General features: G+C 44.6%; 1 long non-coding RNA gene across 1 annotated transcript; it reads right to left on the bottom strand.

Annotated features, from left to right (window-relative positions):
• Positions 1 to 152,703: 152,703 nt before the first annotated feature.
• On the bottom strand, positions 152,704 to 284,862 carry LOC138516995 (uncharacterized). Its single transcript, XR_011282339.1, has 4 exons — positions 284,489 to 284,862; positions 201,379 to 201,534; positions 198,062 to 198,136; positions 152,704 to 153,561 (listed from the first exon to the last, which is right to left on the bottom strand). It is a non-coding gene; the product is annotated as an uncharacterized lncRNA (long non-coding RNA).
• Between the last annotated feature and the right edge of the window lie 3,496 nt (positions 284,863 to 288,358).

Genomic DNA, 288,358 nt, shown 5'->3' with positions numbered 1-288,358 from the left:
CAGATGCATGCGTCTCTGTTGTATTCTCAAAGCTCTCAAATTTGGTGGGCCAACACCTGTTGAGTAAACTGAATATGACAATCTTCTTTACTGACCACAGTGTTCTAAGTGCCACCCCAGGCATGTGTGTCATAAGAGCAATGATCATCATAAATGCAAGGGGAGAAGAGTCAGTGGTTCACAGTATTCCCGTCGACCGGAACATGTTTGTGTATGACATAACAGTGCTTCTCGAGGCAGTGCCCCAAATTGTCAAAGCTTGCTGGCAGGAGCCATCAGACTTCATTTTTCAGCCTGTGGTAACCGTTGAACTGGTTGCTTGAATGATACTGGGCCTCATTATGACCCTGGCGGAAAGGGGTTTGCGGCAGCGTTAGCTGCGCCGACCCCTTTCCGCCAATTACGAGTTCCCTTTCCGCCATGGCGGTTTTTACACCTGCTTTTAGCAGGTGTAAAAAACCATGGCGATAAGGGAACTTGGTGTTAATTACGCCACCGTAATTTACGGTGGCGTAATTAACGCCTTCCCCACTCCCATTATGCCCTATGGGGCAAAAATGGGAATGGGGAAGGGTAAATGGGGATTGGGGATTTACCGCCCCGCCAAGGTCGGAATGGGGCGGTAAATCCCCTTACCGCCATGGCGTAAACGTAGTTTGCGCCATGGCGGTAAAGTCACGGCCCTGGCGGTAACTTACCGCCAGGGTCGTAATGAGGCCCACTGTCCCTAGACTTGCAGGGTCTAGTGGTGTTAGCTAAGACGACTGTGGTAATTGGAACTGATTGGGAAGGATGTGAATGGCACACAGTGTTGTGCATTCCTCTAACAAAGCCTCTTAAGGGAGTGACTGATGCCGACTTGTTTGAAGACAGACCAGATGATGGTGAAAATGTCCTAGCAATTTCTTTTCCCTGTGATATTATGGTGCAATATTAAAAAGTGCAATGCCTTCTGATGACTCTAGTGGGCCCACTTCCCTTGCCTGAGACAGACCTAGAGCAGGTGCCAGAGATGCTCTGGACAATGAATGCCTGCGATGTTGGGCTTTTGTAAGGAGTGACCCCATTTCCAATAACATTGAAGCAAAGTTCCGTGTTGCCCCGTGTAAGGCAGTAATCTTTGTCGAGAGAAGCGGAAGAAGGGATACGAGACACAATTGTGGCCGTACTAACTTTGGGTATAATTGTACCCTCTACTTCCCCATGCAACACATCTATATACCCGATAAAGAAGGCAAAAGGGGGGAGTTGGAGAATGATTCAGGATTTGCACCCTCTTAACGACATTATACAGGCAGAATTTCCAGTGATTCCGAACCCCGTTACAATACTTTTGTAACATCCGCAAAGAGGCGACCCACTTTACTGTGGTAGATCTTAAAAACACCTTCTTTTCTGGCCTCTTGCACTGTGACTCACAAAACATCACCGGGTTTACGCAGAGGGGATGCGCTTCAAACACACTAGACTGTCTCAAGGGTACTGTGAGAGCCCCAGCATTTTCAACTGGCTATTACATGCTGATTTAGGAAATATTCAGGTGCCTAGTGCCGTCATTCAGTATGTTGATGATTTATTAGTGTGCAGTCTCAGCAAGCACCAGTGCAGGCAAGAATCCATTACACTCCTACAACTCTTGGCCCGCAATGGATCCAGAGTTGATAAGGCCAAATTACAGTACTGCCTCCAGAAGTTACTCTACTTGGATCAGTTGATTTGAGTGAACGGCAAAGGAATTATCCCAGATCGCCACACCTCAGAGCGCGCCAAACCACCGCCAAAAACAGTGAAAGAAATGCAAATATTCTTGGTACTTGCGATTATTGCAGGGCATGGATACTTGACTACGTAGCATACACCAGAACCCTGCTGCAGGCCCTCAAAGAAGCACAAAAGGGAGACAACAAAACTGTGTGGACGGAGGACATGCAAACAAATTTCAATGACCTCAAGGAGGTCATATCGACAGCACCAGTGTTAGCAACCCCAGACTACATGCAAGAGTTATATTTATGTTCCCCCTCCAACAGGTAACTGATGACTGCGGTGCTCACCCAAAAAGGGACAATGGACCACAGGTCATTGGCCTATTACAGTGGTATAGTAGATTTTGTGATGCAGTGCCAATTCGCCTGTGAGCAAGCACTCACTGCTACGGCATTTGCTACTGAAAAGAGTTAAACTTTCGTTGTGGGATGCTCCGTAACATTGTACATCGAGCATCCAGTTTTTGTAATTTTAGAACAATCAAAATCTGCATGTGCGATTATTCTATCATGCTCTGACATTCACATTGTGTGATGCAAAATAGTTAACCCGGCTACATTCCTGACAGAAATGTGCTCTGACAAAGATTTGGCAAACCACAACTACATGACTTTTGAGGTAGAGGAAGATTATATTCCAAAAGCACTTGATAGACCGCTTGAGGGGGGAAGTCCTCTTCATTGATGGGTCAGCAACGATTGACCAGGACACAGGCTTGCGGCACACTGGAGCAGCAGTGGTCCGCTTGGTTTTATTTTTTTTAATTTTATTTGTTTATTTCTATGGCGCCAAAGCCTCCAGGCATCAGGACGCGTACACTGAGACACGGAAAACAGAAAAAGATGGGACTTTCAAAACATAAGGGGCAAGGGAACCCATATACTTAAATAGTAGTGTTTTTAGTTTCTTTTTAAAGATCAGAAAGTTCAATTCTAATCTTAGATAGCTTGGCAGCTCATTCCCTTTTTCAGAAGCTTTAACAGCAAAGGAGCATTCCAGTCGTTTGACTCTTTTGCCACATGTGTAACCAATCAGTCCATGGACTTTGGATCTCAGGGATTGGCCTGGTTTGTAAGGAATTATCTGCTCTTTCCGATAGGCTGGGGCTGAGCCATAGAGGCAGTGATGTACAATGGTCATTTTTTTAAATGCAATATGATCTTCAAAGGCTAGCCAGTGGAGAAACGTCCTATCTTCTGAAATATGCTCCCTCCTTGTCTTCTTTTTGATAGTTTTCACAGCATTGTTCTGGATAATTTGGCATTGCTTAATGCAGCTCTTGTTTGCACCGGCTAACAAGGTGTTGCCATAATCCAGCCTCGAGAGAATTGTGGCTCTGGCTATTGTGGCATAGCTTTCTTCACTCAAGACAGGTCTGATCCATTTGAGCAGCCTCTGGTAGTATTGGCTATTTTTTTTTAAATACGCTATGTGGGATTCTGCTCCCAGAGAGGCTTCAAAATAAATACCTAAGGTTTTCACCTTGTCGGATACAGGTATCCAGATGTCTCTGATGGTGAAGGAGGTATAGTTCGGACCGAGTTTAGCCCTACCCTGGCGTGAGCCAAAGATCATAAGCTTGGTGTTGCTTCCGTTTAGGCAGAGGCAGTTATCACTTCATGCAAGCCTCGATGGTATTATAGATGTTCGCAATTCTAAGGTTATCTGTTTCATGGCACCCAGTTAGTTTAATAACTAATTATGTGTTGTCTGCAAAGTTGGTGAAAAACACCTCTAGATTGGTAAGGAGGATGCAGAGACATAAAATATATAGATTGAACAGTAGGGGGAGAAACCCACCCCTGGAGAACACCACATAGGACTGCTTATGGTACTGTCGACTAGTTTCCCTCAATAGATTTTAGAGCTCCTCTCTAAAAGAAACAAGGTCACCCACTCTATAGCGTCCTGTGAACAGTTGCCCGAGTGTTCTAAGCCTCTTGAAGCTTCGGGTGGCCTAACAAATCGAAGGCCATTGATAAGTCCAAAAGTATCAGCAGACCTGTCTTTCCCTTGTCCAAGATGTTAAGCATTTTGGTCTGTAGGTCGAGTAGCGCAGTTTCTGTACTGTGTGCTCCTCTGAAGCCTGATTGTTGTCTGTGGAGAAGATTTGCATCATCCACAAACAGTTGGAGTTGCGTGGTTGCAGCTTTATCTAAGATTTGTAATAGAAAGTTGCAATTTGTGATTGAACGAAGATTGGGAAGGATCATGTTGATCAAGTCCACGTTTTTTAACCAAAGGTGTGACAGTAACCGCTTTAATAGCTGCTGGGATCTTATAGTCTCTAAATGACATATTAACAATTCTAAGAAGAAAGGGTGCAAATATATCTGTATTATCTAGAACTAGGTTCGGGGGCAAGATATTTTCTGGGCATGTAGTAGGCCATATAAATGAAAGTAGCATCTTCATATCTTCAAGGGAGAGTGGTTTAAAGTTGAATGTATTCCTGCTCCTAAGATTGGTGTACGGATTAGACCTGGACGGTGGTGGTTGGGATACTACAGGATAATTACTTATATTTTCTCGAACTTTTTGAATTTTGTTGTGAAATGCTAATTGGACTTTCACGCAGTCTTCCCTTGATGGTTGAAATGGTGGGGATAGTGATGTGGTTTTCTCAATTGATTTCAATATGTGGAAGAGTTTACCTGAGGAGTTGGAGCCTGCAAAAACTTGCTCATTAAAGAAGTTTGTTTTTGCTTTGTCAATGTTTTCCTTGTATTGTTGCTCCAGTTCCCTCCATTTTTCCTTATTAGTTTCTGATGGATCGTTTAACCATTTCCGTTCCATCTTTCTCTTTTCCTTTTTTAGGGTGTTGCTTTCTTCACTAAACCATTTTTAATGGGTAGGGTTTGGTCTAACTTGTTTGAGTTTCAAGGGGGCATGTATATCAATCAATTGTTGAACTTGGTTGTTATAGATTGCAACAATCTCGTCACATGTGTCCATGTCTGAGGTGATGGTCTTGATCTTAGTCATGCATTCATCTAGGATGTAGGGGGTAATCTTTTTAAAGTTTCTACTATGCACTTTTTTTGGTGCATTGTCTGGTCTTCTAACATTGTCTTTAGGTGATAAGGCAAACTCAATTGTATAATTGTCTGACCATATAGAAGGAGTTGTCCTTAGTTTGGTAGCATCTACATTGTGGGAGATTACCCAGTCAAGTTGATTGCCTTTGGCAGTTGTAGGCTTGTTATTGGAGATGGTGAAACCTATAGAATTAAGTTTTTTGTCCAAGGGTATTGCTTTAATGTCTTTAAGGTTACCTTTCCATCTGTTTAGGTCACCCATCAGCAATGTTCCAGTGTTGGGCCCTTTCAAGTTGCTTAGTATTTACACAAAATCATCATCAAATCTGAGGTCAAATATGGTGGTCTGTATATTACGATGATGTTAATACAACTGTTTTTTGTTGGTGTCATTTTAAGATGGATGGTTTCACATCCTTGACAGTGAATTGTTGAGGGGAATACCTGTACATTATTCCGAGCTATAATTGCTACTCCACCCATTCCTGACTCTCTGTTCTTAAGGAAAATACTGTAACCTTGGGGTAACGCCTGTTCAGCAGTGGGGCCTACTGGGTCCTGAAGCCACGTTTCAGTTAGACATAAAATGTCTAGTTCTTCCTGTGTAATGCACCTGTGAATACAAAGGGCATGTTTGTTTAATAATCTAGTGTTTTGCCAACCAATTTTTAGGTCAAAGGGGTTTGCTAGTGTAGATAGGAAGGGTTCCTCTATCTTGGAGTTATTCTGATTTGTATCTGGTTTAGGGCTAACAGGTACCGTTGTTGACGGGAAGGTCTGTGTAGCACATTCATTTCTGTCTCTGAGAGCTATTTGCAACCGTTCTGTAAGTTTGCTTTGAAGCACGGGGGAGGTGAATATCACTGGTTTACTCATAGTGGTCTCATGAATCACAACGGTTTCGGCCATGTCGAGTTCATCTGTCCTGGTGTTTAGACATTGCTGCACTTTGCCGAGGCCGTGTAGCTTCCCTGCTTGTGTCAGCAGTTTAATGCATTTTAAAATACCCCATCACTTACTCGAATTAGCGAAGCGTGGAAGGAAGAGAGTTTCCTGGCCGGGAACGCTGAGGGATGGCGAGGACCGCCACAGACCGACGTTTTGTTAAATGCAATGACGGTGCTGCTGGGAAATGTAGTTTCCCTTTGTCAGTTTACACTAATTCCGATGCGTGCAAGCTTTTCTGAGGAGCTCCGCTTGCCGGCAGAGGAAAACGTGTCTCACCCTTACAGATGGATAGGTGCGTTTTGTCAGGATACTTCCAACAGTTCTTTACAGTTACGGTTGAGATCAATGATCGCTGTATGCTTCCATCACATAATGTATATTCGAAAGAGTATGCCGAAGTTCAAAGATCCCACAACACACACGTGCAAGGTGGAATTTAGCAATCAGTTAATATGAAGACTCAAGGAAGGTTCTTAATTCTCAGTCAATATAACAATGCAGTTTTAGACCATACATATTGGTGAGCAATAAGGTCACATTTCAAGAATCCAATTCAAATATGGCACTATTGCGTGACAACATCCTAACTAGCTGTTCTATCTAGCCTTACTGATCAGAGATAGTAGGGTAGGGTTAAATACAGTGGCTGGCAGGATCGGCACAGACCGACTTATCACAGAAGCGCTGGCGCTGAAGCACCTGACATTTAATTAAATGCGATGACGGTGCTGCTGGGAAATGTAGTTTCCCTTTGTCAGTTTACACTAATTCCGATGCGTGCAAGCTTTTCTGATGAGCTACGCTTGCCGTCGGTTGAAAAAGTGTCTCACCCTTACAGATGGATAGGTACGTTTTGTCAGGATACTTCCAACAGTTCTTTACAGTTATGGTTGAGATCAATGATCGCTGTATGCTTCAGTCACAATATATATATTGCAAGCATATGGTTAATGTGGAACATGGTATACAGTGGTTATACCAAATCTTTTATATAGAATGAACATATATCGAATATTTTATAATGAAACATTTTATAATGAATGCATTTAGTGGTGGGGTAAAGGGTTAATTATTTTCTGGAAACAGTTGGGGTGGGTTTTTAGTGGCGGGAAACAAGGGATCAGGGGGAACCACCCAAAAAAAGTGCATTCTCTATACAAATTTTTGTTATAAAATATTTGATATATGTTCATTCTTTATAAAAGATTTTGGTATAAAGACATGTAACCGGGGTATATGAAACCCTAGTGTAGAAAAGATTATCAATGCATTTTTCAACACAAGCAGCAGAGCTCATAGTGCTTATAGAAGTGCTACAAGCATCCCAAAAGTGCCACATATCGATTTATTCAGACTCAACATATGTCACCACCACAGTGCATGCAGGCATCGCATGATGGAAGAGGAGGGGGTTTTGGAGAGCTGATGGGTCCCCTATCGAACATGCCGCAATATCGGATAAACTCATTCACACACTAACACAACTATCTGTAGTGGCAATCGTAAAATGCACTGCGACACTAAAAATGCATACGAGGTTGCACTCAGTATCGTTTCCGCTGATGCATCAGCAAGAAACAGCTGTATACCTTTAAGTGCCACAGATCTCAGGGTATCCTGTATTGGCACACAACACCAAGCGGTTGCCCACAACGTACATCGCATTACCACAAGAGGAAAAATAACTTTGGATGAAAAGTGGATGCAAACAGTCCAAACTGAACTGTTATGGAGGCAAAAGATATTTGGGAAAGTGGTTATGCCACACCAGTTATTACTGATCACATTCAACCAGTTATATCATCCATCACATGTTTCTAAACAGCACATTGCGGCAGACATGCAGGAGGACTGGTGTGTCCCCAGTTTACAGGAGAACCTAACTAACATGACTATACAATGCACCACATGTCAGAGTTACAATACAGGGCTTACATTGCGAACTATCAGAGGCACCTTGCTCCGCCCTACTGGTCCACTCTGCAAACTGCACATTGATTACGCAGACATGGATGAAATGTGAAATGGATCTCGATATCTTATTGTGATGTTGTGCCCCTTCTCATGATGGGTGGAGGTAGGACCTTGTACACATCCAGATGCCAAATGTGCCACAACATTTTTAGAGTTGGGGGTTTTTCCATGATGGGGGAGTGTGCGATGTATTAAGGTCAGAAAATGGCACACATTTCTTTAACAACCATTTCAAAGAAATCTCAGCATTACTGGGCATAAGGCATCGGATTTGTACCATTTTCCACCCCCAGGCCAACAGAATTGTGGAGAGGATCAACGGCCTCTTGAAAAGCGATATGTCAAAGCTGTGCATCATGTTAAAGTAAAACTGGGTGCACATTTTACCACTTGCATCATTCATTTTGCGTACACAGCCCTGCAAAGACCACCATTTATCGCCCCAGGAAGTGGTCACGTGGCCCCCCCATGCATACAGTGCTCTCCCCTGTTAGACGCATGTCAGACGCTCATAGGGCAGCATCAATATTTGAGAAGGAATTTAGCAGCTATGTGTCCCCCCTAAGGAAGGCATACAATGTATCTCCCAACAGATTGTGCCTCCCCAGACAGAGGAGTCAATCAGCACTGCAACGAACACACCAGCAACATTGTCCCCATTGCAGCTGTCCCCCGGGGACTAGGTATACATAAAAAATGTCATCCGCCGGTGGAACCAGCACAGATATATTGGCCCCTACCAAGTCATTTATGCACTCCCCTTGCAGTTAAAGTGAAGGAGTTAAGATACTGGATGCACCTCTCTGATGTCTGCAAAGCACCCGTGCCCTAGCCTGCTGCAGAAAATTAAATTGCCCCATGCCGACAGCACCTAAAAACAAATCCTCAGATGCAGCCTGTACAACACCTTCAAAAACAATGCAAGTGTGCTGCTATGCATTACATTTGCACAGGGATTGCACTCTTGCCGTTCCACATACTCATCTCCTTCTCTTTCTCCTATTATATTTCTCTCTCTCGCTCGTTCTCTCTCTCTTTCTTTGACTTCCTCTCTCCCTTTCCTTGACTCTCACACTACATCTCTCGATCTTTCTCTTTTCCTCTGTTGTCCTTTCTCTATATCTTAAGACAGCACGTCCTTTTTCAGGTGGTTTTCCAGATGGACCCAACCGGCTCCATGCTTCTGTTTACGTTAAGAAAAGTAATATGTACGATACAATATCCAGGTTTTCCTATTTGTATTAACATGCATTACATTATATTGCTGGGCTGTTTGCTACATTCATGTTTGGTTTAGGTATATATTTAAGTTGTACTTTTATATGAGAAGGGCATATAAAAGAGGGGGGTATAGGTCTACAACCAAATGCTACACTTACTGGGTCTATTCAGGATGTAAATACAAGCAAAGATACAAACTTGCCTGTGTTCCCATTCAATTTCACACACAACACTGTGGCCACAGATCCCCATGTTAATGATCAAATAAGAAGTAACACCACTGATTCCAGTACTGTGTCCAAGAGACCTTCTAATATCACTAGGTCTTTTCAAAATATATAAAACAGTTTTAGCACATAGAAAAAGGCAAATGAACAAATATAAGTATGATAAATACTGCGGCCTTGGTCTAGACACAATAGAAGATGTGCAACATCTGGAATTTTCAAATAGCTGATGCGCAGACTTGAGCTTGGTGGGAAAGAATAGAGTGAAAGGAAATTGTTATGACTTTTCATTGATACCGCATGCGTCGGGAGCACCCAAGGTATTAATATCACAAGAACTACCAATTATATAGGCTCAATGCTTAGTTCATCTGGCACTGTGTAGGCTGAGAGGCACATCCCAGGTGCAAAGCGTGTGATTAGAAACTATGGATCCTGATCAGTTGCAATGCACGCCAAATCCCAAAAGCATCCAGTGTTTTCAGAGATCATACTTCAACTGACAAGGGGTAAAATATGTGGACAGCAGGTGGTAAGAAACATCAATGAGTTGCACAGAAGGAGGTTTGCTGGGATTCGGAGATGAAGTATTGGCTGAAGTGAATAAAGCGTGTGCACAATTCTGGATTGAACATATCGCAAAACTGACGTGGAACGAAGGAACTGGTTTTATAGGGGCCAACATGAGATGCAATAAAATATTGTTCATTCCAGACCTAAAAAAGGCACTGCTGCAGTATTGGACTATTACTGGGTGTGCGGACAGCAGGCCTTCATGCACCTCCCACCATCATGGAGGGGCGACTGCTCACCGGCCATGTTGCATTCCGTAATTCTCATGATCCCCGAAGAACACGTTGCAGTGGCATAAAAATATTTGGCCTGCCCCAACCCCAGCTCCAACCGTACTACAGCCAACATAAATGCTGTTGCAGTCCCCATCTTCTGTGTCGTACCTGAGAAAGAAAAGAACAGCAAATTGCACAGAAAAAGAAGATGGAATAATCTGCACCAAGACTCCTCAGAATTGCTCAAAGAAATACTGAATGAATATAGTCTGTTTAACAAAGAAGATTTTTTTTTCTCATCTTTACTACTGTCTGGGGTGCAAGGCGCCACCAATGCAGAGTGGCTCCAAATCATCAGATGGGAGGTCGTACAGATGGTGAACGACACAGAACAAGACCTCAGTGGAATCAATGTTCAGTTGTGTGCCCTAAGATTGATGATCCTCTAGAACTGATATTTGCTTGACCTGCTCACAGCGATAGGAGGGGGGGGGGGGTTCACTGCAAAATTGGGGATTCCTGCTGCACATGTACGCCTCCAAATGAGAGAATGGCTCTGTGATACAAATAATGGGAGCATTGCACAACCTCGGATCGCACATACAAACTGACGCTGGCATGCAATAAGATAACTGGTTTAGCAGCCTTTATCGCCTGGGCACCTTCCTGGATTGGGGCAATTGTGAAGATGCTAGTGCCCGCCATCTTGTTTGTGTTGGTCACTTTTTGCACCTGCCAATTGGGATTTCGACATTGTGCAAAAGCAGTACCTAGCAGTGCCATGATGATGGTTTCAATTGGGGTATCTAATAAGCCTTGCAGTACAAAAGCTAGTGCTGTCCAAACAGATGACCCAAATAAACCATGCATGGTGGTCATAGAGCAGCGCTAACACACTACAGACACTCTCACTACACCATCACCTGACCCTATACAGAGCATTGGGTTGATATAACAGGAGATGGGCGTTGTATATACATGGCTTGCACCCCTCAGGTGTATACTCAATTTGGCTATAGTTTGAATCACATATGCAGAGCATGGTTTCTGAAAGAGGGATCATCACCTTATTTAGTGGCTGAAAGTTTGGAGGCGAGGGGTGAATAAGGATGGGTTTATGGGGGAGTTTGTTAGTGTAGGAGGGGGGATGTTGGGAAGAAGACATGATCTTTCTGCACCCCCAAGCACTTCAGGATAAGGCAAAGGCTGCCATAGGTACTGTAAAAGACCAGGGGGGTGTCCTTAAAGATTTCTGCATGATTACATTATTGCATGTTTTATAGACACATCACACAATAGCAGCCATCTTAGATATTAGCAGCCATTCTGGGGCATGAAGCTTAAGCGCGACGGTCAGAATCCCAGGCCTAGGCTGCAAACATGGCCAAAGAATAGGTTTTATCCCAGACACTATTGAGAAAGGCCAGAGCTGCACAGATCCATAAACCCTCATTGCCCTAAAATGTTTCCTATGTTCACGTCCTGGGAAGAATGTGCCATACAAGGCCACGGGGGGAGGGCTGAGTGTCTGTGAACAATATGATCCCATGAGAAGAAGGGAACAGACCTCCAACCCCCACCAGTCCCAACTCTAAGTTATAGCACCCAAATGCCCTAGCTTTAGGATCCCTGAATTCCAAGGTGCCAGTCAACCCCAGACCACTGATCATACACCTATTAGACCCCCCCATCGATCAAAAGATTAGAGAGAATCCCCTTCCAGCCTTCACTTCCTGGTCACGTGATTTGTGCTGTGAGGTACAGAAAGGGACGAAATTATAGCCCAGAACAAGGGTGGAAGACCTTGGACAGGTGCCAGCCTGTCTGGGAGCGAGTGAAGTGTGTGAGTTAGTATGACCTCAGCTTTCCCCCTGGGCCTCTGTCTGCTCGTACCAGGTGCACTGATAACTAGATAGAGATGTATTGTTTAGTTTGGAAATAAATTGCCAATTGCACAGCTTGTGACTAATGATGAGTGCAGCATAACCCACGTGGAAGAAAATGGAGGAACGGATGGGGCTGCAACCAATGGACTGGCATCCCTTATGGAGCAGGTGTTCTATGTGTAGGGTCTCTGCAACCAGCCGCGCAGGTTTCTACTGTGTGTAATGATGATGCTGTGTACCTGTATAATGTGCTGCTCCTGCAGATTCTGGCAGAACGGTCCGCGGCAGCAGAGTTCTTTGTTGGCGCTTTTCCCTTTTGTATGAAAATAAACCTTGTTATCCTTGCAAGAGGTGTATTGGGCCTTTTTCCCTAGTTGGTTGTGATTGTTCTGGTGGGAGCGTCTAAGGGGGCTTTCCTGCAGATGAGTGCACTTCGGATGCTGCTGCAGCCCAGGAGACAATGCATATTCATCATACATTTGCACACGGGGACATCGCTGCAGCCAAAACATGTGAAGGTGGTGAATTTCTGGGTGTATGAGTTTTTAACCACTTCTGTTCCCTCAGGAATGAGGGTGAATGAATGTGCTCTGCAGTACTTTTGCCATTTCCCCCCAAATGAATTTGATTGCCCAAGTCCCTATGGATAAGTGTCTTCCAGTGTCAGGTAAATACGCTGCCCTTTGGATTAACATGTGAAAGACATGTAGAGGTAGCAACATGCACTGTGCCAATTAGCATGCACGTCACCAGATTACCCGTGGGGAATATATACTTGATGTTGTGAAAATGTATTTAAAAAAAGCACAGGGAAGAGGATTTTATAGCGCCCTAAGATATTTGGGAAAGTGGTTATGCCACACCAGTTATTACTGATCACATTCAACCAGTTATATCATCCATCACATGTTTCTAAACAGCACATTGCGGCAGACATGCAGGAGGACTGGTGTGTCCCCAGTTTACAGGAGAACCTAACTAACATGACTATACAATGCACCACATGTCAGAGTTACAATACAGGGCTTACATTGCGAACTATCAGAGGCACCTTGCTCCGCCCTACTGGTCCACTCTGCAAACTGCACATTGATTACGCAGACATGGATGAAATGTGAAATGGATCTCGATATCTTATTGTGATGTTGTGCCCCTTCTCATGATGGGTGGAGGTAGGACCTTGTACACATCCAGATGCCAAATGTGCCACAACATTTTTAGAGTTGGGGGGTTTTCCATGATGGGGGAGTGTGCGATGTATTAAGGTCAGAAAATGGCACACATTTCTTTAACAACCATTTCAAAGAAATCTCAGCATTACTGGGCATAAGGCATCGGATTTGTACCATTTTCCACCCCCAGGCCAACAGAATTGTGGAGAGGATCAACGGCCTCTTGAAAAGCGATCTGTCAAAGCTGTGCATCATGTTAAAGTAAAACTGGGTGCACATTTTACCACTTGCATCATTCAGTTTGCGTACACAGCCCTGCAAAGACCACCATTTATCGCCCCAGGAAGTGGTCACTTGGCCCTCCCATGCACACAGTGCTCTCCCCTGTTAGACGCATGTCAGACGCTCATAGGGCAGCATCAATATTTGAGAAGGAATTTAGCAGCTATGTGTCCCCCCTAAGGAAGGCATACAATGTATCTCCCAACAGATTGTGCCTCCCCAGACAGAGGAGTCAATCAGCACTGCAACGAACACACCAGCAACATTGTCCCCATTGCAGCTGTCCCCCGGGGACTAGGTATACATAAAAAATGTCATCCGCCGGTGGAACCAGCACAGATATATTGGCCCCTACCAAGTCATTTATGCACTCCCCTTGCAGTTAAAGTGAAGGAGTTAAGATGAGGGATGCACCTCTCTGATGTCTGCAAAGCACCCGTGCCCTAGCCTGCTGCAGAAAATTAAATTGCCCCATGCCGACAGCACCTAAAAACAAATCCTCAGATGCAGCCTGTATAACACCTTCAAAAACAATACAAGTGCGCTGCTATGCATTACATTTGCACAGGGATTGCACCCTTGCCGTTCCACATACTCATCTCCTTCTCTTTCTCCTATTATATTTCTCTCTCTCGCTCTTTCTCTCTCTCTTTCTTTGACTTCCTCTCACCCTTTCCTTGACTCTCACACTACATCTCTCCCTCTTTCTCTTTTCCTCTGTTGTCCTTTCTCTATATCTTAAGACAGCACATCCTTTTTCAGGTGGTTTTCCAGATGGACCCAACCGGCTCCACTGCTTCTGTTTACGTTAAGAAAAGTAATATGTACGATACAATATCCAGGTTTTCCTATTTGTATTAACACGCATTACATTATATTGCTGGGCTGTTTGCTACATTCATGTTTGGTTTAGGTATATATTTAAGTTGTACTTTTATATGAGAAGGGCATATCAAAGAGGGGGGGTATAGGTCTACAACCAAATGCTACACTTACTGGGTCTATTCAGGATGTAAATACAAGCAAAGATACAAATTGCATGTGTTCCCATTCAATTTCACACACAACACTGTGGCCACAGATCCCCATGTTAATGATCAAATAAGAAGTAACACCACTGATTCCAGTACTGTGTCCAAGAGACCTTCTAATATCACTAGGTCTTTTCAAAATATATAAAACAGTTTTAGCACATAGAAAAAGGCAAATGAATAAATATAAGTATGATAAATACTGCGGCCTTGGTCTAAACACAATAGAAGATGTGCAACATCTGGAATTTTCAAATAGCTGATGCGCAGACTTGAGCTTGGTGGGAAGGAATAGAGTGAAAGGAAATTGTTATGACTTTTCATTGATACCGCATGCGTCGGGAGCACCCAAGGTATTAATATCACAAGAACTACCAATTATATAGGCTCAATGCTTAGTTCATCTGGCACTGTGTAGGCTGAGAGGCACATCCCAGGTGCAAAGCGTGTGATTAGAAACTATGGATCCTGATCAGTTGCAATGCACGCCAAATCCCAAAAGCATCCAGTGTTTTCAGAGATCATACTTCAACTGACAAGGGGTAAAATATGTGGACAGCAGGTGGTAAGAAACATCAATGAGTTGCACAGCAGGAGGTTTGCTGGGATTCGGAGATGAAGTATTGGCTGAAGTGAATAAAGCGTGTGCACAATTCTGGATTGACCATATCGCAAAACTGACGTGGAACGAAGGAACAGTTTTTATAGGGGCCAACATGAGATGCAATAAAATATTGTTCATTCCAGACCTAAAAAAGGCACTGCTACAGTATTGGACTATTACTGGGTGTGCGGACAGCAGGCCTTCATGCACCTCCCACCATCATGGAGGGGCGACTGCTCACCGGCCATGTTGCATTCCGTAATTCTCATGATCCCCGAAGAACACGTTGCAGTGGCATAAAAATATTTGGCCTGCCCCAACCCCAGCTCCAACCGTACTACAGCCAACATAAATGCTGTTGCAGTCCCCATCTTCTGTGTCTTACCTGAGAAAGAAAAGAACAGCAAATTGCACAGAAAAAGAATATGGAATAATCTGCGCCAAGACTCCTCAGAATTGCTCAAAGAAATACTGAATGAATATAGTCTGTTTAACAAAGAAGATTTTTTTTTCTCATCTTTACTACTGCCTGGGGTGCAAGGGGCCACCAATGCAGAGTGGCTCCAAATCATCAGATGGGAGGTCGTACAGATGGTGAACGACACAGAACAAGACCTCAGTGGAATCAATGTTCAGTTGTGTGCCCTAAGATTGATGATCCTCTAGAACTGATATTTGCTTGACCTGCTCACAGTGATAGGAGGGGGGGGGTTTCACTGCAAAATTGGGGATTCCTGCTGCACATGTACGCCTCCAAATGAGAGAATGGCTCTGTGATACAAATAATGGGAGCATTGCACAACCTCGGATCGCACATACAAACTGACGCTGGCATGCAATAAGATAACTGGTTTAGCAGCCTTTATCGCCTGGGCACCTTCCTGGATTGGGGCAATTGTGAAGATGCTAGTGCCCGCCATCTTGTTTGTGTTGGTCACTTTTTGCACCTGCCAATTGGGATTTCGATGTTGTGCAAAAGCAGTATCTAGCAGTGCCATGATGATGGTTTCAATTGGGTTATCTAATAAGCCTTGCAGTACAAAAGCTAGTGCTGTCCAAACAGATGACCCAAATAAACCATGCATGGTGGTCATAGAGCAGCGCTAACACACTACAGACACTCTCACTACACCATCACCTGACCCTATACAGAGCATTGGGTTGGTATAACAGGAGATGGGCGTTGTATATACATGGCTTGCACCCCTCAGGTGTATACCCAATCTACCTATAGTTTGAATCACATATGCAGAGCATGGGTTCTGAAAGAGGGATCATCACCTTATTTAGTGGCTGAAAGGTTGGAGGAGGAACGTTGGCAAGGGGTGAATAAGGATGGGTTTATGGGGGAGTTTGTTAGTGTAGGAGGGGGGATGTTGGGAAGAAGACATGATCTTTCTGCACCCCCAAGCACTTCAGGATAAGGCAAAGGCTGCCATAGGTACTGTAAAAGACCAGGGGGTGTCCTTAAAGATTTCTGCATGATTACATTATTGCATGTTTTATAGACACATCACACAATAGCAGCCATCTTAGATATTAGCAGCCATTCTGGGGCACGAAGCTTAAGCGCGACGGTCAGAATCCCAGGCCTAGGCTGCAAACATGGCCAAAGAATAGGTTTTATCCCAGACACTATTGAGAAAGGCCAGAGCTGCACAGATCCATAAACCCTCATTGCCCTAAAATGTTTCCTATGTTCACGTCCTGGGAAGAATGCGCCATACAAAGCCACGGGGAGAGGGCTGAGTGTCTGTGAACAATATGATCCCATGAGAAGAAGGGAACAGACCTCCAACCCCCACCAGTCCCAACTCTAAGTTATAGCACCCAAATGCCCTAGCTTTAGGATCCCTGAATTCCAAGGTGCGAGTCAACCCCAGACCACTGATCATACACCTATTAGACCCCCCCAATCGATCAAAAGATTAGAGAGAATCCCCTTCCAGCCTTCACTTCTTGGTCACGTGATTTGTGCTGTGAGGTACAGAAAGGGACGAAATTATAGCCCAGAACAAGGGTGGAAGACCTTGGACAGGTGCCAGCCTGTCTGGGAGCGAGTGAAGTGTGTGAGTTAGTATGACCTCAGCTTTCCCCCTGGGCCTCTGTCTGCTTGTACCAGGTGCACTGATAACTAGATAGAGATGTATTGTTTAGTTTGGAAATAAATTGCCAATTGCACAGCTTGTGACTAATGATGAGTGCAGCATAACCCACGTGGAAGAAAATGGAGGAACGGATGGGGCTGCAACCAATGGACTGGCATCCCTTATGGAGCAGGTGTTCTATGTGTAGGGTCTCTGCAACCAGCCGCGCAGGTTTCTACTGTGTGTAATGATGATGCTGTGTACCTGTATAATGTGCTGCTCCTGCAGATTCTGGCAGAACGGTCCGCGGCAGCAGAGTTCTTTGTTGGCGCTTTTCCCTTTTGTATGAAAATAAACCTTGTTATCCTTGCAAGAGGTGTATTGGGCCTTTTTCCCTAGTGGGTTGTGATTGTTCTGGTGGGAGCGTCTAAGGGGGCTTTCCTGCACCAGTCAGATGAGTGCACCTCGGATGCTGCTGCAGCCCAGGAGACAATGCATATTCATCATACATTTGCACACGGGGACATCGCTGCAGCCAAAACATGTGAAGGTGGTGAATTTCTGGGTGTATGAGTTTTTAACCACTTCTGTTCCCTCAGGAATGAGGGTGAATGAATGTGCTCTGCAGTACTTTTGCCATTTCCCCCCAAAAGAATTTGATTGCCCAAGTCCCTATGGATAAGTGTCTTCCAGTGTCAGGTAAATACGCTGCCCTTTGGATTAACATGTGAAAGAAATGTAGAGGTAGCCACATGCACTGTGCCAATTAGCATGCACGTCACCAGATTACCCGTGGGGAATATATACTTGATGTTGTGAAAATGTATTTAAAAAAAGCACAGGGAAGAGGATTTTATAGCGCCCTCGGGTCATGGAAGAGTGGTTGAGTACATCTGAGAAGACAATGGAGCAATGCACACTGTGCCAAGGTGCCGAATGCATTAGAATCAATGTTTAGAGAACATGCCCGTCCGATATTGTGCCAGTAGCCACTTCCGGCCTGACAGCATTGGCCAGTCATTAATCAGAAATAACTGTACAGCAGTCACCACATAGCAGTTATCACTCTACCCATCAGCACTGCTCAGAAGTCACTTTCTGCAGACTATACTGCTCAGCACTCGCCCTCTGCAGCCCGAACTGCTCAGCACCCACTCTCTGCAGCCCAAACTTCTCAGCACCCCAATCCTGCAGCCAGTACTGCTCACCACCCACTCTCTACAGCCATAACTGCTCAGGACATGCTCTCTGCACCCAGAACTGCTCAGCACCCGCCCTCTGCAGCTGGAACTGCTTAGCACCCACCCTCTGCAGCCAGAATTGCTCAGCACCCACCTTCCGCAGCCAGAACTGTCCAGCACCCGCCCTTTGCAGCCAGAACTTCTCAGCACCCGCCCTCTGCAGCCCGAACTGCTCAGCACCCACCCTCTGCAGCCCAAACTGCTCAGCACCCACACCCTGCAGCCAGAACTGCTCAGCACCCACCCTCTACAGCCAGAACTGCTCAGGACATGCTCTCTGCACCCAGAACTGCTCAGCACCCGCCCTCTGCAGCTGGAACTGCTTAGCACCCACCCTCTGCAGCCAGAATTGCTCAGCACCCACCTTCTGCAGCCAGAACTGTCCAGCACCCACCTTTTGCAGCCAGACCTTCTCAGCACCCGCCCTCTGCAGCCCAAACTGCTCAGCACCCACCCTTTGCAGCCCGAACTGCTCAGGACCCACTGTCTGCAGCCAGAACTGCTCAGCACCCGCCCTCTGCAGCCCAAACTGCTCAGCGCCCACCCTCTGCAGCCAGAACTGCTCAGCACCTGCATTCGGCAGCCCGAACTGCTCTGCACCCACCCTCTGCAGACGGAACAGCTCAGCACCCGTTCTCTGTAGCCCGAACTTCTCAGCACCCACCCTCTGCACCCCAAACTGCTCAGCACCCACCCTCTGCAGCCCAAACTGCTCAGCACCCACCCTCTGCAGCCCGAACTGCTCAGCACCCACCCTCTGTAGCCCAAACTGCTCAACACCCACCCTCTGCAGCCCAGAACTGTCCAGCACCCGCCCTTTGCAGCCAGAACCTCTCAGCACCCACCCTCTGCAGCCGAACTGCTCAGCACCCACCCTTTGCAGCCCGAATTGCTCAGGACCCACTGTCTGCAGCCAGAACTGCTCAGCTCCTGCCCTCTGCAGCCCAAACTGCTCAGCGCCCACCCTCTGCAGCCAGAACTGCTCAGCACCTGCATTCGGCAGCCCGAACTGCTCTGCACCCACCCCCTGCAGACGGAACAGCTCAGCACCCGTTCTCTGTAGCCCGAACTTCTCAGCACCCACCCTCTGCACCCCAAACTGCTCAGGGCCCACCCTCTGCAGCAAGAACTGCTCAGCACCCACCCTCTGCAGCCTAAACTGCTCAGCACCCACCCTCTGCAGCCCGAACTGCTCAGCGCCCACCCTCTGTAGCCCAAACTGCTCAGCACCCACACCCTGCAGCCAGAACTGCTCTACACCCGCCCTCTGCAGGCAAGACTGCTCAGCACCCGCCCACTGCAGCCCAAACTGCTCAGCACCCACCCTCTGCAGCCCGAATTGCTCAGCACCCACCCTCTGCAGCCAGAACTGCTCAGCACCCACCCTCTGCAACCAGAACTGCTCAGATCCCACCCTCTGCGGCCTGAACTGCTCAGCACCCACACCCTGCAGCCAGAACGGCTCAGCATCTGCCCTCTGCATCGCAAACTGCTCAGCACCCACCCTCTGCAACCCAAACTGTTCAGCACCCACCCTCTGCAGCCAGAACTGCTCTGCTGCCACCCTGTGCAGCCACTACTGCTCAGCACCTGCCCTCTGCAGCCGGAACTGCTCATCACCCACCCTCTGCAGCCCGAACGGCTAAGCACCCACCCTCTGCAGCCCGAACTGCTCAGCACCCACCCTCGGCAGCCAGAACTGCTCAGCACCCGCCCTCTGCAGCCTATAACTGCTCAGCACCTACCCTCTGCAGACGGAACTGCTGAGCACCCACCCTCTGCAGCCCAAGCTGCTCAGCACCCACCCTCTGCAGCCCAAACTGCTCAGCACCCACCCTCTGCAGCCAGAACTGCTGAGCACCCACCCTCTACAGCCAAGACTGCTCAGAACCCGCCCTCTGCAGCCCAAACTGCTCTGCACCCACCCTCTGCAGCCCAAACTGCTCAACACCCACCCTCTGCAGCCCAGAACTGCTCAACACCCACCCTCTGCAGCCAGAACTGCTCAGCACCCACCCTCTGCAACCAGAACTGCTCAGATCCCGCCCTCTGCAGCCCGAACTGCTCAGCACCCACCCACTGCAGCCAGAACTGCTCAGCACCCACCCTTTGCAGCCCGAACTGCTCAGGCCAACCATCTGCAGCCAGAACTGTTCAGCACCTGCCCTCTGCAGCCCAAACTGCTCAGCGCCCACCCTCTGCAGCCAGAACTGCTCAGCACCTGCATTTCGGCAGCCCGGACTGCTCAGCACCCACCCTCTGCAGACGGAACTGCTCAGCACCCGTTCTCTGTAGCCCGAACTGCTCAACACCCACCCTCTGCACCCCGAACTGCTCAGGGCCCACCCTCTGCAGCAAGAACTGCTCAGCACCCGCCCTCTGTAGCCTGAACTGCTCAGCACCCACCCTCTGCAGCCCAAACTGCTCAGCACCCACCCTCTGCAGCCCAAACTGCTCAGCACCCACCCCCTGCAGCCAGAACTGCTCAGCACCCGCCCTCTGCAGGCAAGACTGCTCAGCACCCGCCCTCTGCAGCCCAAACTGCTCAGCACCCACCCTCTGCAGCCCGAACTGCTCAGCTCCCACCCTCTGCAGCCAGAACTGCTCAGCACCCGCCCTCTGCAGCCAGAACTGCTCAGCACCCACCCTCTGCAACCAGAACTGCTCAGATCCCACCCTCTGCGGCCTGAACTGCTCAACACCCACCCCCTGCAGCCAGAACTGCTCAGCACCCTCCCTCTGCAGCCCGAACTGTTCAGCACCCACCCTCTGCAGCCAGAACTGCTCTGCTGCCACGCTCTGCAGCCAGTACTGCTCAGCACCTGCCCTCTTCAGCCAGAACTGCTGAGCACCCACCCTCTGCAGCCAAGACTACTCAGCACCCGCCCTCTGCAGCCCAAACTGCTCAGCACCCACCCTCTGCAGCCCACACTGCTCAACACCCACCCTCTGCAGCCCAGAACTGCTCAACACCCGCCCTCTGCAGCCAGAACTGCTCAGCACCCACCCTCTGCAGCCAGAACTGCTCAGCAACCACCCTTTGCAACCCGAACTGCTCAGCACCACACTCTCTGCAGCCAGTACTGTTCAGCACCCTCCCTCCACAGCCAGAACTGCTTTGCTGCCACCCTCTGCAGCCAGTACTGCTCAGCGCCTGCCCTGTGCAGCCGGAACTGCTCCGAGCCCACCCTTCCCAGCCAGAACTGTTCAGCACCCACCCTCCCCAGCCAGAACTGCTTGGCTGCCACTCTCCGAAGCCAGTACTGCTCAGCCCCTACTCTCTGCAGCCAGAACTGCTCATCACCCACCCTCTGCAGCAAGAACTGTTCAGCACCCACCCTCCACAGGCAGAGCTGTTCAGCACCCACCCTCTGCAGCCCGAACTGTTCAGCACCCTCCCTCCGCAGCCAGAACTGCTCTGCTGCCACCCTCTGCAGCCAGTACTGCTCAGCACCTGCCCTGTGCAGCCTGAACTGTTCAGAACCCACCCTCTGCAGCCCAAACTGCTCAGCACCCACCCTCTGCAGCCAGTATTCCTCAGCACCCACCCTCCGCAGTCAGAACTGCTGATCACCCACCCTCTGCAGCAAGAACTGTTCAGCACCCACCCTCCACAGGCAGAACTGTTCAGCACCCACCCTCTGCAGCCCGAACTGTTCAGCACCCTCCCTCACAGCCAGAACTGCTCTGTTGCCACCCTCTGCAGCCAGTACTGCTCAGCACCTGCCCTGTGCAGCCAGAACTGCTCAGCGCCCACCCTTCGCAGCCAGAACTGCTCATCACCCGCCCTCTGCAGCCAGAACTGCTCAGCATCCACCCTTTGCAGCCCAAACTGCTTAACACCCACCCTCTGCAGCCCAGAACTGCTCAACACCCACCCTCTGCAGCCAGAACTGCTCAGCACCCACCCTCTGCAACCAGAACTGCTCAGATCCCGCCCTCTGCAGCCCGAACTGCTCAGCACCCACCCCCTGCAGCCAGAACTGCTCAGCACCCACCCTTTGCAGCCCGAACTGCTCAGGACCCACCGTCTGCAGTCAGAACTGTTCAGCACCTGCCCTCTGCAGCCCAAACTGCTCAGCGCCCACCCGCTGCAGCCAGAACTGCTCAGCACCTGCATTTCGGCAGCCCGAACTGCTCAGCACCCATCCTCTGCAGACGGAACTGCTCAGCACCCGTTCTCTGTAGCCCGAACTGCTCAACACCCACCCTTTGCACCCCGAACTGCTCAGGGCCCACCCTCTGCAGCACGAACTGCTCAGCACCCGCCCTCTGTAGCCTGAACTGCTCAGCACCCACCCTCTGCAGCCCGAACTGCTCAGCACCCACCCTCTGCAGCCCAAACTGCTCAGCACCCACCCCCTGCAGCCAGAACTGCTCAGCACCCGCCCTCTGCAGGCAAGACTGCTCAGCACCCGCCCTCTGCAGCCCAAACTGCTCAGCACCCACCCTCTGCAGCCCAAACTGCTCAGCTCCCACCCTCTGCAGCCAGAACTGCTCAGCACCCGCCCTCTGCAGCCAGAACTGCTCAGCACCCACCCTCTGCAACCAGAACTGCTCAGATCCCACCCTCTGTGGGCCTGAACTGCTCAACACCCACCCCCTGCAGCCAGAACTGCTCAGCACCCTCCCTCTGGAGCCCGAACTGTTCAGCACCCACCCTCTGCAGCCAGAACTGCTCTGCTGCCACGCTCTGCAGCCAGTACTGCTCAGCACCTGCCCTCTTCAGCCAGAACTGCTGAGCACCCACCCTCTGCAGCCAAGACTACTCAGCACCCGCCCTCTGCAGCCCAAACTGCTCAGCACCCACCCTCTGCAGCCCAAACTGCTCAACACCCACCCTCTGCAGCCCAGAACTGCTCAACACCCGCCCTCTGCAGCCAGAACTGCTCAGCACCCACCCCCTGCAGCCAGAACTGCTCAGCAACCACCCTTTGCAACCCGAACTGCTCAGCACCTACCCTCTGCAGCCAGAACTGTTCAGCACCCTCCCTCCACAGCCAGAACTGCTTTGCTGCCACCCTCTGCAGCCAGTACTGCTCAGCACCCACTCTCCGCAGCGAGAACTGCTCATCACCCACCCTCTGCAGTAAGAACTGTTCAGCACCCACCCTCCACAGGCAAAGCTGTTCAGCACCCACCCTCTGCAGCCCGAACTGTTCAGCACCCTCACTCCGCAGCCAGAACTGCTCTGCTGCCACCCTCTGCAGCCAGTACTGCTCAGCACCTGCCCTGTGCAGCCTGAACTGTTCAGAACCCACCCTCTGCAGCCCAAAATGCTCAGCACCCACCGTCTGCAGCCAGTACTCCTCAGCACCCACCCTCCACAGGCAGAACTGTTCAGCACCCACCCTCCCCAGCCAGAACTGCTTGGCTGCCACTCTCTGAAGCCAGTACTGCTCAGCACCCACCCTCCGCAGCCAGAACTGTTCATCCCCCACCCTCTGCAGCAAGAACTGTTCAGCACCCACCCTCCACAGGCAGAACTGTTGAGCACCCACCCTCTGCAGCCCAAACTGTTCAGCACCCTCCCTCACAGCCAGAACTGCTCTGCTGCCACCCTCTGCAGCCAGTACTGCTCAGCACCTGCCCTGTGCAGCCGGAACTGCTCAGCGCCCACCCTTCACAGCCAGAACTGCTCATCACCCACTCTCTGCAGCCAGAACTGCTCAGCATCCACCCTTTGCAGCCCAAACTGCTCAACACCCACCCTCTGCAGCCCAGAACTGCTCAACACCCACCCTCTGCAACCAGAACTGCTCAGATCCCGCCCTCTGCAGCCCGAACTGCTCAGCACCCACCCCCTGCAGCCAGAACTGCTCAGCACCCACCCTTTGCAGCCCGAACTGCTCAGGACCCACCGTCTGCAGCCAGAACTGTTCAGCACCTGCCCTCTGCAGCCCAAACTGCTCAGCGCCCACCCTCTGCAGCCAGAACTGCTCAGCACCTGCATTTTGGCACCCTCTGCAGACGGAACTGCTCAGCACCCGTTCTCTGTAGCCCGAACACCCACCCTCTGCAGCCCGAACTGCTCAGCACCCACCCTCTGCAGCCCGAACTGCTCAGCACCCACCCTCTGCAGCCAGTACTCCTCAGCACCCACCCTCCACAGGCAGAACTGTTCAGCACCCACCCTCCCCAGCCAGAACGGCTTGGCTGCCACTCTCTGCAGCCAGTACTGCTCAGCACCCACCCTCCGCAGCCAGAACTGCTCATCACCCACCCTCTGCAGCAAGAACTGTTCAGCACCCACCCTCCACAGGCAGAACTGCTCTGCTTCCACCCTCTGCAGCCAGTACTGCTCAGCACCTGCCCTCTGCTGCCGGAACTGCTCAGCATCCCCTCTGCAGCCTGAATTGTTCAGCACCCACCCTCCGCAGCCAGAACTGCCCAGCACCCACCCCCTGCTGCCAGGACTGCTCAGCACTCGCCCTCTGCAGCCCGAACTGCTCAGCATCCACCCTCTGCAGCCAGGACTGCTCAGCACCCACCCTCTGCAGCCAGTACTCCTCAGCACCCACCCTCCACAGGCAGAACTGTTCAGCACCCACCCTCCGCAGCCAGAACTGCTTGGCTGCCACCCTCTGCAGCCAGAACTGCTCAGCACCCACCCTCTGCAGCCTGAACTGTTCAGCACCCACCCTCTGCAGCCAGAACTGCTCAGCACCCACCCCCTGCTGCCAGAACTGCTCAGCACTCTCCCTCTGCAGCCCGAACTGCTCAGCACCCAACCTCTGCAGCCAGTACTCCTCAGCACCCACCCTCCACAGGCAGAACTGTTCAGCACCCACCCTCCCCAGCCAGAACGGCTTGGCTTCCACTCTCTGCTGCCAGTGCTGCTCAGCACCCACCCTCCGCAGCCAGAACTGCTCATCACCCACCCTCTGCAGCAAGAACTGTTCAGCACCCACCCTCCACAGGCAGAACTGTTCAGCACCCACCCTCGGCAGCCCAAACTGTTCAGCACCCTCCCTCCACAGCCAGAACTGCTCTGCTTCCACCCTCTGCAGCCAGTACTGCTCAGCACCTGCCCTCTGCTGCCGGAACTGCTCAGCACCCACCCTCTGCAGCCAGAACTGCTCAGCACCCATCGCCTTCTGCCAGAACTGCTCAGCACTCGCCCTCTGCAGCCCGAACTGCTCAGCACCCACCCTCTGCAGCCCGGACTGCTCAGCACCCACCCTCTGCAGCCAGTACTCCTCAGCACCCACCCTCCACAGGCAGAACTGTTCAGCATCCACCCTCCGCAGCCAGAACTGCTTGGCTGCCACCCTCTGCAGCCAGAACTGCTCAGCACCCACCCTCTGCAGCCTGAACTGTTCAGCACCCACCCTCTGCAGCCAGAACTGCTCAGCACCCACCCCCTGCTGCCAGAACTGCTCAGCACTCTCCCTCTGCAGCCCGAACTGCTTAGCACCCACCCTCTGCAGCCCGAACTGCTCAGCACCGACCCTCTGCAGCCAGTACTCCTCAGCACCCACCCTCCACCGGCAGAACTGTTCAGCACCCACCCTCCCCAGCCAGAACGGCTTGGCTGCCACTCTCTGCAGCCAGTACTGCTCAGCACCCACCCTCCGCAGCCAGAACCGCTCATCACCCACCCTCTGCAGCAAGAACTGTTCAGCACCCACCCTCGACAGGCAGAACTGTTCAGCACCCACCCTCTGCAGCCCGAACTGTTCAGCACCCTCCCGCCGCAGCCAGAACTGCTCTGCTTCCACCGTCTTTACAGGCTCCTCTATGGTCCAGGTACAAGCTCTCATGGCGTCTGTACAAACATCGACGCACTCCAGGTCACCTGACACGCCTTGTACGTGGAAGACGTACAGCAAGCCACGCCCCTTTTACGACTATAAAACCACCGTCTTCCAAGGGGCTCGTTGCTGCTAATTAGCGTTACCAGCTACACACGGTTTCATCCGTTTCCTCTTCTTGTCTCCCTACACGAATCCTTATCTGGACTCCTGGTTTTGACCTTTTGCCTGAAATTTGGATTGCTTCGTCTCCTCCCTTATTCTTGTTGTGATCGTCTGGTTGTTGGACTCGGAACGCTACTGGATACGGCTCTCTTCTGTGTTTTGCGGTTCTACCCTGGTTGCCGCTCTGCACATCAATTTGCTGTCTACATTCGGATCATCTCAACAACTACTCAACTATACTCGTGTACTCAGGTACATATCTATTGTCTTCCATGGACATTATCTTCTGTTGGATTCTGGGACATTGAGTGACTTTCCTGTGAGATTGCTCTTTAGTGCATATGAGCGCTTTCCTGAACTGCACCAACCCGGCACTAGTGCGTCCCTCGTGCCGTTCGGGGTTACTTACCTATACTAACTTCCCTGTTTGTTATTTTCTCCTGTCGTTGTCTTCAGAATCCTGGACTCCTCTTACTCCATTTATATTTACTCAGGTCAGTTGTTATCAATTCTATAGTTAAAGTGGGAACCGATACTGATTTAGATCAATTCCAATCATTTGTGTTATTCTTTGTAGATTATCCCGGGGAAACGCAACTCCACTCCAATATCCATATAGGTAGTTGTCCAATCATTTCAACTGTTCTAATCATTTGTTTAACATCAACACTGTCTAGTATCTTTGTATTCTTTTGCAGCATTGGTATTGGCGGTGTGTGTTCTCCCCGCTCTTTTACTCAATTGACACCTCTGTCTGTTCTAACTGAAACAGCAGAGAGGTACATTGTGGAAAAGAGCCCCTCTTTGAGGAAGCCTGAGTCTTGTACTCAGGGGAGCTGGGATGGAAGGCTGAATTCAGAATTCTATACTACCAACACCTCCAAGGTCGTGTTCCCCGCATCTTCGGCCTATTCGGAGTGGTGAGTAACAGAATTAGCAGCCGTAAAAATGTCCATAGAGTCCAGTGATGCTTTGAATCAAATCGTGCAAATGGTCACGGATCTACGTACCGACTTGACCAATGCACAAGAAGCACTGCGCCAACGCAGGGACGCCATTCAGTCTTTGGTTACCACACCAGCTTCACAGATGGCTGGTGCCGGAGCTACAGCATCCGGTTCAGGGTTTACACCTCCACAGCAGGAATCAAATCCGATCATGCTTACAACCCAGTTCGCACTAGCTCCTCCTGAACGCTTCCTAGGCGACCCTAAACAATACAGAACCCACATCAATCAATGCAAATTGCATTTTCTGTGTCGCCCCGCCTCATTTCCCACATCTACGACCAAAGCGGCTTTTGTTTTGTCTAATTTGGGAGGCACTGCAGCCACATGGGCTAACCCGTTGTTGGAATCTAATAGTCATGTTCTTTACAATTGTGATGCCCTTCTTGCTATGATGAGTAAAGTATTTGATACACGTTATACTACTCAAGCTACTGATCTGGAACTCTCAAAACATAGACAAGAAAACAATTCTTTATTGGTTTATTTGGCACAATTCAATCAGTTGGCAGTAGAGACTGACTGGCCTGAAGAAAAGAAGACATCTGTCTTCTATCAAGGCCTCTCCACTGTTCCTGTGGTTCCCACGGCATTCAGGGAACTACTAGATTTAATCCTTCAGATTGATGCTCGTAAGTCTGAAAGACGCAGCGAAAAGAAAACAGCATTGTTCAGCTCGGTTGCAACAGAGTCCTCAACAACCTGAACCTATGCAGATTGGGGTGGTTAGGGGACCACTTACCCCTGCTCAACGAGAATATCGTCGATCACACAATCTCTGCATGTATTGTGGGGCCTCTGATCACTTGTTACCTGAGTGTACCAAAAAACCTAAAAGAAAGGCGGGAAACGCCAAATCCCGACAGTAGACAGAGTCCCTATGTTGGGAAACTCACCCTTGGACTCTACAGTACAGAATCTGAGTCATTTAGTTCGCCTACCTATAACATTTTCTTAAGATCATGGTGCTTCATTCCAGACTACAGCTGTGATCGATTCAGGTGCAACAGGTAATTATGTTGATCAATGTTTTGCCACCATGTCAAAAATACCATAAGTTCGCAAGACTATCCCTGAAACAGTGAATGCAGTGGATGGTTCACTTCTTGTCTCAGGAATGGTAACTCACCAAACAGTTCCACTCCATATGAGTACTGACGAAGGCCATACTGAAGACATATCATTTGATATCATTAAAGCACCAGTTTACAAAGTCATTCTGGGCATTACATGGTTGAAACTTCATAATCCTGCCATCGACTGGTCGACAACTCAGATTCAGTTCCCTTCCAATATGTGCAATACTCGATGTACTACATTACTCGGTATTACCCATGATAGTCCAGTCAGGGCGCTAGTTTCACCTACTATGCATATCAGAGCTGTCTCTAAAAACGTATCCTCTGTGATACCATCGCAATATACAGATTATACAGATCTTTTTGACAAAGGGATGGCGGAGACTCTACCCCCACATAGAGCTTATGATTGTCCAATAGACCTAATTCCGGGAGTAAAAATACCATCCGGCAGAGTGTACTCCCTCACCCTCAAAGAAGACGAAGTTCTTAAAGATTACATAGACAAGGCTTTGTCCATGGGATTTATTCGTTCTTCCAAATCACCTATTTCATCACCACTTTTCTTTGTCCCGAAGAAGGAAGGGGATCTACGTCCTTGTATAGATTATCGTGCTTTGAATGCAGCAACCATTAAAAACCAGAATCCTCTTCCCCTGATTTCTGTCCTTCTTGACCAGTTGGGTTCTTCCAAAATATTCACTGAGCTTGATCTTAGAGGAGTTTACAATCTCGTCCGCATGAGAGAGGGGCACTAATGGAAGACCGCATTTAAAACACGTTACGGTCTATTTGAATATCTTGTCATGCCTTTTGGCTTATGTAATGCCCCGGCCACCTTTCAAGCTTTCATGAACGATCTGTTTTACGACATTCTTGATCAATTTGTTGTTGTCTACCTGGATGACATTTAGATTTATTCTCAAAACCAGGAAGACCACGAAAAACACGTCAAGATAGTACTCCAACATCTGAGAGAACATAGATTGTTCGTTGAAGCCGAAAAGTGCATATTTCATGCCTCAGAGGTGGAATTTCTGGGATATGATCTTACTAACAATGGTGTGCGCACGAGTCAATCCAAAATTAGTGCGATCTTGGAATGGCCTGTGCCCAATTCAGTCAAGTCATTACAATCATTCCTGGGATTTGCAAACTTTTATAGAGGCTTCATCAATGGGTTTTCTGAAATATCTGCACCACTTACCTCTCTGACAAGTGTCAAAGTACCATTTGTATGGTCTTCAGAAGCTCAGGGAGCCTTTGATAAATTAATATCAGCCTTCACTTCCGCTCCTGTCCTCAAACATCCTGATCCCGAGCTTCCTTTTTTTGTTGAAGCTGATGCTTCAGGTTATGCCATTGGGGCGGTATTGTCTCAAAACTGTCCGCATTCGGGAGAGATTCATCCTGTTGCCTATTTCTCTCGTAAATTGACAGCTTACGAAAAGAATTATTCCATCACAGAACGCAAACTTTTAGCCATCAGAGACGCATTCTTGGAATGGAGGCATCATCTTTTGGGGGCCAAACACCTTGTAACTGTATACTCTGATCACCGCAGTCTGTTAGCCTTCAAATCTATGAAATGTCTTACGGCTAGACAGGCGCGGTGGCATATATTCTTTTCACAATACCAATTTGTTATTACATACCGTCCTGCTAAAGCTCAAGTTCCGGCTGATACTCTCTCGTGCTTACATGCGGATGGTCAGTCCCAACAGATCAAAGCTCTTCCTCTTCTACCAAACAAGGTTGTTTGTGGTTGTTCGGTTCAGCCCTCTTTGCGTTCAATTATCCTTGATTGGGTATCAAAACATCCAAAAGAGATCATTGACCTCAATCTGGAAATCATTCAGGGTATGCCATTCATTCAAGGGCGCGTCTATATACCATCAGGTCAAGCTAGAGATTTAGCTCTTCAGTGGTCTCACGATTCCTTGATTGCTGCACATCCAGGAAGTCAAAAAACTCTTGAAGCCTTACGGCGTTGGGCCTGGTGGCCTTCTATGGTTCGTGATGTAAAGGACTACATTTTGACTTGTTCCATATGCACTCAGTGTAAAACTGTCAAAACTACCCAAATCCTTCCTCCCTTCCTCCTCACCTTTGCCTTCGTGGGCGTCTTCCTGTAGAGTAGCCCTTCTTCTCCTGCGTGTTTCCTTAGGCTCTTTAGTTTTCTTTTTCTCGTGTAAATAAGGTCGGTCTCCACTGGAAGCCACGCTGTTGGGGAGAGAATCCCCCAGAGAGCGAGGCTCCGCAGGGAGACCGTCCTCCAACAGGGAAAAAAGCCTCCCGGCAAAAACCCTGTGCTGAATTGCTGGATTTCTGGATTGCTGGCTTGCTGGTTTGCGGGATTGCTGGATTGCGGGATTTGGAAGGAGACCTACTTCCCTCTTTGTGTAGTGCCTGGGTTCCGGACGAGAAGCCTCGAGGAATCAGACGCACTCCTTTGCCGACAACGAGGTAGCAGCCGGGGGATATAACCAACGGAGTAGTCAGGCGAGGCAAGAAGGTAAGAAGCGAGGAAGCTGGAGCTGAAGAGGAAGTTCCGATACACGGGGTGTACGGACGAAGGATAGAGGGACAGGAGAAAAACAGGTAAGAACAAGGTAGTAGAAAGTAATGAAGACAGAGCAGCAACCGAAGGGACGGTCGCGGGAGAGAAAGTCAGAAGCAAATAACGCGGAGCGTTAGCTCACAGAATGAAAATACACTAGCGTTGGCAGCACGGAGAAAGAACCGAAGGTGCAACGCGAAGAAACGCCAGCACTGTCTCCAGTATAAGGAGTGGGCGGCCATCTTGAAAAAGCACTAGACCGCGCACTGCGGAACGTTGCAAGAACGTAACGACCCATTCAATGGCGTCTCCATGAATGCCACAATTTCCATTGGGGAAGCATGACAAAAACTTCTAGAGCCAAACCAGTTGGATTGTTACAACCTCTTCCTGTGACGTACAAACCTTGGCAGATGCTGTCTATGGATTTCATTGTGGAACTTCCTGACGTTCAGGGCTATGACACTATTTGGGTAATCGTTGATTACTTCACTAAATATGCCTTGTTCATACCTTGTTCTGGTTTACCTGCAGCTCCTGAATTGGCAAAACTGTTCTTCACGAATGTGTTTCGTTTCTTTGGTTTATCCTTGGTTATTGTTTCCGATCGTGGCACCCAATTTACGTCACGTGGAAGGCTCTTACAGCTTCTTTGGGTATTGAGGACAGGTATTCCTCAGCTTACCATCCTCAAACGGATGGGAAAACTGAGAGAACTAATGCTACCATCGAACAGTATCTCTGCTGTTTATGACTTCAGTACCGACAGCCTTGGTTTACTTCTTTGCCTTATGCAGAATTTGCATATAACAACTCTATGCATACATCAACTGGAGTTTCTCCCTTTTTTGCCCTGTATGGTGGTCATCCTAGGGCACTTCCACTTGATCCGGTATTACCGGCCATTAATCCTGCAGCAAAGGATTGTATCAGAAATATCGATAAGATTCATCGGGATGTACGCTGCCATTTACTCCGAGCTCAAGATCGTGCCAAGAAGTATGCCGATGTGCATCGATCACCTGCTCCAGTCTATCGCAGTGGCATGAAGGTGTGGTTATCATCCCGCAATTTGCGAATTGCAGGTAAATGCTCGCTTCTGCCTAAATTTGTGGGACCCTATGTCATTACTGATGTTATCAATCCTGTGGCAGTTAAGCTTTCTCTGCCGCGATCTTGGTGCATACATCCAGTCTTTCACGTCTCCTTGATCAAGCCTTTCATCCCTGGGACCCGTCTGCCTACTCGTCCTTCGCCGATCTTGGTGGATGGTGAGGAGGAATATGAGGTCTCGCGTATCCTGGACTGCAGGGTGTCTAGGGGTACGTTGTTCTACCTCGTGGATTGGAAGGGGTATGGTCCTGAGGACCGTACTTGGGAGCCACTCTTCAATTTGCATTGTCTGGTTCTTCTGAAGAGCTTCCATTCCGCCAGGGGGTTGCCAGTGTCGTTGGGGGAGGATGCTGTTACACTTCAGACTTCCCCGCCGGCATCCTTGCAGAATACAACTTCTTTACAGGCTCCTCTATGGTCTAGGTACAAGATATCATGGCGTCTGTACAAACGTCGACGCACTCCAGGTCACCTGACACGCCTTGTACGTGGAAGACGTACAGCAAGCCACGCTCCTCTTACGACTATAAAACCACCGTCTTCCAAGGGGCTCGTTGCTGCTAATTAGCGTTACCAGCTACACGCGGTTTCATCCGTTTCCTCTTCGTGTCTCCCTACACAAATCCTTATCTGAACTCCTGGTTTTGACCTTTTGCCTGAAATTTGGATTGCTTCGTCTCCTGCCTTATTCTTGTTGTGATCGTCTGGTTGTTGGACTCGGAACGCTACTGGATACGGCTCTCTTCTGTGTTTTGCGGTTCTTCCCTGGTTGCCGCTCTGCACATCAATTTGCTGTCTACATTCGGATCATCTCAACAACTACTCAACTATACTCGTGTACTCAGGTACATATCTATTGTCTTCCATGGACATTATCTTCTGTTGGATTCTGGGACATTGAGTGACTTTCCTGTGAGATTGCTCTTTAGTGCATATGAACGCTTTCCTGGACTGCACCAACCCGGCACTAGTGCCTCCCTCGGGCCGTTCGGGGTTACATACCTATACTAACTTCCCTGTTTGTTATTTTCTCCTGTCGTTGTCTTCAGAATCCTGGACTCCTCTTACTCCATTTATCTTTACTCAGGTCAGTTGTTATCAATTCTATAGTTAAAGTGGGAACCGATACTGATTTAGATCAATTCCAATCATTTGTGTTATTCTTTGTAGATTATCCCGGGGAAACGCAACTCCACTCCAATATCCATATATGTAGTTGTCCAATCATTTCAACTGTTCTAATTACTTGTTTAACATCAACACTGTCTAATATCTTGGTATTCTTTTGCAGCATTGGTATTGGCGGTGTGTGTTCTCCCCGCACTTTTACTCAATTGACACCTCTGTCTGTTCTAACTGAAACAGCAGAGAGGTACATTGTGGAAAAGAGCCCCTCTTTGAGGAAGCCTGAGTCTTGTACTCAGGGGAGCTGGGATGGAAGGCTGAATTCGGAATTCTATACTACCAACACCTCCAAGGTCGTGTTCTCCGCATCATCGGCCTATTCGGAGTGGTGAGTAACAACTGCTCAGCACCTGCCCTCTGCTGCCGGAACTCCTCAGCACCCACACTCTGCAGCCTGAACTGTTCAGCACCCACCCTCCGCAGCCCGGACTGCTCAGCACCCACCCTCTGCAGCCAGTACTCCTCAGCACCCACCCTCTACAGCCAGAACTGCTTGGCTGCCACCCTCTGCAGCCAGAACTGCTCATCACCCAACCTCTGCAGCAAGAACTGTTCAGCACCCACCCTCCGCAGGCAGAACTGTTCAGCACTCACCCTCTGCAGCCCGAACTGCTCAGCACCCACCCTTTGCAGCCCGAACTGCTCAGCATCCACCCTCTGCAGCCCGAACTGCTCAGCGCCCACCCTCTGCAGCCAGAACTGCTCAGCACCCACCCTCTGCAGCCCGAACTGCTCATCACCCACCCTCTGCAGAAAGAACTGTTCAGCACCCACCCTCCGCAGGCAGAACTGTTCAGCACTCACCCTCTGCAGCCAGAACTGCTCAGCACCCACCCTTTGCAGCCCAAACTGCTCAGCACCCACCCTCTGCAGCCCGAACTGCTCAACACCCACCCTCTGCAGCCCAGAACTGCTCAACACCCACCCTCTGCAGCCAGAACTGCTCAGCACCCACCCTCTGCAACCAGAACTGCTCAGATCCCGCCCTCTGCAGCCCAAACTGCTCAGCACCCACCCCCTGCAGCCAGAACTGCTCAGCACCCACCTTTTGCAGCCCGAACTGCTCAGGACCCACCGTCTGCAGCCAGAACTGCTCAGCACCCACCCTCTGCAGCCCGAACTGCTCAGCACCCGCCCTCTGCAGACGAAGCTTCTCAGCACCACCTTCTGCAGCCTGAACTACTCAGCACCCAACCTCTGCAGCCAGTACTGCTCAGCACCCACCCTCCACAGGCAGAACTGTTCAGCACCCACCTTCCGCAGCCAGAAGTGCTCTGCTGCCACCCTCTGCAGCCAGTAATGCTCAGCACCCACCCTCCGCAGCCAGAACTGCTCATCACCCACCCTCTACAGACTGAACTGTTCAGCACTCACCCTCTGCAGCCCGAACTGCTCAGCACCCACCCTTTGCAGCCCGAACTGCTCAGCATCCACCCTCTGCAGCCCGAACTGCTCAGCACCCACCCTCTGCAGCCAGAACTGCTCAGCACCCACCCTCTGCAGCCCGAACTGCTCATCACCCACCCTCTGCAGCAAGAACTGTTCAGCACCCACCCTCCGCAGGCAGAACTGTTCAGCACTCACCCTCTGCAGCCCGAACTGCTCGGCACCCACCCTTTGCAGCCCAAACTGCTCAGCACCCACCCTCGGCAGCCCAAACTGCTCAACACCCACCCTCTGCAGCCCAGAACTGCTCAACACCCACCCTCTGCAGCCAGAACTGCTCAGCACCCACCCTCTGCAACCAGAACTGCTCAGATCCCGCCCTCTGCAGCCCGAACTGCTCAGCACCCACCCCCTGCAGCCAGAACTGCTCAGCACCCACCCTTTGCAGCCCGAACTGCTCAGGACCCACCGTCTGCAGCCAGAACTGCTCAGCACCCACCCTCTGCAGCCCGAACTGCTCAGCACCCGCCCTCTGCAGACGAAGCTGCTCAGCACCGCCTTCTGCAGCCTGAACTACTCAGCACCCAACCTGTGCAGCCAGTACTGCTCAGCACCCACCCTCCACAGGCAGAACTGTTCAGCACCCACCTTCCGCAGCCAGAAGTGCTCTGCTGCCACCCTCTGCAGCCAGTAATGCTCAGCACCCACCCTCCGCAGCCAGAACTGCTCATCACCCACCCTCTACAGACTGAACTGTTCAGCACCCACCCTCTGCAGGCAGAACTGTTCAGCACCCACCCTCTGCCAATTGTGTGCAGTGGCCAGCCACATCAGAACTACGGTATTGTGTTGTTGACAGTTCCATTATGCAACATGGCAAAGTTTGAGTTTAGAGAGACTGGGCACTCTTAAAGGCGTGTGCTTTGAGAAACACCTCCATCCCCCAGGTGATTCTAGGCCTAAGGGGATCATTCCGAAACATAGTCCCAAGATGAGAGAAGGCCCTGCCTCCGAGTCTGTCTCTCTCATTTCCCCTAGTGATGACTGGGAGAAGCAATGTTCAGACATCACGACAGGTTAGCAAGGGGTATTACATTACCTCATTTACCAAACTGTGGGCAGAGGTTATGTACATCAGCTGCCATTGTGAAGAATTCACCCTACTGACTGCTGCCCAGTACTCACTCTATCTTCCATCATAGGGCTTCACCCCTACCATCTGCCAGCATTATTTAAATCCACCCCATTGCCCAATATGCCATCTGAATTGACGTGCAAGTGTCAGTGAAGTTCAGCGTCCATGCACCATGCCACCTACCCGCATCATTGGCATGGAGGCATCGAGGTCTGCTGCCCTGCTGTACCGGGCACAGATTGTGTATTTCCATCGCCCTTTCCCAACTCAGTGCCAGGGCATCTTAAGCAGTGGAAGTTGTAACTTGGCACTGCTGTGAATTTGCTTTCCACAGTGTGGAGCTGCCATGAGCCCCACTTTGGTCACCGTTCTCTGATTCTGTCTGGTGTGGGCATCATTGGAAAGCGTGGGACACTTGCCTAACTTCTGGAACACTCTATTTTTCTTTCAGTTTCTTAGGTAACTAAAAAGCTGTTTCCTCTCCAACGTGAACCCTGGCTGATATTTCACGCAAATTGTTTTGTATGATATTGTGTGATACTGTGTGATACTGTGTGCTGAGATGTATAAACAAACCACCTCCTACAACACTTGGGGCTTGAGTGTTCAGCCATAGGGGACATAATTTACCAAGGAAGCAACAGCAGTGTGTCTAAACTCTTTAAACCTAGTATCTAGGGCCATGTGCTGGCTAGCCAGTCAGCATTAGTTCAAAGAACCGATTTACTAACCAATTCCCCCATCCTGCTATTCCAATATAACCAACGCCCCTATACACGACTAGGAGCTAGCCGCACCACATATAGACACAACCAGAACTAATCTAATCCTCACACTCAACCAGCTCTGAGACTCTGGCAGTAACCTTAGAGGAACAATACCTTCCTTGAACCCACAGACATTACACACAGGTGTTTTATTGCATTTTGTTGGTATTTCTACCAGTCATCTGTGACTCTGGACCCACTTCTGGATACAACTAAATGGTGTGCAAGTCTACAACCCAACTCCAACCTCATACGACTCACACACCCAACACAAACACCAGCACACATCCAAAGCACTGAGCGAATCGAACCAGCGTCCACACGGAAAACAACGCACACAGACGCCAGTTCCTCCTGGTTCTGAACTATCTGTTGTAATGTGTTTCTTGGGATGTGATGTCACTGACAGTGGAATATGTGAGGTCAGTGTTGAGTGTTGGGTTGGTGTTGTGATCTGAAGTCTGGGGTTCTAAAGACGGCAGTTGGAAGTTGGACGCTGGCTCTATGGGACGTGCCGGTGTTGCTGACTATGGTTTTCCTGACATGTACTAGACACAGAATAAACCTTACAGTAAACTTACCTGCTGGCTCAGGTAGATGACTACTGCCAGAACCACGTTACTTCACTACCCTGCCATCCTACCCTCACCAACACACCCACCCTTTCCTCTTGCAGTGCCACGTGAGCACCTTGAGACAGCCCTCAGGTGGCAGTGGGACGGAAAAAAATCAACAAAACATAACATTTAAGACTTTTTGCGGCTCCCTTCAGGATCTGAGTGAGATACGCCTGTAGTTCTCCGCCCGACGGATTCTGGACACCCAACTTATTCTAAGAACACCAGCTGCACGTTCACACATGTGCAGTCGAAACACAGTTCTACCTACATGGCACTGGGCCTGCGCGAAGATGCAGGACTTTGCCTCCTCACACTTCATGAGATCTATTGCAAACTCTGCATGTTTCAAGCAAGTGCCACGTTTTTCTCAGCGATATGCCATATTCTGTTGATATAAGGTGCGTTCTTTTGAACTCTGAAACAATTCTAAATTCTGCTAGCATATCCCCAGCTGAACCAAGGACGTGGGTGAAGAGAAATATTCCCAAACATGTCATTTTCTCTCGTTCTTCCTTGCAAACCATTTGCTACCAGGCCAAAATGATGATAGAGACCAGCTTGCATTTAGCAACCAGGATAGACAATAGGCCCCTTCCACTTCCTGTTTTTGTCTCATGGCTTCGATAGGAGGGAGACTGACTCCATCCTCCTGAATGAAAGAATCTGGGCGCGCCCTTTGGTCTGCTGCGTGTCCCTCACATGTGTTTGTTTGTTTATTTATTTATTTATGTATTTATTTATTTATTTATTTATTTTGCATTTGTAAGGCGCTTATACATCAAGAAATACAGATACTACATGTATTACAAAAAAAGTGTTACTTAAAGAAAATGTGTTTAACTTTGGGAGGGATGGAGGATGGGGGGTGAAAGAGACTGGCGCCACCAACACGTCTGTCTACTTTTATCTTGTCTCTGCAATCTATGGGGTTATGCAAACTTGTTTTCCACTAAATGTACTTTAGTCAGTGATAAAGTCCCGGAAGGATATCTCAGCGGCAACGTGCTCGCCTTGGCAGCAAGATGACACGAAGCAACACAAGTTCGATCCCGGATCCGCGCTTAGAAACCTCTGGGTATTTAAGCGTGTTATAAATACGCAACTAAGACAAACAACTATGCAACTAAAACTAACAAGCCTCGATGCCTGCGGGCTGTGTGAGTGCTTTAAAAATGCAAATAAAAAATAAAAAAAGTTTGCATATGTGTTTTATTTTCTGAAGAATATACATTGTGTTATGTTGTGTTATGTGAAAAGCAAAAGGGGTGATGGCTGGAAGGTTTGGAATTAATCCTAACCTCTGGAATTGCTCGGGGCAACCCCCCAGACCCTCGTTCTTCACCTGCCAAGCTGGACTGCCACTTTTGGGGTGGGCCCAAGCCTGATTTGCATATGGTGTTTCCCCTTCTGTAATGGCTTGGCAGGTGAAGAACGATGGTCTAGAGGGTTGCCCAGAGCAATGCCAGAGGTTATGATAAATTTTAAACCTTCCAGTCATCGCCTCTTTGCTTTTGCTTTGGCACCCCAGTTGGACGTGTATGCCTAGATGTGGGTCCTGTGCCTGCTGGGCCTAGAGCCCCAAGCTACTCCTCACTGATGAGGCCCAACAAGGCCGAAACATGCTTGGGGATGCTTGTGGTCTCGTGCAGAAGGGATGTGACCTAGCAGTTCGGGATGGACTGCCCCTTCTGGGTTGGGACCAAACGTGATTTGCATATGGTCTTTCCCCTTCTGTAATGTCTTGGCAGGCATAGAACGATGGTCTGGAGGGTTGCCCAGAGCAATACCAGTGGTTAAGATTCATTCTAAACCTTCCAGCAATCGTCTCTTTTTTTTTTGTTAACATTTTTTTTTATTTTGTGTTCTGCTAAAGGTTCTTATACCGTGCACTGTTGCCGCCTGTGTGGTCTCTTGGCGCTCTGGCGGATCTGTATGGCAAGGAGGGTGGCGGGTATACTAGTAGGACTGAGTGGGGAAAAGCGCAAGAGAGCTGTGATGTGCTGTTGGCAGCTTCAGTTCGGAGAAATCGGTCACTTGAGTATAAGTGTGTTGTTTGTTTCACTGTCGTGCAAGCAATACATTTCAAAAATGGCCCACATCGATGCAAGCATTCAAAAACTGCAACCTTTGCAACTTTGCATAGATGGGTTTGCTCACGTAAAATATCAGAGAAATCAGAGAGTTCTAATCAGAGGCATTGGCGGCCAGGTGGGCAACACACCTTCCATTTACTGGACAGAATGCCCACCCCACGGTGGTAGGTGCTGTACTTAACTCCAGCTTGGCGAGGCTTCTGCAGTTTTTGAGGGACTAAACTTGTACCAGTTTCAAAGTCTGGAAAGGCGGCAAAACACTGCTTGATCTTTGGGCTACAGGGTCGTTACTTAAGGGCCGCATTACAAGTTTGTTGGTCCGGAAATAAGGGTGCCAATAGCGACATACTGGTACCCTTTCCAGACTGCCAAACTAAGAGTTTGCGGGTAGGGGCACAAGGCCTGACCTGCCAGGAATTCAGGCCCCTACCGGCAGCGTTTTCACTGAAGAACTGGCACCGTTGCGCTTTATTATAGAACTCCACAGGAATGGGGATTTCCTGTTCCGCCGCTTGCCATAATATCACGGTGGCACCGGGAAGTCAGGCGGTGGAAACAGTGTTACGGGGTTGCCGGTAACCTGCCTCCTACTGGTGGGTTTTACCAGCAACCCCGTAATTAGGGCAGTTTCGCTCCAGCTAAGGGGTCTTTACGGGTTCACCGCACTCATCCGGTGTCCCTTTAAAAGTAGTGTGACCAGCATTCAAGTGACTCATTGGCCCTGTGCTCATGTACCTCCAAATCCAAACTGGCAAATACAGCTCTAGCTATCACCCACACCACAAAGGCGAACCTGGCACCTGAATGCTGCCCATGCAAGACACGAAGCGGCGGGGGCGTCTCCCCTATTCCATCAAAGTTCTGCAATAACCGAACAAGGGAGATTAGAAACTCCACCCAACTGACAAAGTCCCGGCCTATACTGTTCTGCTGGTACCAGGTGACAGGGAGGGGAGGAGTTACCGGGACCATGATACCACTGCCATTGTATTGTGTGAATCCAAAAGAGAAACGAGATCCAGGTGCACACATCTCTATGCAGTAACCGTGGAAACATACCAATGTGCTGTTGCTACACTTCTTTGTAGCGCCAAGATGTCCCTGAGTCTCTTCCCAGGTGCTCTATTGTATGGATAACTTTAACGTGGAGCCCTAAGCAGGTGACAGTGGGGGATTCTGGGTTACTGGTAGATGCACACCCCTTCATTTCCCTCTGTGTGGGCAGGAACATCAGGTTACGAGTGAGATCCTCTTGCCAAGGTTAGGCCATAAGACCCTTGTGTGATTGCCCCCTAGAGCCTCCGATGCATAAAGGGCACAGAACCATGCTCCTGGCAGAGAGTGCCACTTGTAACTGGAGGGAATGTCCTGGCAGTCCAGGAGATGTGCGGCTTTAATAGAAATATCAAATGTACCTAAATCTACACAATGACCATCACTTGTAGAGTCTCTCCAACACGTTCCACTCATTGGGCCTCATTCCGAGATTGGAGGTAGTCATGACGCTATTTGCGCCATGACTGCCTCCAATAACGGTACCGGCACCGGTCTCGTTCAATGGGGATTTACCGGTGTAGTCCGACCTTTACGGGACCGTTACGTCCCCATTGAAAAAACCATTCCCCATTCCCATTTGAGCCCCCATAGGGCTCAATGGGAATGGGGAAGTAGCTAATAACGGTACCGCAATTTGCGGTAACGTTACTGGCTCTGATTTCCCTTAACGGGTCCCGTCCATAACGCCTGGTCAGACCAGGCGTTAAAGGAGGTACTTGCTAAGGGAACTCGTAGTAGGGCAGTAAGGGATTACCAGCACCGGTCTCCTTACCGCCCTACTCGTAATGAGGCCCATTCCTCTGCTTCTGCGCTTGCCTTTAAATGGCAAACTAATGTGGGGCTAGACGTCAAATGCTGGGGCCTCGCTCTCCTCATATCCCTGAAGGAAAGCGGACTCCTGCTTTCCTGGCTTCCTGAGTCACTCACTCATAGGAGATCCTGCTCCGGGCATTTAAACATATACAGGTGCTTCTTTAAACGCACCATAACTTTGCTGGCGAGAGCCATCATATCATAATGCACTGATTATCTGTCGTAAGAGTGACGCAGTTCTCTTCATCCTTCAAAGATGTCTGCGTTGGGTTGAAGAAGCTATGTATAAGATAGCCCTGCCTTTAAGGTAGGAGGTAAAGGCTTGCCTCGGGGTAATTTGCATACCCACAATGCATTACCATGCGTGACTGTGAACTGGAGTTGCAGTGCCAGTGATTGCCGCTGGGTGGCGCTGTGGCATGTGTGATGTGATATATAAGTTTGAGGCACATTCTGTACTTAACTTCCAAAGCTTCTCTGACTTTTGCCTCTCTACTAACTACAAGAGGACACCAGGAGCCAAGAATAATACTTTGCAGAGAGGCCGGCAGCGCGCGTCGGGCTTGGCACGTGGCGGCCTTGCCTAGGGCTTGGCACGTGGCGGCCTTGTCTAATGTGCACTTCCCGAGGCTCTATTAATGTTGAGCCCATCTCATGTCTCTCCAAGAGATGATAGCCATCTCGGGCTGCGTGACCGCGAGACCACCGCGGACTGCTAAGGGGTGGTCGCTCACTGCCAGCACCCTGAGCCTAGCTCACAACCCTTGAGATCTGGAGAGAACGCGTTTCCTCTGAAATAGAAACTATTTTTACAGTTTGAGTGATCTACGAGGCCCCAGGAAAGCGTACCCACCTTTGTGCAAAGTTCTGGTCCAATTTATGCCACTTCTCTAAAGGGCTAGATAGAATCATAAATACCTGTGCTTTCTTCAAGTTTAAACTACCCGGAAGTACATTAGAACTGAAGCCATATACGCTTGGCGGCACGTCTGGCGCAAGATGGAACAAATATAACATTAAATATCGTCACATGACAATGTGCGCATCTCTTCAAACTCAGAATATTTGCTTTCTGTAACGTGGCACGTAGGAAACCGACACCTCAGGTTCCCCTGAAACATTCCTGTTGCTAGTGCTGTCATACTGTGACACATGTATAAGGAGTCCCTCTGCCCCAGGTTACACGAGTGTTTTTGTTTGCTTTTCTGAGCCTATTTTTTGTAAATTCAGGTGGGTTTGTGGGCTTGGCTCTCTGCCATTTTTTTCTTGGTCTCTGTAGAAGATGAGACACACCTGTTCTCTGTCGCGAAGGTCATTTCCACCTTTGCAAATTTAATTAAGTACTTTTATCAGAACAATTGCAATGAAACATCATGTTTGGGTGTTTTATAAAGCGCTGCGAGCATATATCCCAAATGTCTACGTCCTAGCCGAGCTGGAGACTAAACATAATTATTATAGTCCAGGTTGAGTTGTGGGTCCTTCCACAGCGAGCAGTCTCTCCATTGATGCAGTGCAAGATGAGGACACTTCAAAGCTTATAGTTGGTGTTAGGAGACTTCAGCGGTCAATGGGTAGCCAACAATATACATCATTTTGGCAGCCATCTTTCCCTATATCACACCAAGCAAAGTAAGTAGAGGCTTGGACTTAAACCTGCTGCCAACACAGTGCATCTCAAAATCCCCTGCGCTATTACAGCCTACTGCCTATTCGGGCTATGGAGATCACGTAGCAGGTCCTCCTCCGAGGGTTGTCTCTCATTGGAGGGTAGGTGGGAAGGGCAGTTAGGCAAAGGGTTACAATAGTTTCCGTGTAGCCTGGGTACCAATCACCCAAGATGGACGCCGAGTTCTCGGCTTCAAACCTCTGTTCCATTACTCAGGCCTCCTATTTCTATTTGGTGCTGGTAAACTGGGTGACTTGGTGCTTACGTTTATGGGCCTTATTCCTCGGATATGGCGGCATTGAATGCCCAGGTAATAGTACAGGGCGCCTGGCTAGGTCCTGATATGCCCAGGAGGGTGAATGTATATTTAAACAAAGAATCAGGATAGGAGACCCACACTTTTTGAGATTCAGGAAGTATTGATTTAATCTCTGAATCGTGGTAATGACACATACAATATATCACTTATTTGCATAATAACAGATAGACGATAAGTTATACATTTGGTGTGTAGGAGTACCGTTGGGTACCACCCTCAAGAGCGTGGAGGGTGTTAGCCTTTTGGTGGTGCAAAATCTCTTGGATACACAATCAACATGTGTCCACAACACAAGAGTGAATGCAGCCCAGGACCTCATTTGGTCCATGGGTATTGTCATAAAGAAAAACACAAGAGGTGTGTACAAGTAAGTATGAGGTGGAGTTGTGTCATGGATCGACACTGTAGTGTTTCGGCCACGGAGTACGAGGGCTGGACGTAGGTGGCTAGGATGGCCTTCTTCAGGATGGAGGGGAAGGGATGAAACACTGTCCGTATTGGTATCGTGGACCGACAAGCGGTGTGGCTGTAGAAAGCTTCTGAGGGTCTTCAACCATGTGAAAGGTCTGGTGAAGACAGTGGCCCAGTGTCCACTATGGCTAAGGATCTGAATCCAAAATACCAGGTCTGGAACAGTTTCAAAACAAAAGTCGGCTTATATTTACAGCTGGTCTTTTGGGCGACTCTTTCAGCATTTGATTCCGGCATAAATAGTTATAACCAAATGCAGGCTGGGGACAGGAATAGCCCCTTACTTCCACAAATGTGCTATATCTTTGCAGGTCACTGGATTGACGGTAAACCAAGGAGAACCCATCATGAACTAACCGTGACTAATTCAATATCTGTTTCTTGTCTCTCTATGTTTGTTTGTCTCCCCTTTGTTTCTCGTCCCGCCCTTTCCCCAATTTTCAAGTCTACGATTTGCTGTTTATTACATTTCAATTACAATGATGCCAAATGTTCCTTGTAATATTGTATGTTGCAATATATGATTCTGTTTTAATTGCTCTGATGATTTGGCATCCTAATAACTGGGTCTTCTCCTTTTTTCAAAATTATTTTGCATTTTTTCACTTTTTTCATTTTATGTTGTTATCAGTATGACCATACTAGCCCTGATTTGAGAAAGGCCAGCAAGGGCCGAAACACGGGTTATCGTTACAAGGGCAAACTCCAATATTGGATGATTAAGATTGGATGATAATAAAAAACACTTTTTTCAAACTAAAAGAGCGCAATGTCCTGGATCTTTTTTGTATGCTTTTTCATATTTGCATTACAGGTCTGGAACAGGTGTTTCCAGCTGGTGGGAGCGTCAGTTAATGGCGCCTGCAATTGTTGGTGTGCCTGCGCTGGAGCCTCAACGATCCACACAGGTGCATTTGTGGAGTGCTCAGTACCCCCCATAATGTCTCATGCCTTTCCATACACCAAACTCTTCCGAATTATACATTTCAGGGGGATGGCAATAGAAGTGGCCAAGGACAGAACCGATTTAGTGGAGAAAAGAAAATCAGCGCTAAAGAAGCAAAGTTATTATCTTTCGTCTAAAAGTAAGAAGACTTTAGGTAAGCTGTACATCAACTGGAAATGTATTCCACAGTAGACCAGCCTGAAGAGAAAGAGAACTTCCCGTGGCTTGAGAAAGACCAAACCGAGGGATTTCAATAAGCGATGTCTTGGATGATCTTAAATGCTTGTTTGGAATATAAGGTGGAAGTCGAGGTTTGAGGCCATGCAAGGTCATGCTGTAGATGGTCTTGCGTACTATAGTCAATGCCTTCAATTTGGCTCTTGCAATAAATGGCAGGAAATGAAACCTATGTAAGACTCAAGATATACGGTTAATGTGAGGGGTGTTGGTTACAATCCTTGCTGTGGAATTGATAAGCATCTGTAGCTGAATTGACAAATATTTAGGGGTCCCAGGAAATCGAGAATTGCAATAGTCAATTCTAGCATCAATGATGCATGAACAATCATTCCATAATGACCATATGTCAGAAAAGGTTTAATCTGTCGGAGGAGTATCCTGGTTGACCTGTTTATAGACATGGTTTCTTGTCCTCAATATCGTCTCCAAGAGTCTTGTCTTTATCCGGGGATTCAATTTAGATTTCCTGATAGATATAGTTTGTTACAAGCGAGAGTCGCAGTGTGTACGTTGTTATTCAGTGGAAACAAAGGGTGTCCATTTTACCAAGTCATTTCTCCCTCAACCCTGATTCAGTGGTGCCGAAAAAAGAAAAGAAAAATGCTTTGCAGCGCTTACTTGACCTCACCATGGATTCTGAAGACCAATTGTGTGTCATTGGCATACTTTGAAAGGAAACATTGTGATTTAACAAAAGCTCATGAAGCGGTTGCACTGCCTTTGCTTAGACTTATTTGCATTCCGTAATCAGCCAGGCTCTGACCATCACCAGACTCCACACGAGCTGGTGACGGGACACAGAAGGCCCATGCCCATTGCTCATCCCACATGAGCTCACACTGGTGCCGAAAATGCGGCAGCTGAGTTCGGAACGGTGCAGAGGAGCAGGTGGACATGCCATCCCTAGCTCCCGCCACCTCCATCCTTTTGGAACGGCAGGTGAAGAGTCGTATGTGGGACACCAGGTTTCATCCCAAAACTGCATCGACTGTATGAGAGATGATATCGAATGTATCTTTACACTGAGAGGGTGGAAGGAGGTCTGCACGCACCATTGGCCATCAGAGCTATACGTGAAATCTGGTAAAGTTACTCAGATGCACTGAAACGATATGCAATACTCAAAGAATAACGATGGAACTGAAGTAACAAGAGAGGCATATACATGAATATGAATAAATCATATATACAGAGCAGATAAAGTAACCTGCTGACTACTAAGTGTATATACGCAGAAACACAAGGTAGATGAGACATATAGAACTTGCTCCATAGACAGACCAGGGCTGCAGAGTCAGGAGATGCTGACAAAACAGCTTTGCGGGAGGAATCAAGAGGAGTCTATTGGCTTGGGATCAAGGATGCAACTCCAAGGAATAATTGCAAGGCACAAAGGAAGTAAACAGGATAAGCCATGTACGTAAAACATATTTCTCTTAGATTAAGCAAAGAAGAAAACACCCCCATGATCCAAGTATTGGATGATTAAAGATGTGGAAAAACTATGCTGGATTGAGCAAGTCCCAAGAGGCCAAAAAGGATAATGACACCCAGCTCAAGTGAATCAAATAGCAGCAAATAGAAGGACGTGATAGCACATTTGTGGTCTCCTCACGCATGATTCAGAAGTAAAAAACAAGAGCTATTCATTAAGCCCAAACAAAGATAATGGTGTGCCTTCACTCCCTTGAATGTCCCAGAACATAGAACAGGCTTCGAGGTCAACTACAACGGAGAAGCCTTGGCTTGCGGTCGGACCGATGAGAGATGCTGGACTAATTGGGAAAGTGGGGAATAGTCTGACGTTGCTTGCAACACCTGAGTTTCGTTTTGCTTACGTGCTGCTAACGAGCTGAAACTCCAAGGTTGGGAAAGCTTGGCAACCAATCACGGGGTCTATGTAGCAACATACTATACAATGTTGCAAAGACCAACCCGCTGCCATTTTTCCACTATAATCAGTATCATACGTATTTAGAGGTGGTTTGAAGCATGCCAAACAGATAAGCGGCACACAATGACGTTATTAACACTTACACCTACTGTGGGTACATATGTTCTCCTAACTAATCCTTCGCTTCAAAATGTTTTACAGTTTGCCACATAGGATGATTTCGTAGATGATGTATTTTGAGGTGTAAAACCTTTGGATAATCGCATTTGGGTGTGAATGCGTGAACTACGTGGACTAAAGTTTGTTGTTTGCCAGATTGCCCTACTTTATTTGTATGTTGATAATAAAGTAGTACTTTGCCATATTCCTTGAGTCTTTCCGGTTGTTTGGGTCTGAGATCATTATTGGTATTCTTTCTAGCACATGACACGCTTCAAGGTGCTGGATCACATATTCGTATCAGTGAGGAGGGTTCTGGCCTGCTTGACCTTTGCCCAGATATAGCCTCTCAGATTCTCGATTGATTCCACTCTTAGTCAGAAGACCGTGGAGCTTCCTTTGGAGATCGACATGCAAATGCAAACTTGTGAGAAGAATCGGTCGGCAGGTGCCCCTTTGAAGAAATTCCTGTCCAGTCCACGGACTGAAGGCGAACTGGTCGATTGGGGAAGAGTCGATGCCGAGGGACTAGAGCTGAGTCACGGATGTAAGTAGAACATCGAAGGTGGTAAAAATAGGGGGAGGGACTGTATTGTAAATACATGTATAGAATTAGCAGGATTTTTGGGGATTAGAAAGAAGAGAAATAGATACCCCAATTCCTGGTTCAAAGAGGGGCGGAAGGGTATTCATTAACACTCAAAATAGGGGTATTATTTAAGAATTCCTGAGTCAAGGCCTAAAAGAAAAGTGTGTATCAGACTCCAACATGGGGTAAAAAGTGAGATGAGATACATTTACGAAACATAGTAAAAGGAAGGCGTATGGAAAACATTTTAAAGTGCACATGTGTATGGGGTCAATAATATGTCAGTATAAACCTTTTATTGTGTCTAGATTAGGAGATATAAAACGATAGTAAAAAAATTAAGGTGATCATTAGATTTTTAAATCAAGAGATTGACATCAATCAGGAGAGTAAAAATCAAAGGAGAATAAGAAATAAACAAAGAAGAGATTCTTAAGGCATCAATAATAAAAAATGAAAAGGTTAAAATTGATAGAAAGTGTAAATGAAGGAAAAGTAAGAACATCATTGCAAAGATTTTTAAAGTGGTTAAAACATTGTTTTTGGGTAATAAGTGTTGATTGAAGGTGCATTCTCAAATTAATCAGTGTGGTATATATGATCAAATAAATGAAAAAATAAAAGATCTGGTAAGTACTGACAGTCTAGAATGACTTTTTATCATGGGGGACACTCCTCTTTAACACCCATGCAGGACACTGCCAAGATAAGACAGTATCACGCAACGTGGGACAGAGGCACAACTAATAAAACTCTCATGCCGGGGCTTCAGGAGTGTTCCTTGTCAAAAACAGTATTGCGTCACATGACAACATATTTGCATGTTACAGGGGAAGAAGTTGCAGAAAAGATTGGCTGTATTAGAGTTTTGGAAAATGTATCAGAATGAGAAATAAGATCTGCCTGAGAGGGAGTGGCTGCTTAATCAGCATGAGGAGGAGGATATAAGGCCTTCCGCTCCTCTTTTCACTCCTGAAAAAACTCTTCTTTCCCCTTCTGAAAACAAGAGCACAGGTACTGAGAAAGAGGCAAGGAAAGAAATAAAAGAGGGAAGAGAAGAGAAGAGAAGAGAAGAGAAGAGAAGAGAAGAGAAGAGAAGAGAAGAGAAGAGAAGAGAAGAGAAGAGAAGAGAAGAGAAGAGAAGAGAAATCCAGAGATTGCATGTAGGCAGTTTGCAAAAAAGGCAAGAGGAAAATGAGAAAAGAGAGATGAGAAGAAGGGAAGATGAGTTGAACAGAAGCAGGGGACTAAAAGATGATGGGATAGGTTAACTATTTAATGGAAGTACAGTGCTGATTGAAGCACAGGCATGATTTGAGGAAGAGAGAGTGTCACTACAGCCCTGCAGGGAGTGCAAGGGATACCAAGAATACAGGCATGGGCTGACCTGTATGAAGCAGAAAACATAGGGAAGAGGATTGGGGATTTATGGAGGCAAATGAGAGATAAAGATGGAAATAATAACCAAGAAAATGTTGAAGGATCTTTATCGAGGGAAACAAGAGGAAAGTCAGATGATGCATAAAGAGATGAGCATAGAGCACTCTCTTTAAGTAGACTTGCTCTTGATGATGGCGAAATGGATGAAAGTTATACAAGCTGAGGCATAATAATGTTAGACAAAGAAAATGAGAAAGAGTGAAGAGAGGGCATAGGTGATTTCTTGAAAGATTCGGGTGTAGAGAAAGAGGTAAAATGGTCAGACCTAGAGGAACCTAAAGAGAAAACACTAGAACCAACACCATACACTGAGCGACCACAAGCATGGTTGAAAAGTGCAGGGGTTGTATCCCTACCTTATGTAAGCAGATTAAGCTCACTATCAAGACGAAGACAAATGGACGAGACTAGCCACACCTGGAAAACACAAAGTATAGTTGGGTATGATTATGGATCAGGGTTTTCACAATTCCCATTATTAGAGAAGGGGGATGGCGACCACAATATATAATGTGGCCACAAATGGATAAGGATAATTTGAAATGCATATTACCTAGTTTGACTTTAGATGCAGGAAAATTGATTTATGTTTTAGAAAAAAGGACATCAGGAATGACGATAGCTATAGGCGACATAAAAGACCTGCTAGCAGCCATCCTAGTCGAGAGGGCTGATGACATTTGGAAGCGAGCAGGGTATGTGGGTGTGGCTGCACAAAACTTGACACACAATGGAGCGCCATTTAATAACTGCAGAGCATATGTATGGCGAGCGCACAGAGTGCAATATCCAGATACATCAGATATGGGTTTGATCTTGACTAGGAAGATGGGCGGGGATGAAGAGCCTGTTGCCTTTATTCCAGATATTCAAGAGAGATGGCTTCTTGAGACGAGAGAACCGTGGAATAAAACAGTGGCATTGTTTTATGACACTTTATGTCAGGGACTGCCTGAGCCAGTGCAAAGGCAGATGAAGAAACAGGTAGGGATGGAAGCAAAGCCATGGCCAGAAATACAATTGACTATTGTGCACCATTGACAATAGTAACAAGAGAAGAATAAGAAGAAAGCTGAGAATAGAAAGCAGGAGGAAGCAAAGTTAGTTCAGAAAAATTGTAAACACTAGCGATGGAAGGAGCGGTATTGACGAGTAATGAATATGTGGTGACACAATAGATGCAACTAGTGAAGCAAAGTAATGTTGTATACCCCATGGGTCAGAGTGGGTAAAATCTTTGGTCAAGAAGAAGAGGGAATGGACCCAGGGGTGGAGGACGAGGTGGATTTCAGAACCCTCAGGGAGCAGGAGGATTTAATGGTGGACAGCTGCATCAATGCTGGAATTGTGGGAGGATGGGACATATATCCAGAACATGTAGAAGTAGTGGAGGCATGCAGCACAATTGGCATGCTCCAAGCGGTAGGATGGGCTACGTTCCACAATACAATACAGTACCACAGTAGTATTATGCCCAAGATCACAGGCAGAATCAGGCACATTCGCTGCAACCACAGCAAACACAGCAAGCTTCATTACTAATGCAATTGCCAGAGGGGAAACCACACAAAGTGCCCATGCAAACACAACAGCAGATACAGACCCAGCAACCACAGACACAACAGGCCATGGTACCACAGTGGAACATGAATGTAGGAATGAAGCAAAAATATGCACCTAAACTAGGGAGTGTGACCGTGGTAGGAGGAAATCCTTTCAACGGTACAGGGATGAATTCATATCCACAACAGGACAGCCCACAGATAGACCTGATGCGTTCAGTACTATCAGTGACACCAGACCCCAAGTGGAACCAAGGGTCAAGGTAATGATAGGAGGCAAGACATTTTCATTCCTCGTTGACACTGGAGCAACTCATTCCTGCGTCCGTGAGGGAAAATACACAATGTCAGGCAATGCGCAGGGATTTTCTGGGGCGATGAGTTTAGTTGCTTTTAATGATGAATTACCAATCTCTATAGGAGAACACAACATGTTGACGCCATTATTATATCCTCGGCAGGCACCCGTTAACATATTAGGATGTGACTTGATGACAAAACTTAACCTGCCAATATCTCTTACTGACAAAGGAATAGTGTGCTCCATTCCAGAGATACAATGTAGGAATGCACTCTATCTGCAACTCTTTCTGACCCAATACTTCCCCTCTAGACACCTGTGTTCCTCTGACACGAACACCTTGTGTGTGAAGTGGTTTGCTAAACAGAGAGCAGGTGGTCAATTGATCTCTTCAGCAGGCTCCATTCTTTGGAACAGCCCCCCCTCCCTCAAGGTCTTCCTCTTTCCCTCTTCCTTCCCTCCCTCCCTCCCCAGCTAATCACACAGTAACTTGACCGGTGTGCAGGGCCCTTATGCATCCTTGGTGCCCTGACCTCCCACATCTTATCATCCCAGCTGCTAAATATCCACTGCACTTTCCTTGGCTCTCCGTCCACCACGGGAGGTGGCACTTACCCTTTCTCATTGCACTTCACCTGCTTCTATCCATGAGCACAACAGCACCTATCCCATACCCGTCTCCCCTCTGCACTTTCACGTTCTGAACAACCACAAGGCATAATAGGGTTGTCTTCCCCCCCTTTGTCTCTTCTTATTCTGTTGTATTTAATTATTTAGCATTGTTGTAATTACATTGCCTATCATCCCCTGTCCCCTCCCTGTTGGCCTCTGGGCACTCTGAAACAGTATTTGCTTCCTGTATACGCACCTAACAAGAGAACAATAAATGAACAATAATAGAATGACTGCACAACGTATACTGAATTTTATGATGACATTCCCTGTGTTAGGCTAAATGCTCTCGGAGGGGGGACAGTTCTCTTTATTGATGGTTCTTCAAAAATTGACCAAACTACTGGCGAAAGGCATATTGAATCAGCAGTAGTAAAGCTGAACCATGAGGATGTATTTGAAGTAGTCACAAGCGCGAGATTGCTTTTGCATTGCTCAGCACAGGCTGTAGAATTAGTGGTGCTTACCGCTGCACTCCAAAGATATGATGATGAGGAAGTGACGGTGTACTCTGACTCCGCCTATGTGACATCAACTATACACACAGGTTTGTCAAGCTGGTAAAGGAGGGGGCGTCCTCCGCACAGGTGGCACGTCAGTGCACATGCAGCACTATTGGATAATCTATTTGAGGCGTCATGGCTCCTGTTGACTATTGCATTTGTGAAATGCACAGCTTATACTAAAGAATAGATATAATTTTGTGCAGAAATGACGCCGCAGATGAATAAGGCAAAAAGGCAGCATATTTTTCCAAAATGTCTTTGATAATTTTGAACTAAGAAGTGTTAATGACAGGATGATGCATGTTGGTTCAGTTAATTGAAATACAAGGCCGAGCCTCATAGGATGAACAAGATTTATGTAGAAAACGAGAGTGTTCTTAATCCCCTGCTTATGCAATCTGGAGGCAGTATAGCACTGGAAAGCCAGTGACGCCTGTAGCATTATTGGGTAGCGCTGGAGAAGCTTCACAACCATGCACATATGACTCGAGTTTCTTGATGCTACAATTGCAGAAGATTGGTTTTCACCAAATTTGTTAGAACATGAGGCACAGTTTATTGTGAATTGCATCTTGTGCCAGAAATGTACTGCAGGACACACTTTGTGAGCAGTGAAAGTAGCAATTCCTAGACCCAATGGCCCATATCAGCATCTCCATATAGATGATGTGGATATGCTGCAGACATGTAATGGTTATAGGTACATGCTGGTAGTGGAATGCCCCTTTTCTAGATGGATTGAGGCAGGTCCATGTACGCACCCCAATGCCACATGTGCTGCCAAGTTCCTTGTGCGTGAGGTGTTCCCAAGATGGGTGTGTGCAAAGTGCTTCTGTCTGAGAATGGACTGCATTTTGTAGCAAGTAACTATATTATTAGGTATAAAAAACAAGTTCTCTTCTGCCTATCACCCACAGGTGAGTGGAATTAATGAGAGATTAAAAGCACTCCTTAAGGAGAGGATATCAAACATTAAGATAATTTTGAAGAAGCAGTAGTTACATTGCATAGCCCTTGTGCCATATGCGCTGCAAAATCAGCCTGGCTCAGATCACCACCTAACACCTCATGAGTTGGTGACAGGACGCCGAATGAGAAATCTCCTTGCGCCTCCAACTAGGGTAAAAACTGATGCCCACAGTGTAGCCAAGATATTAGGTAATGAGATACATGATTATTTGGCAACCATGACCGCTAGTGTCTCTTTTATTTCTCAACAAATCAAGAACCGGAGGTAGAGGTCAAAGACGTTGAAGAGGAAAGCCAGCCAACTGATCCAGGCAGCCTATTAAGACAAACCAGCCTATATCCAGGGGGCTAGGCTGATGCGAAAATGTGTTTGCACTTGCAATAAAGAATGTTTCGACGGACCTCATGAGGTGGAAGTAGTTACTCCCACAGCTGTTAAGCTACAAGGAAGCTGAGTCTAGATGCATCTGCACAACATCAAGCCATTCAAGAGAGGAACCCCGACCCCTCCAGCATCTACTGACAACGAAGCAAGAGAAGACGTTCTGTGCAAGATCAGCAACCAAGGGCAAAGAAAAAGAGTTTATGGAATAATAAAAACACCCCTGAAATAAAGATCGTCTTTTCTTAAATCTAATAAGGAATTAATGAACTTGCAGATATCCGGGAACTTTTTAGATAGTAACAAGGAACAATATGTTGATGCCGGAAGCCAAAGAACAAGGAATACACTGCGTCTTCTATTCTACCCATCATAATAACATTACACACATTCTTGTATGCTGTTTTCACCTACATACTCCAGATCTGATAAGATGAAATTTGTTGGCAATCCTAAAAACACTCACATTATTTTCAGAATCATTGTGGCAATTATTTTGCAGTTCTTGATATACATTTATGAATTACAGAGGATAATACAAGTTCATATTGAATTAAACACAATGGGAAGGTTCCAAAATATGAGAGACTCACTACCATCGAGAAAGTTGATGAGTATTTCAGGAATGGTCATTGTGATTTCATTTTGTTGTTTTGTTGTTGTATTTTCTTCTTTATTGTTATGGAATGTAGACACATAATGATTAGAAATGCAGACACCGTGGGGGGCAATGAAACATCCTTTATGATCCCTAACACAAACACGAGCAGCATCATCCCTAATTTTACTAAACAAATTGTTTGACTTAAAATAGATGTTGGAGAAGATCATGAAGGCATAAATACATATCCTGATAATTTGGCTCACTTAAAGAGTACCAGCACCTATGGTATCATCACATGAGGAGGTGGGTGAGAGAACATCAGATGAAAGCTGCTAGGTGGGTTCTCTCATCCTCTACGCCATGGAAACAGCCAGAACATTCATTGCAAAAGAGATTTCTGCCCAGGATGTCAAGTGCCTCAGCCATATAGCAGCGGGCACAACCAAAGGACAATTCGAAGGAAAATGGGTAACCCTCCGATGGCGATCAAGGGCAGTATTTCCATATGAAGATACCTATGTGAGAACGCAAAGGATGGAGAAACTGATTGATTGGACAAACAAAAAAATGTATGTATCCATCCCAGATTGGAGAACGAATAAGGTTGTTCAAATGAGGAGGATGGCATGTTCAGACATAGTGGAAAGAAGATCTGGAGTACCAGGATGCTGGGAGAGACCTCAGCTATTGGTGTATGGACGAGTGGCTACCAGCACAGGATGGGAAGAAGGCACATTATCTTGTGCCGCACGCTTATTGAAGAAGGAACCAGTAAGCATAGTGCAAATAGTGAATGAGAGGTGTTTAGAGTCATGGGCCAAGTACTCTAAGCTACTAACATGGGTGGACAATGAAGCAGGACCAGTGTCAATAATACCAATAAGAAATGTGACAACATACTTCAAGAATGAAGGCCTAGTCCTGGAAGGTGAAAATAAAGAATGCCAACACCTGCTCGAAGTGCCCGGAATGAATGGAGAAACTGCTATGCTGATGGATCGATATTGGGCCAGTAGATCCAGGGATTCTATTCGGCTGCCCGAAGATTGGTGAGGAATATGCTCCCTTGTGGTCATACATGTTCGGTCATTAGTGATTACTCAAAGCATTCTCAATATTGTTGAATTTGAAGAGATGGATAAACACCAGGGGAAGAAGAGGTCGCACAACCTCTGCCGGCTGAAGAGGGAGAACTATTTCTCATCAAAGTCAATAGAAGCCTATAATGACATACCAGATGAGCATACATTATTCTACAAGACAGCAGTGATAATGACATCTATATTCATGCCATGGCTCCGGACTGCAGTGAATGCCAAGTGGCTGCATATCACCAGATGGGAGCTGCTGCAAACGATCAATGCAACAATATATTTCCTTCCCTATTGTCATTGTCATGGATTACAGCTTCCGAGTGACGGCTTTTGCAACCGTCAACTCCAATTGTTTATTTCTGGTTGTCTGAGCGTCATAATTCACTGGGATGATTGTGTTGGCCCGCTGTGTCCGTACACTTCTGTCGTCATAAGAAGTAACATTCCATCCTTTTCGCTGGTGTAGATCAGAACGGTTGCACATCAATGTGGGAGGAAAACGACCACTTTGGCAGCACTGCTTACTTTCTGTGTCTGAAAAAACAACGTGGCCTTTCAAATTTTGATTGTCACCCAAAGAGACAACCTTTCCACTTCTATGGAAATGTCAATAGGGCAATCATTTCGCACAGGTCAATGTGAAACCAAAAAACTTTACTAATTACATAGGGCGATGCTTTCGCTCAGTTTATTGTAAAATAAAACGTATGTACTAATTCTTATATGTTTGTGTTTTCTTTACAAATGTACTCTTTGCCTTTTCAATGTAGTATGCTACGTTGCAGGACGTAATGTGTTCTTTTACAGTTGCTACTTCACGACACGTACATCCAGATGGACTAATTTGTTTACGCAGCCAAGGACCCTTATTCAGAAAGGTACTGCGTACCACTTGCATTGGGTGCGGGAGCGTCAGGCCCATCTCATATGCTTTAGTGCCGTCCATCCATTTTCTGTCACCATCAGGCCAATTTCTGTCACGCAGATGCTCTATTGCCAGAAATGTTTGTGAAATAATACATGGTTACACCTTCCAACTACACATATCTTCACACGTTTCGACTTGTTCCACTTACGAAATTATATGTGGAAAGGTGAGTGGTAATGGTGTTGCTGCCAGTATTTCTGACGTCATTATGCTTCACATTACATAGTTTCTTTGGGATTTTATGCTAACTTAAGTACAATACTCCTTTGCGTTTTTTGCACTCCTTTTTATAGAAAAAAAATTACAACATGTACAACACATGTATGTAAAGGTCATTGACACGACCGAAAAGCTTTGTGTTGTGCATGTCTTGTGTTCTCATTTTTAACACGTGTCATCATGTACATAACAGTTCAATGGTACAACTTCCGTCTCTGAGGCGAAGCCTCTATGTATGGTTAATGGCCACAATGTCGGGGATGTGGCTACTGGTCTTTACTGGAAGGGACAAAACATGGCATTCAGGTTGCCATGTCCACCAGACACTGTCTTTGTGCTAAAGATCTTGCTCATAACCACAATTTTGTCAAGGAACACAAATGTGGTGTTCCCATTACGGGCACACCGTTTCATTTTTGCTTTCTGCAGACTGCAATGGAAAGCGAAGAAGGCTTTCTATCCTACACCCGTTTTACCTTTCTATGGTGGACATCTTGAGAAAGGATTTCTCTTCTTCAGCCGGGAACGCCGGAGGCATTCCCGCTGAAGAGAAAAAATCCTCTTTTGTGATACAACGCATTACTGCTGCAAAATCTCCATTGCTAATGGCATACATTCCGCACTCTTTGGAGGGAAACGGGTTTAATGATCAAGATACGTCGGTATGCACTCGTGCTTGCATTGTGTTCAACACTTGCATTGTGGAATTCTGCGCCAGAGAATTTGGGATTACAACTTCCAACCAGGACACACAATGTACTTTCCCACTATCAACCAGTTACACTTGTCATTGTGAAGTGTGTATGATTTTTCGAACACGCCCCCATGCGGTGCGCCAGCATAGGATAATGTACATTTCTTTGGAAGGTCGTTAGTTACTTCAAATATTCCTTTACAGTACTATGCTTATGTGTTACTATTAGAACTCTGATAAGTGCAGTACAACATTTTTTAAAGTACTATTATGATGCATTTACACTATTAAAAACGTATGCCATTCAGTTAAAAAAACTTTGTTACAGGGACATTATGATTACGTTGCCCTCCCAAAAACCTGTAAAATTCACCACAAAAAAAACTTTGTTGAGGGGACGTTATGGTTAAGTTGCTGTACCAAAAACCTGTGCACTTCACTACAAAAAAATGTCCGACCTCCCCTTTATGCTTCACATTAAAAAGAGAGGCAGAATGTGATGTCATCAGTGATGTCATCAATGATATTTGTGATGTCATGTTTGATGTCCTGTGTTTTAGTCTTAGCAATGAACGTAGATGGTGTGGGTTATGGTTGCTAAGCTTAACATTATGGGGGAATGTGCAGTGTTGTTTGTTGTCACTGTGAAGTATACCATCCCTTTAACAAAGATTTTTTTACGGAATGTACATAATTATATATGGCAGGGAACAAAAACAAAGGGGCTAAACATGTAATGCCATCAGTGATGTCATCAGTGACAATTGAGATGACATCTTTCATGTTCTGGGTGTTAGTGTTAGCAGTGCACAGTGGTGTTGGCAAGCAAGGTGGCTCAGTCTGACATAACTGGCGAATTTCATGGGTTGTTAGTTTTTAATGGGAAGCATAAAGGGGAGGGCGAACATTTTTTTGTAGTGAAGTGCACAGATTTTTGGTATGGCAACTTAACCATAACGTCCCACGCACACACGCAAAGAGCAACAATGATAGTCATGTGACCCCTGGAGGCGTCAACTACAATCCCCCTCTTGATGAAGGAGGAGGAGTCAAAAAGAACTCAGCCAGGTCATTTTGATTTCACCCACTGGAACCATTTTAAATAAGTGAAAAAGTCATCACCAGCTGGGCAACATAACTAACCGAGAGATGACACTCTGTCCAGGAGAACAAGGGGTACCTTTGGGTACCCCTGTTTTAGGAGTCGTAAGGAGTATCAAGGAAGAATACCAAAAAACAGAGCCACACTTTACATAAAGCCTGGCTGTGAAAAACAAGCCATAATCCAGAAATGTCAGCACAAGGTGCTATGCTGGTGGCACCAGGGGTCCTCTCTCGCTATCTTTCACCTTTTTAAGTCGTGCTTAAGGTCCATGCCCCATGGGGTGAGCTCACACAAGGCTGTAATCTGTAGAGCAGGGATGGAGAAAGCTCAGCCACCGCCCGGCCGCACTCATACTTGCCTGGCGTAGAACTCCGGAATATGAGGTGCATAAAGGAGGGGACAGGAGGGGTGTCACAGAATACACATACACTATTTTGGCTTTGAAACAAATGTGGCTCCGGGATTGCATTATGTTTGAACTTTTATATTAAGATGTGTAAACAAAACTGCACCTTTTCATTACCTGAATGTATTGTGAATAATTGAAGAACATTGAGAGAACTATCAATGCCCAACGTATACCCTTATCAGCATATGAGGGTCCTGCATCACAAACAAAGTCTCCCTGACCTTGAAACACCGAGGGCTCTGGCCACGTTACCCAGGGAAGGAGGGAAGCCACCTGGAGAATGCTCATTTGCTCTAAGGGAGTCATGTGACCACATGATGCACCTGGGATTTCATTTGAAAGGCTTTTATTTGAGCCAAATCCTGCCATTTAGAAGGGTCCTATTCAACATCCAATGGTCCAGCTTAAAAATAAAGCTCTCCTGTGCCGGCAGCACTAAGGAGTATGCCACCATCTTGTTCGAATGTTGGAAGTCATTTGGACCGTTTGATTGGCTCCTAGAGCGTCATGTGATGACACCATGCGGCAGGACTTTCGCATTACATTCTTTTTTGCCATATCCTGTGGTTCCAGAGGCTCCTGGTCAAGCGTTCAGGGAAGGCTGGAAGCCATCGCGCACATCCGGATTGTCTCCCAGAGGGTCATCTTACATGCTGCCACCTTTGTTCCTGGGTCCCCCCCTGGGCGTCCCGACCAGGGCCAAAAGCAGCAAATGGCAATACCCTGTTTGGGCCTGTTTAGGTGAAAAGGGCCTAGGCCTGAGACCTGCTCACACTAGGCAGGCCTACCATTCTTTAGGAAAACACCCCTTTGCCAGATTCCTGTCTTTGGACATGGGGATCTTTTCACCCAGCGACTCTCCATTCACTGCAGAGCTGTTTTTACCTCATAGAATGAAGGGCTTGCTAACTGCTGCCTCAGCCTGCTATCTTTTGCTCACGTGTAGCCCCATTTTAGCCCAAATCAAAACCATTATCTACTCCTTCCCAGCCAAACGTTCCCCCTTTCCTTGCCGCTCACTCCCTTGCTTTTGGGCATCGCCCTTCCTCAGCTGTCCTCTCTTTCCTAATACTTTAACCTCTTATCAAGTATCTTTATTTCTCTACCTTCTCCCTCATGCTATCTCTTCTCCTTCCTTTCTCGCACAGCCTTTAGCCACAGCTAGGTCCAAGTTCTTCCTTACTGTCCCTCCTTATCTCATTCCTCCCACATTCTCCCTGTATCTAAACTCATCTGTCCAGGCGCTCAACACCTGCTCCTCTCCCCCACCCCGTATGACTCTTTCACTTAGCCTCTGGAATGCACAACCCCTCTGTAACAAGCCTTCCTACATCACTGATGCCTTTGACTCTCATCACCCTCAACTTTTCCTTCTCGCTATCACAGAAACCTGGATCTGCGCTGATGACTGTGCTACAGGGCGTCTCTCCGCACTGACCATGCTATGCTCTGCCACTCTCCATGGCCTGATGGAAAGGTGGTGGAGTGGAGCTCATTATCAATAAGGCTCTCACCACTCCCCCGGTCACCTTTCATGACACTGTGTCCTTCTCTTCCCACCGACACGTCCCACTATTCTGGATCTCTTTCACTAACAAGGCCCTCTCCACTCCTTCTTCCCTGACCCGAATCACTTCCCACCAACATCCCCATTGTCATGCTGATGACTTTAACCACCCCAAGTCCTGACTTCCCCTATTCACTTACAACTCCCTTTGACCATCAATATCCTGCGTGTACATTCACACTTTGCAGCGCCCTGAGGCAAACATGACCTGTGATGCAAACCCACTTCTACCTATTGACACCGTGGTTGGTGGCTCTTCATGCAAACCTGCTACCTTTTTAAGTTCCTTCTTCTAGTCTACAAAGCTATCAATGGTCTTTCTCTCCAGTACCTGTGTGATTGTAGCTCTATTTGTTCATCATCTAATTTCTCCAATCCTTCTCTGCACAACAAACCCACTGTCCCATGTGCCTGTGCCTTCTTGTGCTTCCGCTCTTTCTCCCAACTCGTGCCGCTCCATTGGAACTCACTGCCCATCACAATCAAAGCCACCCGGACTGTGGATCTTTAAAAAGCTTGTATAAACCTTCCCCGACTGGGCAAAGAGGGAGTTTCCCCTTAACTGCTCCCCAATACTCTGTACCTCAGCCCACTGCTTTATTTATTTATTGTGCTATTAGTTTACAATTTAAAAAACACGCAGAGGCGATAATAACAGCTTCATCACTCACCATAAATCGTACGAAATTAATTAATACCAAAAGCTCCTAAAACAACCATTGCATATAACATCGTAACAACAAAAATTTAAATCACTAGCCGTTCCGGGCATAACATACTCTGTTCTTGCATATGAGGCCAATAACGGTCAGTAAATCCTAGTGTCACTTCTGTCCCCTTTCTTAAATATCGGAATTACCACTGATCGCTGCCAGAAAGGGGCGTAGGTCCATGTGACTTATTAATGGTCATTGAAAATACTAAACGTATAGGTATCTGTCTGCTTTTGAATTTGAAAGGCATGTTTGTATCAGATGGAATGAGTGGTATGTGCGCATAAGAACATCATCTAAGTTCCACCAATGCTTCTTTGAAGACACATAAATGTTGTTCCATTGCAGAGTCCCTGTGAAGGCATAAGATTGCGTAGTAGCATAATTACAGCACCTAGTTCAGTTTTAGCTCATGATGAGGCATTTGTCCTTCAGCGTTTCGCTCTTTAGAGACTGAAACTTTGCACCAGTAATTAACTGTTCATGACACTGGAATCTGCCTGCCCTCTGTGAAGATCAGTGGGGGTGGAAAGAAGTTACTTGAAATGATTCTGAATGTTGGCGATAGTGGAAGGTGAAGGTGACCACGTAGAACTGTGCTCATTCTGTTTGTTAAAATGATAGCTGTTGTTGAAGTGGAAGGGCACGCAGTGGTGCACTTTGCCATTTGGACAACAGAGGGCAACCTAACACTGATAAATTGCCTCAGCTGAGTACAGAACCATCCCTAAGCATTATATGTATATATATATATATATATATATATATATATATATATATATATATATATATAATATATATATATTCACTACAAAAAAAAACTTTGTTCCCTCCTTCCCTGGGTAACGTGGCCAGAGCCCTCGGTGTTGCAAGGTCAGGGAGACTTTGTTTGTGATGCAGGACCCTCATATGCTGATAAGGGTATACGTTGTGCATTGATAGTTCTCTCAATGTTCTTCAATTATTCACAATACATTCAGGTAATGAAAAGGTGCAGTTTTGTTTACACATCTTAATATAAAAGTTCAAACATAATGCAATCCCGGAACCACATTTGTTTCAAAGCCAAAATAGTGTATGTGTATTCTGTGACCCCCCTCCTGTCCCCTCCTTTATGCACCTCATATTCTGGAGTTCTACGCCAGGCAAGTATGAGTGCGGCCGGGCGGTGGCTGAGCTTTCTCCATCCCTGCTCTACAGATTACAGCCTTGTGTGAGCTCACCCCATGGGGCATGGACCTTAAGCACGACTTAAAAAGGTGAAAGATAGCGAGAGAGGACCTCTGGTGCCACCAGCATAGCACCTTGTGCTGACATTTTTGGATTATGGCTTGTTTTTCACAGCCAGGCTTGATGTAAAGTGTGGCTCTGTTTTTTGGTATTCTTCCTTGATACTACTTACGACTCCTAAAACAGGGGTACCCAAAGGTACCCCTTGTTCTCCTGGACAGAGTGTCATCTCTCGGTTAGTTATGTTGCCCAGCTGGTGATGACTTTTTCACTTATTTAAAATGGTTCCAGTGGGTGAAATCAAAATGACCTGGCTGAGTTCTTTTTGACTCCTCCTCCTTCATCAAGAGGGGGATTGTAGTTGACGCCTCCAGGGGTCACATGACTATCATTGTTGCTCTTTGCGTGTGTGCGTGGAGGTGGCCATCTTTGGCCACTGGGTGTGTGTCCCAAGACTGGGGGCTGTAGTCAGCCTGTGACAGCTTCTGACTGGGGCATGCAGATGTAGTGTGAGCCAGTGTGGATTAATTCTTTTGGGATGTACGTGATTATATCGAATATGACCATTCTGAAGAAGACAATCTGGCATTCTAAATGTATGTATTCGAAATTAGCACCCCACTACTACATGGACTTTCTAGACGCTGGTCTCCCAACTACTTACCTACCTATTGGTGGCACACTTCGCTGTGCGCCGTCGAGTCCCTGCAGCGCAAGTTTCCTTCGCTTCCGTGGATGGGAACTGGCGCTGCAGGGTCCATTTCTTTTTGTTTTCCTCCAAAACTTTTTTTAGGACACGACAGACACCTATTCCACCCCCAATCCCATTATAGCGAACAAGGGTGCGGGGGACACCGCCGCAACCCCCACTTACCGTGTTTGCTATAATGAAAACCGAATGGTTAAAATGTTAAGTTTTTTTTTTGGTACAGCCAAAATACAATCATTTAATCAATCGGTTTTTTATATATGGTATTTTCGTGTGATACCATTCTTTTGTGTGATAGATCCTTCCAGTATACTTGGAGGGATGGTCTGCCATTGGCTGACCACCCCTCTGTTTGAATTATGTTTGGTGAGTGATTGGGTGCGGTGTCGAATCACTGGACTGGCTCCCGAGGGGGATATAAGCAGACCCTCTTGCCCACTCGCCTTGTCCACCAACGTATCTCCGAACCTGCACTCTGTAAGGTCTGCTTCTTAAGGAAGGACCAAAGCGGTCTACCAGCACTCTTTAACGTCTCTCAGAATCCGATATGCCTGTACAGGGAAGAGCACGGGGAGCCCACAGCAGTGGCGCCTTCTCAGGATCTGGTGGGGACAATAGAATCACAAATCCTGCTTGATGGCCTTGTCTCACTGGAGCTCCTGCTTTTTCATTCATCGGTACACTTAGAAGCGCCTTTCCTCTTCCAGGACCCTGAAGACTCTCCAAGATGAACTAACCTGAGACTCCTCACCACAGGAACCCACTCAAGCACTCTGGTTCTGTCTGCTCCCATCTGGTAAGCTCCAGAATCCCTGCTGTGTCACGTCCTGCAACCCCACCACAGAACTTGACACCACAGTCCCTCTCCCGTGGCTGGTTTCTCTTCAGGGTGCATTCTTCAACTTTTCTTTGATATCCCCAGCATAATTGGTGCCTCGCCAAGCCGACTGCCTCCTGTTTAGACCTCTTTGCGGCTGTCCTAGCTCTGATTTGAATTCTATTAAATAACAATTGCCTTAGGCAAGTACTTGGATATTGTATTTGTTATCAGAGTGTGCCCGGCAACGGGGGGGGGGGGGTAATTACGATGGCAAAATGTTGCATAACCTGAGGAACCTTAATGGAGCTATCACACTCTGTGCGCTGAATGAAATTTGTAGATTGGGGATTGAAAGGAAGAAAGAACTCAAATGGTATATCCAGGATCCACAGGAGGTACCACGCTTAATGCGGCACTGCTAAACCCTAGGACAGCAGTGGCCCCCATGCAACAGAAATAAATGACCTTATTGAAGACCATTAATTGGATAACCTGTTTTTAACAGAACCTTGGGCTGGGGATGCATCACATGCAATGTTGCACAGCATCTTACCTGAGGGACACTCAATCCAACACATTGATCGTATGAGAAAGGAGGAGAATTAGCTGTAATCTATAGACTTCATTTTGAGCCCTTACAATGGGACGAAGCTGCTGAGATTGTGCATTTGATTTCGTCAACTTCACCATACAGCTCTTTAAGAATATGACTTGCCTATATGATATGATATGATAAGATATGATATGATATGATATGATATGATATGATATGATATGATAAGATATGATATGATATGATATGATATGATATGATATGATAAGATATGATATGATATGATATGATATGATATGATATGACATGTTATGCTAGTTTATTTATATAGCACCTATACACAATGTGTTTCACCAGGCCCTGCCAGAATCTTTCTGGAAGGACTGGATCAATATCTGATCAACATAGGAAGCAAATACAAAGACATTCAGTGTGTGGGGGATTTTAATATTTGGCCGGAGTACCAACCAGGGACAGTTACAAAACATCTCCAAGATATCATGAATGTCCACGATCTTTCACCCGTGACAGTCTGAGCCTCCCACAAACGTGGCCATTGGCTAGATTTTTTACTGGTAAGAGGGTAAGGAATCTTGGTGAAGGATAACCTACCAATCTCTTGGGCAGACCACTAACTTAGGCTTTTCTCAGTGAACCTGAATAGGCCCAGGAAAAAGCTATTCCAGGTAAAATGTTTGGCCCCAGCCCATGAGTTGAAAGAACTGGAAGAAATCTCTGGTAACGAGCTGAGAAGAGAATTGGCCTCTATTAAATCAATATCTGGTTGTGATGCCCTCTTTAAACAAGGGGCAGCAGTAATGGATAATACTTACACCTTCCACACCCACTTAAGAGCAAAAGTACCAAAGAAAGTCTCTAAATCTTGGTTTACTACGCACCTATTATCTCTGAAAAAGTCATATAGAGTATTGGAGAGAAGATGGTGTAAATCTAGAACACCGGAAATTGCAGAAAAAGCTAGAGTGGCTTTAACAGAGCTTAATATCGCCATTTCCAGAGCAAGGTCTGACTTTTTAGCTGGGAAGATTGATGCAGCTGCAAACCAGGCATGAGAATTTATTTTGGGTAATTTCACATTTTGTTTATCCAAATAAGGCATTCCTTCGGAAAGAATCATCAGTTGAACGGGCTAATATTTTTAATCATTTTTTTTCTGGGCAAGATTAAGGCAATTCAAGAGAACATCACACTGGAATGGTAAACCGAGGGACGAGACATTTTTAGCTTTCCAGACACAGGAACCATGATGGAGGGAGGAAGTAACTCCAATATCACCCATTCTATTTTAATAAAGTGTTAAAAGAGACTATTGGGACTCTACTAACAATGCTCAAACCGACATATGATACACGTTGTGCCCATCCCGCGTGCGTGTCAAAGAACTTAGCATTACATATAACTCCTTTGATGACTAAGTTTGTAAATGTGTCATTCAGCCAGGGTATGGTTCCTGAGGAAATGAAACTATCTATAATTTCTCCACTACTAAAAAAGACAAATCTGGACTGAGATAATCTTCCGAATTATAGCCCAGTGGCAGGTCTCCCCTGGTATGGAAAAATATTGGAAAATATGGCCACAATGCAGTTCCGAGTACATGTTGAAAGAGAGGGCCTTCTGGATCCACTACAATCATGGGTTCCGTCCAATATTTTGAACCGAAATGGCATTGGTCATGGTCTGGGACGAATGACTATGAGTGGGAGACCAAGGTGAACTGTCCCTACTCGTAATGTTAGACCTCTCTATGGCCTTTGACACAGTGGACCACAATATCCTAATCGAACGACTAAAGACGATAGGGAACGTCTCGGCAAGCACCCTTAAATGGTTTGCCTCTTTTCTATCAGGGTGACAGCAACGAGTGAAGTTGGGGGGCTTACTTTTGGACAGTCTTCCACAATGGTGTGGAGTCCCAGAAGGGTCCTCTCTTTCACTGTTGCTGTTCAGTCTATTTCTACGCCCCATGATGAATATCTTGAGAAAGCCACAAGGTCAACCTTCAGTCGTATGCAGACGACACTCAGGTGTTCCTCAGGCTAGATGACGTAGATGATTCTCTCACACGGCTTAGTAGGTGTTTGTAAGAAGTAGGAGGATGGATGGCCACTAACTGGCTGCAACTCAATCCAAATAAGACAGAAGTGATTCAGTTCGGCCCAAAGCATTTAGTAGGTGAGAACAGAGGCCCCCCACCACCGTCTTTTCTGGGCACAGAATTGAAATATGCATCTAGAGTAAAGAACTTGGGATGCATATGACAAAGTGATTTGGGTTGCGAAGGTCAGGTCACAGCTAAAGTACAACCTTTTGTTTCTTTGGCATCCTCTTCCCTATGTTCCCAAAAATGTGATGCCACTGTGGGAGGAGCCCTAGTAAATTCCAAGCTCGACTCTTGTAATAGCCCACTGACAGGTGCTCCTGCTAAACAAATACACTGATTACAAAAAGCTCAGAATACCGCAGTTAGATTTGTTTTTTGGGTTAAATAATGTACACCAATATCTGCCCATCGGTTCATTCACTGGCGGGCATTAGAGGATCGGATCAAGTTCAAAATCGGAGGCATAATATTTAAATGTTTGAATAATTTAGCGCCTAGGTACATGGCAGACAAATTAAAGTAGTATCAACTGACACTGTCCCTAAGATCAGAGGACAAGTACCTGCTGTCCATCCCCCACCCCCCATGCAATGTGTGTCTAGAGGAGACTGTAGATTTTCAATTTCAGGCCAAAACTGTGGAGTTAAGAAAAATGGATTTGCTGAAGTCATATTGAAAAAAATAGAAAACGTATTTGTTTAAATAAGGTCTAGAATATAGATCAAAGATGAGAGAGTAATTTTGATGACATACAATTTGTGATGGTGTCCATCTCTGTTATACTTCCAACTGTGTCTTGATAGGACTTGGTTGGTCCGATTGCACGATACCAATCAATCAATCAATCGATCAATCGATCAATCAATACATCAAAGGCCAGATACTATGCAACTGCCTGCTGTAGCCGTCTCACCTCTCTTCTCCTGTAGCTCTTAGGCTTGCACCCCAGAATCTCCAAATCAAGAATAATCCTCCTATCAAGGGTCTGCCGATCCCATCCCCACCAGTGGCTGTTACTGGTATCAACGGTGGTCGCTGAACAACCCGAGAGAGGCAACCGTGTACGGAAACTGCCAATCACATGGCGCAGAACAGGGTGCTCTACGTGCCCTGAGGGACCTGTTTGGCATTTTCTTCATTTCTTTCTTCATGTCTGAGCCTTTTCTTCATCTTCACAAACTCCTGAGGGTCTCCCGCCAATCAAATTTCAGACACCACTCCTTGCATGCCCTTTCACACTCAGCTAGCTCTCCCCCACCAAAACCTATTCACAATATTGGTCCTTTTTGGTCTATTGTAAACTTGCCCACATGAACTGAAAAACATTTTACCTGGTACATGATAGGTACCTGTTACTGTTATTTCGATGTCAGGAAAAGGTTTGGACGTAAAATAACTCCTATTTAAAACTGAATACATACTTCCAAATCTGTGACCACATGTTTTAGAAAGTTTTATTTATCAGTTAGTGTGTTGTGTTTCTCTTTGCCTTTTCTCAATATAAAGAGAAAGATTGTATTTGGTATGCAAATATACTGTGGGGAATTTCTATTATTTTCTGTTAAGGATAAGTGTGTACCCTGCCTGTGAACCGCCCCACTCTACATCCTGGGAGTTAGTAGCCCTGGCCTCCGTCATGACTGCCACTTGGGGAGCCTGTTGAGCTTGAGGGAATCACTAGCAGTACCTGAGTCAGGAAGATACCCGAGGACCCCCACAGGAGAATCCCCTTAACTGTTGCTAGCAGACAAAGCAGGGTCCTCCACCAAGAGCTGCCTGCCCTCCCCCCACTGGGGCAAGGAGGGGGGGGGGGGTTGCAAATATCCATAAAGACTCCCTAGATGTATGGAGAGTTGATATCCCCAATATGGACATCTTCCATATCAAAGTCAGGTTAGACTCAGAGAGCACAGTGAATATAGTTCTTGTTTACCGACCACCTACCCCAATGCCCGAGTTTACTAATCAGTTATGTGACTTACTCCTCACGTTCTTAAAATCTAGTTCTAAACCTATACTTCTATGGGTCGTTGACCTCTGGTTGCTAGATGAGAATAATGTACGGGCCAAATCTCTTAATGAAGCTCTTACAGACCTTGGATTCAAGCAATTTGTGCAAAGCCCTACGCATGTGAAGGGGAATACGTTGGATAGATAGCAGGCTACAATGTTACTCTAGCCAACATCTGTCCGTGTCCGTGGTCCAACCATTTCTAACACGATGTAGAAACATCTAAAATATTACATCTGAAACCCTTGATCCTTGGCTCAATTCTTTGCAACAGAATATAAATGACTCCAACTCTCCAGACAAAATTGTCGAGGTATACCAAGATACTTTGCAGAAAGCTGTGAATACATTAGCGTCATGGCGTAATAAAAAAGTCCTCCAAAGAGAGAATAACCAATGGTCTACCACAGACCCGCAAGCCTTAAAAAGCACAAAAAGAAAATACACTCTACAAATGAAATAATCTCTTACAGAGACGGAAAAAGATATGTGTAAAACTGCAGTGAAAAGCTTTAAGTCAGCTGTCGTCACATCAAAAAAACATACTTGGATGCTTGCATATCTAAAGCTCATGCCCAACCTAGGAAACTCTTTAAAGTACTACAGGAACTAGAAAATGCTAAGCACGATAGCAATGAGGTAGTTATTAGAGATACTGACTGGTGCAATCTTATACAGGATGCCATGGGCTCCAAATTAAACGGTATTAAGGATTTGATTGTCTTATCCAAAAAGGACACTACCGTAGAAGATCTTGATAATACGATTACTAGCTGTAGAACTTGGAAACTAGAAGAACAATTCACTTTCAAACCTATAAGTGAATCCGAATTGGCTGTGATCATTGAAAAACTGAAAGGGAATGTCTGTCCGGCCTTGGCCATTAAGGCATGCTCGTCTGCATTGATTCCAATACTTTGTAGATTTGTCAATACTTCTCTTACGGATTGGCTCTGTCCCTAAGAGTATTAAGAACACATGGATCACCCTCTTACTAAAGAAAACATGCTCGTGTCCTCTGGATCCTTTGACTTATCGTTCCATCTCCAACTCCCCTTTTCGCCTCAAGATTTTGGACTGTGTGGCCTACTTGCAAGTACTGAGCCCCCTTTGACACAATAATATCTTGAAAAGATTGCAGTCCGGTTTTCGAGAGGATCACGGGACAGAGACAGCATTGTTGGACCTCGAATCTAGGCTACTTCGACACATGAACCATGGACAAACGGTCATGCTGATGCGTTTGGACCTGTCTGCCGCCTTCGACCTGTTTGACCATGCCTTGCTGGTCACCAGGTTGGTAGAGGTGGCGGGGTTCTCTACATCAGCTATGCAGTGGGTAAAATCCTTTCTAAGCTAATGCCAGTGTAGGGTGAGCAGCATCTTGGCAGATGCTGGACCCATCGAGCTATCACAGGGAGTGCTACAGGGGGCTTACAATCTCCGATTTTTTATAACATCTTCACCGTCCCCTTCCTCAATTTTTGGGAAAACAATAAAATTGAGTTTACTAACTACGCAGATGACACACTATGTGTCATCCCCCGGTCTGGCAAGTTTGCAGAAGATGAAGCCAACATCAACAGAATCTACGGCCTGATACAATACTGGATGTGCAACAATGGCCTCTCACTTAACACCAGCAAAACAGAACTGATGATAGTGGGGACTGAAGCAAAAACCCGTAAGATGGAGCTGGAATATGCTCAGCCTTAGATCGACTGGAGTGTGATTAAAGCTAAAACTAATGTTAAGACTCTTGGGGTCTACTTGGGTCATAACCTGAATATGAAAGTCCAAGTTAGCAGCCTTGTCTCCTCTGCATCATAATATATTAAGCTACTGAGCCATGTGTGCCCAGTTATCTCAAGAGAGAGAGAGAGAGAGAGAGAGAGAGAGAGAGAATTGAGAAATCCTAGCGCGAACACTGATGGAATCAAGAATTGACTACTGTGGTAGACTCTTAATTGGCTTACCAAAAACAGAGATCAATCGATTACAAGTTGTGCAAAATAACGCAGTCAGATTTGCTTTGGACTGCAAGAAGAGGGATCATATCTCTGATGCTAGAAGATACCTACACTGGCTTCCAATTAAAGACAGAATTCTTTTTCATCTCATGGTAATCACTCATAAAGGCCTGAGAAGTGCTGCCCGAGCCTATCTTAAGGAAGAATTGCTTTCTAAGACTAGCATGCACAGTTTGAGATTGAACAACACCACTCAACTGAACAGTCCAGCCTGCATGCTGTCACAGGTTAAGAAAGGAGCCTTTTATGCAGCAGCTCTGGCCGTTTGGAACAAACTTCCTCTGAATATTGGAGAGGAATCATCTATCGTGGTCTTTAGGAAAATACTTAAGCAATTTTTGTTTAGTTAGTTCTGCTGTCTCCTTATGTGCCTTGCGCTATTCAGGGTGGCACATTGTAGGCCTTGTTTGTTCGATCTTCTTTGTGCGTCCTTGGCTCTTTCTCTGTAGGTTTTGTATATGTTTATGTCTTTGTCATACCTGTTCTGTCTACTTAGGCGCCCTTAAGCCTCCGGGTCAGTGGCCGCGCAGTATAAATAAATAAAGTTAAGTAAAGTAACTGGAGCATGGTCCTCAACAGAGCTGCAATCATTCTTCTTGTCAGGAGAGGCTTTAGTCCCCATCAAATCACATGGCCATTTCAACTGTCCTCTACCTGAAGAATGCAGGTGTTGCAGCCATCACAGCTAAGCCCCGTCCGCATACTCCTCAAAAGGGAAGACCATTGTGATGAATTAACTCCCAGGGCACAAGTGCTCCAGGGATGAATACCAGTTTCTAAACTATCAATCAGCCCCACACCTCTGGAACACCAGAAGGGATCCAAATAGATTGGAAACACAAGCAAATCATAAACCTCCTTGTCCAATGTTGGTAACGTGGACGGATGGCAGGCTTATCTCTGCAAGGTCGTGGATCGTTGATTAGTTGCAACATCACGAAAATACAATTATCCAATGATAAAAGTCAAGGATGTATAAAAAATATCTACTTTATTATTATCACAACAGACAGTTCTAGCAACACTACAAAATACAACCCACCCTGTGAAGGAAGGCAGAGGACAGACAGTTTCAAAAAGGAAAGGCAATGCACTCTGGATATTGACAGGAGAGTATTCGGTAAAGTAATTAATCATAATAGTTCAAGGATACATGATTTCAGTACAAAGGGAGCAATGGGTCGTAAAATGTCACTAGGGACCTTTGGGGTAGGACCAGGGGGACAGAACCACAATGTACGTTGTGCTTGTAGACGTTCTTGGTGCTCAATAGGGTCGAGTCGGTTTTAGGGCGCTTTGCAGCTCTGCGACAGAGTTCAAATTGGGAGACAGCTGAAGGTATCAGGTGGCGGCAGTTCGGCGGACGAGGGTGGATGGACGGCTGCAGGCTGGCCTTCACAGCGTTTCAGGTCAGGAATTGTCTCAGTGCTGGTCGGCAGGTCTAAAGCACTGGTCGAGGCGTCTCAGACAGTGTGAGCCACTGCGGCATGACAACGGTCAGGGGTGCAGTCGGTTGCAACTTGAGGGGCTTGACTGCCTCCAAAATATGCTTAAGGCAGATGCTGGTTGATGCTTGTCGATGCACTCCTCCTAGCTTCTTCACTGGGCTTGTGGCATCCTTTAAGGCAGATGGCCCGAGGCTGAGGAGAGTGTTGCAGGCAATGGCATTGTCCTTCTTTCGGTTCAGAGACTCTCTGGCACTTCCCACCTAGGCAGCTTGCTTGCCGAGCTTAGCAGGGCACGCTGTGTGCTGACTGGGTACCGGTTCGGAGCTGCTGGACCGGTCCTCTAGATTCAGTATCTCCCTCTGTTCCCTCAGAGATGTTTAGGGGAGGGAGGGGATCTTGCTTCCCTCTTGGAGATCCTGGCCTTCCTTCCCTGGTGGAAGCTGTAAGGCAGACTCTACCTTCAGCCAGGGTCCAAATCTGTTCTTCTGTCCTGCTTTTGGTGAAGCCCACAGATGATCTGCCCGAAAGAGGGGCTCAACCCTCTTTTAAAGTCAAATGGGCCCCAGTGATTGGTGCAGGCTAAGCCTACCTTAATGAACCAATCCTGGGCCCCCACCAACAATCTCCTGTATGCATGCGATCATAACCAGAGTGCTCTGCAACAGGAAAAGTAACGGAGTGAAAATATGCACTACTAAATCCCACCCATCTCCCTATTTGTTGTGCATCAAAGGGTCTATCTGGTTAATTGGGCTCTCTGTGGTTACTGATTGTAGGCAGGTCTGCCTTGAGGTTTTGGTGAGAACAGACTTTCTGTCTCCAAGTCACATATTCCACCCCTCTGAACGGGGGTTGCCTACTGTGAACTCATGTACCAGATAAGAAACTTCACTGCCCTTGGTACAGAGGTGAGGGAGTTGACTTCCATTTGACACACAGAAAAATCAAAATGGTGTTGGGGTTTCCTGGCCTTTGTTAGCTCTGTAACCAGGCCTCTCGCAGGCCTGCTTCAATTACCTCTCAATGGTGTGCACTGCCACCAACTGAACTGACAATGGGCAGGGCGGATCCATTGAGCCTTTGTTCGTTAATTAGGCTGGTCATGGCCAGAGGAAAGTTTTGCCCTCCTCCTCTTAAAATGCCTTACTGTACTCCTTGCTGTCACATTCCAACTTAATGGGGCGGGGATGGGTTGGCGGCACCGGTGGGCTGTGTCCATCCAAAGTACAAGGTCTATGAGTATGTCATGCAGTGAGCATAGAAAAATGCATGCGGATTAGCTCCACACATTTTCCGACGTTTATCTCTCATCATTCCATTTCTTTAAACAAATATCAACAAAAACCCAGGCGAGAGCACACCCACTGTGCAGATGGTCGAATTCCTCACAGCCATTGTTGCAGCCTCGTAGTAGGTAACGGAATGAACAGATGGTTCCTTTAAAGGAACCCATCACCCTTGCTATCATCCAAAGGGGGGACAGGTTTTCTCTCATCTCCTCTGTGCCACACGGCCAGGGGTACCCCCACTAGTACTCACCATCTCCCCTTCCTTGCTAGGTGAACACTCCTCTGGGGAGGATTTAGTCTTTTTCTCTCTTCCCCTCCCACCACTGCAGAATCAGACATGTGATGTCACTGGGCGGCCACTGGTCCCCTGAACTGTCCAGGAAATGGTGAGCAACTCTGCCAGCTCCAGGCTTTGGAACCAGAGCAGCGGAGTAATGTGGACACCCTGCGTGCCAGCGCACTGGGCTCTCCTCACTTCCCTGGTGGAGTGACTGCATGGGTGAATACATGAAGCAATGGATGAGTAGATGGATGAATGCATGGGTGAATACATGAAGGAATGGATGAGTAGATGGGTCAATGCATGGGTGAATACATGAAGGAATGGATGAGTAGATGGGTCAATGCATGGGTGAATACATGAAGGAATGGATGAGTAGATGGATGAATGCATGGGTGAATACATGAAGCAATGGGTGAGTAGATGGATGAATGCATGGGTGAATACATGAAGGAATGAATGAGATGGATGAATGCATGGGTGAATACATGAAGCAATGGATGAGGAGATGGATGAATGCATGGGTGAATACATGAAGGAATGAATGAGTAGATGGATGAATGCATGGGTGAATACATGAAGGAATGGATGAGTAGATAGGTGAATGCATGGGTGAATACATGAAGGAATCGATTAGTAGATGGATGAATGCGTGGGTGAATACATGAAGGAATGAATGAGATGGATTAATGCATGGGTGAATACATGAAGCAGTGGGTGAGGAGATGGGTGAATGCATGGGTGAATACATGAAGGAATGGATGAGTAGATGGATGAATGCATGGGTGAATGCATGAAGGAATGGATGAGTAGATGGATGAATGCATGGGTGAATGCATGAAGGAATGGATGAGTAGATGGATGAATGCATGCGTGAATGCATGAAGGAATGGATGAGTAGATGGGTGACTGCATGGGTGAATGCATGAAGGAATGCATGAGTAGATGGGTGAATGCATGAAGGAATGGATGAGTAGATGGAGGAATGCATGGGTGAATGCATGAAGGAATGGATGAGTAGATGGATGAATGCATGGGTGAATGCATGAAGCAATGGATGAGTAGATGGATGAATGCATGGGTGAATGCATGAAGGAATGGATGAGTAGATGGATGAATGCATGGGTGAATACATGAAGGAATGGATGAGTAGATGGGTGAATGCATGGGTGAACACATGAAGGAATGGATGAGTAGATGGGTGACTGCATGGGTGAACACATGAAGGAATGGATGAGTAGATGGGTGAATGCATGGGTGAATACATGAAGGAATGGATGAGTAACTGGATGAATGATAAGAGCAGGAATTGCCCCCCAAGACCCAATGTCTGCAGAAGGCGCGAGATTTATTTCATTGTACGTGGTGTGCTACTGTTGGAGCTTGGATCCATTATTAGTGTTGGGTAGAATTAGAATAACTTTGGAATTGGGTCTATTTGTTCCTAGTAGTGATCTCTGATCATCACCTAATAGCCCAGTGGTTTGAGAGATGCGTGGAGCCCCCAACTGTGAGGCCTTCACACTGGACAGAGATGCAGTTCCCACCTTCAGACTGAGCTCGAGTCTAGACTCTGCTTAAAGCCCCAGCATGCAAGGCGGGAGGGCTCCATCCTCAGGCCAACCCCTGCGCCTGATGCGGGTCCCAGGACCGCCCGGGTCTCTTCCTCAGGGAATTAGGGTCAGCATTTGCCGAGGTAAACAGCTTCATCTGCAGCCGCTGTATTGCTGTTTTTATCTGTATCGTTTTTATTTATTTATTCTGCGTTAATAGTTTATGAATAAAACTTTTCAGACATGGAAATTAAAAGCAAAATACAATTCATAACACAATACTTTATTACTGCTTTACTCTGCGCGCCCCACACTTCTCCTCAGTCAGTCTCTGCCAACTCGTGTGTGCTCTACTCTTCCACTCCTCTTCTCCACTCATCCCTTCCCCTCCCATCCCACCTCCCTCCCCTCTCTTCTTCTGCCCTGCACTCTCATGCCATCTTCTCCACTCTCCCTTCCCTCTCTTCTTCTGCCCTGCACCCTCACGCCCCCTCCCTCTTCTCCACTCTTCCATATTCTCCTTTCTGCCCGTGGCTTCTCTCTTGCGCCTCGCTGTCCTTCCCCTCTAGTCGCCCCCAGCACCCTTCTCTGCCGGCACTCCTTTCATCTGTTATACCCTTTCCCCCGATCCCTCTTCTCCCCTGTCCCCATTAATCCGTGTTATTCCCACTGTTCTCCTGCCCTCACAAGCACCCACGCCTCTCTCCCATCCTTTGGCCTATCTCTCTCACTCTCTCTTTTTTCCTCTTCCCCTCTTCTCCTTGTTCCATCTCTCTCTCTTCTGATCCCCCCTTTATCTCCCCATTGCCCCCTACTCTTTTCCCGCCTGCCTACCACTCTATCTCTCTATCTCCATCTCTCTTCCTCCTCCTCTCCTCTCCTGCCCCAGTCATCCCTTCCTGCCCTCCCTGGCACCCCCTTGTACTCTTCCCTCTTGCCCTGCCGTTTAGTTTCTTTTATCCTCGTGTGATACCTTCCCTGGGCTTCTTCGCTGCCTGGCGGTGGTCAGCCTGCCTCGCACCCCCCCCCCCGACCCCACCTCTTGCGCATCGGGCTGCCTTTCATCAAAGCCTCGTTTACGGCGCTGGGGCTTGGCATTTACAGGGAACCTGCAGACAAATAAAGCCGAGGACCGTTGTTATCCCAGAAGGCCCGATGCTGGATGTGTTTACACTGAGCCTCGCCATGAAAGCAGCCACCGGTAATCAGCCCATCGCTTCCCGGCATGCACCGGGCTCCGGGAGATGAGCGCAGCCTGGGTGCCAGGGACTGCTGTCAAGCACACAAACCTTTATTGCTCACAACGTTTAATAAAGTTTTCGAAGGTACGAGTCTCTCTTTGAAGTTGAAATGCCGGGGTGGTCTGTCTGGAGCCGACGTGGCACCTCATCTCTTGCGTTGCTGTTCAAGCGCCTTTGGGGTCGAAAATACCAAACTCAATGGGGTTACCCCATAAAAAATACCACTCACGGCCACACAATAACCACACATCTTCTGCTGACATTAGCCACCGACTCACGGAGCAACTCAAGTGGGCGACACGTGGCGGTCAAAATCCTCACTGTGCAGAGGCCTTCTGCAGGACAGACCATCTCTGAAGCTCAACTCATTCGCAAGTGGCAAATGAGCCACCAGACCCCCACCGGGCGATCGGAGTAAGAGCACAGTTCAGGAAGGCATGGCATCGAAGATATGGCCGACCTAGAGCGACTCAGGGGTTCTGGCCTAGATATAAGGGGCCACCCACAAGCCGAGCAAATGACCACAGGCCTCTGCAAATCACACAAACAAGCATGCAAACCAGAGCTCGTCAACATATGCGGCGACACCACAGAGACTGCTCACCTCCTGGCGCCACCACTTCAATACAATGTCTGATCTTGGGCATATCCTTTCAGCCCGCTGCTTATCTCTCACAGTTGGGAATCCCTAGAGGGGATTCCGTTTTCAGCATGTTTTATGAAAAAAACCTCACCCACTAGAGTGTTGCCCAGGCCACATATAACAGAGGCCATTTTTATATTGCCTGCCCCAAAGTTATTTGCCGCTCAGCTTTCTCTTGGCAACTTCTTGCATATCTCTTAATCCTGCTTACTCGTTGGCATCGTGGAGGGTGGGGCAAGCAGAGAAGGGCGGGAACGTGGGTGGGGTTGATGGTTGGTGGAACACTGTCTGTGTTGACATATTGGTGTTGTCCAGCCCCCACCTCCCTGTTCCGGGATGGGGGGGGAGAAGGGGAATGAGGATGGAGGGGGGGGCAGGTGGTGGTGTGGCAGGGAGTATTGCTGGAGCTGAGGGAGAGTAAGGGTTATGGGGCCAGCACCGAGTCCCTTATCAGTGTAATGAGGCCCCCACCCCGCACCACCTTCCCATGGATCCATTTCACCGTGAGCCTGTGGCCTGGGATCCTTTTCAGGAGGCGTGTTTTCACGTGATTACAACGCCAGAAAGTCGGCCTGCTGCACCTACTCTGCCGATAGACCAAAGGGGCAAAGGTGATGCCCCTACTAATTACCCCCTCACCCCTACACTGTTGAACTCAATGCCAACTCTTCACAGGATTGGTGCCATGGTATGAGGGGAACCACATTCCATACACGTGACGGCCAAGCAGGCTTTAGAACGGTAAGGGCGACCGCCCACCAATCATTTAGGCTGTATTTAATTATACACACATGGGTTTGCCTAACAAATCAGGCAGTTTATATGGCATGCATAGACCTCCCAGCTGCCTTTAATCTTGTTTCTCGTCCTCACCTGCAGTGCCCCTTATCAGACTTAATGAGGGTGGGGGGGCAGAATGTACAAAGCGAAATAACGACCCACAAAGCTTTCAGGCAGGGGTCTGGGGACTTGCCTGATCTCAATGTCACTTGGCCTAGTAGGATCGTTGTCTCTGTCCACCCTCTGTTCCCCCTCCCTGGCCTCATAGCGCCATGAAACACTTGTGTATAGGCGCGCTATGAATGCCACATCATATCAATAATAATGTGGACAAGAGACAATAAGACGTTAAAGTGGTTGTTGGGAGGACCATGAAATGCTCCCTCAACGCCCAGGAATCTGGAGGGGCGCTCATTATGCAATTACATTAAAACCCCTCTAGGCCTTGGTTGAGGTTGTGGAATACCCCAGAATGCAAAGTATTTCATGATGCATTCTGCCCCTAGGTTCTATTCGCCTTAAATGGTTTAAACACATAAACAAATACACTAACAATGGCGGGCTTGCTCGGGTTATGGGGATTGCATATATGGCACTACATTCAATTCGCACCAGGGGAAGGGCGCTCCGCCAATCAGGTGCCTGGAACAGCAGGTGAGAATACACCCGAGGCTCATCCCCGGGTGGCGCCATCTTTTTTTATGTGGGGAGGCAACAAGGAGCCTCTCCCTGTTGCCTCCCCTCCCTCCTTACCTAACCAAACCCCATCCCCACTCCCTCCCTCCCCACCTACCTGCTGGACTGGAGCTGTGTGTCCCGGCGCTCCTCCCGTCTCCTGGCCACCATGGAAATGGAAAAGGGACTTGGTCCCTGCTCCCTATGGCAGCAGGCATTTTGTTTATTATAAAAAAAATCTGGGAAACCCCCCCATCCCCAAGAAAAAACATTTGCACCCCGGGTAAACCCGATGCAGATTTGGCTTTCACTCCAGCTGTGGGGGGCAGACATGGCCCTCAACTGCGCAAAATATTCGCGATGAGCAGATTCCAATGGCTTCGTCCGAAGTAAGGCTAATAATAATAGCTAATAATAGTGGTAATACAGTTGATTTCACCTTTGGAATTGCCATCACTTTGGATTGGAGTAGTGTGGGCCTGAGTAGGCGCTTTAGCCACTACCCATGCATGTACCCCTGCGGAACAGTAGGCGTTTTCAGCAAAAAAGCACGGTCTTGAGAGATGGCTGTGTGCACTTGAGTTAATAGTGCGGCACAACAGGTGGGACTGGCACACCGACATGATAATGCCCCGTCATCACACAGCTGATGGCGATGACTACAAACGTTGGTTCTCCAGAAAGTTTGGACTACAACCCCCATCTGCCCAACCCAGCACAGCCAATGCTGAGGGATCGTTAGAGTTGTAGTCCAAAGCTCCATCAGAATTGTGGCCCTTTTGCTCTGTTTTTCTGTCGTGCCTTGCTTGTTGTTTGGAACTCTGTCTTTAGCCTAAAGCATCAGCCAGATGTGGCAGCAGTCCTGGAGACTCAGGAAGATTTGTAGCAAAAGCTAAGATTGTGTGTTTGTGAGACCGCTACACACCATTACTTGGTTGGGGACAAAGTTCAAGTAAACGTTGTAGTGCCGCCCCCCCACACTAGTGCCGCAAGAGTGCAAATTCAGACCTGAATGAACCAGACCTAACCAACAGCATAGGCAAAGAACCAAACATGAAACTGTTGTTTATATGCATAAATATATGGTCATTGAATTTCATTGAAATGTTTTTTAATTCAATAACTTTTAGATTATGACAGTTACACATTTTAAGGCGATTAGGTTGCCATAAATGGCATCCCCATGCAATTTTTGGTACTCAAGTTATAAGTGAAAAAGTGTTTCTAGCTGCCCCGAAAATTTAATTGTAGACATCTGAAATTTGGGGAGCTAATGAATTATTAAATTAGAGATCTGGTTATGAAGTTTCACATTTCTAACTATGTTTGATGTCAAATAAAAGCCGGAAAAGACCGTAGTGCACCCATGCAATCACTTTCCGAAACAAGAGTGTCCTCTCCCGATTTGGCATGAGGGGTGTAAATATTAATATCTATATATCATGGCTTTTATTGGTCAATTAAACATTTTTCCATGTATGGACTTTTTGGGTAAAGCTGGACATGGAAAACAATATGTGAATTTCAAAGGAGAGTTGCAATATTTCTGTTCTAGACTCCTGAACCAATCCCGAGAGAGGGCCTGGACTTGTGGGGTGGAGAGACCTTAAACGTCCAATCCTGGTTACAAGATCATAGGTTAGCACCTCCTAATGTTTCTTTTCCATGGGAGGGGCAAAGAAAGTAAAGTGATCTTGCACTATGATAGATGGACACCTGCCTAAAAATCACCGAAGGAGATCTGCTGAAAAATCTTCTGGGTTGAAATATTGGAAAAGGGCTGGAGATTACCAGTGCTGGGTAGACCAGAAAACAGAAGCTGGGATACTCACCTAAAGCCATAGAGGCATGATTGCTATGGAATCCCATTGACTGAAGTACAGGCCATAATCCTGTTTTTCCCCAAAAGCAAAGCCCTGTTCAGTCTCAATGAGTGCCAAGCCCAAAGATTTCCAAAAGTAAGTAGATTGTCCAACAACATTTTAGCGTGGGGTTCTATTCCATTAACCTATGCTCTTTCATTCGTGAGTTCCCTTCCATTAGTGGCTGCAGGAGGAAATTGAGTAGACTCTTAACATATTTGACTGTATATTAATTTAATTAACTCCCAAATAGATTGAAGCAGGGGGCAGCATGGACACATTTAAAACTTTCACCCTCTCTATTAGCAGGTATAATGTTATATCCACCTACAGTAATTGGGGTATCCTTGCTACCAAAATGAAATGGATAATTGTCACTTTGAGGAATTCGACCATCCGCACGGAGAGAGTGCGCTCACCTGTGCTTTTTGATTTGCTTGATAAACGAAAATGAATGGTGGGAGACCAACATCCAAGAAATTTGTGTGGCCATTCCACACCCATTTCATCTGCTTCCTTCAATGAAGGCATAGTCACATGTACTCTGGGCAGACACAGCCTACAGGTGCCATCTTCCCCTGTCATATTCAGCTGGAATGTGACAGCCCCGGGTACATCAAAGCATTCAAAGAAGGGTGAAGGCACTCCTTCCTCCAGCCATGAGCAGCCTAATTTAAATATCAAAGGCTCCATGGATCTGCATTAATTTTGTTCTCCGGCTGGTGGCAGTGCATACTAATGAGAGATAATTGAAGCAAGCCTAGAGGACTGGCTTGGTTGCTGGAGAGATAACAGGAAAGCGGGACTAACACCCCTTTGGTATGCAATGTGTCAACTTGAAGCTAGTTCCCACCTCTCTGTATGAAAGGCAGTGAAATGCATGTCTGGGTCCACTATTTATCGTAGGCAAACCCCTCTAGAGCTGAACCTATTCAGAGGGGAGAGGTATGTGGTTTGGGGGAGACAGGAAGTCTGCTCCCAGTACAAACTTCAAGGTATCCCTGCGCTTTAATCAAGAGTCATAAAGGGCTCAGTTAACCAGAGAGACACATTGATCTACAACAGACAGGGAGGTGGGTGGGACTTAGGTATATGTTGTCACCCCCTTGCCTGTCCTGTTGCAGAGCATTCTGGTCCTGACCTCATGCATAACAGAAGATTGTTGGTGGGGACCCAGTACTGTATCATTAAGGCGGGCTTAGCCTGCACCAATCACGTGGGTCCATTTGACCTTAAAAGAGAGCTGAACCCCTCACTTAGCAGATCATCTGAAGACTTCGAAAGGAGTAAGGCGTTCCGTCCACGTTACCAAAATTGGACAAGGAGGTCTTATAATTCACTTGTATTCCAATCTATTCTGAACCCATCTGGTGTACTAGAGGTGTGGGGTAGAGTGATGGTTTAGAAACCGATATTCATCACTGGACCACTGGTGCCCCGGAAGTTGATTAGTCACATTGCTGGCACGCAGTCGGATCAGTTGGAGCCTTGCGCACAGCTTAGTCACCCAACGATAAAAGTACTGTTGCAGGCAATGTTTAGTCACTGCTAGGTAATAGTAGTAGTCATGGACCTTGACATGGAGACTATAAAAGGCTTGACCAAGGATGTCTTATTCGTCTTATGTCAAGAGAGGGCACTTCCCCACAGCACTAAGGTTAATAAACCTGAGTTGCTGACCAGCCTCCAAGCTTGGGTAGAAGCCAGGGCTATTGGGGAGAAGTCCCCATGGGACAGGCTAGACCCTGTGTACCCGAACTGACAAAACCTTCCGGAGGGGCTAAATGACGAGGACGACCGCATGGGCAGTGTTTCTCGCAAGTCATTCCACCGCAGGGAAGTGTGGTTTCTCAACACTCAAGAGGTCCGGTGAGGACAGGGGCTAGTGCGGCATCCCGCAGGTCCCAGGCCGCAGCACAGTCTCTAAGTGGCCCAGTAATTGTTCCGGCTGTTAATGAGGTAGTGGCTAGAAAGCTCCTGCTTGAGGAGAGGAGAATAGCGCTAGAGGAACACAAACATCGGGACAAGGTCACCATAGAGCTGCGCAAGCTGGTGCTTGAAGAGAAGAAGGAGGCCAACAGTTCCACCTCTAGCAAAGACAGCAGTAGTGACTCAAACCAGAGAGTCCAGGATAAGCCCCGACTGCACACCCCCAAAGACTTGGTACAGGCTTATGAAGTGTGGAAGAATATTTTTACTGGTTTGAAGCCCTTGAGCTGGCATTACAGCTGCAGGAGGTGGAGGAGGTATTGTGCAGCCATGATGAGTCCCTTACCGACACCAGGGACTGATGCAATTCTTCAGTTAACGCCTGAGGAAAGGCCCATTTAAGAGAGCATGAAGGCAGCCCTACTCAGGAAGTTCTGTAAAACCCCAGAACAATATCCCAAGAGCTTCAGAGAGCTTTGAAAGAAAAGTGGACAGACATTTGAAGCATTTGCACACTCGTCGTTGAAATATCAGAGCGGGTGGGTGACTGGTAACAAAGCTGACACATTTAAAGGTATGTAAAATTTGATAGTGTGTGAGCATGTATTGAAAAATTGTGAACAAGACTATCACATCTTGTGGACAAGACTATCACAGACCCTAGGGAGCTTTCAAAGGCTGCCGACAGGTTTGTGAGTAGTCAAGTCCAGAAAAAGTCTCAGGCGAGCAAACCCAAGCCGGAAGAGAAATTGGCAGACAAAAAAGCAAACAAGGATGGGCAGGACAAAAGTCCAACCCAATCCTCTTCAAAGTCAGGTCCCCAAAAGAATGAAGGGAAAACCCAAAACTTTAGTTCAGCTGTGCACACCGAAAAGAAGAGGCCAGAAATTCCAAGAGGGAAGAAAGATCCCTCCCCTAAATAACTCCCAGTGAACAGAGGGAGATATCGGACTCAGAGGACCCATCCAGCAGCTCCAGAACCGATACCCGGCCAGCACACCGCGTGCCCTGCTAGGTTCTGCCAGCAAGCTTCCTAGGTGTGAAGTGCCGAAGAGCATCTGAACTAAGAACAAGGCCATTGCCTGCAAATACTTTCCTGAGCTTCGAGCCGTCCTCCTTGAAAGGACACGAGCCCTGCGAAGAAGCTAGGAGAAGTGCCACACAAGCATCATCCAGTGTCCATATTTTAAGACCATTTTCGGGACAGTCGAGTCCTCGAACCGCATCCGGCTGCATCGCTGACTGTTGTCATGCCGCAGTCACCAGTGCCGTCTGAGACATCTCGACCAGCATTCCAGATCTGCCAACCAGCATAGAGACAACAATTCTTGTTCCCGAGCCAGCGCGCCTGACAGCCTGCAGACGTCCGTCCAGCCTTGCTTGCTGAACTGCCTGCCGCCTGGTACCCGCTACTGTCTCCCGTCACTAACTCTGTCTCAAGGGCTGCCAAGCGCCTGGGACCCGCCTCAACGCTGTTGAGCACCAAGCACTTCTTCAGCACCAGTTACATTGTGGTTCTTCCCCCATGGTCCTTCTCCGAAGGCCCTCTAGAGACAGGTACGAGCCTTTGCCCCCTTGGTGCTGAAACCAAATAATCTTGATCAGTAAGACTAATTACTTTACCAACTACCCTCCTATCAGTATCCAGAGTGCATCCCTTTCCTTCATGAAACTGTCTGTCCTCTGTGTTCCTTTACAGGGTGGGTTGTATTTTATAGTGTGCTAGAACTGTCTGTTGTAGTAATAATAAAGTAGATATTTTTTATACAACCTTGACTGGACAGTCCCTTTTTATCATTGGGTAATAATTATGTTTTTGCTGTGTTGCAACTAATCAACAATCTATGACTGTGCGGAGATAAGCCTACCGTTCCGTCCATGTTACCGAAATTGGACAAGGAAGTCTTATAATTCACTTGTATTCCAATCTGTTCAGATCCCTGCTGGTGTACGTGAGGTGTGGGGTTGATTGATGGTTTAGAAACAGATATTCATCCCCGGACCACTGGTGCCCCGGAAGTTGATTCGTCACAGTCACCATTCCCAAACTCTGCCTTTAAAACAAAAAGGTGTTTGTTCCATTCCAAAACATTATACTAAAACAATAAGGTGTTTTGCCACCAAATAAAATTGTCAATTGCCACCTACCCTTAAACATTGTATATAAACAAAGGGGTGCCTTTGGCCCCAAACGAAATTCCCAAACTGTCCCCACTCCCTAGACCTGACCTTTAACCAGAGGAGTGCTGCTTATCACAGAGGCTTGGGTTTTTGGTGTTGGGGAGAGAAGTGCTTTCCAAAAGGGAAACCTCATGTCTCCAGCATGTCATTGTATAATGTGTAATTTGTTTTAAAATCAAACCTGTGCTTGTTTGCAATCAAAATCTTCTTAAATCATATTTGCCTGTTTATTACAGAAAAGAGCCTGAAGCTTTGTTTTGTGCCACAAAGAAGGCTGCATGCATAACATAAACAAACCTCATTGAACCTATACTTTAAATAAATATACATACTTTCTGTACACCGGCCTGGTTCTTGGCACATTGTTGGCACAGAGGGAGGGATCCACAGGGCTCTATATGAGTCATAAGTGGGCATATTTGAAACCAAATTAATGGTGTATTGTGGTCCTGTTTGTCAGGGTGCAGGATTCCCTATGTTGAGTGGGGTCTCCATATATACTGTTACAAATTGGGGGCTCGTGCTGGGAGTTTGCTTACTTTCATTTGACTCATGACAAGTGCATTGTGACAGACTATTCATTCTGGTGTAAGAACATTGAGGGGGATAGGAAGTTGTTTTTGCTTTGTTAAAGTGCCGTGACTACTGGACCCCAGAGTTCCAGAGAGGTGTATAGGTGAAAAGGGAGAATGATTAAAATTGATTATGGTTTGGCGTTGTGTGTGGAAATCAAGCAGGAACATGGGGATTTTGACCCTGATTACAGAAAACTTTACAAAGGTACAAAAAGCCATTTTAAAATGACTTCTGTTGACGTGTGTGAGGCCAGGAAACATCTCCTGGCTAAGCTTTACATTCAAGGAGAATGGAGTGAGGGCAAAGCCGGGAGCTGGCAGACTAAAATGGTACAAGCAAGTAGGGAATGATATGCGGCAGGATCACAGCAGTTTGCATAGAGCATTAACAGTATTTTACATGACCCAAAATATTTGTGATGAGCATGTTCGAATGGCTCAACTCACAGCTCATGTATGTTTTTATGTGCAATTGCTGGATGAGCGAGTGCAAAATAGGGAGGCTTGTGTGCTGAGTTAGATTAAGAAATGTAAATAGATTCTGAAAGAAATCAGACAGTTAGACGACACAGCACAAAAGAGTGTGTGATGTTTTGGCAGACCACAAGAAGTAGGTCCATCGATATAGGATGGAAGACACCGTGGATACAGAGGCATTTAACAAACTGTAACAGCAGAGGGGTCATATACTTGATTACCTGTCCATGTAACCTGAGGTATATTGGGATGACAATACGCCCAATAAAAACACGATTGATTGAACACAAATCCCGTTTAAGGACAAAGAAAATGACTGCACCACTCGTGGCCCATTTTGAGTTACAACAACATACAGAGGAGGAGTTTAAATGGACCATCCTTGAGAAAGTATGGTCACCCTGGAGGGGAGGCAACTTTCATGATATGCTTCTTAAAAAAGAACAGCAATGGATTTTCAGGTTGGACACAGTCAGACATGGGTTAAATGAAGAAATCCAATGGAACTCACTGGCATTAATGAAATAATCTTTTGACGAGATTAGCCCTCTCCCAGGCAATTACCTTAAGGCTGCCCGAGTTATAATTAGTCCCCTGTTCACGGGGTATCTGTGTTTCATCTAATTATAATTTTTCAATTAAATTTGTTTAATTTATCTTCTATTGTCCCCTGTCCAATCGGGACATAAAAAAAACTTAAGAAGTGAGAGGTGCTGCATTATAGAAATCTATTAGACACCTGGCACAGGAGACTTGATATGGGAGATGGGGAATTACCTTTATAGGATCCCGAAAAACCGAACTTGTCAAAAGAACAAGAAATATTAAGTGGAAAAATGTGCCTGTTCCCTGATGGCTGCTATATCACATGACAGGGCTTTCCAATGAACATTGAAGACGTCTCGCGGAGCGAGAGCCTCTACCAATATGGGGATCAATAACGGATAAGTGCACCCATTCTAAGATGGCGGCTGCATCACATGATACGGTTTTTCACGCTCAACGCACTGCTCAGGCGTTTGCAAGTAGTAGGCGAATGCTGCGAGGACTGCTTTCGCCTCGCGTGAGATCCTGAGCCTTTGCAGGGCGTTTGCAAGTAGCAGTCGAACGCTGCGAGGACAGCGTTTGCCTCGCGTAAGATCCCGAGTTGACAGAATTGGAAAATAAAAATAATCAAGTAAGTTAATCCAGTTTGAGTGGAACACGGGAGTTGTGCATATATATATATATATATATATATATATATATATATATATATATATATATATATATATATATATATATATACATATATTACATGGCCACGGTAGTGGCCATGTAGTTATGGTTAAGTTGGTGTTTCCATAGGAAGAGCACTTTTTGGGTGGCCTATAACTTCGCTCCCCCTGCACGAATCCTCACCAAACTTTGAAAAAAAAGTATATGGCCCACTTTGTGCACGGCTACAGCCCGAACCGCTGGACGGATTTACACCAAATTTGCGGCAGTAGCGGTGGCCTGGTCCCGAAAGCGTGCTTTTGCAAATTTGGTGTAAATCCGTCCAGTAGTTTATTTTAAAAATGACCAAAATGTAAGGCAAAAAAATTAGTGATATCTGTGTTCGCTTCGCGGACGGACTTCCCTGTTCGCTCCGCGGACAGCACCCCGATTGGCCCAGCGGCTTGCGTCATGTCCGCAGACATGCGACGTGTTCGCTGATTGGGCGGCGTGGTGCGCGATGTGCGTCAGATTTTCTGTCGCGCCCGCCATCTTGCATTTGCGGACGTCCGCATACAGCGCAGTGAAAGTTTGTTCAAAATGCGTATTTAGTAGAGTGTGTTGGTGTGTAGAAGTCTTTGGGGAGGATGGGGGAGTATGAGATAGGTTCAAAGTTGTATTTTATTTATGTGCTAGACGCTTTTGTTGTATTCGATTTGTCTGCGGACAACACAGCTGTTCTGGAGTGTTCGTAAATAAACAGAATGGATTCGGTGTCAACTTGAAAGTGTTCTAAGAACACTCGTGGGGTCTTGGAATGTTTGCAGGGGGTGTCCTGGAGACGTTGTCTGTATTGTCCTCTGGCAAGTTGAATGTGTCTTAGGACCTTTCCTCTGTCCGTGGACATAAAAGTGGTTGCAATGCTTGAATCTATGGGTGTGATATGCTGCGGTGGTTGTGGCCAGGGTATAGAATGTTGGGTGCATGGCCATTTGGCCATGCACCCAAGAGTGTATGCCCTGGCCACAACCACCGCAGCATATCACACCCATAGTGGCTTTTAACTTTGGGTCAAAAACTAATTTATAAGGAACAATGTTATAAGCTTGTATGGGTGTGATATGCCGCGATGGTTGTATTTATCTTGTTATACATACTGTTTGGTTTAGTAACGGGAGTCCATGTTTTTCTTGTTCATTTCTGTAATAAAAGAAAATAGCATGTTAGTATTAGTATTTTATAATGACTTATTACATTGAACAATCAACATTTTCTTCTTTTTATTGACCCTTATATTTAGTAGATTACAAACCAGAGTGCTGTGCAATTTGCAAAGTTTCTGTGTTTGTTGCTAAAATCATTGGGTCTGTGGGAGAAAAAAAATCCATGTTGGATTAAAAAAAACCTTTTTCTGTTATGCTACAGTTTATTTATTTGTTTGTTTTCCGCGTTTACTTGTTCTTTCTGCCTAATGCTTTATGCATTGGATTGTTCCAGTTTTTGTGAGCAGTAAGATATTAGGTATTTGTTTGGATATTGTAAAATTTTGGCCCAGTTAGATACAAGTAGACGTATTCTAACTGTTTATGTTTTGATATAAATTTGTGGTATTGATTTATCTGTTTGCATATTTGTAAATTTTGGGACAGTTAGATACCAATTGGCGTATTCTAACTGTCTATTTTTTGCTCTATTTGAGTGGTATTAATTTATCTGATTATATGTTGTAGAATCTTTGGGCAGTTAGATAGGTTTTGAAATATTGTGACAGTTTATATTTTTTTACTACAATTTTTTTTGTCAGCGCTCCGTGCGCGTTTGTGCTGCCCCCTGCCCCCTCCCTCCTCCTCACTTCCTGGTCCTCCTTCCCCTCTCCCTTCCCGCCTCCCTTCCCCCCCACACCCCACTCCCCTTCCTCTCCCCCTGCCTTATATCTCACCCCCCCCTGGGCAGCCCCCTGCCCGGCAGCCCCCTCGGCTAAGGGCCCCCTTAGGCAAAGGGCGGCTCCTACGACTGCGGCTCCCTGTGTGTCTGCAGGTGTCCGCAGGGGACGCCAGGCGCCAGTTTCGCCTTCTATCTCCAGCTCTGCCGGCCCACACCACCTACACCTGTTCACCTCATGCGCATGGTGCCTTCACCTCACTGTCTTCCCCAGTTGTGGCTACTTGGGTTTCTTCTCCCCTCTCATGCTTCACAAACTTAGGTGGCCTCTCCACTGGGTGTACCTAATATGCATTTACTGTTGTTCTCTAAAATGTGGTAAACTAGGGTTTTTCTCCCCTCGCAGGTTTCTCAAACTTAGGTGGCCTCTCCACTGGGTGTACCTAATATGCATTTAACGTTTTTTCTGAAAAGTGGTCAACTTGGCCTTGCCGCTCACTGTCCTCGTGCTTTCATATCGTCTGTCTTCCACCCCACTCCCTCCTACTCCATGGTGCTCTCTATCTCGCCTATCTTCTCTAACTGCTTCTCTATTGACTATCCTGCTCTCCTCACTAAATCTGGTAGGAAAAAGTTTAAAAAGCACATCCTGATCTCCAACCCAGGCCTCCCTATCGCTGACACCTACACTAGTGCCTGCTCCAAGGAAACTCTTACTGACATCCTCTTTTTTGTGCCTTGGACCCTTCATATGGTCTCTGTGCTCTCTCCTTTCTCCTCTTCTCCCATTAATGTTGGCACCCGTTGGGATGTCCTCTTGGCCCCCTTCCGCTCCTCTAAGGCCATCCTTAATGTCTACGCTAATGGGACCGTCTTGGTCCAAGGCCCTCAGGCCAACCTTCACCTCTTTGATAGACGCTTCCTACGCCTCATCAACTTCCTTTCCTCTCCTGCTGTCCCCCCTCCTCTGTCCTCGGCTACCTTGCCTCTACCCTCCCTCCCTGCCCCCTCTCTTGCTCCTTCCTCACCTCCTTCTTCTTCACCTCCGCAGGGCGTACCTCTGATCTGTACCCCTCCCCGGAAGTCCTTCAAGGATGGCAAACTTCTCCACATTGCCACTCTTAACTCTCCCTCTAACATCAAACATTCCTCTGATATCTGTCACCTTCTTGAGGAACTGGACCTGGATGTCCTCGGTCTCACTGAGACATGGTTCACGGCCAGCTCTGTCACCAGCTTTGACACACTCCTACCTGACGGTTACAAGATCCTCTCCGTGCCCAGGCCCAACCGTGCAGGGGGGGGTGTGGCCCTTATCTTCCCTGAGTGGATTCCTGCCACTGTCACTCCTACGCAGACCTACTTCTCTTTTGAGTGCCTTGTCTGCCGACTCTCTCTCTCTCCTAGCCATTCCCTTACAGTGGCTACTATCTATCGGCCACCTGGTCAAATTTCCTCCTTCCTCTCTAAGTGGGCTGACCTCTCCTCCTCACTCCTGGCCTCAACCACTCAACTCCTCTTCCTTGGTGACTTCAACATCCACCTGGATGCCTCCTGTCCCCCCTCTGGACTCTTTCGTGACCTCTGCGACTCTCTCTCACTCTCTATTCGCCCGTCTGGGCCTACCCATTCTGCAGGGCACACTCTTGATGCTCTGATCTCTTCTGACCTTCCCCTCTCCGTCCCTCTCTCCACTCCTCTCTCCTGGAGTGATCACTTTCTCCTATCCTCCCACCTCACCCTCCCTACCCCACAGGCAAAGCCACCATCATCACTGCCAACCACCTTCTCGGTCATCCGACCCATGAAGCGCGTGTCAATTGAGGCTTTCGCTGCCACCTTCTTGCCCCCCCTCCTCCTTCGGCTGACTCCCACCCTGACACACACTCCACTCTGCTATATCTGATAGTCTTGATATCCTTGCCCCTGTCATGAGAATCCGCCTGAAGCCCAAAGCCAAATGCAACTCCTGGTATGACTCGGATCTCGTCACCCTAAAACGCAAGTGCAGGGTCGCAGGTAGGAAATGGCGTGCTTCATGTACATCCTCTAACAAACTGGCCTGCCATCTGCTCCAATGGCAATACCGTCTCTCTGTTCTCACCAAGAAGAGAGCCCTTATCCAAGCCCGCATCTCTGCTGCATCTAACAACTCGGCCGAACTCTTTAAAATCTGCAAGGAGCTTGCCAACCCTGCTGCAGTCTCTACCTCTCCTATCCCCTCCCAGGCCCTCTGCACTGCACTGGCCTCTCACTTCGTCTCTAAAACTCAGGACATCCTGTCCACACTCTCCTCCTATCACCTCCCTCCATCTCTTCCTGGCTCTCCCTCTGGCCCTTCTGCAGCCACCCCTCCTCCCTCCTTCTCTGCCTTTCCCCTTTTTTCTGCTGACGAGGTTTCCAGACAAGTCCGATCTATGAAAGTCTCGTCTAAACAGGTTTACCCCTGCTCCTCCAAAACTATCAAGGACCACATCGACTCCCTAGCTCCTGCCCAGGCTGACTTTTGCAACCACTCCTTCGCCTCTGGAGTCTTCCCATCCCCCCTTAAGCACTCCCTTGTGCATCCTCTTCTTAAGAAACCCTCTTCCGACCCCGCCTGCCCGGCTAACTATCGCCCAATCTCCATCACTCCCTTCCTGGGCAAGCTCCTGGAGAAACTGGCCATCTCCCAGCTCAACCTCCATGCTGAATCTGTTGGTAGTCTTCATGACCATCAATCTGGCTTCAGAGCTGCCAGAAGCACGGAAACTGCTCTCCTGAACATCCGTGAGGACCTGCTCTCGAACCTCGACTCCAACACTCCGTGTGTTCTCATTCTGCTCGATCTCTCTTCTGCCTTTGACACTGTCAACCATGCCATCCTGCTCAACCGTTTCCGTGATAACCTGGGTATCACTGGTCAGGCTCTGGCGTGGCTGACCTCTTTCCTTTCCAATCGACCCTCCCAGGTCCAACTGGGGTCCTTCCTCTCTGACATCTTCTTCTCTACCTGTGGTGTCCCCCAGGGATCTAATCTCTCTCCCTGGCTGTTCAACCAGTATCTGGCACTCCTTGCTTTCAGTGCTATGCGGACGATACCCAGCTCATTTTCAGGCTACCCTCGGCCTCCTCCTCTCCTTCCCTCATCTCTGACTGTCTGTCTGCTATCCAGGAATGGTGTGCCGCCAATGACCTCTGCCTTGATGCCCGTAAGACTGAGATTCTACTGATCGGCACACCCACTTCCTCCTTCCCTGCAGCGCTCTGGCCAGCCTCTCTTGGCCCGCTTCCTGCTCCTACTTGCAAGGCAAAAAAACTTGGGGTCATCTTCGACTCCACACTCTCCTTCTCTCCTCATATAACTGACGTCTCTAGGAAGTCTCACTACCAGCTGCACCACCTCAGAGGTATTCTTCCCTTCCTCTCCTTCCCCCAGAAGCTCACAGTCTCCAGAGCCCTGGTTCTCTCGAAGCTGGACTACTGTAACAGCCTCTATCTTAATCTGCCTGCCTCTACTCTCCGCCCTCTGCAACTCATCCAGAACAGGACTGCGAGACTTGTCCTTGGCCTCAAGCCCAGGGACCGTATCTCTCCAGGACTGAAATCTCTACACTGGCTCCCTGTGGCTGCGAGGATTAAGTTCAAAACCCTCTGCATTGTCCACAAGGCCTTCTGGGGCCTGGGGCCTAAATACCTTCAACTCTCTCTTCCTAAATATCTTCCATCCCGAGCCCTTCGCTCATCTGTCTCCAACTCCCTCAGGGTCAGCCGCTTCTCGAAGCAACGAGCTGGGGGTAGATCTCTCTCTGCGGCAGGGGCCCCCCTCTGGAACACCCTTCCTGCCTCCCTGAAACTTGAGGAGAACCATCTTCGGTCCCGGAAGCACCTCAAAACCTTCCTCTTTGCTTCTGCTTTCTCTCTCCCTCTCCCCTGCTAATTCTTCATTGAAACTGCACTGAACCTGCACCTGGGCCACTCTCACCGACCTCGGTCCTTGGCCCAGCCACTATCCACTTGCACTGCCTCCCTGGCAACCCCTGCACTGCGGGACTGTCTCTGCATCCCTTACAGCCCCCCCCCTCCCAGCACTTGTCTGCACTTACCTTGCACTTGCCACCAGCTGGCCCTATTTATTATTTATTATTTTTTATTCTACTTACCCTGTTCAGCACTTCCCCCTCTCCCCTTCGCCTTGCACTTTTTCCCTTCCCCCTACCCCTGCACTTGCGCGATCCGAATGACACCTGGCCTAGTAGGATCGTTGTCTGTCTTTCCCCCCTGTTCCCCCCTCCCCGCCTCGTCGCGCCTTGAAACACTTGTGTATAGGAGCGTTACAAATGCCATATCATATCATATCATATCATCATATCATTCATACAAGTGTACTTAAGGTTTAAGTATAGTTCAGTTATCAAATTTTGATTTTAAGAACATTAAATTCGCGTTTGTCAGGTTAGCTGGTAATCTCTGCTTTAGAGTAACGGTACTATCATTACATTCAAACCATCCACATTTTTTTTTTATATATGCAGTGTAGTGCCCTGAGTTGGTTGTGGCTCCTGCATGGTAGATTATACCTATTATTGTGAAGGTTTTCCTACCAAGTGATATTTGACCATGTGTGAATCCAGTCAGCTTGCAGTTGTTTTTCGTACCATCTGCATTGTAACGTAGAAGCATTAGTATTACGTATTTACTATGTGTTTGTATTAGTAATGTGGAGCGATTATCCGAATTGCAGGTAGAACATAATCTACCGTGGTTTGCATTTTGTACAAGTTGCTGAAATGGAACGGATTCACAATTAGGTATTGATATATAGACAAAGCGCTCATTGGGGATTTGTTCTTGTGTCACATTGTTGCAGAGAGCGCATGTATGTTTCCACATGTAAGAAATCTGGAAGATTTCATTCATAGGTATGTTTTTGTTTTCCAGTACTAATAGTAAGTACATTAGAAATTCTTGTGGATCTTCCTGTGAGTTTATAGTGAATTTCACCATTCCAGCACAGTAGTCCAATTGTTGTCTTATTCTATAAACACTATACGTGTTGTCAGGATTGTTTGCTGCATTTCTGTGAAGTACTAACATTTGCAAACACAATGGGTCTGTACTGTGTAAGTAAATGTTGTCAACAATTGGTGGTAATTGAAATAGAATATTCATTGCTACATTTGCGTAGCAACTTACACCAACTATATTTGAGAATTTAAATGGTCCAGGTAGTTCTGTATCTAACTGCTTTTTTGGAGTTTGTCTTCCTTCTTTAAAGAAGTACCTGGTTTACTTTCCCTAATTGATTCTTTTTTGCTTGTGGTACTTGATGAAGTTTTAGTTTCTTTTAGTCTCTTTGGAGGATTTGCAGTGACATCCTGTTGCATTTCTGTTTCATTTAGTTTTCTTTTAGAACATTTTCCTTTTTGCGGAACAGGATATGTTTGTAGATGGGGGTGTATAGTGAACGAAGTCTATTGTATTCTAAAATGCAAGGAATATCAGTGTTTACTTTACTTGCATCAAAGTTTATTAGAAATAGACCGTCAATTGTACGTAGGCGTGACAGTGCTACGTAGTTCATGCCTTCTTTAAAGACTGTGTTACCAATGTCTATCATTGCTTTGTCTAGAGTAAGACCTTGTGATTTATGAATGGTGACTGCGTATGCAAGAGTTAGAGAAAATTGTTCTCTGCGTACATACATGTCTTTGAAGAGAAGGAATCGAGCTGTTGAGCGTCCTATTCTTTTTACTTCTGAAAGTTTGTCAAAGAGAATATTGACAAACTGAATTTTGTTGTCACGTGGGTATGTTTGAAAGCCAACAACTGTACCCAGTGCTCCATTAACTAGTCCTTGGTCCACGTCAAGGTTAGGTTTAAGCATTACTCTGCAATTTAAGGATAATTTTAATATCTTTTCCAAGCCTGCTGTGTTTGAAATTGATTTTTCTAAACTATTTAGTCTTGCTGTGGCTTGGTCACACATGGGTAGTGTCATTCCATGTACATCTAGTTTGTCTGTGGCGCTAATTTCCATAATTGGTTGCATTTCTTTGCTTAACATTATTTCATTGAATTTAAAACAGCTTGCAAGAGTTGGCATTAAGGCCATACAATTGACATTTTTGTGGGCTAATTGTTCCATAACATCTGTAGCACATGCATTATCACCATAAAGTGCATGAATGTGCTGGGTTTTCAATATTGCTTCTGCTTCTCTAGAAAGTATACCTACTCTGATACTTTTTAAGATGTTGGCATAAGTGAGATCTGCAGATTGGCACATGTTTTCTGTTAATTCTCTGTATTGGAAATGTTGCCAAAGGTTGACATTTCCAATGCTGCCAACAGTTTTACGGCAGAGTTTGTGTCCTAATGTTTTAAAAATAGGCTCACCTTTTACAGGTGTCAATTGAAGAAGATCTCCGAAAACAATGATGTGTTTTCCTGCAAAGAGCTCTTCATAGTTTGTTTTGAGTACTTCTTGTAATCTCAGGTGAATCAAAGCCAACATTAGGTTGGACACCATGCTCACTTCATCTATTAGTAGCATTTTCATTTGTTTCAATACTCTGCGTACTTCCATTGCAGCTTCTGCAGAAAGTTTGTAATAAATTAACTTGTTTTGGTGTTCTACTGGCAGGAGTAGTAATTGGTGTAAAGTGACACCACCTATGTTGTAGGCAGCTAAACCTGTGGGAGTAGTGACAACAGCTGACAGTTTGTTGTTTGTCAATTGTTGAAGGAACTTACTGATGATTTTGATTCGGAATTTTTTGCCAGAACCAGCATCACCATTGACATACAATAGTATAGGTTTGTAATTTTGGCAGGTGCATTCTTTGTTTTCATGTTGCACACCATGTGCAATTTCTTTTGTTATTTCTTGAAAAATGCTACGTTGCTCTTTGTTTAGTTTTGATTGTAGTGTAGTTAAGTCTTCTTTATCTTCATAGTGACAGATGGTGTTTTCTACTTATATCATAGCTAATTCTGCCTCATTTGTTATTAGTGGTGCTCCCAGTGGTTCTTGGCTTCCTGTGACAGAAGGTTGACTACTGTCAGGAGTGTCCTTATCTAGTTGGGCCTGGAGTTCCTCTTCGTGTTGCTGTTCATTGTGCAACATTGGTTTGTACTGTGCAAAGTTTACATCAGTTATAGTGCTTTCATTTGCTTTGAAAGCGTCTTCATATGAGTCATAGGTATCTAGTATTTCTTCTTCTTTTCTCCATGGTTTGAAGAGTTGTAGCAGGGACGTGTAATATATTTCTTTATGTTGAGGAGTCTTAAATAACAATTTGATATGATTAATTAAATTTGGTTTGGTGAGTTTTACTAAGCTGCCATCACAGTTTGTCACTTTGTATTTACGGTTTTGCTTATCAGGTTTTATATTATTTTTCTATGTGTAGTTTTGGGCTATGTGGTATAGACACATGGTTTCCAAAGTGTTACTCCTGTTTGGGTAGTATGTGTCCAATAAATTGTTTTTTAAAATGTCTTGGCTGTTGGGATCATGTTTGGCTATTGTTTCTATATCTTCGTATGATTTTAGAACTCTTTTTCTAGATTTAGCTGGACCAAGACTTAGCCATACTATATTTGCAGATTTACCATACAATGCAGTACCAGTTAATCGATCGGCTGCTTCATAGGATCCACATTCTCTATGGGACAGCATTTTTATGCCCAAGCTGTATAATTTCTGAGACACTGTTTTATCTGATGACAGGTCATTCCAGAGGTCTTGGGGCTCTGTCTTTTCTGATTTGGTTAAGTATGCTGTGACATATCGTGCAAATGCAGTAGAATTGTCTGCAATGTACTGCACATCTATGTTTGCATTCCACAAGTGGGCAATGATTGCATTGTAATCATTGATATATTTTTCTTCTTCTTTTCTTTTTATGCAATATGTATTTTTAGGTGGCTTACCTTTAACACTATGTCTAACTGAAGACATGAGGTTGTTCACTTGACCTGTTTTTGTAACTGGTCAAGGGAAACCAAATCGGCATTTGGTGTAGTATTTCCCTTTGTTTTTGTATTTGCGACGACAATATTTGCTACATTTGTGTCTTTGGAATTGTAAGATTTTTGCATGAAGATCACTATTTGTGGTTTCTGACGGAATTTCACAAGTGACATATTTTTCAATAAACTGTAAAACAGTGGCATCACTGTTTTGACCAAATTTAGGAACATCTTTAATCCATAAAAGCATGTTGACATGTGGCCCTCCTCTGACTTGGTATTCTTTTCTCCAAAAGAAGTGTTGCACTTCTCCAAGGGGAGGAACAGTTTTATTACAAATATAGCAATGAAGCGATGGTGAAAATATCTAGAAACATTAACAGGATCCTGAGAACAAAGTTCTCCAGGTGTTAGTATATCTATGTTTGTTTTGTTTTCGTTTGATATGCGTAGGAAAGCATGTAAATCTTCCCATGCATATTCTGCCCAACTTAATGTAACAAACCAAGTGGGTGGGCCAAGGTTTCTGATCATACAACGTACATCTCCATGGCGTCGAAACCAGTACTCTTTAGTACCTCGCATATTTGCTAATAGATTTGTAAGATTTGCCTGTAAAACCTCATATTTTTGTTGAACTTTTTGTAATAATTGTGTGGCTGTCATATTTTGAAAATGTGATCCTGATTTTAATATGTGTGCAACTCCGTAACATAAAGTTGCTAGTTCACTTTCAAAGAGTAGGTGGAATATGTATTCCACATTTTGTCGAAATCTGGGATCTTCAGAATACATTCATAACGAGCGATATTCTGATGCTGATATTTGAACAGGTCTATCATCGTAACTTCCTCCTTTGCCAGTAGGAAAGAGTAGAGGAAAATCACGTGCTTCTACACTTTTTTCCCATATGCTGATTGGTGATCCTTTTGTTTGACACTTTTGGTACGTTTCCTGTGCATCTTCTATGGTATCATTAGAGTGCAATGGGCGAATTGTATAATGGTCTAAAGTGCTAAGTGCTATTGTAGCAGGATCTAGGAGCTCAAATTGAACAGTTTCTTGTGTCTATTGAATTATTTCAGTTGTATCTTTCAAGTTTTCTTTGATATTAATTTCTTTGTAATAATCATTATTCTCTTTGAGATATTGCAGGACTTCTCTAACTTTTTGTAAATCTACCAGTTGTTGCAAATTTTTTTTGTCTTTTGTAGGTACTCCATTTACCAAGATAATTAAAGATTGTTGCATTGGACGTTGCACTCCTAGAGTGTGCACATTTTCTTTTAGATCTAATGGTAAATACACTACTTTTCCACAAATACCTTTCACTAATTCAGAGGGAGGTAATTTTTGCAGTTTTTGGTTGAAGGCGTATTATTGCTTGAAATGGATGAACTGTTTGAATTATGATGCTCTCATATAAATTAAGCTGTTGAAGGAGTTTTGGTAGTGGATGTAATTCCAAGTTATTTGAGATAGCACGTGAAGTAGTTTGGTTGTTGTCAAGTTTGGTAGTGCAGTAACTGCAAAGTATTATGGGGTCAGTTATTTCGTATTTGTTTTCTGCTATAAGGTAGAGAGCTAATTCAAACCATTTAGAATCTTCATTGTCTTCTATTTTGTATGAAAGGTCTATAGTTTTTGTGTTACTTTTATAACACGTTCTGCGGCAACATACACACACGTGGTTTGGTACTTCAGCTGAAGTGCTTTGAAATTTTAGTATTTCTTTTTTGTATGTGTGTAGTGAAAGGTTGCCATGTGCAGATTTGTTACGAAATTGGTTGACAGCTTATTCATCTTGTAGGTGGGTTTCATTTCCAAAATATTTTTTCTGTATATACTCGGTTCTTCTAGTAGGTCTTTTGGTGTACCATGTAGAAGAATGTTATTTAAATTGGCTAGTGCTAAAGCAGAACTTTTTGCATAATACAGTTTATAAACTAGATTTCTTATACTTGCATGATGATATCCTTTTGATATCATGGAAGGTTGTTTTGCAAGTAGCTCCTGATATGCAGGCCAACGAATGTCCTTGCAGTCCTGTGTGCTTGCGTACTGGACAAGCATCCATACTTTGCAGTATTTTAATTTTGATTTTGTCTTTGCTTTTCACATATTGTTTGATAAATAGGCGTAAAGATTTGAACATTTTTTTGGGAATGTTACACATTGACGTGCATGGCCATGTGTAAATTAGATGTTCTGATTCAGTCGAATGGAGGGGTAAATCTAAGTTTTCAGGGCATATTTTTGTAAGGAGTACTTCTTGTTCCATTGTGGTATTATTAACTTTTTCATAACCTCGACCACTGCTATGTATGGCAAATGTATTTGTTTGCTTTTGTTTGTACGCTTCTTCATTAAAGTATGGTTCTGTGCTTGTAGTGTGACTCCATTCACCTCCACAGATATTTAAGAAGTTATTTCTGTTCACATTTAGTTTATTGAGAAGTCTTTTTTGAAATGTAGTTATTAGTTTTTTTAGTGGTTTAATTCTGTTTAACACAACAATAAATAAGTTTCTTTTGAGAAGAATTGCACTGTCTATCAACGCTTCTAAGATTACTTTCCTACGATAGGTTTGAAGTGTTGAACCTGGTTTCTCTCCTGTTTTTATCAGATTTTTAAGGACTTTGTGACGGAACATTTTGGCTAATATACTTTTCTTGGTATGCTTACTTTGTACTATATCAAGATTTATAGAAGATGTTTTATTTGTAGTGATAGTTGATTTTCTGTTAATAGATTTTTGGGTCGTTTTACTTTGTGATAGAGGAGGCAAAGTTTTTGCACTAGAAACTTCTTCTGTTTCACAACATGACTGTATTAGCTCTTGTGTTTCAACGTTTTTTACAAATTCTGCTATAGATGGGTGTTTATGTTGGAGACTTTTCTTTTCATTTGCTCTACTTCTGCGTCCTTTTCTACGGAGTTGCTTTTTGGTGGGCATTCTTTAGCGTCTGTTGAAAAAAATACAGAAGGTATGGGTTGGGGTATTCTGCAATGCATGTGTGTTGTGTGCATGATTGTTTGAGTAAGATGATAAAGATGTATGTAATGGTGTGTGATTCTGAATTGGGAAGTTGAACTACTAGGGATGGGTATTCTTCAATTAATGTGTTACTAAACTGGGGTTCAGATGACAGAAAGAAGTAAGCCGGTGGTGTGGAGAAGAATAAATAATATAGGGAAAGCTATACAATTAAAACAGTTGTTTGTTCTACAACATATACATTCTAGCGGCTGAGTTGGGTAATTTGTGTGCCGAAAAATAGGAATTTGAGGGCCATTCTGACACGAGATCACTGTTTAAGACGGGGGGGATTTTTGGTCAGAATGGTGCAGAATCTCTATTTTTAGGCACAGAAATACCATGAATGCACCGTACAGTGCGTGTGAGTTATAAATCAAATATTATGGTAACAATCTACTTCCTTTTTTTTCAAAAATGAGTAGTTTGCTTCTTAGTTGTTCTTTGTAAATCAAAATCAGCTGCTTCTATTCAGGAGAATGGGCTTCACTGCAATTGTAAAAGAAAGAAATTAGTAATTTGGTTGCTAAATAGCACTGTTTTATTTTAGACATAGATTTTTTTAAATTGAAATGCTCAGCGCCTTCCTGAAAACCATTAAAACTATATTATGACTAAGAGTAGGAAAGAAAATATCTTTACTATGGTTTGTGGAATTCATAATCTACCAACGTATACCACTATTCTTGTAACTAACTTTTCCACGTAATAGTGAGTCATTGTCATCATAGCTCTCAACCATGTGTGTCGCAAAGGCGGGTGAAATCACCTGATTTTGTTTTTGGCGGGTGAGACACCCATTGGAATGAATGGGCGTGCAGGAGGCTTGGCGGGTGAGTCAGTCCTTTACAAGGCGGGTGACACCCGCCAAAAGCGTGTGAGTTGAGAGCTATGTGTCATAGCCTGCTTTTGCACGTAACAGTGAGTGAATGTCATAGTCTGCTTGTCCTATATAAATGTATGTAAGTACTTATATAAACGAAAAAAATTAAAACCAATTATGTGTTTGTACAAATATTATTGTTTGAGATTTGATCATAGAGTGTGTATGTTATTTTGTGTGATTATATGTTGTGTATATATTTTATTTCAAAAATGTTAGTTTAATAGTATTTGCATGTGTGTGTGTGTGTGAAGAAATTAAACAATATAAAGGTTTGTAAGTGACAGGTCATTTTAGGAGAATGAAACAATGATCGTCCATTCATTTTTCAGATTATAGAAGGTAAAAGTCGGTTAGAAAATGTGTTCATGTACTGTGTAGAAAATATGCATACCTGTACTTTCTGTTCATGTATATGGATATGGACCAAGCTGCAAGTAGAAATATTGGAGATTTGTATAGTATTTCTCGTAGATCGTGGTTGTCAATGGTATGAGACTTGTACTCCGAGAGATACACCGTACATTTGTAGTGCTGCTCTATGATGATGCAGTTACATGTAGAGTTATTGGATTTGATTGGTGGATGGTCATGTGATTGCTTAGCTACATCCAATGAGGGAATGGCACAGAGAGTGAAATCGAAATGGTAGAAGGGCTGTACATGTTACGATACGTTCGCGGACATGGCAGTAGTTCTAGGACACCGCGTATTACATCCGGGGAATTTGGGGAGGGGAGGTATGGAAATGAGATTGGATGAAGCAAGGGATTGGTCAGTAAAGGTTAGTGAGTGTGTTGTGCTAGGAGAGGTTTTCTCAGATATTGTTTTTGCAGAGAGAAGAACAGATAGCTATGGCTGAGTGTTTCAAAACACAGATTGTATGGATTTTGGGAGACTCGTGGATTCCTTGGTTGAAGGTGCATGCAGAAAGCTGTGGAGTATCTATAGATCTTGGATTGCCACATGTGGAAGTGCACTGGCATGGAGTGCGTGGAATGAAGTGATTGGACTTACTACCTCTCTGTGCAACTTTGAAGATAGAGGAACATCCAGACATAATTGTAATTCATTGTGGAGGGAACAGTTTAGGACATGTGTCTGGAATTTCTTTGCAATTTACAAGGAAAGAAAGACTTCAGAAGATAATGGACATGTTTCCAAACTCTAACATATTTTTTTCACGAATTGCGCAGAGACAAGTGTGGCTTATTTCTTTTTTCATGTGGTCCACAAATGGAGAAAGCAAGGCGTATTGTTAATAAGGCTGTTTGTGCATTCCTAAGAGATTTTGGCATGTCCTCTTTTAACAATGAAAATATTTTGTTTCGTAGTACATACATTTTTCGCAAAGATGGAGTCCATCTTACTTATGCTGGCAATCAGATTTTTCTGAGAAATGTACAAAATGCATTGCAACCTTTTTGAGAAATACAGCATTTTTTTTTTTTTTTATTATACTTGTCTACAATCAAAAGAAAAATTTGATTTTTACAAGAAATCACGTCCCATATCTCAGATGTGAATGGATCATCAAAACTGTTAAATTGCAGAACAAATAAGGTCCAATGGAAAATGAAGAGGAAAAGAAGACGGAAAAGAAAACAGTGCAGCATGAGGAGCGAAGAGATGAAATGTTGAACTGCATCGTGGAGGTTTTGTTAAATGGGACCAAGTGTGGACCCACGCTCTGATGCTCGCTTAAGAGCTGCCTCCAAAATGTTTACAGCCGCGGTTGCCCATTTAGTTTTTTCGCCTGCAACCAATCTACACCACCATGTATCTTCTTCTCGGAGTGACGCGTCATGCATTAATGGTAACGAAAAAGCATCACGCAAATATGCTGTTCCTGCACAGTTTAAAAGTAAATGTTTTACAGTTTCCTCCTCTTGAGACTCTGGGCATAGTCTGCATGTTTTTATGTTGGATTTTGATCGAATGGCTTTAATTTCCTGAGTTAGCATGAGATTAAGCCTCAATTTCATGAAATTCTTCTGTAGCCTTTTAACAGGGAATTTTATGCAGTAATTCAGAGGTCTATTCAGCTTGTTAGTAGTTGGTGGCAAGTGGGCAAGTAATTTATTTGCCATTGCTGCCTCGCATGTTTGTATCCAGTCCTCCTGGGCTATTTTTCTCTTTAGCTTTACAGGATTGTGGATTAGGTCTTCTGATGTACAAGCCAAATTAGCCAGAATTTCCTGTAATTCTTGCTCCCATTTCTTCAGGGCGATGCAGTGGCCTTGGGTAAATTTCTTCTGAATAGCTTTGAATAGAGGTAAAGCATCAGGAGAAATTATTTTACACAGAAGTCTCATTTGGCTTTGCTTGACTGACGCTTTCATTGATAGGAGGCCCAATTCACGCCTGATAGCTGAGATAGATGTTGATTTTGGAAGGCCCAGCACTGCCTTCCACAAAAAGCCCTCCAATTTCGGCCATATCGAGTCTTGGATGTTTAGTGCTGAATCCATTGCGTAGATCATTGATGGGACCACCTTTTGTTTATAAAATTGTATCGCCGGTAGGAGTGAAAATTTTCCGTATTTCCGATCAACAAGTTTGGTCTGGGTGGTTAAGGATTTTATTTTAAGCCACAAGGCCAAACGTGTGGCTTTTTCTGACCACGTTGCGTCGATCATTATTCCTAAGTATTTTATACTAGGAACTGTTTCAATCTTCTTGTTGTTCAGGAACCAGCGATCATTGCTACGTGTAGATGAACAAGTTTTCCCCATGATCAGAATCTTAGATTTGGCGATGTTTATTTCCAAATCGTTCTCCTCAATGTATTTGGCCAGGTTGTTAATTTGACGCTGGAGCCCAATTTGTGTCTGATCCATAAGGATTAGGTCATCCGCATAAAGTAGTCTAGATATTGCAATGTTTCCTACTTTTGGTGGAAAGACTCTTAACGACGTTTGGGTGTGTTGGAAGTCACCCAAAAATGCTATAAAGAGGGCTGGAGCAAGCGGGCATCCCTGCTTCACGCCTCGTTCCGATGGAAATTGCGCTGATAACAGGCCTTGTTTATTGAGACGGACTCTCAGCTTTGTGTTCGTATGAAGAGCGATCATCGGTCCTAAGATTTCTTCCGGGCAATTCCAGTTCGATAATTTTGACCAGAGCTTCCGTCGCCCAATTCTGTCAAAAGCCTGCGTCAGATCAACGAACGCTATGAATACTTTCGGTGCACCGTTCTTTACATTTTCTTTTATGATATTTAATATCATGATGTTTATACTTGTACTCGCGTTTTTCACAAAGCCTGTTTGAAGTTCGTCAAGGCATGGTGCAGTTCTTGCCCACCCGTGAAAGCGCGAGAGGAGAAGAGTTGCGAAGATCTTGCCCATGATGTCTAGCAGGGCTATTGGTCTATAATTCGCTGGATTGTCTCTACTTCCCTTTTTAAAGATGGGCACTATAAGTGCTTCTGTCCATGTTCTGGGGATCTGTTTCTTTACCTGGCATTCGTTGAAGATTTTAGATATTAAAAGGGACCATTCTTTGGGATGTTGCTTTAAGTCCATTTTTGTTAAGCCATCAGGGCCCGGTGCCCTAGAAGTTTTTAGCTTAAGAATTGCGTTCAAAATTTCGACTCGATCTGCAAGATCTGCCCATGTGGTCGTTATCGGAAGAGCAGATGGTTCTGATGATTCAGGCAGAGATGCAAATTGGGCAGAAAAGAACGACGTCCAAGTCAATTCTGGTATAACATTAGATAGTTGGTTAGCTTTCTCATTGCTTTTGTTTTTGATCAGCGCCCAGAAATCTTTCGTTTTTTTGGTCATCAAGGTTTTGAGCATTTTTTCGGCATCGTTCTGATACATGACTCCTTTGTGATGTTTCAGCCATGCTTTGTATGATTTTGCGGCGGCTATGGCAGTTTCTTTTTGCTTGTTACTGTCAGAGACTCTAGCCATACGCCTCAGTTTACGGAGTTCTCTTCTTCTTAGTACTAATTGAAAATCATATTCATGGGATCTGTTATCACTTGATGAGTTTTGGAATCTTTGCTTTTTCCTGTACTTCACAAGTAACGGCAGGTAGTTTGGTCTGATTTGCGAGGAAGTATTGTTGTCATCTACCTCGTCAAATTTCCGAGCAATATCTATGATATTTGATGCTGAGAGTTGTATTCGCGAAAGGTTGCTTGAAACCTCCAAATCGAATGGATAGAAATCTTTTGGAGTCCATACTGACTTCAGTGTCATAGATAGCAGATTATGGTCGCTAGCTTTTGTACGGTAGACTTCGTAGGAGTCAATAAATGACAGAAGAGAATGGGAAGCAAAAATGTAGTCCAGAGTTGCGAAAGTGTCAAGTCGTTCCCAAGTTGGAATCAATGGGAGGCGGCCACGCAACGTTGCCACATTATGAAAATTTCTTGAGTCCATGAGGTCCGACCACAGTACACCTCGTTCCGAGGATGGTAATGAATGAAGGCTTGTCTCAGATTGTTCACACCTAGCGTTTAGGTCTCCACAGATAAGAATATAGTCAGTGGCCAATTCGATGGTAAATTTATCTAAGATGTCTATGACCACTTTGCAGAACTCCGAATTTGTTGTCCTTTGTGGGTTCCAATAAACGTTTATGATGGCTAAACTGGATTTGATTTTCTTTCGAGATGGATTTTCATGGTGGATCCATTCTGTTTGTAAAGCCAAAATACCGTAGGATTCTGCCACTTTCTTTTTGATGGAGATACCTGATCCGAGTTTAACTGCAGTCAGAAGGCCAGACGATGGTCTGCCAAACAGGCCCTTATATGCTGGAGAAATAAAGGTTTCATAGCCGTCAATCGTTGGAAGGTCCCTCAGCCAAGTCTCTTGGAGGCAGATGATGTCGAACTGTGCTAGATCAAAAGCATCTAGCTTGGTTAAATGTTCATGGCCTCTCGTGTTCCACGAGCACAACGATGCTTCTTTTGATATAAGAGGTTGGCGAGATTCCTGCGTTATGTTGTCAGTTGGCGTTTGTGAGGTGTTTCGTTGTTATGTTTGAGCGTTAGGATTTAGCACCTTCTTTAGCCACCTCCATGGTCCCGAGGGTTCACGTTTTTTATTGTGGGAAATACAGCATTCGTTTTGAAGTACGTCTTACGTAGTTCAAATGTTTTACATTCAAACACCTCCCAAAGGCTCTTTTCAGAGCCACCATTTCCTGTTAGAGAAAAATGCATTGGTTTCAATAGGGTAGCAATGCAATTGTTTTTCTGTTCGCGGACCGTCCGCAGACTTTCACGAAATGGAAATGGCTATGCTTTATGTATCTTCACTTCTATTTTTTAACTGTGAAAGGCGGCTCTGAAAAGAGCCTTATTTTTTTTTTTTGATTTTTGTTATTTTGTATTTTTTTTGTTCTTTTTTATACACGACACACTAGGAGAGGAGGGAAAGGAGGGTAAAGGGGGGGGGACACCAACCAAAGGGATAAGAAAGGGCGAGCTGAGAGAGGAAGATGTAGAGTGGGTTTTATTTGGGTAGTGAGCAGGTCTTCTGGTGCTCTGAGACGATCGTCTCAAATGCACTCCGAAGTCGCTCCCCCCTGCAGAGTACTGTGTCACAGTACACACATACAACTGTGACCCTCGAAAGGTAAGGGTCATCAGAATTCTGTATGGCCTGTGAGGCAGCTTGAGGAAGACGCTGTCCCACAGAGGTGTTCCTTGTGGTGACAGGATCAGGAACGGAGGATGAAGTAGAGGCAATCAACCTACTACGCTTCTCGCAAGGTACAACCTTGCGAATGACCCCAGTGTGGAATGAGCGCAGGTGTCGCTTCATGGTAGTGGTCCCAAAGCTATACAAACCATGCTTCCCGCGACTGAGTACCATTTTGCACTCATTACAGGTGACACGGTTCGCATGAGACTTAGGACCGTTTCCATGAATGGTAAACAACCGCCACACCCAAGATTCACGCCAACGGCGGGTAGTAGGGATTTCCTCTACCTCATTCTCGTCATCCTCTTCTTCCTCCTCTGTATCCTCACTCCTGTTCCCCTCTTCAGGCCCTTGGGGAAATGGTGGTGGTGGAGGGGGTGGGGGTGGTGCTGAGGCAGATGTAGCACCATGTGGTAATATTCGAGCCATGGATGTAATAGGCTTGGAGATGGAAATCTCAAAATCTGCAAAGTATGCAGCAAAATGCAGTGTGCTCTGTGGAATAGTCAGAAACACAATGAGAATGCGCTCTAGGGCGTGGTCTTATATCGGGGTGCTTGTGCAAGGGTCGCGGACATGCGCGCCGTCCGCAAGACAGATTGAACATCAAAAAAGATTAAAAAAGTCACAAAAACTATGTGGAAAGTTAGGATTAGTATGTGGGATTTGTGATATGGTGATTTTTTAATGAGAAATATTGTGGATTACTTGGAAATGTACTTTTAAACTGGTCGGGGACACGAACAGTGTCCGCATTTAGAGCACGAGATGAGCGTGGGCGCGGTCACATGATTGTTTTGTGAGCATGTTCGCTAAGGTAGCGGTCGTCCGCAGGACACCCAATGTACGGACATTGTTTTGCGCATGCGTGTTGATGTTCTGCGGACAGTGTTCGGGTCCTGAACTAATTAAAAGTGTGTCACATGTAAAATGAACAGTTACGGAAAGCCGTTTGTTCTTAGCACAGTTTAATTTATTTGCTAACAATACGGACAGACATAGTGTTTCAAGCACACCTCCATTTTCGTTTATTTACGAAAAATTCAGGACACCACGAGTGTTTTTAGAACATGTTCAACTTGCATGAGAACATTACGGACAGATGTAGTGTCCTCAGGACAGTTACATTTTCGTTTCTTTACAAACATTTCCGAACAACCGCGGTGTCCGTGGACACCTAAATTGGTTTTATCACAAGTAACTGAAAGTAATTACAACACAATATAAGAAAAGTAACTTTATTTCATATATACATATACAATTATGACTGGGAAGGTGGGGCAGAAACGGAAACAAAAACAGGAGAATTAGGGATTTCTAGATAACTGGGATCAGGTGAAGAAGGGAAGGGAAGCTCATCGAAACGCTTTGGTCCATAGACAGGGTTTGGGGTTAACTGCGTGGGATAGGGTGAGGGGGGACAAGTGCAGGTTGGACAATGGTGTGCTGTTGGGGGTTTCACATAATTTTCCACAAAGTTTTTCAAATCCATAAAATTTAGCATAAGGTCGTCCATTTTTTGATTAATCTGCTGTAGAGTGATATCCTCTGATTGTTGTTGTGAGATGCTTGGAATTTTTGTATGATCTGTAATAAAAAAAATGTATATGTTAAATGTATACAAAATAATATTTATTAATTGGTTTATATAGTAAAGTGTGTACCATAAGGTGGACTATTTTCTAACATTTCCTCTCGTGGGAAATGCTCCTCTAGCCAGTCGAGAGTACTACACATTTCTGTGAGAAAACAAAAAAGTAATATGTTTTTTTTTCTAATATAGAAAGTTTATAAATATATGAGTAAAAAGAAGTGCACTTACTATGTCTGGTGAGATATGTAATCAGTAGTGTATACGTCTGGTCTTGCTGTTGGTTGTGGAGCGTCTGTGAGGTAATTATGGTGGAAGCCACTTTATCTTCTTTTGGTATATTCCATTTTAAAACATATTGTATTTACATGAATGGTTAGTGTGTTGCATATATGGGTAACATTTTTCAAGTATTACTACATATACTTTGTATGTGTGCTGCTTTGTGAATTTGTTAAATGTTCCTATCTTATGATATAACTATTACACATACCTCCCCAGAGTTTTTAGGTGGTGGTACTGTTGTCCAAACATGTCTGCGGACCGTCAAATTCAGTAGAAAGGGTTCAGTATGTTCCATATTATATGTCCATAAAGTCAAAGTTATTATTGTTAAGTTGTGCTACTAAAAACTATGAAATTCAGTAAAAAAAACTTTGTTAAAGGGACGTTATGGTTAAGTTGCGCTACTAAAAACCTATGAAATTCAGTAAAAAAACTTTGTTAAAGGGACGTTATGGTTAAGTTGCGCTACTAAAAACTATGAAATTCAGTAAAAAAAACTTTGTTAAAGGGACGTTATGGTTAAGTTGCGCTACTAAAAACCTATGAAATTCAGTAAAAAAACTTTGTTAAAGGGACGTTATGGTTAAGTTGCGCTACTAAAAACCTATGAAGTTCAGTGAAAAAACTTTGTTAAAGGAACGTTATGGTTCAAAGTAAAACCGAAAAACCCCTGAAAATCGGCAGTTATGGTAAGATAAGCAACCATAACTCGCGCCGCCACCGTGCACTAATAACACTAACACCCAGGACATCAAAGATGACATCAAAAATGTCATTGATGACATCACTGATCACTGTACTTCCCCGGGAGATGGAAATACTCCCAAGTTGGCTGAAAGAATACCCAGTGTCCCACATCGTTCTTATGATCCTTAGGATACTGAAACTTCATTCCTGGTGGGGCCATGGTACTTTCTTTTAGGTGCTCACTGGTGGTGTTTTCAGTCTGTGTGTGCTCGTCAGTCACAGCATTCACACCGATCATTGTCTTTATCCCAATTTCTTCCTTTGCTGTCATCTTGCATTGTTCTACAATTATTCTTATAAGACAGAATCCTAGCAACACCAATATTAGTATTGGTCCCACCATTTTCAATGCATTTGCCATCTGGGTTGAAACTTTCACCAGAAACTGCCCCAATAATCTTTATGATGAATGTGCCATACTATCGCCCAACTAACGACCATCAGTACCTGTAATTAAGATAATGTTGTACACCAAATGGTGGTGAGCTGTGGTGAAATAGCCTATTTTAATGTCACAAAAGACTTATATATATGAATTCCTTTATACATGAAAAACTAGTATAAGTGCCATACACTCTAGCCCACATATGAGAGAAGTCATCCTGACTTTCTCTTGTTTTGCTCCACAGAACATGTTGAGTCTACGACTCTGAAGGGTGCACAGATTGGGTCTAAGAAATAAGTAATGGGTCCTGAGGAAGATGATATACAAAAGGAAATCATTGAAACCGGTCTACCAGAAGTTTAGATGCCACCTGACCAAGAGTGACACTTAGGAGATTTGTGTAGATTGGAAAATTGAACTAATGGTGTAGATATTGCAATTGGTTTTATGTGTGAATTATGTGCTCTCAAAAAATTAACCGGGTGTGTACTCCAGAAAAAGAGGAAAACTGTGGGAGTACTACAACTCACTGAGAGTGTGATATTTATATTCTTAAATGTTTTAGACATTACACTTGGGCCAACCAGACACCTCACGGAGGGCAAATAAATGGTCTGAATTCAGACGTCTAGTCCCACGTGAACTGCCTGTTTGACAAAAGTGTGCAGCCGAGGGGTATGTTTGCCCGGGACTGCAAATTTTAACTGCTTGGTGTCAAAATTAAGATTGGGTCTAATGCAATCACTGTGAACAAGGTTGTCTGTAAGTTATTTCACTGTATGTCGGAATAGGGATAGGGTGAGTGTTGTCCACATGTATCCCCTTCTTTTAGTCGGTGCAACAGCGCTTTCACCTGTAAGGCAGCCATTTAAAAACATTTCTCTATACATAGAAACCCACAAGAGGCCCACAAGGCTGCATATAATTTGCAATGTCGGATGGATCAGGTGCCTAGAGAGTTTGTGCAGGAGTTAAAGTGTGCACTTGCTTGGAATTCGCAGTGGGTGAACATCCACAGTAGAGTGTGTGTGACCACTTATTTTCATGCGCACATCAAATACATCATAACTCAGATGGTGCGCGATTTTCATGAGGTTAGGACCCTTGATTGGGTATTTGAACAAGCCACCAGGATCTATGTGATCCAGAAGCCTGCTGAGAGTAAAAACACTCCACAAACCCCTACGCCATCTAACACACCTGCTGCTAAGGTGGTGGGGGTGAGAACTACCCCTCCCTTGGGCCTGAAGATGGGGGGGGTAAAAATAACCCTCCTACCAACAAGAACATTGGAAGGCAGAAGGGACCACCCTTGTCAATTGAATGGTAGTCAGGCAGGGGCCAGAACAATTTTCATCCCTCTGACCCTACCACCCACGTAAGCCCTGGGTAGAAGGGAACCAAGTCAATCCTGAGGTATTTATACATTCCCCCAGTCCGTGGGGTTCCCAACCAGGTAAGTACTTCCCCGGGAGATGGAAACACTCCCAAGTTGGCTGAAAGAATACCCAGTGTCTCACATCGTTCTTATGATCCTTAGGATACTGAAACTTCATTCCTGGGGGTGCCATGGTACTTTCTTTTAGGTGCTCACTGGTGGTGTTTTCAGTCTGTGTGTGCTTGTCAGTCACAGCATTCACATCGATCATTGTCTTTATCCCAATTGCTTCCTTTGCTGTCATCTTGCATTGTTCTACAATTATTCTTATAAGACAGAATCCTAGCAACACCAATATTAGTATTGGTCCCACCATTTTCAATGCATTTGCCATCTTCGGTTTCACCTACTTCTTCCACCATCTTCGTATCCAGGGTAGATAACAGAATTATTGCTTGTGTCCCAAACATTAGATTGCTCCATCTGTCTTTTATTAATTGCCCAGTACCCTACTCTTTTTTCAGAAGGTGAAGGTTCAAATCACCCATTATTAGTGTATGCGTTATGTTCTTGTCTAGTATGATTGCTTCCAACATGATTTCCATGTGTTTAAAGAAATTAATAGCAGACAAGTTTGCACGGCCCCAGTATATATTCAATAAGGCAATCGCCAGATGTTGTTCAGTGACTTTTACCAGTTGAAGATGGTTGCTGGGGGACAGCCATGCTTTTATTGTGAAGCCTTTGTTTTTTTTAACAGCCACTAAAAGTCCTGAGGTGGGCCTGCCCTGGGTAGAAGTATCAGCAGGTATCATGCTTATTTCATATTTGTCCCAAACAGGCATGATATGCAACCAAGATTCCTGAATAACTACAATTTCATGGAGTTCCAATTTATGTGTGTTGGAATTAATCAAATGACGATGACCTCTTGAATTCCATGACACCGGGTGATACGTTTTCCATTCAAGGGACAGTTATGCCCGGTAATAGTGGTCTTGTTGTGCACTTTTAATGGAACCGAGTGTTGAATTCTGTTTTTCTCCTCCCATTTAGACATTTCTCGCAAAAAAGGCTATTACCACCAGCATTTTGACAGGTATCTTGCATATTCAAGTCTTCGTGATGTATCATGAAGCCTAGTTTATTCAAGGCTGCAGTTTCTTTCAGCAAGACATCCAAGACCATCCTTGATTTCATAGTAATGCAAGCGGCTGTTAGTTCCATATCATCCTAAAAGTCAACTCTGTCTAGGTCATTGGAGGCAATATTTCTTAAATTGGGAATCTCATGGAATATATTTAAGATACTAGCTCTGTTCAAATCGTTTTGTGCAAAGGGATGACTTCTGCAAAATATTATCATTTGATGTGTATCAGTGGTCTGTTGTGAGTTGACAGACCGCCTCACTTGTAGTTCTTGTCTCTGCTTTACAGAAGATGTTTGATTTGGATGTCGATTATTTCTGGTATCATTTCATGGTGTTGTCCATTCCCTTGCAGAGTCTGGTACCTTAATTTGTTTTTCCATGAAGTGAACCGTACGTGGAGCATGGCTTTTGATTGTTTGTTCCTGTTCAGTTATCCATTTTTTCGGTGTAATATATGGATCTTGTGTTGTGTGTTCTTTTTGCAGGATCTCATGATTTATCGTGTTATATATAGCCATACATCTTCTTACTTCTTCACGTATATAATCAAAATCTATTCAGTTAGGGTGGCTTTTGTTACCTATTAGATCTCTTGAGTTAAAGATTTTTTCTTGAATAGGATCTATTTGAGTTTTCTTATTGTCTCTTTGTTCTTAATCCTCTAACATGTTTTTATCAGATTCTTTATTAATGTCATTTCTATCCAGATAAATACGTGTGAATGAAGTTGGAGGTTTTACCAGTTTACTAAGGTTATCATGATGAGATCTCGCTCATTGGTTTTCTTACCATTCAGAGTCCTTTCCATCTCCTCTCGTACTCCTTTGATAGTCAGTGACATTTTGGGATCAGAGTTTGGAATATCTTTACGACATCCTATATTGATTTCAGTTTGTTGATTTGCATGTTTGTCACTCGATAAAACATATCCTGTTAGTGCTTTGCATATCTGTTCTCATAGTTCTTTAATTGTTTCTTCTGTTGAATTGGATATGGAGGCTTGTTGATTTATGTCTTTTGTTGAGTGAATGCTTTCGATGTTTAGATGTTTCCTTCCCTATTTACTCCATCAATCTTTTTTATTGGTTACTTGTTGTAGTGAGAGATCTTTTCCTTATTTTTCACAAAGATTGGAGCAAGATTCACTGCTAGTTTCACTGTTTTTAGAAATATCAGTGCTATTTTCAGTTGTTTTCTTAGGAGGTTCTGTCTGATTACCAACAGTTGATTTCCCAACATTATTGTCGTTCGTGTTTTCTTCTTCTTTAGTTTTCTCTGTTTGTCAGATTTCTTTTTTTCTGTCTTTTCCTTTAATATTTGATCAGCCTGTTTTTTGCAATTTATGGATGAATCTGTTAGACTCTTCAGTCTTGTTTCTCCTCTTTTTGGTATTACAAATGTCATCAGTCTGATTGTCTTCATCTTCGATGAGTTATATTTCATCTTCGGAAGCAGTTTGTTTCTTATTATTCTTTTGTTTTTCTTTCTCATTCCTTTGCGTCATTTTGTCATCACTTTTTTATTCGTCATTTCCTGTTTTTAGACCATGATTAACATCCTGGTCTTTTCTTTTTCCCTTGCTGATTTCCTCTTCATTTTCTACTAATTGCGCAAGATGAATGAATTCTTCCATCGATTCAGATAACGGGGTGTCATCCACTCCCTGGTTTGCCTTTAATTCGCAGGCACAACTCTGTTTTTGATTCAAACAATGGTGGTTTCAAACTCTTGTATTTTGGCAGATAAGTTTTCTATCATCTTTTTTGTTTCTTCATCTCTCTGTGTGCTGGTATGAACATTTTTCATTAATTCTTGATGTCGTAGTTGGGCTTCAGTTTTGTTCAACATTGAAAGATCATTCACAGCATTTTATAATGCAACCAGAGTTGTATCATTCATTTCTAAATCTTTGGTGATCTCCAGTAAGTGTCCTGTTTGTAAACGTACTTCTGAACGAATTTCTTTGTAAACTTTTATCACTGAAGTCAAGACGTAACTCAAGGCGATCATTGTAGATGAATTTGTGCATTCTTTTTCTGATTTTTCTTCAGGTTTTTTGTGACAATTCTCATGCCTGTCTTTCTCATTTCCAAATGAGTTTCTGTGTAGATGTTTTCCTCGGTACGGGCCATTAGGGCTGATATGAAATTTAATTCAAAGGAGGACCCTACATTGGGCAAGTTATCAGAATGAACAAGCGCCTGTTCTAATAGATCAATTTCTGCATTTTTGTTTTCATTAATGCCATGACTTTGATATTCATTACTTATTGCAGATTTTTATCATTGTTGTTGTTAATGTATAATCTTTATATAACGATGTACCGTGTTGACAACCCTCATTTTTTGGCGTGGAGGCACTGATATTTTTGTTAATGTTTAGATGTGACAGACCAGAGACAGAAGGTACTTGTTCATCATTTGGAAAAATGCGTTGGGCTCTGAAAAGGGCATTTGTTCGTTTTGTTGCACACCAGTGATTTAAATATTGTTCGGTTAACCGGTGGTAGGTGCCTGTCTCTGGTAGATGGCTCATGCAATTCTGGTGCACGAGCATCCATGCCTGATATGGTGCTTTGTAAATTGTAGCCTGTCATAGCCTGTCATATTAAGTTCCTATAAATCTTTTCTGTGTATTTTTTCTTTCTTTTTTTTCCTCTTTTCCTTTTTGCCAATTGTTTCTAATATGGTTGGAGAAATCAAGGGAAAGTACACAGCAGATAACTGTTGTTCCTGCAAATTTTCAAGAAGACTATTTCTTGCTACAGTTGCAGAAAAGGAGCAGGAAAAGAGGAAGGGCTACAACCCCCGCTCAGTTTCTCCGGCAGAAGCAGCACCCGTTGTGTTCAGGTCAATGGCGAAGCGCAGGCAGTCCCCGCCCAGATTCAAAGCAAGTAGCTACTCCCGTCAGGTGCAACTCGGAGACGGGACAAAGATGAGTACGTCCACAGTCCCTGGTCCGAGGTGCCGGAAATGTGCTGTCCGACTCCCGGGCGAAGAATTATAGGCAAAACAGACCAAGGGCCAACGTCCACGATCGCCACTCGCAGACACCAGCAGAAGCAACTCCAAGGAATCTCCTGTTGCTGGAAGGAGACGGGTCAAAGATGAGAATGCCCGCAGTCCCCGCTCAAAGACACCAGAGGAGTGGAGACCAGTTGCCGGAAGGAGTGCTATGTGCGGGGTGAGTCAAAAACTAGCATCTATAAACTCTGAGCTACGAGCGGCAATCTGAATTTCAGGGTTGATAACAGAGCTATTGCTTGTGTCAGGGTTCCATTTCTTCCATCATGGGCAGGCATTTCTGTAATTAAGTCAAGGACATACCTGTTTTGGAGGATTATGAGTTTGATGTCCCTCAATTCTTCTTTAATCATATTAAATCCTTTGATTGTCGTGTTAATGATAGCAGCACCCATCTGGTGATTTGTAACCACTTGGCGTTGACTGCAGTCTCAATTCCCAGCATACATATAGCTGTAGATATCATTGCCGTTCTGATGAACAATTTGTGCTGATCTGGGATGTCATGATAAGCTTCTAACGATTTTGCCAAAAAATAGTTCTCCCTCTTCTGTCGGATGAGGTTGAGGGACCACCTTTTCCTTTGGTGTGCATCCATTTTCAGAAAGTCAGTGATGTGGACTTCACTTTGGGGGATCACCAACACACAGGAACATGTATTACCACTATGCAGCATGTTACTCCCCAATTCTTAGGTAGCTTCATGTAAGCTTTGTATCCACAGGTCCAATAGTGGTCCATTAGCACAGCAGCTCCTCCATTAATTCTGGCACATCAATTATTTACTTGCATTCTTGATTTTCTCCAGCTTTGGTCAGGCCACTGTTTCTGAAACACAGTGTTGCATTCTTCATTGCCCGTAATTCAGGAATGGTGGCCGTCCAATGATCTCTGCCTTAATGCCAGTAAGACTGAGATCCTCCAAATTGGGATACCTGTCCCTACTTTCCTCTCTCACTCTGGCCCCCCACTCTGGGCCCTTGTCCTGCCCCTTCCTCTGAGGCTAAGAACCTTGGGGTCACCTTCGACTCCACACTCTCCTTCTCATCTCACATTTCTGACATCTCTAAGAAGTCAAACTACTAGCTGCACCTCCTCAGAGGTATTCTTCCTTTTCTCACTTTCCCCCAGAAGCTCACTGTCTCCAGAACCCTTGTCCTCTCTATGCTGGACAACTGTAACAGCCTCTTTCTAAATCTACTTGCCTTAAGTCTCCGCCCTTTACAGCTTATCCATAACAGGACTGCAAGATGTGTCCTTGGTCTCAAGCCCAGGGTTTGTATCTCTCCAGCACTGAAATCTCTCCACTGCCTCCCTGTGGCTGCTAGGATCAAGTTCAAGACCTTTGGCATCGTCCATAAGGTTTTCTGGGGCTACGGATCACACTACCTCCAACGTTCTCTTCCTAACCATCTTCCTTCTCGAGCCCTCCGCTCATCCACCTCCAACTCGCTGAGGGTCAGACGCCTCTCCAGACAGAGAGTGGGGGGTAGATCTTTTTCCTCTGCTTGGTCTTCCCTCCGGAACAGCCTCCCTGCCTCACTCAAAGTTGAGCAGGACCACCTCCGGTTCCAGAAGCAACTCAAGACCTCCCTCTTCACTTGTGCTTTCTCTCTCCCTCTCCCTTGCTGATGTCTCTGGCTGCACCGTGCAATGGGCATCTGGCCAATCACTGAACTTCAGTTCCAAGCTCCTGCATGACCACTTGCCCTTGCACTGCCTCCGGGCCTCCCTCGCACTTATGGTCTGTATCTGCAACCCTACAGTCCTCCGATTCTATGCACTTATGAGCCACTTCCGGCAGCACTTATGAGCTACCTGCACTCCGCCCCAACACTTCTCCCCAAGGGTTATTATGATAATTATTTTTGTCTACCCTTTGTCCTCCCTCCCTTGTCTTGTCGCTCCTAGAAACACTTGTCTACAGGCATGTTATAGATGACTTATCATAGCAGTATGGACACAGGTCCTGATTTATTTTCAACCCATGTTAATAATTTTGAATACTTGGCCCATTCCTTAAGGCTTTCACCATTCACTATTTGCACTATCTGTATTGGTGCTGTCATCAATAAGTGTGTACTGCATCCTAACATTCCATCTTCCCATCATGTACTGGTGACTAATTGCCCATATACCAATAGCGGAGGTCTCTCCCAGCATCCTGGAAATCCCAGCATTTCCCATGTATCTGCATAATTCAGTCTCTTTTGTTCAGCAATCCTCATCTGTTCTACAGTCAGACAACTGAAAGTGTCCAGGAGCATTCTGCTTTCCCAACCTAGGTCTTTTTCCATCTTCTACATTTTTATGTAAGCATCTTCAGGTGGGAGCGTTCTTTTGGACATCCATCGTAGGGTTCCCCACTTGCTTTCAAATTGTTCTCTTGTCATGCATGCTGCTGGATGACTGATACACTTGGCATCATGTGTAGTTATTGCTCTTGCTAGTAATGTTCTCTCTGTGCTCATGGCATAAGGGATGAGAGAACACACACAGCAGCTCTAATCTGACATCTTCTCCCCACTTCCTTCATGTGCTGATACCACATTTTATTCTGTAAATGGGCTGAAATATCAAGATATGTATTTATAGCCTCGTGATCATCTCAGGCATCCCTCTTAAGTCTATTCTTTTGTTTGCACATATCAGAGAAAAATCACGTGTGCTTTTGTTAGGGATAGAAATAGATGCCTCATTGTTGGACGCTGTATTAGAAAATATCTTTTGACAAAATGCTTTAATAATAAGGAAATAAAGACTGCACATTGTACAAAACATAGCTACAATGAATATTGCAAAAGCATTAATAAGACTTACTGCATTTTGTGTACTAATAGATCTTCTTACTAGTAATGTGTTCTTCACAAACTGGAAAATTACCTTTCTCTTTTATCAACATTTAGTTCTTGTTAGACTTTATAACATAGAACACTCTTTTTATAACAGAAATTGTAATATTATCACAGTGATGATCCTGTATATAATAAGGGCTGTCTTAGAATTTCCAACAAAGGTGACAATATCAACGTGTTGTCTCACTAGAGCTGGATAGGATCGAAGTATCGAAGTATATAAGTGAAAACAGCTTACAAGAATGTGTGTAATGATATACGCTACAGAAAGTGATGTGTGCTCTTGTGCGTGTTCTGTTTTCAAAGCATTGTCTCTTTAACCTATCAGGAAAAATTCGGTAAATACTGCAAAGTTTGTTTGTTTCCCTTTAAACTTAATAATAATCGGAAGCTCAAATTGTTTTTATTTTGATGCTTCTTGTTGGCTCTTGGTAGCTGATCGGGTCTGCAATTGTGGAACTTCTTCTCTTGCTTCACAGTCCATGTGGGGCAGAGGGGTAAGGGTCTCTCCTTTGTAAGGCTTTATGTCATTCAGATTCAGCCAGGCTTGTCTTCCTTAGATTGTCAGGCCAGTGGGAGTTACCCCTCTCTATAGGTATTATCCTTCAAAGCGGGGCTTATTCCACGTGTGAACAAAACCTTTGACAAGCACTTGGTCCCCTGGATACAAGCGAGGCGGGTTCAACAATTCTACAGGATTGATCATTTGGCTGTCTTCTTCAATCTTCTTCAACCCTTTCCTCCGAATAATTATTTGTTGAGAAATTAAAGTCATTTTGTCTGTCCTTGTTATGTTGTCTATACCCATCTTTGCTTCTTTAAGCCCTTTTGGAAGTGGTCTAAGATATGTGCTGTAATCAAAAACCCATAATTACATAGACCTAAACATTGATGCATTTCCCTCACTGTCTCGGGTTTTGGCATCTTCATGATTGCTTCTGCTCTATCAGGTGTCGATTTTCTCCCCTCTTGAGAGATTTGTTTTCCTATTTACAGGACTTCTTCCTGACAATACTGTAGTTTCTCTTTGTCCGCTTTGTATCTTTTCTCTGCTAATACTCTTATTAATTGGACTGAGTCTTCTTAGTATTTTTCTTCTGTCTCGCACATACTAATATGTCACCTACGTGCTGCATTATTGTGCTCTCAAGTTGTATGTTACCTAGGACCATCTGAACAACCCTTTTAAAGATTGAAGGGGACTCACAGTACCACTCTGGTAATCTTTTATATTTCCACCGCTGATTTCTGTATGAAAATTAAGTCAAATCTTGGGTGTCCTTGTGAAGGGGAATTGAAAAGGAAGCCTTCTTTAAATCTACTACTGTAAAGTATTTGGCTGTAGCTGGGATGTTACATAATATTGTAGCAGGATTTGGAACTAAAGGAACCTCAGCTTCGACAATATTGTTTACTGGGTGTAGATCCTGAATAAATCTCCATGACACCAGCCCACCCCCGTTGCTTTCTTTACTGGGTACACAGCCGTGTTGCATTTGGAGTCTGATGCTACTAATATTCCCTGCGGTACTAAAGCAGAAATGATCTCAAATATACCTTTGTCTGCTTCTCTGCACATGGGGTATTGTTTTGCTCATGGTAAAATTGCTCCTGGCTTAATTTTGATTTTAACTGCTCCTGCTCCACTCAATAGACCCACGTCATATGGACTGTTGGTCCATAAGATCTTCTTGGATAAATTATGGTTTCTTTTTTACTAATGCCATACTCTGTGGTATTCCCCTATTCTCAACTTTTATCCAATATGTAAGGCTTATGATAAATATTAGTTCGTCATCTGAATGCTCGTTTCTGAACAACTCCTAATATGTTTTTTTTGTCGAAACCCTTCATCAAGAGCTATTACAGTTCTCCATGCTCTTCCTTCATCATCCGTCCCATGAACAATCACTCTTTCCTCTCCTACTACCGCTGCTGCTAATTCTATGGGGATAACCTGTCTTTCCTCATCATCCATGGGCATTTGTGGTGTAAACAAAAAATCATCAGGTATTCTCAGCAATTGACCTTTCAATCCAGTAAGCCATGTCAACAAAATATTGACTCCATACAAAAAACTTCAGGATCTAAAGGGACACCTCGCAATGCTTTTTGGCCTGTAAATGCTTGTATGAATTATCGTACATTCATGTAATGTATTCCTGGAGTGGAACATATTATCCCTTTGTCAATCATGTTAAGTTTCCTCATCAAAGCACATCATAATGTGTTAACCCTACAGTCCCCCTCCTTTTTCTGCACTTGCCACCTGCTGGCTGCACTACTACTGTTGTGTTTGTATTCCTTTGCTCAGCACTTTCCACTTCTGCCTCACCCTGACCTGCACTTTTCCCCTTCCCGCTCCCTTGCACTTATGCTTTCTTAATGTCACTGTGCCTAGTAAGATCGATGTTTTGTTCTCCCTTGTTCCCCTACCTTGCCGCGTCACGCTCTGAAACACATGTGTATGAGCGCAATACAAATAAAATATCAATATCAAAATCAATTAACTGGTGTGTGTAGAAAATACAATAGTGCATGGATATGGCATGTTCTCCTATTGAAATTGGTAATTTGTCAGTAAAAGGAACTAAACTCATAGCCCCAGAGAACCCCTGCGCATTCATGGCAATGCCAGACATTGGGTACTGGCAAGTGCAAAAACGGTGCCTATGTGATTTGGAACCTCTGCTCTTTATTTCTGATGGCTGAAAGAGAGTTTCAGCTGGGGCTTGAGAGTGCCTGGAGATATTTCAGGAGACTCTGATTGCGGGAGTCACATTCATTATATGCACAAATTTGAGTACGGTGACTGTGGGCTTAATTGTCTGTTGGTGTGCTAGCAGTAAGCAACATGATATTTGACTTATCTGAGCAGCAGGTGGTGACTGCAGATTCTATCTTTGAGCCACCTGCAATATATCCCTCCGCTGCAGGAGTCGATTTGGATTAAACATTATAAACTTATTTTGTTATATCCGCTCCAATATAATACTACGAAATAAACAGTAGATCATTGGCAAAACTAAGGGTGCTAGCAAACGTATGTCTGTTATGGAAGAAGTTGGTTTGAAAACTGCCACGTCAAAAATTACTGACTTTTTTTCTGGGCAGAGTGCTGCAACAGAAATAAATGAAGAGCCTGAGGATACAGCAGTACTCGTCGAAGAGGTAGCGTGTACTACTGCGGAAATGGATAACAACAACTCCCTATTGAATCTATGCTATAGTCTGGAGGGCCAAATCATAAGTCTGGAAAAAGCTGTGGCTGACAACAAGATAAAATCTACTAATAAGGACCAAGTTACATTTGGGAGTCTAGTTTGAACCGTGTTTTGCCATCTACAAGCTTATCCTGTTCTCCTTGCCTCACTGGTTTGATAGATGTAACCCCGAACACTGCCATTGATGAGTAGGAGCACAATGCCTCACCTAATGATCATGAGTGTGATGAACGTTGACACAGTGATAAATCTAAACATCTTGAGGCCCACAACGAAGCCACATGCTTTGCCTTAAAAATCTTGTTAAAGCTGACGCATAATATCGCATGTCAAGTTCAAATAAATGCTCCACTTCTGGCGGGGCTTGTGAAAGTGAACTCGAATAATGGAGCATGGGCTGTATTGGTGCTGATATACAGGACCCTCCCTTGGAAATCCTATTAACAGATGATAGAAGGACTAATGTGGACCAAAGTGGAGCTACTGTTGGGAAGCGACGATGATGAAGAAGGAAATGATTGCCCTCAAACCAAAAGAGAAAGGAGACGGAAACGTAAGCGGGTAACTAATTCCAGGAAAAATCCTCAGTCTGTTGTGGAAGTGAGTGATAAGAATGTGTTGGATCAAATGCCGAATGGCCAATGCTCATCCAAATGTGCCAGGAAAAAAGCAGCTCCGAGAGTACAAAGAACTGCCCCGAAATCCCGAAATCTTACAAATTGGCTAATAGGGTCATCAGCGGTTAAAACCAAAGTGACTGCTGCTCCTCAAGTCATTGAAGAAGAAATATCCGAAAGTTCAATGGACTGTACCAAATCTTCATTTGAAAGCAGTGCTATAGCTGTAGAATCTAATATCTATGAGGAAGCCTGCGATCCTAAAGCAACAGAGGCGAAGTCTGTACAAACGAATAAATCGATTAAGATGAATGTAAAGGGTGATTCTCGACGAGACAAGAAAAGTGTTCTCCCCCTGGCATGACTAAAGGGAAGAAAACAATCTATAAACAGAAGTAGTTTGATGGAGATTCTTAATCACCTCCTTCTCTTGAGGTTAATTAAAAGCAACGACTTTAAATTTTTGGTACAATTCTCTAATTATGTAACCAAGGTGCATTGCGGTTCTGAAGAGCTGGCTGCCTAATTAGAATACACTCACTTCAGCTCAACAAATGGGGTTATGATTTGGATTGTGAATGTATGGAGAAGTTGTCAAAAAAGGTTACAATAAATGCCGACAAGCGTGATTGTAAAAAGTTTGGAAAGGCGGGCCAGCATGAAAGAATTAAATCTGGTATTACTGGTGATCCCAATGTGAAATCTCACTGGGAGTGGTTATGCTCCTTTCTGCCCCCTATGATCAATAACAACTGAGCAGATGTAAAAATCATTACATGGAACACTAGAGGACAAACACCTCTTTCAGCAGGAGGGGTCCAATTGCTTAATAAGAAAGGCAGCCATTATCCTTCTTCAGGAAACTTAGATTTTGGCACCGGCTTATTTTGATGGGTATAATTCGTATTGCCGTAATGCTAATAGGGGAACCAAAGGAAGACCTTATGGTGGGTTGTCTATGTTTGTAGCCAATAATATCCCCACTACGGAATGCCCCCTAGATGTGACCGATAATAATGTATTCGTTTTGGAAATACATAAAGAAGGTGAACAAAAAATCATATTGATAAATGTTTATGACACACTGTGTGATGATCTCACATTGGGGCTCCAGGGAATGTCTATGACCCTCCGGGTGATGATCTCACATTGGAGATCCAGGCAATGTCTATGACCCTCCGGGTGATGATCTCACATTGGGGATCCAGGGAATGTCCATGACCCTCCAGGTGATGATCTCACATTGGGGATCCAGGGAATGTCTATGACCCTCCGGGCGATGATCTCACATTGGGGATCCAGGGAATATCTATGACCCTCCAGGTGATGATCTCACAATGGGGATCCAGGGAACGTCTATGACCCTCCGGGTGATGATCTCACATTGGGGATCCAGGGAATATGTATGACCCTCCAGGTGATGATCTCACAATGGGGATCCAGGGAACGTCTATGACCCTCCGGGTGATGATCTCACATTGGGGATCCAGGGAACGTCTATGACCCTCCGGGTGATGATCTCACATTGGGGATCCGGGGAATATCTATGACCCTCTGGGTGATGATCTCACATTCGGGATCCAGGGAATGTCTATGACCCTCCGGGTGATGATCTCACATTGGGGATACATGGAATGTCTATGACCCTCCGGGTGATGATCCCACATTGGGATCCATGGAATGTCTATTACCCTCCAAGTGATGATCTCACATTGGGGATCCAGGGAATGTCTATGACCCTCCGAGTGATGATCTCACATTGGGGATCCATGGAATGTCTATGACCCTCTGAGTGATGATCTCACATTGGGGATCCAGGGAAGGATCTTTGAGTTTGTTGCTAGCAGATATGCCGAGAACAATAAGGTTGAAATCATAATAGCTGGTGACATGAATACTAAGGTCCTTTCCGAGAAACAATTTGCCAATAATTACTATAATACAAAAGGTAAAAATAACTATAAAGATTTAAGGTGGAAGAGCTTGATTTAAGGCTGGTCAATGGATCAGTAAAAAACAATATACCTTTGAGTCATACATGGAGCAATAGCCGTTATCTATCCATTTGGACTATATATTTGTGATCCAAAGATTATCACTGAGATACAGGAACTTCAAATATGTTTCAACGAATTTAGCGACCGTGTGATTGTCTGTCTTGGCCTGGTTGTCTATACAAATAAGATGCTATACAGGGACCGGGTTGGCGCTTTAAATGTGAATGCAAGTGGGAACAGACTCGGATGGTCGGATAGAAATCTGGAAAAGGTATGAAAATTGAGTAGGGGCCTATGAGATGAATATAAATATATGGAGATGCCAGAGGAGATTGTTCTCTGGATATCCTCCTGTATGTGCGGCTTTATGTCTATGGGTAAAATCGCTTCAATGCAACTGGGGCAGAAACCGGAGAAACCTTATGATAAGAACATAGCAAGTGAAAAGAAAAGGATGAGTCAGGCACTCAGAGCCATTGAGCCTATGAATCTCAAGGTAGAAGAAGCTATTATTAGAAAGTGTAAAATTAAAAATGGTTATAGAAAATGGAGAAAAGGATATAATAAGTTTGAGAATAAGGCAATTTGGCAAAACATGGTTAGAATACTGCTTGACGGTGACTCAAGAAAAATGTGCTTCAATTAGAAAATGATCACTGGAGGTGGCCAGGAAGAACTCCTCTGTAATATTGAGAAGTCTACCTGGGAAACATTTCTCAGTAATACATGTGCTGGCAACGATTTTCCTCTGGAGAAAAGATCTATACTGGAACTAAATATAGACCAGGAGGACATAATAGCCATCACTGTGAGTCTGAAATCCTCAAGGACACCTGGCCATGATGGCCTCTGTAATTTAATCATTAAAGACAATCCCTATTTTCTGGGCAGACATCCTCCTTACGCTCTTTCATAAGATAATAAAAATGGGTGTTGTCCCAGATTCTTGGAGGATGTCATAATGCCAGTGTTTAAGAAGGGCTACTGGCCATGACTGATGTTACCAGTAAAGTATTTGCCACGTTAATCCGGAAAGAAATGTACTTGTGAATAGCGAAGGAAAACATACATAGCATTTTTCAGACAGGCTTTAGAAAGGGATGCTCGACGAATACCAATATTTTTGTTATAAACACCCTGCTGGAAGAAGCAGAATTTGAAAAAAGATCTGCCTTTGTACATATTGTTTGTCAACTTTTCGTCGGCATTTGACACTATTGATAGACCCTTACTTTGGACCAAACTTCAGAAAATGGGCATATGATCTTTTAGAACAATACTGCCAGAGTCAGACTGAGTAACCTTGGTAACCTTTCCAAACAGATCCCCATTAGAAAAGGATTAAGACAGGGCTGTGCGCTTGCACCTAACCTGTTTAATCTGTTCTTATCTGACTTTGGAATGATCTTTGTTGAAAAATATAACGCATTCCCAAAAATAGGGAACAGCAACGAGGGGTGGATTGGGTATGCGGACAATTTAATAATCATGGACAATACGTTTGTAGGCATTTCACGCAGAGTGCAGGAGGTATGCACATTTGCCAAATGTAATGGTCTAAAAATGAATTTAGTTAAGACTCAATATATGGCAGTGGGTAGCAAGCGTGCTAACAGAAAATATGTTGATAGCCCTCTCGGGTCTATTCATAGAACAGATTGCTATAGAAATCTGGGGTATGATCTTTCCCCTGAAAGGAGATAAATGTAATATAGTGCAGCAAAATAAGAAAGCAAAGGCAATCTCTACCATGGCAGCTATTACGATATTCTCCAAAGAAATGGTGGGCTATTCTTATCTGGCATTTTGAACATGTATAAGCAAATATTATCTGCTTCCTTCTTGTATGGTTTGGAAACGTCCTTTAAAGAATGGGGAGACTGGGCTGATCGACTGGAGGGGGTGATTTGGAGAAGAATTTTGGGTTTGAGTAATAACACCCCCATTGAAACTATATATCTGGAATTGGGGTTGATATCCCTGGCTACCCTAATTGAAATAAACAGAGGGAAATTGTTTATAAAGATTATGTTTGCTAATTTGCAATCCTTATTGTCAGTTATGAAATCTGCCATGGTGGGCAATAATAGTGATGTTATGCAGAAATTTAAAACAAAAAAGGAGAAATTCTTTGACAAGATAGGATGGTGCCCGCACTGGGAATATGGAGAAGATGTTCTCCTTAAATATTTTAAGAAGTGCACTGACAAATGGGATTGGGTTGCAAGCCATGAAAAGATAGGTGGTATAGAATCACCCAGCACATTTGATAAGATGCACTTTATGTGCAAAGAGCCCCAAGTTTACTTAAGGTTACTTCCCTCTCCGGTAATACGAAGAACATTTCTGAACTTTCGGCAAAACAGGCTGAAAGTTCGGGAAGTTATGGGAGCTTGGCTTGGGTTACCGTCTGAAAACAGGGCATGTAGAATCTGTAAAGATGATAAATGCATTGAGTCAGCGAGGCATGTTCTCACCTCCTGTCCTGTACTGAGACCTTCATATGAAACTTAATCTGATTAAGTACGTCAATGATTTTGACGATATTATAAGCAAATCATTCAGGTTGCGAAGTTTATCAGGCTATATTCAAGGCCGCACTGTACTGATCACACAAGGTGGAAATGTGCAGAAAAACACCTACTGAGTTTCGAAGCTGATGTGAAATTAGTTGCAAATGTGTATTATTAGACAGGGGAGTAACCTATGAAATACCACTATTAGTATTCTTTGGGTATCCTTACGTGTTTCATTGTCATTGAGATGCCAAGACGAAGTGTGTTGACCAAGTACTATTGTTTCTGTGATTTTATGTTGTATTGTATCATTGATGTCTTTTCACTCTAATATAATTTTAAGTTACTTAATTATATATTTAGTATTTATGTTTGAGAGGAGGTTAATGGAAGATATGAATGCTTTTTTTACTGGATGTGATGTATCTTTTTGTTTTCTTTTATGTATGATGTGTAAATGTTTGATTGAACTATCTACATAAAAAAGTAGGTGTTTGTGGGGCTCCTGTATTCGCATTCCATTTTGTCATCGCCGCGGGCTAAGTCGGAGCTTACTGCTGGGTCTGTACTTGTTTTTGCATAGGCGCTTGCAGTATTTGCCCGGGTGGTGACTGTGATTGCAGCGGAATCTGCTGCATTTGCGGTATTTGTGGTGCACGGGTCTGTTACTGCATGTGATCTTGGGCATAATATTCCGTTGGTTCTGTACTATACTGTGGAAAATGGCCCATCCCCCCTCTTAGAGCTTGCCAGTGCTGCTGCATTCCCACTCTTCTTCTACACGTGTGTCCCATTCCCCCACAATGCCAGCATAGTTGCGGCTATCCTCCATTAAATCCTCCTCCCCTTTGAGGGTTTTGAAATCCGCCTCCCAGTCCTCTAGGTCCATTCTCTCTACCACGTGGCCAAAACTTGTACCCGCCCTGATCTACTGGGTACCTTACATTAATTGACTGTGTAAGCTGCAACTCTTGTGTAACCACTCATCAGCGCTCATCAGTACTGCTCCTTCTATGGCAAATTTCATGCAATTTTTCAGAACTAACTTTTCTTCCTCAAGCTTCCTACTCTCAACCTTTTTGTTATTCTTCTCTTATGACAATTGACAATGATATACGATCATCAACTGTATTTCTGGCCCTGGCTTTGCTTCCATCCCTACCTGTTCTTTCATTTGCCTTTGCACTGGCTCGGGCAGTCCATGACATAAAATAGGATAAAATAATGCTACTGTTTTATACCACGGTTCCCTTGTCTCAAGACGCCTGCACTCTTGAATGATTATTGATGTATGAATAAAATATGCATCCCCATCCATCTCTAGGGTATTGCTACGCATCTTAAAGGGCTTTCTGGGAACACCCAGCTCACCCCTACACTATGTGATCGCCCTTATGGTCATTGAGGATATGATACAGGTTCGGGTGTTTGTATTTCCGATTCTTCTAAGTCTGACCACTTTACTCGTTTTCCTACATCTGGATCTATTGAAGAGCCACATGCACCCTCTCCTCGCGCTGTCTTGTTTTCTCCCCTTTCTCCATCTGACATCATCATACCCCAAATGGTCTGACTGTTATCCCTTTCCTCATTATCAAGCTCTAGTCTGCTTAGGGACAGTGTTCTATGCTTGTCCATCATTACATCATCTGATCTATTGCTTGGTTCTCTCAGTGGAGATCCTTCGATACTCCCTCTGTTTTCGTAACCATCTTTTCCCCTCATTTGTCTATTTAATTCCCCAATCCTTTTTCCCTATGCTTTCTGCCTCATGCTCATCAGCCCATGTCAGTGCTCTAGGTATGTCGTGCAGCTAACTACAAGGCTGTTCCGACCTTCTGTCTTCTTCCCACCGTTCTTGTTCTCCAATTGGTATTGCACATCAATTAATGATGTGATCTATTTTGTTTTTCCTTTATTCTCTACTTCATTTCATTCCCTTTTGTTCTTTCTCTTCCCGTCTGCTCGTCTCCCTCTCGCATTCTTTGCAACTTTCTTTCTTTCAATCTCAGTGTTTCTGTTTCCTCACATTTTCTTTACTCCCCATCTTTTCTCGCTTTTTTATCGGCTCTTCATTCCTTCTTCATTCTTCCATTTGCTTCCTTACTTTTCCTTCTCATCTTTGTATCCTCTTTCTTTTTCCTTTCTTTCTTATTCCTCTCTTTCTTCTCTTTCCTTAACTTTGTCAATACCTTTTCTGTCTAACTTATGTAATATTTGTCCAATGCATCCACTCACTCCATACTATTATCACTTTCCTGGCTTTGTCTATTCTCTTCATTTTGCCTCCTCTATCTCTATCAATCTGTCCCTTCTCTCGTGTTCCTCACTTTTACTGCATCTGGACATGTATTTGCGTTCTTCAGTCTTACTTTCGTCCGTACTATCTTCACTGCTATGGCAGTAGGTGCATATATTGGATTAATATACCCCGCTGCTGCTTTTAACTCCTTTAAAGGATGAAATCCTGTTTCTCAGTTTCTGTATTTTTGTCATCAGAATGAGAGAGAGGAGCTGTGGGCGCTGTGCTCTCTCCCTCATGCTGATTAAGCATCCACTCCCTCTCGGGTTCGTCTTCTGTCTCGCTCTGATACATTTTCAATAACTCTAAAATGGCTAACCTTTTTTGTAGCTTCCCTGTGTACTGCAAAATAATATTCTCTTTATTCCTTCATTTATGATTCTATTGATCTTCACTGTCCTGCTGTTTTATTATTGACATTTTTAAGAATCTTATGTTGCTCTATTTCTTCCTTCAACTGTTATCCTCTTATGATTGATTGATTGGTGCTATTCGCTTGCTTTAAGGATCTAATAAACAGCTAATTTATTGCAATTGTTCAATTTTTTTAGTTTAACAAATTAACTTCTTACACTGACATATTCATAATCCCAAACAAATGTGCACAACAATTCTACGAACGTCTTGCTTTACTTTCTCTAGTAAAGGTTTCTCATCTCCGTCTTTCCCAATTTTGTAGTGTGAAACGCATCTGTGATATCACCCTTGCCTCTGGAACCCCTTAAAAATACCCGACTTGGAGTTTGATGCGTTCCCTTCTACCTCCTTGAGGATAGCAATCAAGGTATTCTCTTCCTCTTAAAACAAATCCTGTTCCCATTTCCTTACTACATATTTACACATGCAATCACTCACCTTTTATTTGCACCTTCCGACTGTCTTTTTCTACACGTGTGTTTTCTCCACAGGAAACTCTGCGATCTTATGGCTAATGGTTGAAGATGTCTTAAAGTCTGACAGTCTGGATCCTAACCCTCCACAACGCTACCAACGTGTGCAGTAGTACCTGCAGCGCTCCAAGCGCCGGATAGGATGACCAAATACATTATCTCAGGCCAAAAAACACTGGACAGACTCAAAGAATATCGCAAAATACTACTTTATTATTAGTTCAATAAAGTAGGGAAACTTGGCAGACCAACAAATTGTAGCTCACACACTCTCATCGCATTTCCATTACACAAAAGGCTTTATACCTTTGTACATCAGCTATGACAACATCCTATGTGACAAACAGCTAAATCCTATCTAGTGGAGGCACTGGTTAAGGGAATATATATATACCTTTAGTGTACATAAATGTTAGAAACATCCTTGGATGCCCCTTAAACACCCTCTAACTACGTAAAATACAGATTATAGCATAATACCAGCAGCGGATAGACTTCTGCAACAATGTGCAGTCCTTCATTACATAGGCCCTCATGATTGGTAGTCACTCTCTTTCAATCTTGGACATTCGGATTGTTAGCAGCACGTAAGCAATGAAACCCAGGTGCAGGGGCACAACGTCAGACAACTGCCTTTCTAAACTAATTAGCCTACCATCTCTCATCAGTTATGCCCTAAGCCAAAGCTTCTTCTCTGTAGTTGACCTTGCTGCATGTTCTCTTCCTCAGAACTTTAAAGGGAGGGAAGGTACATTGCTATCTTCGCCTTTATGAATAGGCCTTGTTTTCTAGTTGTACAGCACGTGTGAAGAGACCAGGATTTTGTCAATTTCGCCCTTCCATTTAATGCTCTTTGATTTAATTATGTTGGGTGCTATTACTATCTTGGCTTCTGGAGACTTGGTTGCTCCGTCTTGCATGCACATTCTGCATCCTTGATTGTTTAATACTTGCCACTCATATTTATTCACTCCTTTACTTAATCTGTGAGTAATGTATTTTACGCACATGGCATATCCTCTTCCACTCATTTAATTCCTTCCAGTCGCTTCTTACTGTGGCATTCTTGATCCTGAGCCTTTGTTCTCGCACAGAGCTGTATTCCAGCGCCTGGCAGCTCTACAGCCTTGGTCTCTCACCTTGAGATTTCTTGCTTACTATTATGCAATTCCACATTATATTTCCTACTTTAGCAAGCTTTTACGTTGTCTTATCCACCTTGCGTTTCTGCGTATATACATCTAATGCATCTCTTGTGACTTTTCTTCTTGTATATGGCTTTCTTCATGTTTACTTCATTGCTTCAGTTTCAGGTTTCATTCTTTTGACGTTCATTCATCAGATTCAGTGCCTCTATGTATCTTCTCTCTTTGTGACGTCACTTCTCTTCTGTCCGACTTTGCTTATAGTTCTTGTGTGTCCAGTGGTGTCTGCAGACTCATGTCTACCGTCTCAATTTGAGGGTACATTCGATACGGTTGTCTGAGTGCATAATGTCTCTCATACCTTTGATATGGTATTGAGCACAGTGCTCACTTGCTGTTCTTCTAGTATGAGGGCGGTGGGGGGGCACTATAGATGACGTGTACCTCTACCTCACTACAACGTGCCTTGTGGTGTGTAATGGCTTTGTGTCTTTGTCTACTTGCAGGCGATTTGACATGTTTGATCCACCACAGCACAGCTCTGTCTTCTCCCGCAATCTGGAGGTTGCATGGTTCACTGGGTGTGAGTGTAGCTTTTGCATATTTGCCTGTGTGAGGTTGACACTGTGGCTACATGGGCTGGCACTGACCATGGTGTTAGGGTAGTTCTTGATATTGAAGTGTGCCATTTTAGTGTCTGGTATGAGGCCATCTTGGGTGCCAGCTGCATAGTAGTACTCTGTCCAGTTCCGCTCCATTGTGACTTTGCTTAGGCCACAGAGCGGCTCTGTGAGTGTTCAGAAACCATTTACAGTGGCAGGGTCTTTTTGATGTACCTCACTTTCCAGTGCCAACCCAGACATCTTCCTGGTTGAGGGCACACTAGAAAACTCAATTGGGTCCTTGAAGAACTCATATTTTCCTCTGTGCAGCGCCAGGCCATAGTCTTTTAGCTGCTGCAACCCAACTCAGGGGAAGAGCTCTTCCTTGGCTTGGAATCAATGACCTCATCACTCATGTGGATGCCACCTTCAAGGCTGGTCCACTGGTACGCCTATCATGCCTTCATAGGTATGCGTGGCATAGGAGGTGCAACAGATCACGCAACACTCTCACCAAAGTCCAGCTTCCTTGGGAAATGTTGTAATGGGCAGCGATTTCTTTCTCAGGTGTAGCTGTGGGTGCTCGGCCCGCACCTCTCTTTTCAAGAAGTTGGTCATGGCTGTTAGATGTGTGCTCCGGGTGCCAACCATCCATGTGACCTGCCGTTGGGTAGTTGAAGGTTCACGCAGGCGCTTGCTTTCTGTCCACATGTGTGTCCTGGGGCCTTGAACGTTCCCTAAAATGCTGGCCTGTTCTAAACTTGGCAGTTGCTCCTCCGCCTTGGCCCACACGCGAGGCAGTATTCTTCTGTGTGTCACCACCGCACCTTCTTGCCCATGTGAAGGTGGACGACGGTGGTCTTCAAGAAGCCAGTTCATTCTTCAAGTACTTATTCTGGAGATGTTGAACGAGAACCTGGTTCCGCCAACTAGCCCCTTCTCCTGACCTTTGAACCTCCGTGAAAGTGTTAGTGGTATGGTTGTAATGCATCCTAATGCAGAGAGCTTAGCCTGTTTGTGGGATGGGTCCACCAGCCAGAATGTGTTCTCGAGCAACACATTGGCGAATGGGCCTGTATCGTTGAGACCAGCATGACAGCAATAGGAATTGGGCCTCTGGGGGGCATATGTCAGCCTGTGTTGGAAGCCAAAGTCCTGGGGTTTACTATGCCAGCTGTGTTTCGGCAATCATAAATAGTGAGTATGTGACTTACTTTTCTTAGGAGGGAAGTGTACTCATGTCTGTGAGCTTGGAGTTCTAGTGAAATTTTAAACATCGCCGTGGTCTTGCAGAGGTGAGACTCCAAAGATAAAAGAACCAATGTGCCGAGGGAATAAAAATCCCAGAAAGTTTGTTTTTAAATATTAAGGTCTCATTTTCAAAAAGGTTTAAATTGCACAGAGCCTGCCGATGTGTGAACTTCCATTCAATTTATTCTAATTAATGTTGCACTTTAGGTCCTTTACACTATTAGGTGCAAAAATATTTTGTTAAACCAGGTGGGGCTAGTGAAAAAACGCAAATACCACCTGCCGTAAGCATTGGCTGACAGCATTTGACGTTCCTATGAAATTCCATGTTTCAATTCCAGCATGAAAACTGCGCTCTAATTAGCACATGGAAATCGTTATCGACTTCTTCCCGGCCAATCAGAATGTTCACAGTGCAGTCAATAACTACTGGTATTGTCTGCAGTGGCAGCCGCTTATAAAGGGCGGGGGGGGCATCGACCCCCCAGAGAGCAGAGAGGACGCCAGTGTGCATTCAAGAGAGTTTTACTCTCCGTTCGTGTCTGCATGCATAATTTCTTTTTGCTTTTTTGCAGAGCTGACTAACCAAATTAATACATAAATAATGAATGCCACTTCAACAGAGGCTCTCTGATGTTCATGACTGGCGGGCTGTTATAGAGGGGCACATCCCCTTTTACGCATCTTTTTTCAATGTAAAGTGCGTTCAGCTCGTAGCTCCATGCACTCTACGTAACCCCCATGGCAGTGCAAAGGCTAGCGGGGCGCTAGAGTGGTGGCCCCGCTAGTAATAACGTGTGCACAAACAGCGCACCTGCTGAGGACTTCGGCTTGCAACACCAAATCTCTGAATGTCATTGGCTGTTTTCGAGCCAATGACATTTGTGTGACTGGGCGCACATGCCGTGCGGAAGGAAATCCTGCGCGAAGACGACATCACAAGTTAGAAGCTTCCCTGAGAACAGCAGTCAACTTGAAAGACATGCGGTAATTGCAGTGCGGGATCTTTCCTCTGATGCCACATAAGCGGGTCAGATGTAATGCATTTGGTTAAGTATCTGAACTGAAACTTCTTTCTAACGAATCAGTCTTTAGTAGGAGCGAGGTTACAAGTGCAGGGCCTGTTGCTTCAGAGTTTCAGGGGCGCATGCTCTCCGTGGGCCAAGCTTCATTTCCCTGCGTTCATTCTCGGCTGCCTGCTACTCGTTGGTCATTGTAGTCTGGGCCTCGACTCGGGCACGCTCCTGAAGCTCCCCTCTACAACCACCATCTGCATCCTCGCATGCTGTGTACTGAGGGCAGTGGAGGACACACTGCATGCTCACGTGCAGCGCACTGTGTGCCGCGCCTTCACACTGCATGCCCAGATACTGCGACTGCCTGCCGTGATGCTCACACGCCGCGTACTGCCTGCTGTGATCGTCAGTGTATGCCCTCCTGCTGCGCACTAAGTGCAGTGAACTCCACACTGCAAGCTCGCGTGCTGCACACTTCACAATGCGTGTCCATGTTCTGCAAACTGCACGCAGTGAACTTAACGCTGTCTGCTCACATACTTCATGCAATGAATTTGACACAGCCTGCTCACATGCTGGGCACTACGTGCAGTGAAGTTCACATTGCATGCTGCCTACGGCGAACTTACATTCCAAGGATTGCATTGTTTTCAGGATAAAGGGGCTCACAAACACTTGGGGCGAGATATGTGGGTGAGGGATCAACAATTAAGTAGACTCAAATTATCCGTCTATCCAGATGTTCCATGTAAATGGTGTTTATGTTAAGGGAGTCATGTTCAGTGTGACTGTAGCACATAGAAACTGATGCTGTCGGCACTTTGCATTAAGCTCTCCTTCTGAGCCGAAATAGCAATTTAAACAGACAGCTGAAATATTCTGCTCTTGTGTTTTTTTTTTTTCATTTGAAGCTGCACAGCCTGGGACAGTGCTCCCACGACCGTCCTCGTCCTGGAGCCCTGCCCTGGGGAATCCATGGCAGGCCTAGTTGTTTGAAGTCTTTGTTACATGAACCGTATGAATCTGTTTGGTCTGTCTGATGCTATTTAGTTGACAGCCCCTCCCGATTTGTCATAGGTGTCCAACCCCGTTATTGACTTCATTTAGGAAAAGTTTGTTGTCGATATACACAAACATATTCTATATGTAGGATAAATGTTTTTTTTTTTTAAAAAAAAAAACTTTGCTTTTATAGGGTTTTGCTCTCACCCTGAAACAAGCCCCCCTCGCCCTGTACAGGTCAATGAGCAAATTGCATTCTCTAGCTTCCACGTGAAAATCTCTCCTTTTGTGATCGCAAACGTTGGAATCTAGAGCCTGCATATGATCTCTAATGGTGTTCATCACACCTCTAAGCAGTGTAGTAAAAAGGCACTCAGTGTATCTACATCGAAAGGGGTAAGGGCAGAGCAGGGGTGGACTGGGAGCCAAAAGAGGCCCTGGAAATAATTTTAAAAGTGGCCCTCATTTTACACAATTTCAGCAAGCCCAACCATTTTTCTATGAGAAATTTTGGACATAAAATAGGTCACCACACAAAAGAAGCCCAGGGTGCAGAGGCCTAATGAGAAATCTCCAGGGTTCCCTGTAAGCCAGTCCACCCCTGGGCCAGTCAACCCCTGGGCCAGCCTGAGCACCCCTGTACTTTGCCCTTCCTAATATGCAGAGGGGGAAGGAAGGAGGGTGCATGTCTGTCACTCTTTCTCCTTCTTCCTGCTCTTACACTTGCTCCCTTCCTCAGCTTAAGGGCCTGTGCCCTTTAGTCGCGTGTGAAGCCAGGGGGGGACATAGTCAGTGTTATTTTTAATGAAAACTCTCAAGCACATACAAATCAATGTGATGGTGCATAGTAATCTTATTCAGAGGGTCTCATGGCAGCCTTCTGTGACATCTGGGGATGAACATCTTCTTGTTATGTTGAGTGTTAGCCGTGCAGATATTGTCATCACCAGTGGAATGCTTGTTTACCCCACACACAACCTGTGGTAGCAGCATCTGGCCCTAAATCAGAGTCTTTCAGTATTCTTTTTAATGGGCCTTCACGCCTTTGGAGTGGGGGGTGTACTAGTATGTAAAATGAATGCTTTTTATGTCAAATGTCTGTGGGTTTGAACAGTAAATTGCACATTTTGGAAGCCATTTTTCCAACTATTTCACAGAGGAGAACGCCCACGCACCCCCTTGATGTGGGTTGGGCTCGCTCGCTGCGCTCGCTCTAAAATTCACCCAGATAAATTTACACCCCACCACATTTCAAAGTCACCAGCCGCCACTGATTGTCTACATTCTGAACAATCTTTCTTCAGAAGTAGACATGGAAATCGACAAGACGATTTTCAGGCAAGATTCTATTTCAACAATATACTACAAAACATTGCACAATGCTTTCATTTTCATATAATAAAGTATTTGTTAACTCACAAAATGAACATTTTACAAAAGATGTTCATTATTGTACATCAATTCATCACAAGTCTAAAACCTTTTAAGAGTTTAAAAAGAGTAAATGATAGCCAACCAAATGTAGTCACTTTTGTCTGCAGTCAGGCTGACGTCATCGTTCATTTACAGATAATAACAATACATTGCGTTTCCAAGGGCCCAATCCCCACTCGATTTAGCGAGATTAACACTAAGAATTGGGGTGTTCTCGTTTACCTGAGATTATATACCCAGTTTATCTTTTATTTCACACCAGAGACATTATAACACAATCTGAACTGACTCCAGATCAGTATGTAGACAGTAGCTCCAAAGTGACTGTTTTTATGGAGTCATGCCGGCTCACGAATGTACCCAATAAGCACATAGACCTTGTGCTCATTTTTACACATTGGGTCGAGAGGTGTCTTGCGATCAAATACGACAGATTCGCTGGTCTGTGGGCTTTTGGGTACATACCCCCTGGACAGTAAGTAAGGGTAGTTGATTTATCCTAAGCCACAGCCTAAAACTCCCACCACCGGTCCATAGCGCCGCAGTTTTTCCAGTAATTACTGGGCCAATCATGCTTTTTTATTTTATTTACAAAAAGAGCACTTAAGTATTTTGTAATGACTTCCCCTTTGAAATTCAAGACACCAATCGATTTGTAGGAAACAATCCTCGTTTTCATTTTCAGGTACCCTCTGCGTCACTTTGTAGCTTCTCCCCAGCATGTCCACCAAGGACCATTTTGACTTACTCCTTGATTTCAAACGGAGCAGGCCTTGGCGGGTGTGCACCTGTGTCCTAAGCAATACCAGGCCCATTTCCAATCACACAAAAGCTATGGAGGTTGCTGGTGGGAGTCTCAGTATCTTCCTCCAAAAGAGGCCCTCCAGGGCCCCCGACCAAGACAAATCTACCATTGCTAAGGCTTAAAGTCCTTACAGGATTGCTGATATGAAGCACTGTGTTACATTCCATCTCCCGAGCCTTCTCTCATGGAACTTGGAAGACTCGGGAGATCGAGTTGAGACGGTTGATGGCGAGCAGAGATTATGGATGTTTCCCCTCAGGCCTGTAAATTAAGGACCCTTAAGAACAACTTACTGTGTAAGAGTAGTTTCTTTCACTGGTGATGAGGATTGCACACAGGCCTGTGGGAGAGTCCACACACAGGGCAAAGGTAGTTATTCCACGTCCAACGTGGACAGGAGCCAGCAGGCAGCAGATAGATGAGGACCTCTCAACCAACCCCAATCACCTCGGAAAGGACGGCGGTCCAGTGGTCCGAGGGGGGGTGAAGGAAAGGAGAAGGCTCCAATCGTGCAACGCTCACAGGTTAGAGGAATGGACCCACAAGCGTCGATGCAACGTGAGTGGAAGGATGCCATAGCAACCACGGTAAACAAGGCCCCATAAAGGAGAAGGGGCACTATAAAACAGAGGCAGCAATTTGCATTGATAACATAAGCGAATGAAGTTTGGAATTAAGCTACAAAGCAATAAACAGCCAAAAAAGTAGAATAAACCCATGGCACCACCACCACCTTCCTTAGCTGAACCTGATATACTAGCAATTATGGGGGAAAGATGGAAAAAACTATTCGACACATATCTTTCTGACAATAGGTGGAGACAAATTCACATCTGCCAGTAAATAAGCTGTTCTTCTGCACAACCTAGGAGCAGAGGCGTGAAGTGTTTATAACGGATTCCCAGGAGCAGGGGAAGCAGGCCAAGGAGAGGTAGATGATTACACAAAAAAATTGCAAAATCACTTTGAACCAAAAAAAAATTACTTTTGAACGCCAGAAGTTCTTTTAGAGGTCACAGTAACCACAGGAACCAGTAGAATGCTTTGTGGCAGCTCTAAGAACCTTGAGTCACACGTGTGATTTCAGGACATTAACTAACTCCCTAATCAGAGATCAATCAGTACAATGCACTGATAACTCCAGAGTGCAAAAGAAACTATTATCAAAAGAATTTCCGTTGGAACAAGCAATGGAGTTTGGCAGAGGTATGGAACAAACTTCCTGCTACATGAGAAGCATGAGAAACGAAAAACAGGGAAAAAATGTATCTGCAAAAAAACAAAACAGAAGAACAAATGAAAGAAAATAAATTAAGTGCTACAAATGCTGCAGCAATCGGCATCTATCCTCAAATATATTTTGCCCTGCAAGGAATGTAAATTGCATTAAATGCAAAAGAGGAGGGCACTACACATGTTTTCCGCGAATCATCAATAGAACCTATTGAAACAGTAGTAAGACGTCCAGAACGGTTATAGGTTATATTACCGAAAACAAAGGACCTAAAAATAAAAGTATTGAATCAAAAGGATCGAAAGTCAAAGGTCCGACATCAGGTATAAATCATGTAAATGGGTCATTTGTTCGAAACAAAAGGATCGAACATTAAAAAACATATTGAATGAAAGTGAAATCGAGAAAGGGTTAAAAGACTGGAGCTAAGCGAAGAGTAAAGAACCTTGTGTAGAAAGCATATGCACAGGTGATGGTTGGAAACAAACTGTCAGTGCGTGAGGGAAGGTGAGAATGAGACACCAGCTGACACAAACGACCGAGACAATAACGTATTTCCTGACTAAAATAAAGTGGTAAGTAGAACACATAGAAATGATGAAATATTTAAAACAGTAGCACATTACAGTCAGCAACTAATAATTATCTATAAAATTGACTCTTACAGATACGTATTGATACCGATATGGAGTACATAAAATCACAAATGGGAGGTTCGCAGCTAGTGTATGAAGGATATATCTACAGTAGAGAATTGACACGGAAAGAAACAAGTCACTGGAAGTGTACAGAATATAAAAAATTACAGTGTACGGGAAGAGCAATAACTGAAAATGAAAATATAAGATGTACAGGGGAGCATAATCATATGCCTGACACTACAACTATATTAATAAATAAATCGATAAGTGAACTTAAAACAAATGTGGATGAAAATAAAAATGAAGCGACCAGCTCGCTAGTAAACAGAGCATATGAAAAATTGCCACTACATGTTGCCACATAGATGCCAAACACCAAGCTGATGAAAAGAAATATAAATAGACAGAAACAACACATGTAGAACTTGCCGATGGCACCACAGACATGTGTAAATATAAATGTGCCAGAAATGTTACAGAAAACGGACAAAGGTGAACAGTTTTTGTGGAAAACATTGGATGTAAAAAATGAGAAAATTTTGATTTTTGCTACTTTAACTAATTTATCGCACCAAGGGGATTCAACTTTATAGCACGGGTATGCAACTTTTAAATCATATCCAGCACCATTTCATACATTTTATAGTATTCACGGAACAATCAATGGGACAGTTATACCGTTAATGTATGTATTAATGCCATATAATAATCAAAGAATCATTGCCAGACAAATCACCAAAGACAATAATCATGGATTTTGAACAAGGACAAATGAAGGCTTTTGAAAAAATATACCCGGACACTCACATTCAAGGCTGTTTTTTTCATTTCGGGCAATCATTGTGGAAAAAAATACAGAAAATAGGACTGATAACAAAATACGCAGAGGACAGTGAATTTCAACATCAAATCAAGAAAATATATGCATTGGCATTTGTGAGAGAGGACAGTGTAATAACATATTATGAGACACTGATTTCAACACAGTACTTTGCCGATCATGAGGAGGAATTATGTAATTTAATGGACTATTTAGAAAATACATGGATTGGCCAGCTAACACGACAAGGCACTAAAGAAGAGCAAAATACCAAATTAAAATATGGAATTGCCACAAATCAGTTAAAGAAAACTGGCCAAGAACCAACAACATACAAGAAGGATGGCATAGCAAAATCAACAAAGAATTCAATATAAGCAATCCAAATTTATGGCACTTCATCAACCACCTTAAATCAGAACAAACCACACAAGAAATAAAAATAGCACAATCAATTTCAATGGAAAACACCCCTAAACACAAAAGAAAATACAGAGACGACGAGGAAAGAATAAACAGCATAGTAAACAGTTTTGAAACAATGGAAGCAATGTAATACTTAGAAGCCATTGCATACAACTTAAAATGCTACAATAAATTAAAATAAACTCACCAAAAACCGCCATTTCTGTAGTTGAGGTCACCAAAAACAGGAAACAGTTAAAACACACATCCGAAGGAGGTACGAAACATAATCCAAGTGGAAAATCCATTAAAAAAGTACAAAAAAAACAGCAATCCATGGGAAAAAACCATACGAAAATAAATGAAAATCCAATTCTGAACTCTGTGGGAAAGAAAAAAAACATCAATCCAAGGGAAAACAAACATACAACCATAAAATCCATGCAAAAAGGCTCTGAACTGAAACAGCAATCCGAGGTAAAAATAATCCAAGCAGAAAAAAAAACAAAAAAAGGTTTCGATTGGAAAAAAAGTCAAATCCATTTAAAAAAGGTAGCGCATACACAAAGTAACCGGACCAGGAACGAAGAACTCATAAAATGGTGACCATGTAACCTTACGTAACGTAGGACGTCACACGTTGAACGCAAAAGAATACATAAACAAAACTTTCATATACTAAAAGTAAAACAACATCTCCATCTACTGTTGAAAAAGTAATATGTTTGTTTCAAGGTTACAAAAAGTTCAATATATTTAATTATTTAACACATTTTCAAATACATTCAATTTATATATTTAAAAAATGAAAAAATAAGGTTTATATGACTTTATATATTTGAAATATGTTTTACAATAAACAAAATATATGATATTGTATTAAAGAATGCATTAAAAACAATATATACCATAATAAATTAATTATTGAAACACAATAAAGTGTAATTCATTACTTTTATACAAGAAATAATTCGAAAAAGTTTCGAAAATGTTTCTCAAAAATTACTATTCTACCCTATTGTATTTCAAACCGGCTGAAGGTAAATTAAAGGATTTTGAACATTACATTAGGCTAAAGGAATAAGCAATATCTAAGGTACATACAGTGAGGACAGTCCTGCAGCAGTTAAAGGAGAAGCTAAAAGAAGAACTGGAAGTGTTACTTTAAAAAGGAATACTTCAACAGATTTAAAGTTCCAAATGGTTATCTCCAGTTGTGATTCTGGCAAAGCCAAATGGAAGCATCAGACTCTGTGTAGATTTAAGCGACTTGAACAGCAATATTTGGGGAGTTCACTACCCATTGCTTATCATTTCAGAAGCTTTGTTAACATTGAGAAACTCTAGATTATTCTCGGTGATATATTTATCATCAGCGTATCATCAAGTACCCCACACGAGTGAATGTCAACATCTTACTGCTTTTGTCACAACTGAAGGGACATTCAAATACTGCTGAATGCTGTTTGGATTGGCTTTGGCAGCAGCGGTATTCCAGAGAGTGACGGAAAAAGTGTTGGAAGGGGTACCCAACATAATTGTGTTTCAAGATGACATACTAATACATGCAGAATCACAAGATAGACATGATGAACTATTAGGATTGGTGTTGAATAGATTGAAGGCAGCAGGTTTGACGTTGCAAAGGAAGAAGTACAAAAGAGCTGTGGTGTGTGTCCACTACTTGGGACACAGTGTATCGGGAAGTGGCATCAGCCCAAAATGCAGTCTGATGGAAGATATCAATAAATCCCCCAAACCCATTGACAAGGAGAAACTAAGATCATTTTTGGGTTTGGCGAAATACTACCATACATTTGTGAGGAACCACACCTCTAAGATCTTTACTCAAGAAAGGTGTCAAGTTTAATTGTAAAAGTAATGTGAAGAGGCAATTCAAAGAATAAAGGAAGGCATTGTGAAGGCACCTTGGATAGGATTTTTTTTCTCCAAAAGACAGATGTGTTTTAACAGTGGAGCAACTCTCACTCAGTATGACAGAAACAAGGAAGAATGCGTGATAGCGTTTGCATTGTGGACACTGAAGGGAGCTGAAAGAAATTACTCTGTCATTGAAAGAGAAGCTTAGGCACTGTTCTGGGCAATAATACATTTCAAGTATTTTTTCGTGGGGCAGTGAATTCATAGTCATATCAGATCACAAGCCTTTAGCTCAAATGTTTGAATATGGAAACGGGGCTGCAGGATCACTGTGAATTAGCAGATGGTACTTAGGGTTACAAGGTTATGATTTTAAGGTTTGTTATCTGCTGTGGATACGCAATGTAGTTGCAGATTGCTTGTCATGGATTCCAGTAGCACTAGATGAAGAAGTGTACAGAGAATGGAAGGAGGAGGTCATTGTTGCCAATGTAGAAATAGGATGCGTGGAACAAATGGAATGGGAGAATTGTGAGAATCTTGATGAAGACATGAAAATCATTAGAGAGTGGACGGTGTTGGGTTTGACCAATAAAGAAACTTTAGAGCAAAGGTTTGAAGTTTGGTGGGAATTTAAAAATTAGTTGAGTGTCATTGATGAGAGACTCAGAAGAGGGTTGTTTATTAATCCTGTGGAGAACCTTAGAGCTCAATTAGTGGAAATAGCTAATCAGGGACATTTAGGAGTGAGTAGTACAAAATGAAGACTAAGACATAGTTTTTGGTGGCCGGGAATGTACAGTTTAGTAGAAGGATATGTCAGAAATTGTATGCCTTGTTGTTTAAGTAATATGACCAAAGGTTGTACATGAAACCCCACTTATTCTGAATTGTGGTCCTGATCAACCTTGGAAGAAAGTGGCAATTGATATAATGGGTCCTGTGCAGGGATTAGGTGAATATTCGAAGTTTTCATTTGTTTTAGTAGATTTCCACACCCAAATAAGTGGAATGGAGTGCTGTTAGAGAAGTGACAGCAAAAGAACTAGTAGTATTTCTGGAGAAGATTTTCTTGAGGGAAGGTTTTCCACAGAAATAGTCACTGACAATGGTGTACAATTTAGTTCGGAATTCATGAAAACGTTTTTAACCAGTTATGCCATTAAGCATACATGCACAGCATTATATCACCCACGGGCAAATAGAATGGAAGAAAGAGCAAATAGATTTATTAAGGGTGGTATTCAGATAGCGTTGAAATCAGAGTTGCCATGGAAAGAGCTTTTAAACCGCATGATGTGGGGTTATCTCACCACACCACATTCGGCGACAAAGATATTTGTCGCCATTTGTTTCATTAAAAGGGAGAGAACCAGGTACCAAATTGTGCCCAGAGTGGTTAGGACTGGCAAGTTCAGTGGATGTGGATAGGAAAACTATAATGGATTTCATAACAAAGAGCCAATGAAATTCCAAGGAAATGTTTGATGAGAAAAAAGGAGTGATGGAGCAAGAATGGAAAGTAGGAGAATGGGTATTTATACAGAATCCAAGGTTCACCCACATATGCAAAGAGAGTAAATGTATTGGTTCTGCTGTAAAGAATGGTGTGGTGATAGTGGAAGGAGGGGAGGTGTGGTCAATGGGTAAGTTGGCAAAAGTTGAGGAAGGTCATAACAGGGCGTCAGTGGACACTGATACTGATGATGTGGAGTTATCATCTAAGAGATTGAGACGAGAACCCAAATGGTTGAAGGATTTTGCGTGTGAATGATCCAATTATATGTAGAGTTGTTGCAACAGTTAGAAAACTCATTATCATTCTTTTAGGTCATATTCTATTTCGATTTGAACTCATGCTCACCAAAAAGTGGATGCTCAGAAATGACTTTCCTCAAAATTCCAAGTTTCAAACCCCAAAATCTGTTGTGTGTATAAAGTGTTTTTCAATATGGATATTGTAAAGAGGGGGGTCTGTGTTACATTCCATCCCCTGAGCCTTCTCTCATGGAACAAGGAAGGCTCACAAGATCGAGTTGAGACAACCGTGGGAGCAGAGATTATGGATGTTTCCCCTCAGGCCCGTAAATAAAGAACCCTTAAGAACTACTTACCGTGTGAGAGTAGTTTCTTTCACACTGCATATTGAGCTTCAATATACCCTCCATTGTGTATCCTGCTGATTCCCGGGCAAACCTGTTGATAATATGTGTTCATTGTCTCACCTTTCATCTCTTCCCATCAATGATCAAGTCGTAGGTTCCTCTGGCTGATAGTTCCATTCCCAAATATGGGTAGCTGCTCACATATTTTAGAATCCCCACTTCGAGGCCCAGTTTTAACCGATTTATTTTCCCCCCGGCTATGACCATCGTTTTTGCCTCATTCATATTAGCCATGAGGTAATTTGTCTCAGCAAATTCCAAAAGGGCCCTAAATTTGTTTTCTCACTGTGCTGACTGTTCTATTCATTAATACCAGATCGTCAGCATAAAGGGCGCAGATAACTAGGGCCAAGCCCATTTTTACAGAGCAACCAGAGTGTGGAGTGAGCACCGCAGGGAGGACTGACATATATAGGCAATATAGTAGGGGGGCCAATAGACAACCCTGTTTGACCCCCCCATCAATAAGCACCACATACAACAGGGAACCTTCCACATCCAGGTGAAACTTCACTGTAGTATTTGTATGTTTATATCCACCAGCCAGTGTGGACATCCCAGCTTTCTGAGTTTTCCCTACAGCTTGCCACGGTTCACTGAATTGAAGGCTGCTGAGCAGTCGACAATGATCAAATGAGGTGCTCAATCCAGGCCGGAAGCCCGTTTGTGCAGTGTATCATATTTTACAATGTTCTGCCCATCTCTGCAGTTTTCTCAGGATGAACAATGCAAATAACTTCCCTGTCATGTCTAAGAGTAAGAGCAAGTGATATTGTTCGGGCTCCAATCTGTCCCCCTTTTTGTGAACTGGATTGCACTTTGCCAAGTGGATGGGACCTCCTTGTGCTCGAACATCTGGTGATTGGAGTAACAGCCATTCCACTGCTTCGATTCCAAGATCATGTGGTATGGAAGTGTATAGACTCTTTACGTCTATAGTGAACATCAGCTGATTTTGTTGGAAAGTGGAAGAATTCAGTTTTTGTAGAAAGTGAGTTGTGTCTCGGGTATAAGTGGGAGTTTTTTGTATTAGTGGTTGCAGAAAGACATCAATGTAAATAAGTGGCTCTCTCACAAATCAAGTTTTTGATCCTAGAAGTTCTGACCAACAACAATCCCCATGAGGATTTGGGCCTGCGCTTTAATCGCAGGGAGACATTTTGGATCGACAAACTTTGCAGTCTGGTTCCGAATGGTTTGAATGAAGAAATCAACTATCACTGTTATGTTTGAGATACATTACTGTTTGTGCCTCCAGTGTGCTTCCTATTTTGTATTTGACTACATGTTCCGAGAATTCGTACTATTTCCAGTTTCAAACTTCACTTTGTGTCACCTAAATCAGCCTTGCCACATGTCCCGGACATCGTCTGGGACCCAAGGTGCCACCCACGGGTGTCACCTTCCGCGACGAGGCTGGATCTTGATTGTCTTTAGCATATGAGGTTGATTTCAGTACTTGCCTGTCGCTTATGTTCATGTTTGTATTTGTTTACTTGCTCATATGATATGCATTTATTGATCCAGTTGGTCACATACATGTGTTCTCATGGAGTTTAGGAATATCCCTTTCTGCTGCCTTTAATTGCGCTTCAACCATGGAGTATTTCTTCCATTTTTATGATTTTTGTTCTTTCGTATTTCACAATTGTGGGCATAGATAGGGCATACCTCATAAATAGTTAATGTCTTCATTTCCGCAGGCTAGCACCTGCTACATAACTTAATTTGTGACCACTCGCTGATGCGAAGCGGTCACGTGTGCTTCAAAAGAACTGTTGTTTTAGCAACGGCTTAACGTGGCAGTCTGAGTTACTGCAGTGAAGCCACACACAGGAGGATTTGCACGCTCCGTGTGCTTACAGGTATTTGATTCATGCTCAACACACTGCTCCTACCTCATTACACACACTCGTATGCCAGTAAATAATGAGGCATCTAATTTGATCCTCTTTTTTTGACTACCAGATTCGATTTGCCACGTGTGTTACAAAAGTACCGTTGTCACGGCAACAGCTTAACACGGCAGTCCGAGTTACTGCAGTGAAGCCACACACAGGAGGATCTGCACGCTACACATGCTTAAAGGTATATTTCATCGTTTTCACCTTATTAAATACAAGCATATGCCAGTAATGACGAGGCATCTGATCCGATCCTCTTTTTTGATTACCAGATTCGATTTGTTACGAACATAATTGGATTTTATATTAACCCCTGCTATCCACGACATTGCTGTTGGCCCATCTCTCTGTGGGCACGTACGCTTTGTTCTACACCATTTGTCACACCAATAAGGTCAAACTAAACCCCTCATTGCCTTATGTTGCTATTGATTTACATTTCATATCACTTATAGGGTATTCTTATTTTCTCTTTTCTATCCACCAACTATTGGAAAAACTGCTGATCTGTATGTTACATTTTCTTTTATTTTTTACAACAAATGTGCTTATTATGATGTTAATGTGTTGGTACATGTCCACTCTGATTACTAGACTTGCCCTGAAGAAGGAAATTATTTCCGAAATGCATCGGCATATCTCAGTCTGGATTATGTATGGATTGTGGCAATTGCTCCCTCACTAAGAATTCATTAGTGACATTTTTTGTTTTGTTTCAAATTTCTTTTGGATAAATAATCATTTTGGATACTTAACCATGAAACAGACTCATCTATTTTTTTGATTAAGCATTAGACATTTTTGATACCTGTTTATATTGCTTTGAACTTTGAATAACTACGTACCCAGCTTGGGCCCAAAAGAGAGCAGCTGTGTGACTTAGTATTGCTACTTGGTCTTTAGCTTTTGTTGGATTTTTTGAGTCAGGGTGTCTCCAGACTTATCACAGCCAGCTCCTTCAGAAATACTATTCTGAACATTTAACTCTTCTCCTTTGTTTACACTGACTTTAATATTTAGAGTAATTTTTGAATTGAGTGGTGCCCACTCATCTCTCTGTTAGCCCTATGTACCAATACATTTCTCATACGTGTATCGGCACAGCTAAGAGTTTTTGTATAAGGCTTACCCTTTCTCGTGTTGTGCTTCCTTGGTTTCAGGTCGGATTTTCCAGGCATCGGGGCAGAAGCAGAGATTTTCAAGATACTGTTGCTGTTTTCAGACGACTACTCCCGCCACCAAACACAAAATACTCTGCCACTACGCGCGTTCCTCGTGAGACCAGTGTTTTGTTTATTTATCTCTGCCGGGGCTCCAATAAACACAAAAAACAGACTGCAAACTCTGTGTAGTGACTGCAGCAGTCCCTCTCCAAAATGCAGGTCAATCTATCTCCAAAACACTCTGGCAGTTTCATATAGAGAAACCGTTTACTTTTACACGTCGCCCAATGCCTGCTCATGTTAAACCTGCTCCAGTTCAACCAAGTTGTAATTAAAATGCTTAACTTATGAAGGCAACCATTCTATTTAAAAACTAAAAAAATAAAACCACGTTTAAGACCTGATTCAAAGAATGATTTGCACAGTGTACAGTGACTTTGCACTGCCAACAAACACCCTGATTCATGGAGCAGTGCAAAGTATAGGAAGGAAGGAAGGAAGGAAGGAAGGAAGGAAGGAAGGAAGGAAGGAAGGAAGGAAGGAAGGAAGGAAGGAAGGAAGGAAGGAAGGAAGGAAGGAAGGAAGGAAGGAAGGAAGGAAGGAAGGAAGGAAGGAAGGAAGGAAGGAAGGAAGGAAGGAAGGAAGGAAGGAAGGAAGGAAGGAAGGAAGGAAGGAAGGAAGGAAGGAAGGAAGGAAGGAAGGAAGGAAGGAAGGAAGGAACCACCAATATACCCATGGTGGGACACGGTTGTTTTAAGGCATGCACAAAAGGGGCCTGTATCGAGGTAATCCGCCCATCACCCATGGGAGGGCCACCTGGGAGCAATGGACTGCTCGAAGGTCTCTCTTTAAAGGGACGCAATCGTGCAACTATAGATTTATTTATGTTCATATTGCCTCACACTAGTATCCTCTGTGAAGGAGTCCTCTAGTTAGCATAATCTCTGAGCCTGGACATGGCTAATCCTGTACTGCACATGGAATCGCTGGCCGGGGGGGGGGGGGCTTGCGGGGGCTGCTCCACTTGCAAGAGGCTGGAAAGGAAACAGGGCGAGGGGTGACAGCCCTTCTTGGAGCTCTGAGAAGTGGCAGCCGCAGCCGCCCTTCTTGTGGAATTTCGTTTATAGCCGGTTTCTCAATAACTACCTCCTCATCACGAGTTTGGTGGTAATTCGATGGTAACGCTGCTGAATTACCAGCTAATGCGCTTGCGGTTACCGCATCTCGCTGTAGTGCATTTACCACTGGTAGGGGCAGTGCTAATTATGGGATTCATAATGGAGATTTTTGCAGGATTACTGCAAGCGGTAATATCCACCAAAGCTTCTTACATGAAACAGGAGGATTGACTTGCTGGAGGTAAATGCTTCACTTGAAGGTCTAACTCGGAATTTGGCACTGTGGAAAAAATGGCGGTAATTCCAAAAATATTGACGGTAACGGAATCCCAGCAATTTTTGGTCTCACCAGCAATGTTGTAATGAAGATATTGTGTGTTTGCATTGTAGCTGTCAGCACAATCTGTAAATGGTTAAATCCATTGGATGCAAATTACGGTGTTTCTGTAGTTCTGTGTGCAGCTACGTTTTAAAAGAAGAAAATTAGATTTTGAGTAAATCATGTGGCTTTATTGCGACACAATGTGACATAAACGCGTGATTACACAATATTATCACGGATCACACGGGTAAAAAAGCACAATAAAAAATATCTCAAATTAAAACAACCATTTTGGAGAACGAAAACACGATAAAGATGATATCAGACTGGCACGTCATAATTATGATGTCATGCACTTACTGTGCATAGACAGCCCCTCTCTCACTCCTCGCGCATCCGCTCTCCAGACATGCTCACTACCTCCTCGCACCCGCAACGGCCCCTACCTCTGCTTGTATATAATATCTTTTGCAAATGTTGTATATTATCTTAATTCTGCTTGTATATTATATCTTAAAGTGTTTTGGGTTACTGTTTTTCTTCTGCGCCCTTATGGAAAGGAAAAATATGTATACCAAACTTTTTTCTTGATTTTGTGATAAATAGATATCTTTTATTCAAACATATTGTTACGTTTGTTGAATTGCCCTCTATGATAACACGTGTTTTGGCGAAACCATCTGACTATTTAACATCATGCTGAAAGTAAATAGGAAGACGACAAAGAACCGCGAGGACCATTTGAAACAGTATTCGCGGCTGAAGGTAAGCGTACAGGCGGATCCCCTTAGGGAGCTGCATTAGGAACTAGCGCAAACATGTGAGCCCACATGCAGATGGAAAAAAGGGTATTTTTGAGAAATTATCAGGACGTTAGTACAGCGTTGAGGCTTAAAGATCACCCCATTTGACATTTGCAATTTTAAGCGACAACAGAATGTTAGAATGGTAAAACCAACACAAACATTTAAATTAAGCCGAGGCCATTTTTTGAGGACCTAAAGTCCGTAGACGAATATTAAAAATGAGCATCTTAATGTACCAGTAGTGTGTACAGGAACATTGACGCAATGTAAAAAATAAGCGGAAGCATCTAAGTATTAAAAGGGAAATCAACCTGTAAAGCTTAACATTACCTTTTGTGTGAATTTACAGGGATTTAACCCATGACTTATTCGAGTCCACAGTAATGAACGTTTCAAGTATTATGAATATCCAAATTAAAACATTAGGTAAGAAATTTGATGAAACCAAATTTCAATGTAATTTAAATGAATATTTGAATTACCGTCAAATACAATGTACTTCAAAACTTTTTCGTTAATCTCTATTTTTTGCAAATTTCTTTCTCTCTCTTTGTTGTTTTAGTTTTTATCCCTTACCAATCCGTCCTTTCGCCCCTCCCCAATGGCCAACCAAATGTTTATATATTGTTTTGAACCATTTAATTATTGCATGAATATAACAAAAATGTTTTCATTTCTCATGTACATTAATGTTTCAACAACCTGATTCACGATTGTCAATTTATATTTTCAAAAAATCACCATCTATTTTGATTTATTAACTAGCCCTGATTTGAAAAAGGCGATGGTTTTGCCGAAACACGTGTTATCATAGAGGGCAATTCAACAAACATAACAATATGTTTGAATAAAAGATATCTATTTATTACAAAATCAAGAAAAAAGTTTGGTATACCTATTTTTTCTTTCCATAAGGGCGCAGAAGAAAAACAGTAACCCAAACACTTTATTGTTTCTCAACCAAAACGGAGTAGAGGAACCGAAACTCCGTTGTTACAGTCTTTTGCGACCACCCCGAAAATCAGTGAACATATTACTAAAACAAACAGGGCGCTGAGGTCAAACCCTTGGGAAACCCACACCAGAAAGGTTCCTCAATCATTATTTATATTATATCTTACTCCAAATGTTTTTGACTTCCTTACCATGCTGCAGACGTTATCTATGCTGTATATACCTACTGACTACCGCCTTATTGCATATATGTGTACAGCACTGTGATCAAGCTGAGAATATTCCTGCCTCTTTTCTGCGCCCTGATACCCTCGGGTCTGGCGCGTGTTATAAATAATAAAACAAACAAACAAACAAACGCTAAGTGCTCGTCGTCTCAAATGAAGCTCCTTAATGTCATGACTTCACCTTTCTCTTCATTAACAGGCTACATTTTGAGTAACATAAGAGCACATTTGCCACAGCCGGCATGGCAGGGGGGCAGGGCATTGGAACACTCTAGAAGGCTATTGGTTCTGTGATCCTCCAATCCGAGAGCACAGCGACTGTGCAGAGCCTGCTGACGCAGGTTCACATCCCGGCAGGGCCAAACTCAGCCTTTCATCCTTATGAGGCTGATAAATGAGCACCACACACTGTGGGTAATAATAAGCAGCGCTCAGGTACCTGAGCGTTCCTAGCGCTATATAAATGCTAAATTAAATAGTGCCAAAGGCAGATTCAAAGGGGCTTTCCAGGATGTTGCATTCTGCAGAAAACGAGATGGAGTACGAGCGCCCTCTATTGGACATTTATCAGAGCACATCACTTACAGTTCAGTTCAATCTTGTACTTTACAATAGCTTAAAATAAGATCCGAACGTATTTAAAAAAGAAAATCTATTTTAACAAGATAGACGCTCTCACGTTAATACAAATTAATTAATTTGGCATGCAAAAACCTATTATTGAACCAAACATTACCAAAAAACTGAATGAAACAAGTAACTCCTTAATTTGACCATTAATGCTGTAACGAACTGGTCTAACCAGAAAAACAGTTGCAAATAATAAAAAATTCTCTGAGAGCCAGATATTGTTCATGCATTATTTGTAAATTCACCAAATGTAACATTTAAAAAAATATTAGAATGTATGTGATTCCTTTTTCGGAAGCTTGCAGAAGCACCCTCGAATATCTGTGGTACCTGGCGGCCAGGGGACCCTCCTGAACACTTCCAGCACCCACATGTGCCATTACGCAAGGATGCCTGAAATTATCACCCATCAAAGACGTCCACAACGTCAACATTGACCTCCCGCGGGCCTAGCCGTGGATGTGCACTGCCCACTCCAAACATGAACCTCGAGGATGCTGCACACAGCAGCGGGCTCCCGGATCCACTTTTCTCCGGTCCCGCAGCGGCTGGCATTGCCTCCTTCATCCAAACATAGCACAGGACACTCAGATTGCATGTTTCCAGCTGCCCCTTGTCAAGACAACAAAGCCCATTCCACCTGGCAACAGCTTCAGACCCACCAGACATTGGTCCCTTCTCCCCCGAATGGAGGAAACCTCCTGACCCCTGATCTACCCACCAAACCACTGACCCTGAAAAAATCAGCACATGTAATGGTTTATTGAGTAGTCACCCTCAACACGGGGAGTTCCTTCCCTCCCCACTCACGTGGTTATGCAACAAAAATGTATAACAGATTCTTTTCTTTAGCTCTATCTCAGACAAACATCATGCCCCTTGTATCCCTCTCCCCTGAGCTAACAATGAGCCAAGAACCAGCCAGTGTACGGGGAACATATTGGTATTTATTTAAATAAAAGTAATAGAACGTAGCACGGAAATGTCAAATACCACTTTATCCATGGAACAACACAATTAACTTTTCTTTGCATAAATAAATAACAAAAGTGGGTTGAAAGAACACAGACCCAATTCTCCCTTTTCTGTGAATTGCACTTCACGAAATAATTACACGGATCAATAACAAAGACACTTATGTAATGTGCAATTTTGATTTTCCTGCAGGCTTAAAAGGGTAGCAGTAGGATTTCAGCATTGGTAATGATGATTTTGCCCACACCTTTCATTTAAAATAAACACAGGGTGATTTCTAGGTTTGTTTTTCAGACCCCACTCACTTTGGTCTATGTTGGGAAGTCAGACAGAACAATTGGAAGGCTTTGGGGAATTTTGGATTTCAGACCCCTTACTGAAAGGCCTGTGTCGGGGTCAGCTGGACAGCAAGGATTACCCTATTAATGTATAGGCTATAGTTTTGAGCTCACACTAGGAAGTGAGCTTTGTTAATTTTGAATTTTAACAAAATTCACCCGATGGTGTTCTGCCAAATGGGGAATTAATTAAATTCATATTTTTAGTTACATAGGCTAAGGATCTACACAGTTCTGCCCTCCACCCACCCACTATAAAGGGAAAGGTTTCAAGGCAAGCAAACAGCCTCATCTTTTGGTTTTCCAGTGCTCAGTTCTACTTTCCTAGCAAGCCTCTGTGTAAGGTTCAGGAAAGCCAGCTGCATCTCTGCACACTCTGGAAAGATAGGGCAGGGGCCTGGTCACTGCAATCTCAAAGGCAGCTTCCTACTCTCCACCATACGACCCAGTCAGCTTTGAGCCCTTCCTAGAGATAGATAGCTCAGCCCAGATGCACTCTCATCCATCTCCTCTAGTGTCTCTTTACAGCTGTCAGATGGTAAGTTTCAGCAGTCTTCCTGATGGTGTGGCTCTTCTCTCTGTCCTCTTGTCTTTCTCCTTTTTCTTTGTCCCTGTCCTAGTGCAGTCCCCCTTATATAGCAGCGATGACACCACCAATTTTACAATCTTGGGGAGGTACCCTGCAATAATTCTTGCCACTAGGATTGGATAGTTACCCTTCTCTCTCCTCCCAAACCCAGCCTCCAAGTCTGGGTTGGTTTAGGGGTCTGGAGCAACATATGGCAATAACCATATGTCATCATCCTTTGTCCTCCTTTCAACTTTTTGGCAAAAACTAGTTATATATCACAACTTCATAATTTTACTAGCACCTGCCAGACTAAACATATTTTCTGTTTCAGCGAATCATGGGGAATTAGATAAGCCGACCATCAAATCTATATCATGTTGCACGGCCATGTGACACCTTTCTGCCATTTCCATAAAAAGCACAACAGTTATGAATATTTATGAAGCTTATCCCTAATTTCATTTTCCACCCGCTCACCAACTCTCACATTTGGAACATGTTCAGATCAGCCAGAAACACATCTTAGATAGCCATTACAGTTTCATGAGTCACACACGGATGAATGTTATATCCCCAAAATCACCTGGAAATTACATAATAAATGGTACCTAGATGAAATCGATCCGCCTAATGATGGCTTAGAAAAAGGCCTAAATGATAATAGTCCATTTAAATTAATTGTGAATGTTCATGTGGGACAAATGGCCCTGACTCCTGCCTTCTGGCCATTTGTTTTCACTGGGTCGGCATGTGCCCAGAGTTTATTTTTTGTATTAGTGTCCTTTGTGCTGAAAGCTTGCTCTTTGAAGTGGGTGCCCCCATTTTCATACATATTAGTCATGCTCCAGCCATGCTCCAGCCAAGGGTAACTTTTCTTGCTTTTCAATGCTTTCAGAGCCAGCAGGTCTGGAGAACACCGAATTTCAACACCTTTAGCAAGACATTTTATTGTGGTTGGTCATTAAATGGGAGATGTGACAACCAGGCTGGACGTAGGAGATGTTCTTGTGAAGTTTCGCCCACAGCCAGCAAAAGGGTCTGCCTTGGGCTGACATTCTCCATGAAGACAAAGTGGCTCTTCAAATGTCACTAGAGTTTTGTAGGTGAAACATAATATACATTGATTTTTGTCAACACACACATCATGTTTTGTTTTCCTGACATTTTCTGTGAGCAGTGATCTTTATTTCAATTTTGCTTTTTAAAAACGGTTTTATTTGCACACGCATGTACATGCTGTTTTTTGTTTTCAATGATTAAAAATCCTGGTTTCCATGTGACAGGATCTTTGATTCCTCCTTCTTTTGTAAATTAAAATGCTGCTTATCCATTGGTAATGGCAGGGAGGCCCCTTTCCACATGGTTGTTTAACTTTACTTGAAAATCAAAAACATAGGCCAGGCCATTTTTGTTTCAGTGTTTAAAATCCTGCCATTCATGTGCAGGGGACTTCTGTTTGGGGCCTTTGAATGCACCCCACATGCCACCCCTTGTTCCTCCATGTCTGTTTGTTGTGGAGGAGCAGGGCAGAGTGGGGGTTTCCTTAGGCGTAATTTCCTTTATCAGGGAGTGGGCACTCCAGCCTCCCCTTCCATCTTTCGGTTGGAGGGCATGGCGTGGCACCCCCTTTCTTCCTTCATGTCCAGGTCCCTGGGGTTCTCACCGGACTCCGCTCTCACCTCCAGGTTGGAAGTTAAGGAGGTTAGTTCTCTAATAAAAGATTGAAAAAGAGTTTCAGTACTTGTTTTTAAAAATATTGATTTAGTTGTAAAAAAAATACAATTTTTCAAAATACAATTTGTACAAATTATAAAATTCTCAATACTATTTGACATCAACAATTTACAGTAAAAATAAGAGAAGAAACAGCAAGAAAAAGAGAGAAAATATACTTCACAAGTTGATTTCTCAACTTAAAAAAATGAAATGAAAAATGGGAGCTGTACATTATAAGAACATTTAGCCTGGGTTGGCGTAATGTAGTGGTAAAAAAAGGAAACATTAAATCTGCTGTTTACTTATGAGAGTCATTAGTCGCTGGAGTATTCATCTGTTTCACTTAATAGCATTTATCTAATTCATCATGGTCACATAATACATAGATCAAAGACATATAACTCTTATTAAGCTCTGCTTATTCACTCTTGGGTATCTTTAAAATACATTTAACCCATTGTAATAGTTCCCAGTTCTTTATTTATTCGATTTAGCCAGCGCATATTTAGCTAGATTATTTAGCCCAAATCTAATTGTAATAAGTATAGGACAATAATTATTCTGAGTGAGTTTTAGCTGTTTCAAAAAGAAAATGCTATACACTTTCCTGGTCACTTATATGAAACACTTCACAATGTTCTTTAAAGTAGATTTCTCGCAGGTTACCTAGCTCTGAGCTCTAGGCCTTCAGGTAGAAGATGTCTTAATGTTTCAGACTGCTCATTTCTTTTACAAAATCGACAGAAATCCCCAGATTTTGGGATAATCCTGAGGTGACCTAGCAATTGTTTAGTCGGTCATAAATTCAATCTGAAGCGCAGAAAAGCCTGCCTATACTGAGGAGATGGAAACTTTTGTAAGTATGTTTCTGCGTAGTCAAATCTTTAATGGAGAAATGGATTATCGATAAAATCTTTATATTTCTCACACATCTCGTGGGTTTTAATCCAATCATGGCTCCAATTCTTTATTTTTGCTTTCATTGGGTTCATAATTAGCGATTCCAAATCGACTCCTGCATCGTCAAGATGTACAGCAATTTTGGCTTTCCATCGTCTCATGAATTCATGGTCTGTAGATCAGACATTTACTAGGGTACCAGGTTTACTTTCTATATAACACTTTCTTAAAAGAGAACACTGTTTCCATATAAATGAACCATACAGAGAGAATAGGCCTAATTCATGCCTGATTAACGCCATAGGGTAGCTCGGTGGCAAAGATAATACTTTCCGCCAGAAACGCCCTCAGTCGTACCCAAAAATGGGCAGAGTCCCAAAACTTTGTTTCTGAGATGTACAGTAATATAGGTATTACCTTCATGCAGTAAAAGGTGATACTTGGGATGACAGAGAACTTGCCATATTTCCTGCTAATTATCTTGGCTAGTGATATAGCTGTGCCTAGCTTTGCGGATAGTTCGTTAGTATATGGTTTATCATGTATGTTGTCATTAAAGTTTATACCCAAATAATGATATTCATGCACTATATGAATCAGTATATTATTAAATGACCATTTTAAATTAGACAACCGCATCTTCCTCTTCCCACATATCACAATTTGGGTTTTATCAATGTTGATTGTCAAGTCCATTCATCGCATAAATTCTTGCAATGCTGATATCAAATTCTGGAGGCCCCGGGTTTTTTTTTTGCCATAAGAAACATATCATAGGCGTAATGGAGCCATGGAACTTATGTAGGCCCAAACTTAGAGTCATCTGATATTACAGCTTTTAGCTCAGACCCCACATCGGAGATAAAAAAAGTTGACCAAGGCTGCCGCCAATATGCAGCCTTGCTTTAGTCCTCTATGAGTGGGGATGGAAACAGATAGCTCTCCAGACGTAGTTAGTCTTACTTGAAGCGATGTATTGGAATGCAAGAGACTTATTAGGTACATTATCGATTCTGGGCAATTTGCTGCTTGGAGTTTTCGCACCAAGATACCTCGAGAGACCATATCAAAAGCGCTCCTACGTCTATGAATGCCATATACACATGTTGGTGCATCAATTCAGCTTGGGCCTTTATGCTATTAATTACAAGCAGATTTATTGATGTTCCTAGCCCGGGAATAAAACCCATTTGGTAAGGATCTCTTAGGTTGTGGGTATCTAACCAGTTGTTAAAATTGTGTAAGATCAGCCGTGCAAATGTTTTTCCTGGCACATCTAATAATGCTATCGGCCTATAATTATTAGGTGACTGAATTTCTCCCTTTTTGAAAATTGGGATAATAATGGAATTTAGCCAGGTTGGTGGTACTGCATTCTGTATTAGCACTTGAAAATAACATTAAGTATCTTGGCCCATAATTCTGGGTATTGCTTCAGCATGCCATTATGTAGCCCATCAGGGCCCGCTGCTCTGGATGTACTGAGTTTGTTGATATAGTAAACAATGTCCTCCTCTGTAATTGGGGGATCTAAGCCGAACTCCGGGGGAGATTGGGTCATAGTAATTTGGTCCTTTGGTAATGCATAAAGGACTGTAAAGTGCGATACCCAATTTTGGTAGAAACCGCATTTATTTTGATCAAAGGTTGGGACAGGCCATGTGCTTGGTTTATAAAATGCCATATTTGGGCCGAGTTCCTGGTTTGAATACTATGAAGCATTTTCCCCCCGTCTTGTTGGAACAACCTCACCTTATGTCCCCAGTGCCAGTTTTTGTAGCGTGTTCTGATCTGCCGTAAGGCATTTTGACGCTAAGCCAGGGACAGTAATTTGGCATTCGCTTGTCTTTTTGGAGGGCAGTTTTCCTTGCTTGGACTGCATGGTCGAATAGATGTTTATGTTTAAAACTGGTTTATTAGACAGCGATTTAACCTCATAAAATAACTGCAAAGCATTGCAGTATGAAGTATCAGGGGACATCGAAATGTGGTTATACAATTGAAGTATCTTAGTTTCGGACCAACAAATACGGCTTCTACCACTCGTGACCATGAGATGACGGTCGTATAGGGAATGGCAAATACTTTTTACACACATATTTCCCCGGAACATTTACATAGAATTTACAACAACAACATACATTATAACATGACATTTCCACCATCTCACAAAACACATTTTATTTATTTTCTTCATTTGTACAATAACACCAAGTAAATTTTATAAATGTGTGTATGTATATATATATATATATATATATATATATATATTACGCAGCCATGGTAGTGGCTGTGTAGTTATGCTTAAGTTGCTGTTTCCATAGGAAGAGCACTTTTTGGGTGGCCTATAACTCTGCTCACCCTGGACAAATCTTCACCAAACTTTGCAAAAAATAGTATATGGGCCACTCTGAATTTTTTTGCAAAGTCTGGTGATGTTTGGTTCAGGGGGGGAAAAGTTATTGGGGGGGGTCCCAAAACGTCTTTTTTTTCCCATAGACTGAATGGGGGAAAAACTTTGCGCACGGCTACAGGCCAAACCGCTGGACGGATTTAGGCCATGCACCCAACAGCACATTTATACGTAGTGTAGTTACAAGCCACAATGGGTGTGATATGGTGTGGTAGTTATGGCCAGGACGTAGAGTGTTTGGTGCATGGGGCCATGCACCCAAGACCAAAGTTATAAGCACTGCAGTTATAAGCTACTATGGATTTTATATACTGCATACCCATACATTGAAAAACCTATGGCCTTACGCCCAAGACTGTAGCCTGTGGCCACAACTACTGCAGCATATTACAGGTATAGGTACACCCGTACTATCAAACATCATTCATGTGGTTGTGGGGAGGGCGTAGCGTTTTGGGTGCATGGCCGAAGGCCATGCTCCCAAACTCAACTTTATACGTAGTGAAGTTAGAAGCCACAATGGGTGCGATATGCTGTGGTGGTTCTCTCCAGGGCCCAGAGTCTTGGGTGCAGACCATGCACCCAAGAGTAAACTTATTAGTAGTGAATTTACAAGCACCATGGTTTTGATATGCTACGATGGTTGTGCGTAGGACCTATAGTCTCGGTTGCTTGGCCATAGGGTGTAGGTGGTAGGTTATACATCCAAGACGCTAGGCCCAGCCTACAGCCACTGCACCATCGATTAGACGTGTAGATTTGAATATGTACGACATGACTGTAATTATACTTACTGTTTACTTTGTTCAGAATCCATATATTTCTTACTTGACTTTAGTACTTGGTAGAAATATCCTTTTAAAATTTCTGTGATAAAAGAAAACAGCATGTTAGTGTTTGTATTTTATGAAGACTTATTACATTGTATAATAGACAGTTTAGCTTTTCTTTTGACCCTCATATTACAAACCAGTGTACTGTGCATTTTTTCAGTTTCTGTGTTTGTTTTTCTAATCCTTGAGTCTGGGGGAAAAAAAATCCTTGTCGGATTAAAACAAAAACCTTTATGTGCTGTGCTACAAACAATTTTTTTGCTTTCTTTGAGGGTTTCCTTGTTCTTTCTGAGTTATGTTATGCTTGTAGCCTTGTTGCTATATTTAACATCAGTTAGATACCTGTTGGCGTATTCTAACTGTGCATTTGTTGTTACGGATCTGTGGTATTCATTTATCTGTGTGGTTGTTATACACTCCTGGGCAGTTAGGTACCTGTTGGCGTATTCTAGCTATTTATATCTTTTACTTGATTTTTTGGTAATGTTGAAGTACACATTAGTTATTAAATATTGACTTTAAGAAGATTAAGTATGCATTTGTAAGATTAGCTGGCAATCTCTGCTTTAGAGTAATGGTGCTATCATTACATTCAAACCCTCCACATTTCTTTTTAATGTATGCAGTATACTGACCTGCATTGGTTGTAGCTCCTGCGTGGTAGATTATACCTATTGTTGTAAAGGTTTTCTTTACAAGTGACACTTGACCGTGTGTGAATCCAGTCAGCTTGCAGTTGCTTTTGGTACCATCTGCATTATAAAGTAGAAGAATAAGTATTATTTAGTTACTAAGTGTTTGTATCAGTAAGGATGAGCAATTATCTGAATTGCACATAGTACATAATCTGCCATGGTCTGCATTCTGTACAAGTTGCTGAAATGGATTGGATTCACAATTAGGTATAGATACATAGACAAATCGCTCATTGGGATTTGTTCCTGTATCACATTGTTACAGAGAGTGCATGTATGTTTCCACATGTATGAAATCTGGAAGATTTTGTTTATAGGTATGCTTTTGTTTTCCAGTACTTGTAGTAAGTACATTAGAAAGTCTTGTGGATCTTCTTGTGAGTTTATAGTGAATCTCACCATTCCAAGACAGTAGTCCAATTCCGGTCTTAGTCCGTGAATACTGTACGTGTTGTCAGGATTGTTTGTTGCGTTTCTATGAAGGACTAAAATTTGCAAACACAATTGCTCTGTACTGTGTAAGTAAATATTGTTAACAATTGGTGGCAATTGAAATAGAATATTCATTGCTACATTTGCATAGCAACTTACACCAGTTTCATTTGAAAATTTGAATGGACCAGCTAGTTCTGTCTCTGAGTGCTTTTTTCAGAGTTTTTGTTACTTCTTTGAAGAAGTACCTGATTTACTTTCCCTAAGAGGTTCTTCTTTGCTTGTGGTAATTGATGAAGTTTTAGCTTCTTTTGTTTTCTTTGAAGGATTTGCCGTCAGATTCTGTTGCATTTCTGTTTGAATTAGTTTTCTTTACAACGTTTTACTTTTTCTGGAACAGGATATTGTTTCAGATGGGGGGGTGTATAGTGAACGCAGTCTATTGTACTCTAAAATGCAAGGAATATCAGCGTTCAGTTTACTTGCATCAAAGTTGATTAGAAATAGACCGTCAAGTGTACGTAAGCGTGATAGTGCGACGTAGCTCATGCCTTCTTTAAAGACTGTGTTTCCTATATCTATCAATGCTTTGTCTAGGGTAAGACCTTGGGATTTATGAATGGTGACTGCATATGCAAGAGTTAGAGAAAATTGTTCTCTGCGTACATACATGTCTTTGAAGAGAAGGAATCGAGCAGTTGAGCGCCCTATCCTTTTCACTTATGAAAGTTTGTCAAAGCGAATATTGACAAACTGAATGTTGTTGTCACGTGGGTATGTTTGAAAGCCAACAACTGTACCCAGTGCCCCATTAACTAGCCCTTGCTCCACGTCAAGGTATACGTTTAAGCATTACTCTACAATTCAAGGATCATTTTAATATTTTTTCAACCCAGCTGTGTTGGAGATTGAATTTTCTAAGGTATTTAGTCTTGTTGTGGCTTACTCACACATGGGTAGTGTCATACGATGTACGTCTAGTTTGTCTGTGGCACAAATTTCCATTATTGGTTGAATTTCTTTTTTAAACATTGTTTCATTGAATTTGAAACAGCTTGCAAGAGTTGGCATTAAGGCTATGCAATTGACATTTTTGTGCGCTAATTGTTCCATAACATCAGTAGCACATTCATTATCGCCATAAAGTGCATGAATGTGCCGGTTTTTCAATATTACTTGTGCTTCTTGAGAAAGTACACCAACTCTGAGATTTGCAGATTGTCGCATGTTTTCTGTTAATTCTCTGTATTGGAAATATTGCCAAAGGTTGACATTTCCTATGCTGCCAACAGTTTTACGGCAGAGTTTGTGTTTTAAAAATAGGTTCCCCTTTCACTGGTCTCAATTGTAGAAGATCTCCGAAAACGATAATGTGTTTCCCTGCAAAAAGTTTTTCGTAGTTTGTTTTAAGTACTTCTTGCAATCTGAGGTGAATCAAAGCCAACATTAGGTTGGAGACCATACTTACTTCATCTATCAGTAGCATTTCCATTTGTTTTAATAATCTGCGTAGTTCCATTGCAGCTTCTGCAGAAAGTTTGTAATAGTCTAATTTGTTTTGGTGTTCTACTGGAAGGAGTAGTAATCGGTGTAAAGTGACACCGCCTATGTTGTAGGCAGCTAAACCTATGGGGGCAGCGACAACAGCTGACAGTTTGTTGTTTGTCAATTGTTGAAGGAACCTGCTGATGATTTTGATTAAGAATGTTTTTCCTAACCCAGCTTCACCACTGACGTACAGCAGTATAGGTTTGTAATTTTGCCAGGTACATTCTTTATTTTTGTGTTGTACACCAAGTGCAATTTGTTTTGTTACTTCTTCAAAAATGGTGCGCTGATCTTTGTTAAGTTTTGCTTGTAGTACAGTTAAGTCTTCTATATCTTCTTCACAGTGACACATGGGGCCTCATTACGAGTAGCCAGGTAAGCGGGTTCATTACCGGCATGCCGGACTGAGCGGATCCGTGCTCGTATGAACCCGCTAATAGCAGGTGATTACGAGTGCGCGAGCACGCGCGTTCCCCCATGCCGGTAATGGCAATACCGCCATGCCGCTAAAGACCTTCCAACCCCCCTATACTGGCATCGGGGGACCCGCCCATAGCGGTACCGCCTCATACCAACCCCTAAATACCGGAACAGTAATACCACCATGGTAATACCGTGTTTGCAAAATACATAACGAGAATTTACGTCATCGCTCAGGAACGGAAAATGGGCCAGCGGCCATCTTTAAAAACACAATCCATTGCCATCCTCCCCAACCACCAGTCCATTTGTGTTGTGCTGTGCCAGAAAATACTAAGGATGTCCAAGGCAACCAGGAAGATGACCCCCCGGAAGCGCAAATAGCGTTTTTCTGACGCTGAGCTTAATATATTCGCAGACACCCTGGACCAGCATGCAGACATCATCAGGTCTACCGACATGAAGCATGCGGCCCAGATGAAAAAGAAGCAAATCTGGCAGGAGGTTGCCCAGAGGGTGTCGGCTGCGGGAACCACCCCACGGACTGTGCGCGACTGTCGCAAGCGGTGGGACAACCTCTGCCTCAGGGTGAGGAACATCCTGGCGACAGGAGGGGGGCCACACTCACCAGCGAAGCTGATGCTATGGGAGGAGACAGCCAGTACATTCATAGATCCCGAGTCCCTAGAGGGAGGTGGGCAGCGCATCATCCCCAGAAGAATGTGAGTGACCCATCACATCCCTGTAGGGTAAACCATGATGTGGCACAAGTGACATGGAAGTGAGACTAGGCAAGGCAATGCATGTCCCATGCCCACATCAACATATACAGTCAAGAATGTTGGCCACACCCTGCCACACACAAATGCATGCTGAGTGTCAATCCCAATCCCAACACACGGGCAACATGATTCGACCGTGCCCATGTAACTCACCACACAGACACCATACCAATGTCGTGCTACCAGCCATGCAATGATTGCCCACATGCCCCCTCAGAACACCAAATGCCACACCCCTGTAATAATAGGATGCATGAATGTATGAACATATCACAGCGCTATAGAATCTCGCTCCCATGTGACACCATCACTGATGACCTGCATCTCTTCTATCCCCCAAGCACCGATGAGGAACATGGCAGGATGGACAGGGGTGCAAGTGCATCTACATCACGGTAAGGGACCAGGGCCAATGCCACCCCCAACCACCAGCCCGAGATGATATAGTTCCACTTCTCCAAAGTCTCTACATTAGAGGTGGAGAAAGTAATACTTGGTCTAAAACCGTCCAACTGCAAAGGAGACCTCTTCCCAGCACAACTCATCAAAGATGCTGCACGAGACCTAGCACTGTTTATCACACAGTTGATTAATGCCTCCTTTACCACGGGCACCACCCCAAGTAACCTAAAAGAGTCCTGGGTGCTCCCTCTCCTTAAAAAGGCAACTTTAGACCCGGCTATTCCCACTAATTATAGACTGATTACTACCGTACCGTTCCTCCTGAAGATCCTGGACAAGGTGGCATATATTCAAATCCAGAACTTCTTGGAACAAAACCAACTACTCGGCTCCCGTCAATCCGGTTTCCGTCCACTACACGGCACAGAAACTGCATTGATTGATCTAAAAGCCCAAATAGATAAAGTACGAGATTCTGGTAAACCAGCTCTTCTCCTCCTATTAGATTTATCTGCCGCATTTGACTTAGTAGATCATAACGTCTTGTGTAACCACCTAGATACAGCAGCACACTTCTCTACTGAGGCTATAGTGTGGATCCAATCATTCCTTAGTGACCGTACCATGAGGGTCTTCTCTCCTATAGCAGCAGCAGACCCCATTCCCATCACCTGTGGCATGCCACAGGGATCCTGTGTTTCATCAACGCTGTATAACATCTTCACTAAGCCCCTGTTTGATGACTTGAACCATCTGGGTATCACCTATACTAACTACGCTGACGATACCCAGATCCTCCTCCCACTCACAGGGGACTACGAAAGGGATTTAGCACTGGTGAACAAAATTTACAGCATCGTTCAAGGAATGGATGGCAACCCATGGCTTATGCCTGAACGATGATAAAACTGAGCTTCTTATCCTAGGTACCGCTTCCCTCATTAATAAACTAAGTACAAACTACTCCTCCTTTATCATCGATGAGAACTGCATACAAGTAGCCAAAGAAGTAAAAACGTTAGGTATCTACCTTGACTCTACCTTATCATTCTCCAAACAGGTAAATTCCCTAGCCTCATCAACAGCTTACACATGTAAATTAATTAGAGCAGGAAACAATTCTTATCCCAGCACTGTTGTCTAACATTAGCCAGAGCCCTAATCATCTCCAAACTAGACTACTGTAACGCATTGTACATAGGAGCCACTAAATCCACTATTAACAAAATTCAAATACAGCAAAACAATGCCCTCCGAGCAGCATTGAACATTCCCAAGAGAGAACACATCTCAGAAACAAGAAGGAAACACAAATGGCTCTCCACCCACGAGAAAATCAGACTCAAAACCACATCCCTCACATACAAATCACTTTATAATAAAGCCCCTCAGTATTTAAAGGACAGATTCACCAGAACTCACTCCACTAGACAAACTAGACTAGCCAACACCAATCGCCTCCAAGTACCCCGATTTAAACTCGCCACTATAGGCGGAGCTAGTTTCCCAGTCAAAGCTGCTCAATTATGGAATGAATTACCCATCACTGTGAGGCTAGAACAATCTTTTACCAAATTAAGGCAAAATGTGATTAACTGGTTGACGACAACAAATGTTAAATGAATGCATGAATTTGTTCCCTCCTGCCTGTTACCTGCCACATGTATTACTTGCCTGTAACCTATGACCGTTGTAACCTGTAACCTTGCTCTAAGCTGTACATCTTGTTATCTTCTGCGCCCTTATACTCTAGGGTCCGGTGCGCATAATAAATAATAAACAAACAAACAAAGAAACAAGGTTTCTGATCATACAACGTACGTCTCCGTGCCGTCGGAAGCAGTATTCTTTTGTAACACGCATGTTTGCAAACAAATTTGTTATACTTGATTGTAAAACCTCATCTTTTTCTTGTACCTTTTGTATTAATTGCGTAGCTGACATATTTTGGAAGTGGGTTCCAGATTTCAAAATGTGTGCAACTCCGTAACATAGGATTGCTAGTTCACTTTCAAAGAGTATGTGGAATATGTATTCCACATTTTGTCTAAATCTGGGATCTTGCAAATACATTCATAATGAGCGTTATTCTGATGCCGTAATCTGAGTGGGGCTAGCATCGTATCTTCCGCCTTTGCCAGTAGGAAATAGCAGTGGAAAAGCATGTGCTTCTATACTTTTTTCCCATATGCTCATTGGTGACCCTTTGGTTTGTCGCATTTGGTAAGTTTCTAGTGCATCATCTATGCTTTCATTGGAATGCAATGGATGAATTGTGTAATGGTCCAAAAGAGTGGATACTGCAGCAGGATCCAGAAGTTCAAATTGACCAGTTTCTGATGAGCCTTGAATTATTTCAGTTGTTTCCCATAAGCTTTCTTCAATATGTATTTCTTTGTATTATTCATTATTGTCTTTTAGATATTGCAAGGCTTTTCTAACTTTATGTAAGTCCACCAGTTGTTGCCAAATTATTTTGTCTTTTGTTGGTACACCATTTACCAAGACAATTAAAGAATGCTCTATTGGACGTTGCACTCCTAGAGTGTGTACATTTTCTGTTATGTTTAATGGCAACTAAACTACTTTGCCACAAATGCCTTTCACAAATTCAGAGGGAGGTAATTTTGCTGTTTTTGGTTGAAGGCGTGTAATTGCTTGAAATGGGTGAACTGTTTGAATTATGATGTGCTCATGTAAATGGAGTTGTTGCAGGGGTTTTGGTAGTGGGAACAATTTCAAATTATTTGTGATAGCATGTGAAAGAATTTGGTTGTTGTCCAGTTTTGTAGTGCAGTAACTGCAACATATTAGGGATTCACTTATTTGGTATTTGTTTTCTGCTTAAAGGTAGAGAGCTAATTCAAACGGAATTCAAATGGAATCTTCATTGTCTTCTATTTTGTATGTTATGTCTATGTTTTTTGTGTTCCTTTTGTAAAACGTTCTGCAGCAACACACACACACATGGTTTGGTACTTCAGCCGATGCACTTTTAAATTTTAGTATTTCTTTTTTGTATGTGTGTAATAGAAGGTTGCTATGTGCAGGATTGTTGCTAGTCTGTTCTAAAACTATTGCATTTTGTAAGTGGCTTTCACTTCCAAAATAATTTCTCTGGATACGGTTGATTTCTTCTTGTAGGTATTTGGGTCTACCATGCAGAAGAGTGTTATTTAAATTGGCTAGTTCTAAAGCTGGACTTTTAGCATCGTGTATTTTATACACTAGATTTCTTACATTTGAATGATATATTGATATCCTTTTGATATCATGGAAGGTGCTTTTGCAAATAGGTCCTGAAATGCAGGCTAATGAATGTCCTTGTAGTCCTGTGTATTTGCGCACTGGGCAGGTATCCATATTTTGCAGTACTTTCTTTTTAATTTTGTCTTTACCTTTCACATACTGATTGAGGAACTGACATAAAGATTTGAAAGATTTGTTAGGAATGGCACACATTGATGTGCATGGCCATTTGTATACTGGATGGTCTGGTTCAGTCGAATCGAGAGGTAATCCTAAGTTTTCAGGGGATACTTTTGCAAGCAGTGTTTCTTGTTCCATGATGGTATTATTGATTTTTTCATACCCTCGTCCACTGCTATGGATGGCAATTGTGTTTGTTTGATTTTGTATGTATGCTTCTTCATTAAAATATGGTTCTGTGGTTGTTGTGTGACTCCATTCACCTCCACAAATATGTAAGAAGTTATTTTTGTTGACATTCTGATTATTGATAAGTTTCTTTTGTATTTTAGTACTTAGTTTTGTTAGTGGTTTCATCCTATTTAACACTAATATAAACAACTTCCTTTTGAGAAGGATTGCACTGTCCATGAGAGCTTGTAGGATTAATTTTCTACGGTAGGTTTTAAGGGTTGAGGATGATTTCGGTCCTCTTCTTATTAGATTCTGAAGGACTCTGTGGTGAAACATTTTTGCTAAATTACTTTTTTTACTATGGGTTCTTGTTACTATATCAGGATTAATAGGAGCATTGTTAGCAGAACTGGTAGCCAATTTTTTGTGAAGCGTTTTGTGTTTCGTGCCACATTTTGATGGAGGAGGTAAAGTATCAGTGGTTGAAGCTTCCTTTGTTTTTGCTAAACGACTGTATTAGCTGTCTTGTTCCAACGTTCTCTACAAACTCTGCTACAGATGAATGCTTATTTTGGACACTTTTATTTTCATTTGCTCTATTTCTGCATTCCTTTCTACGGACTTGCTTTTTGGTAGGCATTCATTGGGGTCTGTTGAAAAAAAGAAGGCATGGTTTGGTCTGTTGTACAATGTATGTGTGCTGTGTGCATGCGGGCATGAGTTTGATGGGGAAGCTCTAGGTGGTGGTGTGTGAATGTGTACTGGCCTCTTACAATTATTTGGGAAGGCTATTTTTATGTTTGTATACTACTATACTGTGCTTCATATGAGATTACAAAGTGAGCCAGTGGTGAGGAGAAGCATTAATAGTAAACGTAATGGTAGAAAATTGAAACAGCTATTTGTTTTCTAGTACTAACATTCTAAGGCTTCTGTATGTTATTTGAGTTCCAAAAACACAGGGATTTGTGAGCCATTCTGTCTGTTATTCTTTGTTTAATAAATGGGGATTTGTGGGTAGAATGGTTCAGAAATCAATGCTTGTTTTGGTGCACAAATTAAATAAATAACCAACACAGTCTCTTTGAGGAACAGTAAGAATATAAAGGTCGTACTGTACTTACTTTTTTCTGCGAAATGACCAGGTTTCTTCGGATATGTCGTTTGCAGTGTAGATGCTGTTGATTTTCAGGAGAGTAGTCTTCACTGCGATTGTAAAAAGAAGAAGTTAGTAACTTTGTACGTTTAAAGCAGTGATGTTCCTGTAAATGTTAATTTTGCATCTTTCATCGGAGTATTCTCCTTTGATATCTCAAAACAGTGCATGTATGCATGTCATGGTGCATGCTCCCAAACCCTTGAAATTGGTGAGGGCACCCTTGACACTGGCATACTTAAGGGCTTATCTTTTGGGGAAAGACTGTACATACCGCGCCCCTGCCAGAGAGAGAAGGACGGAGAGCCCACTTTTTAAAAACTCAAGGTGAGCCAGAAGAAGAGAAGGAAATCGGAAAGTGGTGAAGCCAATCCGTCTCCATTCAGTTGGCTAATATCTTCATTTCGACGTTGATGTCATCTTTGATGTCATCTTTGATGTCCTGGGTGTTAGTCTTAGCAATGCACGTAGGTGGCGCGAGTTATGGTTGCTTAGCTTACCATAACTAGCAAATGTCAAGGGATTTTCGGTTTTACTTTGAACCATAACATCCCTTTAAAAAAGTTTTTTTTGCTGAACATATATATATATATATATATATATATATATATATATATATATATATATATATATATATATATATATATATATATATATGGCAGTGAACAAAAACAAAGGGGCTACACATGTGATATTATCAGTGATGTCATCAATGACATTTGTGATGCCATCTTTCATGTCCTGGGTGTTAGTGTTAGCACAATGGGGCTGGCAGGTATGGTTGCTTAGCCTACCATAACTGCCGAATTTCAGGGGTTTTTCGGTTTTACTTTGAACCATAATGTCACCTCTGTAAAGTTTTTTTAGTGAATTGCACAGGTTTCTAGTAGGGCAACTTAACCATAACGTCCCCTTAACAAAGTTTTTTTTATTGAATATATATATATATATATATATTTCCATCAGATTTTTTATTCTGGCTTGTCATTCTTCAGATGGTTCCTCTCCTCGACTTTCATTTTGATCCTCAATCAGTCGTAAAGCGTGTCTGGGGTGACAGCTTTTCAACTGGTTGATGTGGATCCATTTTTCATCTGTCAGTTCTCCTTTTGGGATGCAGATCTTGTAAACAACAGGTGATATTTTATCTACAATTTCAAAGGCACCCTGCCAAGATGGGTGGAATGTCCTCTCTTTGGCCCGATTCCTTTGAAAATTGTACAGGTAAACCTTGTCACCTACTTAATGCTCTTTCCTGGTGGTCTTTTGATCATAAGCAATAGCTTGCTAGAGGGGATTCCTTAAATTGTCAATGTATCATGATTAGTGGACGCATTTATCAGTGTCTGCTCTTGCGTTCTGAGGAGCCGATGCTGTGGGAACACAATTTTTCATCCGGTCATGAGCTCAAATGGAGACATCTTTGTTGCAGAAGATGGTATAGATCTAATAGCCATCAGGACAAGCGGCAATCGGATGTCCCAACTGGGTTCAGAGTTTGCCACAAACTTATTTTCAAAATACTTACAATTGTTTGGTTGTATCTCTCTAGCCCCCACTTGAGGCCAAAAATGTGGAGTTTTCTTTTTACCCCTAGAATCTCCCACATCTTCACAATCACCTCACTGGTAAAATGGCTTCCTCTGTCCGACTCAATCCTTTGCGGGAGGCCAAAATGAGAGAAGATGTGGTTGATCATCAGAGCAGCAGCTATCTCCGTCTTACAATTCGTGGCTGGAAGATATTCTACCCACTTTTAGAACAAGCACGTCGCAGTCAAAATGTACTTGTTTCCACTAGAGGAGTGAATCACTGACCCGATGAAATCGGCTTGCAGATCTGACCAATGCATTGTCATTCCCCTTTTTTGTAGGGGAGCTCTGTGTGTGAGTTAACTGGGTTGGAATTGAGCACACACAAGACAGCCCTTTAGGTAAGTGTCAAGGTCCTGGCCCATGTGTGTCCAGCAGAGGGTTCCAGGGTATCATTCACCCAGACATAGCCAATGCCAGCCACCAGTTATTTTCCCCCATTGTTATCAACATGGTAGGAGCAGCCATCCACATAAACTGTGGGTTTCCCCTGTCATGTGTGTTCTTCATAGACCTTGTGTGGGAACAATCATGTTAGTGTGCCAACACTTGCACTATGGGACTCTTCATGTTTTGGCCATATCTGACCTCCACAGGAAAGCCTTGCATGGTCAGACTCCAGGAAGTAATTCTAGAATTACTAACGTTCCCCACCCGGATTCTGTCACTTTGTAGATACTGCAAGGTTTGGTGAGGAATCTCAGCAATGATGTGCTCCCCCTGTATGAATGGGTGGTAATTTTTCAGCGCCCACACCATTGCCAGGAGTCCCTTCTCGCAGTCATTGAATTTTTCCTCCACTGAGGACAAAGTCGTGCTCGCATATGAGATTACTTTGTTGACCTTATCATGCTTTTGGTGCAATACTGCTGTTAGGCATGTATCTGAGAACCCTGTCTCCAACAAGAACTCCTTGTTCTTTATGGGGTAAGCCAAACAAGGAGCCTGGGAAAGTCTTCTTATCAGTTGTTTAACTGCTTCGGATTGTTCTGGACCACACTCCCACTTGACTACGGCCATGGACCAAGGGTCGAGTGACCTCTGTGTAGTCTTCAATTAACTTTTCACTATAATTAGTAAGTGCAAGAATGCTTCTTAATTCTCTCAGAGTGGTAGGGTCTTTTAATTTATAAGGCTTCCACCTTCTTCGCCTGGGGATTAAGACCCTCAGGTGTGATCTCGTGCCCTAAGAAATTCACTCGGGTCTTACACCACCGTGCCTTCTGAATGGACAGTTTTTGCTTCGGTCTTCTGCAAATGGGTTAGAAGATAGCAGATGTCTGCTACATGTTCCTCCACAGTTGAGCCCTTGATCAAAACATCATCCACATAGGCCATGTTTCCCCTTTCGCCCAAGTCGGACATGGCCTTATGTAGGAAGATGTTGAACTCATTGCCGGAGTGGTCTTCCCTACTCACATGTACTGGTAAGGTTGATGGCGGTGTACACCTTTGACCCTTGGATCTGTGCCAGTCCCTGATCGATGTAGGGAAGGTGCCATCTTGACATGTGTACCCATTTGTTCAACTCCCTTAGGTCTGCACATAGTCTCTATTGGCCGCTTGGTTTAAGGATCCAAAGTACCGAGTTGTTGAAGGTATGATGGATCGGACAAATTATCCCACAGGATTCTAAATTCTGAACAATCTCTGTGAGAGACTCCATGGATTCAAGAGGTAACCAGTATTGTTTCACAAATATGGGAGCCATCTCGGGGTCCATGAAAATGGTGGTTAAATGAAGGGATGTGCGTCATATGAGTCATATGAGTCCACTGAAAAAATATCTTGGAATTCCAGGAAGACCTTTTTAAGCTTTTGTCTTTGCTCCTCAGTCTCACAGGCATCAGCAAGATTCATCCTTTCCTTGACCATCTGCTTGAAACCTGGAAAGACCTCAGGCTTGGCAATTTCATCAGTATCCTCCAGTTGGGTGGCGAGATCTCTTTTGATGGTGATGACCTGGACAGGGGATTCGAGGTAGTGGTCCTTGACTCTGAACACTACCTCCTCCTCCTAATGTCACAGGTCACCTCTTCCAAACCGTAGGGGAAGTTAGAGTGCACCAGGAAATTCCCCCCATGCCTAGTAAAAATATTTTCTAGATGAATATCGTCGCTGATGTCAAAACAGTTGTTTGGTATTGGTCCCATGATTTCATTACCTAAATCAATAGAATAATGCTGAGCATCAACCGCAATTCCAATAAAGGTGTCTGCGTCCAAAGTGATACTTCGAGGGTCGCTGTTATCCACCAATATTTGAATGGTGTGTTCTAGGTCTACTAGAGTTGTTGAATGTTAAAAATTGTTGTGGAGATGGTTATTTAGATTTATATATGCGTCCTGATGTTTGAGGTTCTGTCCTCGCTTAATTTTGAGGGGAAGAATAAATTGTCGCACCTGTCCTGGGATGGTAACCTCTTTACCTTCAACTGCATAAGGCAGCAATTTAGCTCACCAGAATGTTTTATCAATATTGTCAATGCCCATGGGGTTACTCCCCAGTCGGGACCAGGCTTTCCTATTAATTAGGTCCAAATTGATTGTGAATCGGTTGAGAATATGACTTCCCATATAAAAGGCAGAATGGACATCTCTCATGACCCAACAATTATGGTCTATGCTTTTGTTGTCAGTGGACATTTTTAGCATACACCTGCTAGGCAGGAGATAGTTAGAATTTGCAGTTTCCAGACCTACTTCCCATTTGTCCATCAATTTTAATATGGCAATGGTGTGACCTTTTGGGAGTTTCCTGAATAATTATTCCCTGATGAAGCTTATTCCATTATTCAGGCATACTCTGGCGAGCACTGGTTCCTCCCCCTCATTTACCTGAATGGGGAAAAACACCTGCTCGCCCTTTTTCTGAATGTCTGTCAGACTTTGAGCTGACTCTTTCTTGTCTGGTTTCACGGGATTCAAGGTTTCTTCTGATTTTGGACTGGTGTAATATTTTATGGTGTTCCCTTCCAGTGTGGATTGCCACTTAAAACTGGGAGGAAGGTTGATTTTCAAGAATGGAGAATGGTTCCCATCACCAGTTTGTTCTCCTACAGAGATGACTGTGATGTCTGGCACTTGTTTTTTCTTTTTAAATCGAACTCTACATTCTCAGAGCATTGATCAATTACGTGACTGGTACTATTCAGGCTTACATAATTGGTACTCATTTTTAATTTGATGGGGCGGTTAGTGTGAGTCCAGAGGACCGTGTTTACACAGTCGATCTGAGGTGATAACCTCCTCAGGAGATCATTCACCAGTAAACAAGGTGTGCCCTCTGGAGTCACAAAGATCACCGGATGTTTCAGCCGGTGCCGTCCAATTGTTATGTCCAGATCTGCAGTCCATTCAACTGAAATATCATTCCTGAAATTTTGGAGTTGTCTGGGAAGTGGTGTGAGTGGAATTTGGTGGCCCACCCCCAGTCCTGAATTTAGTTGGTCATAGGCCCTTTTGACACGAGGGTGGCTTGGGATTCAGTATCCACCAGAGCTGATAATTCACACTGACCTTGCACCTTAACCGTTGCATAACATTGTCCGGTGTCTAGTCAAATGGTTGACAGACAAATGGTCAACAGACAAATGGTCGACACAATTTGGTCGACAGGTCAAATTGTTGAATTTTTTTTTTATTTATATATATATATTTTTTAGGTTTTCGTTTAGGGAAAAAAAGGGTTTTTTAGCAAAAAAACAGGGGTCAGGGGGGACCCCCTAAAAAAATAAAAAAAAGTGAAACAAATTAATTAAAAAAATCGACCATTTGACCTGTCGACCTTTTGGTGTCGACCATTTGTCCTGTCGACCATTTATATTCGACCAAATTACCTAGAACCAACATTGTCCTTCTTTCTCCTCCAAGGTGCAAAGAAAGTGTGAGTTATTTGACAGCCCAGTGGTCATTTTCTTAATATTGAACTCCGACTCAGTGTGATCTTGGGCAGTTTTCTGTGTCGGAGTTCGGGAATCTGTAAAAAAATCTTTGCAACTAGCAATGGGAGTGGTTGGGGAATCCTCCTTTTCCCCGGCTCCTTGGCTGTCCCCTGTTACCCAGCAACAGTTCTCAGAACCTGTTTGGAAAAAGTACACCCCCTCTGTTTCACTTCTGTGTGGCTCACATGTTTGGGGTTGAATATTTTCTGGCTCTGGGTCAGTCTCCATACTTACCCTGTCCCACTCAGGGTCTTTTGGGAACCATTTTTCTTTGGGAGGGATCCCCCTATTTTTGAAAGAGAAGGTCTGCTTACCTGAATCCTCCAAGCATTCTTCTCTTTCAAAGTGGATAATCTGGAGTGCCTCCACAAAGTGGGCTCTTCTTTGGCCTCTCCTACTTACACTTTGCTCTTTGGTGTAGAAGAGTATATCTCAGGTTGAGAGGTTTTTAGGGCGAGAAAGGAAGCTTCCTCAAGGGCTCGGCATCTCCCCTCCACCCGAGCCCGCTCCTCCGGAACCTGTGGTTTGTCGGAGGTTTCCTTACGTCATTTCCCCCCTGAGGCATCAGCCCTGGGTGTTGGTGAATTCTGGGAAGCAGGGTTAAGTTGAGAGTTGGACTGAGCCCTCAGCATGTGCCCCAGATCATTGGTCAGTTGCTGGACCTGTTAATCCAGTTTCAAGACCTTATCTGGTTGGTAGGAAGGTCTCAAGACATACCTCCGCTGCTCCTGAAAGGGGTAACTGTCACTTCTCCCGGAGTAGCCTGGGTACTGGAAATTCCCCCCATCATTTTCCATCCTGAATCTCCCTTCTCCCAGGTTCAGGGATCTATTGTCCTGGAACTGGGGAGAGAAAGGAGGATTGTTTTGGAAGTTCTGGTTTGGGGATATCGGGGGAAAAAGTTCAGATTGGGAAGTGGAGTGATACTTCTCTCCTGAGGGAGGTTTGGAGGGAAGTTTCCCGGGGCAGTACTTACCTTATTAGTTCCCGCCTCATGGGCCGGGGGAGTATATACATACCTCAGGATTGGTTAAGTACCCTTGCACCTAGGACTTATATAGGTGGCAGGACCAGAGGGATCATTGTTCTGGGCCCCTGCCTGACTACCATTCAGTTAGGCTGGGTTGAGGGGGGTCCCTTCTGCTTTCCATTTTGCTTATTGGCCAGAGGGTTACCTTTAGGCCCCCCCATCTTCATATCCAATGGAAGGGTTCTGCCACATTTACAACAGCGGGGGTGTTAGATGGTTTGGGGGTTTTGACAGTATTTCTACTCTCAGCAGGCTTTTGGAGCTCATAAATCATAAACCAGCCTTGACCCACACTCTATCAGCCTGATCTCCCACTGCTGATACAAGCTCTTCACATCTCCTATTGCTAGGGGTACCCTGGCAGTGTGTTTCTCAAATGCGTATATCCACTTGCTCGCCCCTCCCAATAACGGGGGCAATAACTTTAATAAATTGTCCTTATCCATCTGAGCCCACGGGATGTAATTCGGCCTCCCTCCTCCCCTATGTATCAGCGGGAGCTGTAACTTTCCTTTCATCGTGGTATCTGTACCCGTCTTCACTCCTGATGTTCCCAATGATGCCATTTTCCCCACCCTGTTTCTCAATCGCCCCGTCCACTCATCATCCAGTGTTCTCATTGAACATGCACCATCTAACCATTCACTTCCCCCTCCTAGTGCCATGCTCAACCTGTCGCTTTCCTCCAAATCGTCCCTTATATCACATAGTAGTTCTTCCCTGTCCCCCATAGGCCTTTCTTCATTGTCAGTACATCCCTCTCTTGTCCCTAGTTCAATTATTCGTGTTGGTTCTTCTTGAATTCTGAATAGTATCTCACCTTTTTTCCACCCGTCTTCAAGTGTTCTACTCTCGCTCGGCGCTATAGACGTGTGCTCTGATCTCGCTGCATTAAGTGCTGTTCGCTCACATATGCCTTTTATCCTCGAGAGCTCATCTTTGGCTATTGAGAGTCTTGACTCCAGATCGTCTGTTAGCTTTTCTATGTCCACCCTTTGTGTACTTACCTGGGCTCGCTCCCTAGTACTCTCGTATGGCGGGGGTGCCGTTGGCATTTGGGGTGTAGTAGTTGTCGGGGGAGGCACATAAGTGGGGTCACTGTACCCCTCTGCGGGCACAGGCTTGTTCAATATCGGGTACAAACTTATTACCTCTATTGGTGGCTCAGCATTTGGCAATTCTTTAGCATCTTTCTGTATCATTAGTGGATTGTCAGTGGTAGATGGTAGGTCAGGATTTAATTCTGGTGCTTTAGGCGTTGGTATCTCTTCAAACAACCTCCAGAGATCTAATATTTCTCTCCTATTATGCAACTGCTTCCCCTTGTATTTCAAACAAATGCACGTGGCTACCATATCCAGGACACTTTTGTCAAATGACCCCCCCTCGGGCCATATTTGGGGCAACCCCTCTCCCTTCAACTCTGTGATCCATTGGTCATGATATTTCTTAATTCGCTCTGCGTACCCCGGTAGGTTCTTACAAATATGTGATAAGGGTGTTTCTGCCCCCATACTTTGTGCCCTCCTGGTACTTGTGTGTCTCTGTGTATCTCAAAATTACAATGTAAACGTATCACCATGTGAGTCCTCGTTTTCTATGTCTCATTCAATAATGGGCGCCTTTGTGTTCCTCCCCCTGCCTGTGCACCACAAGAATGGCTGTACGCAGTCTCTATTCTATTCTCTTTGGGGGGCACATACGAGAGCAAACCATCAGTGATCTCGACAATGTTAACCCAGAAATCAAAAAGGTACACACTCACTTCACCTTATTATTATTGTCTTCATGAAGCTTTGTCCGGCCACACTTACCATGACCATTCAATGGCTTTACATTTATGACCATTTTTACACACCCACAACACCAAATTATCTCCTGACGCATACAATGTGCACACACCTCTCTGTAACACTCTATTCACAGTTCACTTTGCCCTCCCTTTCCTCCCTAGCCGGCTGTCCCTATCCGTCTTATTCAGATATATGTATGCACATATATATATATTTATAGGTTTGATCTTCACTCTCACAGTAGAACTCTCTGTCTCTTATTTTATCTCTATGGTTTTGTACTAACCTTACTTTTATTTTTCCCCCAACCCTAAAGAAAAGAATAGAAAGAATAGCGGTCACTAATATATTCTCCGTGTCTCCCTTTGCCAGACACTTTTATCTTATTATCCACTTCTTCATATATTCCCAGTACTAGTCAAGATAGCACTATGCGGCGCCGCCTTCCACCCCCTCTCGGAGCTAGGTTCCCGTCACTTTTGTCTCTTATTCACCTCTTAATCCTAATGGCCATATGCAAAGAAAAAGCAAAGAAAGTCTAAGATGGTCCTTAGTAGACCTACGTGCCCCCCTTTCCACCCCTCCTCGTTCCCTGTCCTAAATTTCCTCCTCCACTCCCTTTATGATCGCTCGCACTCAATACTCACGTGCCCGTCTTGAACCGATAGTCTCCGAAACTGGGTCCGTCCAGGCAGTGTTGCCGTCCGCTCAACAGTCAGCCCCGGCTCCGGCGAGCGGTACTCAAAGGGGATTTTTCAACTCTCTCTGTTGAGTGCGCACTTCTGAGCGTACCGGTCGCCGTTGGCGGGCAGCCTCCCGGAGCCGGCGCACCGTGCGTATCCCTTTTCGACCGGAGATTTTCGTGCCAAAAGGGGACGGTAGTGATAGGTTAGGAAAAAATAATAATAATCACGTCGGGGTCACCACTGAAGGCAAGCGTCCCCAACCAGCACGATCCTCCCCGCAATGAGAGACAATGAAGGACTCTCCCAAGTTGGGAATAAAGCCAAGACAGAGTGCGGGTGAGCTTAATCAGAATAGGGCATGCAAAGAACTCTGCAAACTCCGAGAGCGCTCTGTCTGACAATAGCAAAGACAGGCGTATATATTTACAAAACACGTCATTAGAACCTACATACTATAAGGGGCACAAGTTCAATGGGATTGGGTGGTGATGACTAGCTATAGGCGCTGCTGCGATGTGGTTGGCCTTGGCTGGAGGACGTCACTGGTCAGCCTCGTGGGTTGGGCTGGGCCTGGCGGGTCGGCTGAGTTCATCTGGGCGGTGTTGTTGTGCCATTGTGGCCAGTGTCAGAGATGAATGTCTTTTCCTGACTTATCTGTCCTAGGCCATGCACACCGCAGTCATTCAGTCATTGCAATATTATCTTCTTTAGTAAATCTTCCAATAGATTATTCTACAGGTTAATCCAACACAGGAGGAATGCACCTTGAGAGGGGTTTGATGGCGATTCATCAGTACATGGTTACCAGTGTCCTGTTGACCGGTACCATAGGTCGAGGGGCTAAGTCTCAGGGCATGGGACGGGCGGTACATGCCTCTCTGTCTTGTTAGAAGTCGTTATGAATGGGCTGCTGTATGTTGCCACAGTATTGGGTGTTCTAATTTCACAGGGCCATAAGTCTAAGGTGATCCGGTGGGTTGTGGGGTTTAAGAGGGGGCGCCTTTGGATTTGTGTATTCAGGCAGAGGTTTACTGCTGTGCTGTAAATAATGCAGGTGGTGGGCCGTGGCCTTGGGTGCTGCAGAGGGGACTACAAATCTTTGAAGCGGCTCCAGCCTGGTTGGGGGAGGTGGAGCAGCGCGGCGCGGGCCTCTGCTCTCTTGTTTGGCAGTCTTCGCAGGGTGGGAGGGGAAATGGCCTTGCACATATTCACAAAGGTATCTTCGTCGTGTGTTGCTGACTTTAGGTACAAACATTTGAACACTCTATAATACTCATTTGGATCACTTCGAAAGCATACATTTCAACTTTGCTAAATGTCTTTCAAATATAGCCAGTCTGAGCACCTTATTTGTACACTATGTTTTAACAACTACAGAATTTAGTTATATGCATATACATTTGCAGTAAGTGAGGTAGTAGTGTGGTTGGTCGAGCACAAAGAAAGAGACCCGCCACCGTGCGTGGCGGTAGTGGCACATAAGGGCTTAGACATACACACATGATGGGTGCATTCTCGCGCGTCCTTCACATGAGCCCTCTGTATGATTGCACTTGTCTTCCCTTGTACTCTAGCAGCATTAATTCGGTTATGGCGCGGGACCGTGGAGTGTAAGCTTTTCAATGATACATATAACGAATAGTCTCCCGGAACGCTTTTTATTATTTGCACACAACTGCAGGGGTGTGGGTCCTTCATTGCTGGTGTCATGTGAACATACGTTCTATCATAATTACACATTTTTACAGGTTTCTTTAATAGAGGAAGTTTTGTGAAGAGAATGCGCGTATTATAAGTAGTTTTGGCATTAGTATTTGGGGATTTTTCTGCTTTCATCCGATGACCATTTTACAGTTCTCTCCATCACCCAGGCCTCGCTGGCCGGGTCATGCTGGGAGCAGTGATACACTGCGGAAGGTGAAATGTTACAGTGTTAGTATCTTATGCTAGCTCATGTCCGTCTTGTTCGTGGGAACGGGCTCACAGCGGATCTGCCAGGGTGCTGCAGCAACAGGGATAATTGAAACTCTCCGAGGGTGGGGGCCGCGCTACAGTGCGCTGAGCTCACACCATCTTTATTAGACACAATGGTTTCTGAGGCCTAGCTAAATTCAATACGTGTGGGCAATGTCTTCAGCAGGTGAGCCCTCCACCACCTGGGCCCTGGTGGTATGAGGGGACGCCCGATGAGCCATGGCCCTCACCTGGGGAAGGGATGTAGGCAAGTGGGGTCTCTTGGACCAACCCTCCCCTACACGGCCTATTCAATTACCCAATCCGGGGTCCTATGCTCGTGAAAGTCACGCATGATATGATATGATATGATATGGCATTTATAACGCGCCTATACACTAGTGTTACAAGGTGTGACGAGCCTAGGGAGGTGGAACAGAGGGAGGACATAGACAACAATCCTACTAGGCCAGATGTCATACAGATGACGCAAGTGCATGGGAAGGGGGAAAGTGCAGGGAGGAAGGGGGAGGGGACAGTGCAGAACATGGGATAAAGAATAAATAACAATAAGTAAAAGTACGGCCAGCTGGTGGCAAGTGCAGGGGCTAAGTGCAGGCAAAAGGTGTCAAGTGCTGTTAGTGGGACTGAAGGGATACAGAAAACAGTCCCCAAGTGCGGGGGTTGCCAGGAAGTGCAGGTGTGTGACTAGCGGGGCAGGGGACCTGCCCCAAGATAAGACGGTGGCCAGGTAACAAGTGCAGTTTCAATATCAGGCCGGAATTTCAGCAGGGGAGAGGAAGTGAGAAAGCAGAAGCAAAGAGAAAGGTTTTGAGGTGCTTCCGGAATCGAAGATGGTTCTCCTCAATTTTCAGGGAGGCAGGGAGGCTGTTCCAGAGGGAGGCCCCAGCCGAATAAAGAGATCTACCACCAACTCATTCCTTGGAAAGCGACTGACCCTGAGGGAGTTGGAGGCAGATGAGCGAAGAGCTCGAGAAGGAAGGTATTTAGGAAGAGAGAGGTGAAGGTATTGAGGTCCCAGGCCCCAGAAGGCCATGTGGACAATGCGGTTGTATACTAATTGACCTTTTCACAATTGGCCTTGGGAGAATTGACCTCGGGAGAATTGACCTAATTCAGAAGGTCAATTAGGACATATATGCAGGGGGAAACCCCCCACAACCTCCCTCGCAATCCAAAAACCCCTGCAATCCCCCACCCAATCGCCTTGTATTATTTCTAATCCAAAACTATCCTAATATATATATATAAAATAACTAAAATAATATAAAGGTCAATTGTGCAGAAGGTCAATTAGGACCACTATAATTAGGTCAATTGTAAAAGGTCAATTTGGGTAATACCGGACAATGCAGAGGGTTTTGAACTTAATCCTCGCAGCCACTGGGAGCCATTGCAGAGATTTCAGTCCTGGAGTGATACGATCCCTGGGCTTGAGGCCAAGGACAAGTCTCACAGTCCTGTTCAGGATGAGTTGCAGAGGAGGGAGAGTAGAAGCAGGCAGATTTAGAAAGAGGCTTTTGCAATAGTCATGCCCAGAGAGAACCAGAGCTCTGGAGACAGTGAGCTTCTGGGGAAAGGAAGAATACCTCTGAGGAGGTGCAACTCTTAGTGTGACTTCTTAGAGACGTCGGAGATATGAGGAGAGAAGGAGAGTGTGGAATCGAAGATGATGCCGAGGTTTTTTTCGCCTCAAAAGTGGGAGCAGGAAGAGGGCCAAGAGAGGCTGTCAGGAGAGTGACAGGAAAGGAGGGAGCGGGTGTGCCGATGAAGAGAATCGCAGTCTTACTGACATTAAGGTAGATCTCATTGGCGGCACACCGCTCCTGGATGGCGGACAGGCAGTCAGAGATGAGAGAGGGAGAAGGCGTAGCTGAAGGAGCTGTGTGTCATCCGCATAGCACTGGAAGTTAGGGCAGAATGCGGCAATGCAGTGGGCAAGCAGTGCCAGGTATTGGTTGAACAGCCAGAGAGAGAGGTTAAACCCCTAGGAAACACCACATGTAGAGATAAAGATAGAGGAGAGGAAGGACCCAAGTTGAACCTGGGAGGGTCAATCAGAGATGAAAGGAGTCAGCCACGCCAGGGCCTGACCGGTGATTCCCAGGTTATCACGGAGACGGTTGAGCAGGATGGCATGGTTGACCGTGAGGAATGCAGAAGAGAGATCAAGTAAGATGAATACACATAGGGTGTTGGAATGAAGGTTGGAGAGCAGGTCTTATGGATGTTCAGCAGAGCAGTTTCCATACTTATGGCAGCTATGAAGCATGACTGTTGATCATGGAGGCAACCAACAGATTTAGTGTGAAGATTGAGTTTTGAGATGGCCAGCTTTTCCAGGAGTTTGCCCACGAAAGGAGTGATGAAGATAGGGCGATAGTTAGCCGCGCAGGAAGGGACAGCCAAGGGTTTCTTAAGAAGAGGGTGCACACAGGAGTGCTTCAGGGGTGAAGGGAAGACTCCAGTGGTAAAGGAGTGGTTTCAAAAGTTGGACAGAGCAGGAGCCAAGGAGTCAATGTGGTCCTTTGATGGTTTTGGAGGAGCAGGGATGAACCTGTTTTGAAGAGACTTTCATAGATCGGACTTGTCTAGAAACCTTGTCAAGGGAGAAGAGGGGAAAGGCAGAGGAGGAGGGAGGAGAGGTGTCAGATTTTAAAGAGTTTGGCCGAGTTGTTAGATGCCGCAGAGACACTGGCTTGGATGTGAGCTCTCTTCTTGGTGAGGACAGAGAGTCAGCAGGCCAGTTTGTTAGAGGATGTTCCACGAGCACACCATTTCCTCTCAGCCACCCTGCACTTGCATTTGAGGGTGACGAGGTCTGGGTCGTTCCAGGAGTTGCACCTGGCTTTGGGCTGCAGGCGGATCCTCATGACAGGGGCAAGAACATCAAGAATATCAGATATAGCAGAGTGGAGCATAGAAAGGGCTGTGTCAGGGTGTGAGTCAGCCAAAGGTGGAGGAGGGGGGGTGAGAAAGTGGTGGCAAAAGCGTCAACTGACACATGCTTCGTGGGTCAGATGACCGAGAAGGTGGGTAGCAGTGCTGGAGTTGGCTTGGCCTGAGTAGAGAGGGTGGGCTGGGAGGAATGAAGAATGTGATCACTCCAGGAGAGAGGAGTGGTGAGAGGGATAGAAAGGGGAAGGTCTGAAGAGATCAGAACATCCAGAGTGTGCACTGCAGAGTGAGTCAGGCCAGAGGGGAGAATAGAGAGTGAGAGAGAGTCACAGAAGTCACGAAAGAGTCCAGAGGAAGGACAGGAAGCATCCAGGTGGATGTTGAAGTCTCCAAGAAGGAGGAGTTGAGTGGTCGAGACCAGAAAGGAAGAGGAGAGGTCTTCCCAATCAGAGAGGAAGGAGGAGATCTGACCTGGCGGCCGATAGATGGTAGCCACAGTAAGGGAATGGCCAGGAGAGAAAGAGAGCCTACAGACGAGGCATTCAAAAGTGAGTAGACCTGCGTAAGTATGACAGAGGCATGAATCCACTCGGGGAATATCAGGGCTACACCGCCTTCGGAGCAGTTAGCTGAGCCATTTGTAACTGTTCATCACAAGCAGTTGTGGTCATATAAAATGCTTCAAGTGCTTTGTGCAATATCCCGGATTCAAGCCAAATACGCACAATTCTGGTTTGCCAGTTTCCTGCGTCGTCCTGACCCCATTCTCCTTTGAGAAATAATTTAATTAGGAGATGCTCCCTGGCTTCCCCAATTTGTACAGTAGTCATTCTCTCAATTGGCCTTTTGCACTTTAGTAAAGCTTTCTTTATTCAGGGGCAAAATTACCCTGTCCCTGCTTGATTTCTTCACTCAAATACATTCTTACACACTCTTAATGTTTTACCTATACACCTCCCTGGATCTCAGGAGTAAAGTCTTCGTGGCACTTTAACAAAAAAAAGATTACTTTCCCTTCACCTTAATGCAATTGCATCAAAATGAATAGTCTGTCACAATGTACTTTCATGGGTCAGGAATAGGCAGGTGAATCCCAGCCCGAGCCCCTACTTTGTAACAGTTTATTGAGAAGCCACCCCCAAAACAGGGAGGTCCTTTCCTCCCCGCTTACGTGGTTATGTAACAAACTGTTTAACAGATTATTTTCTTTAGCCCTATCACAGACACATATCATGCTCCTTGGATCCCCCTCCCCTGACCTAACAATGAGCCAAGAACCAGGCCGGTGTACAGGAAATATATTGGTATTTATTTAAATTAACAGTAATAGAAATTAGAACAAAAATATCAAAAATCACTTTATCCGTGGCACAACACAATCAACTTCTCGCTGCATAAATAAATCACAAAAGCGAGTTAAAAAGAACACAATCACAATCTGCAAATTTCACTTCCCAAAATATTTACACTGATCAATGACAAAGACTCTTATGTACTGTTGTGCAATTTTGAAATACATATGGCAATTATGGTTTTGCCCACACTTTTGGTTTAAATTAAACACAGAGTGGTTTATCGCTTTGTTTTTCAGACCTCTCCCCCCCTTGCTTTTTTCTATGTTGGGAACTCAGACTGAAAAATTGGAATGCTTTGGGGAATTTTGGATTTCAGACCACCCTGGCTGAAAGGCCTGTGTTGGGGAAGCTGGATGAAAAGGTTAGACTGATTAAAGAACCAAGACACCCCTTAAGAAGTTGGGATCAGCTGGACAACAAGGATTCCCCAATTAATTTATAGGCTATTGTTTTCAGCACACGCAGGGAAGTGAGGTTTGTTAATTTCGAATTTTAACAAAATTCACCCAAATGGGTAATTAACTACATTAATATTTTTGATTAAATAGGCTAAGGATCTACACAGTTTTGCCCCTCCCGCCCTCTATAAAGGGAAAGGAGTCAAGGCAAGCAGACTCCCACACCTTTTGGTTTCCCAGGGCTCAGTTCTACTTACATAGCAAGCCTCTGTTTAAGGTACAGGAAAGCCAGCTGCATCTCAGGACACTCTGGAAGATAGGGCAGGGGTCTGGTCACTCCACTTTCAAAGACATCCCGCTCTCCACCATAGGACCAAGTCAGCTTTGAGGTCTTCCTAGAAATAGACAGCTCCACCCAGATGCACTCTCAGCAATCTCCTCTGGTGTCTCCTTACAGATGTCAGATGGTATGTTTCAGTAGCCTTCCTGATGGTCTGTCTCTTGTCTGTCTGTTCCTGTCTTTCTCCTTTTTCTGTGTCCCCTGTCCTAGTGCAGTCCCCCTTTTATAGCAGCGATGACACCACCAGTTTTACAATCTTGGGGAAGTACCATGCAATAATCCCTGCCACTAGGATTGAAGAGTTACCCTTCTCTCTCCGCCCAAAACCAGCCTCCAAGTCAGGATTGGTTTAGGGGTCTGGAGCAACTTATGTCTATTCCCATTTTTCATCATCCTTGGTGCTCCTTTCAACTTTTTGGCAAAAACTAGTTATGTATCACAACTTCATAATTCTACAAGCAACTGCCATACTAAACTTATTTTCTGATTTAGCTAATCATGGAGAATTAGATAAACTGACCACCAAATCCGTATGATGTAGCACGACCATGTGGCACCTTTCTGCCATTTCCATAAAAAAGACAATAGTTATGAATAGGTTAAGTTATTAAGCATATCCCCAATTAGATTTTTCCACCCGCTCACCAACTCTCACATTTGGAACATGTTCACATCAGCCAGAAACCTAGTTTAACTTGACATTACAGTTCCCAGAGTCACAGGTAGATGCATTTTATATCCCCAAAATCGCCTGGAAATTACATAAACAATGGTACAAAAATGAAATCAATCCACATTATGGTTGCTGAGAAAAAGGCCTAGATCATACTAGTCCTTTTAAATTAATAGTACATCGGTATGTTCAGGAAATGGGAGATCTGCTTCATCCAGCACAGCCATCTGTCTCCTTGGGCCAGCCTGTGACCAGAGGTTTTTTATGAGTCTCTCTGAAGTTGGTAGTTTGCTCTTTGAGGTTGCAGCCCCAGTCTTCACACCATTTAGTCATGCTCCAGCCAAGGAGAACTTGTCCTGTAATAACTGCCTTCAGAGTCAGCAAGTCATGGGAAGCCTGGGCTTTCGACACCTTCAGCAGGAAATGTTATCTGTTATTGCGATTGGTCATTACATAGGAGATGTGACATCTAGGCTGAGAGTGGGAGTTTTCTTTCTGATGTTTTGCCCCCAGCCAGCAAAAAGGGTCTGTCTTGGGCCGACATTTTCCATGAAGTGGCTCTTCAAATGTCACTGGAGTTTTGTGGGTGAAACATATTATACATTGATCTTTGTCAACCCACACATCATGTTTTGTTTTTCCTGACTTTTTTCTGTGTGCAGTGATATTTTTTTCCATTTTATTTTTTCAAACCTTTTGTATTAACACACACATGTGCAGTCCGTTTTTGTTTTCAATGTTTAAAAATCCTGTTTTCCATGTGACAGGGATCTTTGATTCCTCCTTCCTTTGTAAATTAAAATGCTGCTTATCATTGGTAATGACAGGTAGGCCCCTTTCCAGATGGCTCCTTAATTTTGCTTGAAAAACAAAAACAAAGGCCAGGCTGTTTTTGTTTCAATGTTTAAAATGCCTGCCGTTCATGTGAAGTGGACTTCTGTTTGAGGCCTTCAAAATGCACCCCACATTGGCTTTCGTATCCTGACTTTTTTCCAGTGTAGCCCAGCCCTCAGCTGTACTTTCCTGGGCTTTTGCTCATTTGGTATGGGGAAACTGACATGTCCTTCAGACTGTCAGTACTGGGAATCTTTGTTTCCCTAAGTCTTTGACTATGTTGCCATTTCTTGGTAACTTTTTAACAGTGCACAATGTACCTTCCAGTACTGTGTGCTGGGTTCCCTTTTGGTTTTATGGCCCGAGACACCCTCAAAGGATTTTTTGGTGATTGTACGAGTGTGCCTGTGACGAACTAGTAGCAACAGTTACTTCTTTTTACTGAATTAAACAGTGTTTACCGTGTTTGGTTCAAGACTGCTGCCAGGTCCGGAAATGGCCAAGCCACAAAGTCTTTTGTTCTGTACCATGGCCATTTTGTCCCTTGCCTTCACCCAGGTCGATTAACCTGGGTTTTCCTAGATTTGGGCACGCAGCCTCCCATGAAAACCAATCTCTTACGCGGGCATCTGCTGTCACGTCTGTGTGCCCAGGAAGCGTGCTGGGACTGTCTGTTCCCAATCCACACTACTGGTGCCAGGATGTCTAAAGTGCCTGAATGACTGAGACCATGAATGGTCCACGACTGGGATGCCTGCAAGAGAGCAGATCTTCAATTGAAAGTCCTTGATTTTGGCACAAAGCTAATCTTGGATAAGAGAAGGGGCTCTGCTTCCATTCCAGGTCAATCACCTGAGTTCTCACCAAACTACAGACGGAGCCAGGTCTCCTGCATGAAGAAACAGACTTGTGAAACCGTTGCGGATACATTGGACGGTTTTGGCAACCTTCACCCCCTGCTGTCCCATCGACCTCTGCTTTCTTCTTCAATCAAGAAGACCTGCCAAGGCGCTTCACCCCTTTGGAGTAGTGGTAACAACTAGTCTCGTCAGCCCCCACTTACCCACTGAACAAGCCCCTTTGGAAGTGTTCCTGGGCCATCCAGTGAACTGTCCAGCTCTACCTCAGGGTATCCTGCAGAACCGTGCCGTCTCAATGGCAAATGCAAGACTTTGAACATCGCTTGCTTGTGGTCCCGTGCATTCTCCCACTAAAATTTGCAGGCCTAGCTCCTCTAGGACCTGAATTAGGAGAGTGCGTAATGCTGCTCACATCTGTGATTCCCACATCACTAACTGGTGTTGACGGTCGATGCAGAGCCCTTGTTGTTCTGCTCTCCTGTGTGCTGATGATTGCTATACTAGATTTTTCTTCATACCCTCTTCAGAAGCTGAGAAAAGGCAACTGTCAGGCCACGGACGATCCTTCTCCCCCTAGCCTCTGAGAGCTGGAGCGCAACGAAACTGCAGGACTCTAACCTACTAGTGACCTCGACTAAACTGGCAATGTTTGGTACAACTCTGCCGAGGGTCGGTGATCACTTGCATCACTTGCCGGTGGCCCCCTGGCACAACCGATCACTTTTATGCACAAATATCCCTTAAAATTATTTGAACTTTGCTGGGATAGCCTGCACTCCCTAGATATTCTCACCTTTTGAACACTGCTGTGCTGCCAAGGGCAGGGCCTACTCGAATAGTGGGAACCAATTCTTCATTGCCTCAAGCCCCTTCCTGACTTGCTACAGACCTCCCAAGAAGACCTGCTTTTTGTTTCACCTGCGCGATCATGCGCTTTTACGCACAACTGTACTGTTGAGCTTAAGGCTCCCCTCTTCTTATGGGGGGAACTCTAAAGTTAGGGAATCACTCCAAAGAATTGCCTAATGTCATTAATGTGTTCACCCAACCCTCTCTTTACAGGTTGTGGCTGCATTTTATCACTATTGGGCATTAGGAAACATAATGTATATATATTGTATGGTTTAAGGATTTTGTGTGATAACTTTTTTCGCATTGCTAACGTTACTTGTGTCTATTGATCCAGCCGACATATACACTTATCAAAGAGTAATTTGTGGTTCATTGCAGTGTGTGCTCATTGTGGGCTTCTGATCACTCTCACCCCTCCTGAGACGTAGTCTTGTCCGCCTGCTAAGCTACCTAGATTGGTCTGGCATTTCCAGAAGGTTCTCCTGTAAACTGAGGGTTGCCTCCTAAAACTCTGCCCACCAGGTCAGAGTTTAAAATTCCATCTTAACAAATTGGTGTACAGCGGTGGGATAAGATCGGAGATACCCAGTGTTGCACACTGGTAAGGTATCCAGGTTACACTTACACAATAGACACAGTGTTCTTAGGTTGAAGTTAACTGTAAGCCACCTGCCTTTACTTATAATATGGAAGCAATTACGGACATTGCTTTGAATGCCTCTAGAGCTGAGACACTAATATTTGTACCGAAAGGCGCCTGTCAGCCACTGGTTCTAAATCTGAAATGGTAGAACGGATCACAGATTGCCAGGAAATGTGGATTCTGGCTTTGCCCTCCTATGATAGTGCAGCAGGTACTGTGGCTATCCGAAGTACCAATTATGTATTGACTAGTGATACTGATGATGATGATGATAAAGATGTGTCCTCTGTTTCACTGACCGGCTCTGGGGCTGAAGCCATGCTGGAATTCAAGAAGCAAGAGCTGCTGTTTAAGCAGAAGGAGCTTGAATTCTGCATGGCTAAGCTGGATCTGGAAAGGTCAGAAAAGCCGAAGGACAGAGAGCACCATTTGGAGCTTGCTAGATTGCAAGGCACCAATGGTTCCACTAGAGGGTCTGGTAATGGGTCTGGCCCCTCCTCTCATCCAAAATTTCCAAAAGATCTGCTTAGAGTATATGATGACAAGAATGACATTATGGACTGGTTGACTGCATTTGGGTATGCATGTGAGATATGCGAGGTTGCGGAATCTGATAAGATTGCATGGTTGCTCAGTCGACTACCCCCATTCTGGCTGCAGTTTTATTACGGATATGTCAAAGGCTGAAACAAAAGACTTTGCAAAATTGAAGAACACTCTGGTTTTAAGGTTAAGGAAGAACTCCTGCCCAATATTTTGAAATGTTACAGAGAATACAAGAAAGAAGAAGGTAATACTTGGGTTTCTTATGTTGCTGATTATTTTAAAAACTTGACTGGTTGGTGGAAGGTTTCAACGTCACCACCTTTGAGGGTATGATATATTTAGTCATGCTTGAACATATTTTGGCTTCTTGTTCCCTTGAACTTATGCGGCACTTGGCTGACTCTAAGGAGATAGAGCCCAAGAAGTGAGCCATTGCAGCAGATTTATGGGTGTCATACAGAGTGTCCCATAAGGACAAGCCTGCTTCTGGTAAGCAGGAGACGGGGAAAAAGCACAAAGATAAGGAGGGTGGAGGATCTTAAAAATCATCCTCTCAGCAGGACCACAAAAAGTCTAAAAAGGTTAAGTCACCTGAGAACAGTCCGAGTAGTGGGAGTAACCTTCCCAAACATAGCTCAGGTTACAGTAAGCCTCCCTATGTACACAGACACAGTGAATCTTGTGTGGCTTGTGGTGCAAGTGACCATGTGAAGGGTGACCCCAGATGTAAGGTCAAAACCTTGGGGGTCCACTCTGTGAGTCTGGCCTTCCCCTCCTATGAGGAGGAAGGCATTATCACAGGGGCATCCTTCTCCTCAGACTCCTTCCCCAGTGGGATAGAATCTGAGGTAGTCTTAGGTTCCCTGGGTTCCTGGGAGCCAGGGGGTTCAGATGCTTATGCTAGGATGTCTGACAACACTAAGCACTACTTTCAAGACAGTGTGCTGATTAATGGAGTAGACACGCCTGCCCTTGGGGATAGTGGAGCCAGCAGAACTGTGGTGGATACCACACTGGTCAACCAGGAGGAGCTTGCCAGAGCTCCTCTGATGTCCACCAAGTTATCTGATGCCCCCCCTCTCAAGTTACCAGTAATGCCTGTAAATCTAACTATCAATGGTACATTAGTGAGGATTCCTGTGAGCATACAGAGTCAGGTCCCTGGAAAGGTCCTGCTGGCTAATGACATCAGAGACATAGGTCTTGTGGGAGACAGAGCAGAGAAACCATGTACCAGGTCACAAACAAGAGCTGCCCTGGCCAAGTCCAAGGCTGAGCCAAAGCCAAAGTGGCAAAGAAAATATTCCCCCAAACTCACCTACTGCTGAGGTGGAGGTAGTTGTCCAAGCACCTGTTCCTGACAAGGAAGAAGCGCTGCCTGAAATACTAAACCCACATGAGAATCCTGAACTCCAAAGTTTATTGGTTGAAGGTGGTCCTGATGGGGAAAAGTTCAGTAAGGGCCAACGTGAGTTCCCATCTTCGGAAAGCCTAAGGAGACAGGCCTGCTCCCACCTTGAGGGTGAACCTCCTGGGAAGCATAGGATTAATTGGGAATGTGGGCTCCTGTAGAGTGAGCCCACAGAGTCTACTGATGGAGACCATAGGCGGTTGGTGATCCCCCTTCAAGTCAGAACCTTCCTCCTGCAACTGGTGCATGAAGTCCCGCTCGCTGGTCAAGCAAAGATTATCCATGCACTACTACTGGCCCAAGATGGTGGTGCAAGTAGAAAGCCATTGCAGGAGTTGTGCCACTTGCGATATCTCTGGAAAAAGTAGTTCAATAATCCAGGCTCCATTGGTGTCACTCTCTGTTGTGGGAGTGCTCTTTGAAAGGGTAGAGATTGACATTGGTGGTCCCTTGTCCCTCAGACATCCTCTGGCAATAGGTTTATCTTGGTGCTTGTTGACCATGCCACCAGCTATCCTGAAGCCATGCCATTGGAGATAGTGACTGCCAAGTCAGTTGCTAAAGCTTTACATGGCTTATTTACTAGGGTTGGCTTCCTAAAGAAGTTGTGTCTGACAGAGGCATCAACTTCATGTCCAAGTATATGCAAGCCATGTGGAAGGAGTGTGGGGTCACTTATACATTTTCATCGGCGTATCATCCACAAACAAATGGCTTAGTTGAGAGGATTAATAGAACTCTCAAAAGCATGATTGGGGCTCTGGAAGAACCCCAAAAGAGAAAATGGGATATCCTGTTGCCATGCTTACTTTTTTGCATACAGAGAGGTACCTCAAGAGGGGGTTGGCTTCAGCCCCTTTGAGCTTCTTTTTGGTCACCCTGTAACTGGACCACTGGTCATAGTCAAGGAAGGGTGGGAGTTCCCCACGTCTCCTCTCACTACCAATGTAGTGGACCGTATGCTGGGTTTAAGAAAGAGAATGGTCCTCCTGATGGCTCAGGCCAGTGATACGTTGCATGTTGGTCAGGCATCGGTAAAACATTGGCATGACCAGAATGCTTCACTTGTGCACTTTACCCCAGGTCAAAAAGTCCTGATCCTGAACCCTATAAGGCCTTGTGCCCTACAGGATAAATGGCCAGGCCCTTACACAGTTGTAGAACAGCTGGGTGAGTTCAACTATTTGGTGGACCTTAGAAGGCCAGGACAGGCCCCAAAAGTGCTTCACATAAATAGACTGAAGGCTTTCATCCCTAGGGTTGAAATAGTTGCACTGCTACTGGCATTAGATATCAAAGAGGAGGAATCAGAACCTCTCCCTGACCTATTCAAGAATTGTCCTTCAGATGGCTCCAGTGAGGATGTCCAAGTGGCCCCTAACCTACCTTCTGACCAACAAGGGGAAGTAGGAAACTCGCTGAGGCAGTTCTCCTCCTTGTTCTCACTGACTCCAGGTTTGACACCTTGGAGCAAACATGAGATTGACACTGCAGATAGTGTACCTACCAAAAGTAGGAGATACAGAATGTCTGATGAAGTGAGATCCCACATCAAGGCTGAGGTCAACAGAATGTTGGATCTGTGAGTGATAGAGCCTTCCATTAGTCCATGGTCCAGTCCAGTGGTCTTAGTGCCAAATGCTAGTACCTCCGAACTCCGTTCTGTGTGGATTACAGAGTTCTGAATGCTGTCACCAAGACAGATGCTCACCCCCTATCAAGAACTGATGAACTGGTGGATACCTTGTGAACATATGGTCCTTTGGGTAACCTGTCATGCAGTGCATGCGAAGCAGAGTAACTCTTATACCAAATAACAGAACCAACTCAGGAAGATGGCAAAATATTCTTCTTCTGTTTTATCATCAATTGTCTAAAACAGGGAGTTACAATGGACATCAACGGATGTCGCATGAGCTCTCTCGAAGCATTTCATAAGAAATCATACTTTTATAGCAATAATTCGTCATACGTGACATCATACTACGTGGAAAATAAGAAAAACCTATGGGGGGTTGTGATAGGATCAAGGGGAGCATCTAAGTATACCTTCTCTAAGGGGTTGGATTGTGATTGGACATCTACTGTCAGGTGGACAATTTAAGCCTGCCTCTAGTGCAAGTCATCTTCAACAATTATTAGATATGCAGTACATCATTGGCTCTCAAACTATAAGGCCGTTTGTTATATGACCCTCTACAATTGGTTGGCATGCTCATGCCATTCTGGAACATTCAGTGCACTTGGTAGCATGTAAGCCCAGACCCATGTGCTAGGATGTGGACATGACTTTACCTCCCCACCCAATTAGCCCAACGTCTCTCATCACCCATGCCTTCTGCCATGAAGATTGTCTTTGAACTTGGCCTTGCAGAGTATCCTTGTCTCTCGGAATATAAGGGAGTGTGAACATGTGCTTATCGTTGTTTCGGAACTCAATGCCCAACTCTATTTTCATCCCGGGCTCACGTGACAGGAGACCATGATCTGGTCAATTTTTCAATAATTAAATGTCTTAACTGAATGAAACTTGCCATGCATGGTGTTCTTTCTTTGCACCTTGACAAGCAGCATTTCAGATTCTCATGTTTGCTGCTTTGAGAATATATAACCAGCCATGGCTTGCTCCAACTTTGACACCAGCCCAAACAGCTTTATCATTCAAGTCCACAATCTCCGGCTAAATCTTTGCTGTGTCACAGCTTTCGATCCTTCTTTCTCCACGGGTCTGAGTTTATTAATTATGCGATGTCCAGTTTCTATACATTGGCGGCTCCGCCTGCAATCTACTTACTACTTATAGCCAGCGTCTAAGGTTACTCGATCTAATTGCGTTACTGCTTCTGTACAGTTATTGAATGGTTTGCATTTTCTCCAGTGCTCTTCACAGGTGCAATCTTCTTTTCACTCTTCAATGTTACTTGATTCTTTACTTAGTCATTAATTTCCATAAGGTCCAAGTATTCTCTTCTTCTGCCAGTCTTCTCAGAATGTCACATTCTTCTTTTGTGACATCACCGGCTCCTCTTTCTCTCATTTTCATATTTCTTTGGGGCGCTCCTCCATTAGATTATCGTCTCTTCAGGAATAAATCTGATAGGGTTTTCTCATTGGATATCTTTTCTCGAAGATTCTCGGCTGGATAGTCAAAACCGCTGGTGTTAAACATGGCATGATTTCAGGCTCCCGACATACAGGTAGTAGGGGTAGTAGTGAACATATGGTCCTTTGGGTAACCTGCCATGCAGTGCATGGGAAGCAGAGTAACTCTTATACCAAATAACAGAACCAACTCAGGAAGATGGCAAAATATTCTTCTTCTGTTTTATCATCAATTGTCTAAAACAGGGAGTTACAATGGACATCAACGGATGTCGCATGAGCTCTCTCGAAGCATTTTCATAAGAAATCATACTTTTATAGCAATAATTCGTCATACGTGACATCATACTACGTGGAAAATAAGAAAAACCTATGGGGGGTTGTGATAGGATCAAGGGGAGCATCTAAGTATACCTTCTCTAAGGGGTTGGATTGTGATTGGACATCTACTGTCAGGTGGACAATTTAAGCCTGCCTCTAGTGCAAGTCATCTTCAACAATTATTAGATATGCGGTACATCATTGGCTCTCAAACTATAATGCCCTTTGTTATATGACCCTCTACAATTGGTTGGCATGCTCATGCCATTCTGGAACATTCAGTGCACTTAGTAGCATGTAAGCCCAGACCCATGTGCTAGGATGTGGACATGACTTTACCTCCCCACCCAATTAGCCCAACGTCACTCATCACCCATGCCTTCTGCCATGAAGATTGTCCTTGAACTTGGCCTTGCAGAGTATCCTTGTCTCTCGGAATATAAGGGAGTGTGAACATGTGCTTATCGTTGTTTCGGAACTCAATGCCCAACTCTATTTTCATCCTGAGCTCACGTGACAGGCGACCATGATCTGGTCATTTTTTCAATAATTAAATGTCTTAACTGAATGAAACTTGGCATGCATGGTGTTCTTTCTTTGCACCTTGACAAGCAGCATTTCAGATTCTCATGTTTGCTGCTTTGAGAATATATAACCAGCCATGGCTTGCTCCAACTTTGATACTAGGCCAAACAGCTTTATCATTCAAGTCCACAATCTCCGGCTAATTCTTTGCTGTGTCACAGCTTTCGATCCTTCTTTCTCCATGGGTCTGAGTTTATTAATTATGTGATGTCCAGCTTCTATACATTGGCGGCTCCGCCTACAATCTACTTACTACTTATAGCCAGCGTCTAAGGTTACTCGATCTCCTTGGGTCCAAACCCTGATTCGACATTGATCATGATCTTCATTCCAACTGCTTTCTTTGCTGCCTTCTTGCACTGTTTAATTATTATCCTGATCGCGCAGAATCTGAACATCGCCATCACTAATACTGCTCCAAGGAGCTTGAAGATGTTTGCCATCCACTGTGGAACCCATGAGAAGAAAGATGCAAACCAACTGTCATCTGCAATATCCTCTGTCTCATCTTCCATCTTGTTATGCAGGTCTGTCAACACCGTTATGGCCTCCATCAAGGTGCCATTCTCGTCATTGTGAGAAGGTATGAATGTGCAACATGATGGCACGACTTTTGCGCAAACTCCTCCTTCCATTGCAGTAATCATTTCAAGGACAACTCTCTTCTGGAGGGTCATCGGTCTTATGGCCCTCAATTCTTCCTTAATAGAATTGAATCATTTTATGGTGGTGTTGATTGCCTGAAGAAGCTCCCATCCATGTCCCTCCCCAGTCCTTGGGCAGCTTCATGTAGGCTCTGGACCCACAAGCCCAATAATGCTCCATGAGGACTGCTGTTCCTTCCTTCATGTCTGGTACATCAAAAATTCGGCCACACTGGCGATTCTCTACAACTTTCCCCATACCATTATTTCTGAAACATAAGGATGGATTCTTCCGGGGTAGTATCTGCAACGGTCCTCCTTTATCGTCGACCCATGTCAACAATCTTGCAATTTTCTGCCATTGATCCTTGCATTCTTTTTCTGCATTTGCCACGACTTCTTCCCACTGTCCTGTTAATGCTGTTGCCTTGCACACAACCAGTCCATCAGCCCATCCTCTGTTAGTAAGCACTGTTCCTTTGATTTGTAGTTCACCTCTTTCCCAGCATTCTTGTATTTCCTTCCCAAACTTATCTTTGCATTGCAGAATCTTGTTTTCTTCAATCTTGATTCCTGCTCCATTTGTTCCAGGCTGTTCACATTTTATTATTTGATGCCTTTTTTCTGACTTCTCTCCTGTCTTTTAATCTTGCACATAATTGTCTTCTCTTTGATATGTTGCTTTATTCATCCACACTATGGATGCTGTTCTGCCTTGTAACTGTCCTCTTGTCAGTACGAGATGTGTCAGGCAATGCATTTTTTCACTGATACTTCTGAGGCTATGAATATTTTAGAGACTCCCAAAGCATAAGGTATTAGAGAACACACGTAGCAACTCTCCTTAATTGTTTTTTCTCCCACCTTTCTCATGTGCTGGTACCACATGTTATTACTCAAATGTACTGCATTGTCTAGGTATGTGTTTATCCCCTCATTATTTTCCTATGCATTTCTCCTGTATCTCCCATACGCAAGGTTTGTGTACTGCCCACGGAGTGAATCAAAAGTGGTTTTCATAGTGGGGAAAACCATATGGACATCTGCCTTATCAGGATTAGTATAATAGAGAGTGTGGAACAGGAGAAGCAGAAAGACCAAAAGAGTAATTGTGCAAGCATACACTATGCATGAGAACATTGACAAACATCTGTTGCGCTATCCTGGGGCTGGCTGTACACGTTCTCCTTCTAGAATCGTGCTAACTTCTGCATGTCTCATTTCTACTATAATCATAAGAACATTCTTTTACACCTGTAATTGCAATATCTCTTTGATGATAGCAATAAGAAGCTTTCTGATTACAGGGCCATTTTTAGCACCCTGTAAAAAAGTGTGAATATCAACATCTCTTCTGACAGGAGCAGGATAAGCCTGAAGGTTAAACACAAAAACAGCAAGTATAAGTCTATGCTCATCGCTAGCTTTTAGGACCATAGAGGTTAACTGTTTAAAACAAATGTGTATCAAGAAATGAGTCTGGATACTGTGCACATTTCTAGTTGAGAATTAGAAACTGTTGTTTAGGCATAACTTTGATTCATCAATGTAATTCTAAAGTTCATTTTTCAAAAGATTCCTAAAGCTCTCAGCGAGGGTTTGCACTCCTGCTATAATATCTATAAGGAGTGTCCAATTGAGCTCTAATCCAAATGCAAAATTTGTATTTAACAGCTAGCAGTTGCATCGTCCTTCTTCTTCGTCATTGATCGAGTCTGCACACGCCGAAATTCTTCTTCTTATCTTGCATCTGAATTGGCACCAGAAGGAGAGGCTGTCTTGCCATGATACAATTTTACGTCATTCAAGTGAATCCAAGCTCATCTGCTTCTGACTTTTACTGCTGAGGGGGTTATATTTTCAACGATAAAGGGACCATGGAACCATGGCTCGTGCCACTTTCAGGTAAAATTCTTTATCAGAATGCTGCCGCCAATAAACAGTTTAGGTGCTGATAAAAGTTCACATGATCCGGTTGTTGGATTGTCTTCATCTATGTTCTGAGCCTGACCTCCTGATGCTTGAGTTGATCTGAAATGAGAGAGATGCTGGAGGTCATACATGTCAAATAGTCATTTAATTCATGTCCTAACAATTTTGCTGTACTCTGGGCATCACTTCTACTCCTCGATGGAGGTATAAGAGGCATTCTCATTCGCCGCCCTGTCACACGTGCGTGGGGAGTGAGGTGATGGTCTGAACAAGGCTGATTCCATACGGCATATAAAGCTAAGTGTAGGCAGTATAGCATATCCCATTTGCTTGCGGGTGAGAAGCAGAAGAAAACGTATGTTTAATATTCAATTAAAGCCCTATCTGTTCAAATACTTCATTAACAAAATGTGGCCATTATCGGATCTCAGCACTTCACACACACCACATCTCGGGAAAACTCTGCATACTAGATTTTCACTGTGCAAGTAGCATCAGGGTGTGTACACGGACTTGCCTCGATCCACCTAGAGAAAGGAAACAACACCACTATCAGATACCAGTATCCATTACACACCTGCCGCATATCAACATAGTCAATAGGTAAATGCTGAAAAGGACCATTCGCTCGCAGTATTACTCCTCTAATCATTCTTAGTGTATTCCCAGCTGTAACCTTTTGACACACGATGCAATTCACTACAAAGAATACAACATGTTCTAACAAATTTGGAATGAACCAGTCTCCTGCAATCGTTGCAGCAAGACTCTCCCTAGATATATGCGCGGGGTAATGCAGCTGTTCAAGCAGTATCTTTAGTAATGCTACTGGCATCACCGGTTTCCCAGTGCTGTCTTGTCACCATAGTGCTTCTGTGGGGGATAAAGAACACCCCCTTCGTTTCCATAGTTCCTGCTCTTCCTGTGGTGCACTTCCTTGAATCTCCATTAATTGGGTCATCGGTAATCTATTAAACCCTTCTTGCATTACCATAACTGTGACTACTTTCTCTTTGACATTTGGCGTATCAAAACTTAAAATATCTGGGGAATATGCAACCCTTTTGGCTTCTTTGTCTGCGGCTTTGTTTCCGCAAGAGATAAAAATGGTTTGCTTAGTATGCACTGTGCTTTTAATGACTGCTATGGCTACTGGGAGTTGCAGTGCCTTAATAAGCCTGTCTAATAAGGATGCGTGTTGCACTGGAGTGTCGTACGCACGGAAGAAGCCCCTCCTTTTCCAGTGTACTAGCCCTGCATGTACAGTTGACGTTGCATAGGCGGAGTCACTGTACACTATCACTTCATGCCATTCACGATTCTCAAGTGCGACAATAAGCGCTACCAATTCTGCTGCGTGCGCTGAAAAGTGAGACGGTAGACTTGCACTTGCTACTACTTCAAATTCAACATTCAGTCTATGCCTCACTACAGCTGCGCCACAGTGTCTTTCCCCTCTAGTTTGATCAATTTTCGAAGAACCATCAATGAAGAGAACTTCCCCTCCCGCTAAAGCATTTTCTTTCACACAAGGTATATCGTCATAGAATTCAACATAATTAGCACAATCATGTACTTGATCACCCTCTGCTATGGGTTCAGCAATAAACGTGGCAGGATTGACTATTTTACATCTGACAATTTTCATTGCTGGGTTCGAAATCATTACTTCATAAGCGGAAGCTCTTTGGGATGTCAATGTGCCTTTGGGTTTCTCTAAATTGGCAAACAGAGCATGCTCCACGGAGAAAGTCATAGAGCAGCCCATGACAATACTTGTAGACTGTTCGCGAAAGTGTCCTTTCATAACTGGGTCCAGAATCCCACTATAATATGCTAGAGGCTTGTACCCCAATGTAGTTCTCTGTGTAAGGACTGCCGTCATAACTGTCCAATTCGTGTGCGAGAATAAGTAAAACTCCTCTGCATAATTGGAGATTCCCAAAAAGCGGGCTGTGCAAATAGCTTTTTTCAACTCTGCAAACCCTTCCTCCATTTCCTCAGTCCATTCTATTTTTACTTTGTTCACTTGTGCCTTCTTTAATGCTTGCAAAAGAGGTCTCGTGTGCGAACTGTAGTCAAAGACCCAGGCTCGTACATAATTACATAGCCCCAAAAACTGTTGCATTGGTTTTACTGTTTCTGGCTTTGCGGTTTTCATAATCCCCTAAGCCCTTTCAGGTGTCACCTTCTTTCCTTCATGTGAAATCAACTGCCCTATGTACAACACCTCTTCCTGACAGTACAGCAGTTTCTCATTGTCTACCTTGTATCCCTTGTCTACTAGGATAGTCATCGACTGAATCGAGTGATGTCTGCATTCATCTTCTGTCGTGCTACAGATTAAAATGTCATTTATGTACTGTATTACCACATTCTAAAGATCAACATTGTCTGTGTCCATCTGTAGGACCAGAGGCGGCTGGTGAGTTTGAAAGCTGGTGGGGCGTACATTTTCCAGGGCGAATTTAGGAGCGAGCGCGCGCAGCACCCTAGCCCACCCCCCCCCCAAAAAGGGGCGCGGGGGGGATTACCCCCCGCGAAATTTTGGGAAAAGTGGCCTACAAAATGTGCAATTTACTGTCCAAAATACCGAAATATGAAAAAAGCATTAGGTTTTCCATATTAATGGTGGTACACTATTCTTACGTGTGCAAGTGTGATGGTGTATTTTACAGCAGCTTGTATTGAGAATAGCTGGTACTATGGTGTATGCATAAAGAAATTCATTATATAGTCAGTAATGATGGAAACATATGTTTGTCATGCTGTTACTGGCATTCACATGCGTTCATCCTCTTACTAAGGTGGGATTTTAGGCATTTTCTGAAAGGGGGAAACAAAGCTAAAATATTACTTTCGTTTTTAACCACTTAATTAATGTGACATTTGTCCTACCTCTAATGGCTGTCTGCCTCGCTGAGTTGCCATTGCTTCAGTTGCTCAAAGTTGCAACACGTGGAATGCACAGGTCTCAGAAATAGCACATAGATATTGCATGGAGAAAAATGCAACAGAAATAGTTTACTAAGTTTATTATGTTGAGTGCTTTATAATCAACCAACAACCATAACATCAAAACATACTTCACATTTCTCACTGTTCTGTCAAATAGATCACTACAACCTTACACAAAATCCTAACATGTAAGGCCATTGAAACAAAGAATTCAAGGTAACCCACAAAATAACTGCAAATAGCTTGTTTGTAACAGAACATTCACTGGTCAATCATTTTGAAAGTTTGTACACAAATTGTGCACGTCTATTTTTCAGAGAGGCAAATTTATCAATAGTCCGTGTATTGAAGGCAGGGATCTCTTGAATTAGTTCTGTTTCCATGGACAGAATGGCCAAAGCATTCTGACGATCCTCAGTCATTGTGTTTCTCAAGAATGTTTTAATTCGCTTCAGGGTGGAGAAACAACGCTCAGACTCAGCTGTTGTCATGGGTGTAGTAATCAGAATTTTTAATAACTGCATTGTCTCACTAAATGCTTTTTCGAGATTGTTTTCAATGAACAATTTTAATAAAGAAATTGCCCCACTTGAACTACAGAATTCTGGTCTCTCATAAACAATTGAAAGCTCAGTGTGCAGTCCTTCCTTGTTTAACATGGGGTACGCTTGGACAGTTGCATTCAGTGCATCATTGGGAAAAGACTGTCCATGTGTTTGAAAAAAGTCACTCTGCAACAATTTGGCCCCCTCCAAGTGGTTAGTAAATGCAAAGCGATCTTGGGCTTGTGTAACTATAATATCACATACTACTTTAGCCAAACGATTCAAAGTGTTCATATTTACATTGCGACCTGAAAAAGTTGCCTCTGATGAAAGTTTAGCTTCCAGATTGTCAGTGCTTTCACGTACTCTGCCAATGCACTTGATAAAAGTTGCAGTAGCTTTCTGCACATACACAGAGTCAATGTCTTGCTTCTGAAGCTGGTTATATAGAATGTCGACATGGGGCATTATGTCATTGAACAAAAAAAGGAAGAAAAGGAACTCCTTCTCTTTCAGAGTTTGAATGAATCCCTGAGCCTCACGCACAGTAACCCCCTCAAAATCAGTCCGTCTTTCAATAATGAGCTCAAAGCATGTACGGAGTGCTTCTCTGTGCTGATATATGGCTTCCACTACCCGAATATGGTAGCTCCAGTGAGTGCGAGATGGTTTTGGAAGTCTGTGATGTGATGCCTCATCTAGAACTGCGGTTCTTTTTGGAGAACGAGAAAAAAATGTACAGAAGCCAGAAATATCACAAAAGAAAACTCGAGCTTCTGAGATTTTTGAAACAGCCTGTTCAATGATGAGGTTAAGCTGGTGTGCATAGCAATGTTCATAATGGGCATTGGGATACACTTCAGCTACTTTCTTTTGGACACCACCAGACACCCCCCTCATTACACTCGCACCATCATATGTTTGCGCAATAACTTTTTTTTGTGGCAATTTTCTAGGAATACTTTGTCCAATTTTTCCATTATGGCAGTAGCAATGGTAAGCGTACTAGAGTCTTTCAGATGAGAGAATCCATAAAACCTTTCAACAATTCTATATCGTTCATCAATGTAGCTATAGACTAGCACAGACTGAGTCTTAGTGGAAACATCAGTTGTATCGTCTGCCTGAATAGCCACATAATCTGTGCATTTTAACTGCTCTACAATGATCTCTCTGGTGACCGTGAGAACGCAGTCCAGCAGTTCATTCTGAACTGTTTTTGAAGTGCCCTTGAATACTGTTGCATTTTTTAAGTGTAGTTCCATTGCACTGTCTATGCTGGATACAAAATCCACCAGGCCTCTAAATACACCCGGATTTAAAGTGTCTTCAGTTTCATCATGGCCACGTAAAGCCAATTCAAACGCACCACAAAAATGCACACAGTCTATTAACTTTGACAAGATGTATCTGTTTGTATCCACATCCTCATTAGGCCTCATCACGCTCCGGCGATAGGCATCATCCAACTGTGCTGCAATGTTTACACTTCCCAACATGCGCAGCTGTAATATATTCTCAATATGAGATTTGCACGATTCATGTCTCTTGCTTTTTTCTGACAAATTATTTAAGTCAGTGACTCCGGTTTTTGTCCAGGCCGTTTCACCTCCAAACAGCAGGCAAGGGAAGCAGAACAAAGACCGCTTAGCAATGCTACCAGTGAGCCATGTCTTCTTTTCATACCACACCATGGAAAATGTGCATGTGTAAGCCTTTCCCCTATCTTTTGTGGACTGTTCAATTTTTACATCTGGCCGATCAGGCCCTAGTCTTTTCACCTCCAGTTTTTCACTGTGTGCGAGTCTGGAAAATGGTTTTGAGAGTAATTGGTCCACTGAATTCATTTTCGGCAACAGTGACACCTGTTAATAAGCAAAATGATTACGTACATGTATATTTAGATGGGATCATGTAGTCATTGTTAGGTCTGCTCTTCAATAACACATTAGTATAATTAGTCGGTACTAGACACAGATAGCGTCTGCAATTATACACAACTCTGCTGTACTTATCATCGACCGGTACAGTTGAGTATAATTGCTGATGTTATCTATGCATGCGTTAACCCACATGCCCATTAGTAAATGTGACACCAGCCACACAGTACGTATTGCGGCTTGTTTGGCAAATGAGTACTTATGGAAGAAATGAGGCAAGTTTGTTCTGTTAATACTGTTCTTAAAAAAATATTGTTTCGAATGTAGGGAGAATTTTCTGACTGCATCACACAACCCCAACCCCTCCCAAGCACTGTGGGAGCAATGGTGAAGATTAGAAAGAAGGTATTCTGATGTTTTAAAGACTGGGATTTTACAGCAGTAAAACAAATTACTGTATACCATTCAACTGGACGATACCAGGACATCATGAGGTAAGTGGGAACCACCACCCAATCCTAACCTTCGAAAAACAGTTTCCAAATGGACAGGTTTGCTTCCGTTGAACTGTAAGCAGGCCTTTTTTGCATTATATGTATGACTTTCCATTTTCACATGCCACCCTCTCAGCTAGTCATAGATGCCATTCTGTATCTGTAGTCTGTACTGTTCATCAGATTTTCCCCCACTTCATTCATCCCCACAAACATGGGCTTCTTTTAAAAAAAAAATGTAAACAAGATAGCTGTGTGCCTTCTTTACTACAGATGAACACAAACAGAGTTGGAGTGCCCTGTGCACCAAAGCCTACAAAAGACTCATGCTAGTTCACCTCGATCTGGTGAATGGTCACTGCAATGAACTCCTTCGCAGGCTATGGGAAATCCAAATCCCGGAAGGTGCACTGTGGAGGTTGAAGTCCGATGTTTTTAGTTGCACAATTGCCCAGGACTGGTTGGATTTGTTCATGTAAGGTGTTGCTGAAGGTCTGTAAAGAGAAAGCGAGAGACTGATCTGAGAAAGGGCAACATAGGCTCGGAGCAGTATTAAAATGGTTTTCACACATGAAGGAGAGAGAGTTAACTGCTTGTAACATTGAAGCTGCACCAGAATAATCATTAGTACAATGTTAAAAGAAAGTACCAGCAACTACCACCATGTGCCAGTCATCAGTTGTATAACGCTGCAATATATACATTTTTGTAATGTTTTCATTCTGGGGCTTTCAAAGTGCACTTTGCGGAGCTCACATTACAAAATTAATTTGCTGCAGCCCTTCAGGCACCCGATTTATAAGCACTCTGTGTGTCCTTCGCTGAAGTCCTGTTAAAAACAGCATTGGCAAAGCCACTGAGATCCTGTTCAAACACAAGCATTGACAAAGCCAACATTTTGGCCTTGTACATACGGTGTAAGCTTCTGCCAGGCACTGCTATTAGATCATGATGCCCAGGAACTTGCACCATGTTTCTGCTTCTACAACAAAGGGTGGTTAATTCTGTTAAAGCTGTGCCTGGCAAGTGTAGCTGTGCTACAGCTGTGCCTGACCACAACAAGGGATGAAGGGGTGAAGGTAGACAGATCAAGCACAACACAAGGCAGTGAGCCGAGGTCAAAGGGGGAGGTGGTTAAACAGCAAGAGGAAGCAGCACAGGCTGACAGTTAAATACCAGAGGTGCAGATAAGCAAGAAGGAGCAAGTCAGAGAACATGTTGTAGATCAGAGAGAAGAGGGACAAGGGGGTAAAAAAGAACGTGGAGGACAGAAGGCAGAGAAGGGGGGAAATTAAGGAAAGCGGTGCAAAAGTCAGATCCATGGTTGCAAGTAGGTGCAACATTGCACAGCCCAGGAGGCAAGGTATCAACCAGATGGTAAAAAGCAGAAAGGGCAGCCAGCTAAGTAGGGTGAAGGAGTTGTAAAGCGCAGGGTTGGGAAAGACAGACGACATGGGGGTGCATAACCTTGAGGTGCATAATTATTTACACAGGGAGCCCTGACAGGGAGAGACCCCTCTTCCTGCCAGGGCTCTCACTGGTGACTTGCGCCGTTTTATATTTTCGGCATTTTTTGTTGAAAAATGCCGAAAATATAAAATGGCACAGTTAGCATGATGCGGGAGGGTCGCGGCCGCGGCTGCTCCTGGTCCGTGCCATGGCCCAAGGGCCTTGCCTTGGGCCACGCCAGACCAGTACGCAAGGCCCAGGGCACTGGCAGGCAGACGTGCGCTGATGCTGCTGCTGCCCAGTATGGGTCTAGCAGCGCCAGCGCACGCCTGCCTGCCAGTGCCCTGGGCCATGCATACTGGTCCGGCGTGGCCCAAGGCAAGGCCCTTGGGCCATGGCACGGACCGGGGCTTAACAAAGTAGGCCCAGCCGGCGGACCCCGCCTTGGTGGTAGCGGGCAGCCTGCTACCACCAAGGCGGCTCGCCCCAAGTTGACGGCAGTCAGCTCAGCAGCAACACTGAACGACGTGTAGGCCCCATGGCCTACACGTCGTTCAGTGTTGACTGGGCCTGTGGCGGGCCACGTGGCGGGCCACATAGTTTGGGCCCGGGGAGGGGAGTGTAAGTGTAACACTCCCGAGTCCCCGGGCCCAAACAGAGAAGAAAGTTAAACACAACACACAATGGGGTACTTACCGCGCTGGTGGCCTGGTGCAGCAGCACTCGTCGTGTGTGTTGTTGACTCAGCTCGGCTGAAAGAAAGAGATGGGTGTGAAGGCGGCGCAGGCACACGCACACACCCTGCGCCACCAGTCATAAACATAGATACAGTAATGTAATTGGCTGTTTGCCAGCCAATGACATTACTGTATCTATGGCAGGGGAGGGAATATAAGTGCGCTGTTTGCGCACATTTTAATTCTGGCGGGGCCACCCCTGAAGCACCCCACCAGGCTTCTAATTAAAGGGGCTACGTAGAGTGTGTGGAGCTACAAGCTCCACGCACTCTACTATAAAAAAAAATATGCTAAATTGGGACGCGCCCCGCTGCTGGGCCAGCCTGACTATTATTTCCTTGCCACATCGCCCCCGCGCTGTTGGCAAAGGAAATACAGCAGCATCTTCTAGGCTAAAAGATATTCAATCAGAGAAGTTCTCTGATTGAATCTCTTTTAGCCTCTCTCTTTTTTTTTGAGAGGGGGCGGCGCCCGGCCGCCCTATCATAGCAGCCGCCACTGTGTAGGACTCTAAAGATTGATGGATACTCACAGTACCCCTGGGACAAGCAAGTATGTTTCAGTTGAGTTTGGCGAAATGCAAAGGAAGCCAAGTCTTGTGAGTCCTTGTGCAGCGGGATAGAGAAAAATGCATTCTTCAAATCGATCACCGTGAAATATCGAGCTTCCACTGTGATACTGCAAAATATTGTCACTGGAATGGGAAATAAAGCAAACTCTGCATCTGCAATCTGATTAATCGGTCTCATATCTTGTATAAATCTCCACGACCCTCCCTTCGATTTTTTAATAGGATACACCGTGGTATTGCACAATGATTCCCATGGCACCACATTGCCCTGATTCATCAGTGCTGAAATGGTCTTAAATATACCCTCATCAGCCTCTCGATACCTGAGGTACTGTCTTGCTCGAAGAAAGATTGCCCCTGGCTTCAACTTTATTTTGACTTGCCCTATCCCAATTAACAGACCTACCTCATAAGGGCCTGTAGTCCAAAGGACACTTGGCACCTTTTCCAAGTCTTCCTCAAAAAATGATGGATGCTGTAGCATTATTGCCATTCGCTGTGGGACTTCCCTCTTCTCTATTCTTATCCTGTATGTGATGCTCATGAAGAACACCACTTCATCGCCTGTTTGGTCTTCCCTAAACATGTCGGCATCAGTGATTTCAGTCAATCTGTACCCTTCTTGGAGAGCTATTACTGTCCTCCATGGACTAACCTCATCATCCGTTCCTTCGAGCATCGCCATTTCCCTTCATACTATGGCTGCTTCTATTTGTATATTGATAGTCTGTCCTCCCCCTTCGTCCATAGGTATCTGTGCTCTAAACAAAAATTTGTCAAGTATCCTCACAGTTTTTCCCAATAATCCAGGTAGCTATGTCAATAGAATGCTCATGCCATGCAAGAAAACCTCTGGCTCTACTGGAATGCCTCGCATTTCCACTTGCCTTGTGAACACCAGTAAACATTTGCCCACATTTAAGTAGCATATTCCTGGAGTGTAAACACACTATTCCTTGGTCAGTAAATGAAATCATCATGTTAAGTTTTGTCATCAAATCTCTTCCCAAAATGTTAACTGGTGTCTGTCACGAATATAACAAAGGAACAGACATGTCACACTCTCCAATTGAGTCTGGTAATTCATCAGTAAAAGGAACTTGACTTGTAGCTCCAGGGAACTCTTGAGCATTCATGCCATTTCCTGACACTGGATATTTTCCCTCTCGTATATATGAACGAATAGCCCCAGTGTCTACTAGACATGGAAAAGATTTGCCTCCTATTGTCACATCCACCCTTGGTTGCTTTTGGGGTTCCGGTCTCACAGATAGTACTGAACACATCAGTTCACCCTGTGAGCTGTTCTATTGTGGGTAAAGGCTCATCCCCGTTCCTGTGAAAGGATTTCCTCCTACCACAGTGGCACCTCCTATTCTAGGTGTCAGTAGTTGTCCCGTGTTTGCATACTGTTGTGTCTGCATATGGGCCTGTTGTGACTGCCCTTGTGTGGATTCATTTGCATTTGCTCTGGTTACTGCGCATGTTGTATTTGCGGCGCTTATGTCTGATACACTGTCTGATCTTAGGCAAATCCTTCCTCAGTTTGTGTGCTATATGGTGGAGGATAAGCTGTCGCCCCTCTTGTGAATTGTACATCCTGCACATTCCCTTGGCTCCAATGTGTCCTGTCATCCCAAAAGTCCAACATACTGGGTGTACTTGTATGACATGTGCCCCTTGGTCAAATCCTCCTTAAATCTGGTTCTGATTCTGTGCATTCTGAAACCCACCTTCCTCTATAGCCTATACCGCTGCCTCGTGGCACGAACCCATAACCGCCTTGGTCCATCAGGCACTGATTACTCGCCTGCAATGCATCCACTGTTTTCTGCACTCCCAATCCTTCTCTGCTTGTCAATAATGCCCCTTCTATAGCATATTTTGACAATGTCTTCTGAACTAACTTGGCTTCCTCGATTTGTCTGGCCTCATCTTTTTTCGTATTCTTCTCTTGCAGTAACCGACAGTGATGCACTATCATCAGCTGTATCTCAGCCAACGGTTTGGCTTTGATTCCCACCTATTTCTTCATCTGCCTCTGAACTGTCTCGGGCAACCCTTGAAGTAAAATGTAGTAAAATAATGCCACCGTTTTTCCCACGGCTCCCTCGTCTCAAGTTGCCACTGCTCTTGAATATCGTGAATTTAAACAATAGGGTCTTCATATTCCTTCATCTTATGTGTCATAATTGCTCCCATATCCTATGTATTAGGTACTGACCCTGAGAGCCATCCAAACATCTGCTCTGCAATTATTAAACGGTGCTCCATCATGTGCTGTGTTTTGTGCTGTCACATCTGCATATCCTGCTCTCCTCCATATTTCATCAGCTCTCGCCCCAAGAATAGCTGCCAAAAGACCCTTAATGTCCCCTATGGCCGGTGTATTTCTTCCTGTCATTTTTTCTAACTTGTATATCCATTTCCCAGCGCCCGACGTCAAACTCGCGAGCTTGCTCCTTAGGTTATCCTTGTCCATCTGTGGCCATGGAATATACTGCAGCCTTGTTCCCGCTTTTTCCAGTAAGGGAAACTGCGTACCGCCCAACTCGCAATCTGCTCCCATTGTGAATCAATCCATAGCAGGGACAATTGTTCCTGACCATCTCCTTGATGGTAGCAATCTTAATCTGCTCATATATGGTGGTGTTTCTCTCTTTTCTCTATATGATCGTCCTCAGGGACATTCTGCATATGCTATGGGATCTGGCATCCTATCCTTAGCTTGTTCAAAATCTGACCATTTTACTTCTTTGTCTATCTGCAGACTTCCTTCCGGGGCACATATGCTTCCTTCCTCTGCCCCAAGGAAAGATTCTCTTTCTTCGTCTGACATATCGAGTCCCCAACTAGTGTGACTCTCATCCCTTTACCCTTATCTAAGTTCAGTCTGCTTAAGGGCAATGCTCTGTGCTCAAGGCTGAATGGATTTTGTTCTTTGTTTCGTGATTGAAATTTCAGGGACACATCCCCTTTCTCTCGATTAACATAGTTGCTGCCTCCCTTTAATTCTTGATAGTCCTTATCAATCCTATCCCTGATGCTTCCTATATCAAAGTGTTCCTCTTCTAATACTACTCTAGATGTCCCTAACATTGCTTCCTTTATCGGAAGCAAATCTTCTATTCTGTCCTATCGTATTGCTGGACTTGGCCCTACTGGCTCCTTTCGAATAAGGCTAGACTCAGAATCCCTCTGTCTCATTATTCATTCGAATTCTTCATCTAGTTCCCTTTATTTTCTCGCCTCCCATCTGATTCTGTCTTCCTCCTGCTTTTGTTCTTTCTTTCTAACTCCTGCCCTCCTTTCTTCTTCCTCTCTTTCATCTGTGTTTTCTTTTGTCCCTTAATTGCTGCGCTTCCACCTCTTCTCTCTTCCATCCATGTGTTCCATAGTTCTCTATTATCATATTTTCTTTGCTCTTCTGTCCTTTCTTCTTTGTTTTGTTGCTCCTCCTGATACATCTGTTCTTGCCGCTCCCTGCTCCTTCTTCTATGCTCGTCTTCCTTCAATCTCTTTTTTCATTCTCTGTCTTTTCTATCCTGTTCATCCTTGTCTTCTCTTTGCCTAAGCTACTCAATGCTTTTCCCATCTAGCTTGAGAAATATCTGTCCACCCATCCATTTGTTCTGCAGGAGCGTTACCTCCTCAGCTTTAACTTTCTCTCCTTTCCATCTCTTAATCCCTCTTTCTATTTCTGTTGACACATTCGATTGCTCACTCTTCTCTTCCTTGTCTTGTATGATCCTAAAGATCTCCTCTTTTCACTTATTCTCCTCTGTACTATCATCACTGCTATAAGTGGGCGGTTCGTATATCGGATTACTGTATCCTGCCGCTGCTTTCAGTTCCTTTAAAGGATACAACCCTACTTCTTCCGCACTTGCGCCTTTCACTTTAGATGAGGTAAGAAGAGCAGAGGGATCGACAGCTTCCTCCCTACACTGGCTAGCATCCACTCCTCAGGTGGCGGATCTTCCCTCTATTTCTGGTACATTTTTTAGAGCTCTAGGATCACTAGTCTTTTCTCTAATTTCTTCCCCGTGTATGAAGCGTGCAAGTATGTGGTCAAGTGTTGCAATACTGCTTTTGACAGTGATCCCACTTGTGGCCATGGCATGAACATCTTATCTGCCGTACCTTTCACCCATTCCGCACTATACTGTTTGAGCTTGGACATATGCTTTGTCAGTGTCTTACATAAGTGCACCAGAGGAGTGTCTCCCATTGTGACGAGTCTCAATTGACTGTCAATACTTGCCAGACTTAATGAAATACTCTCACCACCTTTTTTAATGCATTCGAAAACAACAAATATGTTCACACCCCAACAATCACTGCTAAAAAGCTCTATCTTTTCAATTAAATCTGTCTATCTCTGCATTGGTTCCAACCACTTCACTAGTTAGTCACTATAGCTCCTTTAACTTTGTCTCAACCTTTTATCACCTTTTTCGACACCTTTACTCAACACATAATACATAGACAGACTAGTCGACTCTATACATCAGTAAAAATACTTTGTGATCGCACTTCTTCTTTTGTCTCTAATTTATACCCTGTACAGGGTTTAACTCATCTCCTTATGTGAACCTGTTCACACGTAGCCTATTTGATTCCCGCTAGAGTGTGAGATGACTTCTCCTGGACTCCCTTGAGCCAGGATTCTAGGTGCTACTATCTATTTGCCATTACTTAAACTTTATCACAACCCCGTCCCTGTAATTTGCCATTCCCCTTAGTCTACTCACCATTCATCCGTTAGTTGATTCAAGGCCTTCGGAATCGTCTCCTCCTCCAACCGACTACTTCGCCTTCCCTCCGCAGAGCACCTGTTGGAAACCAGATAGGGATTTCACCAAAGAGGGACCCTGCCCACTGTCTCAGTTCTACTTGCAAGTTTTCTATTTGGCCGCTCTCCACAGGAATCCCTGTGATCTTCCGGCTAGATGCCGATGGATGTCCGATCATCCAAAATACTGGAGCAAACCTCGGTCGATGGATCGAAATCATCCGACACTGCTACCACATGAGCATGTCATCGTTTGGGTAACATGTCATGCAGTTGATGGGAAGCAGAGTAATTCATCTGACACTGCCACCAAGTGGACATATGCTCCTTTGTGTAAAGTGTCATGCGGTGGATGGGAAGCAGAGTAAATCTTATAGCAAATAACGGAACTAACTCAGGAAGATGGCAAAATATTCTTCTTCTGTTGCATTATCAATTGTGTAAAACAAGGAGTTACAACGGACATCAACGGATGTCAAATGACCTTTCTCAATGCATTTCATAAAAAATCATACTTTTATAGCAGAAATTCATCATATGTGACATCATACTAAGTGCCATTTAAGAAAAACCTAGGGAAGGTTGTGATCGGATCAAGGGGAACATATAAGTATACCTTCTATAAGGGGTTGGGTTGTGATTGGACATCTACTGTAAGGTGGACGACTTAAGCCTGCCTCTAGTGCAAGTCATCTTCGACAATTATTAGATACACGGTACATCATTGGCTCTCAAACTATAAGACCTTTGTTATATGAACCTCTACAATTGGTTGCAACACTCGTGCCAGTCTGGAACATTCAGTGCACTTAGTAGCTCGTAGACCCAGACCCAGTGCTAGGCAGTGGACCTTACTTTACCTCCCCACCCAATTAACCCAACTTTTCTCATCACCCACACCCATGCCTTCTGCCATGAAAATTGTCTTTGAACTTGGCCTTACAGAGAATCCTTGTCTCTGGAAATATAAGGGAGTGTGAGCACACGCTTATCGTAGTTTCGGAACTCAATGCCCAACTCTATTTTCATCCTGGGCTCACGTGACAGGAGACCACGATCTGGTCCATTTTGCAATAATTAAATGTCTTAACTGAATAAAATTTGGCATGCATGGTGTTCTTTATTTGCTCTGTATATGACGTTCTTTATTTGCACCTTGACAAGGAGCATTTCAGCTGCTCACGTTTGCTGCTTTGAGAACAGATAACCGGCCTTGGCTTTCTCCAACTTTGATACCGGTCCAAACAGCTTCATCATTCAAGTGCACGATCTCCGGCTAATACTTTGCGGTGACAAAGCTTTCGATACTTCTTTCTCCGTGGGTCTGAGTTTATTAAATATGCGACACCGATGTCCAGCTTCTATACAGTGGCGGCTCCGCCTGAAATCTACTTACTACTTATAGCCAGCGTCTAAGGTTACTCGATCTACTTGCGTTACTGCTTATGAACAGTTATTGAATGACTTGCATTTTCTGCAGTGCTCTTCACACGTGCAATCTTCTTTTCACACTTTAGGGTTACCTGATTCTTTACTTCATCATTAATTTCCATAAGGTTCAAGTATTCTCTTCTTCTGCCAGTCTTCTCAGGGCATCACGTTTGTCTCTTGTGACGTCACCAGCTCCTCTTTCTCTAATTTTCATATTCCTTCGGGGCGCTGCTCCGTTAGATTAGCGTCTCTGATAGGGATTTCTCAGAGGATATCTTTTCTAAAGAACTCTCTACGGGATAGTCACAACTGCTGTTGTCAAGCATGGCATGATTTCAGGCTCCCAATATACAGGTAGTAGGGGGGGCGGGACTTCCTGCAGAGGCATTCGGCTGCTCCTCTATACTTGGGTGCCTCCAAGTACTTCAGCACATTTGACCTCACTGCTGGCTATTGGCAAATATCCCTAGCAGAGCATGCCAAGGAGAAGACAGCATTTCCAACTCCAGAGGGCCTATACCAGTTCAGGGTAATGCCCTTTGGATTAAAAAATGTAACTGCCACTTTTCAGAGGCATGTGAACCATGTTCTAAATAGGATGGATGAATTCTGCTTAGCATATCTGGACGATATAGCAGTCTTCAGTGCCACCTGGGAGGATCATGTGAAACACCTCAGGATTGTGTTGCAGGCTCTTCACAAGGCCCACTTGACCATAACGGCCAGTATGCGCCAGATTGGACAAGGATCTTTGGTCTATCTTGGACATGAAGTTGGTGGAGGGAGGATTCAGCCTCTACGCAGCCATGTACAAGCAGTACAAGACTGGCCTACCCCCACTACACAGACCCAAGTGAGAGCCTTCGTAGGACTCACTGGGTACTGCCAAAATTCCAGAGCAGACTATGGCACCATAGCTGCCCCTGCGACTGCTCTCACTACTCCAAAGAAACCCAAGAAGGTAACTTGGACTGAAGATTGTTAGAAGGCCTTCCATGTCTTAAAAGACTCCTTGTGCCAGGCCCCTGTCCTCAGGGCGCCTGATTACCAAAGACCTTTCATTGTGCAGACAGATGCCTCTGACAATGGGATAGGAGCTGTACTATCACAAGTAGATGAGAAGGGTAAGGAACAACCTATTGGCTCTATTAGTCGCCAGCTTAAAGACCAAGAGCTCAGATGGTCCACAGTAGAGAAAGAATTTTTCTCTATTGTGTGGGCCCTAAGGAAGCTGAGGCCATACCTCTATGGGACCCACTTCACTCTGCAAACTGACCATAAGCCCTTAAAGTGGCTAATGAACATGAAGGGGGAGAATCCAAAGTTGCTTAAGTGGTCCATAAGCCTGCAAGGCTTTGACTTCACTATTGAGCATAGGTCAGGTGTCCAACATAGCAATGCTGATGGGTGGTCCAGAATGTTTAACCGACCTGAACAAGAAGCTCATCCAGAGGTGGATTAGTTCCCCCGGTCCTTAGACTGTAAAGGGCGAGTGTCTGGAAACATTTCATTTATGTGCAATTTTCCCCCCATTTATGGACCCCCAAACTTTTTGATTTTGTTTGGCTATCCTAACCTGACTTCTTCCAGTGGAGCCCAGCCTTCATCTGAACTCCCCTGGGCCTTTGCCTCACTTGTTATGGGGAAACTGAAATGTCCTTCAAACTGTCAGCACTGGGAATCTTTGTTTCCCTTAGTCTTTGACTATGTTGCCATTTTTTAGTAACTTTTTAACAGTGCACTGTGTACCTTCCAGTGCCGTGCACTGGAGTCTCTTTTGGTTTTATGGCCCTAGACATCCTCGAAGGATTTTTTGGTGATTGTACGAGTGTGCCTGGGATGAACTGGTGGCATCAGTTACGTTTCATAGGGTTATGCATCTTTTTACTGAATCAAACCGATTTTACCGTGTTTGGTTCAAGACTGTGGCCAGGTACAAAAATGGCCAAGGTTCTGTCCTATGACCTTTTTGTCCCTTGCCTTCACCCCGGTCAAATAACCTGGGTTTTACTTATTTGTGCATGCAGCCTCCAGCGAAAAACGATCTCTTTCGCGGGTTTCTGCCCGTCACGTGTGTGTTCCCAGGAAGTGGGCTGTGACTGTCTGGTTCCAATCCACACTACTGGTGTCAGGATGTCTGGAGGGCCTGAATGACTGAGACCACCATTGACTGTGATTGGTCCACGACTGGAATGCCTGCAAGAGAGCAGGTCTTCGATTGGAAGTCCTTGATTTTGGCAAGAAGCTAATGTTGGATAAGAGAAGGGGATCTGCATCCATTCCGGGTCAATCACCTGAGTTCTTGCCAAACTACAGAAGGAGCCAAGCCATCTGCACAAAGCAACGGACTTGTGAGACCACCAGAGATGCTTTGGATGGTTTTGGCACCCATCGCCCTCTGCTGTCCCATCAGACCCCTGCTTTCTTCTTCGAACAAGAAGGCCTGCCAAGGCGCTTCACCCCTTTGGAGTAGTGAGAAAAACTGCTCTCAGTGCCCCCTGCTTACCCAACGAATGAAGCCCTTTGGAAGTAATCCTGTGCCATCCAGTGAACTGTCCAGCTCTATCTCAGGGTATCCCACAGAACCGCTACGATCTCGAGTGCAAACCCGAGACTTGGGACATTGCTTGCTTGTGGTTGCATGTATTCTCCTGCCAAACTTCATTTAACTCTCTCAGCATCTGTGTTTCCCACATCACTACCTGGTGGTGAGGGTCGCAGTAGACCCCTTGCTGTTCTGCTCTCCTGTGCCCGGAAGCCTGCTGCACCAGAATTTTCTTCATACCTCCTTCGGAAGCTTAGAAAATGCAACTGTCCCATCACAGACAATCATTTTCCCCCACAGCCGCTGAGGGCCAGAGCGCCATGAAACTGCAGGACTCAAACCTACTAGCAACCTCGACTAAACTGGCATGACACCGATTTCTAGCTTCTATACAATGTCGGCTCCGTCTGCAGTCTATTCACTGCGTATAGCCAACTTCTAAGGTGACTTAGGGCCTCATTACACGGACGGCGGTGGACCAAGGTAAAATACCGGCACTGCCTTGGAGGAAAGGGGAATTACCGCCCTATTCCAAGGTTGGCGGGGCGGTAATTCCCCCTTCCCACATTGCCCTTCCCATTCCCATTTTTGCCCCATAGGGCATAATGAGAATGGGGAAGGTGCTAATTACGGTACCGCAAATTGCGGTACCGTGATTAGCACCCTGGTCCCTTTGCGGGTTGGTTTTTAACGCCTGCTAAAAAGCAGGCGTTAAAATACCAACCCGCAAAGGGACCTCGTAATCAGGCGGTAAGGGTTAACGGTCACCGGTACCATTACCGGTGACCGTTAAGCCTTACCGCCTTCTGTGTAATGAGGCCCTTAGTCTTCTTGCGTTGCTGCACCTGTACAACTATTAAACGGCTTTCATGTTCTGTAATGCTCTTCACACATGCAATCTTCTTTTTATATACAAGCATTTTCTCGATTATTTATTTCATCATCAGTTCCTATACGGTCCATGTGTTTTCTTCAGCCAGTCTTCATAGTGCGTCACGCTCGCCTCTTGTGACGTCACCAGCTCTTCTTTCACTCATTTTCATATTCCTTCGGGGTACTCCTCCATTAGGTTGTCGTCTCTTCGAGGATGCATCAGATATGGTTTTATCAGTGGGTATCTTTTCTATAAGATTCGCTGTGCAATGGTGACAATTGCTGGTGTTAAGCCTGGCACAATTTCTGGCTTCCAACATACAGGTAGTAGGGGGGTGGGACTTCCTGCAAAGGCCTTTGGCTGCTCCTCTACACAGGTCTGCGCCTTTGAAGGTTTTCTGAGGAGTAATACAGGCCAGTGGTACACCAGTCGGAGGGGGTGACAGAAAGAGTGGATTGAGGAGAAGCAGATCGATGGTTCGACAACAATGGATATTGCAAATGCAGAACACGTTCCCAGATGGCTTTTCCAAGGCTAATTTACAAACTTGGTTCATCTTGACCAAGCCCTATGTAGAAACTTTGAAATTAAATATATTGTATTCAGGTTGTTGGTGTTGTTCCAAAATGCCACAGCAGCAGCAATCTGTCTAATCTCCCTCAGGCGCAAAATTGGCAATTGACAACATTCTCTGACACCTGCATATCCATTACAAACAAATAAAAAGTGATTGACACATTCCTCTGAGCTGTCACAGCCTTTGCATTGGGTGTCCAGCAGAATAGACCATTTTGCCATGAAAACAGCCACCTTCAGAGTATGCATACGCAGTTGGAGGTTTGAAGCACAAGCGTAGTCTGGTGCCACACAATCTAAGTAGGGCCCAAATCCCTCCTTGTGCTTCGACAATAAATACAAAGAGCCTGTGACAGCACTGTGAAAGCCCTTTTTATAGTCCAGGTTGACCTTTCATTAATTTTGAGCAAATCTCTAGATCTGGGTAATAACCATTTAGTGCTAGACCAGATAGCAGTCAATTCCAGGGCCTACAACCCTTTGCGAAGGAACCTAAACCTGGAAAGGTAACCAGTACCAGAAACCTTCTGTAGACTTGTTAATGCTTCTCTGTATTTTGCAAGTTCTGGGGCACTCCTCAATCTAGTCCAATACGTCAGATGCTTAAAACGTTGGTGATAGGCTTGAAATTGCATTCCCAATAAAGACTGGCCATAGGAGCTCCCTTTGGCTGCATGAGTAGGACCCTCAGAAAATTATTGTTAGCCACATTAAGATGGGCATATGCACAGAGACCCCATAATTCGGCTCCATACGTACTTGCCACCCATGCCTGAGCCTTATACAATTTAAGGGTAGGGGAGACTGCTCCTCTCCCATGACTGTTGTGAAATCTGTGGACTCTGCTGGTGTACTTTACTAATGATGCCACAGCTTTAATGGGAAGGATCACCCATGACACTATCTTCTGCAAACCTTATCCCTAGACCAGGGATGTGCAACTCGCCGCCTCGAGGCCCGGAATCGTGATGAGCATTCAGGATATCCCTTATTAATATTCATGAGAAAAAATGTACATACATTTAAAATCATTAATGAGGGGTGTACTGAAAATCCAGCATGGATCTGGCCCTCAAGGCCGGGATTGGACTACCCTGCCCTAGATAATCATACAAACACACTTGCTCCAAGGCACAACCTATCGATTAGGATCTTCAACTTTCTTGATACATTTGAACTAAATGCCATCACCTTCATTTTTTCTGAATTGAGCAGGGCACAATTCCATATTATGTGATCCTAAAAGCCAGGAATGGGTCAGTACTGCATATTTGTCGTGACCTAAAGTGAGGCGTGTAAGTGAACAAATGGAGGGGCTGTATCCAGGAGAGCTCATGGAGGTGCCTGCTGCTCGCCGGTAGGCGGCGCCAGTGAGCAGTATTCGTGTAACTCATTAATAACAGCAGCTCCTGTGCATGTAATGTGCATATAAAGTGACATGTGGAGCCCTGGTGAAAAGAGAACAGGCCTTGTCTCTTGGCCTAGGCCAGAGCTTGTCTACACCACTGGGCAATCATTTAATAAATGCTCGTGCCAGTTCAGAGTCTAGAATGTCATGCGCATGCGCTGCAAGTTTGCTGATGCGAATTCATCGAGCAGTGTGAAATTAAAAAGCGATGAACGAGAGCAACACTCGTGTGAAAATCCATTGCATTCTGCATAAGAACCACCAGGTGGCAATCTTTCATCAGGAATCGGAGGAACCGCACTCCCATTCGGAGTAGGACGATTTGGCGCAGCCAGTTTGGCGCGGGCCGATTCACCGCGACCGCTTCGGCGCAGGAGTCGTTTGGGCGCGCCCCTTTTGGCACGCCCAGTTCGGCGCTGGGACGTTTCGCCGCGGGATCTTTTGGCGCCAGCAAATCGTGGCCTAATGCTTCGGGTTCCACAGTGCCAGGGAGTTGGCACAAACACTGCAAGCACCATCCGAATAGAACAGGAAAAAAAGTGTGTTTTTAAATAAATAAATATACGCTGTCTTTTCTCCACAGTACACTGAGCATTGTGATTGCCCAGCGCCCCCAGCCAGGCTGCAAATAAGAATTTCAGTCCACTATTAACTTTGAACCATTGCAGAAGTGTAATGAATGAAGGCTTTATGATGTCCATCACTAGAGGGGTGAATCTAAATGTACTTTAGATGTGATCACAGCCTGTCTCGAGTAATTGGAGTCACCCATCTGCATATAGAAAGAGCGACTGGTCCACTGCCTGAAGTCCACATAGGTGAAGTCATCAAATTATCCACTTCAATATGTTCACAACAATATTGGGTCATGCTTCTTGAGAGAGCCGGTGCAGGGGTGTCTGGCAATAGAAAGGGACACAAGAAATAGAGCGCAAAGTATTTTCATTTACAACAAAAGGTGCATTCATCGTGGGCCCTTGAAGAAGTGCTCGATATTTATGCAGCAAAGATGCTCTAGGTTAGCTCAAACGTGACATGGACAGTGGCAGAGATTGCATGACAGTGGGACAGAGGGAGCTGTTAGAGGAGAGAGGTGGTAGCTGGCAGGGGTGGGAGGAGAGATGGAGCAGAGAAGTGGTAGCTGGCGAGAGCTTTGGCCGCTTTGGCGCCGCCGCCAGTTCGGTGCGCCCATTTTTTATTTTTTTTTTTCGGTGCACCCATTTTCTCCTATTTTTTTGTTTTTTTTATCAGACTGTTGCCTCATGACGGTTAAATATGTAATTTTTCTGCCCCAGCCACAAGGGCAGTTTGGTCTTGTGGTTGAGTTCCAAGCCTCACAATCTTGCAGGCCATGGTTCGTGGCTGAGCTAAACCTTTCTTTATTTTCTCTGCAAAATAAAAATAATGGGATATTTTGAAACTACAATAAAATAAGAAGCTTTAGCTCAGCCACCAACCATGGCCTGTTATGTTTGCAAATAGGGAAATGAGAAACACAATGGAAATAAATGTGGTTACGCTCCCAAGTGAGGGACAGCCTGGCCTGGGTGGCGCGCCACGCCGCGCAAGGGCTCTTCACACACTTCTTTATTCCTTTCCTTCTAAACCACACTGACTTGATCCCATCCCAGCCACCGTCACTTCACCCCTCGCCTCCTGTCCCGCCCTCATACCCCGAAACACAAACGTCAACGTGACAATAAAGGAAACAGAATAGACATTCTAATCAAGAGTTTAAACTTTAGAGAGCTGTGAATACCAGTGCTGCAGCCACTTAGGTGGCAAACAGCCAAGACGTGAGGCATTCCACAGGCTGCCTCCACTGGAACCGCAAGCCAAGCAGGGCTGAGCCCTGAAATTAGGAAGCAGGTGTTTATATGTAGAACCAAGACCTGTCAAATACTGCAAATGAAACCTCTTGAAAGAGTGAAAACGGAACCCCAGTGATTTAACCAACATTGCACAGCGAGCAAGAAAGCAAAAGCTGCACCAGAAAAATCCTTACTTTGCAACACTTGAGAATAAATAAAAAATCTGGCGGTGGTTCCATACTGCGCATCACGAGGCCTGCAGGAAAGCATTCTGTGACCTGGTGATGTCTGTGGAAAGGAAAGACCACTGGCACTGGGATTATTCCATGCGGTCAGGAATGCCTTCACGCCTCTCAGAACAAGTGTGCAGCATTACAATCCAAAGCAGCGGCAAGGAAGGCACTGCTCCCTCGCACCCCCAGAGTGTGCAACGGTACCGAGGCAGGCATCATGATCGGCAGGACAGTGGCTAGGAAAGCATAACTGCTGAACCCAGATGCATGCCGATCCCATACCCTCACCAGAATGATTTGTCTCACACATTGTTTGTCGGTGTTGGCAATAAAAGGCTGTAGGTTTTATTGTACAGATATGGTTATGCAGATAACAATAATCACATATCATGATAAATAACATACTTTTTGGGCACCGGGACTTGGGGTTACCCCCTCTGGCCCGTGCCACCACACGTGAGCAGGTTGACGGCTGACCGCGTTCCCCCAAAAGTATTTCTTATTTACAACCCCTGGAAGCTAGAGTTGCTGTAATTTCACGAAATAAATATTCCATGCCCTTAATTGATAGATGGGTGCCGTCTTTGTGAAAAAAGGTCAGGGTCACCCAAAGTGAGGGCTGGGTGCTTTATGAAACCCAACCCTCTTGCCGCGCAACATTTTTCTAACCCTCTGTTGATTTTTCGTAAGGAAATGTCTACAGATTTGTAGCAGTTGGCCCCTTGCCATTTCTTTCTGGGTAGGATGGCCGAGAAGTATATTTCTGTTCCTTTCCAGTTACGTGAGATGCCTGCAAGGGATGAGCACATGTCCTCAAGTAACTTACTCCTCCCAAAGGATACTCGGTCATTGCCCCCTAGATGTATGATCAGGAATTCTGGTGGGTCTCTGTATGCGACTAGATCTGCTAGTGTTTCGTGGATTTCTGCCCAACGTAGGCTTCTGTAGCCCCACCATGAGGAAATGGTGTTCCGGAACGGTGGCCTTTCTTTGGTCTCCTCTGCCCATCGGTCCGCCCTGAAGATAAAAGAGTGGCCGACTATCCATGCTGAGTGAAGTGTGTTCCTCCCTTCGCCTGGTGTTTCTGTATGAAGGGGGGGAGAAAGAAAGGGTGAGGATGGCTGGCTAAATTAATTGTGGTCTGATGTACCAATCTGATTACCAGCCCCCTATGTTTTTCAGTTGTTGTGGGGCTAAACCTCCTTGCCATGATGAGGTGGCGGCCCCTATTCTGAAGGAATGGGTGCCGAAACCCTTGGGGTCCCACCCAGCATTGGTAATTGTTTTCATCAGCACCCCTTTAAATTGGTAGCGGCTTAGTGCTGAGGCATCCTTGTGGATAAAAAAACCTCCCCCCGGTCTTTGTGCATAGTAGAGGTTGGTAATACATACTGGGCAGTTTACTGCCTCATCGATACAACAAATGTTGATGGTTCTTTTTGCCCCGGTTTTTGATTGTTGGATTTCTATGCTGACACTCTCCTGTCTGACCCTGACTTCCATGACGCCCAGCCCGTTGCTGGCCTTGGTGCTGGATGCAATGAGTTATCCCACACGGAAAGCCCCGAAGTATGCTAGGAAAAAGGCTGTTCTGAACAGTATCATCTCGTATGGATGCCAGCATATAGCTTCCAGCTGGTTTGCAATTTGTACCAGTTTTCTGAAATCAAGGGGGTGGCGGGTGTCTACCTGGGGGCCCTCTAATCTGCCCCAACCCTTTAATGCATAAGCAATGAGGGCACTTTGGGTGGGGTCTGAATCACCCCGTATTTTTGAAAAATATGAGACTGCAACTAAGTGTTTTTCGGCCCAATCTCTCCTAAAACCCTGTTCATGTGCCCATTTTCATAATATTTCTATGTCTTTAATTGTTATTAACTCTACGTGTTCTATGCCTGTGGCTTTAAAAACTGTTTGCAAGCACTTACTGTACTGAGCTGCGGTGGTGCTTGCCAGTGCTTTCTCTGTCATCTCCATGAGGAAGCCTAGGGAGTTGGCACCTGTTTTTGAAGTGCCTGGTTCTTGTTGGACATCCCGGCCTTGGCTCTCTGGCGCTGGCGTTGATGCCTATATTATTGACACCAGTTTTTGAGGTGCCTGGTTCTTGTTGGGCATCCCGGCCTGGGCTCTCTGGCGCTGGCGTTGATGCCGTTATATTATTGACACCAGTTTTTGAGGTGCCTGGTTCTTGTTGGGCATCCTGGCCTGGGCTCTCTGGCGCTGGCGTTGATGCCTATATTATTGACACCAGTTTTTGAGGTGCCTGGTTCTTGTTGGGCATCCCGGCCTGGGCTCTCTGGCGCTGGCGTTGATGCCGTTATATTATTGACACCAGTTTTTGAGGTGCCTGGTTCTTGTTGGGCATCCCGGCCTGTGCTCTCTGGCGCTGGCGTTGATGCCGTTATATTACTGACACCAGTTTTTGAGGTGCCTGGTTCTTGTTTGGCATCCCGGCCTGGGCTCTCTGGCGCTGGCGTTGATGCCGTTATTATTGATTTCTCATTATATCCCAGCATTCCGCCGGTATCGGGGTCATCTGTTCCTGGGCGTGCGGCGCTAGCTCCCGGAATCTTGGCCACTGAAAGTGAGATAAAGCATCTGCTATTTTATTATCCGCCCGGCGATGTGCTTTGCTTTGACTACAATGTTTTCCTGTAGTGTGATTGCTGTGATGGCTCGTAGGACTTTCAGCACTAGAGGGCATTTGGTCGACTTTCTGTTTATGGAGCCTACTACTGGCATGTTATCGCACCAGACCAAGAGTTCCGTGTTCACTAGCTGCCTGCCCCAGATGTGTAGTGTTAGCCAGATGGGAAATATTTCTAGGAGGGTGATGTTTTTTGTCCACCCTGTCTTTTGCCATGAGTTGGGCCAGTGGCCTGCCACCCATTCTGAATCTAGTATGGCTCCAAAACCCTTGCTCCCAGCTGCATCGGTGAAAAGGACCTTTTTTGTCCATGTGTTCAAAGGCGTTCGCCACAGCGATATCCCATTGAAATTTTTGAGGAAATTCCCCCAAATTTCCAGATCTTGTTTCACCTCTGCACCTAGTCGGATGTGTAAATGGGGTTTGGTAAGTGATTTGGTTTTAAATTCCAGACTTCTGGAAAAGAACCTCCCTTGCGGGATTATTCTGGCAGCGAAATTAAGACTGCCTGCTAATGATTGAATTTCCTTGTCTTTTATCGCCAGGGCTTGTATTTTCTCCAGGAGTTCTGCAATTTTTGATTTCGGGATCTTGCATAGTCCTTGAGCTGAGTCAATCTCAATGCCTAGAAAAATTATATTGGTGGCTGGTTTGGTCGTTTTTTCTATTGCTAGAGGTATGCCCCACTGAGCGGCCATTCTTTCTAGTTCCCTCAAGGCCCCATGGCATCCTTCTGAATTTGCTGGACCCATAACCATGAAATAATCGAGGTAATGTACCACTTTGGCCCCTGGTCTCTCTTTCTGAAAAGCCCATTGGAAAAAGGAGCTGAATTGCTCGAATAGGGCGCAGGAAACTGCGCACCCCATCAGTAAGCATCTGTCTACATAGAACTTATTATTAAAAGTAAAACCTAACCATTGCTGGGAATCTGGATGGACTGGTAAGAGTCTGAATGCGGATTCAATATCTAGTTTGGCCATCAGGGCGTACCTACCACATTCTTGAATGAGTCTTACTGCCTCCTGGAATTGTGTGTAGGATACTACGGATTCCGTGTGCGGAATGCCGTCGTTTAGTGATTGGCCTTTAGGGTATGAGAAGTGGTGAATTAGCCTCATTTTCCCTGGTTCTTTTTTAGGGACCAGGCCTAAAGGTGATATTACGTAATCCTTGAGGGGCGTGTGATCCCAGGGTCCAGAAATCCTGCCCAACAGCAGTTCTTTCTTGATTTTGTTCTCCACTATTTGGGGGTTGTCCCTGGTGGCCTTTAGGTTTAATAGGATGTTCAGTGATCCCGTACCCTTAAAAGGGATCCTAAAGCCCTCGGTAAAGCCCAGCCAGATTGCCTCGCTGGTTACTCTGTCTGGGTAGTTGCTTCTCTAAAATTGTTTGGGTTGATGGGAGTTCTGCCTGGTGCAAGTCTGGGTTTTGGCGGGGGATGATTGTTGCTAGTCTTTTGAATTTTTGGCCGGTAATCTGGTGCAATTACTTGCTGCGTGGTCGCCGTTGCAGTTTGTGCAACTGTGCTTGTAGCAGCATTCTTTGCCCCAGGTGCATTGGTTCTTTCCAAAATTCCTGCATGGAATGTTGGTTTTTGCAGAGTGGTTTTTGTTCTGCTTGTGGGTATTAGACTTCGCCCCCCATGGCTGGTTCTTCCGAAAAGGCTGTTCGCTCTTTTTGTGCTTGTCATTGTCATTGTTCCTGGCCCCTTCGGTATTTTTATTATATTTGGAGAAGTTCTGTGGTACCTCTTCTTCTGCTGGAGGCTCAGTGTTTAACATATATAAATCATTTTGAACCTCATCCCATTCTATGGCTGGCCACTCCGACATGCTTCTCCTAAATCTGATGTCATAAACTAGCCAGGTCTTCCCTTTATGAGCGACTTTTACTTCTCTTATTTTATCCCATAATTTTCTGCCATCATTAATTTCTCCTCATAAATTGTTGCCAGGATGGCGAAAGCCTGCAGCCAGTTGTCCCAGTTTTGCTCTACTTGGGCGTTTCTGGCTACGGCTTTCTCTTCTATCTTTTTGGGGTCCCTGAAGGCATCCTTACCTTTGCGTTGGGCTTCTATCAGTGAAAATATTTCTATGAATTCTTTGGCCAATATGGCTTCTTTGATTGTGGTATCAATATTCCATGCTAGGCATCTTTTACATCTATTTAGTATCTCTGTCTGGAAGAATTTCAATTTTGCCTCTAACTGGTCATTGCAGATCTTTGCTATGTCTGGATTGCAATTGATCTGTCCTGTTTGCCCCACTGATTCCGTGCTGGGGGTTGCCCATGCTTTCAAGGCACCTGTTGGGTCTGCTGTGGCCACTGCCGGAGCAGTTGCGGTAGCTGCCGCTGGCGTTGCTGGAGGTTGTGTCACTGATGTGACTGGGGCTGTTATTTGTGTTGTTGTTGGTGTAGTGGGGGTCACCAATATGATAGGTTCAAGGGTTCTATTATGATTTGTGAGCCCGGATCCCCTGTGTGGGGAACTTGTTTCTCCCTCATTTCCTGCAATAGTTGTTGAATTTCTGACATATTATTACACTATTTTGCCAGTTTTTTGTTACCTTTTCTAGGGCCATCTGTCAGTTTCTGTCTCTTTGATGGAGGTATGATGTCATCTTGACTGGGCGGCGAGGGGATCCCCTCCCTTGGTAGTTTGTACATGTTTTCTCTTACCCATTGCCAACCGTAATGTTCTGCTGCCTCGAGGGCTGCCAGCAGGTGGGGCGATTTGGGCTTCTGTGCTGGTGTTTTGGGTTCTTGTGTTTTTCATTTGGGACCCATGCTTTCCTTTCCGCCTGTTTTGATTAGAAAGGAAAAATATTGAAAAAGGGGAGCTGTTTTTTGGCCCTGTAAGGATTTGCACCTGTGTCAGCGGTCCCTGTACAGATGTCAAATTAAACTTTGTACTTGCTGAAATACATTTTTTGCATCAAAACAAAGGGCTGGGTTTTTCCCGGCCGGGATTCGAACCTGGATGAGTAGGTTCTGCACGGATGTCAAAAAGCGCGAGCTCTTCTCGCTGTGCTATTGTGACTAATTAGAATTTTGTTGTTGGGGTTACCCGTGCTGGATAACTGCTATGTTGTTTGCATGATTATTCAGTTGGCTTCCCAACCAAAACTCCATTGTATTTTTGAGTGTAGCTCTTAATAATTTTGGGCTGGGTTTTAGTAAAGACCCGATCGTTTTATGGCAGCAGTAGTTAATATAAACTGTGCACACTCTCTATTCGAGCAAATAAGCAGTAGCACGTTACAGAGACCTATGAATAATGCCCCCGGTCCGGGGTTTCCAGCAGTTTCAGGTTATCACATTCGCTGCTTTGAAGTCAATGATACATGCTGCGCGTGCTCAAAAAGCCGGGAACAAGCGGCTGTCTTGCGGATGTTTAAATTAAACTGTTTGCGATTGGAAACAGTGTTCCCATTTGTGGCTTACCTTGGAAATTGACACAGTCTCTCGCAGAGGCTGCCTCTGCCAGGCTTTGCTGAAGTTTTCTTCGTTCGCGCTGGTAAGTGGAAACCCCGCTCTGTGTTTGCTTGTTCAACAAACCGCTGCTCGCTCGCGGTCGCGGAAAGTTCATGAGCAGTACAATGATCAGACGAGTAAGACGCTGCGGATACAGCGAACTTAAAGATTGCTAAAGAAGGAAAGGTTTTGGAAGGCACTAAGTAAACAGTACACCTACTGTGTGTTTAGGTCCCCGTTCAGGGTCCACAAACTGTTTGTGTTTTCTCAGAGCATGTTGCTCTGTATTTATAAGACCCAGGAGAGCCCTGGGTCTTTGTTATGCGTAGTAGTGGGGGCTGTTATGTTTCAGCCCCCGGCCGGATAGCCGACTATCTGGCCCCCCGGGGGGGCAGGTCTATGAACCTGGTCGCTGCCTGCCTGTTGGTTTGCCTAGGCGCTTAGCACCTTGTTGCATGAAGGAAGGGTGAAGTGATTGTTCACACTTCACCCTTCCTCAGCATTGTGTAGGTCAGACTGCATGTCTCTTCGACTTGGGGGTTAGGGGGAGAGGAGCAGTGAAGGGGAGAGGTTTGGCTGCCCCTATCCGGGCCTGCTGAAGGTTACAGCAGTTACCCTGCCTCGCTTTGTGAGGCCCTGCAGCATTGCCCAATCCCAGCGGCTGAAGGACCCCATTTCACTGCCGCAAAGTGCCTTTGTGCAGTTTTCTGGCGAGCTCAACACAATTCAAAATAAACAAAAGCTGCAAATTAGAAAATAATACACTACAAAATGAGGTAAAAAGAGAAAGCGAAAAAAAATAGCGGCCACAGGGGAAAGTAAAATACTCACCGCGTAGTAATAGTCACGCTTTGTTTACAAAACCTCAGAAAATATGGGAATGACAATGACAAAATAGATACAGTTCCATGTTAATTTACCGGAAAAAAATTGTCTTCGAAATGTTGCTTCAATTTGTTTTTGTTTTTATTTGGGCCCCCCCCTCAACCCCTCCCCTCAGTGCCTTTCTCTACCACCACTACCTCTAACCCCTCCCCACCCAGTATTACCGACGGATCATGGGCTGGGGGCTGTTGGTTCCCATTCCCAATTGTGTCAATTTTCAGCGCAATTACTGCGCTGCAATACAGCCGGCGGTAATTGCACCAAAAATTGGCATTTCTCCAGTGTGTTTACCCCGAGCTGTAAACTGGGGATAAACACGCCAGGCTCGAGATTGGGCGGACCCTTAAATGCAGCAGTAACAAGGTAACCGCAGCATTTAAGGGCTACTGCCCAACCCGTGGTCAGGCCCACTGTGTGCATTCATTGAGATGGTTCTGAGGGTTTCCATGACATGGGCACTGATCACCTGATGTTTATTTATTTATTTATTTCATTTGTAACACGCGCAAAACTCAGAGGTAAGTGTCAAATGATGTACAGTTGACACTTCATTGCTGAAGTGGCTGGTGATGTCTTCGCACAGTTTTTGGTTTAGAGTCACTGCTGCGCTGCGAGGTGCAGTGGGACTGCAGTGCTTGCAGTGCCTCTCCTTCGTTCCTTTTAACCACATTTTACTCATGCACTTTCTTTTCCAGCTTCAGCTTGCTTGGTTTTTCAGCTCTGTCTTCGCCCATAGGGAACACAACTTCCATTCCTTTTCTGACATTTCTTGTTTGTCATGGGTGAGTTGGTTCTGGGCCCCATTTCTGTATCCTTCCTATCATGACCCTACAATTGGGGAAATGTTTGAGGTCAAGCTATTAACTGTTTTTCTGTGCCTTTTAGATATACAGATCTTAGCATTTTCCCCATATCTATCTGTCATTTATTGCGCTGGTGCCCCTGGTTCTTTTAAAGGCTATATTTCAAACTGGCCACCCATCCACATAGCTCCGCCTTTCATTACTGAGAAGCGGAGTTAGCCAACAAAGGTATAGAAAAGGGACGGTCGTGCTTGTCGTGTCCTGGAGAGGACACAGTCAGCAGAGCGGCTGAGCTCCATCACAAGAGACACCTGCCAATGGGAATGCAGGGAATCATGCGTGCGCCAAAAGGGAAGCCTGCGCGATGCAGTTGCCGGCGCGCAGAATAAAGGAAGGTTGAAACCTTCTCGGCTCTGTGTGTTCATTTCACCGCATTATCGTTAAGCCCCAGTTCCCTCCAGTGCTTCTACTGCAGCTTCCTGCCTCTTTCTCACATGTAGAACACGACAATGGCGACGAAGGTGGGATTCCTGTGAATGTACCCCAAGTGCATGAGACTTCCTGACAACGGAGTCTTTGAAGTCTTCACAAGGACAACTACTTTCCACGATGTCAGAAGGTGAGCCAAAGGAAGAAGACGCGCGTGCAGTGCAACAGCCTTTCATCAACCTGGGCCATTTGATTCCAATGATCAGCGAGCCCTAGCACCTCCCTGGGAGAAGTGGATAAGGGGATTTGAAAACTACCTGCCCCCCCATGATGAAAACACACCCAACAAGTTTCATAGAAGGTTGTTAGTGAATCTGGTCGGCGATGAGGTAGAAGACTTCATACCCACGTTCCCGCCAAAGGACGTTAAGATATACCCATGCCTCAAGAAAGCGCTGAGTGTGTATTTCAACCCTCACCATTAAATGAGAGACACCTTTTTCACATTGCGTGCCAGCTGGTGAGTTGAATAGATGGATGCCTTCACAACTCGTCTCCGCAAGTTGGTAGCACATTGTGAGTTTCACATGTTCTTGAATGAAAAGGCCATTCAACTGAGAATCATAGCGGGATGTTTGGCATCGTCATTCAGGAAAAAGTTACTCCAAGTACCTCTCCCGCTAGCTACCATACTGCAGATGACCAGGACAGAATCTAGAGCAGATGCACAAGCTTTACAGAATGAAACCTGTAAAGTGCCCAGGAGAGAGCAAATCTACCGGGCATCATCATTGGCCCGAGGGGGACCCACTGGCAGTCACATGCCCAGAGGACCTGGGTCATCTGGAAGATGTTATCGATGTGCTCTTACGTTATTCCATCAAGAAGGAGTTAAGCATTCGGACATGCCTGCATCAAATGTAGCTGGGAAAATCACTTGGCTGTCACCTTCAATTCTCCGCCTGGACGATTGCAGGGGTACAGCTCTACACCGCCCAAAGAAGAGTTCAGTGCATGCAGCAGTGGCAGTGTGAGGTGAGACCATGTGCGCCACGTTAGACAAGTGACAGGTAGGTCATCTTTGCTCTCACCCCCAGAGAAAAACTCAGCGTGATTACGCCTACACGATGAATGGTGTGACAACCGCACCTAAAGGCAACCTCAACCTGCTGGTAGGAGACCACCAGGCCAAATTTCTCATTGACACTGGCACCACTCTGAACATTATGTATGTGTTAGCATACCTCAAAATGGTGTCTCCTCCAAACTAAATCCGTCTGACCTGAAGTTTTTCCAGTGGGCAGCAAAAGGGCCTGTACAAAATCATGGAAAGTTCTCCACAACACTACGATATAAAAAGAAGTGCACCGAAGCCGAGTTCCACATGCTCCATGGAGAGTTCCATGAGAGCAACCTACTTGATCACCCCACAGCCATCGAGATGGAGATCAGGGCAGTGACATACAATATGTAGTGCAGGTTCCTGGCCAGACAGATCTTGATTGAAGGCATTGGGTGCCTGAAAGGAAGTCCTGTGATACCTCACATTGATGAATCTGTACCGCCAGTTACTCCACATCCGAGGAGGATTCTGGTACACCTGCAACCACTTGTGGAAGAGGAACATGATGTCTATAGAACGAAGGCATAACTGAACCCGCTGACGTTCCTACTCCATGGGTCTCCCTAATAGTTGCTGTTCCCAATAGAGGATCCACCAACAAGATACGCATATGCGTAGACATGCACCAAGCGACTAAGGCAATGGGGCATGAGAGGCATCCCAGAATGCACCTGGATGATATTATCAGCCTACAAAATGGAGCAAAGGCGTTTTCAAAACTTGACCTGCATAAAGGATATCGTCAGATCGTGATAGATGAACAATCCTGATACATCACCACGTTTGCCACGCCGATTGGGCTCTTCAGATACAAGAGACTTAGGGCCTCATTACACGATAGGCGGTATACCATGGTGCTATTAGCACCATGGTTGCCGCCGGTACCATACCGGTACCACCATGGAGGAAAGGGGATTACCACCCCATTCCAAGGTTGGCGGGGCGGTAATTCCCCCTTTCTCCATGGCCCTTCCCCATTCCCATTTTTGCCCCATAGGGCATAATGGGAATGGGGAAGGAGCTAATTACGGTTCCGCAAATTGCACCAGCTGTTAAGGTCAGGTCCCACAAAGGGACCTCGTAGTAAGGCGGTAAGGGTTAACGGTCACCGGTACCCTTACCGGTGACCGTTAACCCTTACCGCCTTCTGTATTATGAGGCCCTTAGTTTTGGCATCTGCTCGGATGCCGAGATATTTCAGGAGAGTTTGAGGAGAGTGATTCATAATGTGAATAATTGGTTCAATTATAGTGATGACATTTTAATATTTGGGAAAACAGAAGAAAACGGCGTCCACGATCTGTGGAACACTTGCGTCCCATGCACACTCTGGTTGATTGATGAAACAAACAATATTTCTATGTGTGCTAATGTACTTGTATCAAATGATTATTTAAAGTGGAGTGACCACTTCTATGTTCATACCCAAACAATTCAATTGCAAGTTTTCCAAAATAATTTCTCTCGATGGAGATTTCTTTCATAAGATTTATATTTGCAGATTTGCAAATGAGATTTGGTCATATTACAATATTCCATTCATATTGTCCATAGTGCATATATAAACACAATAGTACATTCAACATTCTAATCACAAAAGAACTCTACGCATTTCGGGTTTAAAAATACCTTCATCAGGAGCAAAATCTCATCTACTTTTCATATTTCCTAATCCTTTCGTAGATATTTCTGCAAGTCTGCCTAAGGGGATGAGAGAAAACAGTGATCAAAGTGCTGATTAGCTATATTGTTCCTATTTACAAATCTTAACATTAACTCTAGTTCAGTTCTATGGTTCCCTACCTCTCGTGGGTGCCGCCTGGATACCCCCATATGGAGAGAGGGAATTGTATTCAAGTATTATCTCACTGGGTGAGGGGAGTGTCCTCTCATATTGCCAATCTTGCCCTACAAACAGAAATTCAGTTTTGGGTAAAGATGTACACATCATGAATTTAAATGTCCATCAGTTCTAGATGTAATATTCAGGAAAGTGCACACATCGTATCTGATGTCAGATGGTGTGTCTACATGAGCAGCTCAATGCATTGGAAGTAGCTTCATGGACCTCACAGTCCTGTCTCTTGTTATGAGTAGCTCGCCGGGTATGTGGGACAAACTGCCAGGGAAATAAAGGAACGTTGCAATGAGCACAAAAGTAATCTCAGGACCAACAATACCCGCTCACCTGTGGCAAGACACTACACTGAAAAAAGGCACACTGTGGCACAATTCTGAATTATGGTACTAGAAATAGTCCAGAGATCACCACGAGGGTGAGACCATGCCAAGAGACTCGATCAGAGAGAACTCTACCGGAACAACAAACTCATCAGCTTGCCTCTAGGATTGCCTGAATGCAACCAGTCCTGATTGACAGGCTGACTGTCCTTTCAGGACAGACACCATGCTGTGTGATTGACAGCTTAGGCTGTCCATGAATGGGAGAAACCTGCTTAAAAGGTGAGGGCTTTGGGACGAGAGGTAGAGTCGACCACCGAAATGCCAGAGGAAGAAACCATGAACGAAGCTTGCTGCATCCTCCTGGACCTTTGAATTGCCCGGGAAAGCCCTGCTGCTATGCTGAAACTCCTTTTTCAATTTGACAGTGAACTTCCGGAAGGGATGTTTCTCCCCTTGGGTTAGTGGGACAAACTCCCCTGGACCATCTTCCCTGTCTGGCTATACTTCTTCATTGCTGCAAGAACAGAGTGCCAGGGGTCGAGTAATCCATAGTCGAGTGCAACGTCTGAAATCTGGCTAGAAGCTCCAGGAGTCTCATAAGGACCTTCCAGAAGCAGGACGTCCAGAACTCGAGCCCCCTCACCAGAGTGCAGGACCCAAGGAGTGATGGAAGCCCAAACGGTATCCGAGATCCGCAACAGTGCTGTTTACTAAACGCTGAAACCACGACGTGCCGCTGAACCGAAAAGAGTCCATAGCTGCTGACGACCTCCCAAGTACCACCGCGGGAGCCTTCCAGACTTTCTCCATCTTGTCCCCATGACAGAGGCTCAGGAACAGGGGTCTGCATCGCTGCAACAGGACAAAATCCTGCTGGAAGACTCTTCTTCAAACCAGAGACACTGTTTAGACTTGGGGTACTTACCGCACTGTTTTTTTAGCTCTGCTCTTCTCATTTGGGAATTGCAGTGGCTTACTCGATTCCAACTCTCTTCTCACAGGCTTAACAGCTTGTTACTCTACAAGTGATTTTCTACAAACTCTCTAACTTTGTGCAAGACTGTTTCTGAACTAAGAAGGGCCACAGCGCCATAGACTGTGCTCCAATTGACTTTGACTGTACTGGCTCCCCGAAGGCTCTTTTAGTCCATTGACTTTGATATTGTTTGTCCCTCATAGGTGGTAGCTTGTTTTGAACTGTTACTGCTGGGAAAGGCTTGTCTAGACTTCATTGGAATATGTAGTTGTCCTCACAATTACTGAGAACGTGTTTAACCTTTTCCTTCCTTAAACCTTTCTATTCTGCAACCTCAGAATCATATAACTAGTGAGATATATAAATGCCATTACTGTCCTTGTGATTGAAGTCATCTCAGGGTGTAGGAATTGTGTAAGAAACATATCCAAAGATTATCCACTAACTTGCCTTGATTCTGAAAAGTATTTTTAAAGTATATTTAGATGTTTACACCAATTGCCTTTTTAAGGAACGCTTATTTAAAAATGGATGTTAATTAAATAAATAACTATTTATAACAGAAACCTTGAGTGTAAGTGTTATTTGGATACTTGTATTTGTGAATTTCATTGCTACAGCTCTACAGCTCACCTTGACCCCTCTTGAGATAGGTCTGGCTGCTCAGTCACACTACCAACTTGTGTAGTACAGACCTATTACCAAAAGGTGGGTTACCTAATACCAAGCAGACAAGTGTTGTGCAGTCTCAGACAGTGTGACTGCATAAATTCTTACCCAACAGGCCCACCTTCCAGCAGGCTCATGTCCCCCCCACCCCACCCCCATTGATGGCAACCTGCCAGCAGGCCCTGACTCATTTCCCCCCACCCTCATTGACGGCAACCTGCCAGCAGGCCCCGACACATGTCCCCCCCCAACAGTGATGGCAACCTGGCAGCAGGCCCCGACTCATGTCCCCCCCAACCCACCACACCCCACCCCACCCCCATTGACGGCAACGTGCCAGCAGGCCCCGACACATGTCCCCCCACCCCATCCCATTGATGGCAACCTGTCAGCAGGCCCTGACTCATGTCCCCCCCACCCCACCCCTGTGTCATCAACATTATGGTAGCCGCTCAGCTTAATCTTGAAAACAACAGCATAAGACCAAAATACCAACTCCTGTCCGGGAAATTAAAAATGGATAATATTAAAGATAAAGTGTGAAAAATAATTCATCATCTCCAAAAGTCGAATGCAATTCAACTATTGGGGTTGGGGGATTGCAGTTATGGTGCATGAAGGCTTTGGGGGAAGTGGGAAGTGTCTGGTATTCATGTAAAATGGCAATCCTACCTCCTTGTCATCATCAAATAAAAAAATAACTTCTGGTAATCTATCTTTGAAAAGATGTGACATTCTGGTGCTTGCAGCCCTGCATTTATCAATAGGAACGCAAGACTATGAGTAAAATACAAGAAATGAAAAGGACATTCCCTAAAAGCCATAACATACGGAATATTATTGTATATGATGGCTCTGGCTAAATTAATTTCTAGCTTTGGTGTCCAATTTTTCTCTGATGTGGACGATAAGCAGATTCTCTTTCGAATTCCCCTTTGGAGGACCCTCCATGGGACATGGATGGCCAACAATTGGCTTAAGCTTAATGGAGAAAAACCGAGATCCTTGCGGTTGGTCCTTTCTCCGCTAGGCAATCCTGGACCTCGGAGTACTGGCCCACATCTTTTGGTCCTTGCACGGAACCATCTCTACTTGGAATTAAAATAATGTCCTCTGGATGTAGAGAGGCATTGCTAAGCTCAAAGTACTTAAGAAGTTTCTCCCCTTTCTTCCACTCGGGACTAGGTCCAAAAAAGTTGACTGCTGCCACTAGAGTCTAGTGACTAGACTCTTAAAAACTCTGTGGCTAGGTCTGCACTTAATGCCCCTAAAATGGCTCATTCTCAGGACCTCCTCTACCACCTGAATGGCTCCCAGTTAGGCGCAGAGTGGAGGTTTAAGTTCTTGTGTATGGCCCACCACACCATCCACCATGCTAGGGCTGTTTTTCTTCAATCAAGAATTGTTAGGTACCAACCTAACAGGTCTCTTCGATTAGCCAACCAGTCTTTGCTGGTTGTCCATCGCTTCCAGGGGGCCTGAGCAGGAGGTAGATCCTTCTCCGTGCTTTCCCCTTCTCTGTGGATTACCCTCCCTCCACATATTCTCCACACTCCCGACTTCATTTCTTTTTGAAAACAATTGAAATCTTTCCTGGTCTACTTTGGATGTTCAGCCTCACTTTTCTCTGTTTAGCGCCTTGAAGCCTTACTGGTCTTGTTGGGCTCCATACAGTACAATACATCAAGTGCAGACTGCATATGCTTTAAAAGAAGTTTACACAACCAAGGAGTGACACTAGGCTGTCTTCCGCTCTAAGCGACATGTGCTTTGACCCAGTCCCTTGGACAGACCATTCAGTCATCCACTTCACCATTTCCCTCTCCAAGCTGTCCAATTCCTAATCCCATCATGGTCCGCAACACACGTAAACGACAACACGATTTTTTTTATTTTACTTTTATAAAGTGCTCACAGAGCCCGCAGGCATCGAGGCGCTGTTACAGGAATTGTTTATTTTTCTTAGTTGCGTAATTGTGTTTTTTTTGTTTTTTGTCTTAGTTACGTATTTATAATGCGCTTGCTTAAACACTCAGAGGTCTCTAAGCGCGGACCCGGGGATCGAACCTGTTGTTGCTCCGTGTGGTCTTGCTTCCAAGACACGCACGCTTCTGCTGTGCTATCCTCCCGATGACCCGAAACCCACTCTCCTTGCAGTCCCCAATTCTCACGTTCCAGGTTCCAACCACTCACTGCAAGACCTAGATCAATTATACCACAACTGCCTTCTTCAAACCATTGACACCCATTCCCCGCTCAAATCCACGTCCCCAAACCTCACAAAATGAATAACATCTGGTTCACAGAGGACCTGATCGGACTACGTAGAGAAAAGAGAGCCCTCGAACGTCTCTATAAAAATAAAAAAACGCTCCTGAAACGCACCTGACCCTCGCCACCCTGGCTCAAAATTTAAAAAACCAACATTCACCCACAAATCCAATAGCTACAACGACAGAACCACCAATGCCAGAGCCAACAGTGAAGAACTGTTTGCCATACCCAGAGATCTAGAAACACCTGTCCTCCCTGCAGTAACCACACAAGCCACTAAAGATTGGGGCAATGCCATACAAAATGCCCTCTCCAAAAGGATTGAGACCCTAGTATCCAAAATCAATACCAAAAAAGTCCTGCTCACAAGCAAATCGCATAAGACGGTCATCTATGCCCCACAGTTGAATGCCCATGTCCCCATTCCCCCTGTTCATGTTCAGCCCAGTCTCTCCGGAATTAGTCGTTGCTACCATCAGCACCCTCAAGCCATCTAACTGTAAGGCAGACTCCTGCCCTGCACATATTGTGAAACTCTGTGCCCCCACCCTCACCCTCATAATCTCTGATTTTGCCAACGCATCCTTCGCCACCAGCACAGTCCCGGCCTTGATCAAATCAGCATGGTCACCCCAGTCTAAAAAAAAATCCCTTGACCCTGCTACACCCACCAACTATGCCCCCATCACAACTGTCCCTCTTCTCCTAAAAATCCTAGATCACCCAGCCTATCTGCAAATCCAACAATTCCTTGAAAGTAACCACTTTCTTGGTAAAAGACAATCAGGCTTCTTCCTAGACATAGTACTGAAACCGCCCTCCTCGGCCTAAAAATACAAATAGACTCTATCCGTGACTCAGGCAACCTAGCAATCCTCCTTCTCCTTGATCTCTCCATGGCTTTTGACTTAGTCGGCCACAACAACCTCTGCGAAACAACTGCAACAATATTTGCACTTCTCCATGGAAGCTGCTGCCAGGATTAAATACTTCCTTAGCAGTCGTACCACTCAAGTGTTTATGGGAGACTCTGTGGCAGATGGCATCCCAGCCCCTCTAGGTGTACCACAAGGCTCTTGCCTGTCACCTACCCTCTATAACACCTACTGCAAGTCTCTCTTTCATCACCTGGACACTAATGACATCACTTACACTAACTTCGCTGATGACACTCAGCTCCTCATCCTGCTCTCTGGCGACCTTGTTACCAATTCCGCTGATGGCCTCTCACAACTTATGTCTGAATGATGAGAAAACAGAGCTCCTCATCATCGGCTCCCCTCGTACACTCAGAAATCTGGACCCAGCATTTTCCTCCCTCCTCATTGACGGTACTCCCATCCCAGTATCCAAGCAAATAAAAACTCTAGGGGTTCACCTGGAAACCGACCTTAATATGAACAGACAGGTTAATGTGCTTGCATTCTCCACTGCCTACACAGCTGGAATAATGTCTCTGTACAGACAGTTCCTCACACTGATAAAAACTGCCCCACCCTAGGACGAGCATTAATCCTCTGCAAACTCGATTAGTGCAATGTCTTGCTCACAAAACACCTCCAAAACCAATCTGCAAAAACTACAACTTCTCCAGAATAAAGCCATAGTTAGATGCAAAGCCCACTGGTTACCCATCAAAGTCTGGCTAGAATTCAAAACCCTCAATATTACTCACCAATGTGTTCACAATGAAGCTCCCCAGTACCCAACCAATTGCATCACTGTAAAGGCACACACGCACCTGCTTAGATGAAACTTGAGTATCTTACTCTTCACCCCGCGCTTTAAGAAAAGTAAAGCTGGAGGAGTCAGCTTCTGGGTCACCGCTCCTGCCTTATTATTTATTTATTTATTTATTTATTTGTTTATTTATTTATGTATGTATTCAGATTTGTAGAGCGCACGTCAGCCCGGGGGTATTGTTGCGCTTGTTACAGACATATCTTAGTTGCATATACACGAGTAATACATAATTTACAGGAGCAGGCATGACATTTGTACAAATTTACAGTGCAGTATATTTATATAGGTTAGCGAGTGTCACATATTATTGTGCAACGAAGGAGGTCTTAAGTTTCCTATGAAAAATCAGGAGTGAGTTCTCCGCTCTAATGTCTGCAGGTAGAGCGTTCCAAGACTTGGCAGCAATGTAGGGGAAGCTTAGGCCACCGGCTTTGGCTTTTTTGATGTGTGGCATATGGAGTAAGTTGATGTATTGCGTCCTGGTGGGACGTGAGGAGGAGGGTTTGGAGATGGTCTCTGATAGGTAGGACGGGGCCGAAAGAGAGAGGCATTTGTGTGTGAGGGTGGGGATTTTGAGTGTGATCCGCTCTTTGACCAGGAGCCATTGGGCTGAGTGTCTGGCCTGGGAGATATGCCCTCTTCTTGGGATGCTGAGAGCAGCCGGGAGAGCATTGTTCTGTGTGACTTGTAGTCTGTTTAGGTTTTTTGCCGATATGCCTGCTAATAGGTCATTGCTTATGGAACCAAAACATGGATGTTGATCAAATATGATTAGAAATGTTCTTTTGTACCTTCCTGCCTAGTTTATCTATGCTAACGCTGTGATACTCCCGGGTTTGGCGTTGTCAAAATGTAAAAAAATGAATAAATAGTGCTCACTAGTTTGTCGCCGTTAATCCGACTTACAGTATTTCACAAATGCCTGCTCACCAGTTACTTTCCATTGCAGATTACTAGTGAGAGGTAGTAGAAAAAACATGTTCTACTGACAATCAAGTTAATTTCCCCCAAGAGGCCAGGTGCACCCCTGCCCACAAAAATGGTCTGGCATCGCCCTAAAGTGGCTCCTGGCCTCTGATCCACATTATCTGTGTGTTCTGGAGTGCATACAGTGTACCTTTCGTAATACATAGTTCACTGCACAGTCCAATGCAGCAGCAGCTCGCAGTGCGCTCAGTGGGTGCGGCTGCACCATGGCGCTGCCCCCCAAAGCAGCATATAAAGGGCACCTACCCTCCAGCTCTGTGTTTCTTTAATAGGCGCTGGGACAGACCGATATTTAAGTTTACGTCATGGGTCAAGTCCTAAAAATTAAAGTGGGGAGACTCATCAGCAAATGCAATGGGATGTGATGTCACCAGAAATTAGCATACCAAGGTGAAATATGCACATTTAATTCAATTGGCTTTGCACAACCACCCAAATTGAACAGGATGAATGGCATTTAAAGGTGTGCATGTTTTAAACTCAAAGAACCAATACAAATGTTTGCCCTGGGACTTGCAGTACCCAAGTGGGACAATTTATCTTTAGTTGTTTGCTATTTTTCATCAGGTTATATAGTGCAGTGGTGAAGTGTCCAGTCTTTTAACCTGAGGACGATTGTTCAATTCACATGTTCAACTTTAATCCATAAACTCAAAGAGGACATTCAATGTTCCTCATTTTAACTGAGGGGGACTGAGTCCATCCTCTGAAAAAAGTGGGTGGACTCCGTCCCTCCGCGTGTACCCTCGACTTCAGCCCTGGTTTACGTGACACTGAGCTGGTCCTTAAACATACTTACAAGAACAGCAGGCGGCTCAGTTCTGTTGTTCGGCTGATACTTGTTCTTGATTGGTACACAGGGCACTAGGCCACAGTTTATTTGCCCACTCTTTAGCCTACTTAATGGTGTGATGTTCTATCAGATCTGGCCATTTTAAAGTTGGAAGGAGGACAATTGCCATATTCCATTTCACCAGCAGAGGGGGCAGTAACCTCAGAAGTGAAACGTTTTAAAATACATTTTAAATCTGGTTGGATGAGGACGGATACAGGCAGCATCTGCAAGGGGGACCCTTTCTCCCCGAAATGAAAGACCTGGATCTGGTGAGTGCTGTGGGCAGTTGAAAAGCAAATAAAATATTCAGTGCTGTGCAGATTAGGGAAGAAACATAAGGCAGTGACCTGCAGTGGAGTAACTTTGCTGAAAATGTTGGGGGGGACATGACATCGAAGAAAAGGTGCCCAAGCCAATTAAATGGGGACAACAGGTGTGCCATGAAAGTTGGGGGGGACAAACACTCCTGCCCCCCCTAGAATTACGCACATGGTGACTGGGGTGGTAAAAGTAGACAATGCGCCTAAAACCCTCCTCCTTTGGGGTCTCAGGAGCACTAGGTGCAGAGCAAAAGGTGTCATGGTAACAGGGGCTGCCAGCAGGGGCGTTGCTAAGGGGGCTATAGCCCCGGGTCTTTTGGTTGTAGCCCCGGATAGAAACTCAGGTTCCGCAACCAAAATTCTAGCTAGCCCCGAGTCCCACCAGTCCTGACATTGGCTTAGCCCCTGATCCTTTCCCGACCTAGCAACACCCCTGGCTGCCAGGGTGAAAAGCACTTCAGGAAGCGAGCCCTTGTGCTTCCATTATTTCCTGGCAATCTGTATTACTCTCACCTCAACTTCCTCGTCACAGTCTTTATCTTCAATTCGGCAAGTCCACCTGCTAGGGCAGGCTATTTGCACCCCTGGTTTGCCGCTCCCACTGTTGTCAGGGCCCACCTTTTCCAGAATGTCTTCTATAGAGGTACCGACGGGAGCAACTGTTAGAAACTGGGCCAGAGGGATTCAAACTTTTTTATGCCAAGTCCCCCCTTGAGCAAAAACTATTGCTGCTGCTCCTCGCCCCCAGATGCCATATCTGATTATATTTTCTATTAAAAGCAGTCACCGTTGCCAGTGCCTTGCGCCCCCTCCTCCCCCTGACATGCTTCAGCCCCACAATTTGAAGACCACTGAACTAGGCCAAGAAAGATTGAATGGGACTAACCAATGACTATGAAGTTAAAAGGTTGTACGAGTTATGCTTGTGTACACCCCATCCCAGATTTAATGGGCAGCCGGTCGATAGCGCGCTTTGGTACGGAGCAGAAGCCACGTTCACCTGGCCTCAGAGCACCTGCTTCAGTTAAGCCATTTGCAGATCGTGTGTTTGATCTGTGTAATGTTACAAAGCTTTAATACTGCACCACATCTCTTTGTGAAAAGCTTTTTCTGGAAGGGAATGTATTGTAGCCTAACCAGGGCTACCCAGCCCATAGTCTCTAAAGGAAAAGGTAAGGGTGGTAGTATAAGGTGGGTGTTAGGGAGAATTATCCTTTCTGTGCCAATTCCCTTTAACCTTAGAGACCTCCATCTCTTTTGCTGGACATAGGGCTTATTAATGTTTGTGAGTGAGTGGGGCCTTTTTCTCAATATGTGTTTTCCTGACAATGATTTTCTATGTTCCTTACTGTTTTATGGAGTCTAGTAAACACTGGTAAACGCCCAGGCTCCAGAGTGTCTGGAAAGGCAGGAAGTGAGAGGCGGTCCCGAAACTTCCCTGTCCTTTGTCTCGAGGTGTGCCTGAACAAAACCAGTTCCGATTGGCCAGCTCAGTGTTTGACAGCCTAATGCTGTCAATGAATGGGAACTTGCATAAAAACCAAGGTATTTGGGACTAGAAGCAGAGTCAAATTGGAGCACAACATCTGAAGCAGAAGACAAGAGAAGACGCCAGCAGTCTCCTGGACCGTGAAGTGCCCAGTGAAGCCCTGCAGCTGTGCTGACCCCGTTCTTGAATTGACAGGGAAGACCTGTAAAGGACGACTTCCTCCCTTAGGCTGATGAGACCAGCTAGCCTCAAGACAAACTCTCTTTTGGTGCAACCCCCAACTTGCTGTGACTTTCCAAAGATGCAGAAGCCCAATACTCAGGGTACCTCGACCATTTGTGAGTGCATTGTCTTCTGAAGTGAAAATCCATCCAAATCTTTGTGGGCATCCAGAGGACCCTACAGTAGCATGACATCCATTTCCAGAGTCCACTCACCAGAGTCCAGGACCGAGGGATCAAGGAACTTTTAATCAGAGCTTTTTGTTTTCTTTAGCACTGGGAAAAGGGGCCAAAACCACAAAGAGCCTCTGAATTGATGGAAATCTATTGCTGCCGAGTCCCTCTCTCGAGTGCTGCCACAGGAACCCACCAGACGTCCACCCTTTCGTAACCATGACCAAGTACCAGGAACAAGTGTCTACTGCATTGCATCCAGAAAGCATCCAGCTGGAACAACTTCCTCATTTCAAAAGTACTGTGGGACTTGTGGTATGCCATACTTTCACCATTTGGGGTGCTTCCTACTTTTGGGAGTGTGATTTAACCCTACACTAAGTTCACCTCAACGTACATGCATTGGCCTTACAGCTTGTGCTTTCCAATGGTGACTCCTCTTGAGTTGCTGTAATTTTTTGTTAAACATTCTCTATTTAAGAACATTTTTCTACGAAGAGCATCAGACCTTTGACTTTCCCATTGACTTTGGCTGTCCTGGCTCCCTAAAGGCCTCCTTCTGAACCTATTGGCTTTGGCAGGGCCTGTTCCCTCACAGGTTTTAAATATTGAACACTTTAATGCTGGGATAATAGACTGCCTACATCCCTTTGGGAGAATCTAACTGTTCTTATAACCTATCAGTCTGTTCTGATCTAAATCTTACCTTTGCTTCCTTGGAAAATCAATATTGCAAAGGTGATGCTATATAAATGCTATACTGACCTCCACGGACCTCACCTCCGGCTACAGGAACATGTCTAAAATATGAATTAATTACTCGCCTGCTTTTTTGTTCACTTTTTGAATTGGATCCTGACTTGGGATTAATGTAACAACTGATGCTTTAAATAGCTTTGTGTATAAAGAAATAATGAATGTATTATACCTTTAAGTGTGTACGTGTTTACTTGGATACTTGCATGTACTGATGGCGTCTGTGGTAGCAGGGTGTATGGTAAGGCAGCCAACGTGGAGACTGGTTTGTCAATCCCTGGCGGTGAATTCAGCGGACTCGGTAGGAGCAGAGTCTAGTTACTTGAAGACTGTTTCTAAGTGAGATACATATTGTATGGCTCTGTGATCAAGTCCAGGATTTTTCTCTAAAACCCACACACATGTGATTCAGAAAATCAGCACATTTCTAAACAACCACTGCAGACATACAGGAAACGTTGCCATATATCTTGAAGATGAACATGGTGTAACAACTGAGAGTAGGGCTGGAAAAAATTGTTAAATTCCGTTCTGCCAGCCGTCGAAGCGGAATCTGTACGATTCCGATTCATTTCGGGGGAATCTGTCGTTCCGCGACACCTTCATGTCAAAAAGAGCGGTGCAAAGTTTCTTGTGTCATCTCGCAAACAGAAAGGAGCCATGCAATGTTCCTCGTGCCACTGCGCGAAAACAGCACGAATCGAACAGAGCGACACGTTTCTCTAGCACAAATCAAGCAAAAAACTGTGCAACGGTTCTTGTGCCACTATGCGAACCTAGCACGGATTGGGGGAAAACTGCGCAAAGCTTCCATGCTGCTGCACGAAACTACAATAAATCAACTAAGACTTGTGCTAAGTTTCTTGTACCGTTGCACAAAACTACTCTATAGGTCAAAAAAAGACCTGTGCAATGCTTCTCGTGTCGCGTGCTTAGCACGGATTAAAAAAAGACCCCCCACCCCCATGAAATTTTTGCACAAAACTAGCACGGTATGGAAAGAAACACAAACCGTTTCTCGTGTCGCTGCATGGAACTAGCATGAATTGGAAAAAAAAGACCTGTGTGATGTTTCTCAGCTACACGAAACTAACATGGGAAGGAAACCCCGCGCTCCACGCGAAACCGCACAAAACCGGGCGACATTTCAGTGCTGGCGGAACCATAATGCTGATTTTGCGGATAGGACGAAAGCTGATTGCAGTGCGATCATGCAATTTTCTCTTCGAGGGTGAAGATTTCTCTCACCCCCAACTGTCCTCGTGCTACGGAAAACAGTGAAGAGAAGCTCACGCCCTCAGACCAAGGAGAGGAAATGTTGGCATTTCTGCCACAAGCAAAACCTTCTATATCGCTCGGCAGGACCTTCATGAACCAGAGAATCGCTAGATGAAGGGGCAGAAAGAAGGAAACAGGTTCTAAAAAACAGTATTCTTCTCCTGAAATCTACTGGTGCCTTAGAGCGAAAGGGTCAGAAGTCAAAGAGTGAGGATTCGCCCATGACTGGTATAGACCCAAACATTCGTTGATGAGGGGATAGGAGAACCACCCTTGTGCAGAATTCATTCCAGGGACCCTCGATGGCAACTGTTTGACTAGGCAGGGTAACTTCCACCAATAGCGCAAAATAGTTCCTTCTCAAAGAGAGAACTGACCCGGTCCTTCCTGGGCCACCAAGCTTGCCTAGAAAGTAGCCCCAGAGTACGAAAAACAGAAAAGCATCAATAAAGAGGCGGAGGAAAGAGAACAAGTGCTGATACATTCCACTGTCCTGGCCTCTATACTGTACATCCATGAGCCTGGAGGGCCTGGACCAAGAACACCTGTGAGCCACAAAGATGCCCCTATCCTGGAGGCGCACACGGGTGGGTGCAGTAAAGTGTCCCCTGGAACTTTAGCCATTCAAGTATAACGGTGTATGCTCCTAGTCTCGAATGGCATGACACTTCACCCACCGCACCAATTTCACCCCGCAAGTGCCACCAGTGTGCCCTTAGTTGGCAATTGCCCTCTCTCATCAGTGTCCCGCTCTTGTGTCTACAGCATCTGATGCCTCCAACGTCCTGATCTTTGTGGGGAAGGCAGTAAATTAGACTTCTCAGAACCCCCAAACTGGCTAATTACCCACAGGGCGCTCTGGCAAGATAAAGAGGCACCAGTCCATCCACAGCGTTTAGGTGAACCTGGAACCTCCTGCCCCCTAAAGGGACGTCATGAGGAGAGATAGAACCAGAGTCAGCAATCAGGGGGTTCTGGAAGGGGAGGCACTGAGGTATGGCATAGCCCCTGAAGATGGCACATGGGAAGATGGCGGAAGCCTCCCCCAGAGGGCCGGCCTCACCAGGGACACCACCTTCTCAGATGCATGTGTTCATAGGCGCTCCGCTGAAACATCTCACCCCGAAATTGAGTTCCGGAGAAGCAACGCTTGCATTCGCCAGTGGGACCTCATGCCCCAATTCATGAATGCACTTAAACATCTGGAACACATTCAGGCGCTCAACGCCTCACAAGACACGCTCGCGCCATAGAGGAAGAGCGCACGAAGAAAGCCGCAGCTGGAAGTAGAGACAGGTCCGGATTAACAGGAGCCCACCAGAGGAGAAGCGCCACTTATGGAGAGAGAAGAAGAAAAAGAGGTAATACTGGGGCCAACCAGACCACCGCAGGCAGCCCAGCATCCGCTCCACAGACTCCCACAGTGGCACCCTTATGCACTCAACTGCACTCGCCAGCAGCATTTACTGCAGTGCAACAGGCAACGTCCACTGTACCCAAGGACTCAATAACCACATGACCACAACCCACCATTGACCAATCAGTCAAACACGTAGCACAGATTTCCCACAGAATGACACCACACAGGGGGCTGCAGCAAAAAGCACAAACCAAAGAAGACGCACTACATGTGCTGAACGTATCAAGGGCGACAATGCGCCGAAACACCAAGAGGAAGGGGATGACACTGCAACAATGAAAAGCACTGCTGTACACTGCTCTAGAAACACACTGAAACACACCCAGAGCCTGACCTGCCTGTGCAAAGTGCAACGAGTACACTGAGGCATGATGGGAAACCGACTAGCGAGCACTGAGGAGAGACGTCCAGGCCAACAAGCAGCCGAAACAGGAAACCCCCAGAAATTCAGTTCAACACCAATTCAAATCGAAGGATAGAGTGCGGGACACAAGATGGAATCAAAAGCACCTCCCTCCAATTCATTCCTTCTAATGTACTCCCTTCCATTTTCTCAGCCTGGTCTTGATTTCTATCCCATATATCAGAGAAGGGACGATGTCGCCTGTATGGAATTATATCAGGGGTTGAAACGTGAATAGGCAAATAATGTTTTAATATATTTCATTTGTGCAATATACTGATTCCCTCGCGCCCACAAAGCTGACTTCTTGATCTGGGGCTCCTTTGCCCTTGATAGGGTAAACCCTAAGTATTTTATTCACAGTGTTATTTCTATTGCTATGTGTAACAAAGTGGACCCGTCATCAACACACCTGAGCCAGCGTGTAAGTTATAAGGGTTTATTAGTTACATTCATAGTAGGAAACACCGGCACATCCTTGCCAGCCAGCTCTCTATCTCCAACTGTCCCCCAAGGAACACACATTCAGATAACAACACTCCAAGCACAGTGACCTCACCACATTCCACCGACATCATCATAGCAGGGAAAACAACACACTATGGAGTCGAGTTTCCAACAAAAATGTGTTTTTCTCATTTCTTTCCTGTTGTAACACAGAATAATTGATTTGGTTATATTTATTGAGAGGCTGTTCATTTTTACATACTCAGAGAAATGGTAAAGTAGTCTTTGCAGACTAATAGGGGTCTTGTCAAGGATCAACAGGTCGTCAGCGTATGCGACCCACAAGCTCAGCTCTCCCCCTACCCTCGGAGCAATAAGCGGCGCTTCCACAAGCGCCTCCCCCATATCTGACAAAGGCCAATTTAAGAGGCGGCGGCCAGAATACACCCTTGCCATACACCACCATCAGTGTCCGTTGGCCTTGATACCTCACCACTTGCTCCAAGTCGCACTTTCAGACCTGGGTTGCTATGCAGGTTTATTAGAATATCTAACGACTGTGTCGGAATTCCCCAGCTAAGTAACTCTGACCATAGTCTCGCCTGATCCTCTTTATCGAATGCGAGACTCAGATCAATACTGGCCAAATACACTGGTCATTCAATTCTATACACGATTGATCTATCATCGTCTACATTTGCAATCAGCTGGCATCAGTCCCTCCCCTTTCCTAAAGCCTGTTTGGATACTGGACAGTCTTCAGGTCTTGGTCATCCATTCCTCCAAACTCCTCAAAACGCAGCGAGCAAATATTTTGCTCTCCACATCGAGGAGAGCGATGGGACGGTAGCTCACAGGATCCACTCTGGTACCTTTCTAATATATGGGTACGACACCTGAGGAATGCCAGGAGCGAGGGAAAGGCCTTCGAGCCAGAATATCTCGCAATAAGGTGTGCAGTACTCTAGCCCGCTTCGCTGCATTATTCTTCAGCACGAGAGAACATCTGCCATTTGGTCCAGGGGCATGGGAATGTGAAGCAGATGTTATGATTTTTAATGAATGTTCTATCGATATGTCCAGTTTCCAAGGTTCATCGAAGTTTACATGTGGGATTGTTCCAGCCACATTCTTATATAGTTCTTTCACATGTTTGCACCAGACCTAATCTGATATGGGGTTCATAATTTCAGGATGCGCGTGCTCAGTTCGTGTTGACAATATTCCAGAAATTCCTGCTATTTCTCTGCACAACTGCACTTAACATCCTTTCTCCATCTTTTTGCCTTATGAGATGCTTATGACTCTTAATCCAGTTTCTGTAAAACTGTCTCTCCAGGCGAATCTGTTCATTTTTCTCATCTTAATTAAGGAACGCCATTCTTAATGTTTGTATGACTCTGCGCTTTAAAGTTTTCCTTTCTCGCAAGTGGATGACTACAACGCATTTTGGTAGGATTAATACTCAAAAGGATTATAGTCTTATCCCGTATAAATCAGAAAAAATTCTCAACCGACTCACTCCTTATTTTCTGTGGATAGCTAGTCAAGTACCAGAATTCCTTAATAATTCTATTGAATTTCGCAAGACTCCTTTCGTTCGACTTAAGTCTGTTTTTTCGTTGATTCGCACCGATATTTCTGCATAGTCTCATTTTCGGTAACTTGAATGTTAAGTTTAGATGCAAAGCCACAAGATCACGATCCCTTAAGTGATTATGTATAACCTCCGGTAGGGTTAAGATTGAGAATACATTTTCTGTGACTATGATGTAGTCAAGCCAGGAGCTTTGCTTGGCTTTGCGCCATGTAGTATGAGGGGATATATCTCCGACCATTTGCAACTATCAGATCCCAGCCCTCCCAGAAATCGCTCCATAGGGTGCCATATTCAATCAGTAGTAAGGTATGCTGGCTTGTAAAATCGATTTCTTTTTCTAAATGTATAGCAGCCGATAAGGCAGAGGGCATTCCGATCTCCAACCATTATTATTCCAGAGACTGGATAGGCATCCTTGTAACTTTCAAAGATTCCATCCAGTGCCTCTATCATGGCAGAGAGTTCACACTGGGCAGGATGCCAGTACACATTCACCAGAAGTATATTTAGTTCTCTGTTATTTGCTTTCATTTTTAGATTTACCCCCATCACACCTCTATATTCATCAGAGAATACGGTCGCTACTATTCCGTCACCATGTTTGATCGGTGTGCACAGACCTCCCGACTGCCGCCCACCGTTCTCTCAAAACGCCTCGTGTTGGAAGATCACATTCCCATCCCAAACTAGTTCATCTAAGGCCTTGGTCTCTTGGAAGCTCAAAATGGGGTAATCCTTTAACATTGCCAAGAATGCCCTATCCTGAATCAATTTACCGCAGCCCCCAATGGGCCATGTTCCTATTACACACCCTTGGTTATCAGTATTTTCCATAGAGTCCCCCAAAGTGGCGTGGCTACACATTTGTCCTATTTGAGCATGATTTTCCCCACAAGTTGAAGATAACGGCTGCCCAGTTGCTGGTCTTACTGGAGACTCTTTTGGGCGAGGAGTATGCTTGCCAATGGGTATCATTCATGTACACATAATCCTCTTTTCCTTTCATTCCCTCACTCTCTCCTTCTCTTACCACTTCTTCATTCATGGCAGCAATCATAAAACCATGGTCACGCAGACTCTTCCTCTCAGACAGAATAAGGTCAAACGCCATTTCTGCGTTAAGATGCAGATACAGCAGTTTGTGTTCCCCTTATCAAGAAATCATTCAATTCTCTCAATGTCAGGAGACACAAAGGCTCCTAAGATCGGAATTTCACTAAGGATTAAGATGGCATTCTTTCTATTTAAGCAGAGCGTATGTTCCTGGCCAAAAGAATGGGTGATCATGATTTTCAAACCATGGCCTTCAATTGAACCCATTTCCTGTTTGGGTTGAGGGTATGATCTGGCACCCCCGAGTCATTTTACCTACTTCATGAGGGCTATGAACTTGCACATTCTGATAGAATCTAGTCGTGCCAGGAGTTGTTGTTATATTTTTGTTCTGAGTATTCATCAAGTGAGTACCTTCCCCTCTAGTCATACATATACCCACTTTCTCTGCTACATGCAGTTGATACATTCTTCTAAGCAGATCCCCCAGATTCACATTTCCATTCAAGGTCCTCTCTGCTTCAAATATACTCAAAGGAGGGACTGATCCTCCCATATGTGTCCTCAGTCTGCTTCCGGGGAAATCACCTTCTTCCGGTGAGTGGTTAGGTAGGGTTCTATTTCTATCAGCCAACAGGGGGGCGCCCCTTCTAAGGGTGTCACGTTCTTTTTCTTCTTTTTACACTCACATTCATAATCACCCTCTGGTTAATATGCATAAAAGACTTCAATCGCAATGATCACTGGGGCACCTGACGATAGCTTTTCTGCACTGATCGCTCACTGGTCTCTGAACGGACAGGGTTTTCCCCCCAAGTGGTTTTCTAATGTTGAGCGAAAGGTTGCTGGCTTTAAATAAATAATAGGAGGTTTTTGAGTTTCATGCACCAATATATCACTCATTCCCTTTTTCCCTTTTGCCCATCACCGGGTGCAATGATAACATTCACTCGCAATTGACACCCATGGTCATTCTCAGCTAACACAGTTCCTTGTGTGCCCACATCATTCTTTGGCCCCAGGTTTAACTCTGGGTTGCACCACCTCCAGGTAGTTTTGCGTGCAGCAGTTGGCAATGTTGTTAAATTAAGAAGAGGGCCCCTCAATCCTCAGAGATCCAGACCCGTTTCTGTAGCAGAGGATGCGATCAATGTATCGCTCCCCCTACTCCCACTCGCTTGAAGATCAGAATTTGTAGGAGTCCACACCGGCGCGTTTCGATCGCGCTGCTGAGGTACATCTTTTTATCACTGTCAATCACATTTACATTCTGGCACTGCCAGCGGGCAACATCTTGCTCAGGTTCCGTTCTTTCAATCACAGGTGACAAGAGGCCAGTACTTCCATTCTCAGGCCCTTAGTTTTCTTATGACTTGGACCCTCCCTCAAAAACACTTTTTTAATGTATGTTTGAACCGCCCCATTTTTCCTTTTTACAGTTCTTTGATTCTTGTTTTCTTTATCTGGTTGGCCATTTCCCCTGATCTTATCCTGTAATTAAGTTCTTTCTCTATTTTGCAGTCACAGGGCATGTCGATTTTATGAAGGCCTGAGATGTAACATCAGCCTTGAAGTTTTCCACCATGAGGGTTCCCCTTTCATTAAAAGATCTAAACTCTTCAACTTAATCAGTTCAAATTAAAATCGGAGGGTGAGAAATTGCAATGTCTATAAATCCTCCAGATTGATCCATTATTTGTCCACCAGTAGCCCCAATCCTTTCATAGGGACCAACTCTTCTATTTTTTTATTTAAATCGGCTAACATGGACGTGTGGGTTCTGACCTCATCCCAAATAGTGTCATATACAAATGAGCTCAAGACCATGTTCAAAGCGCATAGAGTTGAAGAAGTCCACTTCTCCAACATATGATGGATGGAGTTTGAATCATTACAAATTGCAACATTTATAGAGCCTGACCCAGGGATATGCATCCGGTCCCTATCAATGATGTTAGTAAGGTCACTTGGTGAACCCTGTATTGATAGATCACATGTGGGTTTCATAACACTGTCCCCACGAAGCCGTTCTCCATCCAATTCCATGTTGTGTTAATTCAGGCTTAAATCGTTCATGCCATTTCTTTAATTGAAATCGTATATGTGAGAGCCATCCAGAGCTGCTCGGGATATGACTCCTCATGGCTTAGTTGTGATGTTTAAGTCTAAAACTTTGGAAAAAAACCTGATTGTTGGCCCAACAATTGGGCATCTTTGAGGGTGTGGTGATGAGCTATGTCCTCGAAACTTCGTAAGGGGTTTAAATGCCGGTTTTAAGTGTTTTGGATACGCTCCAAGACGCAGAGCTTAATCCGCTCCCAAAGCTGGTGGGTTCTTCTCCACTTGTGGACACTGTGTTTGATGGCTCGGGACCCCTAGGATTGTCATTAACTCAGCAACCATTTGGTCCTCTCTCAAGATTGAGGCCGGGCTCCACTCATTAATTCGCTGTGTTGCCATGTCACCGGCTGATTGACTTTGCAAGCCTCTTCTTGCAACCATGCTCAAGATAGTTTGGTACAGTGGCTCACAAGACACACGCATTATCACAGGTTTGTCAGACAGCACAGTTAACTGCAGAGTTGAATTGCAACTAATTTGCACAGTTTATGGTTTAAGTCTCAGGATCGGAGTTCAGAGTATATAGAGTGTTTTTGGTCAGTTAGGGCACTGTGAGACAAAAGTTGAATCCGAGGTTGGAAATTCTGAATCAAGTGAAAGCCACGGTTCAAAGAGTCACTGTGGAAACAGCCTCACAACACTTTCTACAAATGGAGCTGTGAGAGATAAGTGCGCAGAATCGTACCTTTGTGTCCCTTTTGTTGTTACTCGCCGAGGAGGGTCTACAGCCACTCTACACCCACAACGGACCATGACAGACCACTTCTGTCCACGTCCGTCTATACTGCGCTCCGCGCTATTTCGATGTTTTGTATGTTTTCTCCTGGTAAGCACCACCTTCAACAGCAATAGCCACAGAAAAAAGACTCTCCTCTCCTTCACGACAGACCACTTCTGTCCACTTCCATCCGCACTATTAAGTGCTTGCAAGTATGGCATATAGGCATACAATGTTTGCCTATCACTACAGTGTCATGCATTTACCAGGTATACACATTTAATACTCTCTATCACCATAATCATAAAAAGGTTACTCCACCTTCCTTCCAAAAGTCTTCTTCATTCTCTTCACTAGATATGGGCATACTCACATATATGTACTATTCTGCGCTTACACCTGTTTACACATTTCTTGGGGAAAAGATGCTATCTGTTTAAAAATACTGTCTCCCTTACTGCCTTTTTATGTACTCACCTGGTTCCTAATAATGATGAATGAGGTGATTCACACACTTGCTGTGCCCACTGGTACTTACCCTTTCTCTCTCTATTTGTCCACTAGTACTTACCTTTTTCATAATGTTTCTTCCCATTGTATCACTATACTCCGTTAAGGCCATATAGACATTCCTCCAGTGCTAGAAAAATGGCAACTTTTCATCTGTAATACATACATCAACATTTCTACATAAATATATCAATAATGTTCTTGTTACTTACTCTCATACTGACAGGTCAATCTTGGCTGTCCAAACTTTACTGGCATTTCATTAATTGTCTTTATTTTATCAATTATATTACCCCGATCAATGTGAACAGGCACCATCCATTGCTGCTCATTATTTGAAAATCAGAATATTTTATCCACACCTTTCCCCATCAACCTTATGTCATAATGTTATTTTTGTTCCTTTATTTATACCTTCTATCAACTTTTATGTTATAGTTGCTTTAATATTCATATTTTGAAGTTCTTTTCTTTATTTATTATTTGATTTTACCCACTGTATTGACATAAATCTTTTGGTTAGGAACTTCTTACTAAGCGCTTTAGTTTTAATAGTTTACTATCATCTCATATGTATTAGTCTTAACACAACACAAACTCTTATACTAACACAGGGACGTCATTTGGGGGTCGCCAGAGGTCACAAATGCAACCTCTGAGCTTTCCCTTGCAACCTCTGTGGTCTCCCTTGCGACCTCTAAAAAAACAAAAGCACCATGTGGCTCTTTACTTCTGGAGTGGCTGGCTTTCTTGTTCAGGCCCCTTAAAAAAGAAGAAAAATAAGAGCATGAGGGCCACAAGTCTAACACTTTCAGCACTGACCCTAAATAAGAAAGAATAGGAATTACAAATCATTTGTCTTTCTGGAATTCTATACAATAATTGCAAGACTCATTAAAGGTTTATTTCAGGCACACTTCCGGCGGTGAGTCACTGATTTTGTCTGTTCTTAAACGCCTCAACTCAGCTTTTCATCCTTCTGAGTTCGATAAATGTGTACCAACACAGGTTGGGTGATATTGGGTGTATATTTCTTCTATGTAAAGTGCTTAATCGTAAATGCTATATAATAACACATCATTATCATTTGGTCATGGACGTCTGCTTGCATTCACAGTAATTTAATAATATGGGCCTATACACACTGATCTTAACGATACATATGGCGATCCATTCCTGTATGAAATGTACATCACATTATAGTGATGTCGTAACCATATTTTTTGTAGTGCTCAATGCTATGTGATGCCACTTCCTGTTTTGTCAACGGGTGAAAGGTCATGTTCTATCGCTTCCCGCGATATCACTTCGGGGTGGGGTCAAATGACATCACTTCCTGTGATGTCATCAGGGGTCAAAGGTGCGTGATGTCACTTCTGCTACCCCTGGCATTTTGGTGAAATGATGTTCCTGTACTAACATAGTACAATCCCTTACATATGTACACTTTCACTTTGTCCCCCTACGTAAGTTCCCTCCACTGCCTTAGTGGATGTAGTCTCCTCTCTTTTTATTACCTCTTCTGGGAGTTTGATGCACTCTCTTCTACCTGGTTCTGCCAGTAGGAATCATTACCACTCTTATATGAAGCTTTTTAGTGTGCAACCTGCCTATCTCTTCTTGGGCCAGTGAATTCAAGGTATCCTTACCTTGCTTCTATATATAATCCCCAAAATCTAGTTACTCTCATCTATATACATTTTTACAACACAATCCCTTCTCTCTTTCTTAAAAGGTGTTCCATTCATATTACAACAATAATATGCATTCCATGATCTCATATATTGTATTTCAGCAGGACATCATGTTTCTAACTGGTGTATCTAATGTAAAGTGAAGGCAGCCTATATGTGTGTGGGTGTTCACATTGCGGTATTGAATTCTTTCTCTGACTTCCTAAATGTGATGTTATGTGAATTGAGCCTGTGATCCATTGATTGCCTGTGCTTCCACGGGATTGAGTGTGTGTGTATGGGTAAGTGTGTGTGTACGTGTGTGTGTGTGTGTATTTTTTAATTATCTGTAGGTGGCCTCTCTAGCTCTGGCACTGAATAACACGTTCTAAAAGTGAAATACTGTTTCACCTGACTTTCCATTTATTGCTATATAGTGATCTTTTTTTAACAACAACCTGAAAGAAGGCGTGTATGCCCCTTGATAACTTATCTATTACATGATATTCTGGTGTAGGGATGATACTATCTACTATTGGGGGGTATATGTGAGGAATGTGACCATCCACACGGGGAGAGTGTGCTTTCCAGGGCTTTTTTGATTTTTTAATAATGGAAATGAATGATGGGAGATCAGCCTCTGAGAAATGTGTATGGCCATACCGCACCCATTCAGTCTTCTTCTCGCACAAAACGCATAGTCAAGTGTACTCCGGGAAGACACAGCCTACAGGCACCATCTTCCCCTGTCATATTCAACTGGAATGTGAAAGCCACAGGTATATCAAAGCATTCCAAGAAGGGGGAAGGCACAGCTTTCTACAGCCATGAGCAGCTAATGTAATTATCAAAGGCTCCATGGATCTGCTTTCCCTTTCTCTAATCCATGCCCTGAGGATAATCGATGCCAGAAATCTCTCGTGTTCAACCACTGTGGATGGTCTACGAATCTTGAGAAGGCTTGTACTCTTTTTACTCGAGTTCCTTCACACTCTATCAACAAATGATAGATTGATTGAGAGACTTTCTGATTACATTCAGGACAAATAAATGTCATTGCACCAGACAGTCCCTATATGCTGATTTGTCACCCGTGGGCCACAGATTTAGCCAGAATCTCAGTATCTCATTGCAGGCTTTACAATCCAGGAATTGTGTCAGATATTTCGGGAGAGTTCCCACGTTTTTATCTAAGAATGAGGGATTCTTATGGAATGTCAAAGTTCTCATCATATCCGTGGTGTTGATCCAGTCCATACAGTCTAGTGCTGATTTACAGCCCTTTGGGTTCTGGATTCGATCAATGATATTGTTTTGTATCAATACCGGGATACTCTCCACCTTTATTCTTAGTTTACTTAAAGGTCTGCTTGACCCTGTGTCTTCTTCCTGCACTAGGTCAATATATAGCGAGTTTTGTTGGTGCACTCTAATGGATCTATATAGTTGATGCAGTTTCCAATGATGGCGAGCTCTTAAGGATTCAGACCCAACTCATAGTTCAGGGCAGCTATACGGAGTGTTAATGGCAAATTCAGCGCCTTCTTCCATATGCACCCTTCCTAATAATGCCAGTCAAGTTCCCAAACCTGAGATTCTTTATCTGACCCATATAGGATGGCATGGATAATTTTCCCCTTATAGAACTTTAGCAACGGCTTGATTCAGATCTTAAAAAATTTTGATTTGTGCCATGAGTTGATATATTTTTCCGGCCAGAGATTTTTTAAGAAGCAGGCCATTTGGATACCCTCTTAGTCTAAAGCCCTTGGTCTTTATTATGGGCTTAATGACAACTGTTTCCAGTTTCCAGCTCAGGAAGGGCGGAGTTCTACTCTGTTTGCCCATTCTCCGTATGCTTGTTTTAGCCGGATTGATTTCTAGCTCATTAGCCAACGCATACCTGCTCATGGCATCCAGCAATAGCGGTATGCCCCTAGGTTTGAGGTCCACGAGCAGGATGTTGCCAGAATAGGCCAGCCAGCAAACCTTTATTGCTCCGATCTTCGGGCTAGCATAGGCAGGTGCATTCAGATGATTTTTAATATCTGATAGATATAAATTAAACAAAAAGGGTGCAAAAATACACCCTTGTCGTACACCTCTATTTGTAAGTATATTTTTTGACAAATGGCCTAATCCAACCAGCTTCACAATCATATTAGTGTCACTATGTAGGTAAACCAGGATTGCCAATAGTCCATGGGGGATACCCCACGTATCAAGCATTTTCCATAATCGCAGTCTATTTACTGTTTCAAACACCTTGGAGAAGTCTATCAATGCCACTTATAGGGGTGTCTTTTTCCTATCCCAAGCTTGGTCTCTAAAGTGTTAACTATGAGTCCATTTAGTGTGGTAGACAGACCTCTCCTAAAGCCAATCTGGACTTTGTCTAAGATGTTTTTTCTCTCGGCCCACTTCTCCAGTTCTTTTAGGATGACACCAGCAAATATCTTGATATCCGCATCCAGACGGATGAATTGGCAATAGTTGTTCGGCCTCCACCCATCGCCCTTCTTAAAGATGGGAACTACTATAGCTAATTTCCAGCTTGGGGCAGGGCTGTGTCTCAAAGCAATTCTCAAACAGTTTGGATAATACTACCGACCAATCATGCACATATTGTTTAGCAATAGGGTTAGAGAGGCCGTTCGGGCCTGCAGCCCTAAAGCGAGAAGCCCTCAGAATCAGCTCCCTAATTTTCTCTCTTGGCCGCATCTTTGCCTCACAGTTTCCGATAGATCTATCTTATCTACCCACTGATGTTGATTATACAGGTCTCCAAGGTGAGTCCCCCAGATTTCCTCCGGGACACACACACTTTGTGTGCAGAACACTGGAAGGCACTTCCCCCATTCATTAATGACCAGTCCTTTTGGCTGTGTTGAGTTATAAGTGCCTCTAGCATCGCCTCCACCTGTAGTTGGTATTTAAGCGCTTTATTCTCTCTATTCCACCTTTGGTAAACTGCTAGCAGAATCCTTTTCTCCCTTTTAAAGTCTACCCCCTTTTCAAATGTTCCTGTCTCTTGAATTGTATAAACTGCTTAAACTCTTAAAAATGTATGAAGACTCCGTGGGACCCTGGGGATTAGTGGGCCGACGCAGTAATGTATATGTGATGGGAAAGTGACTTTGATTTTACTTATGTGTATATATATTTGAATGATTGTTAATCATTCATTCTTTGCTGCATTGTTTTATATTGTGAAATGTCTGCTTCTGTGACTAACTCACATTATTAATAAAAATAATAACTAATGGCAATGTATTTAGGAGCAGTATTTGCTAGGGATGTGTATGAGAGGGTGAGGGTTTTGAAATGTATTCGCTCATTAAGTGGGAGCCATTGGGCATTTCTTCTGGCCGCAGTGATATGTTCATTTTTGGGAATATACAGCGCTGTTCTCAGTGCATTGCTTTGTAGTACTTGAAGTTGTTTTACATTGCTTGAGGAAGTTAGGGCAAAGCGGGCATTACAATAGTCTAGTCTAGACTTGATAAGGGTTCTTGCTAACGTGAGGCAGCTGTCAGTGGAGACGAAATGTCTACTCGCGTTGATCAGTTTAGTGGTGTAGGATGAGAGTGGAGAGGAAATGTCTACTGCGTTGATCAGTTTAGTGGTGTAGGATGAGAGTGAAGAGGAAATGTCTGCTCGCGTTGATCAGTTTAGTGGTGGAGGTGAGAGTGGAGAGGAAATGTCTACTCGCGTTGATCAGTTTAGTGGTGGAGGTGAGAGTGGAGAGGAAATGTCTACTCGCGTTGATCAGTTTAGTGGTGGAGGTGAGAGTGGAGAGGAAATGTCTACTCGCGTTGATCAGTTTAGTGGTGGAGGTGAGAGTGGAGAGGAAATGTCTACTCGCGTTGATCAGTTTAGTGGTGTAGGGTGAGAGTGGAGAGGAAATGTCTACTCGCGTTGATCAGTTTAGTGGTGTAGGATGAGAGTGGAGAGGAAATGTCAGCTCGCGTTGATCAGTTTAGTGGTGTAGGATGAGAGTGGAGAGGAAATGTCTGCTCGCGTTGATCAGTTTAGTGGTGTAGGATGAGAGTGGAGAGGAAATGTCAGCTCGCGTTGATCAGTTTAGTGGTGTAGGATGAGAGTGGAGAGGAAATGTCAGCTCGCGTTGATCTGTTTAGTGGTGTAGGATGAGAGTGGAGAGGAAATGTCAGCTCGCGTTGATCAGTTTAGTGGTGTAGGATGAGAGTGGAGAGGAAATGTCTGCTCGCGTTAATCTGTTTAGTGGTGTAGGATGAGAGTGGAGAGGAAATGTCAGCTCGCGTTGATCAGTTTAGTAGTGTAGGATGAGAGTGGAGAGGAAATGTCTGCTCGCGTTGATCAGTTTAGTGGTGTAGGATGAGAGTGGAGAGGAAATGTCTACTCGCGTTGTTCAGTTTAGTGGTGTAGGATGAGAGTGGAGAGGAAATGTCTGCTCGCGTTAATCTGTTTAGTGGTGTAGGATGAGAGTGGAGAGGAAATGTCTGCTCGCGTTGATCAGTTTAGTGGTGTAGGATGAGAGTGGAGAGGAAATGTCTGCTCGCGTTGATCAGTTTAGTGGTGTAGGATGAGAGTGGAGAGGAAATGTCTGCTCGCGTTGATCTGTTTAGTGGTGTAGGATGAGAGTGGAGAGGAAATGTCTGCTCGCGTTGATCTGTTTAGTGGTGTAGGGTGAGAGTGGAGAGGAAATGTCTGCTCGCGTTGATCTGTTTAGTGGTGTAGGATGAGAGTGGAGAGGAAATGTCTACTCGCGTAGATCAGTTTAGTGGTGTAGGATGAGAGTGGAGACGAAATGTCTACTCGCGTTGATTAGTTTAGTGGTGTAGGATGAGAGTGGAGACGAAATGTCTACTCGCGTTGATCAGTTTAGTGGTGTAGGGTGAGAGTGGAGAGGAAATGTCTACTCGCGTTGATTAGTTTAGTGGTGTAGGATGAGAGTGGAGAGGAAATGTCTACTTGCATTGATCAGTTTAGTGGTGTAGGATGAGAGTGGAGAGGAAATGTCTACTCGCGTTGATTAGTTTAGTGGTGTAGGATGAGAGTGGAGAGGAAATGTCTACTTGCGTTGATCAGTTTAGTGGTGTAGGATGAGAGTGGAGAGGAAATGTCTACTTGCGTTGATCAGTTTAGTGGTGTAGGATGAGAGTGGAGAGGAAATGTCTACTCGCGTTGTTCAGTTTAGTGGTGTAGGATGAGAGTGAAGAGGAAATGTCTGCTCGCGTTGATCAGTTTAGTGGTGTAGGATGAGAGTGGAGAGGAAATGTCTGCTCGCGTTAATCTGTTTAGTGGTGTAGGATGAGAGTGGAGAGGAAATGTCAGCTCGCGTTGATCAGTTTAGTGGTGTAGGATGAGAGTGGAGAGGAAATGTCTGCTCGCGTTGATCAGTTTAGTGGTGTAGGATGAGAGTGGAGAGGAAATGTCTGCTCGCGTTGATCAGTTTAGTGGTGTAGGATGAGAGTGGAGAGGAAATGTCTGCTCGCGTTGATCTGTTTAGTGGTGTAGGATGAGAGTGGAGAGGAAATGTCTGCTCGCGTTGATCTGTTTAGTGGTGTAGGGTGAGAGTGGAGAGGAAATGTCTGCTCGCGTTGATCTGTTTAGTGGTGTAGGATGAGAGTGGAGAGGAAATGTCTACTCGCGTAGATCAGTTTAGTGGTGTAGGATGAGAGTGGAGACGAAATGTCTATTCGCGTTGATCAGTTTAGTGGTGTAGGATGAGAGTGAAGAGGAAATGTCTACTCGCGTTGATCAGTTTAGTGGTGTAGGATGAGAGTGGAGAGGAAATGTCTACTCGCGTTGATCAATTTAGTGGTGTAGGATGAGAGTGGAGAGGAAATATCTACTCGCGTTAATCAGTTTAGTAGTGTAGGATGAGAGTGGAGAGGAAATATCTACTCGCGTTGATCAGTTTAGTGGTGTAGGATGAGAGTGGAGAGGAAATATGTACTCGCGTTGATCAGTTTAGTGGTGTAGGATGAGAGTGGAGAGGAAATGTCTACTCGCGTTGATCAGTTTAGTGGTGTAGGATGAGAGTGAAGAGGAAATGTCTACTCGCGTTGATCAGTTTAGTGGTGTAGGATGAGAGTGGAGAGGAAATGTCTACTCGCGTTGATCAGTTTAGTGGTGTAGGATGAGAGTGAAGAGGAAATGTCTACTCGCGTTGATCAGTTTAGTGGTGTAGGCCGAGGATGAGGCAGTCTCATTCACTTTTCTCATTAGAGTGCGGGATGCGTCCAGTTATACTCCCAGAGTGTTTCCTTCTTTAGAGACTGGAATAGAGTTTCCGTCTATGGTAAAAGAAGTGTATGCCGTGTCAAGTTCATTAAAAAGGCTGTGAGATCCTACTAGCAGTAGCTCTGTTTTTTCATCGTCGAGCTATAACGAGTGGGTGACCATCCAGGCCTGTATAGTTTCTGTAGATAGCGTCCAGAGAGCTCCAGTCAGTGTCATAACTGTGCCTGCAGTCACGATTTATTCAAAACCTTTCAGCCTTCAACGTTTGGTTGTGCTTTACACAAATGCCACCACAGTCCGATATGTGAGAACAATCATCATGTTGACTGGAATAGAATGCCATGCCATAGTAAGAAAGCATGACTTTGCTGGCTATACAAATGCCATCCCCCACATGTGAGAACATGTGAGAACACTAATCACTAATTGCTTCCCCCAGCCTGGCAGGCACACATATTCATAACCGTTCATCAGGCAAACAGTCACGCACCCATGGAGGACCATGCACTCACACAATCAGCAGCATTCGTTCACTCCCATATTCACCAGAACTCATTCACTCACACCTTCAGCGACTATATGCGTTCATTCAAGTTCACATTTAAAAGTATTCCTTCACTTTACTTTCACTTTCACTTTCACCAGGCCTACCTCACCTAGCCCTCAGACACCCTCACACATATGCACAGTTTGTTTGTTTTATTGATTTATATGGCGCACCCAACCCGGAGGTATCGGGGCGCTTTTACATGGACTTGCAAGTGTACTTCAGGCATGAGTTACAATGTTTACAATAAGATACAATATTTACAATTGATTAAGCTTAATAAAACAGAGAAGTATATACAAGGAGTGCAGGTGCAGCAGAAAAGACATTGGAAATCAATGGCGGTGGTTACAATGTCATGGAGACATATCACCACATTTGTGCCAGGCTCCGATTATACAGTTGTGTCAGTGGTCATTGGCTATAAGCCAATTTATAGTGTCTCGCCTAAAGCTATGGAAAGGTTGGTCAGCTCTCAAGGAAGGAGGGAGAGCATTGCAGGCTTGCGCTGCCATAACAGGGGAAACTACTCCCCCTCTGCTTTTTTTAGTTTGAATCTGGGTACGACCAGACAGCATGAGTTGACTATCCGTGTGGGTCGTGAGGTGGATTTTTGGATGATTCTCAGAGAGGTAGAGTGGGGCCGCTTGATTAAGACTTTTATGGTTATTTATGGGTTATTGAGACAGTTTTCATTATAATCCGAGCGCATTGTTTTGAAGAATTTGCATTTTGTTAACATGTACTGACTCGCAGCCAGGTACCGTACATTGCAATAATCCAGCTTAGAGAGGATAAGGGCTCTAGCTAGGATGGTACAGCTTTCTTTGGAAAGAAAGGGTTTGCAAGCTCTGATCAATTTACAGGTATATGCTGTGGAGGAGGCCAAGGCATTAACTGGCTTACTTAATGTATGGGTTGAATTGAGGTAAAAACCTAAGGTTTTTACTTCTTTTACCACTTTAATGTTGTTCCCATCGATGTTGATAGAAGTGTATTTAGTACTAAGTTTGTTGCGGTTGGCTGTAGTTCCGAGTGTCAAGAGCTCGGTTTTATCATCATTCAAGCATAGGCCATGTGTGGCCATCCATGCCTGGATGATTAGGTACATTTATTTCACTAGAGCCATGTCCTTGTGATACTCTCCGGTAAGTGGTATGAGGATCTGGGTGTCATCCGCATAATTCATGTAGGTGATACCCAGATAGTCTAGGTCATCGAATAGTGGCTTTGTGAATATATTATACATGGTTGAACTTTGTGGAACACCACAAGTTGTTGGAATAGGGTCAACAGCAGCTAACGGAGAGAAGACTCTCATAGTCCTGTTGTTCAGAAAGGACTTGATCCAGGTAATGGCATCCTGTGAAAAGTGAGCCTCTGAGGCCAGGTGTGTACAAAATACTAGTCTTTAGCTCTAATAATACTGTTTCAGTGCCATGTTGTGGCCTAAAGCCTGAGTCGGACTCCCAGGAGGTGATTAGTTTTTAGGTACTCCTGTATCTGAATGTAGGCCACCTTGTCTAGTATCTTGAGTAAGAACGGTACAGTGGTGATCGGCCTGTAATTAGTAAGGATGGTTGGGTCCAAGGATTGTTTTTTTTAGGGGGGGGTTAAACCCATGACTAATTTAAGTTGCTAGGGGCAGTGCCAGAAGAGAACACAGTCTTAATTAATCTAGATATAAAAGGCGACAAGTCTCTGGCTGTGTTTTTAATAATCTGAGCTGGGCAATTGTTTCCTTGACACCTTGAGGGTTTGAGGGAGGCAATGATTTTTTCTACCTCATGGATGGAAACCTGTGTAAATATGAAGCAAGAGGAGGTTCAGTTGTCAGAGTTTGAGTTGTGGCATGCTGGCCAGTGTGAGGTAGGTTAGCTCTTTTGTCTAAATTCTTGTTCTGGAGAAGGGATATTTTATTACCTGCGGCATTCTGGATGTTAGTACACCATTGTTTGTCCTTCAGGCAGTCATTGGTTTGAGGGATAGAGCTTCCAATTCTCTTAAAATAGTGAATAGTTCCTTGTTACTTGAGCCAGCTTTATTCATCCTATCATTGTAAGTTTCCTGTTTCGTACGTATTATTTCTTTTTTATAGGTAGCAGCTATATTGATCAGGTGTGTTTTATTCTCCTCAGTAGGTAAATGTCTCCAAAGGACTTCTAATTTTCTTTTTCCGCTCTCAAGGATTTTAGGTGTGGAGTGAACCATGAGTTCAGTTGAGCTCTGGGTTTACTTTTCCACATTTTGAGAGGGGCGATTGCATCTAGTGCTTTAGTCATGGTAGCGTTGTAAACATCTACTAGGATGTCTGGAGTAGAAGAGTCTGGCAGTGAGTTATGGCGGTTATGAGTGGTATGATCGTGTCCACTGTGATATTCCTTTTGTTCCTCATGACGAGTGGGGGTGCTAGTAGATATATATATCTATAGATATATATATATATATAGGGATATTAGCTAGGAGGGTGAAGGAAAGAAGGCTGCGATCTGTCCATGTTTGGGAAGTAATAGAGGTGATTGAAGCTTCGCTGTTGAAGTCTGCCACTCCATCTAGGGTTCTACCTTTGTCATGGGTAGCCTTCGTCACTCTTTGGGTGAATCCCAGTTCGGTGAGCGCATTAGATATTACTGAGGCATGCTGGTCGTTAGGGTCTCTGAAACCCAAGTTAAGATCCCTGAGCAATAACATTTGGGAGGAGGTTTTAGTGTTGTCAGATAGTATAAGTCTTCTTCGAATGAGCCGATCGATCCTGGTGCTCTGCAAATTAAGTGGGCAGTTAGTGTACCGGAGTTGGCATTAGGTATTTTAACTGTGAGTAATTCACAAGAGTTAACAGCTGGTGAGGGGGCTATTCTCATAGCTAAGTTGGACTTGGCAATGTGGGCAATGCCTCCGCCTCTAGAGTCAACTCTGTCTGCTCTTAGGATATTGTAGCTATCAGGTACTGCAAGTAAGAGAGCAGGACCTGCTGCTGCATGCAGCCAAGACTCAGTAATTGCTAGGAAGTCAAGGTTGTCATCCGTGATCAAGTCCGCTATTTCAGTACCATGTGCCACCAATGACCTAGCGTTAATTACGGTGCCCTTGATATTAAGGGTGTTGCTGATGGTTGGGGAGGCAGTATGTTTGCCCGGACTTATTTTATTATTAGTGCATGGTTTGGTGACTGTGGCATTGTTTTTCTTTCTGCCATTAGTTTTAGTAATGAGGTTGTTCCCCATATTAGGAATGCCAGTGTATTTGCCCTGACTTGTTTTGTTATTGGAGCTTTGATGAATGTATTTGGCATTCTTTTTCAATCTGTCATTAGTTTTGGTATTATGGTTGTTCTCTGTATTGGGAGGAGCTGTTTTAGTTTGAGTGTTGTTCAGTGGTTCGTGGAGTTTAGATAATCTGGCACAAAGTTTCTTATTTCTGACTCGAGCCTATATAGACTAGGATGGAGGTGGGAACTGAACTGCACCGGCGGGAGGGGGGAAGGGATTCTAATGGGTCATGGGGGACCTTAAAATAATTACGTGGAATGTCAGGGGACTTAATAGCTATCTAAAAAGGAACACGGTTATGTTGTATTTGCATAGACAAAAAATAGATATTGCACTGTTGCAGGAGACACATCTGACACGGGACAGGATGGAGACGGTGGTGAAGAAATGGGAAGGGGTTGTGGTGGGCTCGACATACTCCGCCTATGCTAGAGGAGTACTCATCTGGGTGGCGCTGCATGTCCCATTCCAACTGTTACAGGAAGTGGCGGAAGCGGATGGGAGGATGGTCATATTGAGGGGACTAGTGGAGAATAGAGAGATAAGCATTGTGAACGCATTTGCCCCCAACCAAAATACGGTGGCATATTTCAGGACTCTGTGCCATAACCTCGGTATATGCATGGGTGGGGCGGTGATCTAGGGTTCGGGATTTCAACTGTGTGTTAGACCCCAGGGTTGACAGATCGGATGGGAAGCTCGATAGACCTACCCCGGCGGCTAGAGCGCTGCAGACTCTGCTAGACGACTTCGGTCTGGCAGACGTGTGGAAAACGATACACCCCCAAGATAGGCAGTACTCGCACTATTCTGCCCCGCAGCACTTACGTACGGGGTTACACTATGTCTTTGCCACGTCGGACGTGGTGATGGAGTGCACTCAAGCAGAATATAAGGCGAGGGTCCTTTCGGACCACTTGTCCCTTGCTATTGGGTGGCAATATTGCCCCCCGAGGGCAAGGATCCCGACATGGCGCCTTCGGGCAAAGGCACTTAAAGATCCTGTTTTCAGGGAAGATATAGCAGTTGACACCTGATGTCTGCACTTACCCTTGCACTTGCCACCTGCTGGCCGTACATTTACTTATTGTTATTTATTCTATTATCCCCTGTACTGCACTGTCCCCTCTCCCTCCCCCCGCACTTTTCCCCACCTCCTTCCCATGCACTTGCGCAATCTGAATGACACTTGGCCTAGTAGGATTGTTGTCTGTCTCCCCCTCTGTTCCCCCTCCCTTGTCTCGTCACGCCTTGAAACACTTGTGTATATGCACGTTATAAATGACATATCATATCACATCATATCATATAATGTAACCTGCGTATTAGAGTCATTAAATCCATTTCCATTATTATTATTATTAGTGTTCACATTAGTACTGATAAATGTAACTCCACTCGGGTTGTTACCATTTATATGTACCATTCCATTTGGATAATATACAATCCTATTTCCCCCATTCACCCCCTTTAGAGGACCTCCCCCTGCAATTCCCTCCCCCAATACACTCCCAGTAGCACTAGCAATATCACACACAATCCTCCAGCAAGTACTGAACATCAATAATAGATATATGTCCACACCATCTCATTCCTGTCTCTACGCCTCGGGTCCCTACTTAACAAACTGTGTACATTAGTCTGTCCATCTTCCTCTTGCCTGAAATAGAAGCACAGACACACAAGACAATGAAAAGGGGAAACATTTGCAAGATGTACACTGTACAAAAAGGAACTAAAGGGGGCAAAAGAGACAGAGAGAGAGAGGGAGAGAGAAAGAGAGAGAAAGAGAGAGAGAGGGATAGAGCGAGAGAGAAAGACGCTCCCAAAAAAAGAAAAGATCAGAGCTATTAGCTGAGCTTTGGCCTGCCACTCGGGCGTGCCACCCCACCTGTATCTCCTCTGGACAGGCCGGTGAGATAGGGTACTCTTACCCTTTGTTTTAAGACAACTGATGCACCACTGTGCTCTCTGAAGGTTCCCTACGAACATCAGAGAGGTGGACCCAGTAGCGCAACACTTTCACTTTGGCCGCGAGTGGGGTACAAAACAAAACCTTGTATGGTCCCTGCAACGGAGGATTGTTCCACCGGCGCATAAAATTGGGAGCGTAGATATCATTCCCCGGCAGCAGTGGCTGAGTCGTTATGTGCTCAGGATCTGTCCCTGTTGTCTGTGCAGCATTGGGCATCTCTGTAGTCATGATCCTGGGAGGTGCGATCTTTCGGAAGACACATTTAATGGCCTGAGTTAGTGTTGTTAAATATTCCCTGAATTCCTATCCTAACACCGCTGCAGTCCTGTGTGCGTCAGAAACCCTTCTCACAGGGTATATGGGGGTATGCATATGCTGGCCAGTAACCACCTCGTGAGTTGACATATGATGATCTTTTGAGTAGGCCATTTAGTCTCTCCACAAAACCAGTGGCCTGTAGGTGACAAATTGAACACATCCGATGTTTGATGCCAAGAAGTGTAACATGTTGGAATAATGCATTTGTCTGAAATTAAAACCTTGAACAAACCCCAGCACGGGAAAACTTCCCACACTAGAAACCTCGCAGCACTCTGGATTTGCACACGGCTCTGCTTCCACCCACCTTGAGAAAGGACCAACCACCACAATGAGGTACATAGATCCATTACAACGTTCACCCATATCAGCGTAGTCTATGTGGAATTTACCGAACACCCCAGTAGGGTGGGGCAAGGTTCCCTGTAACGTTCATAGTGTCATCCCTGTAATAAAACTTTGACATATGGTTCAATGGATGACCAAATCTGTAATGCTCTCCTTGATGTTTGGTGTGAACTAATGCTCCTGTATGTCTGTGGCTATGGGTTGCTTCAAACTGTGAGACAGGCAGTCACAATGTACTCAGTGGATATTTCATTTGACAGATATGCTACCATTTTGGCCGCATCAGCAATGGTGTGCCCCTTTGAGATGTCATCTGTCCATGAGTATGGGCGGTGCACTTGACGACCACCATAAGAGATGGCTATGATAACGCTTCTCTCAGCATCTCTAACAGATATGCATGCTGCACTGGGGATTCATCTGCCCTCCAAAACCCCCTCCTCTTCCAAAAGGGGGGAAAACCACGTGTACCATTGTTGTAACGTACACAGAGTCAAAATAAATCATGACATGGCACCCTCGTGACGCTCTCAGTGCTTCGATGAGTGCCACGAGTTCTGTCGCTTGTGCAGAATAATGCATGGGCAGCCTCTTCATGACCACCATCTTGTACTCCCCTCCCTCAAGTTGTACCACTGCTGCCCCTGTCTGTCTCTGTCCATCTTCCTGATCAACTGTGGACGACCTGTCAACGAAAAGTACCTCACCCTCTGTCAATGCACAATCCCTTGCTTTGGGGGTATCATCTTCCTCCCCCTCAAATGTGGCGCAATTGTGCGCCATCAGGTCCTCTGTAGTAGGCATGTCCCTTAAAAAGGTGGCAGGATTCACTGTCTTACACCTCACCACATGAATATGGGGTTTGGAGATGATCTCATATGCCGATGACCTTTGCGTAGTCAGTGTAGATGTTGATCTTTCTAGAATAGCAAGCAAAGAATGTTCCACATACAACATTACTGAACACCCCATTACGATCGTATAACTTTTCTCTGTAGCAAAGTCAGCAGCTGCCAATGCTTGTTTGCATGCGAGCTGCCCCTGCATCACTGCATCCAAAGTACAACTATAATAGGCCAATGGCTTGCGGCCCATAGTGCTTTTGCATCAACACTGCTATCATAAGCTGTCCCTCAGAATGTGAGAATAAATTGAATTATTGCGTTTAAAACGGGGTGGCCAGTATGGGGGCCGAACTAATCGCCTCCTTTAAGTCATCAAACTGTCTGATCATTTCAACCATCCACTGTAATGTGTGGCCCTTTGTCTTTTGCCCTTCCCTAAGGGACTGTAGTAGTCATCTCGTGTACGCCGCATATCCTAGAATCCAGGCCCTACAGTAATTAGGAAGCAAAATTGGTTTTGGGAGTGTGGACCAACACGCAATGCCATAGACACATGTGGCTCCAATCAGAAATAATTCTCCTTAGGTCAAACAATACAAAGTGCAAATTGAGATGCTTTTTAATCAATAGCTGTACAGCCGGCAGGTGTTTCGACCAAGATGGTCGTTCTCAAGGCTAAACACTTGACTATATCATGCCAAGGGCATAAAATGTGCTGCTGGCGTACCAAATTGTGCAAATGCAAAAGCGTAGTAGAAACGGTATGACAGCCATGAGCTGATTAATGCATCACAAAGGGAGTAAGTTCCCTTTGGAAGATGAGTAACGTGTGGTCCAGCAGGTGTAAGGTGGTAAAATCCTTGAAGGTAGTATAAGGGACGTAGATGTCTCAATAACATTATTGTATCACAAGACGTAGTATCAAGAATAATGTTAGGTGAAACGTGGATCCAAAAATAATAAGGAAGGGTAAAATCCCAAAAAACTAGACGGGGTCCACTGTAACAAGGAGCAACAAAAATGTAACGCCAAAAAAGTGAGGTCAGAGGGACGTGGATCCAAATATAAGGAAGCATATAATCCCAAAACTGGACGTGATTCACTGTAGCCAAGAGCAATCAAAATGTCATGCCTTATTAGCAGGGTTTGCGATGGAAGTAAAAGGATAAATCCCAGATGACAGCGCTGACCTGTGCATAGTGATCAATGTAATAAAAAACAGTAATTACATAAGCCCAGAAACTTCTGCATCTCTTTAACTGAGGCGAGTCTGGTAGTGGCGCGTACTGACGCTGCCCTGTTGGGTAGTATCCTCTTCCCATTCACCGATACGAACTTCCCCAAATAGATAGTTTCCTACTGGCAATATTGTAGTTTAGCCGTATCTACCTTGTATCCCTTACAGGCCAGCAATTGTAGGAGTTCAATGGACTCCCTTCGGCAGTGCTGTTCACTGTCACTACACACTAACAGGTCGTCCACGTACTGGATAATTGTGCTAGGCACCTGAATATTCCCAGAATCGGCATGCAGTATTCTGTTAAATATGTTTGGGCTCTCACAGTTCCTTGTGGTAATCTAGTCTGTTTGAATCACATCTGGCTCTGTGTAAATGCTGTAAGGTACCTCAACTCCAGATGGAGTGGAATCGAGAAGAATTCCTTTTTCAAATCCACTACAGCGAAGTATGTGGCTTCTTTGGGGATGGTACATAAAATTGTCACAGGATTCTGAACTATTGGCAATTCTTTCTGCACCACATCATTTAGAGGGCGCAAGTCCTGGATCATCCTCCAATTGCCCACGTTGATTTTTTAACCAGATATATTGCCCTATTGCATGCGGACGTGGATGTCATGATAATCCCCTTGTCGAGTAGAGCCTGTGTTGTTTTTCTAATGCCCTCCTCCGCCTCTCTTGACAGTGTATATTATTTCACCCTGGGCAGCACCGCACCTGGCTGCATGGTGATATGCACAGGTGCAACATTTTCAATACCCCTACATCATGTGAATTTGTAGTTTGTTTGTTTGTTTGTTTATTTGTAATGCACACCAGACCCAAGGGTATCAGGGCACAACAGTTATAAGAATATGTGAATCTTAGTTACAGAGAATCAGACATGAAATACATTATTTACACAGGCAGGATATACAGCTATTTACATTTACTTACTACAGCAAGAAATACCGACATTGACACATATTATGGGCGTTGTACATATGCATGTGTGTGTGGTGTTACTGCCAGGAAGGTGGTTACTATTTACAATGTGGTGACATAGGCATGGATGTAGCATCATGCAGATTACTAGCCTGTAGATTTTAGCCACTGGATATTGTTCGATGTGAGGTTCTGGTAGGACGATCTACTCTCAGAGTAGGAGGCAGGGAGTTCCATAATTTAGCCGCTTCAACGGGGAAGCCATTACCGCCAATTGTGGATAATTTAAATCTGGGGTTGGACAGACAGTCCTGATATACTGTTCTGGAGGGTCTTAAGGGTGTCCTTTTGTCGAATCTCTCAGCGAGGTAGATTGGTGCAGCATTATTGAGAGATTTATGGGTGAGCGAGGCAGTTTTTAGTAGAATTTTGTAATTTGTCCGGAGCCAATTGTTCTGTTGTCTGCTCTCAGAGATACCTAGGGCAGCTCTGATGGCATTATTTTGTAAGATTTGGATTTTAGTAATGACGGATTTGTTGGCGCCTATGTACAAGGCGTTACAATAGTCCAGGCAGGACAGAATATTGTCCCGCCTGGACTCTGGCTAGTATGGTGCAACTATTATTTGATAGAAATGGTTTACCTGTTCTGATAAGTTTACACATGTACGCCGTGGAGGATGCTAGTGTGTTGCCCTTTTTAGAAAAGGACAATTGTAGAGTCAAGGTAAAAGCCTGGTGTTTTTACCTCCTGGGCTACCTTAATGGGGTTGCCGTCTATTGTGAGGGAAGAGTAATTGGCTCCTAGTTTTTTTAGGTTAGAGGGGGTGCTCAGAATAATGAGTTCTGTTTTATCATCATTCAAGCATAGACCATGTGTGGCCATCCATGCCTGGATGATGATGCACACTCTGTTCACCAAGGCCAAATCCTTGTCATAATCCCCTGTAGGCGGGAGGAGGGTCTGAGTATCATCTGCATAGTTAGTGTAGGTGATATCAAGATGATCCAGATCATCGAAAAGGGGCTTAATGAAGATGTTGTACAGTGAGGGCGAGACGCAGGATCCCTGAGGTACGCTGCAGGTGATAGGTATGGGGTCTGCCACTGCTGAGGGTGAGAAGACCCTCATAGTTCTGTCACTTAGGAATGATCTAATCCAGCCAGGTTATAGCATCTTTGGAGAAATGTACTGCTGTGTCAAGATGGTAACATAGGATGGTGTGATCCACCAAATCGAAGGCAGCTGAGAGGTCCAAGAGAAGTCGGAAGGCTGCATTGCCGCTGTCTCTGAGTTCATCAAAATGGGTGTTAAGGTCGATGAGGGCAGTCTACGTTCCATGTTGTGGACGGAAGCCTGATTGTCTAGCTCCTAACAGGTGGTGTGATTCCAGGTATTTTTGTATTTGCATGTAGGCCACCTTGTCGAGTATTTTTAGAAGGAAAGGGACTGTTGTGATTGGTCTGGAGTTGGTGGGAGTGGAGGGATTTAGGGTAGGTTTTTTTAGAAGTGGGAGTACCCATGATTCTTTAAGGTTGGTGGGGAGGTTGTCTGTGGCAAAGAAGGCGTTAATGTGCTTGGATATAAACAGTGATAAGTCTCGGGCCACATCTTTGATGAGTTGTGCCAGGCAGAGATCGCCCTGACAGTTGGATGGTTTCAGAGATAGGATGATTTGTTCCACCTCAATGATAGATACTTTGGAAAAGCTAAAACATATGGGAAGTGATTCATCAGAGTTGGCGTGTATTTTAGGAGTGGATGGCACCTTTAGAGCAGCTTTTTTCTCTGAGATTTTATTTTGTAGTGTAGATATTTTGTTGGCTAATGCGTGTTCGATAACTGAGCACCATTTTTTTATCTTTAGTACAGATGTCTGATATAGCGATGGGAGTCTTGAGATCTTTAAGAATAGTGAATAATTATTTTATGTTGGAATTTGCTTGGGAGATACGGGTGTCGTATGATAACCATTTAGCGAGGCACATTTCTTTTTTATAACGGGAGGATCGTTTGGTGAGCTTAAGTTTATTAGCTTCTGAGTGTGTTAGTTTCCATGCCACTAAGCAGATTCTTTTTTCTTGTGTTAGATTTTTTAAGAATGGTGTGAACCATTTGTTTAAATGGTTTTTTGGCTTACTTGGTCTCAGTTTAAGTGGGGAAGAAGCCATGATTTTGTTGTATTCATCGACCATGCTTTCTGGGTCAGTAGTGTCGGGAAGTGAGTTGAGAATGGGGAGAATAGCAGGGATAAGACTATCCACTGTGATTTTTTTTCCTTCTAGTTAAGGTGGGTGGAGCCCTGGCGGCAGGTATAGGGGGAGGTCTATTGGTAGAGAGCGTGAATGCGAGTAAGTAGTGGTCAGCCCAAACCAAGTAGTCCACAACTGTGAAGGCATGTGCTGTAAATCTTCATAGAAAAACAGGGCTGGAGTTACTGCTGCCACAATGCACTCTTCAATACTGTATCATTATGTCACATGGGATGCAAATCTCCAGTATTATTTCCCCCACTTTGTTGTTATTCTCAAACAATTCGTCATCTGTCACCTCCTTTAACTGTGCTGTTGGCTCTAGACAGAGCACTTTGCGCCACTCACAACCGTCCCTATCCATTCCTAATAGGACAATCCTTCTGTCCGAAACCAACAACCCCTGCAAGTCCAGCTATAATATCATTCCTGCCACCACCACGGGCGACACAGCTGGGCGAAAAAATTAAATCAGGCTCCGGCCAGCATTGCTTGGCAAACTACGGCACCTCCTTCACAAGCACCGTAATACCATAGATAAACACATCTGGGTCTCCAGGTGCCGGTCTCTGATCACGGCCTTGCAGTGCACATTCCCCTTGGGTGAAAGACACATCTTCGCTCATCACAGTGTCTCGAATGCATCTCGCCTTACTTTAAAGCACCTAGGGGGGGTTACCCCCTTCCCAACAATAACATTACATGCAAATAATAAGAGTTCATTACAATTCTATATTTATAAAGTGAAAATATGTAGGTTTGTAGCTTGGCAAAGCATTGTTCCGTTTCACCAAACTGCGCCACATTTTGCAAAGTTACCTGTTAGGACCCTCTGGTCATTACTGGCTACATGACATGTGGACACCCCACCCTTTTTCCCTGGATTTCAGCACCTGCACACATGAGACGGTTGCCTGAAATCGGTGAAACATCAATGTGTTCGTAAAAGGACCGGTCCTCTACCCTAGAATGCACGGTTGCTGGGACATTTGCACTGATGCACACTGCAACAAAAAAAACAGCGGCATCACCCCAGTGTGAGGCAACCGGTGGGGAGAGAGCACAGAAGGTCCCAGCATACAGCAGCACACCAACCTTTGCCTCCCCCCAACGTCTGCTGCGGGTTATGTCAGTCAACCACTTGCGCCCATTCTCAATGCAGTTTACTCCTGAGTCCAAAGCACATCAAGCAATAAGAGAATCGGAACAGCAACCTACAGAATCATTGATTTTCAACAATTGATGAGAGTGTTGGCATGTCTGTCCACAGAACCCATTCGGAGAACGGGTACTTTTTGCGAGTCTCATATTAAAAAAAATATATATCTCAGTAACTCATTCAGCATCGTACACCTCATTAATATTGAACCTCTGACTAAAATCCCTCATCATATCAACATTAAAACCCACAGATTACGATGAATACATTAAAACGCAGACTTGGCAAGCATTTCAAAGAGTACTGCACACAATAATACCTTGAGATAGTTACATTTATCAAACCTTTCATCCCTTCATGAGGATTACATTAGTCTCCGTACCTCTGAACGATCATCCAATGATGGTCCTCAGTCAGGGCCAGATGCCATCAAAGAAATAAATATATCTCAACTTGGTCAGTATCATTGGGGTAGAGAAGCCCAAGAAAATCCTGCACCAATGTACTTCCTCATTGTGCAGTCACTTTCGTAGAAGAAATCCTTCACACTCCCCAAGGGAGTCCAATGGCCTAAAACATGTCTATGCTTTTCTGAGGATTCAGGGAGCTTGCAGAATCGACATTCCGCTGTGGTGTAAGTCTCAGTGTCCCTTATGTTTAATCTTTCTCGAGTTAAGATTAAGTTAATTCTCAAACACTGAACATCCTGGCGCCAATTCATATTTGGGGAACATTTTAAATGCAGGGGCAAAGGGCAAAGAACCCCATTTTCTATGTTCTAGTAACAGGTTCTGGAATATGCTATATTTCCCAAATGACTCCCGAGTGCCGACCCAATCAGCATCACACAGTTGTATTTCAGGGCGCAGATCTAGTGCCTCCTCATTGCACTCAATAGACCTTAACACATCATCGCATTTCACAGGCCAGGTGCTAGAAAATGTGTCATTCTTGCAAACATAGAGAGTACTTAGATCTACAAACAAGGAATCCTTCGAAGGATCTATAACACCCCTAAAGAGGAGGAGAGCCCTCCATGCTAGTCCTGCTTTCAATTAAATCAAGTCTAGCTCCAATCACTCCTCTCAGCGCACAATTCAGCATTTGTAACATCTCCATACAACAGCTTCTAAAGCCTCAACTTCATTCCAGTCCAACCAGAATAGAGTTTCAATCCCATATACAAGTTTAGGGATAACATTTCCCGTATAATATTTGACTATTGATTTGGCTGAAATATCCTGATTTATTATGGATCTTCTTCAATTTAGGAATCATGGTGACAGTCTTCCCTCTCAAAAAAGCTGTTAATACCATTGTGTGGGACATAAAAATAGTAATGCCCATATAAACCAAATGTTCTACTATCTCCAACTTCAAATTGCATAAGTGCCAATTCAATTTTATCAAATTTTTACAAAAACCTAAACTCAAGATTTCTGTTTTACTTTCATTAATGTTAAGATAGTTGGATTTTGCGTAAGATTCTAGAACCGTCAAGAGTGTCTGTATACCCAGCCGCGTATAATCTAATAAGAGAACATCACCCGTGTAGGCGAGCCACCCCAGACACTGCTCTGCCAATCAGAGCGACCCCAGTGACCAATTCCCTGGGCTGTCTCCAATATCTGAAATTAAAAAATCAAGCAGGCACAGCGCCAGGATGAGCTATGAATTTCTTTTGAAATATATTACTCCTGGTCTAACCTTAACTCTTAGCCTGGTTTTTGAGTGCAGATGTATCAGAATACTAAGTAAGCCGCCCGTCGGACCCCACCTTTCCAATTTGGCCCACAGCCTATGCCTCTTGACTACATCAAAGGCTGATGAGAAGTCAACAAAAAAAAGGAAAATATCCGGTGCCCTATCTGGAAAAAGTTCAATATTAGGGTATTAAGAATTTTCCTTAAAACCAGATAGAAACTTGCCTATATGTCCTGATTGCAGAGCCAAATCAATGTTCCAGTACCCTAAGAATCAAGGAACCAAAAATGTTGCTGTCTGCATCTAAGAGTGTAGTGTGCCTTTAATTCAAGGGGTCTTTCTTATTAGCCTTTTTTAAAGGTAGGGGCTACATAGGACAGGCAGCAGGAAGACGGAGATTTCCCACTATTAATGGTATTACCAAAAGGGAGAAGAAGACGGCCACCCGTATTTCCAGTTCCAGTTTTAAGATTATGTTTGACAGGCCAGTAAGGCTCATAGCGTGCAAGTGACTTACATTTTTATTCACCCACCACAAGTCGTCCAGGTCGAAGCCTAACATTTCTCACCGTACCCAGCAGACTCCCCTCCATCCCTCTTTCCATATACAAATTTGTGAAATGGGTGACCCACTCCTCTTCTGCAATCGGATTAGACTGAAGCTCTACCTGTTGGCATTCCAGTTTATGCATCGGTGACCAGAATTGGCCATCCTACTTATTAAGCAAAATGTTCATCATTGCCTCTGCCTCTGCTGTGTGTACTGTTTCAACCAATCTTTATAGGCTTTTATTGGTTAATACGATTTTTTTTTTAATTATTATGGGTCATTGGGAGCTTTTTGATCCTTCTTAAATCTCCTCTGAAAGCATTTTTCATTTTTGTTTGTGCCTCTAAGTCTATGGATGTGAAGGTAATTGGGGAGGTTAGGTTCACATCCACCTTCTCATTGGAACAGCTAATTGCCCTACCAATTACATCATTCAGCGATGAACCACTTAAGACGATTACGTGCCTAGTTGACGGAACCAGCAGATGGCCCTCGCCTACCGGATTGAGAATGTGTAAAGTGATTGTGTCCTCAGCACACTATGGTCTCTTGGATCCATTGTGGAAATTAAAACATTTTCACAGAGAAGGAACAGGTCCTTATTAACAGGTCCATAATGGATTTTTGAGGATGCAATTCCATTAGAACAAGAGTCACGGCCTTCTAGATTTCTGGCCATATTACCATTAGGACACACCAAATCCCATTTTTCAATAAACTCTATCCACTCCCTACTTGCGTCATTTGAGGAGGCAGCTCATCTCCTATGTTATCAATATCACCATCCAAATCTAAATTGGAGTTAAAATCACCTACCAGAAGTATACACCCTTCCCGCACGTTCATATGCCACTCATCTCAAATCAAAGATACTTGATTAAAAAAAAAGGTACAATTAAAATTCTTTCCGGATTCCAATAGATGTTTGCTATAAGTACATTCCAAATACTGGACTCTTCATTTATCAGAAACCAATATGTCAACAACCCATATGTCTATTTGAGACTCCAACCCAAGATATTCTTTACTGCTATCAAGAGCCCACCCGATGGGTGACCAAGTAATCCCTGGGAGGCCAATTGCTAACTAGTACTATAGCATCGCTATAATTAATTCCCACTGTCTTAGAGAATCACACAAATGCTGATTATTGAACAACTGTCCACTCCTTCTACTAGTCCAAGAAGGAACCTCTAGGCATTCACCTTGATTCAAGGCGTTGGGAGGTGCCACGTAGCTGGCGCGGATTCTTAGCTAAAACTGCTGGCAACCATGACCAATCCTTCTGATCTCTGTTTAGCTGTTTACCGTAATTTAAGACCTTATGTGTGTGATGGTCCATGCTAATAAAATGACACCTTACCTGCAGATCATGGGGGAGGGATACAGGTTAACATAATCTGTTACGGTTGGCCACTTATTTATTTGTTGCAATTCCCATTCATATACATTCATTAAACCATACCCCATCACTCTAAAATTCTTTACCTCCTCAAAGATTAGGTCACAAATAACTCTAGAGGGAATATGGCAATTGGGTCGAACTGAAACTCATCAAAAAAATAGACTTGATCAGTTTCAGTAGGGGTAACTAGCCTAAGATTGGGTTTATTGAAGACAATAGCTCAAATATAGGACCTGTTTAACACCAGTCTCTGACAATCGGAAAATACAAATTCAATGATTTCTCTCGAGGAACGTCTATCAATGGGAGCTCCTTCAAAGGAAATGTAGAAGTCCTCTCTCCTTTTCTCCCCCAAACCCCATGTACGGTCTTTGGCAAATCACTCTGGAATCCTTTGTGCCCCAGGCCGCCCCTCCAGTTTCCTTATCGAGTCACTTTGGATTCCTTTATGCATGAACCTCGGAGGCGATGGCGGGCAGTAACTTACATCCCATTCACCCTCCCCAGAACTTATCATTTGCGTGCCCATCTGCTTCGTACACACCCTAATCTGGATCTCATCCTCAATGTGCCTTGAAGTAGCCTAAATTCCTTGCCACCGATTCTACACCCAGAAGTGGTGACGTTTGAATCGAAGCTGAGCTTGTTATTTCCTTGGCGAGTCTAGGCCCTGCTCAGTCTGGAGTTTTCATTTGCTTCATTGGCTGACTATTCACTGGGTCAGTCTCTACTTCGGGCAAACGTAAGGAGTGCAAGAATTTTCTGGAAGACCTCTGATTGATTCAAGCTTCCTTCGTTTTTTTATTTTCTTTTCCCATTCATCAACTTTTTATTCTTTTGCCAGGCTTCCCCCTTTGCCTGTTCACTGTCCATTATTTCCATAGGCTTCCTGGGGGAAGTTTTTTGTTATTCATCTCCTCAGTCAATAGAGAGAGAGTTGCTCCATAGCCACTGGGCTAGGAATGTCTTCAAGAGCTTCCGGCCGAACGACAGCTTCATTCTGGGTGGTCTTTATGATGGCAAACAATTCACTCATATTCCCCTTATCAAGTTGCAAACAGATAGGAGTTAAAATGGTATCCCTACAAAATAACCCCACCAGAAATATTGCCGTACATATGGACTTTTGTCTCGCCATAGGCGATATTTTTGTGGGGTAATTTGTGGGAGCGGGAGTTGCGGGGGGTCCCCCGCACATTTTAAAATAATGCAGGAGTTTCAGGGGTGTCCCCCGCACAGTCCATGGGTCAATATTGCAGCAAAAATATGGCGATATTTTTGTATCGCAATATTTTTGCAGGGGATATTAACACATGGAACCATTAAAATGGCCGAACGCTGTCTTACATTCCTGATATTGTCATACATTTCCATTACACAAGTTAATACCAAATTCAAAGCAGAGCTAGAAGCGGGGCCAGGCTCAAGATGTCTCTTTATAAGGCTGGGGGATTCATAGATGTAGATACCTGGGGCGAAAACGACAGGACAGAAGAATCAATTGAGGAGGGTGTAAGTGCTGTCCGTAAATATCCTCGGACTGGAGGATAATTAATGTAATGATAAATCCTGGACCACTACATACGCCCAATTCATGATCTCTTTCAACATGGACACATTCACTAAGGCCAACACGTCTTCATTCCCAATGCTCCCATTAACATCCCTTTCCCTGGTAGTTGGGGGCTCCTGCCCCAAAGGGTCCGTGTTGCGCTGCTTTGGGCAACCTCCACACCCAGGCATAGCTGAAAAATACAGCTACGGCAGTGCAAAACCCTCTTACTTGAAAGGCATTGCCCTCCCCTGACATAGAGTGGCTCCACTTACTGCCTCACATCTGTGCCACACTCTGTGCGGCCAAGGCAGTTATAAACCTTCCCTCCATCCTGCAGTGCAATAGTGTAACGTGTTCTCTGGGTACACTTCTCCTGGCTTCTCCTACAGACTCCATTTGCCACCTAATTGCTGCGCCACGCTCCGCGCAGCCAAGACGGTTATAAACCTTCCCTCCATCCAGCAGTGCGACAGTGTAAAGTGTCCTCCAGGTACACTTCTTCTGGGCTCTCCTGCAGACTCAATTTTCCACCTAACTAACGTACATTTAGCCACTGGAGGACCTAGTTACTGACTCTGGTGTTTCTGTCCACTCAATGCCAATGCTACAGAATTATATTTACAGTACAGGTGTCAGAAGAGGATAGTGTCCGCTGCTTAAGCCGTGGTCTCTCTGTTATTGATGTTTGGATCACCCACGCAAACTTAAAATGTAAGTCAGTCTAGACACAGATCCCTCAGTCCATACCCATCAGATCCTCTTCTCTCTTTAAGTGATATCTGCCCATTTTAGCTCAACAAAGTAGTCCACACAACTTGCAGAGTGTACAGAGTCCCTCCTACCATCGATTCACTCAAATATGTTTCTGGCCTAACCTTTGCTGCAGATCCTCTCTCATCCAGCAGAACCTTCTTGGTCCACAGTAGGTGCAGCGATGCCACTAATAGTGGCAGAAGGGCACTATACAAGACCAATTATATTAGATTACATTACACAGTGCCTTGACCCATGTTGGCAAGTGCAGTAAGAGATGTGCGCTCACAGATTCAGTCATATAAGCCGTTTACTCACGCCCTAGTCATTGGTTAACTCTAGAATCTAGAATCTTGCATGGTTACAGGGCCCCGATATTACACCAACACCACTCAAAGCTACACTTTATTTTACATCCTGGGCGTAAAGAGATCTGAGACTCAGATAAAGGCTTTTGTGAAATTGTTTTGCTTTGACTTAAGGCTTGGCCCTGCCTTTAGTTGTCCTTCACTGGCAACTGTGTACTTTTTTGGTTTCCTAATTCATTCTTATATATTTATGTGTTTCCCTTTCTTAGAGTTTGATCATTGTTTATGGTACAATTTTAGATTTGATTTTCATAATTGTGTTCTTGATTTTTGAAACAAACAAACTGTTGCACTTTCTTCTGTTCCAATATATATAATTCCCTAATGGCGCCTGTGCATTGGGAACTGCACATGTGCACAGCCACCCTTACTGCAAGAGCCCCTCCTCTTCTTAAATTCAGCAAAGCCCCCTTTGTTACAGAGATAAAATAGTCCCACCAAAAACCTATTTGCACCTCCCAATCCTGGGGCTGTCACCTTCTAATTATGATTGAATGGGTGCCATTGCAGGTGCTACAGGTGTGTGCCCATCACGTTGCATGATGTACATCCACATGTGCAAATGAGCATGTATGCTTTAAGGTTGCAAGCACGTTAACATCAGGGTGTGCACAACACAGAGGTAGTGAGTCAATCATACCACCCCATTATCCCAAGCATATGTGTCAAATATGAAGATGGAAATATCTTATGAATATTTATTGTGTTAATTAAAGGGCTGAAAGTAGTGTGGGTTCACATTGATTTCTTAGGCTTCCATGCCTTTGCATTCTGGGACTTATAGGTTTCCATTCAGGATGCGGAAAATATAGCTACAATTATATTCATTTGTCTATCAAGTTGCTATAACGATTTACATGTGGTGTTGCTTTACTAAGCGATTTGTGTATTTTGCATGTAAACTGTTGAAAGTGAGAGACCCCCAATACTGCTGGCAAGGCACCCAACAGAGTCAATAAAGGTACATCCCAGGAGGGAATAAGACCAAGACCAAGTGAGAGTGCGATTAAAGAGTGCGACTAAAAGCTTTATCTAAAATTAGGGCAAACAGAACCTACTCTGCTCACGCCGAGAGCGCTCTGCAGAAAACATGTTACACATCCATTTTATTGACACAAATTGTCATCACTGTGGGAAGGCCTAGGGGGCATAAGAGAAGTCGGGATTGAATACTACTTCTATAGGGTCGGTGATGGCTCTCTGTTTATTGATTTGATAATGCGCTCCGAGCCCTTGGGTAGCTGGGCGCAGCAATACAAGAATTCTCAAAGCTTGGTTACAGTGCCAGTCTCAGGCAGGTACATACATGTGAGTACAGCATACAATACAGTGTATAGTACAAAATATAGCTGATCAAAGGTACATGTATAATGGATCACGGTTAAATATTGCCTATACTGGGGTAGGGGAATGCCTGCAGGTCCGGTGTAATAGTTGCAGTAATAGTGCTAAGTGCAGTAGTAGTCATGGATGTGTCAGGGGCTAGAGCGGCAGGGAGGGGAAGGAGAAGGTTATACGTTGTTAGTGCGGCGCCAGTTGAGAGCGTTGTGTCTAAATCTGACATAGGGTAGGGGGCGTCTAAGGTCAATTGGGAGTGTATTCCATGATTACGCAGCTTTGACTGGGAAGCTGGTTCCTCCAGCCGTGGTCAGTTTAAATCTGAGGATTTCGGGCATGAGTTGGCAGATCTCGTGGGTTGGGTCGTGGTTCTCCTGGTTCTCGTGGTTCTTCTGGAGATTTTTTCCGCTAAGTAAACAGATGCTAGATTGTTTGTCCGTGAAATACTTGTTAGCTCCTGAGTACAGAGCGTTGCAATAATCTAGCCTGGACATGATAAGAGCGTTGCCCAACATGACGCAGCTGGCGCTGGAGAGGAATGGTCTGGCCGCGCAGATTAATTTGCAAGTATAGGCTGTTGTGGAAGCGAGGGAGCTGACTTGCTTCTTAAGGGTGAGGGAGGAGTCTAGATAGAATCCTAGGGTTTTTACCACAGGCATAACCTTAATGATGTTGTTATCAATGTTGAAGGATGCGTAGTTAGGGGATTAAGTTGGAGTCAGATCCAAGGAGGAGTATTTCAGTTTTATCGTCATTCAGGCAGAGGCCATGTGTGGCCATCCATGCCTGAATGAGGATGTATATCTTATTCACGAAAGCTGTCATAGCTTTGTTGAAGGTGTCCACTAAGGTGTTTGGGTCGGTGTTATTTTCCAAGCCATTAATAGCCGGGAGGAGGAGAGGGATGAGTTTTTCTGCAGTAATATCTTTTTTACGTCTGGTAAAGTAGGGGGGTATCATATTGATAGATTCAGGGCTGAGGAGATCAAGTGTGGCGGTAAGGTTTATTAGATAATGGTCCGCCCAGAGTTGTGGGACAATACAGGTGATGGCAATGTTACAGTTGAGATCTAAAACCCAGTCGAGGGTTCTACCTTTGATGTGGGTAGGGGAGAGTACTTTTTGGGTGAGCCCGTGATCATTGAGAAGGGCTGCTATTGAGTTGGCATGTTTGTTGTCAGCGCCATTAAGGCCAGTATTGAAGTTGCCCATCAGCAGGGTTTGGGAGTGGTTTTGAGTGTTATTCACTATGAGACTGGTGAGGTCATCTTCGAAGGTTCCTAGTGGTCCTGGGGACCTATAAATCAAGTGGATGGTCAGCGTGTGGTTATTGGATAACATCAGTTTAGCTGTGAGTGTTTCACAGGATGAGCACGGTGGAGAGGTAGCAAGCCTAATGGGCAAGGTGGTTTTGGAAATGATAGCTAGGCCGCCGCCTTTGGCGTTAGGTCTATCTACTCTAAGGATCTGGTGGCTGTCAGGTATGGCTATCATTAGGGAAGGTCCTGCTGCCTCGTGTAGCCATGTCTCTGTAATGGCAAGTAAGTTCACACTGCCGTTGTTTAAGATGTCCGCAATTTCAGTTGAGTGGGCTACCATGGATCTGGCGTTGATGAGTGACCCTGTTAACGTCAAGGTACTCTTGGGATTGGGATTGTGAGAAGGTTTAGTTGTATGTCTAATTTGACTTGAGTGCTCCTTAGTGCATGAATGGGCAGGCACAGAGTTTGGGGTGTCTGTTTTAGTTTCCTGAGCTCGCTTGGCCAGGTGGTCCTGGGAGGCGAGTGTTCCAGTGGTGTTACTTGTATTATTTCTTTTGGGTTCATAGATGCAAGGTAATCTTGACCTAAGTCTCGAGTTTCTGTCTATGGGTGGGGTTGTGCTATAGGTAGCGGAGTCCATGATTGTGAAGAGACCAATCGTGATTATGAGAGTCTGGGTGTTTTTTTTTCTCATGTTAGGTAGGGTAGTTGTGGGCAGTAAGTACTTAGCTAGCGTTGTCAGTGGTCGCAATTAGCATTAGGTGTCACTAAAGGGCTGTTATATACTGAAGACTGGAAGGGGTTTGGGCAGTGGGGGTTCACCAGGGTAGAACTATCTCAGTGGAAGCTAAGAGTGCAGTGTACAGATGGGTAAGTGCAATTTCAGCAGAGGGGAATTCACCTAATTTAGAGAATCACAGTCTAAGCTAGCAATACAATGTGCAGGTGGATAGAGTTCAGCAGTGGGGGTTCACCTAGATTCGAGAATCACAATCATAATACAGGTGGCAGGGGGATAGAGTTCAGCAGTGGGGGTTCACCTAGATTCGAGAATCACAATCATAATACAGGTGGCAGGGGGATAGAGTTCAGCAGTGGGGGTTCACCTAGATTCGAGAATCACAATCATAATACAGGTGGCAGGTGGATAGAATTCAACAGTGGGGGTTCACCTAGATTCGAGAATCACAATCATAATACAGGTGGCAGGGGGATAGAATTCAACAGTGGGGGTTCACCTAGATTCGAGAATCACAATCATAATACAGGTGGCAGGGGGATAGAGTTCAGCAGTGGGGGTTCACCTAGATTCGAGAATCACAATCATAATACAGGTGGCAGGGGATAGAGTTCAGCAGTGAGGGTTCACCTAGATTTGAGAATCACAATCATAATACAGGTGGCAGGGGGATAGAGTTCAGCAGTGGGGGTTCACCTAGATTCGAGAATCACAATCATAATACAGGTAGCAGGGGGATAGAGTTCAGCAGTGGGGGTTCACCTAGATTCGAGAATCAGAATCATAATACAGGTGGCAGGGGGATAGAGTTCAGCAGTGGGGGTTCACCTTAATTCGAGAATCACAGTGTGGGCTGGCAATACAATATGCAGATGGGAGGAATTCAGCAGTGGGGGTTCACTTAAATTCGAAAAACACAATATGGCTGGGTAGTGCAGTAATCAGATGGCTAGGTACAATGTTGGACGTGGGAGATACGTCACTTATGGTACACTTAGTTTGAGTATCATGGTGCAGGCCACAGTGATAATGTAGACAATTATGCATAAATATACTGGTAAGGCAAATGGCACGGCCATTATTTGTCTGTATACACTTCCACAGTGCATGCAGGTCGTTGGTTCATAGACATGGTTATGTTAACATGGCATGACAAGCAGTTTGCAAGCATTAACAACCACGTGAATTCTATCAGGCTAGGGCGTTAGGTGCGTCATAAGCAGTGCAGTCTCAGGGTATGAGAGGTAAAATTAGGGACAGCCAAGGTGTCAATGTAAAATGTTAAGAATAGCAGTGTTACTCTGAGAGGCTCGGTACTCACGTAGTGAGGGCTGTACAGGCAGCGTGTCCGGACGGCTCAGGACAAACTTGGACAGTTAGTATGCCTTAGTTTTCGTGCCTTTGCTTTGGGGCCGGCTTTGCCTTCCGGCGATTTGTGATTGACTTCTTGTGCCGCAATACAGCCAATCAGCTGTTTGGGGCAGGCTGCTGGCAGGCAGAAGAGGCATTTGTTTAAGGAGAAGTGATGGCGGTGGCCATCTTTGAAAGATAGAGCCCGTGTGGTTCCTAATGGCGGCGTTTAGGGCCGGAGGCTTTTTTCTTTGGTAGCAACTTCTTTTCCAACTCATGTTGCTTGGCGTAGCTGCTACACTACGCATGCAGGCATTTTCCAATTCTGATTCAGATGCGCTCGGTGCGCAGATGATGCCCGCAAAAATGGGCAGGTGGATGGTGGGGTCCCTTGGCCTTACCTGCTATTTAAGGCAGGGTTTCGGTGGTGCTGCTCCTGCAGCACGATGTGGGCTCCAGCTCCACTGGCAGGCTTCTGTTGTCACGCAGGCTTGGACAGGCTTGGTCCACGGGCACGTGATGAGATGACATGGTGCTTGGGGTCAAACGTTCAGCTGGGCTCATCAGCATAGCATTTCATGTTGCTTCTTTGTGTAGTCTCTTGACATCCTATCTTAGCAAGATTGTGCCCTTGTGGCCACACATTCTCATCCAATCACAACTCTGACCTGTTCATCTGGTGACAAGGCCTGTGTCTTAACACTTGTGAAAACAGGGTTCTGAGGCAGGCTTATTTATTGCCAGTCATGAATTAACCATCCTCATCAAAGGTATTACTCCCCTGTCCAAACGTATTCGGAATATACTAGCCAAAGGGTGGAGGTCAGGGGTCAGTGTATGGTCAGAGGTGTCCATTTAGCATCAACAAGGGGAATTCAGAATAGATGGCTAAGATGACTGGGTCAAAAAAGATACATATCATGGTAAGCATGCACTTCATTGTGGGGGTTCAGTGCTCGAATGTCCAAACATCACTAACTCTCTGTTGACACCAAGATGAACTGGGGAGAATTGAGGCCCCGTTTGCTGTCTGGTCCGATACTATACAATGGCTCAACGCCTTTCAGAATACAAATAACATACAGCTTTTTAGCACGTGGTTGGCTGTTTTGCACTTGAGTCACATAGGTTCTAAACATGCTTTTATCTTCATGTAACTAGACATTTTTACTACAAAAGAGAGACAGAGAATTTGTTGATGAATAACTATGTATTTGAAACAGCTTTAACTCGAGAGTCACTTATTCATAGACGTGCAGGTCGCAGCTAAGGGCCTATGGGAGTGCCAGCTAGGAGCGATTAACTTCTGCATTATACTTGTTAATGTTAATGTTAATGTTAAAGGACATTTGTACCGGGCACTATCACCACCGGAGTGATCCCCTGGCGCACTGGCGGCTCTGAAAGAGGAAGGGAGGATCAGTTAGTGGGAGGAAGCTGGAAAAGTGCAAGAGAGCAGTGATGTGCTGTTGATGGTCACAGCCCGGTGGGTCCGTTGGCTGGGCCTGGGGTGTTTGGAGCCGGTAGTCGTCGTGTACTGTTGTGGAGGTCTATGTGTGTTTTTTTTTGTTTTGTTGTTGCAGTGTAGTGAAGTTTGTGCGGTTTGTTGTGCTGTAGGTTTGTGGTTGTGTTTGGTTTGGAGTTTGAGAGGTGTGTGGAGAGGTGGAAATTGTTAGTAGAATTGGTTAGTTGGCATCTCTATCCTGAATTGAGGCGCTGGGCTTGCAAAGTCTCTCCTGAAGCTCCTCTGTTTTGAACTGGGCCTATCTTGCACTAAGGTCCCTTTCACATCTGTCCCCCACCTCAACCAGCCTCCATCACAACCCCTCCTGTCCTCCTTACCTGCTCTTGTCTTATACTTATACGACATTATACATGCATTTACATTCATCCTTGTCAAAAATGAGGTAGTGTGTGCTAGTACGTACAGATTTATATTTGGTTAAAAATTGTAATGTTGCAACTATTTGTTACGAGCATTTCAGAATCATAGGTTGACATACTCTTGTGCTTTCACATAACAGGTTAGCATAAGAGCTTCCAGTTACACACGTACATGTATTTACATTGTCTTTACATAGTTTGCTCATAGGCCTCTTCATTCCACCATCAGGTTTGTACGTGCTTGCTTTTATCTGGGTTAAGAGAGAAGAAGGCTCACGGGTTTAAGGGTCTTTTCCAACTGTTGAGTGCACAGGGATTATGTTTTTATGGCCAGGGTCTGTGGGGTGTGGGGCAGGTTTACAGAGACAGATAGCTTTTGATCTGGCCCTTGCTCTGGGTTGTATCTGAGTCAGTGGAGGGAGTCGGAAGGCAAATGATACAGTGTGGATTTTGTTGCGTTCTCGCAGCCAGCCTTCTCATGGAAACCAGGCAGTTGTGTTGACGGCAGAGGGAGGATCTCACTCGCTGTGCGCTTGACGGGGAGGGCTGCAGGCTGGAGTGAAACCTTAATAGCCATTTTCCATTGCAAAATGGAGTCAGCGATTTACAAAATGGAGCCTTATTCACCCCTGATTTTGCTATACTAGGGTGTGCCCAAGGGTATCGCAGACCCAGCGATATTCCTGTACGAAGGATTCACGGTTCCTAAAGGTGTTCCCGCACGAGTGTCCTGGGGGCGGGGCCCTGGTCCCAAAGCAGCCATGGTCGGGCCTACCAAGGAAGCATAGGAATAAGGGAGGGGGGGTACTCAAGTGCCCCCTCCTTCCACTCACTGTATAAGAGGGTATTATTGTAGGCCTTGAAATCCAAAATGTAAATATTTGTACCAAGTAAAGCTTGCAGTGTATATGGTCACATTGCAGAGTGGCTTAAAATCAGTGCTTAATGCTTAGCCAATGTGTGTGAACCTAGGTGTCACAGTTTATTACAAGGCACACGCCAGCCAGGGAACTCCTTTCCCTACAGTGATTGTGGCGTACAATAAAAGGATTTTTAATTTTAGTATGCTACGGATTCTTTCTGAGTAGGCCTCCAGCCCGTCTCGTATCCAAACTCCACAAACACCCTGTTTCACAATGGACTAGGAACTAGACCAGTGTGTATTAATAAGATATTTATTCATTTATTATTTAATGAAAAAGGGAAATCAACCAATTACACAGCCACCAATGTTGTGGCAACACAAAATGCAATAATCTCGGATTGGCGGAGAGTGGCAGTACTGCAGTGATCCCTACCTGCTGAGTCTGTTTACCCTGCCTATCCATTTCCTGAAGGAGGAGCTACTGAACCACCTACATCTACCTTCCCAGACCGTGGACGCGGAGTGGCGGAGAGTGGCAGTCCTGCAGTCATGGCTGTCGTGACTGGACTGACTGCATCCTCCATGGCCCCGCGGGAAGAAGAAAATGGGCGCCTGCTAAGCTGGCGTCACTGCCACCACTTAGATAAATCCTTGCTGATAGAATTCTCTGACTCTACAAAGACGCTGGTGAATAGAGCAAAATCGTTAAAAACTTTGGGGAAAAAAGTTGGCAAAAAAGTGCTCAAGCTACCAATACTTCAACTGGGAGAAGACTCTAACTTATCAACAAATGTCACTCCACAAACATTTGCTGAACAAACCAACCTCCCTTCTCTTTCTAATCATCCTTCATGGCAACACCCTAAAAATATGCCGACAGCGACCTATACCGCCCAGCCCATCGAGCCCCCGCCTGCTCACTTACCATCTTTCCCCGGAGGGGGGGTTGAGTCTGCACTCGGGGGGGTGAGCATCGATGCCTGTGGGGTCGAGTGCGGGCCACCGAGCGGTGATAGCATTGCTGAAGAGGCGCTGCCGCGCCAAGGAGCTCCAGAGATTTTGTGTGCCCCCGCCCCCACAGCCACGGAGATGGCTCGGGACTCTGGCGTGGGGCGAGAGAGTCTGCAGTGCGGAACACAGGGCGGGCCCCCTACCGTTCCTGTCAGTCAGTCCGTCGCGGACCCTCGAGTCATCTCAGCGCAGGTGCACTCCGTCTCTGCGGACCTTGAAACGCTGGCTCCACACCAGGCGAGGGCCCTCGGAGACAAGCGTCAGCTCGAGTTAGACCTGACGAAGGACTGCAACATACGCCGAGAGGCGTCATCAGAGCTGAGATCTTCCGGCTCCCTTGAGTCACCCAAAACACGCTTCCTGGGCTCTCAGCAGCCTGAAGCACTGTCAAACAAATGGCCAAACACAAGGAAACGGCCCCGGCCACCTTTGGATCAACTCCACGGAAAAAGAAAAAAAATAGGCAAACAAAGCACGACAATCCCACGCTAAGTCCAAAGCAAACCTTCTAAATCAAATCCAACTTCAAATAAAAATAAACTAACCAAAATGAACTCGGAATGTGCACTTTCTCCATTGAGTACTTTGGTGAATTTTTTCAAAAAGAAGTACCAAACTATCAAATGCACTGGCCCATCGATAGAGCTTACGGACGCCGAACTACTTGATGCAGTTCTCGACCTACAATCCTCAAGTAAATTAAGAAGAACTGACGTGGGTCCAACTCTTAGACCAGCAGCCTTCAACTTCGAACGCCCACCCACAGAAAAGGAATCTTTGATCGAAAAAGACCTGAAAATTCAACTCACGTTTGGCCAAGTAACTGCTCACACGATACCTACTGACTTTGTGTTTGGCTGTACCCCGACCGCTTTGCAAACTCCACCTCTCCCTTCACCTCCATGAGTCCCTTCTTCACCCAAAATACCTAATGAGTATCCTGTCGTGGAGCTGGCTGCTCCGGCTCACGACCCACGACAGCACCAAATAGAGGATGACATTTCCTTGCCTTCCTCGTCCCCTTTTTCCCCTGACCTGCAAGCCAAATCAAATCCCATTCCCCCTACCGCGACTGAAAAGTCGACCTCACACCCTAATGAGCTGGATAAACCATCTAAGCCGCAACTGTTTGACCCTCAAATTCCTCTCATTACGGACTCCAGAGAAAATAGGAGATCCCATCAAGACTTTGAAGCATGCTTTGACAGACCAACCTCTTTCATCCACTCTACTCCTTTACAAGGTCCAAACCGCAAGCCCGCCTCAGCCACCAAAGATCCTCCATCAAAGAAGCCAGACCTATTTTCATACATGTCGGCATTATCCATTGCCTTGGTCCCCTTCACTAAACTATATGAATCACTGTAGGACACTTTAAAAGACCATACTGTTCTTCAGGCGATGATCCACACTAAGCTCATCTTTCTAGAAGGCCATATCAACAGCCCCTTCCATGTCGGGCATAGACAAGCGTCTCCAACAAATAGAATCAACTTTGAGCTGCTTGGAGAAACACATTTTTTTAAATGGCACCGCTACTTTGCCACCCATTCCAGCGCCTCCCATTGACCTGACCTCAGGAAACTCACAAAATCAAACACCTTGCGTAAAAGTTAATCTAACTCATAAAAAAGCGCCAGTCCTGCCTTCACGAACTACAAAAGGATCAGCCTCCAACATCGTTTTGGTGATCGATGAAGATGAAAACCTAAACAAGGTAGCATCAGATTCAATAGACCAACCCTATTCAATTTTTTCTACGAAACCAAAGCATACCAACCCTCTGCCTTTACAGGAAACACCTGGTATAAAAGCTTCCTCCATAAAAACAATGGCCCCAGTAGGCAACAGTGCCCTTGAATCCCTAACTCACCACATCCCTCAAACCCACCTTCCTCAACAGGACTCTGACCTCCTGAACTGTTCCCATTCATCTTTGAACCCAACAAACAACATCTCACCAAAATCCATAGAGGCCTTTTTATCTAACACAGACTTGATGAACCTTTTGCAACATCTTGATCCGACTACCTCTTCTCATCTCTAGGTAAGTCAAATGCTCCAAACCTACACGAAAAAACCTCCCCAAGCACCAGCAACTCTGAGGACAGACAAGATCAGCCGCCATTTATGACCTTAGAAGAGTGTCGGAAGAAGATCTTATTGTTAACTTCAGTCAGGGCAAAGGCAGCCCCAATGAAGAAAACTAGCGACCTTGCCACACCTCAGAGTGACAGGGTAGGTCAAATCACTTATAAATCACACCTGGAACGGCGTGATCGATTTTCAACAACCTCTCAAAAGTTCTCAGATGCCCATGTTACCTCCCGTCATTGTCAACCAACTTCACCTCGGAATCGCCAACGAGAGGACAGCCCCATAGATAATAAACATTATGTAGCAAAGACCTTCGGATCTAAGAAAAACCAATACCAAACGCCTACAAAGTCTGACAAACCGGCGGAGAAATGGATTCTCAAACTAGAGCAAATTAAAGAAAATTGAGACAAAGTCATACCTAAACTAACCCAAATCTCTTCTGACGACTTGCGGATAGTCGAACCAAGCCACTACCACGGAAGAGCTGTTTGCCACCTTCATATTACCTCAAGAAGAGTCAAGGACAAACTGATCGACCAGAAAAAAGACTTCTTAAGTCTGGGCTACCACCTCTCACTAAAGACTGAGACCACCAATGAAAAATATTCTGCAACTAAGGAACCCACTCAAGAACTTGACAGCAAAACCAGAGAACAATAACTATCCAAGATCTTACTGTACCTCTGACACATCTCCGTACAGACAAAATCCAGATCACCGACCGACGCAACCAAGGAGACATCATTCTCCGAAAGTGACTTTTTCAACTTAATCTCAACGTGGATTCCATCAAACCTCTACCTCATCTAATGCGGATACCGGTGATTCAAGAGCAGAGGATCCCGAAGGAAAAATCAGCTTCCATAAAGAACGACAAGACAGCAACAGGAAGCTCACTGAAACGATCCTACTGGAGAAGGCAGATTCCGCAGCAGTTCTGGATAGAAACTCAGTTTCTTCCAGCTTCTGGACATGGCTCCCAAAAGCCTTGACATCTCATCGCTCAAACTAGCAGCCCAAGAAACTGACCGCCACTTCAACTTTGATGACACTCCAAAAGAACACTGTGCCAGAAATTAAGCTAGCCTGTTGGAACACCAGGGGCTTCAAGCACTTAACCTCGACCAGCAATGTAAACTTGGGCTCTTTCAACCTATTGTGTTTTCAAGAAACTTGGCTGACCAAAACACCCTTGCTCGACGGATATTAACTTTTTCTGGCACCGGTGTCAAAAGATTCTAAGGGCGCCCCTCTTCTGGCCTGCTTACTGCATGCCGAACGGATAGAGGTTTTGCAGTAACCAACATCATCATTTCAAACTATTCCTTATTAGCACTTCTGCAAACTTGGCCATCTTTATCATCAGACGGAATCTACCATCATCCAATTTCCGTAGCATTTCTCAACGTATATTGGAACCCCGCGGCTGTTGACCAAAAAAAAATTCTAAAATTGATAGAGAAGACGATCAACGAGGTACGGAAGACCTACAACACCTTTCACTTTATAATATGCGGAGACCTGAACGCCTCCTGTCTCCAGAAAACAGTCAAAAAACAATCCCCTGGCAAAGACCGGGGCAATCAATGGCTAAAATCGATGAATTCAAGAAAGCTATACAACCTGGATACAGTACATAAAAATAGCAGTCGCTTACCAACCTGGACAAACGGCCAACTAAAGT

Source organism: Ambystoma mexicanum, chromosome 6q, assembly GCF_040938575.1.
Source record: "Ambystoma mexicanum isolate Mex_15411 chromosome 6q, UKY_AmexF1_1, whole genome shotgun sequence".
Lineage (NCBI taxonomy): Eukaryota > Metazoa > Chordata > Amphibia > Caudata > Ambystomatidae > Ambystoma > Ambystoma mexicanum.
This window is presented reverse-complemented; position numbering and strand designations above follow the sequence as displayed.